At 44.2% G+C, this 255,300-nt stretch overlaps 48 protein-coding genes, 1 non-coding gene and 1 pseudogene across 90 annotated transcripts; 33 read left to right on the forward strand and 17 right to left on the reverse strand.

The window, feature by feature from the left end:
• Nucleotides 1–1,448: 1,448 nt before the first annotated feature.
• Nucleotides 1,449–6,528, reverse strand: LOC108121041 (serine/threonine-protein kinase MARK2 pseudogene; annotated as a pseudogene).
• Nucleotides 6,529–25,773: 19,245 nt separating this feature from the next.
• pros (homeobox protein prospero) lies at nucleotides 25,774–38,170 on the forward strand. 3 transcript variants are annotated; one of them, XM_017234945.3, is made up of 5 exons: nucleotides 25,777–29,546; nucleotides 30,021–30,996; nucleotides 31,683–31,865; nucleotides 36,159–36,303; nucleotides 36,559–38,170. In XM_017234945.3, exons 1-5 carry the CDS (start codon nucleotides 25,844–25,846, stop codon nucleotides 36,736–36,738), a joined length of 5,187 nt encoding a protein of 1,728 aa, XP_017090434.2. In that variant the 5' UTR covers nucleotides 25,777–25,843; the 3' UTR covers nucleotides 36,739–38,170. The 3 variants fall into 3 exon arrangements, with proteins under 3 accessions (XP_017090433.2, XP_017090434.2, XP_017090435.2); XM_017234946.3 differs by having other exon boundaries at nucleotides 30,021–30,928; nucleotides 31,711–31,865; XM_017234944.3 differs by having other exon boundaries at nucleotides 25,774–30,928; nucleotides 31,711–31,865.
• An 18,566-nt stretch (nucleotides 38,171–56,736) lies between these two features.
• On the forward strand, nucleotides 56,737–57,649 carry mRpL40 (mitochondrial ribosomal protein L40). The gene is made up of 3 exons (XM_017234874.3): nucleotides 56,737–56,880; nucleotides 56,946–57,197; nucleotides 57,255–57,649. Exons 1-3 carry the CDS (start codon nucleotides 56,855–56,857, stop codon nucleotides 57,571–57,573), a joined length of 597 nt encoding a protein of 198 aa, XP_017090363.2. The 5' UTR covers nucleotides 56,737–56,854; the 3' UTR covers nucleotides 57,574–57,649.
• A 201-nt stretch (nucleotides 57,650–57,850) lies between these two features.
• mgr (prefoldin subunit mgr) lies at nucleotides 57,851–58,925 on the reverse strand. Its single transcript, XM_017234875.3, has 3 exons — nucleotides 58,719–58,925; nucleotides 58,229–58,623; nucleotides 57,851–58,172 (listed from the first exon to the last, which is right to left on the reverse strand). The coding sequence occupies exons 1-3, from the start codon at nucleotides 58,803–58,805 to the stop codon at nucleotides 58,070–58,072; spliced, it is 585 nt and encodes a 194-aa protein (XP_017090364.1). The 5' UTR covers nucleotides 58,806–58,925; the 3' UTR covers nucleotides 57,851–58,069.
• Nucleotides 58,926–59,077: 152 nt separating this feature from the next.
• Nucleotides 59,078–61,421, forward strand: Irbp (Inverted repeat-binding protein). Its single transcript, XM_017234879.3, has 2 exons — nucleotides 59,078–59,840; nucleotides 60,058–61,421. Exons 1-2 carry the CDS (start codon nucleotides 59,168–59,170, stop codon nucleotides 61,278–61,280), a joined length of 1,896 nt encoding a protein of 631 aa, XP_017090368.2. The 5' UTR covers nucleotides 59,078–59,167; the 3' UTR covers nucleotides 61,281–61,421.
• Nucleotides 61,422–61,517: 96 nt separating this feature from the next.
• Nucleotides 61,518–65,205, forward strand: Ipo9 (Importin 9). The gene is made up of 5 exons (XM_017234966.3): nucleotides 61,518–61,891; nucleotides 61,983–62,627; nucleotides 62,687–63,105; nucleotides 63,165–63,716; nucleotides 63,773–65,205. Exons 1-5 carry the CDS (start codon nucleotides 61,753–61,755, stop codon nucleotides 65,075–65,077), a joined length of 3,060 nt encoding a protein of 1,019 aa, XP_017090455.2. The 5' UTR covers nucleotides 61,518–61,752; the 3' UTR covers nucleotides 65,078–65,205.
• On the reverse strand, nucleotides 65,195–72,926 carry bumpel (brother of rumpel). Its single transcript, XM_017234968.3, has 8 exons — nucleotides 71,949–72,926; nucleotides 71,826–71,891; nucleotides 66,636–66,910; nucleotides 66,326–66,575; nucleotides 65,890–66,270; nucleotides 65,648–65,835; nucleotides 65,408–65,591; nucleotides 65,195–65,346 (listed from the first exon to the last, which is right to left on the reverse strand). Exons 1-8 carry the CDS (start codon nucleotides 72,306–72,308, stop codon nucleotides 65,284–65,286), a joined length of 1,767 nt encoding a protein of 588 aa, XP_017090457.2. The 5' UTR covers nucleotides 72,309–72,926; the 3' UTR covers nucleotides 65,195–65,283.
• SmydA-5 (SET and MYND domain containing, arthropod-specific, member 5) lies at nucleotides 67,184–68,950 on the forward strand. Its single transcript, XM_017234871.2, has 2 exons — nucleotides 67,184–67,566; nucleotides 67,624–68,950. Exons 1-2 carry the CDS (start codon nucleotides 67,241–67,243, stop codon nucleotides 68,948–68,950), a joined length of 1,653 nt encoding a protein of 550 aa, XP_017090360.2. The 5' UTR covers nucleotides 67,184–67,240.
• LOC108121050 (pyridoxine/pyridoxamine 5'-phosphate oxidase-like) lies at nucleotides 69,521–70,495 on the forward strand. The gene is made up of 2 exons (XM_017234969.3): nucleotides 69,521–69,683; nucleotides 69,757–70,495. Exons 1-2 carry the CDS (start codon nucleotides 69,581–69,583, stop codon nucleotides 70,434–70,436), a joined length of 783 nt encoding a protein of 260 aa, XP_017090458.2. The 5' UTR covers nucleotides 69,521–69,580; the 3' UTR covers nucleotides 70,437–70,495.
• LOC108121051 (pyridoxine/pyridoxamine 5'-phosphate oxidase-like) lies at nucleotides 70,743–71,771 on the forward strand. Its single transcript, XM_070282144.1, has 3 exons — nucleotides 70,743–70,825; nucleotides 70,880–70,939; nucleotides 71,010–71,771. Coding segments are annotated over exons 1-3 (741 nt in total). The 5' UTR covers nucleotides 70,743–70,824; the 3' UTR covers nucleotides 71,690–71,771.
• A 492-nt stretch (nucleotides 72,927–73,418) lies between the features above and the next one.
• On the reverse strand, nucleotides 73,419–75,755 carry ninaG (neither inactivation nor afterpotential protein G). The gene is made up of 5 exons (XM_017234884.3): nucleotides 75,582–75,755; nucleotides 75,394–75,528; nucleotides 74,069–75,339; nucleotides 73,798–74,009; nucleotides 73,419–73,744 (listed from the first exon to the last, which is right to left on the reverse strand). Exons 1-5 carry the CDS (start codon nucleotides 75,598–75,600, stop codon nucleotides 73,591–73,593), a joined length of 1,791 nt encoding a protein of 596 aa, XP_017090373.2. The 5' UTR covers nucleotides 75,601–75,755; the 3' UTR covers nucleotides 73,419–73,590.
• Nucleotides 75,756–75,815: 60 nt separating this feature from the next.
• Sptz (zinc finger FYVE-type containing 26 spastizin) lies at nucleotides 75,816–83,645 on the forward strand. Its single transcript, XM_017234980.3, has 7 exons — nucleotides 75,816–76,283; nucleotides 76,346–78,139; nucleotides 78,192–81,140; nucleotides 81,200–81,458; nucleotides 81,523–82,592; nucleotides 82,669–82,796; nucleotides 82,856–83,645. The coding sequence occupies exons 1-7, from the start codon at nucleotides 76,209–76,211 to the stop codon at nucleotides 83,283–83,285; spliced, it is 6,705 nt and encodes a 2,234-aa protein (XP_017090469.2). The 5' UTR covers nucleotides 75,816–76,208; the 3' UTR covers nucleotides 83,286–83,645.
• Nucleotides 83,646–83,709: 64 nt separating this feature from the next.
• Dtd (D-aminoacyl-tRNA deacylase) lies at nucleotides 83,710–84,470 on the forward strand. 2 transcript variants are annotated; one of them, XM_017234877.3, is made up of 4 exons: nucleotides 83,710–83,841; nucleotides 83,898–83,988; nucleotides 84,054–84,286; nucleotides 84,345–84,470. In XM_017234877.3, exons 1-4 carry the CDS (start codon nucleotides 83,799–83,801, stop codon nucleotides 84,452–84,454), a joined length of 477 nt encoding a protein of 158 aa, XP_017090366.2. In that variant the 5' UTR covers nucleotides 83,710–83,798; the 3' UTR covers nucleotides 84,455–84,470. The 2 variants fall into 2 exon arrangements, with proteins under 2 accessions (XP_017090366.2, XP_070136975.1); XM_070280874.1 differs by lacking the exon at nucleotides 84,345–84,470 and having other exon boundaries at nucleotides 83,898–83,992; nucleotides 84,054–84,191.
• Nucleotides 84,471–84,487: 17 nt separating this feature from the next.
• Nucleotides 84,488–85,296, reverse strand: RpL24-like (ribosomal protein L24-like). The gene is made up of 2 exons (XM_017234876.3): nucleotides 85,126–85,296; nucleotides 84,488–85,055 (listed from the first exon to the last, which is right to left on the reverse strand). Exons 1-2 carry the CDS (start codon nucleotides 85,204–85,206, stop codon nucleotides 84,561–84,563), a joined length of 576 nt encoding a protein of 191 aa, XP_017090365.2. The 5' UTR covers nucleotides 85,207–85,296; the 3' UTR covers nucleotides 84,488–84,560.
• Nucleotides 85,297–85,543: 247 nt separating this feature from the next.
• On the forward strand, nucleotides 85,544–87,390 carry LOC108121009 (apyrase). Of its 2 annotated transcripts, XM_070280873.1 has the most exons (3): nucleotides 85,544–85,688; nucleotides 85,739–86,783; nucleotides 86,837–87,390. In XM_070280873.1, exons 2-3 carry the CDS (start codon nucleotides 85,813–85,815, stop codon nucleotides 87,132–87,134), a joined length of 1,269 nt encoding a protein of 422 aa, XP_070136974.1. In that variant the 5' UTR covers nucleotides 85,544–85,688; nucleotides 85,739–85,812; the 3' UTR covers nucleotides 87,135–87,390. The 2 variants fall into 2 exon arrangements, with proteins under 2 accessions (XP_070136974.1, XP_017090393.1); XM_017234904.3 differs by having other exon boundaries at nucleotides 85,581–86,783.
• Nucleotides 87,327–89,445, reverse strand: Exd2 (Exonuclease 3'-5' domain-containing 2). The gene is made up of 3 exons (XM_017234901.3): nucleotides 89,140–89,445; nucleotides 87,949–89,085; nucleotides 87,327–87,812 (listed from the first exon to the last, which is right to left on the reverse strand). Exons 1-3 carry the CDS (start codon nucleotides 89,355–89,357, stop codon nucleotides 87,404–87,406), a joined length of 1,764 nt encoding a protein of 587 aa, XP_017090390.2. The 5' UTR covers nucleotides 89,358–89,445; the 3' UTR covers nucleotides 87,327–87,403.
• Nucleotides 89,446–89,750: 305 nt separating this feature from the next.
• On the forward strand, nucleotides 89,751–90,734 carry LOC108121014 (dnaJ homolog subfamily C member 30, mitochondrial). Its single transcript, XM_017234911.3, has one exon. The coding sequence runs from the start codon at nucleotides 89,861–89,863 to the stop codon at nucleotides 90,545–90,547; it is 687 nt and encodes a 228-aa protein (XP_017090400.2). The 5' UTR covers nucleotides 89,751–89,860; the 3' UTR covers nucleotides 90,548–90,734.
• On the reverse strand, nucleotides 90,735–92,377 carry LOC108121013 (18S rRNA (guanine-N(7))-methyltransferase). Of its 3 annotated transcripts, none has more exons than XM_070282051.1 (5): nucleotides 92,350–92,377; nucleotides 91,724–91,777; nucleotides 91,631–91,668; nucleotides 91,005–91,570; nucleotides 90,735–90,943 (listed from the first exon to the last, which is right to left on the reverse strand). In XM_070282051.1, exons 2-5 carry the CDS (start codon nucleotides 91,760–91,762, stop codon nucleotides 90,756–90,758), a joined length of 831 nt encoding a protein of 276 aa, XP_070138152.1. In that variant the 5' UTR covers nucleotides 91,763–91,777; nucleotides 92,350–92,377; the 3' UTR covers nucleotides 90,735–90,755. The 3 variants fall into 3 exon arrangements, with proteins under 3 accessions (XP_070138152.1, XP_070138151.1, XP_017090398.1); XM_070282050.1 differs by lacking the exon at nucleotides 92,350–92,377 and adding an exon at nucleotides 92,164–92,298; XM_017234909.3 differs by lacking the exon at nucleotides 92,350–92,377 and having other exon boundaries at nucleotides 91,724–91,865.
• On the forward strand, nucleotides 91,919–105,484 carry LOC108121003 (HEAT repeat-containing protein 5B). Of its 6 annotated transcripts, none has more exons than XM_017234899.3 (8): nucleotides 91,919–92,070; nucleotides 96,903–97,313; nucleotides 97,375–99,015; nucleotides 99,073–99,346; nucleotides 99,462–99,494; nucleotides 99,713–103,439; nucleotides 104,377–104,397; nucleotides 104,748–105,484. In XM_017234899.3, the coding sequence occupies exons 2-8, from the start codon at nucleotides 96,976–96,978 to the stop codon at nucleotides 105,074–105,076; spliced, it is 6,363 nt and encodes a 2,120-aa protein (XP_017090388.2). In that variant the 5' UTR covers nucleotides 91,919–92,070; nucleotides 96,903–96,975; the 3' UTR covers nucleotides 105,077–105,484. The 6 variants fall into 6 exon arrangements, with proteins under 6 accessions (XP_017090388.2, XP_017090383.2, XP_017090385.2 ...); XM_017234894.3 differs by lacking the exon at nucleotides 91,919–92,070 and adding an exon at nucleotides 95,113–95,469; XM_017234898.3 differs by lacking the exon at nucleotides 91,919–92,070 and adding an exon at nucleotides 96,766–96,781.
• ImpE3 (Ecdysone-inducible gene E3) lies at nucleotides 93,109–94,398 on the forward strand. The gene has a single exon (XM_017234908.3). It carries the CDS (start codon nucleotides 93,341–93,343, stop codon nucleotides 94,301–94,303), a length of 963 nt encoding a protein of 320 aa, XP_017090397.2. The 5' UTR covers nucleotides 93,109–93,340; the 3' UTR covers nucleotides 94,304–94,398.
• Nucleotides 105,469–107,787, reverse strand: Pbp95 (proximal sequence element A Pbp95). The gene is made up of 3 exons (XM_017234900.3): nucleotides 107,291–107,787; nucleotides 106,678–107,227; nucleotides 105,469–106,624 (listed from the first exon to the last, which is right to left on the reverse strand). Exons 1-3 carry the CDS (start codon nucleotides 107,750–107,752, stop codon nucleotides 105,501–105,503), a joined length of 2,136 nt encoding a protein of 711 aa, XP_017090389.2. The 5' UTR covers nucleotides 107,753–107,787; the 3' UTR covers nucleotides 105,469–105,500.
• Nucleotides 107,788–108,012: 225 nt separating this feature from the next.
• Nucleotides 108,013–110,886, forward strand: LOC108121007 (ubiquitin-associated protein 1). Its single transcript, XM_043211892.2, has 3 exons — nucleotides 108,013–109,084; nucleotides 109,303–109,734; nucleotides 110,541–110,886. Exons 1-3 carry the CDS (start codon nucleotides 108,155–108,157, stop codon nucleotides 110,664–110,666), a joined length of 1,488 nt encoding a protein of 495 aa, XP_043067827.1. The 5' UTR covers nucleotides 108,013–108,154; the 3' UTR covers nucleotides 110,667–110,886.
• On the reverse strand, nucleotides 110,761–112,585 carry LOC108121010 (ubiquitin-like protein 7). The gene is made up of 3 exons (XM_017234906.3): nucleotides 112,090–112,585; nucleotides 111,599–112,015; nucleotides 110,761–111,540 (listed from the first exon to the last, which is right to left on the reverse strand). Exons 1-3 carry the CDS (start codon nucleotides 112,229–112,231, stop codon nucleotides 110,897–110,899), a joined length of 1,203 nt encoding a protein of 400 aa, XP_017090395.2. The 5' UTR covers nucleotides 112,232–112,585; the 3' UTR covers nucleotides 110,761–110,896.
• Nucleotides 112,586–112,961: 376 nt separating this feature from the next.
• Nucleotides 112,962–113,946, forward strand: LOC138926801 (acylphosphatase-2). Of its 2 annotated transcripts, XM_070282274.1 has the most exons (4): nucleotides 112,973–113,243; nucleotides 113,306–113,322; nucleotides 113,395–113,504; nucleotides 113,563–113,946. In XM_070282274.1, exons 1-4 carry the CDS (start codon nucleotides 113,060–113,062, stop codon nucleotides 113,678–113,680), a joined length of 429 nt encoding a protein of 142 aa, XP_070138375.1. In that variant the 5' UTR covers nucleotides 112,973–113,059; the 3' UTR covers nucleotides 113,681–113,946. The 2 variants fall into 2 exon arrangements, with proteins under 2 accessions (XP_070138376.1, XP_070138375.1); XM_070282275.1 differs by lacking the exon at nucleotides 113,563–113,946 and having other exon boundaries at nucleotides 112,962–113,243; nucleotides 113,370–113,505.
• Nucleotides 113,947–114,068: 122 nt separating this feature from the next.
• Nucleotides 114,069–116,078, forward strand: LOC108121011 (1,5-anhydro-D-fructose reductase). The gene is made up of 4 exons (XM_017234907.3): nucleotides 114,069–114,233; nucleotides 114,639–114,819; nucleotides 115,128–115,815; nucleotides 115,876–116,078. Exons 1-4 carry the CDS (start codon nucleotides 114,162–114,164, stop codon nucleotides 115,922–115,924), a joined length of 990 nt encoding a protein of 329 aa, XP_017090396.2. The 5' UTR covers nucleotides 114,069–114,161; the 3' UTR covers nucleotides 115,925–116,078.
• LOC108121008 (transmembrane protein 245) lies at nucleotides 115,588–120,200 on the reverse strand. 6 transcript variants are annotated; one of them, XM_070282266.1, is made up of 9 exons: nucleotides 119,979–120,200; nucleotides 119,292–119,840; nucleotides 118,634–119,239; nucleotides 118,031–118,571; nucleotides 117,628–117,818; nucleotides 117,163–117,572; nucleotides 116,952–117,104; nucleotides 116,741–116,770; nucleotides 115,588–116,265 (listed from the first exon to the last, which is right to left on the reverse strand). In XM_070282266.1, exons 2-9 carry the CDS (start codon nucleotides 119,814–119,816, stop codon nucleotides 116,100–116,102), a joined length of 2,622 nt encoding a protein of 873 aa, XP_070138367.1. In that variant the 5' UTR covers nucleotides 119,817–119,840; nucleotides 119,979–120,200; the 3' UTR covers nucleotides 115,588–116,099. The 6 variants fall into 6 exon arrangements, 4 of the variants coding, with proteins under 4 accessions (XP_070138367.1, XP_043068037.1, XP_043068036.1 ...); XR_011443466.1 differs by lacking the exon at nucleotides 115,588–116,265 and having other exon boundaries at nucleotides 116,306–116,770; nucleotides 116,859–117,104; nucleotides 117,628–117,830; nucleotides 119,979–120,198; XR_011443467.1 differs by lacking the exon at nucleotides 115,588–116,265 and having other exon boundaries at nucleotides 116,306–116,770; nucleotides 116,859–117,104; nucleotides 117,628–117,806; nucleotides 119,979–120,197.
• Nucleotides 120,201–120,220: 20 nt separating this feature from the next.
• Nucleotides 120,221–120,988, forward strand: Kmn2 (kinetochore Mis12-Ndc80 network component 2). Its single transcript, XM_070282276.1, has 4 exons — nucleotides 120,221–120,447; nucleotides 120,510–120,637; nucleotides 120,695–120,787; nucleotides 120,847–120,988. The coding sequence occupies exons 1-4, from the start codon at nucleotides 120,441–120,443 to the stop codon at nucleotides 120,901–120,903; spliced, it is 285 nt and encodes a 94-aa protein (XP_070138377.1). The 5' UTR covers nucleotides 120,221–120,440; the 3' UTR covers nucleotides 120,904–120,988.
• On the reverse strand, nucleotides 120,806–121,860 carry PIG-H (Phosphatidylinositol glycan anchor biosynthesis class H). The gene is made up of 3 exons (XM_070282273.1): nucleotides 121,190–121,860; nucleotides 121,055–121,132; nucleotides 120,806–120,995 (listed from the first exon to the last, which is right to left on the reverse strand). The coding sequence occupies exons 1-3, from the start codon at nucleotides 121,646–121,648 to the stop codon at nucleotides 120,912–120,914; spliced, it is 621 nt and encodes a 206-aa protein (XP_070138374.1). The 5' UTR covers nucleotides 121,649–121,860; the 3' UTR covers nucleotides 120,806–120,911.
• Nucleotides 121,861–122,098: 238 nt separating this feature from the next.
• Nucleotides 122,099–129,057, forward strand: flfl (serine/threonine-protein phosphatase 4 regulatory subunit 3 flfl). Of its 2 annotated transcripts, none has more exons than XM_017248094.3 (10): nucleotides 122,099–122,279; nucleotides 125,050–125,454; nucleotides 125,517–125,704; nucleotides 125,785–126,723; nucleotides 126,784–126,961; nucleotides 127,019–127,274; nucleotides 127,334–127,606; nucleotides 127,670–127,803; nucleotides 127,878–128,644; nucleotides 128,700–129,057. In XM_017248094.3, the coding sequence occupies exons 2-10, from the start codon at nucleotides 125,343–125,345 to the stop codon at nucleotides 128,796–128,798; spliced, it is 2,946 nt and encodes a 981-aa protein (XP_017103583.2). In that variant the 5' UTR covers nucleotides 122,099–122,279; nucleotides 125,050–125,342; the 3' UTR covers nucleotides 128,799–129,057. The 2 variants fall into 2 exon arrangements, with proteins under 2 accessions (XP_017103583.2, XP_017103584.2); XM_017248095.3 differs by having other exon boundaries at nucleotides 127,691–127,803.
• Nucleotides 129,058–131,085: 2,028 nt separating this feature from the next.
• LOC108129815 (cilia- and flagella-associated protein 36) lies at nucleotides 131,086–132,359 on the forward strand. The gene is made up of 4 exons (XM_017248067.3): nucleotides 131,086–131,353; nucleotides 131,406–131,614; nucleotides 131,670–131,833; nucleotides 131,900–132,359. The coding sequence occupies exons 1-4, from the start codon at nucleotides 131,251–131,253 to the stop codon at nucleotides 132,357–132,359; spliced, it is 936 nt and encodes a 311-aa protein (XP_017103556.2). The 5' UTR covers nucleotides 131,086–131,250.
• A 27-nt stretch (nucleotides 132,360–132,386) lies between these two features.
• On the reverse strand, nucleotides 132,387–138,311 carry f-cup (leucine rich repeat containing flyers-cup). Of its 7 annotated transcripts, none has more exons than XM_070282268.1 (13): nucleotides 138,170–138,311; nucleotides 137,547–137,590; nucleotides 136,355–136,740; nucleotides 135,159–135,349; nucleotides 134,904–135,107; nucleotides 134,655–134,778; nucleotides 134,424–134,596; nucleotides 133,974–134,368; nucleotides 133,562–133,915; nucleotides 133,311–133,454; nucleotides 133,068–133,256; nucleotides 132,826–133,011; nucleotides 132,389–132,771 (listed from the first exon to the last, which is right to left on the reverse strand). In XM_070282268.1, exons 2-13 carry the CDS (start codon nucleotides 137,552–137,554, stop codon nucleotides 132,666–132,668), a joined length of 2,460 nt encoding a protein of 819 aa, XP_070138369.1. In that variant the 5' UTR covers nucleotides 137,555–137,590; nucleotides 138,170–138,311; the 3' UTR covers nucleotides 132,389–132,665. The 7 variants fall into 7 exon arrangements, 5 of the variants coding, with proteins under 5 accessions (XP_017103552.2, XP_070138369.1, XP_017103553.2 ...); XM_070282267.1 differs by having other exon boundaries at nucleotides 132,390–132,771; nucleotides 133,562–133,918; XM_070282269.1 differs by lacking the exon at nucleotides 133,562–133,915 and having other exon boundaries at nucleotides 132,392–132,771.
• Nucleotides 137,883–140,599, forward strand: ninaB (neither inactivation nor afterpotential B). 2 transcript variants are annotated; one of them, XM_070282271.1, is made up of 4 exons: nucleotides 137,883–138,033; nucleotides 138,588–139,096; nucleotides 139,163–140,204; nucleotides 140,259–140,599. In XM_070282271.1, exons 2-4 carry the CDS (start codon nucleotides 138,798–138,800, stop codon nucleotides 140,532–140,534), a joined length of 1,617 nt encoding a protein of 538 aa, XP_070138372.1. In that variant the 5' UTR covers nucleotides 137,883–138,033; nucleotides 138,588–138,797; the 3' UTR covers nucleotides 140,535–140,599. The 2 variants fall into 2 exon arrangements, with proteins under 2 accessions (XP_070138372.1, XP_017103747.2); XM_017248258.3 differs by lacking the exon at nucleotides 137,883–138,033 and adding an exon at nucleotides 138,097–138,231.
• Nucleotides 140,568–143,407, reverse strand: Adgf-D (Adenosine deaminase-related growth factor D). Its single transcript, XM_017248260.2, has 6 exons — nucleotides 143,283–143,407; nucleotides 142,396–142,881; nucleotides 142,155–142,324; nucleotides 141,916–142,097; nucleotides 141,133–141,269; nucleotides 140,568–141,081 (listed from the first exon to the last, which is right to left on the reverse strand). The coding sequence occupies exons 1-6, from the start codon at nucleotides 143,347–143,349 to the stop codon at nucleotides 140,624–140,626; spliced, it is 1,500 nt and encodes a 499-aa protein (XP_017103749.2). The 5' UTR covers nucleotides 143,350–143,407; the 3' UTR covers nucleotides 140,568–140,623.
• Nucleotides 143,408–144,584: 1,177 nt separating this feature from the next.
• LOC108129943 (adenosine deaminase 2-like) lies at nucleotides 144,585–146,686 on the forward strand. Its single transcript, XM_043211603.2, has 6 exons — nucleotides 144,585–144,957; nucleotides 145,015–145,512; nucleotides 145,573–145,742; nucleotides 145,795–145,976; nucleotides 146,033–146,169; nucleotides 146,223–146,686. The coding sequence occupies exons 1-6, from the start codon at nucleotides 144,888–144,890 to the stop codon at nucleotides 146,684–146,686; spliced, it is 1,521 nt and encodes a 506-aa protein (XP_043067538.1). The 5' UTR covers nucleotides 144,585–144,887.
• Nucleotides 146,687–147,320: 634 nt separating this feature from the next.
• Nucleotides 147,321–149,148, forward strand: LOC108129375 (adenosine deaminase 2-like). Its single transcript, XM_017247348.3, has 6 exons — nucleotides 147,321–147,393; nucleotides 147,452–147,949; nucleotides 148,006–148,175; nucleotides 148,234–148,415; nucleotides 148,472–148,608; nucleotides 148,665–149,148. Exons 1-6 carry the CDS (start codon nucleotides 147,321–147,323, stop codon nucleotides 149,126–149,128), a joined length of 1,524 nt encoding a protein of 507 aa, XP_017102837.2. The 3' UTR covers nucleotides 149,129–149,148.
• Nucleotides 149,149–149,455: 307 nt separating this feature from the next.
• LOC108129254 (adenosine deaminase 2-like) lies at nucleotides 149,456–151,782 on the forward strand. Of its 2 annotated transcripts, none has more exons than XM_070281639.1 (6): nucleotides 149,456–149,596; nucleotides 149,660–150,157; nucleotides 150,214–150,383; nucleotides 150,451–150,629; nucleotides 150,686–150,822; nucleotides 150,939–151,782. In XM_070281639.1, exons 1-6 carry the CDS (start codon nucleotides 149,518–149,520, stop codon nucleotides 151,409–151,411), a joined length of 1,536 nt encoding a protein of 511 aa, XP_070137740.1. In that variant the 5' UTR covers nucleotides 149,456–149,517; the 3' UTR covers nucleotides 151,412–151,782. The 2 variants fall into 2 exon arrangements, with proteins under 2 accessions (XP_070137740.1, XP_070137739.1); XM_070281638.1 differs by having other exon boundaries at nucleotides 150,873–151,780.
• A 107-nt stretch (nucleotides 151,783–151,889) lies between these two features.
• On the forward strand, nucleotides 151,890–154,199 carry LOC108129253 (adenosine deaminase 2-like). Of its 3 annotated transcripts, XM_017247207.3 has the most exons (6): nucleotides 151,890–152,076; nucleotides 152,134–152,631; nucleotides 152,696–152,865; nucleotides 152,923–153,101; nucleotides 153,168–153,304; nucleotides 153,357–154,199. In XM_017247207.3, exons 1-6 carry the CDS (start codon nucleotides 151,995–151,997, stop codon nucleotides 153,830–153,832), a joined length of 1,542 nt encoding a protein of 513 aa, XP_017102696.3. In that variant the 5' UTR covers nucleotides 151,890–151,994; the 3' UTR covers nucleotides 153,833–154,199. The 3 variants fall into 3 exon arrangements, with proteins under 3 accessions (XP_017102696.3, XP_070138186.1, XP_070138187.1); XM_070282085.1 differs by lacking the exon at nucleotides 153,357–154,199 and having other exon boundaries at nucleotides 152,923–153,105; nucleotides 153,168–153,185; XM_070282086.1 differs by lacking the exons at nucleotides 153,168–153,304; nucleotides 153,357–154,199 and having other exon boundaries at nucleotides 152,696–152,834; nucleotides 152,923–153,015.
• Argp (Arginine phosphatase) lies at nucleotides 154,059–154,828 on the reverse strand. Its single transcript, XM_070282087.1, has 4 exons — nucleotides 154,719–154,828; nucleotides 154,484–154,668; nucleotides 154,254–154,427; nucleotides 154,059–154,199 (listed from the first exon to the last, which is right to left on the reverse strand). Exons 1-4 carry the CDS (start codon nucleotides 154,741–154,743, stop codon nucleotides 154,107–154,109), a joined length of 477 nt encoding a protein of 158 aa, XP_070138188.1. The 5' UTR covers nucleotides 154,744–154,828; the 3' UTR covers nucleotides 154,059–154,106.
• Nucleotides 154,818–155,667, reverse strand: primo-1. Its single transcript, XM_017247602.3, has 3 exons — nucleotides 155,527–155,667; nucleotides 155,112–155,461; nucleotides 154,818–154,955 (listed from the first exon to the last, which is right to left on the reverse strand). Exons 1-3 carry the CDS (start codon nucleotides 155,555–155,557, stop codon nucleotides 154,869–154,871), a joined length of 468 nt encoding a protein of 155 aa, XP_017103091.2. The 5' UTR covers nucleotides 155,558–155,667; the 3' UTR covers nucleotides 154,818–154,868.
• Nucleotides 155,668–155,676: 9 nt separating this feature from the next.
• On the reverse strand, nucleotides 155,677–156,732 carry primo-2. Its single transcript, XM_017247597.3, has 4 exons — nucleotides 156,587–156,732; nucleotides 156,295–156,444; nucleotides 155,873–156,225; nucleotides 155,677–155,818 (listed from the first exon to the last, which is right to left on the reverse strand). Exons 1-4 carry the CDS (start codon nucleotides 156,621–156,623, stop codon nucleotides 155,723–155,725), a joined length of 636 nt encoding a protein of 211 aa, XP_017103086.3. The 5' UTR covers nucleotides 156,624–156,732; the 3' UTR covers nucleotides 155,677–155,722.
• Nucleotides 156,733–159,641: 2,909 nt separating this feature from the next.
• Nucleotides 159,642–208,111, forward strand: kmr (kramer). 7 transcript variants are annotated; one of them, XR_011443413.1, is made up of 13 exons: nucleotides 188,796–188,861; nucleotides 189,440–191,735; nucleotides 193,149–194,238; nucleotides 200,107–200,405; nucleotides 200,661–200,798; nucleotides 200,971–201,264; nucleotides 201,342–201,572; nucleotides 202,020–203,351; nucleotides 203,419–203,601; nucleotides 203,660–203,752; nucleotides 203,809–203,926; nucleotides 204,877–205,345; nucleotides 206,179–208,111. XR_011443413.1 is itself a non-coding variant. In XM_070282084.1 (12 exons), exons 1-12 carry the CDS (start codon nucleotides 188,830–188,832, stop codon nucleotides 206,286–206,288), a joined length of 9,513 nt encoding a protein of 3,170 aa, XP_070138185.1. In that variant the 5' UTR covers nucleotides 188,796–188,829; the 3' UTR covers nucleotides 206,289–208,111. The 7 variants fall into 7 exon arrangements, 6 of the variants coding, with proteins under 6 accessions (XP_070138180.1, XP_070138185.1, XP_070138181.1 ...); XM_070282084.1 differs by lacking the exons at nucleotides 200,661–200,798; nucleotides 204,877–205,345 and adding an exon at nucleotides 195,852–199,286; XM_070282080.1 differs by lacking the exon at nucleotides 204,877–205,345.
• Nucleotides 162,639–163,446, reverse strand: Ubc87F (Ubiquitin conjugating enzyme 87F). Its single transcript, XM_017247598.3, has 2 exons — nucleotides 163,289–163,446; nucleotides 162,639–163,235 (listed from the first exon to the last, which is right to left on the reverse strand). Exon 2 carries the CDS (start codon nucleotides 163,224–163,226, stop codon nucleotides 162,723–162,725), a length of 504 nt encoding a protein of 167 aa, XP_017103087.1. The 5' UTR covers nucleotides 163,227–163,235; nucleotides 163,289–163,446; the 3' UTR covers nucleotides 162,639–162,722.
• A 995-nt stretch (nucleotides 208,112–209,106) lies between the features above and the next one.
• LOC108129929 (uncharacterized) lies at nucleotides 209,107–210,592 on the forward strand. Its single transcript, XM_017248241.3, has 4 exons — nucleotides 209,107–209,246; nucleotides 209,325–209,398; nucleotides 209,480–209,808; nucleotides 210,331–210,592. The coding sequence occupies exons 1-4, from the start codon at nucleotides 209,223–209,225 to the stop codon at nucleotides 210,522–210,524; spliced, it is 621 nt and encodes a 206-aa protein (XP_017103730.2). The 5' UTR covers nucleotides 209,107–209,222; the 3' UTR covers nucleotides 210,525–210,592.
• Nucleotides 210,593–210,999: 407 nt separating this feature from the next.
• Nucleotides 211,000–213,616, forward strand: Cht5 (Chitinase 5). Its single transcript, XM_017248240.3, has 7 exons — nucleotides 211,000–211,108; nucleotides 211,548–212,169; nucleotides 212,225–212,348; nucleotides 212,415–212,906; nucleotides 212,970–213,155; nucleotides 213,206–213,391; nucleotides 213,456–213,616. Exons 1-7 carry the CDS (start codon nucleotides 211,105–211,107, stop codon nucleotides 213,612–213,614), a joined length of 1,773 nt encoding a protein of 590 aa, XP_017103729.2. The 5' UTR covers nucleotides 211,000–211,104; the 3' UTR covers nucleotides 213,615–213,616.
• Nucleotides 213,617–214,735: 1,119 nt separating this feature from the next.
• Nucleotides 214,736–222,524, forward strand: LOC108129841 (sarcalumenin). Of its 5 annotated transcripts, XM_070281329.1 has the most exons (14): nucleotides 214,736–214,783; nucleotides 215,337–215,575; nucleotides 217,143–217,226; nucleotides 217,604–217,681; nucleotides 217,748–218,032; nucleotides 218,090–218,128; nucleotides 218,384–218,461; nucleotides 218,528–218,605; nucleotides 218,667–218,744; nucleotides 218,803–219,440; nucleotides 219,501–219,822; nucleotides 219,924–220,096; nucleotides 220,443–220,898; nucleotides 221,021–222,524. In XM_070281329.1, exons 2-14 carry the CDS (start codon nucleotides 215,515–215,517, stop codon nucleotides 221,450–221,452), a joined length of 2,802 nt encoding a protein of 933 aa, XP_070137430.1. In that variant the 5' UTR covers nucleotides 214,736–214,783; nucleotides 215,337–215,514; the 3' UTR covers nucleotides 221,453–222,524. The 5 variants fall into 5 exon arrangements, with proteins under 5 accessions (XP_070137430.1, XP_070137428.1, XP_070137429.1 ...); XM_070281327.1 differs by having other exon boundaries at nucleotides 217,604–218,032; XM_070281328.1 differs by lacking the exon at nucleotides 214,736–214,783 and adding an exon at nucleotides 215,024–215,164 and having other exon boundaries at nucleotides 217,604–218,032.
• Nucleotides 222,525–223,257: 733 nt separating this feature from the next.
• LOC108129850 (COX assembly mitochondrial protein 2 homolog) lies at nucleotides 223,258–223,700 on the forward strand. The gene is made up of 2 exons (XM_017248118.3): nucleotides 223,258–223,473; nucleotides 223,542–223,700. The coding sequence occupies exons 1-2, from the start codon at nucleotides 223,393–223,395 to the stop codon at nucleotides 223,698–223,700; spliced, it is 240 nt and encodes a 79-aa protein (XP_017103607.1). The 5' UTR covers nucleotides 223,258–223,392.
• Nucleotides 223,701–223,721: 21 nt separating this feature from the next.
• Nucleotides 223,722–224,379, forward strand: LOC108129849 (protein Abitram). Its single transcript, XM_017248115.3, has one exon. The coding sequence runs from the start codon at nucleotides 223,722–223,724 to the stop codon at nucleotides 224,310–224,312; it is 591 nt and encodes a 196-aa protein (XP_017103604.2). The 3' UTR covers nucleotides 224,313–224,379.
• Nucleotides 224,380–224,640: 261 nt separating this feature from the next.
• Nucleotides 224,641–225,743, forward strand: LOC108129848 (protein BCCIP homolog). Its single transcript, XM_017248114.3, has 3 exons — nucleotides 224,641–224,836; nucleotides 224,895–225,021; nucleotides 225,083–225,743. Exons 1-3 carry the CDS (start codon nucleotides 224,717–224,719, stop codon nucleotides 225,724–225,726), a joined length of 891 nt encoding a protein of 296 aa, XP_017103603.2. The 5' UTR covers nucleotides 224,641–224,716; the 3' UTR covers nucleotides 225,727–225,743.
• Nucleotides 225,744–225,949: 206 nt separating this feature from the next.
• Dip-B (Dipeptidase B) lies at nucleotides 225,950–228,856 on the forward strand. Of its 4 annotated transcripts, none has more exons than XM_017248113.3 (4): nucleotides 225,950–226,091; nucleotides 226,361–226,499; nucleotides 227,133–227,508; nucleotides 227,582–228,856. In XM_017248113.3, exons 2-4 carry the CDS (start codon nucleotides 226,486–226,488, stop codon nucleotides 228,716–228,718), a joined length of 1,527 nt encoding a protein of 508 aa, XP_017103602.2. In that variant the 5' UTR covers nucleotides 225,950–226,091; nucleotides 226,361–226,485; the 3' UTR covers nucleotides 228,719–228,856. The 4 variants fall into 4 exon arrangements, with proteins under 4 accessions (XP_017103602.2, XP_017103599.2, XP_043068145.1 ...); XM_017248110.3 differs by having other exon boundaries at nucleotides 225,972–226,106; XM_043212210.2 differs by having other exon boundaries at nucleotides 225,994–226,096.
• Nucleotides 228,857–241,851: 12,995 nt separating this feature from the next.
• On the forward strand, nucleotides 241,852–241,924 carry TRNAF-GAA (transfer RNA phenylalanine (anticodon GAA)). The gene has a single exon. It is a non-coding gene; the product is annotated as a tRNA-Phe (tRNA).
• The last annotated feature ends 13,376 nt before the right edge of the window (nucleotides 241,925–255,300 follow it).

The raw sequence follows: 255,300 nt of genomic DNA on the forward strand, positions 1-255,300 counted from the left end.
ACCGAATAACAGTTACAGTTCAACTTTCATTTACATGCTCGTTACGAGTTGTTGCCGCAAATTAGCCATGTTCTTTGTTCTGATTAGGAGTAGATGGTTTTCTTATTGGGACTTCCGGTCCTTCGAGACACTTTCCTTAACATACTTTCGGGGCGTTCTAATGGGGGTTTAAGTGAGTGGAAACGGAAGGATTGCTGGTTGGATAATGGGGTCTATATCTTATCGCGTGGAGGCTAGTCCTTGATAAACCTCAACTGCCGACTGTCGCCTGTCTTTATCTAATCGATGGCGTGTGCTTTCGGTTAAATTATTGACTCGACCTGTTTGCATAGGCACTTTTATTTGCTTCAAGTATTATTTCGATTTATCAGCACCATCTATATGCCCACGTAGTATATATCTTTTTCCATATCGATAGCAAATGGGATTGTGGTTTACCCTTAAAGCAAACAATCGAAGCTCTGCCCCGTTCTAGTCCCATGCAAATACGCGGCGAGTACTTTTGTTTGCATTTCGGTTTTGGCCCAATCTTATCACCCATTGTTCCCGGGAAGGGGTTAATCAGGCTAGGGGCGGAAGGTTGGCAGTAGTTCCATTAGCTAAAATGCACTCCCCGGTCGTCTAATTTATGTGCGACCTGTTACTTTTTTCCTGGCACCTTTCTTCCGCCGGTTAACGAATTAAACGCTCTGCTTCCGTTCCCAATGGGTCTAATCAGTCCTTGGCCGGAACCTCAACCACCCCTATGCCAGGTAACCCACCCCCTGATCCTTATTTTCCCAACTCAGTTCCCACCAAAAGACAAAACAAAAAAAAACATTGCCCCTTCAGCGGAATTTCCCGTTTATTGGTCACTTTCCGGATATTGTTATGTTCGCCTGAGAACGCCTTTTCCTTCCGCCGTTCGACGCCTTCGAATTACCCCTCCGACTATTTTGGGTTTTAGTTAGTCTCGCTGTTTATTGTTGTTTCCTCTAAAAGTGCAAAATGATTGCGGTTTCATGTTGCTGGTCGGAACCGCCGACTGCCCCCTCCCAATCACTCTCACCGCTCCACTTAATGCCAATGCAACACGCAAGCAAAATTGCTACTTGTTCACCCCTTTGAGAATTCGAACCCATTTGGATGGTTTTTTGTTTTATTTGTGATTAGTTTTCTTCTAATAATCATGTCACATGTCAGTTTATGAGAAAATAGTTTATTGTTTTTTAAATCTGATTATATACATATTCTTCTTAGTCTTGGTTTTAAAGTTTTAATTGAGATACTTTTTATGTCCTTTTTGTAATCCCCACCCTCCCAGACAAAAAACTTTCCATTTATATTACTCTCTTTCAAATTGTATTTAAAAATATTATACTAACTTATTAGAACTTAATAAAATTAAGATATAAAAGCAAAAGTTTTCAAAAGTTATCTAAAACCCGATCACTCCGGCACATAACACATTTTAAGTCAACATTTAATATACTATATTTTAGTCGCTTTCATAAAATATACCAACTAGACAAAATAAGATCGATCCTCGGGGACTGATCGCTGCTCTCCAATGGGGCAGGAACTGGGTCTTCTGATCCTGGCTATTTGGTGAGGTTCTTTCGCTGATCAGCGACATCCTTCTCGTTCAGCTGGATCACCCGTCGCCCAAATCGCGCCGTCAACTTGGAAAAGAAGCCCACCCGCGAGGCGGGCTTGGTGTCGTCGGCGGACAGAGGCGGAGTGTAGCCGTCCTCCTCCCCAGCTCCGCTACCTCCCCCTGCGCCGTTTCCACTATTGGCGCCTCTCTTGCCGTTGCGTCCTTGGCCAAAATGGAAGGTGGCCCGTGCCACATTGTGTCGTGTGAAGGGCTTTTCGGAAGACTTGTCTACCACAGCGGCCCCCGCTCCAGGAATCCGCTCCATCAGTCGTCCGCCAATCGCTGGGGACTTTGGAACCAAAAGGGGCGTGGCGGTCGCCGACTCGCCCTTTTCATAGAGAGTTGTGGGCCGGCGGGAGCCCTGGTTAGGCTGCGGGGTCTGCGCGTTGGCGTAACTAAACCTGGTCGGCGTGTTGGCCATCTTCTGCGTTTGGGCCATTTGACGCTGGGCACTTAGCAGTGTTGGCTTCACATCCGCGGCTGCTCCTCGTTTGGTCTGCGGAGTTGTGGGCTCCTGGCGTGCTGGTGTGGTGGTTGTCTTGCGGGCGGGTGTGCGGCGAGTGGGCTTGGCGGGCGGTCCTGGCGAGGAAGTGGAAGTTGGCGTGGCCATGGGATTTGGAAGGCGCGTGGGCATCGGACGAGACGCTCCCGCTGTCGCTGGAACTCCATTCTTGGGGTCGAGGGCAAGTGTCACCTGAGCTATGGTCACCGTGGGCGTGGTAATTGAGGGCTGGCTCGGTGGCTGGGTAACCGACGGACTTCCCACGCCCAACTCTGCGGCCGCCTGCTCCGCTTTGGTCATCCGGCTGCCGGAGGAGCGAGGCTTGGCCACGCCCAGAAGCATGTAGGTGCAGTAGATGTCGTCGAAAAGTTGCCCTTTCACGGACTGCTCCACATCGCGCCGCTTGTGGCCCATGCTCACCAGAATGTCCATGCGGGCGGGGTCCTGCAGCTCCATGGGTCTCTCTCGGTAGGCCCTCAGCCGGTCGTTCTCGTCGTGCCCCAGATTGATCCACTTGTCGGACATGACGGCTGAGAGCGAGGTCCGCTTGGCAGGATTCAGGACCAGGAACTTGCGCATTAGATTCTCGCAATCCATGGATATGTAGTAGGGAACCCGGTACTTTCCTCGCAGAACACGTTCACGTAACTCCTTCAGCGTGCCTCCATCGAAAGGCAGGGACCCACTAACAAGAGTGTAAAGCACCACGCCCAAGGACCAGGCATCCACTTCCGGTCCCGCGTACTTTCTTCCCATAAAAAGTTCCGGTGCCGCATACGGCGGGCTCCCACAGAACGTCTCCAGCTGGGCATTGGGATCGAAGGTGTTGCCGAATCCAAAGTCCGCTATTTTAATGTTCATGTGTTGGTCGAGCAGCAGGTTTTCGGCCTTCAGGTCCCGGTGCACCACGAACTTGCTGTGGCAGTACTGAATAGCTGAGACCAACTGGCGGAAGATCACCCGTGCGTCCCGCTCTCGCATCCGGCCGTTCTTCACCAGGTGGTCGAAGAGCTCGCCCCGGCTGGCGTATTCCATTACCAGGTATAGCGTCCGTTCCGACTCGATCACTTGGAAGAGACGTACTATGTTCGGATGGTTGAGCAGCTTCATGATCTTAACCTCCCGGTACAACTTCTGCCGGGCACTGGTGTTCAGCTGCGTCTTGTCGATGACCTTAATGGCCACCTCGCGCCCAGTGGGCACGTGCAGGGCCAGCTTGACCTTCGCAAAGTTTCCCTTTCCGAGCGTCTTGATGATCTTGTAGACGCCATTCCCGTTTCCGTTCACATAGGACTGGAATTTTAGTTCTGTGTTTCCCTGCGGCTGGCTTAGGCAGCCACCGTCGCCCACATCCTGCCCAGACTTTGGCGACGCCGTGGCAGAAGTGGGCGTAACACCAACGGCGGCTTTTGGCGTGGCTGGCTGTGCTGAAGCACCCGTGGTCAGAATGTTGCCCCTTCCCAGGTGCTCAGTGTCGAGATCAAGATCGGTGACGGGCTCAGAATCCGGTAGAAGCGCGGCAACGGTCTCCGGCTCGTTCTCCTTGCCAGTGGTTTTGTGGTATGGGATTGCAACTGCTGCTGCTCCTGCTGATTTGTCGACTCCCGACGCCGTTTTCGCCGCTCTCTCGTTAGCCAGACTGAAGTCTAGAACTCCCAAACTGTTCTCCACCGACATTATTAAACATCAAATTTTGAAGCTTGCCAAGCCAAGACTACTTGCCCAGCAAAATTTCAACTGGGAAATCCGAGTGTGCTGGGCACGCGCCTGATGATCCTTTTTTTGCTTCGCTGTACTCCCCCCTCCCCTGCGATCGCTCAAGGTGTAATTGCTGGCTTTTCGTCAGTCATCCGTCATCCGAGCTCCGTGTTGTTTGCACATCTGCTCGATTTAGTTGTCACCCTCCTCCCGAGCTTTAAGATAAGAAGCGAGTTCCCGTTTTCAACCCTCTGCCATGCATGGCTGATAAGAGTGCGGCGTTGTCCTTCGGCAGGATCACTTTGTCTCGACCCCCGACCGCATGGGCTGGAAGTCTTTAGGAGGCGCTGCTATCATCAACCCCCTTGTCTGGCTGTGTGGCACGAGTCCTTTGTTTGATCCTTCGATTCGATGCGATCGTGTGCCTCGTCCTGGCTGTTGGTGCGAGGATGTTTGTATCCAGCTGGTGGTATTCGGTTTCCTTCTCGGCAATGAGAATCAACAGCAGCTGGCTCCTGGTGGGGAGAAAACAGAAAAGGAACATTATTGAGAGGTTGAAGTCGGAATTGGAAACTCATTGAGGGTTCGAAAGGGAAACTTGGTTCCAAGTAATTGGGAAAATAATTAGGTTCATAAGTCGATAGTGAGTACACTTGGAAAAAATATAGGACATGGCTTATATCAAAAATTTTTTAAAATTCAATCACTTGGGGGATTTTGTATGTATATATGGTATGGTTGGGGATTCTCTATATAGATACATATGTGGATTTATAAAGAATGGTTCCTATTTTTTTAAACTCCAAAGTATTGTCTTCAAAACTGTGATTTTTTAATATTTTAATACATTTTTTATAAAATATTTTGTAATATTTTTGCACGTAAAATAAAGATAAATTTAATTAAATGAGTTTTCAATCATATTGTTATTTATTTATTTCTGCCCATATAATCCATTTTATAGTATTTTTCCATGTTTTCGGCCTACTGTGCAATAAGTAATTTTCCTCATTTTCCCTCAACAATGCATTTTCGCATTTTAGAACCCGACCTAATCTTTCCCTTTGTGCTGAATCATTTTCTTTAGTCTCCTTTCCCTATTAAATTTATTTTTTTTTGCATATCCTAGCGCGATCTCCTGCTGTCGGCCTACCTATGCACTCTCAAAGGGCGAAGAGGGTCCTTTACCTAGGATGGAACTACCCTAATGGATTTTACCTAACCATAAGGGGAATGTTAAACTAAAAAAATAATAAACCCAATACAAAGGAAACGGGTCCTTAATCTGCCTTTTCTTTTCTCGCTCATTCGCTGGCATGGCTCTCTTTTCGGGTGCGTGTGACGAATTCAGGTTTTCGTTGTTGCCTTGCCTGCTCCTTGATGCATGTGTGTGTGTATGTGTGTGAGTGCTTGTGTGCCTGTGTGTCCTTGATCCTGCTGACTTGTTTTGCTGGCCAGACTGGCCTTTGCAGTTACCTTTTGTCCCATCTCCTTTTGCTCTTGCTCTTCGCTTCCTTTTCGTTTCCTTTTCTTGCATGTGTGTGTGTGCCTGTCTCTCTTTCTACCTCCCGGCCTCCTCTACCTCCTCCCCCTGCCTGCTCTTTATTGTATTTGTACAAGTCTGTGTGTGTGTTTGGAAATTTTGTTAAATACTCGCAATTGCAGCTGCCACTTTCGGGTCTTTACTTTGTTGTTATTTTTGCCAACCTTTCTTCGCCTCGTATTCTTTCTCTTTTCTTCTCAGCATTTCGCAAAACAACAACAACAATGATGTGTGGAAATTTGCTGGAAAAACAAAAACAACAAGTCCCTAGCTTGGCTTGTTTTAATTCTCGGAACTAGAGATCAGTTAGAGGGACTTTAATTGCTCTACTTTTGCTTCTTTCTACTTTGCACCATCAAGTTCAATGCACCCCACCTAAGGTTGCCCCCTACTTGCGACCGCATCCCCTCCCCCGACATTGCCCCTTTGACTACCACCCTGTTTCCCCCCTTTTTCCATTTTCCCAAGACACAAACACATGTCAACATATGCGGGTCTTTGTTTTTCTCTCTGCCCATGGGATCTTCTTGTTCTCAGCTTGTTTTTAGGTCTTTTTTTGTTGAGCACCTCTCCTTGGGGCTCTTCTTTGGCCTTGTCTTCTTCTATTTTGATTCTGGTTCTCTGGCTCTTTTTTTCCTGTTTTTCCCAACTCTCCTCTGAGTCATCGCTGACTTTCGGAACTTCGGGCGCCCCTGGTGTCTGAAACTCATTCTCGAGATACAAGATACTCGTACCATACAACAAAGATGCAGCAGATACACTTGCTCCATTGTCTGACCTTGTTTCTTTTGTCAAATCCCCCAAGGTATAAGGCTATTAGTAGAACGCCTCTTTATAACAAAAGCCCAAATGAACGCCCCCCTACTTTTCAGAAGAGGATGGGAGTCTCAAGGGATCTTGCCACAGAACTGCTTATCGAACTGCACAGATATCGTCAAAGTGTTTCAAAAACCGAAATCCAAAATATCGTTCAACGCGCTAATTACACACTTTACTTACTCTCCATACGGTCCATTGGCGATCCCCCCCTTGGCGGCAATCAAAAACGAATTAGCGTTAATCCAGAAATGTATCTGTATCTGCACGACGCGGGCTGCGAAACGACGAGAGCGAACTTCAAGATACAAGATACTTTAAGATACTGAAACGCACTGAACCCGGGCGCGAAGGCAGGCAAGCGAACCTAAGACTGTATTGGTGTGCTTCGCACTGAGAGAATCCCAATCCCAAAGACAGGTCTGAGACAATCTCCGCGAAGAGAGTGAGAGAGCGAAGAGCGTCTTCTTGCCATCTTGCTGCTCCTCTCCTTGCTCTTCCTCCATTACCTGCTCTTCCTCAGTCCGAAGTGGCATGCTCTTACTCAGTCGCTTGCCTTTCTTCACTTTCCACTCATTCGCTGAAGGTCGTTTCCTTGAGCGTTTCTTGAAGGCGTGACGTCACCGCTGTGACGTAGTAACTGCGAAGGGGAATGGCATCGGACCACAACAATGCTTCGGCTCGTCTTCGGTTCTGCGGCGAATTTGTTATCGAACGCGAACAGATACAGATACAAGAACTCACAGATACACAGTAACGTCTTCGGCTGCTCAGGCATTGGTGTGGGTTTTCTTGTGCGGTGGTTGGAATGGCAGTTCCCCATTCGTCGTCGGCCGAAAGTATCTCATCAAGTGTAGGAGTAGCCGACCGGCCGGAGTATCGGTAGAGCACCAATAAGAACCTTCTTGGACAAAGCACCCGACTTCACAATGGCCCCCATCCCTTCAGTTTGTTTACTGGCCTCTTGCCACCCCACAAACCCATCCGATTACTGGTTTGTGATTAAAAAAGTCACAGCCACAACAAATAATACAAGTAACAAGTAACAGTAATAATAAAATGCATTTCTTTTGGCCCGCAAAAATTTCTTTCTGCCTTTCATCGCTTTGGCCGAAACGGACGAAAGAAATGAAAATTATAATGACAAAGTAGGCGACGAACGGGGCCGTAGACGGCGCTTCGGCTGATGATTATAATAACAGTTTTTCTCTGATTTCTCCTCGATTCCGCAATCCGCCCTCCTTTAAGGCAGGACATTGCTTAATTAAAAAGCTTTCGGCCATTCCGTTGCCTTGCCTTGCCTTCCCAGTATTCAGTATCCAATATCCAGTTTCAAAATGCACGTTTCCCTTCTTTGGGTTTGAGATTGCGAATTGAAAATGGAGATGATGACGATTTAAAAATAGAAGAAATATAGACCCCAATACGAGATGGTGGCCTATGCTCACCTCGACATTGGAATTGATATATGCAGGGGAAAAATTGTGAAACCCACCCACTTGCAGCAAAGAGTCAAGAGGCATTTGCATATTAAGTAGATGGAGCCGCTTCTTCTGCGAACTCCAAAGACAAGTAGGCCAAAGTGACATGTTAATGGCTAAGCGGGTAATTCGGCATGCAACCGATAAGGCGGCTGACTTGGGGGAAAAGTATCTGACAGATGGATACACGTGGCACGCACACCAGCTGACTGCGCACCACGGCAGTTGCTAATAATGCCACAATGAGGCAGCCCAGGTAAATCACAGTTGGCCAGAAGAGGACACGCGCCACCTGATCGGGATGCAGTTTCCACCAAAAGGAAAGAAAGCAGCCCGTCTTCGGCAATATTTGATCGTGCTGAATGCGGAAAAAACAGATTGCAACTGCAGCTGACTTCGATGCCCCGACAAAAGGATACAGGCCAAACAAAGCAGCCACAGGATATGCGATACAGGCACTTTTGCACATTGCCCTCGATGAGTTATGGACGCCTCCGACTCCAGAGCCAGGAGAAGTCAAAGAAGACAGCATCTTGACAGACAAAGTAGTCGGGAATGGAAATGCGGGTGCATATCGATTTCGTATCCTTGAGGTCGTGATCTGCATTTTTGCGTCGTTGCCGCATCGGGAAAGGTGCAAAATGCAACGTAAGGACGAACGTGCTGCAAATTGTGTGCGGCGACTTAGGAACTTAATTGGGTTTATGTTTCATTGCCGACGAACTCAAATGTCGATATTCAATAGCCACATTCAGCTGCCTCGGGGCTAAATACACAAATTAACCCATTCAAACAAGGACAGGCCAAGGAGACGGGAGTCTGCTCCTTGGAAAGTGTCAAATCCAGGTTCTGATCAAAAACCAAACAATGGCCATCCAAATGAGGGAAATGCATCAGACAATAAAGGAAGAATCACAATTTTCAGCTGCCATCGCCGAGAAGGGGTTCGGGTTGAGGCGGAAAAGTCTCTGTTTTTCATCAAGAAAACGAGTGATTTTCTCACAGTTTTCGCTGGCAGTTTTGTCAATCATTTGTCGGCCACTTCAGCCCTTTGGTCCTGCCAAATCCTTTGCACTTACTTTGCATGGCAGCACCAAAGGCTGTTAGATCGTTCCTTCCATTCATTCATCCATTCAGCAAACCATTCATCCCCAGCCCCATCCACGGCTCTACCTGCCTTTGTGAAAGAGTTTTCCTTTCGATTCGGTCGCAGTTTCCACTGTTTCAATTCTTTTTCTGCCTCCCTGGCCAATGGTTTTGTTATATTTTTGCATAGTTTTCGGCTTTGTTCCTTCCCGGGAGGACTGCTTAGGGATAAACAATATTAGCTGACTGAAGGATTTGCATTCCACATGGCATTGTTCCGATGTCGGCCCGAAGAATTGTCAATAATATTTTGCTCATGCGGCACTTTCCTCTACCCCATACCCTAATGCGACACTTCTGCCCACATAGGGAATAGATAATGATGGAACTAATCCCTTGCTCCTCATCTTGGCTTGGCTTGGATTGGCCTAATTGAAAAGCAGCAGCAGCAGAAGCACCAGCGGGCCCAGGCACAGAAACAGAATGCATTTCGGCATCGCAATTCAGAAATCTGAAATCTGCATAAATGCAAGTGCATCATCTCATCTGTGGTGATGCACTGAGAAAAATTGTTGTATAGAGATAAAAGATTAAAAAAACATTACCCATAATCTAAAGATTTTAGCTATACTTAGAATACTACCTATTGGAGCAGCTTTAGTAGCATCCTGACTTCTCTTATTGTTTTTTCTCAGTGTAGACACATCCTGTCAGTGGGGAGGACCCAAAGGGGGCAGCTTATTAGCAAAGATTGTCAGTCAGCCGCCGCACAACAACGGCAGCAACAACAGAAATTGATTACCAAATGTGCACGGCTTTCGAGTGGTTTTAGGTCCTGCGGAAAATGCGGCTAGGAAGTGGGCGGCAGGACACGGCACCGGCAGCAGGGCAGCAGGGTGGCAGGATAGGCTGGCTAATAAGCACAAAAATCCACATAGAGCAGCAATTCCTTTTAATTGAAAATCTCTCACTCGCGTTTTAGCAGCCCCCGCCGAGTGATTCGCCGCCTCTCGCGTTTCCCAATTTTCTACTCTTATGTCCTTTTTTTTTTGTTGTTTCATTTTCGCAATTTCTTTGCGGCTGCAGTGCGTTTAGTTGATAGAGGAGGCGTGGCAGCGACAGGACCTGGGGGGAGGGGTTGGGGCGTGGCTGCAGCACCGAATGCATTCAATATTGCATTTTTTTTCCTCCGACAACATGCAAGGATAATAAGGACTTTAGCAGGCTTGCGACTTTTTTGTTATCCTCTTTTTTGTTTGTTTTTTGAGTTTCTGTTCTTTTTTTTTTTGGACTGATTGACTTGCGAACACTCCGCTTAACCCCTTCCTTGGCGCCGGTTTCCCGGGCTTCTCCTGCAAAAGTTGATTGCAGCAAGGACTTGCGCCCGAAAATTGCATTGGATGCATTTGCTGGGCAAACAAACTGGGGCCAGCCAAATCCTGAAACAGGAACAGAGCCGCTGCCGAATCCGAATCCGAAACAAGAGTCATGAAAAAAGTTTCTGCCACCGGCGTCTCATCCTCGTAAGAACCTCGTGCTGCATGTGCAACGCATATTAGCCGAGTTGTTATGTCCTGAGTCCTGCGGCCTGAGCTTCGAGTCCTGTGCCATCCTGGCCCGTGCATTGTCCTTCTGGTCGAGCGCCTTCTCTCATACCTCGCGGTGTTCTGTTTCTGTTTTTTATTTTCGTTTTTTTCTGCGGCTGCCTTTTGTTTGATTTGCGAAATTGCAATATGCTGGCAGTCTGGCCCGGTTCGTCTCCGGTCCTTCTGAGGATAAACCCCTTCCCACCCCACCCTCCTTTAACTCGCAGGATAACTGCAGTTAGACTGCAGTGGCAATGCAACTGATTCTTGGTAGGAGATTCCCACATTTTTTTCGGGCAGTAAGCGATATAATAGAGAGAATAGCGTTTATTTTTGTTACTTAATCCTTAAGAATTATTTGACATACATTTAGTTATCCTTTTTTTCTAAACTTTAATTGATTTCCAATTATATTTTTGAATGATTTTTTGGTCAAGTGCTTGGTTGGATGTTAGTGCGGCAACCCTCCTTGGCAGTGCAATAATTTACTTCTTCAAGTGACAGATTATCCCCATAAATATTTTAATTTGATTCATTTGCAACCCCACTCGGAGTTCAACCCCCCAAAGCGCAGCACCCCGCCCCTGATCAGGTTGATGTCCGGTTTCCTGCCCCGCTGCCACACCCACCGTAGCCTTTTAACTCGAGTGCGTTTTTCATCATCAACAGGAGCAGTAGCAGCAGTAGCAGCAACAGACTCCGGCCCCCTTGCCTGGGCCAGATTTCCGTTTAGGTCCGGCCGCAGTGGAAAGTCTTGAGGCTACGCCGGAGACCCTTCAGCCGGCCGAACGGCAGCGCCAAAATGCACTGGACGTTGGTCACGACGCGGAGCAGAAATCAAACAATCAAACAAAATGAAATCGCCGGCCTGGGTCGGGCTTTCTCTCTGCTTTTTTTTTTTTGCCCCCTTTTTGCTGCTCGCGAGTTTTTGTTGGCTTTGTTCTGCTGCTGCTTTTGTGCACACGCCCCCTCAAAGTCCAGTTCAGTTCTGCAGTCATCAAGTTTTGGCCTCCCCTTCGCAGTTCTTCCAGGGTTTTTTTTTTGTGCCACACCCCCTCCTGCTGGCGGGCTTCCGGCTGCCCATGCTTCTTTGGCATGTCTTCGCATCCGTTGCATTCACTTTTGCCGGCCGGCCGTCCATCTTGCCCCATTGCTGCTGCCTCGGCTACAGCCTCTGCTGCTGCCACTGCTGCTGCAGCCAGACGAAGGAGCCACCCTTCGAGCCAGTCCCACCCCCAAAAGGCTCTACTGACTGTTGACTTCACCTGCCTCCCTCCAGGCTGCCCCCTCTCTATATATTTTATTTTTAATTAATTAATGCGAATGCAAAGTACAATTTCTACAAGGAAAACTTGTTTTGCAACTCGCAGGCAACCCTTTTGGGCGCAGGCTCCAGAATCTCCAACTGCGCCCCTGCAACCCCAAAGGCTCTTGATGCACATGAAAAAAATATTACTTTTTGAAAATGTCATATGAATATAATGCCTAGCTGTTTTAGTTTTAAGGTTATACTAACTAAACTAACTAACTAACAATAAGGATATTTTTAATATTCTAGTCTGGTCTTAGGCATCTTATATTTTAAATCCAACATAAACCCATCAAAAATTACCAACCACTATTTAAGACTCACATTTTCTCCATGTGGCATGGCAAGTTGCCGGCTGTGGCGCCTCCAAATATGCACCGAGAGCGGTGTGTAGCAGCCAGTGAAGAAATGCAGTTAATTTACTCAGAAGTAGCAGCGAATTGCAGCGGCGAAAGAGGCTTGAAGTGGGGGGAAGTGCTTCAAGGGGGCCGGGAGGCAGGCGTAGGGCAGAGAGGTCTGAAGAAAATTGCTGCTGCAGAAAGTTGCTGCTGCAGTTTCTTTTGTTTTTGTGTGCACGCCGTAATGTATGCAACATAATTTTTGCGCTCTTAGCTGCCACTGCCGCTGGATGAATTTTTGTTAGTACCCGTACTTGTGAGGGAAGCAGGACGCAGCCGGCGAGGAGGAGTTGTGCCTAGTTGGGATATATGCAGTCACCTCCTTTCAGGCATAACTGAGATGTTTATGTGTGTGTGCGAGTGTATCTGTGTGTGGGGAGCATTTCTGAGGTAGTTGGCGCAGTTGAAAAACTTTGCATTGCAAGGTGAAGAGTGCTGGCCGGGAAAACGAAAAATGAGGAAAAAATCCTTATAGAACTCGTTCTCCAGGTTTTTTGCTCTTCGGTTTTTTTAATATTTTTTTTTCTCATTTTTGGGCCGCTGGAAAATGTAGCAAAAGTTATTTCTTCACGGTTTGCCAGGGCTCTTAATGAAATACTCGTATCTGCATGTAGGACTCTCTGTATGTGTGTGTGCAGTTGGCAGCAAAGTGGTCTCCACGGGTTACTTAATAGGTAGGCTGGCACAGCTCACCTGGCTGGTAACTGCGAGTCCTTAAAGCCGAAACGGGGAGGTCCTGAATGGAACCTTTAGTTCGAGAGCTGCCAACGAATTTCCGACGTGCAATAGGCGACAGTTCAGCGACACACTGTTTACTGCCTCAAAAGCCTCAAAAGGAGGCTGCTGCATCTTTCAATCTCTGACTTTACCGACTCTGCCCCCAGAATCCGGCACCCTCCACCCCAAATGCAAATAGACAGCCCTGGCTCCACCTTGAGCAAAGTAGGATAAAAAGAAAATGCAGCAAAAACCAAGCTGCAGGGCTATTGGGGGGCAGAGGGCATGGGGCACACACTGCAGACGACACATTTTAATGATGCATGCAACAGTAAACTGCAATCAGATATGCGCACATCGTTAGTCTTCAGCATCAGCCGCCGTTTGTTGATTATCTTAGAATGGAAAGCGAGGCAAGAAAGATAACCCATACGCCCCGTGTGCTTTCCGCATTGCATGGAAATTTATTTGCCGAGCAAATAGACTGCATTCGCCTGCCGTGTGTGTCCTGTGGCAAGAAGTTCTCGCTCCTTGGCCTCCAACCACCGAGGCGCTTACCATCCCTAAGGAAAGGATCACGAGCCCAGAAAGAAAGAGGCACCGAGGGCGGGTCCTAGGACCCGGGGACCGACAGAGGAAACCCCTAACGGAGGCACTTTTTTATGCAACTTCTTCAGCTCGAGTGGTTTCCCAAGTTGACGTTTCAAATGTCAATTGTGTGCTTAACTGCATTCTTTTGACGTCTCCGTCGACATCCTTGCTGGCTTTCCTTATTTGCCCGAGAGTGTTTGGGTGAGAGTCTGGTCCTGAGTAGGGCAGCCCGTCTCGAGCCTGGTTACGTTCCCATTCCCAGGTCTTTGTCTAATTTTGGTTTCTTTTTGTTGCAAATTGCGGCCTAAGCAGAGTAGCATGGGGTGGAAAGGTGTGGAGAAGTCACCTGGTTCCTGGAGATCGTCTAGCGGGAAAAACACTTACAGAAATTTGAATATCCTTGTAAGTAATTATTAAACTGGTTTTCATTTCAAGTTGTTCTATTATTGAATAAAAATTTCATTAAAATAATAGTACTAAAAAGGTTTTAATTAGCAAGATAAACAAAAGACAAATATTGGGTTTTACTACAAAAAAGGATTCCTTGGGTATAAGGCCATACACTTTGATAGTTTCTAGAGTATTTTGGCTTTGTTAAGAAATATTATTTCTTAATGCTGATGGAAAATAAAGCCAAACATTCTTTAGAATATAATAGTTAGTTAATATAGAAGTAGTTAATATAATATATTAACTAATCCAAAAGAAGCAACCAATATCCTCTTATCCCAATACACCCCACTCCCTTCACCTCATCCAGGGTATGCGTAATTTCTTTTCTTTGGCTTTCACTTTGTTTGAGCAACGTTGCAGTGACTTTTGCCAAGTCGCTGGGAAAATATGCCGCATTCACAGAGAGGGGCACACACCAGGGGCACCTGGAACACACATTCGCACAGAGCCAGCGAGTCAGACTGCAATGTTGCCTTCAATTAAGCTTTGACAAGTGCATTGCACACAGGAGCCCGGGAAGGAGTGAGGCCAGGATTGAGACAAGCAGAAGAAGTCGCAGCAGGAGCAGCAGGATGCCACAAAGCGCATAAATATGAATGAAGGTAGCTGCCAATGGCGGGCTGGAGGGGGCTGGAGGAAAGGATGATGGACTCCTTGCCGTAAAACTGGCCAAAAAGAAAGAAATGCAAAAAAAAAGGATATATAAATAAACAGAAAAAGACTGAAGCCGGCCAAAGAGGCCCAGAAGAAGGAAACGCAAATAAATGAATTGCACTTTTCCTTTGCTTGAATTTTCTTCTGGCGCCCATTTCAATGGAGGGCCCAATGCTCAATGGCTGTGGAAAAACTTTGCATATTGTGTTTATTCTATGCCCGGAGAGATAAAGAGCTCCAAGCCAACCAGGTGGAAGTCGGGAAGGATTCATCCTTTAATTAAGCGGGTCCAAGTCGCAGCATTATGCTTAGATAATGGCAAGGCCATGGCGGCTACCCCAGCAACTACTGCGAGATACAGATACAGCTAGAGCTAGAGATACAGCTACAACTACAGATATGAAGTGGAAATTATGCGGGGAATTGTGTGCTCATTAATTAAAATTGAACAAAATTGAGGCAAGGTGGCAAGAACTGAGCAAGAACTAAAGATTCCAAAGCCCCAGCAGCAGCATCATTAGGGCAGCATTCTCGGTCCCCAGCCCCTTTTCAGGGCTCTCTTACTGTCCACGCCACTGCACTTTGAGGTGAACACTCAAAAGTTCCGAGACGGAGGAAGGGGCAGTGGTTAGCCGTCGAAAAATATATTTTATACATATATTACAACCCACTGGGGTCTGAGTCAAAATGCAAATCTTGCAGATTTTTAATTTCTTTTCAACGAAAATTTTATTTTCTGTTTGCATTTCTTGTTGTTCGCCCAGGAGCTTGCCAGGACCAAGCAACCCTTTATTATTTGCTGCCAGTCTGCCAAGGATGCCGGCCCTCAAGCCTCCGGATTTCAGATGCCTTGCTGCTTTTAAGCTTCATTATTATGTATTATAGATTCATATTATGCACTTTTTAATTTTTTTTGTCTGCCAAAGAGACTCTCCAGACCGACAGCCAAAAAGTAATGCGTTTTGCCTTGACAGGAAATAGGAAAAAGGAGCTGAGAGGGCAGATGAGAGGGCACAGGACTTGTGAATACACTTTCCTCAAGGACATGCTATAAGAAATTTAATAAATAATTTACTTTATTATAAATAGATTTGTTTTTTTTTTGTCAAGAATATACTTTTATTTAATTACATATCTTAGATTTAAAAAAAAAAAAACCTTCATAGTTAGAGCATTTATTAAAAAGGTTTTTTGATCTGAGGCCGCCTGCTGCAGTCAGGACTCGAATTTCCTTGGCCGGGCCACCCTTTTTTACTCAACCTACGGCAGTGTGGGTTGTCTTCTGGTTGCATTGCCACAAGTTGCTGCTCGAGATTCGTGCCCCAGCCCACGAAGTCCTTCGATTCCGCTCCTTGTTCTTGTGCAGTGCCTTTCAAGACTTTTTCGCCCGCCTTCCTTGGCTACATTTGCCGCTTTTTGGGGTTGCATCTGCGAGATGCGCGTAATGAATTCGGCCCGAGGGTGGCGACAATGAACTTGCCTGCATTCGCTGCCCCGGCCCCGAAAAACATTCTAGGGCGTTGACATGTCGAGGAAAAGTATTTCGAAAATTACTTGCAAGGAGAACTTCACGCTTTGCTTGCCAGGAAGGCTAGCTCGGCCAGCTCGGCCAGCCAGGACCTTGCCCCGACAAGAAGAGGGAGGAAAAGCGACCGGCCAGCTGGGAACCAAACCTGCCGATTCATGTAAAGCTATTCCTTCACAAGATCCGGCGTGGAAAGCGCCTTGAAGCAGAACCAATGCTGCAAAAGGAAACCATTTCCATTTGCATGGCGAGGGTGAGGGCTTTTCACACGGTTCTTGTGCTGGAGGAGGAAAGGCAATAATTTTTAATAATTTCCTTTTGCTTTAAATAGTTTTTCCTTTGGCAAGCTGGCAAACAAATTCCCACCGCAGCGGACAATTGAAGTGTTAGATGCAAAGACACAATTGCCCGCAAGTGGCTGCAGTACAGATACAGATACAGATACGCGCAAGATAACTTGATTGCACTAATTTGACTGGAGCAGCACCCGAAGAGGGCATTCGTACACATGTAGTTCCCATGGCTAGATAGTTTCATAGTTCCGCATTCGACAATTGGTCCGGTTCCTTCTTTGGCTGCCTTGCTGCTGCAGTTTGGACCGATCCCGAAGTCAACTGGTCTGCTGGGGGTTGCTTCAATCAACTTCTGACAAGAAGTGTTAAATCTGCACCGCAGAGTGTCCGCAATTGCAGCTAGTAGCTGGAGGCTGCTTTATTAGAATATCCGGCAGCTTAGGCCGCAGACAGCTTGTCTGCTCTGCTCTGGTCCACATTGTCATAATTCATAAATCAACTAATTCTGAAGTCGTACAGAAACAAATAGCCCCCACTGCCCGAAATCTGTGAATTCAGCTCAAAAAGTTCTCAGGCAGGGGCCACAACTTGATGTGGCAGGGGCAGGGGCAAGAAGAAACAATTAAAGGGTTTCGAGTTGCCTTAATGAACCGCAGCCGGACAAAAGGTCAAGTCGCTGGCTGAAAGACAAGACCATCAGCGCAAAACAAAGGCCCAGAGGCTCTGGGCCCAGGCCAGAAACCGAAAGGCAAACAAAGGTGGGGCTGAGATACAGAAATTGAAAGGGAGAATTACGAGAAAAAACGTCACGGCGGTTGCCTGCACTTCCTGGCAAGGAAACGACAATGCCAAGGTAAAGGAGACAGCGAAGACGCCGCCAGGGTTTCAATTACCAGCCAAAGATTTCCCAAAAAAAACCCGGCTCCAACAGATGAGGTGAGCGAAGAGTCTCCTGGTGAGTGACCTCCCTTAATTGAGCGTGAAGCGATGTGCTGCAGTGACACCTTTCTTTCGATTGGCATTATGACATGGACATCGCTCAACATCGAAATGGATATGGATATGGACATGTGGATATGGACAACCCCCTAAGACAGGAGACAAGCCGTCCGACCGACCGACCAGTCGGACGGTAATGAACATTAATGTTCGTATTGTGTAATGTCGCGACTTTAATGTAAAGTGCAATGAAGCAATGCAAGGCCATCCGCGGGTGCCGTGGGGGATGGTGGCGGTGCATCCACCGGATGCGCTCATTAAGTGCTGCAGCCTTTGACTTGCGGACCCGAAACGCAAGAACCGCGAGCTGCAATGCACCGTGCCCCGGACTGGAACTGGACACAGCTACGAGATATGAGCTACAAGCTACGAGGTACGAGCTGAGTTATGATGCCAGCTGACGAGCTGTCAGAAGAGTGATCCACCCAGGGAGGGACTGTGCCAGCAAGTGGTTGTTAAGTCTGATTCACGACTCGGTTCGGAAATCAGCGCCCAGCCCTCATTTCATATCATTCTTGTGTTTTATATCCAACGGGTAGCACGTGTTCCCCTTTCTCCTTCCTCCCCTGCCTCCTGTACCCCTTTGATTTGACCAGAGGCCACTCAACTGACATTTCTTTTTGCTTTCACCTCCTTCGCGGGGTGGAGGTCATAATGCAAAACCATTTTCCACAAATTTAATTTCGTTAATGTCCCTGCCAGCTGTAATCCTTCCTTCTGACTTCCTTTCCCTGCTCTCGTGGGCTCCTCTGCTCCTCTGGCGGCCCTTCAAAGTTCTTCAAATGTCAAGCGGAGCAGCGCAGGATTCTCCAGCAACTAAATTATCATAATGAATCCGACTGGGCGACTACTTGAGTTCTGTTTGCCGGGGAACTCGACTCGGTTAAGCGCTCGGCTGGGCTGGGCTGGGCTCTTACCTCTTGGCCGGCTCTATTCCTAACGATTTTTTAATTGAAACTGTCACTTGTCGAGGAGCCAGCTTCCCAGGAGGATGAAGAAAGCCCCCATTCTCTCATCTCTCATCTCGGACGGGGGATTCGGACAACCGCAACTGTCATTGATTTTCTGCAAGAACGCTGACTCCTCTCCAGCTGAAGTAGTTGCCGTTGCAATTACCGAGGACCTGAATAAAATGAACAGGGAGCTGCCACACAACCAGCAAATCGTTTTGAAAAAGATTTCCAAGAATTTCATCTCCGATGCATAAATCAACAATTGTCTCTACACTCCATTGTTTGATCAAGAAAATCTTTTTCATTCCATCCCAAAAAAAAAACACACAACCAACTGGCAAAGGATTTTAATGTGAAGGAGCAGGAGATGGAGGAGCTTGGACAAACAATGGGGAATTGAATTTTATGCTTTACAAGATTTTATTGCGGCTTTTTGACTCAACGCCTCCCAGTCTGTACAGTCCTTCAGTCTTTCCAGTCATTCCCCAATGAAAACGAATCGCAGTTCGCCTTTATTAGCTGCAAATTTCATTATTCAAGTCAATTTGCCTCGGAGACGCCTCGAAAACTTGCTCGATAGTTGCTGCACTCTGTGTGCCCTGCCTTTCGGTTCATTGTAAATTGAATTAAATACAATCAATTTGTTGATACGCAGATGAATTTAAACAAATTTAGCTCGAGATTGGGGCGAGCCAGGGAGGCACTGGATGCCGTGATGAGTCAGGCCTTTTAATGGCCGTACCTTGGACTCCGGGTCCCATGTTAGTCACTCCGGCGGGGCAAATGACACCCAAGTGCCGTCCAAGGCTCTGGACATGCAATCAGAGACACCTCCGGACCTCCTCCCCTTTAATTTCTTTTTTAAAACGAAACACAAAAAGGAAAGGAGTACAAGATTCGTAAGCGCCGATAGGAGAAAGCCTGGCAGCCCGGGGGCAGCGGGTACAACCTCTAATTATCTCAAGGCATGACATGAAGTCATTTCTCCGGCCGGATATATGTATTCTATTAATGCTCACTGCCGTACTGAAATTGAAACTTCAAATATTTGTCCGCGGAGCTCAAGGACTCGGGGCCAGGACTCTGCCATGTGTGGGTAATTTCCTTAATAACCGCCAGCCTATCGCATTAACATATCTCGCATTTGTCATAAAAATAAGTCAACCAACGGCACCACCTCCATCCCCAGCTGGCGGTCTCCGAGGAGGAGGCGTTTTGTCAAGGAAGGAGCTGGCGGCCGCAGGTGGAATGTGGACTTGGGCGGCTCAGGATGGGTAAGGAAAGCCTGTGGAAGGAAGTGTTTATGTCCGTTAAGCGCCGTGCTCATATGCGTCTCGTAATGACCCCGACTAAATGGACACATTACGCGCCGGACACACGAAAAATTGAATTATTCAAGCGACTTTGGAGGCGTCGCATTTGTAGGCATTGCGTGCCAAAGTTTTGATAGCCAGCCAGCTCCAGAAGCTTCCACACCCACTTCTCATTTCCCACTAATGTGTACAAGTTGGTTAAGAAAAATACGTTACAAAAGTGGGTGGGTAGTTATAGTTTCTGATGGTACCTTAAAGTTCCACTCAGATGACTTCGAGACTTCGTTTATGCTTCGTGCTCGCCCAGCACACGCCAGACCCAGGACACACCAGGGCCCATGCCATGCCAGAACCCCTACCACCCCGAAAAGTAACTATGAAGAAGAAGCCTCAACCCCGGACTGTAACGGCCGAGGATCGACGACAGTTGGTTTCCCAGAGCGTCTTCAAGACGTTGCGAGTGGGGGGTTGCGAGTTCAGGGAAGCGAGGCAGGGCGCAAGACATCTGCCAGCTGCATTCTCTGATTGCAACCTTAATAATTTGTAAATAGGGAAGCCCATAACCAACCAAGAGGGTTACCCAGTGCCACGCACCAAAACGGATGTAGGGGAAATCACTGAATTGGGACTGAATCGGAAACTTTGAACGCCTGCCGGGCCTGCCGGGACTGTACACTGGAATTAGTTTGGAAGCGAGTGCAAAAAGCACTTACGATTAAGAGCTCGAGGAGTAGTGGTGGAGTAAAGGGTGGTGCTAGGGATACTGGGGGGACTGGAGGCAAGTATCATTTGGCTAACGCTTGAAATTGGCTTCGTGACGCTTATCGCGATCAATAAATAATATACGAGCTATGCTAGACAGAGACAGAGACGGGGCCACACAAGATAGATACACGAACGACATCGGGGCAGAAAACAAAAAGTATCTGGCAGATACATTTGAGTAATTTGCGTCGTTAGTGCCGGAAAGAGAGGCAAAATAATAATAATAAAAGAAAGTACGCTTGATTACAATGAAAATGTTTTTAATGCCCCCCTCGCCAGTACCTCGCCCCCTCCCAGCCTGACGGCAGAGAAAGATATCTGCATAGATAGGCCAAAGCTAAAGGACACACGTTAGGCATGCATTTTCCCCCAATACCTCGTTTTTTTCTCCTTTTTATATTTCGTTGCGATATTAAAAGCGCGATAAGCCCTGGACACGAAGGTGGCGGGGGAGGCGCGCCGAGTGGGTGGCAGATGCAGGTGCTGGTGCAGGCGCCCAGGTGGGACAAAAGCCCAGTGCAGCGAAAAGGAAAAGCCTCAAAGTCGAACGAGCGCCGGCCACTGTCCAAACAAAAGTCTGAAAAATGAGCAGTGGGAGCCGACTTGGCCACATATGGCCATTTTCTGGCGCGACCATTGCGTGCCTGGGCCGGTATCCGTATCCGTATCTGTATCTGTATTCTAGTCTATATACTATATGCTATAGGTCTGTGTGCTTGTGCTATCTAATCAAGCGCTGAAAGACAATAAAAGCCAACAACGCAGCCACGACAAACAACGACCACAAAATGTGCTTATGTCTGAAAACAACGAGCAGGACAAGACAGAATGGGTTGGGTGAAGACTAAAAGGATACCCCTAGAAATGAAAAACTCTACAGAAATTAAGCTATAAGGCTATGCAAGTTTATTTCAAATATAAATTACATATAAACCGAAAAGAAACTTAAAAGGAACTTGTTCTATACCATTTGTTCAATAGTTTTGTTTCCCAAGAATCTTAAAATATTCAGCTTGTTTTATAATATTTGTTATCATATATTATATATAATGATTATACCCATTATGTCCTATTTTTGATTAGAATCCCAGCAACCTACTTCTAAATAGAAAAGTGCCACGGGAAAACCTTTACCAGCTCCACTCGAAAGTATCGCTCGGATGTCGTATCTACGCCACCATATGGCGACCAAACGCCGATATCTGTGAGAGTGTTTTCGTGTACTATAGCACAAGTACTACTATCTGTATCTTATCTGGCAGTTAGGGGCTCAGCCAAGGAGCGTGCTGCTGCTGCTGCCCTTTCTCCACCTCCTGCTGCACATCCTCCCCCCAAAAAACTGGCCATAACAATAACCGAGACTGAGCTGACATCATAATAATTCCAGTTTACTGCATTGCAAACCTCCGGCAGGAGGACCTTTTGGCAAGTTCGTTGCAAAACTTTTCGCATAAAACCCGACTGTTTGAGACAGCCGTACGACTGGAGAAGGCGGAGAAGGACATTTTCTTTCAGGACAATTCCGCCAGCCTCACAAAGTTGCTGCTGTTGGCGCTGTTGCCGCTGCCAATTCTCGTGGAAACGACTGCCAGCAAACTTTGCAGCAGCATAATTTTAATGTGTTTGTGGCAGCAGGATTAGAGCTTGGTCTGCTTGGTCTCCTTCCTTTCGACTACCAACTACCAATAACTGCAACTGCAGTGGCAATGAATGCCAAAAGCAAGCGAAAACACTATTTCGACGACTTTGGCATAAATAGAAATAGTTCCGGAATCCGGATCAGGTAGAAATCGTTTCCTCCAACCGTCTGGATGGATGTCAACTGCTGCCACCACCGAGCACGCCCCTTGGTTCCGTCTGCCCGAGTGACTCGGTTCCCTGCTCCTCGCTTCCTTTTGGTCATCACCCCTCCTCCCCCGATTCCTGACGTTACCCCCACTGGATCGCCGCACGCGCATTGAGCCATAGAGCGAGTGAGTCCAGGTGTGCTCCGATGATCGTTCTTGGTTTCGCTCGTGTCTGTCAGTACGTGCCATACACTAGGAGAAAATCTTAAGAAATAGTTCTTATAGTCACATTTTTTTTGTTAAATTTATTCTCATCTAAATGAGTTATTTTAAGGACTAAGGGATCCCTAACCTATCATATCCTCATGGTTTTATAAATATTCTTAAATTTTTAAATACTTTTCTATTTTCTTCAAGTGTATTTCAACTCCCTTTTAAAAGCAGCCTTCATTTGAGATCATCAGCTGTTTGGCTCTAACGATCGTTTCCTTCCGCATCCGATTTTCGGATAGGGGCTGCAGATTTTGACTCGGTTTCGCATTATTCTTGCTCTATGATTTCCCCAGCCATTAAAACACAATTCCAGTCTCGGGACCCTGTGTGTTTAATCTAGAAAAATGGATCTCTGAAGCGAAATCATAGAGTTCTAATTGCCACTAGTTGGGTTTTTTGGGACAGTTTTTGCTTTTAACGGATTTTAGAGTCACTTGACCGTAACAGCACGCTGCCTGCAACCTCACCCCACCCGCCTATTTATGAGCTGTGGTGGCGGGCCAAAGCATATTTTAATGATGACACCCGACCACGAGAAAGAGAGGGTCCCAAAAGCGACTGACAGAGAGAGACAGAGGATGAAACTCGAAAACACATGGCCGTGCCACACTTCGTTCGTTTGTGCGACGAGTAGTACATTACCGTGTGCCGCGATCTGTGAAGGCACATTCCAAAGCACACTTTGAGATACACATGCCCAGCACCCCCACCCCTTATCATTCCCTCACCTTGCCCCAGCTCTTCCTCCTCCAAGCCCATCCCTCATGACGAGCGCATGCAAAGTACCAAGCCAGCCAAGTCACCCAGCCAGCCAGCTAGCGAAGCCAGCGTTTTTCAGTCCAAACATGAACGGAAAATGTGTTAAGGTCGTAATTATCAGCACTGCTGTTTCGTAGGCTCGTAGGTGGAAGTTCGCCTCAGCTGGCAACTTTCTTTGCTCCTTTGGTTCCTTTCTTCTCCTTTAGCTGAGGGATAGCGCCATATGGCCCTCCTCTAACCCTCCGAGGGGTTGAAGGGCCGTTAGAAGGGCCTATTGATAAGACTCTCATAGAAGTCCGGGCCTAGACCCTAAGTGCATTGAACTTGTGAATGCCAACTGTCTTATTTGGTCATTAAAAAGTGTCTAAGAAAAGCATTTCTTAAAAGAAATGGTTGTAAACACGACAAGACAATTAAGTAGGCTTCTTCGACTAGAAAATTTGGGCACGTGGGTGCCTTGTGGAGATATTATCTAAAGTAATTGAGGTGAAAATATTATTCCTAGTATTTTATAAATATATAAACTAAATAAAACACAAATCTAAACCGCAACTAAGATATTTAAAGTACTATTTAAGATTCTATATAGAAATAAGATGCTATAAGCTACCATTTTCCTGCCAGATTTTAACCATTAATGTACTCTTTCTTTTGCAGGAGGATCTATGATGGACGACAGAGAAAAATAACGCTTTGTTTGTGGTAAATTTTAAAAACTCTAATATCTTTAACGATCTGCAATGCAATGGAATTTATCGTCCCTCCCTATATCCTACCTCCTATCTAGAGCCAAGCCCAACTTGACAAGTCCTGGATATAGGGGTGGCTATGCCTATCCCCTGCCTTTGCTTCCCTTCTTCACCCTCCTCGGTTTTAATTCTTGTCCCATTGGGTTGTCCTTGCAAGCTGCAGGCTCGAGGCAAGTACAGTTGCCGAAAAGGAACCAGGAACCAGGAGCAGAACCCTCACCGCCTGGGAGGGTGGCTTCTGTTGACATTGACTTGGTCCTACGGGCTGGAGTCCTTGTGCATTCCAATGCACTCGCAGTTGCAATCATATAATGAAATAAATATTGAAGGGTCTGGCCTGAGCAAGGGGAGGATTCTGTTGGATTCTTGGAAAATGCAGATGGCCCCTCGTAGACAGAGGCGACTAAATGTGTGATAGAGGCCTACCATAGTAAGGCATGTGATCGATAGTCGATGGTTTGACGCATTTGGCGGTTCCAAAGTTCCCTTATTGATTATTTCGAGTGCTTACGCATTCAGTCCACGGCCATATGCAAAGTATCTATGTATCTGAGTATCTGTGACTCGGCTTGTGTCTGTGTATCTGTATCTGAAAGTAAGTCAAACTTGTTTATCAGCGAAAACGGAGTCACTTATCTTTATTTGTTGCTGCCCATTTAGAAAGCTGAAAGGGGGCGGGTATTACACCGCCCTCAACCCCACCAACACACACAACACACACTTAGTCATCCGACAGATACAAGATCAAGTGGAGAAATTAGATAAAAACCTGTGTGTCTGGAGGGTGGGATTCTGCTGAATTAAGGCCACCCGCCCTCTAAGGCCGACACTGGGCAGCCACCCCTTCTTGGGCAGCCCCAAACCGAGCACCAATCAAGTGGCCACCCCAACCAGAAGCTTTCGGCCAGCCACTTTTACTTTTCGTTTAAACATCAAACACCCCCACCTCCTGCCATATCCCTACTCCTTTTTCCATTTAAGCATCTAGCAGATATCTGACCTATGCCTACCGTTCATTTTACAGAAAGATTTTTTGAGCGCAAGCAAGGATTATTAAACGAAAAAAAACCAAACTAAAACCAAACCAACTAAGCCCAAAACGACAAAAAATAAAATCTTAAATCGACGAAAAAAAACGAAATAAAAATTAAAGACACATCTCGAACTCATTCGCAAGTTTTTGAGCCGAAAAACCAAAAAATATAAAAAAAAAAGCATCGAAAACATTTTTGAAATCAAAGCGAAAAGAAGCAACAAACTGGAAGGGAAATTATAAGAAGACCAGCGAGGAAATAAAAATCAAATCTAAATAAAATTAAATGCAAAGGACATTCGCATGTGTGTGGTGGTGGAAAGAAAATTCAAAACAAAATTCACAATTAGAAAACGCAGAAAAAAACGTAGAAAACGCAGACGCAAAATCAAAGCAAAGAGTGCCAGCCAAGAATTTTGAACTTTGAACATTTTCGACCAAAAAAGTTGAGCTACAACAAAATTTCAACGTTTGGCGCAACACCAACAACAACAACAAACAAACAAGGACATCAAGGATTGCAGGAGCGAACGGTTTTGAAGGCGCAGCACACATCGATATCCCCTTCATACACACACCACTAGGACTTGGACACTTGGACACTGAATCAGTACCAGATAGGGATACGGGCGCATCTGGAGTTAAAAAATTTTGAAGGATTTGCCTAGATTTGCCACAGGACCTTAAACAAACACGCACACGTCGCGGCGAATTCGGGCCTCTGGAGAGAAAGGAAACGAAAAAAAAAAGAAGAAAAGCCGAGGAAAGCAGGGGAAATTCCGGGGTGAGGCCAGCCAATCCGGGAAAGTCGTCGTTGTCGTCGTCGTTGAGGGGAAAACGCAGAGGCAGAGGCAGAGCAGAGAGAGAGAAAGCTGAGCGAAAAGCGAGAGAGCTGCTGCTGCTGCTGCTGGTGGACATCATCTTATGATGTCATCAGAGGAGTACGAGGCGGACTGTTTTGGTTTGTACAGCGATGAGAACAACGTGCTGCTGAAGGCGACTGGAGAACAGCCGGAGATAACAGCCCCAAGCACCAAGCAGCAACAGTCGCCGCTGCAACAGCAACAACCACCGCTAAACGGACATAGTACGACCCCAACACCAATACATCTAACAAACGGCAGCGACATTTTTGCGGCGAATTGCGGCGACACCAATACTAATACTAACACTAATACTAACAGCAACAGCAACAACACGGAAGAGCAGGAGAACAAGAGAGAGCAGCAGTCGAAGCAGCAGGCAAGGCACCAACACCAGGCCCAGGAAAAGGAGAAGGAGAAAGTCAACGACGACGAGGGCGATTCTGACGATTCCGACGACGACGTCGTGGTCGTGCTCGAAGGTTGCAACAACAGCAACAGCAGCGCGAGCAGCACCACCAACAACATTAAGGGAGCAACGACGGCCACAGCAACGGCAACGGCAACGACAACGGCTAACAACTGTAATCGTGGCAGTGGCAGCGGCAGCGGCAGCAACATCAGCGGAGGTCTCAGTCGCAGTCATCGAAGCGGCCGGAGTAGTCGACAAATCAGACAGTCAACGGCCGTCGGCAAGACAACAACGTGCGCGGCTAAAAAATCCGGAGTTACTTCAGTACCGACTCCAGTCAAGAACACGAACGTCGTAAGTTCAAACGTAAGCTCGATCGGGAGCAACGGAAGTAGTAATATCAATAGTAACAGTAATAGTAACGGGAACGGTAGCGGAAACGGAAATAGCAACGCGAGTGCTAAAGTGAATCGTCGTTCGCGCCACACATCCTTGAGCAAAGATAGCAACTGCAACAGCAGCAGCAATACTAGCAACCCTAGCCAAACTAGCAACACCAGCAACACTGCTGGCTTCATGAGTAGCGCTGCCGCGGCTGCTGCGGGTGCCGCTGGTGGAGGAGGAGCCCTGTTCCAACCCCAATCGGCCAGCACGGCCAACACGAGTCCTTCGGGACTGGGACTGAGTCAAGCGACAATTCCCAGCCACTCGCCCACAAGCAACTCACCGGTTTCGGGTGCCAGTTCCGCGTCGTCCTTGTTGACGGCCGCCTTTGGCAACCTGTTCGGGGGATCCTCGGCCAAGATGCTGAACGAACTGTTCGGCCGCCAAATGAAACAGGCCCAGGACGCCACCAGTGGTCTGCCCCAGAGCCTGGACAACGCCATGCTGGCCGCCGCCATGGAGACGGCCACCAGTGCCGAGCTACTGATCGGAAGCCTGAATTCCACGTCCAAATTGTTGCAGCAACAGCAGCAGCAGCTCAACAACAATACCGCCACAACAGCAACCACAACGCCACTGAGCAACGGAACCAATGCCTCGATCTCGCCAGGATCGGCCCACAGCTCCAGTCACTCGCATCACGGTGTCTCACCCAAGGGAAGTCGTCGGGTTTCGGCCTGCAGTGATCGATCCCTGGACGCTTCGGCAGCTGACGTGGCTGGAGGATCTCCTCCGAGAGCGGCATCCGTAAGTTCTTTGAACGGAGGAGCTAGCAGTGGAGAGCAGCAGCAGCAGCAACAGCAGTTGCAACACGATCTCGTGGCCCATCATATGCTGCGCAACATACTGCAGGGAAAGAAGGAGCTCATGCAACTCGACCAGGAACTCCGCACGGCCATGCAACAGCAGCAACAGCAACAGCTTCAGGAGAAGGACCAGCTCCACTCCAAGCTCAACAACAACAACAATATATCGGCAGCTGCCAACAATAACAACAACAACACGATGGAGAGCATCAACCTCATCGAGGACTCCGACATGACGGACATCAAGATCAAGAGCGAGCCCCAGACGGCGCCTGCCCCACAGCAATCGCCGCACGGCAGCAGCCACAGCAGTCACAGTGGGAGCGGCAGTGGCAGCCACAGCAGCCTGGCCAGCGATGGCAGCCTGCGACGCAAGTCCTCGGACTCGTTGGATAGCCACGGTGGCCATGACGAGGCCGATCAGGAGGAGCAAGACCCCAATCGCCAGAGATCCCAGAGCCGTGCTCCAGAGGACCCCCAGCTTCCCACCAAGAAGGAGTCTGTGGACGACATGCTGGACGAGGTAGAGCTGATGGGTCTGCACTCGCGGGGATCCGATCTGGAGAGCCTGGCCTCGCCCAGTCACTCGGACATGATGCTGCTGGACAACAGCAAGGACGATGTGCTGGACGAGGACGATGACGACGATTGTGTGGAGCAGAAGCGCGACCCATCCACATGCCTCAAGAAACCAGGCATGGACCTGAAGCGGGCACGCGTGGAGAACATTGTGTCCGGCATGCGATGCAGTCCCTCATCCGGACTCGTCCAGGCTGGCCAGCTCCAGGTAAACGGCTGCAAGAAGCGCAAGCTCTACCAGCCCCAGCAACACGCCATGGAGCGATACGTGGCTGCCGCAGCTGGCCTGAACTTCGGCCTCAATCTGCAGAGCATGATGCTCGACCAGGACGACAGCGAGTCCAACGAGCTGGAGTCGCCACAGATCCAGCAGAAGCGCGTGGAGAAGAACGCCCTCAAGTCGCAGCTGCGATCCATGCAGGAGCAGCTCGCCGAGATGCAGCAGAAGTATGTGCAGCTGTGCACTCGCATGGAGCAGGAGAGTGAGTGCCAGGAGCTCGACCAGGACCAGGAGCAAGATCAAGAGCCGGAACCAGAGCAGGAGCAGGAGCCGGACAATGGCAGCAGTGACCACATCGAGCTATCCCCATCGCCCACTCTAACCGGTGACGATGATGTAAGTCCTGCCCACAAGGTGGAGGCTCCAGGCTCCAGCTCTCCCTCGCCATCGCCCCTCAAGCCGAAATCTACGCTGGGCGAGAGCGGGGACTCCGGCGCCAATATGCTGTCCCAGATGATGAGCAAGATGATGTCCGGCAAGCTGCACAATCCTCTCGTCGGCGTGGGCCATCCCGCCCTGCCGCAAGGATTCCCACCGCTGCTGCAGCACATGGGCGACATGTCGCATGCCGCAGCCATGTACCAGCAGTTCTTCTTCGAGCAGGAGGCACGCATGGCCAAGGAGGCTGCCGAGCAGCAGCAGCAACAACAGCAGCAGCAACACCAGCAGCAGCAACAGCAACAACAGCAGCAGGAGCAGCAGCGCCGCTTCGAGCAGGAGCAGCAGGAACAGCAGCGGCGCAAGGACGAACAGCAGCAACTGCAGCGCCAGCAACAGCACTTGCAACAACTGCAGCAACAGCAGTTGGAGCAGCAGCAGCACGCCGCCAATGTCGCCCCGCGACAGCAGCAGATGCACCACCCGGCTCCCGCCCGACTGCCCACTCGAATGGGCGGGGCTGCCGCCCACAGCGCCCTCAAGTCGGAGCTGTCGGAGAAGTTCCAAATGCTGCGCAGCAACAACAATAGCTCCATGATGCGCATGTCCGGCACGGATCTCGAGGGACTCGCCGATGTCCTGAAGTCCGAAATCACCACCTCGCTGTCCGCCTTAGTGGACACCATTGTGACCCGCTTCGTCCACCAGCGGAGACTCTTCAGCAAGCAGGCCGACTCCGTGACCGCAGCGGCCGAGCAGCTGAACAAGGACCTGCTGCTAGCCTCCCAGATCCTGGACAGGAAATCGCCGCGCACCAAGGTGGCAGACCGGCCCCAGAACGGACCCACACCCGCATCCCAATCAGGTAATAATGGTTCACTACTCCTAGCTAATAGTCAGATGCCCGCCCAGCCGTCCGCGAATGCGCAGCAGCAGCTGCAGCAGGCTCAGGGATCCCAGCAGCAACAGCAGCAGCCAGGATCGCAACAGCCACAGCCAAGCTCGCAGCAGCAGCAGCAGAATGTGGCGCAGCAACAGCCGCATCCATTGATGCCGCCCAACTGCCAGCAGCTTATTGCCGCTCCCCGCTTGAACGGTAGCCAGTTGTCCTTCGCCTCGCCCGCGGCTGCTGCAGCGGCTGCCATGGGCCTGCAGATGCACCATGCCGCCGCCGCCGCGGCCATGTCCGCTCAGCAGCAACAGCAACAGCAGCAACAGCAACAACAGCCGGGCGATCCTGGCATGAATACTAATCCGGCTAGCGGGCCAACAAACCCCACTAACAATAGCTTAAGTACCCTTAATATACCACCTCCTCACATTCGTCCTTCGCCCACAGCGGCTGCCATGTTCCAGGCGCCCAAGACGCCACAGGGCATGAATCCGGTGGCCGCCGCCGCGCTCTACAACTCGATGACCGGTCCCTTCTGCCTAACGCCCGACCAGCAGGCGCAGCAGCAGCAGTCCGCCCAACAGCAACAGTCCGCTCAGAATCCGCAGCAGAGTGCCCAGCAGACGCAGCAGCAGTTGGAGCAGAACGAGGCCCTCAGCCTGGTGGTGACTCCAAAGAAGAAACGCCATAAGGTCACAGACACACGCATCACACCACGCACCGTCAGCAGGATTTTGGCCCAGGACGGCGTAGTGCCGCCCAACGGTGGATCCTCGAACGCTCCCCAGCAGCAGCAACAACAGCAGCAGCAGAGTGTCCAGCAACAGCAGCAGCAACAACAACAGCAGCAACAGGCGGCGAACGGCAACAGCAGCGCCACACCCGCCCAGAGTCCGACGCGAGGCAGTGGGGGAGTAGCTCCCTACCATCCGCAGCCACCGCCACCACCACCACCCATGATGCCGGTGTCCTTGCCCACCTCGGTGGCCATTCCCAATCCCTCGCTGCACGAGTCCAAGGTCTTCTCGCCGTACTCGCCGTTCTTTAATCCACATGCCGCCGCCGGCCAGCCCACGGCCGCCCAGTTGCATCAGCACCACCAACAGCACCACCCGCACCACCAGTCCATGCAGCTCTCGTCGAGCCCGCCCGGCAGCTTGGGTGCGCTGATGGACTCGCGCGACTCACCGCCGCTGCCACACCCGCCGTCGATGCTGCACCCCGCCCTCCTAGCGGCCGCCCACCACGGAGGCTCGCCCGACTACAAGACCTGCCTGCGGGCCGTCATGGACGCCCAGGACCGCCAGTCCGAGTGCAACTCGGCGGACATGCAGTTCGATGGCATGCAGCCTACTATATCCTTTTACAAACAACAACAACAACAAATCGAATCGGAGCAGTCTGCTCTATTGATGATGGTCAAGTGAGTTTCCACCTAGTCCATGGAGTGGGGGCAGAGAAAAGAAAATCAGAGGGGAGAAACGAAGGGGGCTGCCGAGCCAAAGAAAGGGCCAAAGTACTTAACCCGACCCATACCTCGCTTACAAAACGAAACCAATCAAGTGTCTTCTTCAGTTTATTTATTTCCCCAACTAAATTCTTTTATAAAATGTAATCAAAACCTTATTTATTGCCACCCCCTGAGCTCGCCCTGTGCACTCAGCCCCTTCCGGCCAGAGACCAGTCCTCGTCGTGAGCCCCCAAAGACCCTCAAGTCATCATCATCATCGACTTGGCCTGGCTTGAGTTGCATTTCGCAACAGCCACAGAAACGGAAAAAATCAATGACGAGCAGCCAATCGAAAGAGCTGCACTCATTGGCCTCTTACTAACCCCAGCCCCCCATTTCCAATCCTTTCTGCACCCACTCCCGCCCAGCTCAGCTTTTTCAATCAGGGGCGTAGGTGGGTGGCCTGCACCCGGCACCCGGCACCCTTAGACATTCATTATTGGCACTCGAAAGTGCAGCCACGTTAGACGTTGGCAATCCCCATTCGATTCAAATCTCTGGCCCGTTCTCTGCCCCACACGAACATGGAAATTTTTGGAAAGACAGTCGACCATCACATGTATCTCATACGTATATATATATTCCACATAATCTATTAGAAATTGCGAATCCTTGACTCCTTTGCACTCTTCTACATTGACACCGATGCACCTGCGCAAGGCCAAGCTGATGTTCTTCTGGGTGCGCTATCCCAGCTCCGCGGTGCTCAAGATGTACTTCCCGGACATCAAGTTCAACAAGAACAACACAGCACAATTGGTGAAATGGTTCTCGAATTTCCGGTAAGTAGTCTAGTTGGCGATCTAGTAGATACATTTATAATCTAACTTCAAACAGCATTCATATTTATAATTTTCTTTTGTCGAATATCATTTTATTTATTTCCCTAATTTCATGGGGTTATAGGTTGTTGTTTTCCTTTGGTTTTGTTTTGAGAATAGAATTGATTGGCCAAAAATTATAATGCCACCTGTCGAAGCCCTCGACTTGCCTCTCAAGAAGAAGGCGAACATGCAACGCGGCTGTCATTCCGCGCCTCCCAACTGTCAGTCTGTGAAATTGCGCAAGAAGTTGCCAAAAAAAGTGAACCAAAACGGCGAAGGAAAAACGACAGCTGGTTCTCCGGGCATTCCCCGGACTACATTCTATCGGGTTGAGACGGGCGGAACAAAAGTGAAGTGTGAGGTAGGCCCGCATGTAGTCGCCGTGATTTGCGCGCCAAATCCGGGCCGCATCTGTCCGCCCCGGACAAAAAAAATCAAAAACCAAGAGCGTGGCACAAGGTCTCACCTGGATTTAGAGTCCAACCCTCCTTCAGCTTAGCAGCTGCCGGTCGTGGAAATCGAAGACATGCGCAACGTCTTAAGGAATTGTCCTCGAGACACCCTAAGAAATTCCCCTAGGTTCGGGGTTTCCTTTTCCTACCTGCGCACTGCGCACTGCCGACCAGGACAAAAGACACCAACAAATCATGGCCCGGCACGCTCGGGGTTTGTTTTCTGCTAGTTGTAGTTTGCCGGAATTTCTTGTGGCATCTTTTGTCGAAGGGGATTTCTTGGGGTTGAAAAAAAAGGATTTCGATTCCGAGTCTGATTCCTTTTCCGTTTCTCTCGTAAAGTTAAACAAACGACAAACGAAACTCTACTTTGCATGGGAATCGCGAATGCATCTTGTTGTCTTCTCGGCGACTTCTTGGGCGGAGAGGTTAAAATGGGTGGGAATATTTTTTGATTTCCAAAACGGGTTCTTGATTGTTTATTTCCTTTTCTTAGTTTTTTTTTTATTTCTTAGTTCTAGGGGTAGCAATTTTGGTGTAACGGTTTTTTGTTCCTTTTGAGTTTCCTAATGATTTCGGTTGCTTTTGTTCTTCATTCAACGGCGAGGGAAATGCTTTCCCTTGCAGCCGTTTTCCCTCAAAATTAAACCAGGAAATGAATACTTGTAACAGCTTTCATACTCTCTCTTAGCCACTAGTTAATATTATGAGTTTCCCACACAAGCACAAGCAGACCCCCACCAACACACCCTCACACACATAGAGACACTCTGGCCGGAGTGCTCTAATAACATGTTGCTCCAAGTGGGCACTTAAGAAAAATGCTGAAGCTGAAGGATGCACAGGATGAGCTGCCACTCGAGAGCATGGAGAGTCAAGTGTGAAAATAGCGAAGAGCCTGGCCAAGAAACTTGTGGCTGGCATATTAAAATGTGTTGCCTATTTAAGGGGGCGCGCCCCCCATCACACACCCCCGCCGCACCATGCATAAATTCTTCCAGTTGCCACATGTGTGTATGGGCGGTGTGTGTTGGCTAATTAACAAAAGTGCCTTTTGTGCGAGGTCCTCAAGCCAGCCACTTATATAATTGCATTAGCTGCAGTAACTTCTTTTTGTGCTCGCCAAAATGCAAATAATGAGAAGAAAGCGGCTAAAGGACATGCATTCACATTCACATCCATATCCACATACGTAGACACTCAGACTCCTGGCGGGCTAATTAGTTTGTTTGCCAGGATACATTCAACGGGTTTCTTTGGCCGCTTTTCATGGCGGCAGCTACTTGAGAGTTTCAAGCACAATGGCCAGGGCCCTACTGGCAAAAAAGGCGCTCAAGGATACACCCACATCCACACACACACACACACTCTCATTTTTTTCTCACATCTCCTGCTGTTCTTTTTCTGTGTTTTGTTTCTCATCGAGCCGTTCTTTCGTTTTTTTGAGGTTAAGTGTCCTTTTGGCGCTTAGAGCAGCTTCCCGCTCTCACCCTGTCCCCCACCCCCACCTCCACCCCTTTTGGCCAAACGCGTGAAAAGATCTTGCTGACAACAACAACAACAAGAACAACAACAAGTGCATTTTATGAACACACACCCACACACAGACACAGAAACTACACAAAGACAGCCACCGATACACGCTCCATTCTGTATGTATATAGACCGTATATGACTTATACAGTTGCTTATATAAGTATATAGATGCCAATACGAAAGTGTTGCCAATTACTTCATTAATGTATGAGGTAGAGATGTCTGCATATGTGTGGGTGAGTATGTGTGAGCTTATTAATAAACATTCTACTCGTTCGTATTCGTATTCGTCACCGTCACCGTCACCGTAATCGTTAACGTAACCGTATCCGTAATCGTAATCGCATCGCCACTTCTGAAGGTGCAGCGAAGGAGGCGACACACACAAGCACACACTCACACACACATATACAACATATCTGCCCATACAGAAAGAAAAAAAAATGAAATCCACACACTCACACATGCAGAACAAGCAAGGGACAGAGAGTGAGAGAAAGTGGGAGATGCAAGCACTTGACAAAGCAACGCCTGCCTGCCTTTCAACAAGTGTTTTGCGGGTGGGAGGTCCACCCGCCCACCACACACCTCCCTCTCGCTTTAGCTCTCCCTCTCTTTCCCTCTCGCCATATGTGCAAGTGCCCAAACAAATAAATAGGCTACGAAAAATATTATATGCCAACTAATTAGTTGCAAGCCCTCGTGCACTTCCGTCGAGATGCAGTTTCACCTGCCACTTCCACCTTCCACCACATGCACTCGCACGGCTTATTATCTAAATTAAGTGGCGCATTTCAGGCCGCTAAGCTCCAGCTTCCTTTTCCTGCCACACGTGTGTGTGCGTGGGGCAAGCGTCGAGCAAGGGGGATTGCATAAGGATCGCCTCAAGCCTTTCACGCCAGCCACAAAGCTAATTGCCATTCAAACAAACGAAATATGTGCGAGGACGAGACAAGGCAGCAATCCCTAATAACTATGGACACCCGGCACAATGAACTGTCACACAAAACTGTCACACAGCGATTCCTTTCTTTCGGCCATTGCCTCATTATGATGGCTCCACCATCCTACAATCCCACAATCCATCCCACCAACCACCATCACCACCACCCACTGCTGTTCAAGTGCCGCCTCTGGGAAAAAAAAGGAGACGCAGGGAAAAGATTTTCTATTTGCGCATTCTGCGCTTATTGTTTGGAAAAATCAACACGAGCGCTCTGGCGGCACAACATGAGAAATGCATTTGGCGCTGCTACTGGGAAATCTTGAAATTAGCGCGATTATCGGAGCGTTGTCGAGAGGGTGGGAGGGAGCAAGGATTGGGTGGCTTGGGGGACTGACAGCGACAGCGACTTTGCAGCAGAAAGACAACAATTAGTGCGCGGCAGACAATGCAGTATCCGTGAGGCTGTGCCAGTCAGGCCGGGAGGCATTGGGCAAAGACAAGCAATCACTTACAGTCTCCAAGCAAGGACCTCCCTCTGCATCCTTGCGCTCTATCTATCCCCTTGCGAGTCCACAGCCCACACACAAATCACTTGACTAAACAAGGCGACGCAGCAGTAGCAGCAGCAGAAGCAGTGCACTGCACTTGCTAATTAAATCCCCAACCCCCAGTGCACTGCCACGCCCCCACTCCCAGCCAACCTCCTTATTCCCCGGGAAAAACCGCAGCTAGAAGATGCCGCCTCGACTTTCAATTGTTATTGCACCACCGCCATTGCCTCCACCACCTCCGCCATCCACCATCGGCAAAGCTGCTGCTGCACATTTGAGATTTATTAAAAATTCTTTACACACCCACACTCTTGCACCGACACACTCACACACATGCACACGAAGTCTTTTGGGGCGCGCCTTAGAGTATGCAGCGAATTATTAATAATGTCATACTCAAACAGCGATCCAATATAATGCATTAAGCCAGCAAAGGGACCTCCTAGAAACAGATAAAGAACGAGAACGAGTTGGAGTGTGAGTGAGTGAATGAGAGAGAGAGAGTGAGAAAGAGAGAAAGAGAGAGGGAGCAAAGCATTAGCGATTTCCTTTGAATTTGGTTTACGACCTTATGACTTTTCGCGTTTGAACTTATTCATTTTTCCTCCTCTTGCGTTTGTTGAGCCTCGTTTATTATTTCATTTTCGTTGTGATTTTGTAAATTTGAATGCTGAAAAAAAACCAAAAAAATAACCATAGAATAGAACCAAAAAGCTACCAGAATACTGACCAAAATCAAAAATATTCCTCATCTACGCATCTGCAGAGAATTCTACTACATACAAATGGAGAAATATGCACGACAAGCTGTCACCGAAGGCATCAAGACACCCGATGATCTGTTGATTGCTGGAGATAGTGAATTGTATCGCGTGCTTAATTTGCACTACAATCGCAATAACCACATTGAGGTATGCCAATAACCACTACTACCACCCACTAACACTGACCCCTACACCAGACTCTAGATGCACACACACACACACTTGTCCATTCTATCAGATACTCGTCTTAAAAGATCCTCTCGAAAGTATTTGTGTGTGTGTGTGTGGGCATGCAGAATCACAGAATTAATCGACTTAATCGAAAGAGAAATTCAAAAACTAACAACCTACTAACGATTCGAAGCAAGACACAGTCGCTAATCGCAATCCAACGGTCCACAGGTCCCCCAGAACTTCCGCTTCGTGGTCGAACAGACTCTGCGGGAGTTCTTCCGTGCAATACAGAGCGGCAAAGACACCGAACAGTCGTGGAAGAAATCGATTTACAAGATCATCTCGCGCATGGACGATCCTGTGCCCGAGTACTTCAAGTCGCCGAATTTTTTAGAGCAACTGGAATAAGTGGAGGAGCTGGCGCTGCCGCTGCCGACAGCCAATTGCACCAACACCGGCACCACCAGCAGCAGCAGCACCACCACCACCACGACCGCGAAGGCGAAGCGGAGCAGGCCAAAGTTAAAAGGCTAAACCTGCGCCGGAAGCACGACTGGATATGACCATCTTCCCACGATCGAGCAAAAAAAAAACACAACCAGAAAACAACACACAAAGAACTTAGAAATAGCTGAGAGATTTAAACACGAAGAATCAGAAGCAAAAACGCGTTTAGAAAGACACACTGAGCAAAAATATTTTATCAGAAATTTCCCAAAAAAAAAACTAATCAATACACACAAACACTAACACTTATCCTCGGCAAAAGAACAAAAAACCTTACTTACTCTTACTGTATAAGAGCGACATGAAACTTAGAGCAGCAAGTCTTAATCTTATGTGAAATAGTGCAAATTGAAACCTGAGCCACACACCTGAGAACACCCACATACCATACCGAACGTACTTTACAGGCAGTGTAAACTGTACTCGCGTTGGTTTGTTAGTTGAAATTTTTTTGAAAATATTTACAGCAGATTACCGTTACGTATACGTAACAAAAATATATATTTAACAAATAGTTGAGCCGTCGAATGATCTACCGAAAGTTGATACACATGAAACATTCCACAGACAAGACCACACAAAGCCACAACAACATTCCACACTAAATCCAAACACACACGAACATAGGTACAAAGTGTGTGTTCATTTGAGAGAGCGAAAGTCGTTCTGCCAGGCAGGAAACGGAAATCGAACTGCTTGGCAGACCGACATTTCGAGAAGCAGTTCTCCGCGGATTCTATCGCGCACAGCTTGCACACTGCTTTCCAAAAGCAAGCGCAGCTCTGACGACCGGAAATCTGAGCATAATTTTTTAATGTCACCCCAAAATTAAGATTTCTATATCCCCATATCTCCTATTAAGCGCTAAGCATATATTCGATGTCTATTAAGCAAAACTTAAAGCAAGAAAACTAAAGCAAAAAAAAAAAACGATTTAAGAAAAAACTATTTAGATTTTTAAAAAGAGAGAGCCAGAGCAATTTCTACGAGCAGTGGGCGTTAGGGTAGTTAATTATATAATTTACAATACGTTATGCGAACCTTCGACCAAAGTTAATTGTTAACGAGAATCCTTTGAATACGATTTATTTTTAATCAATTCTTTTACTTTAGCGCGCCACTTTTGAGCACGCATCTTAATTTTATAGAATAATCAACACAACCACACACCACACACACACACTAGTCTGTTATTTATGTAAATAATTTATACGTTTAGTTAAGTTAACGTTTAGTTTAATTAATTTACTTTACTTGGCCTTGAGTTGCAACAAAACAAAATATACACGAAACACCAAAAATACAAATTTAAACTATGGTTTTTTCTTATTGATTTTTCATGTTTTTGAAGCTTAAAAATAAGTACAATTATAATCGAAAAATAATACCTGGCTGGCTGAGATCGATCATGCACTTCTCACTCATCAGCACAGCAGACTAAGCATGGAAAGTGGGCGGGTTAAGAGGGATATGTTTGCCTGCTCTCCGTCCGGAGATTTATTGGGGCCAGGGGCGGGCAAACCCTGTTGTTGCTGCTGCAGCTGCAACACAACATCACCATCCTATATTGCAGCTGCAACCGAAACAACAACAGCAATAAACATCATCAACTGCAACATCATCGAAGCATGCAAATCATTTGAATATTTGGCTCAAACAAAATCATATTCCTCGACACAAACGAAGCGAAAACGATCTTTTCGGCCCGACAATTGCTCCGAGGAGCTTTCTTCCAGCCAGCCAGTTAAACAGTTAGTTTCTTAAATCCTGTCCCGCACCCTAGCGCCCTCTGGTGGGAGTTGAAGTGAGTAGACGGAAACACCGCCGCCAGGACCAGGCAGTAGACGAGATCGCACCCAGCAAACTTTTCGGCCACACCAACGATCACGAAATTTTTAAACAATAGTTGAATTTTAGCTAAAACCAAATTGAAACGAACTATGCGAGTTTTTAGGCCTAACCAGAGTTCTTACCTCAGAGAACTGAGCAAAATTTTATGGCACTTTGGCGTTACTATGACAAAATTAGTCGCGAGTAAGACGGTGAGTTTCCTAGTCTAGAATGAAATGATGGTTCATCAAATCGAAATCGAAATTGAGTTTGAAAATGAAAATTGATGTTTGGATAATTGATGAATGAATCAGAAAATAAAAGAAAAATGCATTTGCGAAATTAGTATTTAGGGAAACGTACAAAGTAGAAGCAGGAAGAGGCATTCGCTAATCGAACTGAAATTTAAGTTTATCGCATTTATTCAGTTGAGTTCCATAACCTAAGTTTCACCAAAAAAAATTCACAACAGACAGAAGTCGAAATTCAAGGGCCCGGAGAGACGCGTTAATTGTTAATGCCTTTACAAAATTTTAAGTAAAAAAAAATGATGGAGATGGAGGCGACTTTTGGCAATGGAGTTGAAATTTGGAAAATGAAATTGAACTAAATACAATTGTAACTGATTTTGTGATAGAAAAAAGTAACTAACAACCAACTAAAAATCGAAAAATCGAACTAAATGCATTATTGTTTCGGATAAAACCAATATGGAGGCCCTCAAATCGGGGACCTCCATACGAAATTATTGATTGATTGTAAAAATAGTTAATTGACTCGCAATTGCGAGACGAGCAAAATTTGAGAGATGATGGAAACCATTTAGGCAATTTAAGGCGTATTAACAATAAACGTTTGGCTAACAAAACAAAACTTTAGGCGAAATTTTATCTTTAAGCAAAATTCGAAAATAGCGAGAGACAGCAGCAGTATCTAGGCCGTCAAAATTGAGGCAGTTTACAGCGTAAATTACAAGAAAATTATCATGATTCAGAGGACCTTTCTGTTCTGTTCTGTTTTTTAAAGTCAGTTTTAGTCAGCGCTTAGTTTTAGTCTTTCTTTACCTCAAGGAAGGCGAATGAACCAGTATACTTGCGTACCAACAAGAGCACACCACACACACAATACACACTCGATTACTTGCGTATATTTAATGCAACATACATATTTCATACATTTATACTAAACATAAACATACATACTTAAACTTAAGTCAACAAGTCTAGAGGCAACCAGGTCTCGAACGATAATTGGTTAATAAAAGCGAAATTTATTGAAAAAAAAAAGAAAACACACATGACGGTGCTTGGATTTTTATTTAACAAAATTACCAAAAACAAAATGATTCCCCCACCTTTTGGCTGTTTATAAACCTCCCCGGCTTCCCCGTTTTTTGGTTCACATCTCCCCCAATCCCCGTCAGAAGCTTTTGGCAATTCTCACCGCAAAATTGGAACTGATTGGCAACCACACCACCCCCACCACCAAAAAAACACCTCACAAACCACTAATATCACTTTAAAAGTCAACTAATCGGTGGAGCGCAGAGACGAGGCAATACGAGAAGGGTAAGCTAAATTCTATTTAAATCCAACAAAAATTTCATTATCCTGTTAAGCGATCGACGCAAACCAAGCGCAGCGACACCTGGCGGCCACGGCCAGCAGCAGCGGTGCATCCTTCTCCTTCTAGCCACGCCCACCACAGTTCGGCCCGTGTTTTTTTGGAGCAGCCAAAGTAAGAAAACCAATTCAGTTTCTCCAGAGCAAACTTTCGGTGTGGAAAAATTCAAAAATGCCAAACACATTAGACAATAGGCCACATCAGTTTCATTCTTGGTTTTGTGGGTAGACCGCTGAGCTGCTTTGGCGTGGTGCCGCCAGGTACAGTTTACACCCGTTATGGGCGACGGAATCTAAGGTAGCCTAAGCACATAGATTAAGTCCAGCAGCAGATGAAGGAGACAACCCGGAAGTGGAAGCAGAAGCGGAAACACCAATCAGCGACATCAAAAATCGAACGAATTCACAGCACAGCAAACTAAACTTGAAAACGTAAATGAAATCCGATAAAAATCCGATAACGATAACGAACCGATCAGGCGAGCAATCGACTGATCGAGGCAGACGATGAAAGCGAGAGCGAGATGGAAGGCGAGATAAGTATATACCTACTACACGTAAACCAATTACCAATTATAAATGCAGACGCAGCCATATGCAATTTTAACTAGATTTTAAAAGCATTAATACCGCAGAATACCAAGCAAACCAAAAGAAATGAATACCCCAAAACTTACCGATTACTGAACGAAAACCAAAAACCAAAAACCAAAAGCAAATGCAAAAGCAAAAAGATTGATCAGATTTGTACATAGCAACATTAAAATACAACTACATACACGTAATTAAAATATTACTACAGTTTAAGCATAAGCAGACCCTCTACCCTAACATTTTAAAGTTCCCTCGACTTGGTCACCCGTCCCCTTAGCCAGGCAATCAATCATAGCTTTACTGCATTGAAAATGCGCGCAAAAACGGTTCCCGGATAAAAAAGGGAAGATAGGATGGAGATAGGACATGTGCCAAATGCAAATCGGTATATATATCAAACAGATCCCCTTTGGCAAGCCCAAGACATTAAGACCCATTAAGACACTCCAACCACACCACATGTAGGATACTACTTACTCCAAGGTAAAATCAACGAAACTCTATTCGTAACTTCAACTTCAACTTAACCCATAAGTTAGTTAAACATCCTTAGTTTGCAAAACATCTGATCACAAGCGAATAAGAAAGATAAAATGATAAATGAAAGAAAAAACACACTGAAATTTGCAGTTTTGGTATATACATACAATGAAGAAAATCAATACGATTTAAAACAAAAAAATCTATTTAAACGGCGATGAAACATTCCAGAAAACAATTGCGTTTTTTTAGTAGCAAGCGCGATTCTCAAAATTCCCAACAACTTTTGGCCCAACAAAATTGAAACACCGAAAATACCGTTTGGAAGTAAAATTTTTATCACTTATTTGGCGTAGGGAGAATCAGATAACAGAGCAGGAAGGCAGGTGGAGTGTGTAGAAGTTTTGTCGTGGTGCACCCCGAACGTGCACCACAATTTTCTGTTCAACAAACTGCAATAGTGCGGCGCACGGGGCGTATACTTTTCGGCATGCCTCGGGCGCCAGCAAAACCGGAATAAGTTTAATGATCGAAATTCTGTGCAATTTTTTGCAAAACAGTATCCAGTGTAATAACAGCTTTTTAGTTGATCAATCAGGAATCAATCTTAAGCATCCTTAGTTCTGAAGTTTATGAAGAAGATGTTAAAACTTTTGGCTTATGACGTAACCCCAAACTTTCGGCCGCAATGAAAATTGCTCTTGGAAAATTCAAAATTCAAATTGATATATATACAACAATCATCAACAACATCAAAGAACATCAAAAAGCACATGAGAAAGTATAAAAATATAAAGAGAAAGTTGCATAAAACCCAATAAACCAACCATAACCAAATAAAAACAACGATAACGATAACAATTACCTAAGTAACCGATAACAGTGAAGCAGAGAAGTTAGGGAGCATTTAAAATTTAGTTTTAACAGCCAACAATAGCCAGGGAAACATACACAACTCGTATGTGATATTTTTGAGTTAATCTCTGATCGTTTTCCACAACCGCAATAAATATTTTTACTCAAATATACAAAAAATAATAAGAAAAAACCAAAGAAAAAAAGATGACAGCAACAACAAGCCCAATTAGATGCGACAATACGATACAGAAGCAGATCCAAAGTAACAACAAAACAAAGCACTTCCAGCAGCAACTTTTTTTGGGTTGTCTACACATATCAAGAAATAAATACGCTATATATACAATATAGGAGGCGACAGATAGGAGGGAGAGTTTTCTTTGCGTTGAGTCTTTAAGCCATCCTGAGTTCAAATTTTACACAGAATATAACTGAATATTTACCCATGAACGAATATAAATATAAATATATATACATATAAATCAATACCAAGACTAATCCATAAGTGTTTATAGTTGAATTTTGACAGGGAACAGAAGACGGGCGTTAAGCCAAACCAAATTAGATTTTATGCCACAGTTTTATTTGCAATAGATGAACGTGCCACGCACGAACCGGGATAATTTATAGTACAATACAATGCAACAAGCAGACAAACAAATGAATAAACCAATAAGCAACCAATAACTTTTTATAAAACGATTTATATTTTTATACTGAAAACGAAATCAATCAACAACAACCAAGCAATAGCCAATTAGCCAAATAAGCCAAAACTTTTAGTTCGTTCACAGAGGTTTTCAGTTAGTGTTTTATGAACAACAGCAACAATTATGTTTTCATTTACGAATCAGCAACCGAGGAGATCTGGGTCTGGCCCTCCTTATAATCGATGGATTAGTGGGGGGGATTCGGCCAAAGACTAATGCGACGGCGGAGCACACCACATATGAAATTGCCACAATAGAATTGCAACTTGAGGAGAGTTGCAAGTAAAACCAAGAAGACGAAGCCCCGAAGAAGATGCCTGCCTGCTGAACCCGAGGGAGAAACGAGAGGACAAGGATGAGGTGACGAGAGGAGTAGCCACAATCAAAACTTTAAGCGATAAGTGCCTGCCCGCTACCAGTCTTTGCACGAATTCCCTCCAAAGGATCCTTCAACCAGCCATATAGGGAGGACCAATCCAAAACCCCAGATCGACTCACATAGACAACAAGAATAAGTGATAAAAACGTTTTGTTTCACAATTCTCTTACAAGCCACTCAATCAAATGAGCCACAAACTTTGCGTGCGTTTAACTGGCTCCATTCTTGGCAAATCTCATCCAGGACCAAATACCAATGTATCCATGGGGCAGGCAACGGCCTGCGAACAAACTGCAAAACTCCTTTTGGTTTACTCTAACACTCAATCAAACAGTTACAGATACAGCTGCATTTGCAGATGCAGCCGCAATAAACAGGTGAAAATTGAGAAAACGTATATCATGAACCGGGGGAACCACAGACAGCCCCCAGACAATAGCCCAGCAATATTATTATTATTTCCCACTGGGCGCCCTTTGTAATCCTTCGAGGATTAAAGGTGCGCCACCAGCCGTCGTCAACAGAAGTACAACCAAAATGAAATCGCACCCATTGGCAACCACCAAGAAGCAAGCAGTCGTTGCCACAGACCCTCTAGATACACTCAAAAAAAAAAAGCAGTAATCAACAGTAATTGCCAGGAACGGGGCCAGACGTTTGTCAAAATTCTACATGAAATTTTATGTAAAACAACTGTAGGAGCAAACGAAAAACGCAATTCCAACGAGCCACACGAAACGAAATAATTGATTTTCAGTTCTACGTTTTTCCTTCTCGGCCATCGATCCAAGTTTTGATCGATCGCCTGTCCTATGATTTATATCGATATCGGTATCGGTATCGATCGGCATGCCACCACACCCACTTGCAATAAAATCGAAAACAACTGGGCGTGGCATGTGTACAATATGTAAAGTAATTTAAACGTAAACCATATAAAAAAAAAACATGAAGGCGTTAAGCGAACAAATGAAACAACAATATTTATACAGAGACTGCAAACAAATGTGATCAGATATTTTATAATATATAAGTTTACAGAGGATTCAAAGTCGAGCGAATCAGTCTATAGTCGAATATAGCCTATTCAACCGATACGATCAAATCAAAAGCGAACAACAGCGAAAGCACAGAAACAGCAACCACAGTAAGCGTTCAAGCGACACTTAGCGTAACCGTAACATAAAGATTAAACCGAAAAACAAAAAAAAACTCAAATATTTATAATGATATTTTTTACAATAGCATATACAACTAAATATAGCAAAACGACAAACAAACCGAGCGGGAGCCGCAGCTACCATACCCTATACGACATCCAATCCCCTAATCCCTTCCGAATGCTCCCCTTGATCCTTGCGCTGCGGCATCCTAGCGCAACAGTTGCCTTTCACAGAAACAATTTACCGTTTAAGTTATCAATAGTGAAATAGACAAGCCAGAAACGGTGCTACTGCCGCCTCAGTAAAATGGGGGCGTGGCACCGCAGTTTTTCCAGCCAGTTTTCAGTTGAGCATCTCCTCAGTTCGTTCGAATACAACAACAACAAGCAGAGGGTGGAGAAGAGTTTTTCAGTTAACGGTTCATACAAAGATTCTATTTAGTTTTCGAGGTAAGGAGAGATAATGAAGCGGAAGTCGAGTAAAGAAGAAGAAGTCCTAGGATAAACACATGCACACACTTGTATGGGTCACGTATGGTGTTCGAAGAGACACACACATATGCGACTAGTTTGATTTGAAGTCGAGTTTAAAGCCCCTAAGTTAGATCAACAAAGTTTGGCAGCATTCGAAGTCTTGTTTGAAACAGCATTGAAGCCTTTTCGAAAATTAAGCAATACTTATTTCTGAACAATAGTGCCGGTAACATTTATACGATAAGTGACAACTATATATAGACATATATATATATAAATAGACATATATATAAAATACATACTCTAGACGTCGTAATCCGTATTTCAGCATAGCTAAAAAATGTTCTAAATGTACACTGATAAAAAAAACAATCCGCTAAATAACCCAAGCAACAGACTATAGAAGACAGGAAGTCAGAATCGAGTGAGAGCGAGGGGAGACCGTTTGCGCAGCATTTTCCGAGCGGAGAATCCAGTTAGAAGATTGCCTGACCCAGGGTCAGTGACCATGCCCTTTAACCCCCCTAAATGGCCCCCAAAAGCCCCGCCCCACCCCCAGCACACGAGCCACACTCAATCACATTACGATCCACAACCTTATAAATATATATACAACTTATTACTTATATAAGGAAATAAACTCAAAAGCAAGCAAAACAAAAGAGTAATAAAATACAAATACAAGATAATGGTAGTTGCTATTTTAAATATGTATTACAAAACCAACAAAAATTCCAAAAAAAAAACCAAAAACAAAAAAAAAACAAAACAAACCAAAAAACTAAACAAACCGAAAATCAGTCGAAATAAAAAGGATCTTTAAAGTATGCAGCAAACGAAAAAAGCAAAAGTCTCTAATAAATGTTAAGCAGGAACCAAAAGCCAACCTAAAACAAAAACAACAGCAACAACAAGAGCAGATACAGCAGAAGCAACACCATCTACAGAAATGCAAATTAAGAGAAAAAAAAAACAGTCAGACATACCTATATACATTAATATATATGCAGTTTGTTCCAAACCAAAGTCAGTACGAAAAAAATATATGATATTTGTATGCTTTTTTACTCACACACCATATAAGCCAAGTGGAAATTGGGATGAAACGGCTGCGGGAGGGCTATCCTCCGTCCAGCCGCCTTTAGGTTTAATTTACGCACTCAAAGACACGCCGACACACACTCACAGAGATACTACGAAATTGAATGTCAGCATAAGTATAATCGTAACGTGAAATCACCTAAAATTTATACTCATAGTTTAGCAGTCGCCGTAATTGATTTACATTTTTTGTCAGTCTCACAAAGCAGAATCAAGTCAGAAACCGCATACACATAGATGATCAGCCAAATGAAACGAACTAAGCTAGATACAAAGATACAAGATACCCAAAAACCGAATCATAACATAGAACTCATCCGCCACAATAACAAGATCAACAGAAGCAGTAACTATAACAACTTAATGCCGTTCAAACCAAATAACAACAACTAACGAAGATCAGTTCACAGATGCATCAGCTTACTTATTAGTTTTCAAGATACGTAATTCAGGATAGATATAAAGATACATACACAGCTCCAGAATAATAATAGCCAACCCCCATTCAAAAATATCAAGAAAAATAAAGATATCAGAAGAATCAAAATAAATTTCAGAGTAGAATTAGAGAAAGAGCAAGGAAAACATTTCAGCAAGTGGTAGTATTTCGAAGAACGTTTCAATATTTCGGCTTAGATATAGACAAAAATTAAAACTTTCGGCTCAAAAGCAACGCGCTGCATTTTGCAAAACAATCCAAAGCGAAAACCAACGTTAGAACTTGCAGAAAGTGCAAAACTAAAAACAAAATAACATTCAAGTGAAGTAAAAACAACTCTCGGCTTAGACTTTGGCGTGAATTTCGGAAAATAAAAAGAAAAAGAAAACAAAGATAGAAAATGAAAAGTTTCAGATCAGGATAAGGAAAACTTGAAAAAAAAATACCAAATGTGACAAAAGACGCGATGCAAGTTGTCCAGTAACTTTTCGGCTATATCAAAAATCGTGGATCCACCAAAAAAAAAATGTTTAGGTATAAGTGTAAAATTATATATAAAAGTATTTCGGTAATGTTCCTATATAAACAAATGAAAACATACACACTGACAGGCAGACACGCGCACACAGATATCTGTAGAAAAAAGGATATATGTGTGGGGAAAAATTAATGGTTCGGTCACACACCCAATAAAAATTCAGCATTTAGCATTTTGGTAACTAACATTAGCGGGGATATCAGAAAATAGGAAACAAAAACTGGTCTGCGATTTTGATATAGCTGAAGGATAAGCCCTTTGGACAACTTGCAAAATATTATAACGTATAATATTAAAATAGCTTAATAATTTACAGGCAGCATTCTATGAGAACAATTGCAGATTTCTTTCGATTCTTTTCAATTCCCCCTATTCCCGTTGAGAAGATGGAAATAATTGTACTTTTTTAATAAAATACAACGCGTTTAAAAGCCCAAAAGGATAAAGTCAATCAGAAATCAATGAAGTACGCAAACAAATCACGAAATGAACAAAATGAAATGAACAAAATTTGAAAACCTCTCGGCCATGTTTGGATAATTATCTCGGTGTAAACATTCAGGACAAATTTACAAAAAAAAACTAAAAACAACAAAAAAATACAAAAAGAAAAAATACTTTAGGATTAAAAAAAAGGGAAAACACGAATTCGAAATCCAAAAATTATGAGCAAAATTACTAAATTTTGGAACACAAAATTTCGTAAGAAAAACACTTAAGCTGCCGCTCAAGCAGGGCGTTTCCGCTCTGTGACAGCAAGCAGTTTAGGGACAAGCAGAACGACAAGCAGTAGTGAAGCAGTTTAAGACCAGATCGGGGAAATGGAAAACTTTGATGGAAATTTTGAAAACGTGTTGGAAAAATATCAGAAAAAGTACAAGCTTATTTTAAGCACCTTCGCGCCTTATCTTTAAGAACGTAAATAAATCAATGAAAAATACGAAAAAAAATTAAACAAAAAAGCGAAAGCAAACCAAAAACAGAAACTTAAATTTAAATAAATTTAATACGAAAAATTGTACATTTAGAAATTACGAGCAAAATTAAGCGGGAAATTGCAAGTTTCGATACATCTCCTGGTAGTTAACCTTATCTAAGCTTAAGTTTCATCCGTGACGTTTCGATCGAATTTCGATCGGACCCGGACACGGCTACTGCAAAGCTAGTTTAGTTTCCCTTAGTTTGGGTTTTGTGGAAAATCTGCCTTAAATTGTAAACTAAAAAGCAGCAGAGAAATGAATGAAAAAAACAGTAGAAGAAACACTAAAACATGACTAGTCGACAACTCAAGCAGTAAATGGACTGTCTTCAGACCAGTTCCAATACTCGCTGACAATTGAAACCGAATAAGCAACAAACAAAATTCAAAATCATCGCAGCAGCAGATTTCAAAATTTAAAAAGAAATAAGGATAAAAAAAATCGAAAAACCAAACGAAATTTACAAAATTCTTAATGGCGGTTCCAGCCGCAGCAGATGACAGATGTATGAAAGGTTTTCTCTATGTTAAAGGAAGAATCCAAAGGAACGATGCAAAAAAAATGAAGTAAAGTTAATTTATGTTCCCTAAAACTCTGTAAATGTTTAGATGTATGAAAATAAAAACAGTCAAGGACACTACTTAAGTTAGGTTTTTGGTGGGGCTAAGACCGAATCCAAATTAAGATGTGTATGTAAAAAAAATAAAAAAAAACAAATCTAAAATGAATACTATAAAAGTAACGCTATGAATCCTAACCCGTTAACCCAATAATTTTGTTTTTTAATGTGCCATGTATTCTCTATCCCTTACCCTATTAAAGCTTTTTGAGATTTCGTGGCGATTCTCCTCAAGATCAAAACCATCCTCTCTGCCAGGATACAAAGAAGCTTGTGGACCAGGCCAATGATTTCGGGTAGTTCTCAAGCCTCGAAAATAAAACCAAACTGCTCAGGCACGCGGCCAGAAGATCGGCGTTCGGCGGGCCGGGCAACTCCAGGACACCCAGATCCGTTTCGCACCATAGCACTCAAGGCAATACAAGCAACCAGTAAAGGCGAGAGAGAAGCAAAAAAAAAATATGTGTTGAAAGAAAGCAGAAGACAAGGCAAAGGACAAGTTTCGAACAAAGAAATTTCGGTAACATTTCGAACGCAACTTTCGGCAGAGTTTGGAACAACTTTGGATTAGGCTTTTGTTGTTAATTTGTTTTTTTGCGGCCACGTCTCCATAGAACTCAAGCAAGATGTAACATGCAATATGCAATGCGCCATAGCAACATGCAACATGCAACATGCAACACGCCACACACACCAGAAGCAGTAGCAGCAAGCGGCAACGTGATACACGAGTTGAGCAAGTGAAGAGAAATTTTTGAAATGGGGCCACAACGTCCGATCTAAAGTGCCTTCAAGTAACAATGAAAACAAAAGAAAACAAAAAGAAAATACAAAAAATAAAAGCTGTTAATTTTTTATGTAACTAAAGAAAACGACGAGGAGGAAATTATAAATAAAAATTGTATAAAGAAATTAAACGTGTAAAATGTATAAAAGAAAAATTAAAAAGAAAATAAGCGATTACGACGGAAGCGGAGGGAAAAACGTAAGCGAAGAGAAAGGGCTCCAAATAGACCGGAAAGCAAGCAAAAACCAAGACTGCCTCAAACATCGGCCTGGTCACACTAACAGTCTCCGAGAATTTTGATGGTTTATGATTTGTGAAATATCCAGCAAGGAAAATCGTCTGAAAATCTCAAAAAATGAACCCCAAGAACCCTCTTTCAACACCCAAACTTCCTTCCTAGCAAAAGTTGTAACTGACTACCTAAGTAAGCGATAAATATGTATGTATTTAGTTCTAGTATGTAAACGAATGGAAATTAACATAAAACTCGATTTAGACAAACATTATGTATGGGAAATTAATGATTTAGACTAGTGCGGACAGCAACCAAGGTTTGGATATAGACACCCCGACTTGTGAGAGGCATATATACGAGTATACCCCATATACCCACATACATAGCGCTGAGTTGCTCATCTATCAATGTACTTTATAACACGGACACACAGATACTTGCATGTACTATGCTACATATAATTTAGATTTAGAAGCGAGAACTAAGTATTCAACTCAAAGTTAAGCGGAGAAAGATGAGAGATGAACTAAGAACGGCATACTGACGAGGTGGCATTTAGGTATAGAGCGAACTAATTTAAGGACTCGCAACTAGCGACAACCGACCGACACACAAAAAAAAACAAAACAAAAAGGATAACACACGCATTCGTATGCTCTGTGAATGACTAAATGCGAGTGCGATCGAATGGGTGATCGCGCATAAACTATAAGACTTTCCAACAAAAAAAAAAACACATAAAAAAAGGGGGAAACTGCCCAGAAGTTTCCCACTTTCGTGCTTCTTTCCTACCCCTCTCACACACACTCAGACACACACCCAGAGAGACACTCAGACAAGCACACACCCACAAGGATCTTGAGTTGGCAGCATCGTAATCGTTTCTTTAGTCGACGATGGGAAAGAACTAGCGAAAATTAGCAAAATTTAAAATTGATTATGTAACCTACAGACGCACACGACCACACAGACACCACAAGTATGTATATAAGTATGTATATGATCCTTTGAGCTGAAAATTGTATAACCATGCGATTACGATCCAAACACACACACACAACCAAACTCACAAGAACACAATCAAGGACACACGAAGGTGTGTAAAGGGTTCTTTGCTTACAACTTTTCAAACACATTAAACCGTTTCGGCCAACTTCAGGATTCAGAAAATATCGACTTACGAAACAAAAACCCCACATCCTTCGCCGAAAAAACTAAATTTGCACAAGGCGGGGATGGGAAAATGCATCGTTTCGGTACAAAAGATGCTAATGTTCGAAATTTATTGGGCCCCAAGTGGGCCAAGTGAAACCAAATCGAGCCAAGAAATTGATTTAAGTTCAATTAAGCAAACCAAAAAAAAAAAGCGAAAATTGTGAAAAATATAGAAAATGAATACTTTCAGTTAAAATACAACAATAGACCGGAATGATTTCCAAGCAATAGTACAAACAACTTTAGAGATAACTTTTATAATGTAATTGTAAACTTAGTGGTAGGAGGAGAGCTCTGGCAAGCACCAGGAGAAACCCAGGTGCTTCATGGGAATAAATGCCAAAAATTAAAACTAAAAATGATTCCCTAAATGGCCAGAGCGAATGGAAATATGAGAAGGTAAAAAAAGTACGCCAATGCGTATACGATTTCCAATTAATTTTCATTTTAGTTGAGATCTTAACACACATTAATTTAAACTTTGATTAGTGCGAGGTAAGCGAAATTAAAGGCCATCAGAAGCCAATAATATTTTCGAAATTCCAACTAGACATGAACATTTAATGCCACAGGCATTAACCGCCACTTCACGTCACTTCACACAGACACAGTTTAAATTTCAAATAAAATATGTACTAACAATAGGAAACGACATCCATTGCCCCATTGACCCCCTTTAACCTTTTACCCAAAAAACTCGCACATTTCTATTTACCACAATATGAAGCGAAATGAAATGAAAACCAAAATGCAAAACTAAAATCAAGCAAAATAAATCTTACAACGTATGTGAAAAATAACGATGAAATTTCACAATCGACTATGTCGCGTATACACTTACGATAGTACGATATACTAACTTTATATGATTAACTAACTCATTTCGAATGAACCATAGCGATATATGTATAAGCCACATTTTGGTTACGGTTTCGATTTCGGTTCCGTTCTATACTTTGGTTTGGTGTACACTTTTGGAAACTTCGGTAAAGCGTTTCAGGCCAATGACACATTGACAAAATTGAATTTTTGGATACCTATTGATGTAACCTCAAATAACAAAAAATCGCACAAAATTGTACATTTCGCGCAAATCAACTTTCCAAATGAAAACCACAAAAATAAAAACGGAAAATCGAAATTTCGACCCACACATTTAGAAAATGCATTTAGCGCCAAGCAAAAGCAAACGACACCACTCCACCACCACACTAAAAACCACACACTAAACCACAACATGACACCACAAAAATGTAACGCAGCATAAGAGATGAAAATGTGTAAGGTAAATTCAGTATTTGGATCTAAGCGAATATTATTACATACAAATTTATATTTATGCAAGCGACAAAATCGAAAGAAACATACTAAAAACGTGTAATGGAAAGGAAATGGTAAACAAGCGCAAAACACTAACTACAATATGACATTTTTAATCGAAAAAAAACCAAAACAAAACTTATTTTATTGAAAATTATGTAAAATTTACTAAGGAAAAAATACAAAAAACACACAATAAAAGTATATTGTTTATTTTCATCTTTAAAAATAAAGTTTTAAAATCGTATAAAAATAGTAATTATCATCCTACACTAGTTTTATTTGGTGGACTATTTTAAAAAGAGTGTAAGTAACTAAATTATTATAGTTTATAATATAAACAAAGTACTAAAGATTTTTCGTCAAATTCTCTGGAATACCCTTCAAAAATGGCGAAAAAGCATGAAACGCCAATATGGCCACTTGGGAAGGCCATAACTCTGCGAATCATCATCCGATTCTTCTGCGGAATACCTAAAACAATTTTTATGTCGATTCTCCATCAATCTGCATCAAAATCTGGGAACAAATTATTTTTTAGATTTTTTGTCAAATTTTCTGGAGGGTCCCCTTCAAAAATGGCGGAAATGCATGAAACCCCAATATGGCCACCTGGGAAGGCCATAACTCTGCGAATAATCATCCGATTCTTCAGCGGAATACCTTAAACGATTTGTATTGCGATTCTCCATCAATCTGCATCAAAATCTGGAAACAAATAATTTTTTAGATTTTTTGTAAAATTTTCTGGAGGGTCCCCTTCAAAAATGGCGGAAATGCATGAAACCCCAATATGGCCACCTGGGAAGGCCATAACTCTGCGAATAATCATCCGATTTTTCAGCGGAATACCTTAAACGATTTGTATTACGATTCTCCGTCAATCTGCATCAAAATCTGGGAACAAATTATTTTTTAGATTTTTTGTCAAATTTTCTGGAGGGTCCCCTTCAAAAATGGCGGAAATGCATGAAACCCCAATATGGCCACCTGGGAAGGCCATAACTCTGCGAATAATCATCCGATTCTTCAGCGGAATACCTTAAACGATTTGTATTGCGATTCTCCATCAATCTGCATCAAAATCTGGAAACAAATTATTTTTTTGATTTTTTGTCAAATTTTCTGGAGGGTCCCCTTCAAAAATGGCGGAAATGCATGAAACCCCAATATGGCCACTTGGGAAGCCCATAACTCTGCGAATAATCATCCGATTTTTCAGCGGAATACCTTAAACAATTTGTATTACGATTTTCCATCAATCTGCATCAAAATCTGGAAACAAATTATTTTTTAGATTTTTTGTCAAATTTTCTGGAGGGTCCCCTTCAAAAATGGCGGAAATGCATGAAACCCCAATATGGCCACCTGGGAAGGCCATAACTCTGCGAATAATCATCCGATTCTTCAGCGGAATACCTTAAACGATTTGTATTGCGATTCTCCATCAATCTGCATCAAAATCTGGGAACAAATTATTTTTTAGATTTTTTGTTAAATTTTCTGGAGGGTCCCCTTCAAAAATGGCGGAAATGCATGAAACCCCAATATGGCCACCTGGGAAGGCCATAACTCTGCGAATAATCATCCGATTTTTCAGCGGAATACCTTAAACGATTTGTATTACGATTCTCCGTCAATCTGCATCAAAATCTGGGAACAAATTATTTTTTAGATTTTTTGTCAAATTTTCTGGAGGGTCCCCTTCAAAAATGGCGGAAATGCATGAAACCCCAATATGGCCACCTGGGAAGGCCATAACTCTGCGAATAATCATCCGATTCTTCAGCGGAATACCTTAAACGATTTGTATTGCGATTCTCCATCAATCTGCATCAAAATCTGGAAACAAATTATTTTTTTGATTTTTTGTCAAATTTTCTGGAGGGTCCCCTTCAAAAATGGCGGAAATGCATGAAACCCCAATATGGCCACCTGGGAAGGCCATAACTCTGCGAATAATCATCCGATTTTTCAGCGGAATACCTTAAACGATTTGTATTACGATTCTCCGTCAATCTGCATCAAAATCTGGGAACAAATTATTTTTTAGATTTTTTGTCAAATTTTCCCTTCAAAAATGGCGGAAATGCATGAAACCCCAATATGGCCACCTGGGAAGGCCATAACTCTGCGAATAATCATCCGATTCTTCAGCGGAATACCTTAAACGATTTGTATTGCGATTCTCCATCAACATGCATCAAAATCTGGAAACAAATTATTTTTTTGTTTTTTTGTCAAATTTTCTGGAGGGTCCCCTTCAAAAATGGCGGAAATGCATGAAACCCCAATATGGCCACTTGGGAAGCCCATAACTCTGCGAATAATCATCCGATTTTTCAGCGGAATACCTTAAACAATTTGTATTACGATTTTCCATCAATCTGCATCAAAATCTGGAAACAAATTATTTTTTAGATTTTTTGTCAAATTTTCTGGAGGGTCCCCTTCAAAAATGGCGGAAATGCATGAAACCACAATATGGCCACCTGGGAAGGCCATAACTCTGCGAATAATCATCCGATTCTTCAGCGGAATACCTTAAACGATTTGTATTGCGATTCTCCATCAATCTGCATCAAAATCTGGGAACAAATTATTTTTTTGATTTTTTGTCAAATTTTCTGGAGGGTCCCTTCAAAAATGGCGGAAATGCATGAAACCCCAATATGGCCACTTGGGAAGCCCATAACTCTGCGAATAATCATCCGATTCTTCAGCGGAATACCTTAAACGATTTGTATTGCGATTCTCCATCAATCTGCATCAAAATCTGGAAACAAATAATTTTTTAGATTTTTTGTAAAATTTTCTGGAGGGTCCCCTTCAAAAATGGCGGAAATGCATGAAACCCCAATATGGCCACCTGGGAAGGCCATAACTCTGCGAATAATCATCCGATTCTTCAGCGGAATACCTTAAACGATTTGTATTGCGATTCTCCATCAATCTGCATCAACATCTGGAAACAAATTATTTTTTAGATTTTTTGTCAAATTTTCTGGAGGGTCCCCTTCAAAAATGGCGGAAATGCATGAAACCCCAATATGGCCACCTGGGAAGGCCATAACTCTGCGAATAATCATCCGATTTTTCAGCGGAATACCTTAAACAATTTGTATTACGATTTTCCATCAATCTGCATCAAAATCTGGAAACAAATTATTTTTTAGATTTTTTGTCAAATTTTCTGGAGGGTCCCCTTCAAAAATGGCGGAAATGCATGAAACCCCAATATGGCCACCTGGGAAGGCCATAACTCTGCGAATAATCATCCGATTCTTCAGCGGAATACCTTAAACGATTTGTATTGCGATTCTCCATCAATCTGCATCAAAATCTGGAAACAAATTATTTTTTTGATTTTTTGTCAAATTTTCTGGAGGGTCCCCTTCAAAAATGGCGGAAATGCATGAAACCCCAATATGGCCACTTGGGAAGCCCATAACTCTGCGAATAATCATCCGATTTTTCAGCGGAATACCTTAAACAATTTGTATTACGATTTTCCATCAATCTGCATCAAAATCTGGAAACAAATTATTTTTTAGATTTTTTGTCAAATTTTCTGGAGGGTCCCCTTCAAAAATGGCGGAAATGCATGAAACCACAATATGGCCACCTGGGAAGGCCATAACTCTGCGAATAATCATCCGATTCTTCAGCGGAATACCTTAAACGATTTGTATTGCGATTCTCCATCAATCTGCATCAAAATCTGGGAACAAATTATTTTTTTGATTTTTTGTCAAATTTTCTGGAGGGTCCCTTCAAAAATGGCGGAAATGCATGAAACCCCAATATGGCCACTTGGGAAGCCCATAACTCTGCGAATAATCATCCGATTCTTCAGCGGAATACCTTAAACGATTTGTATTGCGATTCTCCATCAATCTGCATCAAAATCTGGAAACAAATAATTTTTTAGATTTTTTGTAAAATTTTCTGGAGGGTCCCCTTCAAAAATGGCGGAAATGCATGAAACCCCAATATGGCCACCTGGGAAGGCCATAACTCTGCGAATAATCATCCGATTCTTCAGCGGAATACCTTAAACGATTTGTATTGCGATTCTCCATCAATCTGCATCAACATCTGGAAACAAATTATTTTTTAGATTTTTTGTCAAATTTTCTGGAGGGTCCCCTTCAAAAATGGCGGAAATGCATGAAACCCCAATATGGCCACCTGGGAAGGCCATAACTCTGCGAATAATCATCCGATTCTTCAGCGGAATACCTTAAACGATTTGTATTGCGATTCTCCATCAATGTGCATCAAAATCTAGGAACAATTATTTGTGATATATATTTTCCATATATTTCTTTCAAAATGGGGAAAGGGTACGGAAACGCCCAAAGAAAGGAGAAGTCCCTATTCAAAAATGAGGAAAAATACAGTAACCTCTGCAGCACAATAAAACCCCAGAAGTATGTCTTTGCCAAAATATTTTGAATGCCAATTAAATTTTAGTGTTTTAAATCGGCCTTTGAGAATTGTAATCGTGTTTTAAATTTTCAAGAATAAAAAACGAGCCATATCAATGACACAAACCAATAAATAATATTTCGATATATTTACATAAATTTATCGATATATTCAAATTGTTATAAACAGCTGATTGGACAGAAACATTACGCAAAGAAGTGGCTCATATTTGGTTTTATAAAAATGTCATTGCTCGCTGCATTTGCCAGGTAAGAAAATGAAATCTCCCATTTTGTGATTGCAAAATTATTAAGGTGGGAGTTTTCTGTCATAGATTGGGTCTTCAGAGCAGTAGAACTGGGATTGTCCCCGGTGTTGCAGTTTCACGATGCCTGCACATTTCTCCGGTGCTGTGCGCGGAGCCACTGAAGAAAAAGAAGAAACTGGACCCCCAAATCATTAAACAGAGAGAGGACCGAAAAAAGAAAAAAATTGAGAAGCAAATTCGACGGCTGGAAAAGAATGCCCGCCAGCTAAAGCCCGTGGAAGAGCTGGAGGTGCCACTGGAGCTGATCGATGAGAAGGAGTAGGTTTCAGATATGAAATACATTTACAGCTGGTTGATTAATTTTACTCTTTACAGCAAACGGCAAAGAAAACTGACACCACTGGGTAACGCTGAGCTGGAGGAGCGTGCCCTTCTCAAGAAGCAGTGGGCGCATTACAAGCATGAAGAACGGGTGGCGGATTTCCAAATAATCGACCGCCTGGTCCAGGCGCAGAACAAGGCCCTGGCAGAGCTACGAAGCGAGTCCGAAGAACTTTACCAGGCAGCCATAGAAGTGGATCCACAGCTGCTACCCGTCACCGTCAAAGGCCCGGTGGCAACTCCTCCGATTAAAAATTATGATAGTCCCGATGGGGACTACCTGCATCAGTCGATGAAGTGGGAGGTGAAATGAGAGAAGCAAAGCTTTAAATTTTGCGCTTGCAGTAACGTCGCCGATTTGAAATAAACAAACCTTTTAAATAATCAAAGTTCTGTTTATCTTTGTTTACCATTAGCTATTTAAATTATTCGTGTATTCGATTTAAATGCATATAAGACGATCTGGAATCTGTTATCAGCAGTGTGCCATGTTAATCCCTTTAGAAGAAGTTCTTGAAAAATTACTGGTGTTCCAGTACTGCTGGCCATACCCAATGCCGTTTCAATGCTACAAATAGATGCTATGAAGATTTCAGTATATGCCTAGATGTGCGAGCTCAATGAGGCAAGTATATTGCACTTTAATGCGTTGTGTGGCGGCTTTATTGTTATCAGTGGTGAATGAGAATATTGCAGGCGGCAATCCCTGCCGAGCCTTTTCGGTGAAGCGTCGAAATAAATATTACGCGAGAGGCGTAGCACTGCCTGCGGCTGATGTTGATCTTGGGATGGGTTTCCAGAATGCGTTCTTACGATGGGGAACTACTGGCGTTCTTAGCTGCGGCCTGCCGCTTTTTCACACCCCAGTTGTAGACTCGAGCCATGTTTACCTCCGTCGTGGTAATTTGATCCCTGAATTAAATAGTTTTTACAAATCACTGGCAACAAACAGGATAGAATTAACTGACCTTAAGAAGTCCTGGTCGTGTTCCACAGACTTCAAATTGCCGACGGCCGATGTGATGTTCTGCTTCAGCAGCGCCTCTGCCTCGTCCAGCGGATACTCAAGCATCACGCTGGCCCCCAGCCAAAGGTAAACCGTTTTCGTGGGTGGCACTAGAGTCTTGATGAACACCTGGTCGCTGAGCAGGAACTGCGTCTCACGCTCTTCGTCCTCCTTGCGAAGCACGTTCACCATCTCCAGTGAGCGCTCCAGGTCTGGAATCTGCGACTTCAGCTTGCGCCGCCGCGTTTCTAAGTTGTAGGCCATGAAACGATACTTTCCGTGCTGTTCGTCCAGACGCTGGAGCACCTTTTCGCAGTTCTCGTTCTCTGGTTGCGCCATGAACGAGTCAATTTCCTCCTGGAAGCACCAAATGGTCATGGGTTAGTTGGAATTTTCCAGCTGCAGGTGCAGGTGCACATTGCTAGGTTAGACTCGGCACACCAATCACTCACCAGAAACACTGCCTCGGGGATGCCTGCAAAAGTTTTCTGGTTTTCCGGCAATTTGGGCATTTCCACGCTATCCATGATGCCAGTCATTTTTATGTGATGCTCCCTACTTTATACAATTGAAAATTAATTTCCAGGAGGTCTACCGCTGTAAAAGTCGATGGTGAGTCAAAATTGAGATGAGAGTATCGATTGGCAGCTGGGATTATCGATGAATGGAAGCTTAAATATTGTACCACAAATATTTAAATTGAAACTATTTTTTCAGGTAGCTGGATTCAAAAAACTTGAATTTATTTTAAAATTTACTTTATTAATAACTTCAATTAAAAAACAAATCGTATTTTTTAAAACCGTTCCAGCCCTGGGTGATAATCGAAATCGGATGGCGTCGATTACTTAAACATCTTGTGAAATTCGCGCAATCCCGGCAAACAGACATATCCGTAAAGATGAGCACCTGGAATCCGGAGAACGATGTGGACCTGCTGTCCTGCTCCGAGGACGAGGAGGATGTGGCCATGAAGCGGGACTACCATGGACGCGAAGCCCTGCTCTTTGTGGTGGATGCCAATCTTCAGACCGCCGGAAAGGAGAGACTAATGGATGCGCTGAATATCATTCGAACTGCTTTTACATCCGGTTTACTGGTCAGCGATAAGGATCTAATAGGACTCATCTTCGCCAATACCAAACACAGTCCATTGCCCCTGGAAGCGTCGGCCATAGACAACATCGTTGTCCCAGACAACTGTGCTGTGTTTCTGCCTCTTCGACAGCTCAACAAGGCGATTGTGGAGCACTATCTTGAGTTCATGGGCGGTGTGGAGTTACAGTTTGAGAATGAGTACGGATTGGCCGAGCCAGATGGCTGCGGAAGATTCGATCTGATGATCCGTCTTTGCATAGATCTGCTGGAGAAGTGTGGAAAGAAACTGAACAACGCCAAGATCGCCTACATAACCGATGTGAGCTCGCCGCACCCACCCTCTAGCAATGTTTTTCAGGCGGCCCTTCAGAAAGCTACAGATTTGGAGGGAAAAGAGTTTGAATTTCATGTCATTCCTATGGTAGATGACTTCGACTACGAACCGTTTTATAAGGAGTTCATTACGCTCTCAAGGGGTAAGTTAGAAATCATAGTACCTCCATGTTATGTCTGTTCCCCTCGCTTGCTTCGAAATTAGTTTGGGAGGTTTAAAGACATCGCAGATCAAGCAGAGCCATCATTCACCCGTATCCAAGTGAAGACTTATTGGATCATGGTTTTAGATGGGCTTACAATAATCATTCTAATTCTTTTTGCTATGCATGTCTGATCTTAATTCTTGATTATTTGCAGCTATCGACATTGACTCCTTCCAGGTGCCCGATCCTCAGGTCCTTCGCGAGATTTTGGCCGACCGCAAATTGAAGCAGGACTTTCTGCGACGGTGCCTGGGCCACTTCAGCTTTTACCTTGGCCCAAACCTTTGCATGTCGATACAATACTACAACTACTTCCAGAAGCACAACTACCCACGCAAGGTGCAGATTCTCCGTCGCGACAACAACGTAGTGAGCAGCAAGCGAGTTATCATGGTGCAGCAAAAAGACGAGGAGTCGCAGGAGATACAGCACGAGTATCAAATAAAGACCACTGGGGGATGGTACCAATGCAAAGTCGGAGACCAGACCTTGCGCATCGGTATAGATAAGATAAATAGTGTGCGCAATCTGCATAAGCCACGGATGATGCTTCTGGGCTTCAAACATCGCTCTTCGTTACCCGAATTCAGCTACAGCAAGCCCCCAAATTTTATGTACCCCGATGATCTGAGTATAATTGGCTCAAAGCGTTTATTCCGGGCCTTGTGGGAGCGTTGTCTGGCGCGAGAAAAAATTGCCATCTGCCTGTTCATGAGCAAGCGTAATTCCACTCCCCGCTATGTTGCATTGGTACCAGTGGAGGCTCCAGAGAGAGGTCAGGACCAGAGCTACCGCTCTCTGCTCTGTGGCGATGGGTTCAAGATCGTCTACCTTCCCGAAGCTAAGCATATTCGGCACATTGATATGTGCGACTGGAACTCTGCCGGAAATTCGGCCAGTGATGAAGGTGTTGAGTTCTTTCAGAAGATTATCAAAAAGCTTCGATTTGACTATCAGCCGAATCTTATTAATGACCCGAATCTAGAAGCCCTGCAGGCGAACCTGCTGGCCTTGTCGCTGGATTTTACATCGGAAAACCCCGGAATTGATAATCTGCTGGACAAAACCCAGCAAGACAAACGCATCGAGAAATTCTTGCCTAGCTACGAAGAGATCTTCGGACCGGAGGTGGAACCAGCCAAGAAGCGCCCGGCCAAACCCGTCAAGGACGGGGCCACCGCCTCAAAAGTGGCTAAAATCGACATGGAACAGATCAAAAGCTACGATTTTGTGGAAGATCTTATACAGAAGAAGCTAATAGCAAACTGCACTGGCCCCCAGTTGCATCTCATTTTGGACCAACACTTTGGGCTGAAGCTTCCTAAGTCAGCTACAAAAGCGAAAATGCTCGCTAAGATTGAGGAGTTGAGCGCATAAAAAATACTTAGAATACATAATACAAAACTTAGAATTCTACCGTAAAAAGTGATATGATGTTTATAACTGTTTAAGATTAAGATTATGATTATTAAATGTATTGTTTTATTGTTAAGTTTATCATTCCTAAAAATATAAGCATATATTTTGTTAAAAAACTTTGATATTTTGGTAACATTTTTAAAATTTTATTTTAGGAACCCTCACATTCTTTACCAATAACGTCAATTTGAATGATAAAATAAAGTAAAAGTTCTTTCGACAATTTTGAAAAATATTTTAAAAGTTTTTTGGATACCGCCAGTTTCTTAAGCCTTCGTTTCTCAACACCAATTTTCGTTGAACAGTCTGGCAACAAGAGACGGTCAACGGTCAGGCAACCCTGACAAAAGCAGCACGCCGCGCCGGTTTATGTTTTGCGAAATTGGACATTGCGAATTAGTGGAATTTGAAACGCAACAGATCCTACAAAATGTCGCTGCAATTTCAAAACGACTGCGGAGATTCTGTTAAGCAGGCAATCATCGAGGAGCTGCAGAACCTGCTCAGCTCTGATACGCACGTCCTGCAGCAGGCGGAGAAGCGAACAAAGCAGCTGGAATACACAGAAGGTGTGTGGTTATTTGGCGGGCCCTCAATGTGACCTGGCTTGGGTTCCAACCTACTTATTATTAACTGTATTCTCATTCATACTCTTTCTAGGCTATGGCGTTTATTTATCGGAAATAATCATGAACCAGGCACACGAGCTGCCGCTGCGTCAGATCGCTATAATCATGCTCACCCGCTATGTGGAGAGCCACTGGACGGATGAGGGCGTTTCCGGAGACAAGATCAACGGCTGCATGGCCAGCGAGCAAGCAAAGCGTACAATCCGCAACATCCTGCCGAATGGACTGTACGATCCCAATTCCAAGATTCGATCCTCGGTGGCACATACTATATCAACGATAGCTTCCACTGATTATCCACATGGATGGGCGGAGCTGTTTGATATCATTGTCAAGTGTCTGGGCGGCAATGAGGACTCGATTCACGGAGCCATGCAGGTCCTGCAGGACTTTACCTACGATGTGGAGCAGATCAAAGAGCTTGGACCTGTAGTTATTCCAGAGGTCTATCGCATCTTCGACTCTGAGCAAAACTATTCGATCAAAACACGTGTCTCGGCCATTCGAATTCTGAAGCCGTTGTTCACATCGATCGCCGCTCTGATCACCAACAAAGAGGAGCAGAGCACCATGATGAGCTCCATTCTGACCAATTTTATGGAAAAGCTGATGTACTATCTGAGTATGAACAGCGGTGCCGGCTCAAACTTCCTTTTACGTTCTGAGATTATAAAGGGTGAGTTGTTACCGTGTTGTAGTTATTTTTAAAATTATTTGTACATCTTTATTTTTTAGTGTTTACCCATTTGGTCACTGATATGCCCAAGTATATCCAGCCGTTTATGGACCGCGTCCTGCCCATCATCTGGCAGCTTCTTACCCAAATAGCAGAGACGTACGTGAAGGTTTCGGTCAACCAGACAGAGCCTAATCCACTCGCCAGCGGCGACAGCGAAGACGATGACGAGCAGACCAACTTCCAGACCCTTATTATTCAGATCCTAGAGTTTATTAACTGCATCGTCACCTGCAACAAACTGCGGGGCAGCATAAAAAATGTACTAGCCGATCTTATCTACATCACCATTGTATACATCCAGCTGAGTGAAGAACAAATAGAGGATTGGGAGGAGGATCCTGAAAAATTCGTGGACGATGAAGACGATGGCGGCGTGGAGTTGACAGTGCGCATGTGCGGCCTCGATGTCTTGCAGGTAAGTCCTGAAACTCTTCAGAATTAAGAACCAACTTAATGTTATTAATTATTTCTCAGGCCATTAATGATGAGTTTGGTGTGAAAGCCATTCAACCACTGCAGGAGGCTTTGGGCAGGCACTTCAACGTGGCCGAGGCGGAGAAGGCGGCCAACAATCCGAATTGGTGGAAGATTCAGGAAGCCTGCATGGACGCCGTTCATGGCTTCCGTGACGTCATCCTTGAAGGCGATTCCAAATTTGACTTGCTCAACTATCTGACCATCGTCCGGAATCTGCTAGTACACCAAGAGTCACCGCACTTGGTGGGTCGCGCCCTCTGGACCCTGAGCACATACTCCAAGTCCGACCTGTATAATCTCCAGATGTTGGCCGAGATTCTCGATGTCACGCTGCGATGTCTGGCCCCGGAAAAGTCGCACATTCTTCGAATAAGTGCTGTTCGTACGCTTCACGGATTTTTGCAGGCTAATGAAACAATTGACGGCGAGAAGCGTACTTTTTTGGTGTCCAAACTTCCAGGTTTTCTTGATGGAATCATGGCCTTAGTGCCGGGCTGCAGGGCAACTGTTTTGGCTTTGCTAATGGAGGCTCTGACCATAATGGTCAAAGTATGTATTTAATCGAAAATGTTACGTATTTTAAATAATTTTTTTCTTTACTTTAGTTTGATGCTGATTTCGCCTTCGCCGCTCAACCAAAAATCACACCCTTAGCCATTGCTGTTTTTCTGAAGTACGCCGAGGACCCCTATGTCCTTGAGAATGTTCAGGATCTGATTAGAGCATTGTGTCAGCAGAAACAGTGCCTGGGATTACTGCAGGAGAAGTTTATCCCCACCATCGTCAGCATCTTGGGACTGACAGGAGACCTAACAAACGAAAAGCAAGATATCGCTTTGGACGTTCTCAACACTATTGTTCGCTACACGGAGCCGCCACTAAGCAGCAGCTTACTTGATTCGGCCTTCCCAGCTGTGATCAACTGCGTCCTCCACACAGACGACCATGCTGTCATGGTGGCAGGTGGCGAGTGCCTGCGCAGCTTTATCAATGTCTCGCCGGAGCAGATCTGCAGATACAAGAATGGTGAGGGTCTTACCTGCATCATGCAGGTTGTGGCCTCCGTTTTGCTGAATCCCATGAACAGCGAGATGACAGCCGGTGGTAAGATTGGGCGCCTCGTCATTACCATAATAACTAAGCTGGGCAGCATGCTCGGGACGAACGTGGACATGCTCTTAAAGGCTGTGATCAGCAAAATGCAGAACCTCGAGTGCCTCAAAGTGATCATGAACCTGGTTTTGATTTTTGCCCATCTCTTCCTCACACAAATGGATGCCGTCCTCAATTTCCTGTCCACGGTTCCGGGTCCTAATGGCGAACCCGCGATGCAGTTCGTTCTCACCAACTGGCTTTCACGCCAAAACTCTTTCTTCGGCATGTATGAGCGCAAGGTCACAACCATGGCTCTGTGCAAGCTCTTTGAATATGGCCTCGCCACCCAGGACAATCGCCTAACGACCATTACATACAAGGAGCTCGTTGACGACCCAAGCGATACGCGCAGAAGGACGCGCTCGGTTGCAGCTTCTACCCAAAAGTGGGTTACCATTCCAGCGCTTGTGAAAATCTTCAAGGTGCTGATCTCCGAGTACCAGCACTTCCAGGAGGGCAAGACCGACGAGCCACTTACGGACAGTGAAGAGGAAGAGGAGGATGAAGATGCCGCTGGAAATCCGGCAAAACCGCGCTTCACCTCCGACTTGTTCTACGACATCGATGAGGAAAATGCCGAGGACGAGCAGCTGTTGCAGGAACTACTCAAGGAGACCAACTACAAGGGCGACATCGCCGAGAACCTGCAAAAGTTCTTGACCACCTTTACTCAGAACGAGCACTTCCCCACCTTCTTCGAGCATCTGAACGAGGCCGAGCGCCACGTTCTCCTTAACAAGGTGCAGCCGAAGTAGTCTGTTGTTTGTGGATTATCATATTACAACTTCTTCGTTTTGATGTCTCGCAGAGAATTGTGTTAACCGTATTTATATATTGTTGCTAACCATTTTGATTGAATAAAAATTTCTATATATTTTATAAATATCTTTGAAAATGTATTAAAATATTAGGAATTTATTCACCTAGCTACATTACATAATAAGGTGCAAGGAAAAATTTATCAGAGAGCTACCTCGTCGTGTCGGAGTTTGTGCTGCTGTGGAATGTCGGCCTTATAGGCATCCTAAAATAATATAAATTAATATTATATTTATTTTAAAGTTTAGTTTTAAAATAAAACTCACCATCGGCTTTTCGGAGCCATAGTTAAAAAACTTTCGAATACAGGGTGTGAGCAGCACGGGATCCACCTTGTTGGGATTATTCTTTCCAAAGACCAGAGTACCCAAAAGCGATACAATAATGGTGATCGAGGCCCCAAAGGTGGTGTACCACATGTACGAGATGCGGTATAGCATAAAGATGTCACTAAGGATTTAAATTTTTTAAAAATCAATTAAGGAAAAGCTATCTTCCACTCTTACTCTGCCGATGCACTTAGGTGGGTGGTGCTGTTGGCCAAACTGGTGGTCACATCAAAGCTGTAGTCGCATTGCTCCACATTGAGGGCCTTGGTACTGTAGTTGATGGCACCGGAGGCGATGGCCCACTGGGCATTCAGACTCACCCACCCCATGCCTATTAGGCCAGTGACACCGCCTAGCAGGGCACTCTGGAAAAAATTAATTAAATTAAAAACATGTGCTTGATATCTTCCTTTTCTTACATTTCCATTAATCCACGGAAGAAATAGCCCAATGGTAAATATTCCAAATAGAGGTCCGTTTGTGATCGCTTCCAGGCTCATGGTCAGTTGGAGCACTGTTCCCATGTGCTCCACCACATAGACTAAGCAGACACATAGAGCCCCCACTCCAACGACGACAAGGCGCATTATCCAATTGATGGCCGTGCTGGAAAGTGGCTTCTTAACGTAAGGCTTCACGAAATCCTCCAGGACCACGGCGGACATGGAGTTGAGACAGGTGGAGAGCGAACTCAGGGCGGCGCTAAAGACCCCGGCAATAAAGACTCCCGTCATGCCGGGCATATCACCCAGGGTGTCCATCACAAAGAGAGGTAGTAACTGATCACGAGCTTTGGCCAACTAAAAATGGAAGACTTTATTTAATATATAGTGTATAGCTGCAACCGTATCTTACCTTCGTGGTAAGAGGATCACAGTTCTGGTAGGTGGCGTAGATGAGAAGACCATTGTATCCGCAAAGGGCCATCAAGGTGAGCACTCCCACGCAAAAGATGCAAAGAGCTTTCCGGGCATCGGCCAGTGTGGGCAGAGCCAAATACCTTTGGATCATGTTCTGGGAAACGGCGTTCGTCTGCGTCCAGTACACGATCCCCCCAAAAAACAGGCACCAGAAAGTATGTCTCACCGTGGGATCGATACTGAGGCTGGAATGGTTAGATTAGTAGTAAATATCTTTCATTAGGTAGAACCTTCCATAATCTTACTCGGGAGCCTCTATCCGATTGGTATTCCAAGCTCGCTCAAGCACTACACTTGCTCCTCCGATGTCCATGCTGCCTTTGATGGCAACTAGGAAGAGTGCTCCCAGCATGGACACAGCCTGCACTACGTCGGTCCACACCACGGCCTTCAGGCCTCCCAAGCTGGTGTAGAAAACACAGATTATGGAAACTATGGGGGTGATGGTGTGGACACCGATTCCCGTCACCTGGTTGAAAGCCAGTGCTGGCACGTAGATCACAATGGGAAGGTAAGCCACCTGAGGATTGGTTTTTTTTTTTCGAAAATTATTAAAAATTTAAATAATATTTTAATAATTAACTTAAAAGTTAAAGAAAGTTCCTCCCGATAGCACCCTTAAGAGCACCCTGTTCCTCTTTCTCTTCAGAGATCGGCACTGCGAGGATGCCGCGTCCAAGAGAGATCTTCTCTCTGTGGTAGGAACTAGTGTCTAGTGTTTGGAGAAGGCGCTAAAAATAAAGCATCCGATGGTGGCGTTAGTTCTACGCAAATCTCCGCCGCCGACGTAACACCGTGGTGTTTTGCACCTCGTTAGTGGAAAATAATATATATTTATTAAGAAGTGGCAATGGGGTCGAGCACGGACTGTCCCGTTTGCGGAGTGGCCGCCACCTTGATCTGCACCAGGTGCAAGCTGGTGCGCTACTGTGTCCCGGAGCACCAGAAACAGCACTGGGCGCAGCACAAGCGCCGCTGCAAGCCGTATCGGGTGGAGGAAGATGAGCAACTAGGCCGTTTCCTGGTAGCCACCCAGAATATTGCGGCCAAGCAGATTGCCTTCGTCGAGGAACCGCTGGTGGTGGGACCCAAATGGTATCACTCCCAGGATGAGACCATCGTTCCCTGTGTAGGCTGCCACACCCCCTGCCGGCTTGGCAAGCACCAGTGTCGTAGGTAAGTGATCCTCTACAGAATTTTGGTACAATGGTGTTGATTCCTTCCCCTTGATAGCTGTCACTGGCCGGTCTGCAGCGCCGCCTGCGCCCACGAAGCTTTGGAGTGTAGTGTTCTCAGCGTGGGCCCGGCTCCTGGAGCTCGAGCGGACAACCGAACCCTTAACGATTATTTCCGGGGCGACGCGTTGCTGGTGTTGCGGTGTCTGCTGCTGCAGCGTCAGAATCCGGTCAAGTGGACGGCTCTCCTCGAGATGCAGTCGCACGAAGACGAGCGCCGGGGTACGGAGTTGCACGTTGAAGCGGAAACGCGAGTGGTGGGATACCTGCAGGTGCGGTTTCTGAAGCGTCTCAAGCAAACCAAACCGGATCTACTGGCTGACTGCGGATCTGAGATGCTGCATCGCATTTGCGGAATCATTGAAACCAACTATATGGTCATAGAGTTGCCCTCGGGAGTGGAGCTAAGTGGCCTGTTCCGGCAGGCCTGTATGATGGAGCACGCCTGCCAGCCCAACTGCTACTTCCAATTCGACGCCTTCACCCAGCAGATCACCGTCCGGGCAGGGTGTGATCTACAGAAGGGCGACCATTTAAGGATTGCCTATACCAACATCCTGTGGGGTACCCAGCTGCGTCAGCACCATCTCCGTCTCACGAAGCACTTCAGCTGCCACTGCGCCCGCTGTCTGGATCCCACGGAGAATGGGAGCTATGTGAGTGCCCTGGCCTGCCTGGGGGATGTGAATCAGTCCTGTACCGGCACCCAGCTGCCGGTGGATCCCCTGAACGAGGACACCCAGTGGAAATGTGACACCTGCCCAATGCTCGTGGATGCTGCCTACGTCGCCGAGCTCCAGACCCACATGACTGATCAGGTGGAGGGTCTGCTGGCAGGTCGCCCCACGGCTAAGGAGGTGGAGTTGCTGCTGGCCCGTCTCTCCCAGATGCTTCACCCTAACCACTTCCACATGTTCAACCTGAAGCACACACTAATCCAGCTCTATGGCAACGAAACCGGCCTGGAAATGGAGACTCTTAGCGACGGGCAGCTGGAGCGGAAACTAAGATTGTGCAAGGAGCTCCATGATGTTTGCCGGCGGATAGATCCCCACAGCATTAAACTAGCCATTTACGTCACGGTAATTCTAATCGAGATTGCTCATACCTTGGAGGAGCAATCTCGCAGGGCATCTCCAGATACTGACGTGGCTGGACTACTGGAACAGGCCCATGCTCGTCTCAAGGAGGCGGAAGAGGTTCTGGAAAAGGAACATGACTCCGTGGCCGGAAGGAAACTGAACGACAAACTGCAAAGGGAGATTTTCGAGTGCGAAAAATTGAACTTGACTCTTAAATATAGCCAGAAAACTGTTGCGGAATAAAATATAATGTTTTTGATTAATAAACAAAGTTTTTCCTAATTTAAAATAATAAGAGATTTTCTTGGAGTTTAATTTAAACCTACATACAATTCGTTTATTAATTTTGCTTATTTTGTACCCGGAAAGATTTTCATTTTAGAAGGAAAGAAGTTTTGAAAATCTGAGTTTTTAAAACATATTCTTAAACAGATTTTGTATTTTAAACAGTTGGTAGTTTAATATAAAAATAATTGTCTTTTCTTTAAATGGCTTTAAGTTAGATAAGCCTTTAACTAGGTGATAGTTTAAAGAACTACTTTCTTGACTACAATTGACGAAAAATATGAAGATTAAAGTTTAAAATTGATATTTTAATTATGGAACTGTTGAAATTTGAATTTTTAGACATATTCTCAAATTTAGTAACTCGAATTATTTTATTTTTTCAGAACGCCTATCCACACAAATATCGAATATATCTATGTATATTATATTTTTCCTCTACGCCACTGGCATATCGACCCGGCCCCCAAAACACAGAGAGAGAGAGATTATATATCCCAATCAGCTGGTGCCGGATCTGGTTGTTGTTTTTATCAAAATCAGAACTAAATTACCCAGCAAGAGAATAACATTTTAATATCAGAAAACATGCGTGCTGCGGTGTGGAGAAAGTTAATACCAGTGGTTTTTTCCACCCAGAACCCCTCAGTTTTACGTAATTTCCAGCGCGGAATGAGCCAAGATAATTCGGGTAATAAACAATCTTGTTATTTTGAATCAAAATAGTATTACGTAACATTTGTTTACCGGCCTATCTGAACCAGTGGTGCGTCTGAAGTACTATGACCGCAAGGATGCCTTCCTGGAGGACAGCATTAAGGTAAAGAACCCCTTCGCCCTGTTCAATGATTGGCTGGAACTGGCCCAAAAGACGCCAGGGGTGGAGGAGCCTACTACCGCCGCTTTGGCCACCGTAGGAGCTGACGGGAAGCCATCGAATCGCTTCCTGCTGGTCAAGGACTTCACCCCCGAAGGACCCATCTTCCTGACCAACTTTAGCAGCCGCAAAGCGGAGGACATTACTGCCAATCCCAATGTGGCTGTGTCGTTCTATTGGCTTCCCCTCCGGCGGAGTGTCCGGATCGAGGGCGTCGCTGAAAAAATTTCGGATGCCGAATCTGTAAAATATTTCAAGCACCGACCCCGAACGGCTCAAATAGCCGCCAATACTAGCCCTCAAAGTCAGGCTATAACCTCTCGAAAATATCTGGAAGATATACAAGCTGGAATCCAGAAGAAACTGGGAGAGGACACCGAGGTACCCCTGCCCAACTGGGGTGGCTATCTGGTTCGCCCATATGCCATAGAGTTCTGGCAAGGTCAGACGGATCGCCTCCACGATCGCATCCGGTTCAGGAAGGGCGCTGGAGTGGAATCTGAGGTTGATGGCAAGATAGTGCACAAGGGAGAGGATGGATGGGTTTATGAGCGATTGGCTCCTTAATTTCTAGTAAAATCTCAATAGATTTGTGCCTTTTTGTGCCAAAAAATTAAGTGGCAATTAAAATGTAAAGAGCATTTATAAACGTTCCTTTTTTAATAAAAAATATAAAAAATAAAAGCTTTAAAAAAAATAGACCAAACTAAAATATTCTTATTTCTTGAAAATGAATTTAAATTCAATTAAACAGAAAAATAAAAATAACGTTATTTTCGAGTCTAGTGGTATTTTTTAAGAACAAAAAATACCAAGAATCTGCAAGGAGGTGACAACTCTTTCAAAAACAGCTGTCATCAGATTAGCTTTTCGCTTATCAAATCCAAAGTTTGTTTAATTTAGGAATCTTTGATAAAGATTCTCTGGTAGATTACCAATAGTCTGACCGTGGACAAGTACTTCTTCGCTTTGCTAATTTTTGCCAATAATCAACCCTCAACCCCTCACAGTGAGACTCCTGAGGACAGTGCGCACAATGAGCCAAGCATCGTCCGAAGTGCAGCTTTCCGGTAAGATATTGATATTTAATATAGAATATAAAACCAAGATTTAATTATAATTGATTTCTTTTCCAAATAGCACTCCGTTTGAAGTACTGTGAACGGAAGGATGCCTTTCTAGAGGAGAACATCAAAGTTAAGAACCCTTTTTGCCTCTTCCGTGACTGGCTAGAATTGGCATTGAAAACTCCTGAGATTCTGGAACCCAATGCAGCTGCCTTGGCCACCGTGAGTCCAGCCGGGAAACCATCCAATCGCTTTGTGCTGGTTAAAGAAGCCACCGCCGAGGGCTTCACATTTTTCACCAACTATGGCAGTAGGAAGGCGGACGATATAAAGGCTAATCCCAATGTGGCCATTTCATTCTATTGGTTACCCCTACGCCGTAGCGTTCGTATTGAAGGTGTGGCCGAAAAAATTTCACCAGAGGATTCCCTAAAGTACTTTCATCAGCGTCCAAGAGCAAGTCAAATCGGAGCTGCCGCAAGTCCCCAAAGTCAACGGATTCCATCTCGCAACTATTTGGATGAAGTGGAGGCGGGTATCAAGCAAAAGCTGGGACCAGATGGAGAGGTGCCTCTGCCCAACTGGGGCGGCTACCTTGTCCGTCCAGACCTCATAGAGTTTTGGCAAGGTCAGACAGATCGCTTGCATGACCGGATTCGGTTTAGACGAGGCGACGAAGTGGAATCCGAAATTGATGGGAAACTCGTGCACAAGGGCGAAGATGGATGGGTCTATGAAAGACTGGCTCCCTAAATACTGTAATGCTCTTTACAATACTTGTGTATGTCTTCCAAATTTAAATGATACGATTAGCAAATTGGGTTATCAGCTTTAGTATAACTTGAATAGCGATATATGGAAACGTTTTTTTTTATAAAAGTTAACTCACATTCATAATGGCAAACATTACTGATCCATACAAGCGCAGTCTGCGGTCGAAGCGAACCTCCAAATACTGCAAGATATATCCAAAGATTAAAGTTAAATTCCACAATCCTCGATACCAACTTACCTCATAAGTGGAGGTGATGTTCAGGTCGTGGAAAACTGGTAAATAAAATACCCCCATCACCACTCCCATGCCGATGACTCCGGTGGCTACATAGAGATACTGCATTCCATAGGAGTACACTTCGGTGGGCAATCCGAGAAGGGTAATTCCGGATACGAAGCTGGCCACCAGTGAGAATGCAATTGGAATAACCAACATCTTGCGGCCACCCAGCATGTAATCGTCCTCGGAGACGGACTTCTTGAGGAACCCGAAATAGATACCGATGCCTATGCAGAGCATAAACATGGCCACGAAGGCCACATAATCCGGCCACGCGAAGCGCTGCAGCTCGCCCAGTACCTGCTCGATATTCGGCATGCTGACTAACCCACGTGGGATGGAGCTCGAGATCGTAAGCTGGACGAGATGTGTGTGACTCTCAGGTCGTTTGACGGTGCACTGAGCCCATACGCGGCACTGGGCGCCGAGATTTGGGTGCCTCTGATGCGACTACTGCTGTGATTCAATTCAATTCCCCTCAATTATCAATTGTGGGGTAATTTAGTTCTGGAGCACGGGGCGGCGACTATCTTTAGTTAAGCCGGCGAGCGGGGGAATTGCGACACCTCATCTCCAGTTCCGGGAACGTCTCATTGAGCATAGCTCCACTATTTTTGGATCACTAGCGCAGCTCTCGTCCGGATCAGATTGTCTGTGATACCGTGTTTTTTTTTTATGGATGCCTTGTAGGCAATTATGTCACCCACAACGCAAACTGATCTTGAAAAAATTCAAAAAGAACTAAGCGCCGACATAATCTCGGGACCAATCACAGCCAGAACCCGGAGGACGCACTATGGAGCTTCATTTTTAAAGGCCGTATCCAAAATGTAACGCCTAATTGGCCGTCGCGGAATTTTTACTGCTCTCCTCCGCCGGATTGGGCCGCTAGAGGATTGCACAAGAACAATGAGTGGGAGCCACGCGCTGCCGCCGGATCACTATATGTATAGCCATTCATGAAGCAGCAACCACCTGGCAGAGGGCCAGGAGAGCTGCACTGGGAGTGGGCTCAAGTGCAAGATCATTGCACTTGAAAAAATAGGGGTGTAACTACGTTCTTAAGAAAAGACTCTGATAAATCTTATAAAGGATATCCTAAAGATCGATGGACTAATTAAATTCAAAAATGAACACTTTATTAAAAATGCTAATGGATCGGATTTTTTCAAGTGAAGATGCTAAATCTGTGTATATAATATTTATATTTTATTATAATTAAAATGGTTTTCTGTCAAGTTGGCAGGTGTTTTTCAAAGAAAATGAATTTTTATTTAAATTAGACCAACTAAATTGTAAAAAAAAAACATTGCCTAATTTATTTAAATACTTTTTATTAGCATAACCCACAATTAAATTCATTTTACTAATATTATTATCTATTCATAGACACTGTGCTGTTTATATTTGTAAGATAACTTTAGTCATACTTTTTATATAATAACACTCACAAAATAACACTCATTAATGGGTATATTGTTTTTAATACTTTTTGTTGAAAAAAGTTTTTTAATCTTTGTTTTTTTGAGACCATAATAATTTTTTTCCGTGTTGTCCCTCAACTTGAACGCTTTTGTAACAATTTCCCTGAGCAATTTAATTATTTGGCGTCACTACCGGCATTTAGTTCGCTCTTCAGTATCCAGGAGGCAGCTCTCAGAGCTATGGCAACGATCGCCGAGTTGGGGTTCCCTGAGATGGGACGGGGCAGTATACTGGCGTCCACCACCCGCACATTGGCCACGCCATTCAATCTAAAAGAAACATATCATCATCGATTCTCACTTTCATATCCGGTAGTCCTTACCTTAGATGCGAATCCACAACGCTGCCCAAGGCGCAGGTTCCACCTGGATGATGAGATCCCAGACCAATGTGGCGCATTAGGCACTCCAGGTAGAGGTCGGAAGGATGGTGGTCAATGAAGTCCCGCTCAAATGGACCGAAATTGGAGCATTCTTGGAGCTTGGGCCAATGAATTCGGGGATGCAGTGATGCAAAGGAAGAGGAAGTGACTATCTAAAACGGGAGATTAATAATACATTTTAAAAAATTTACAACAATTTTTCGCTTCTCACTTTTACAGCACTGCGAATGGCTGCGATGTTGCAATCCACATCCTCTTGACTACTTAGATAGTTTGGATCTATGAGTGGATTCCTGCGCATATGACGATTTATAAGACCCACAGATCCTCGGGATCTTGGCTGAAGGCAACTGGAAATGACTACGAATCCCTCCTGAGACGAATTGTAATATCGTGGAAATAGGGCGCGAAATGCAGGTCCTTTGAAATTTGAAATAGACATCAGAGCCGCCTCGTCGATGGCTCCGGCTCCAAAAAAGGTAATGCCGAAGGGAAAGGGTCCCCCATGACTGGCGACGTTTCCTAATACTCCAAAGTTTCCCAGTGGCCCAGAGCCAGAGCTTAGAAAATTGATCAAAGTCATAGGATGCAGCAATGTGTTCTGGTTTAAGGTAGGTCCAACTACTCCCATTGAAACAAAGAGTGGAACGTTAAAGTGGTCGTGGAGGTTTTGTCCCACAGAGGGCAAATGGTGCTGCAGAGGTATACCCAACTTTTTCAACATGGAGCTGTCACCTATACCGGAGGCCAATAATAATTGTGGCGTTTGGTAGGCTCCTGCACAGAGGATCAGCTCTCTACCCACTTCGATGGTGAATTCCAACTCTTTGTTATTCTCATCTTTAATCCCAACTAGAACCGAGCTTGCCTGGGGTCTAGGGCTAGGAGTTAACTGAATCCTCTTCACCAAGGCTTCGGGTAAAAGGCGTAGATTGTGCCGATGGAGCACCACATTCAGAAATTGCTGTTGCACGGAATGGCGAAGGCCATGCTTGATATTGTACCTAGACCTATGAAAGGTCCAATCCTTGTGGGAAAACTGGGCCTGCGCCTCGTTTAGAGCTTCAGTAATCTTGGAGTAATCCCGTGGAATTTCAAACATGTCTGTTGGCTTCGCTTTGGCAGCCTCCATGAATGAACGCATCTTCCCCCAGCTCCAGTCATTCAGGTTGTACAGATCTCGCCAGCTATCAAAGTCCGGCCCATGGCCATCAAAGTGAAGCATGTAGTTTAAATTGGACGAACCTCCCAGCCCCTTGCCCCTCGGCAGGCACTGTCTTTTGTCAATCAATCCTTTAGAGGAGTTTTTTTGGGGCACTGATAGAAATGACCAGTCATTAATTCCTTTCTGCTGGAACGTTGTTAGAAGAGGTATCCGGCTAAGCAGTCCAAAAGGGCCACCGGCCTCGATTAGCAGTACACTGCCATTGCTGTGCTTTGCCAAGAGAGATGTCAACGTGCTTCCTCCAGTTCCAGCACCCACTTAAAAGAAAATCTTGAATAAACACTAGTTCTTTCGTGATTTATTATGCTTACCAATCACATAATCAAAGTCAAAGTGCCGTTCCTCTGGTGCTAGGACATTAGGAATCGAATCGCTTAAAAGAGCACCCACCAGGATAACGATAACTGACAGGAGGGCTATAAGTACACCTCCGAATACCAGGATTTCTGTAAAGGAAATATAATTGGAATTTTGTTATGTTTCTGTAGTAATCACTTACTTTGAAAATGCATGCCCATGCTGATTGGTGTGATGATGAAATTCAACTAGTTTAAGAGCGAGAACCATTGGTGGCCACGGACCTGGTCTAATCCAATTAAAACCCTGCAGGGGTGAGTCAGGGCGGTAAAATTTAAATTCAAATGCCTAGAGAGGCGAGCTTTAAAATCGATAACTTTTTAGAGGTGGAGCGGTTACCAGCTTTAGCCGTTACAGCAAGTTGGCACCCCCGCTATATCGGCGCACACAAACATATGTAAGTGCAACATCTAGTCTTTGTTATTGAATTTGCGTTCGAAGATCGGCGGAGCCGGACTATTTGATCGACTCCAGCCTGACCGGAGATAATATGCGGGTGTCGCTTATCACTTACCATTGGAGAACTGAAGCTGAAGCCCGAACAGCTGCTCTGCGGACGAAAACAAAAGCAGCAGCAGAAAGTAAAACAGAAGCTACAAACAATAGCCCCAGATAGAAGCGAAATCCGCAATCAGCAGTGAATGCCGAGCATTGATCACGGCATATGAGACCCACTTAGAAGTCAGGAGGCCGAACAATGAACCATACGTTGTAGAACCGTAGAAAACACCAGAGTTGTGAAGTCGCTAGGAGCAACAGGTGACCGAAGATGTCTCAACCAGAGGACCAGAATGTTCGTCAGCTGCTAGATTTGCTGCCCAAGGACCAAAGAAAAGTTTTCGAGGTGGGTTCAACACTTAAATTTAAATTAAAGCTGACTATAAACTAAATTAACCGAATTTTCAGAACTTCATAGAGTGGTTAGATGGCACGATCAAAGGAGCGGCTCATTCCCACCAGACCGAAGTCCAATCAGTACTCCAGGCATTCCCTTATCCCTCCCTGCAGTTGCTAAAGCTTCTCTACGATCGTTCCAAGTTGCACATTGGACACATCATCAGCTTTGTGCTGCGTCAATTGCTAGATGAAGAAGTCTCATCCCCAAGAGCCCTTTGTGTACTGGCTAACTTCCCTGGAAGCATATTGGAGGCGGCCACGCTGCGGAACAAACTGATGACGCGTCTGGCGAGTGATTCACCCAACAATGAGCATCTGATGCTGGCTCTATTGGCGCGAAATGAGGGCGAACTTTTGGAAGAACTACTACGGGAACAGGAGCTAGCTATGAGAAGGCAGTTTTGTGAGGTGGCACCATCCAGACAACTGGTTCTATGGCTGGCCCTTAGTCAGAGAGAGCACTTTGTGGCCAGCTTGTGTCAGCACCTCAAGGACTTTGAGTGCTTTCAAGATCGCACATTGAGAAATACTCTGTTAATCCTGCGGCTAGCCAATGAGTTTGCTTTGGGCACCCAAACCATTGATGAACTTGGCTGCCTGGATAAGAGCCTGGCGGAGTTTGATATGACTGCTGTCCCAGAAGAGCTGAGAAAAGTGCAGCAGTTTTTCTATGCAGACTTTCAACGCTTATCCACGCTGCTTAATTTTCTTAGGCCGCGGGACATAAGCAAAACCCTCAAAGTTGACTCATTATTACGGTCACCAAGCGTGCTATCATTGATACATGACCAAGGGATCACCTGTGATCCTCAGGATCTACTCCGACTGCTGGCGGAAACTCACAAGTGGCAGTTGCAGACACCTGCTTTGAAGAACTTCTATCAGCAGGATATGGAGATCCTTAGCTATTATACAACCCTCTGTCACGTATACGATGTAGTCCTTGAGCAGGGTGAGCAAAACTGCAAGGCAAAGATGGGCCAAATGTCGGTTCAGCTAAGACAAATACATCAATTGGGAACCTTGTGCTCGCTGCTAGAGGATATCTTTCTCCTGGTCTTTCTACGTTGGGAACAACTGGAGCAGAACCCGCAAAAGCGAAGGGAGGACGAGGACGACGATGAGGAGGATGACGATGAGCAGTATGTGGATGATGATGTTGCCAGTCCACCACGACCAACCGCCCCACTGACTCAACGATCCAGATACGGGTTCATCATTCGATCCCCTTCCCTAGAGGCGCTATTCACATTCCTTAAGATTTTTGTCACAAAGAAGTTGCACTCCCAGGAATTTAAATGCGCTACGGAGCATCAGCAACGTTTCCAGCGCTTGGTTGAAGCCATAAGCGAGGCCCTTTGGAAGCTGGGAGTGCTCCAGAAGATCGATCAATCGCTAGATAAGGTGTCGCCGTCGCTTACCTGTATTCTGGAGCCGGAGCAGCTTCTTCAGCTGGTGCAGCTCCACAGCACTGCCAAAGAGAAGGCCTCCAGTGACGATGAGAGCCGTGAACGCAGCAACCACGCATCAAGCTTGAATCGGAGAAAGGCCAAGAAGCAACGTCGTGCTGTAAGCTTCAGCGGAGCAGCTACGCCGAAGCCCTCCGCAGATGGAGGCCCCAGTATCGATCAGTGCCGGGCCCGAGCCCAACACTTTCTTTGCCCTGGTGGCAATCGAAAGAATTCGTGTGTCACTCCGGCCAGTAAACGATGCATTATTCCCAAGATGCTCAGCACTCCGGAGCAACTGGCCATCATGGCTTTGGCCCTTAAGAATTTCAACGATGTCAAGCAGATCATCGAGGTGAGCGGATTTATTATTTGTCATATTACGTTTTATAATCCATCGTTTCCAGACCTTTCATCTGGAGCAGAGCCAGCTGAGCCGGGAATTGCAGTTCATGGAGCAGCAGCAGCAGGTCAAGCGAAAGCTAGCCAAGATCTACTCCAACTACCAGGCTCTTGAGGCCCAGCAGCCAAACTCCGGAGAGACCACAGTGGAGCAAATCAAGGGTGTGGCGGCCAAAGGATTTGAGCTATCGAAGATCATTAGCGTGGTGGACAACTTTGCTCAGGCCCAGCGGCTACACCAGAGTCCTGAGCTTAAGGAGCTCATTCAGAAGCACAGTGGGCAACATGGATTCTTACAACAGTTCGAGGAACGCAATCTAAACGCCCTAATGATTTGCGATTTGATTATAAACCTTGGCTTCAACCGGGAAATCACCAGCAACCTACTTTTGGTCATTCGACGTCAGCAACAGCAGAGGATCCCCAGCGATGAATCGAATGGCTCCCCGGTTTCCTCGGAGATTGGAGCCATGAATCTCCTGCAGAATCTTTGCGAATGTATGCGCCTGTTGGAGCGATCCGGTCAGCAACCTGCTCTTAACCAGATGCTCTCCCTCCAAAGCTATCCTCTTCGGCCGGCTGTTTTGGCTTTACAGCTCCAGCGGGAGACTGCTTTCGAAGTAATCTACGGAAAGCAACCAATGGAATATGCCCATGGTGAAGAGCTCAGAGCGAACGCCGGACAGTTCCAGCAGCTACGCTCCAGGCACAACTACTATGCCAGATTTTGTAACTATGTGCATCAGCTGGCTCGTCTCTTGCAGCTCAGAGATCCCAATGTGGAGTACCACACAACGCAGCTCTTGAAAAACGATCCTTACGAAGTCATCGGGGAACTTATCTACGAGTGCGGAATAACGCCACTGGAGATTGAGGCTAGTGTGGCAGCACTGCATCTGAATTTGGTTCATGTGATCGCCCTTAACATATGTCCGCAACTGGGCGAAGAAACAACAGGAAGATCTCCACGTATAGTAGCAGCCCAGAAGCAGGAATCCATCCAAAACTATATTGCCCAGCACAATCAACTATTGGCCCAACTCCTGTGGGCTGTGCAACATGGTGATCTTCCGACTGGAGAAGAAGGATTGGACTTCACCTACCTCGGTAACTTGATGCAGCTGCCGGAGGTGGAAGTCCAGTCTGCCATGGACAACGGCAACAGAGTCTTGGCCGCCCTGAAAGCCTATAAGTTGGAAAGTTCTAGTTTGGAGAAGCTAGTGCCCAATCGAGAGCTTTTGCTGCAAATCCTCCTGCTAGGAACATGTGGACCAACTGAATCTCCGGAGCAGTTAAAGCGTCTAATAGACCGTTACATTGAAGAACTTATCGAACAGGACCCACGTAACATCCAACTGGTGGTGCATATGGGTGATCTTGGCAAGCGGGCTCACCTTTTGAAGGAGCACTTCACCCGCATTTCTAGCAGCCAGTTGGCCAAGGAGCTGATCGAGCGTTCGTTGCAGCATCGCCTGGCGGGTACGGCAATCCCACCGTTCCTACGCTCCCAGCTGGAGCACACCCTCTCCGATATAACCATATATGCCAGGGTATCGGCTCTCCTCCAGTTCGAGAGCTGGCCGCAGGCGTACGATTTTGGCCGCCAGACCCCAAATGTGATCTTCGAGCAGTTGCTGCAGCGGCGACGATTCAAACTGTGTTTGGAGTGGAGCCGAGTGGTGTTGCTTGCCAAATCTGAAGGGCAGCAGCGAGTCTGCCTGCTTACCCTACTGGATGCACTTCTGGAGCTTCAGGACGGCGAGGAGGTTGACGAGTCGCTGCTGGCAATTGTGGAAATGTTTCCGGCCAGTTCTTTGGTTAACTTCTTGGACACTCATAAGGATAAGTTCAGGTCCCTTTCGCTGCTCCAATGGGTCATCGATTACTTGGAGAGCCATGCCCGAGATCCTCGTTTGTACCGGAACTATCAGCTCTCCCTGGAAATGTTGCGCCAGATGGATGTCAGTGAACGTCCACATTTCTGGAAGTTGCTTCGGCATCCTCTACTCATCGTGGAACAGCTGGTGATGAACGCCCGATTCGAGCTGCTGGGCAAGCTGTTGGATGCCTGTCGGGTCAAGTTACAGAAGGAGAAACCCTTGGGACCGTGTCCGTACTGTTTTGAGAAGCGTGGTCACATCTACGATGTCCAACCAGGAGGTACTCCCTCCAAAATACGGTTTCAACTGGGACAAACCACATCGGAGGCTTTTATTCTTCTGAATTTCAACTCCTACCAACAGGATCACTTTGTGGGTCAGGAGTGCCTGGATCTGTTGCTACGAATTTACGCTAGCAAGGCCTTGGACTACAATGTGGCCAATGTACGGGCTCCTTCCGAGCCCAGCTCTTTGGGGACGGATGTGCAAAATTCGCTGGACTCGTTGTGCGGTGCCTTTGTGATGCCCAAGCATGCCCCCACCCGTCAGCAGTGGACCCGGGACGAAGAAGCCACCCACTGCATGTGTTGCAGAAGAGCAGCTTTCACCATGCTTATGCGTCGCCACCACTGTCGCCGATGCGGACGAGTGGTGTGCTATACTTGCTCCACCCATCGGATGCGCATCCCGGAGCTGTACGATGAGCTGGAGGTGCGCATCTGCAATGATTGCGCCAGCTGCTTGGCACCCAAGGGCCAATATGATGGGTCTTCCAGTGAAAGGAGCATCACTACCGGTTCAGGATCAGGATCTTCAGGGCAGGGTGAAAGTAGCAAGTGGCGGCTTAGCGGGATCATCACACACGATAAGCTCTTGCGCGAAGAGTTCTCCTACGAGCATGCCCCCAGTGTGGCGCTGAGTTTGTCCATTCTGAAAAATCACCACGAGCAGCGGAGTTGTGTGGAGCTGCTGCTGTTCCACTGTCGCAAGCTTGAGAAGTTGATTGACCCGAATCCAGAGGTGGACTATGGCCTGGTGGCCAAGATGATCAACTGTCTGTCCTTTGCAGCCAAGGTTCGTAAGAGCATTAGGAGCAACATCCATGTAATCTGCAATTTCCAAACCTTTTTTAGGTCCGTGGAGCACCTGCAGAGTTTGAAAACATTCGTGAACATTCGGAAATCATTATGGCAGTGGGTCATCAGGGTTGCGAATCCCTCATTCCGGCCGGACCACTTTCTGATCAGAATCTACGTAAATTGGCTGACGCCCTCGTCGAGGCTGAGCACTGGACCCTAGCCCTGGAAGTGCACCTTAAGTTTGGATTCGCCACCACGGGTGTGATGGCGGCCCACGGACTGGCCTGTCTTCGTGCTGGCTGCTATGAAGCTGGTAATTCTCTCCACATTTCTAACTCTCCAAAATATTTTATATCCTTTTCTTTTTGAATCATTAGCCAGGGAGAAGTTCTCCCACTGCATGACTCGTCTCTCCAGCGAGCAACTTAATAGTATCATTTACAAGAGCATGTTTGGAGCGGGTACCCAGGAAGCCTTGCTCTTGCCTAGAAAGCGTCCACAACGAGGACCAGCTTTGCTCCGGGAAATCCTGCAACTAATAGCTGCTATGCCGCAATCCCAACCACAGCCCGAGACGCTCCAGCGGGCCTCGCTGATTCGAAGTTCCAATTCCTCACTCGTCTCGCTTTTCTCGCGAAGAAGAGAGCCTTACGTGCAGCAGCGACCGCTCCAGGAGCCGGCTTTAAATGTAATGAATGTTCTGGCCGGTCTCAAAAACATTACCAAAGGAAACTATGGAGCTTGGACTACTCCTCTCGAGGAAAATCGCAGACAGGAGCGGGGCTTCGAGGAATCCCTCCACTATGTGCTCACCTATGGCAGCCATGGCGATATCCTCGCCTTCTTGCTTGGACGCAATGAGCTTCGGGCAGCATTGCGCTATTGGAAGCACCAACAGTTGGACGCGGATCTGTTTATCCAGCACATCTTCCAGCCTCAACTAGAAAGCGGCTCACTTCCCCATTTGGTAGATGAACTGCAGCAACTCGACGATGCTCAGTTGAACGCATGGCGATTACCGCTCTTGCAAACCTGTCGCCACCTGGAGCAGCATCAGCAGCTTAACTCCCTGTATCAGCTGCAACTCCTCCTGAAGGATCCGATTCGGGCTAGCATGACCTGCGTCAAATTTTACCCACTGCAATGCGAGAACTTCCAGAAGTTGCACGCCAACGCCCAGCACCTGCTCTCAGCTCAGATGCACCTGCAGGGCGAACTGGACCTGGCCGAGTGGGAGCTTCTGCAGCGGCAGCAGGGACGACGCGGTAGCATAGCCAGTTTTGCCAGTGTTCGAGGCGCCTGCTTCGCCATGCAAATGGATGCTAGAGCGCTCAATGGACACATCAACACCATCCGCCGACAAATGGAGGTGGCCAAGTTTCTAGCACTCTGCGAACGCGAGCAACCGCCCGATGAGCCACTTCGGACTCTACAAGCTCTCAAGCAGGTACTATAACAAGGTTATCCAAAGTTTATATAGAACAAGATATATTTCTTACGTATTTATTGTCCTTTCTATGTAGATACGTCTGGAATCCAACAGAGCCACTCTTCCCACGCTGTTTGAAGGAGCCTCGGATCGCATTCAAATATGTATCCTGATTTTGCTGTGTGGTAAAAATATTGAGGAAGGTTTTGGCCTGGCATACGGGTAAGGTGGAATAATATATTATATGTAAGATTATGCTAATAAATGCTAATATTTTCCAGAATTATACAAGACTACAAGTTGGCCACAATAAAAGTGTTCGGAGCCACCGCCAAATATCTAGCTCGCAATAAACGTCTGACGGAGGTTGAGCGTCTGGTGGCGTGCATTGGCAGCAATAATGGCGGTTCCATTTCCACCGAAACCGATGAGATTCTCTCGACTGCCGTCAACGCCGCTGTCCATAGCAATGCACCAGAAACCAATCAAATTCTCGATCGGCTGATCCAGCGCATCGGAAGTGTGGAGCTGCGCATATCCTCGTACATATACATCGGTCAACTTAAGGCCGCCTATATGCTAGCCAACATGCATGGACGCTTGGACGACGTCAAGCGCATTCAGCGCCAGGCTGAGCTCACCGGTCAAGTGGCCATAAAGAAGCTGTGCGAGAAGAAGCTCAAGTTCAGCGCCTCTCTAACGCCTATGTGATATTTCAAACCCTCGGGCCAAACCCATTTTATACAATTATATTGCATAGGACTTTTAAAGGTTTTCCGATAATGGTGGTACAAAAAATGGCATCGAATTTTAGGATTATTATAATATTACCACTATAGACGGTCCTTTGAAAGTCCCACGTATTTTATGTCTGGGCTAGGATAGGAAATTCGTTTTTAGAAACTAAAACTTTTGTAGATCAATTTTAACCTTCCAAAGGGCCAGCAAGTATTCTACCCTCTCGAGCTCAAAGACTCCCAACTAACCAAATTATATTATTGATTGTACTGTATTATTTTAATGTTATCAATGTTTATATATATTAAATATACTGTTATATGTTTATTATAATACCTGTGGTTTAAAATCGTAAATCCTAAAAGCTTTGGCGGGTTTATTTGAATTTTGGGTACTAGTTCTAGTTGTGTCGCGTAGCTTACAACACTGTTTTACATGCGGCATCTCCTTAATACATTTTGATATTAAAATTAAATAAACAGGGCCATGAGGGCTGTTATACAAAGAGTTAAGGCCGCCAAGGTGACGGGTATGTATATCATTACCAATTTTCGGGTCATGCCTTCATCAATCTTCTAATCCAAGTGCTGGATGATCTGATCTCCTCCATCGGACCTGGTTTGTGTGTTCTGGTGGGAATTAAGGCTAGCGACACCCTCACCGATGTGGATTATCTGTAGGTAATTCCAACCGTAGGCTAATCCTAATACCCCATTTATGATAAACTCATCATTTCTCAAGGGTCCGGAAAATTTTGGCCCTGCGTTTGTTTGAAGAAAATGAAAAGAGATGGCAAAAGTCCGTCAAAGACCTAAACCTGGAGATTCTATGTGTGTCCCAGTTTACATTATACCACCGACTCAAGGGTAATAAACCAGATTTCTCGGCAGCCATGAAAGGTGAAGAGGCCCAGCAACTGTACAATCAATTCCTGGAACGCCTGGGTAAATCCTACGACCCCATCAAGATAAAAGGTAACAAAACTTGCCCTTTTCTTTATGCATTTATAAACTAAATATATTTCTTAATCAGATGGAAAATTTGGAGCGTACATGCAGGTGCATATAGAAAACGACGGACCCGTGACCATAAATTTGGAATCTCCTGACCAAAATCAGGGCGATGAAGGAGTGGAAAAGTGATTTGTACGATTTATAAACAAGGAAAAGCACATATCTATATACCACGGGGTTTTTATTACATGTATTTTAATCAGGTGACTTAAAACTAACTTCAGTATGCGGGTACTTAGGCTTCTAACATCTCCAGATCTTCGATTCCCATGCCTTCCTCGAGCCTCTTTTCTAGCTCGCGAGCATCCACATAGGTGATCTTTTCCTCGGGCAGATCCTCCTCCATGAGGGCGGCTTCCTCGGCCGCCTCCTTGGCGCGACGCTCCTTGAGACCAGCGGCCGGGGAACGAATAAGAGACATGTTGCGCTGTACGTCCTTAACGTCCATCTGGATCTCGATCTCGCGACCCTTACGCAGGCGCTCCATAACGAAGTGGTTCTGGCGACGCTCCTTAATTTCGGTCACCTTCTTGATGGCTTCCAAGGCCTTCTGCCAGGTTTCACGGCTGTATTTGATTGGCACATTACGGCGCTTCTCGAACTCGAAACTGGGCTCGATAGCCAACTCCTTTCCGGCAGCCTTGCGATGTGCCTTTGTCCATCCAACCTTGCGGGGGTTCTTCTTCCGCTTGAAGGCCTTATGGCACTTCCCCCGACAGAATTTAAAGATCTACAGTTAAAAGAAGGTAATCAAAATAAACACCCAAACACATGTAAACAGTGCAACAAATCCGACTTACCTTGCAATCATTTCGAACAAAATTCACCCCGTGGCCTGGGTATATTTTGCTAGAGCAAAAATAACACGTTTCAATGCGCATTTTCGCAAATTACGTCGAATAATTTGCGAAAAATAACAAAACGCAGGCAGCAAGCACGTGTGCTGCTGAAGAAGAAGAACGAGAAAAGTATATCGACAATAAACAGTGCTATGAAACGATTATACAAATATCGATAGTTACGCGATATTATTATTAATTTATTTATACATTTTTATTATTCAAATTTGAGTCTTTTCTTTAAAAAAATCATAAGGAAATTCTAGTGATTTATAATAAATTTTCTAAAATAAAACCCTGTTCCTTTGAAGTTTTTTACTAATAGCAACAAGTGGTTGTCTATCGATGTTAGCATCGCCGTATTTTGAATTTAAACAAGAGGCCTATGTTATCTTTAATTTATATTTATAAATATACACTCTTGTATACCTATTTTATGTAAAATTTTAGGGTGTTTTTAAAATGTCCCGGAAATATATCTCCGCCTGATTCCTCTTGCAAGCAGCTGATGCGACAGCTGATGAGTCTGTATCACGCTGGTCACACTTCTAGCATCTAAACAATATCTTCGCAGACTCGAAAAATTGGACACATCACCTGGGACGCAAATTTGCTGACGTGCGACGAGCGTAGCAGCGCAGCAGCTAGATGCAGAGCTCCGCCTTCGCGTACAGGGAACCCGCAGATCATTCGCCCGCGTCCCGCGCCATGTATATGCGCGACTGGCGCTCGGCCCTGCGTACGCCCACATACCGGATAGGGAACCGGACGGTGCGCTTCAACTACCACTTCGCCTTGCTGATATCCTGCGCACTGGTTCTTGCCCTGCTGTTTTTCTTTGCCCGCCAAGGCTCGCATTCATCCTCCGAAGGCTACTGGCTGCGTCGCAATTTCGCGGATGCTGCCTCTATCAAGTTGGAGAATGTACCGGTGACCCACGTCTACAATTCTACCTATCCTCTAACGCCACCAGTGGTGTTGCGTGGTGGAGTCATTAGTTACCGAATAGCTATCATTGCTGACCTGGACACTAATTCAAAGGTAAACAAAGGCGATGGTAGCACAACGTGGCGAAGTTATCTCAAGAAGGGCTACCTCACTTACACCGTGGCCCGGTCCGAGATACAGATTAGCTGGGATGATGGAGCGCCCACAGCTTTGGAGTCTTCCTTTGCCTTGAAAGGCCGCGGAATGGAGCTCTCCGAACTGGTTACCTTCAACGGTAAACTACTCAGTTTCGACGACCGCACTGGGCTGATATACGAAATAGCGAATGACAAGCCCATACCCTGGGTGATCCTGCTCGACGGTGACGGACACAGCGCCAAGGGCTTTAAATCGGAGTGGGCCACCGTGAAGCAGCAGACGCTGTACGTGGGCTCCATGGGTAAGGAGTGGACTACAAGTGCGGGTGACTTCGAGAACAACAACCCCATGTACGTAAAAGCAATCACAACTGGCGGCGAGGTTCGGTCCCTTAATTGGGTGAACAACTTCAAGCAACTACGCCTGCATTCTCAGCAGATATCCTGGCCGGGCTACATGATTCATGAAAGTGGCGCCTGGTCGGATATCAAGCAGCGCTGGTTTTTCCTGCCTCGACGCTGTTCCAAGGAAAAGTAAGATTTAATTATTCGATTTAAGAGGAAGGTATAACCGAACCCCGTTTCAGGTACAACGAAACAAAGGACGAGCACATGGGCTGCAATGTCCTGATCTCAGCTGACGATAGCTTTACCAATGTGGAAACGGTTAAGCTCGATCCTGAGAACACAGCCCCGACGCATGGATTCTCAAGCTTTAAGTTCCTGCCAGGCACCGATGACTCCATAATTGTGGCCCTCAAGTCTGAGGAATTGAACGGAAAGACGGCCACCTTCATCACAGCTTTTGACACCACTGGCAAGACACTGCTGCCCGAGCTGCGAATCGAGACGGAGTACAAGTACGAGGGATTCGAGTTTATTTAGCCCAACTGGCTAAACCAGGCTTCTCCATACTCCAATTCGCACTAATTCAGGTGCTTCAGATTTAAGCTTGTACATAATGTATTAGTGTTCCATACGGTAAGCTTTATATTTATAGTCGGCTAGGTTAGTCCAGATATGCTCATCTGCCTCGTGACCCGTGACTTCATGTATTTTCTTGTACCATAGCACAAATCAAATTTTAGTTTATGTTTAATGAAATTTAAATACAAAACGTACAAAGCCCGTGGCAAAGTAATTAAGACACTGAATTATCCGATCTTTGGTTTTGCTTCCAATCCGGCCACCAATAGATCGGCTTCGTCCACACGACCCTCATTGGCCCGAACCTCCAAACGGTCTACGTTATGGTTTACGCTCCACAGTTCGGGTAAAAAGCGTGGCTGCATGGTATGTAAGAAATGCTCTCTCCAAAGTCGTTCCAGCTCGACAAGGCCACCAAACTGGTCACGGTATCGCTGGACCACCCGTTCTCCGTGCTGACAGTATTCAGAGTTCGCCACTCGGTAGTCGACTTCGACTGCTTGTCGCAATAGAGCTTCGTTGACCTCTGTAGAGTCTGTGTAAAAATCGAGAAGGGTTTGCTCCATTAATGCTACTTTTGCAGCTGGTATCTTGTCGCCATGATACAGAAGGGCCTTTCCTGCTGAGTGGACGCGTCTGAAAGTATACAGAGAAACATTAACTCAAATATCTAATGAGACTGTACAAGAATGTATCTCATAAACAGATGTTTCGGAAGTGCCACAATGCTGATAAAAAGCAAATATAGCTAATAAATGACTTATATGCTTACTTCAGTTCTGGGTCGTCGTGGTACTTAACCATTCCATCGCAGTGTTTGAATGGAGCATCGCACTGGACGGCAAGTTTATTCTTCACCCGTAAGTCTGAGATGTTACTCAGTTGATGGCAGCTGGGGCAGAGTAGCAACACGTCGTGGGAGGTGTGAGATTTCATTACAACCGGGAAGTGCCTTCTGTACTCTCGAGGGACAACGTTTTTCCGGAGATAGGCATCGCCGTGGCCGCAGACCACACAGCGATTCTCCTTAGGTGTCTGGTAGTACCGACCTACCTCACCCACTGCCCGGCCAGCAGGCTCAAAATTTAGACGCACCGTTAAGGGCTCATCAGAAATACGAGTGCCCAGATTTTGATCCACATACCATGATGCTTTGCGACGATCAATGGTACACAAGAGCTCGCCGTCTGGAGCCTGAAGGAAGCAGTTGTCATAGAACGCCTTGGACTGGGTGACAAGCTGACGATACTGCTGCTTTTTAGGGAGAAATTTCTTCTCTTTATATGGACCTGTCCCGGATCCCGCCTTATTTCGAGTCACTCCGCTGCCAGAAACGCTGAGCGAGAAGCCTTTCGTAAAGTCCACGTCGAGGAAGGGTTCAAACTTCTGTCGCAGACTTTGATCATTCAACTCTCGCCGATCCCAAAAGTGTCTGGGCTCCAGATCTTTGCACAACTTTTGGTATATTGCGACAGCCACCAGGGCATCATTGGCGGCATAGTTCAGTTGAGGTGGCTCCAGCTGCTTCGCCTCCCAGTTGGAGCAGGCCAGTCGCCAGCTCTTGTCCAGCGGATAGTCAAGATGTGTAAACGACAGCTTTCCAAGACCCTCTGGCTTGTGACCCGCCATGACGCACAAAAAGCGTAGGTCAAGTGTACTAGCCACACCCACACCGTAGTCGTGGGATAGCTTCATGGCATCCTCTTGAGGAGCCACACCGACCTTAATAACAGCATCGTCCTCGAGCAACTCTCGCAGATCCTTGGGTATCTGCTTCATATGGCACAAACGGAAGAGGGCACACAATCCTTGGTGGGAGCTTAGTTGAAGCAGGGCCACCGGTCGGCGACTGCCACCCACCGTAATCCATTCGCAGTCGAATCCTAACACCTTGAATTTCTGGCAGTGTCTGAGGGAGGAGCAAGTTAAGATAATTGTAATTACTCATTTTATTAAATCTCACTGTTTCAGTTCTTTGATTATAAGTTGCGTGGCAGGATCCTGGGCGGAGTTGATCACTTCAACCCGCCGGTTCCGTAGAATGTCGCCACGGGGCAAGACCCGCAGCAAGGGTGCAAGCAGCGACTTTCGATGTCGCACCAAAACATAGACTAGGCCAACTCCAGCAGCTACAAGTGCCCATTTTCTTGTGTTGGACGGTCCTCCAGATTCCTTACTCATTGTTTTCGTTTTCCAAAAGCTAAGAAACAGCTGATCACCAGGGCTGGCAGCCTAAATGATCTTAAAATAAAGTAAAACGGACAATCTGGCAGTACTAGCTTTAAATAACTAAGCTGAATAAATGATTAAAAATTCAAATTGGTTTTAAAAATAAAACAGGCATATAATTACAGAAAGATTATATTTATATGATCGCTACAAAGTCCATATAAGAAAGAAAATCACATACCATTTATATAGAAATAAATGTTATGAAAAATATATTTCCTTAAAAATATTTGTAATATTAGTAAGCTCCAATAGAATTAAAACTAAGTTACTTCTTTTTTTAAATTTTAATTTGGCGGGGAAAATCGGTTATCGGACTATCGAAGTTCTCGATTCAAAAACAACCTAGGTGAACAAGTTCAAGTTCAGCCAGCTGATCCGATTTGTTTTGGTTTTTCATGTGATATAACATAATAAGAAAAATTAAGCGAGAAAAGCCGTTGGGAGCAACTACAATGTTCCAACACGGGCACCTACTGCTCTGGCGGTCAGTAATAGCGCGCAACCTGCACACCTCTCTCGTCCAGCAAATGAGCCACTACGAGTCTTTGGGAATCGGAAAACAATCCACGCAGAACGAAATCAAGGCTGCATATTACAAGCTTTCCATGCTTTACCATCCCGACAAGAACCAAGGAAGCGAAAGTGCGGCTAAGAAGTTTAGAGAAATCAATCAGGCTTACGAGGTGCTTGGTAACTACAGATTGCGGAGGTTGTATGACAAGGGAATTGTGCACACCGCTGGTGCACAATACTCACAGAATGTTCAGGATTATCCCGATCCCGTCGTGGAGGACGATCCAGAAACGAAATTCTACAAATCCCGCTTTCAGAAGTCAAAGGTGGCCGACTCCGAGGGACGGACTCCAATCTACGATTTTGACGAATGGTCCCGGTGCCACTACGGAAAGTCGTTCGACCGTAGACAGGCTGCTCAGGCAAAGCACGAACGAATCAGAGTACAAAAAGAGGCTAACCAGATTTCGGGTCAGACGGATTTGGTTTTGCTATCACTGCTCTTTGCCGGAGTTTCATTATATCTCATGTTCCTGGCGGAGAGCTCCTATGATAATCCAAAAACGCGAGCGGAAGAGCGGCACAAACGGTTAAGAGAGGAGCAAGGTCGGGTAGCCAAGGAATAGTATAACTTGAATCCGGCATAAGCATAGGTTTAGGCTTTAATGTTTTAATGAAGATGTCTGTTTTTGTGGATAGGAATCGAAAGGCCTTAGTTTTCAAGACACTAAGTTGCTAAATAAATTATGAATAAGGAAGCCTCCATGAGAATGTGAATTCAAATGTGTAAATAAATAGACAATTTCATGACGAGATTAACAAAATTAACTTTAATTAAAATCTTCCGCTGCGTTTTCGAGCAGTGTATTTTGTATCTGGACGTGTTTCCAATCCCTGGCGACGTCTGCGCTCTTTCTTGGCCAAAATCCAATCCCTGGACTTCTTGGGCGCCTTGCCGCGGGCTTCACGACAAGCATCGCGTTTTTTAATGTAGTTGACCCGTCGCTCTTCTTCTGGAGAACCTATATGAAGAAATCAAATAATTATGATCGATGATTGATAAAAAGAATAACTAAATCTTACCCAGCGCTTTTGGCAGTTCGGCAGCGCCTCCAGTCATTAGAACCAGGTAATATTTCTTGGCTTTGGCAGAGTTTGGATAATCGACAACCAAGCCGCCGTAGAAACCCGCCTTCATTGCCTGCGAGGTAACCATTTCGATTTGGTCCGAGTTCTCCGGATAAAATTGGAAAACAGCGCGAGCAGTACGGGTTAAGCAAGAGAACAGAGTTGTAAAAAACTTAAGTAGTCTCTTGTGCGGATTGTGATACGACTTGTCGGCGTTGCACAGCCACTGGAGGGCAGAGATCGAGATGGCTCCATCAAACGTTCCTGGTTTAAACGGCATTCCCTCGCCCATATCACCCAAGATAACATCTCCAGCCACTTCCCGTTCGACGGCTATGTCGAGCATTGATTTAGATATGTCTATTCCGATCCACATATGATCACTGTCCTCTAGAACGCTGCCTGAAAGGCCGGAACCGCAGCCTATATCCAAAATCAAGCGGGATTCATCATCATCTGGAAGCGCCAGCAGTTCTAAGGCACGTTCGGCCATTTCTACTTGGATCTCAATGATGCGGGTGCTAAAATGTTAATAATTTCACATCAATAATAGTCACAATATTGTAAAATATGATGCTTACTTTGTGGAGTACTTCTTGGCCTCATCGTCGTTGTAGAACTAAATAAATTGCAATCATCAGTATATATCTTGAGTTTAATATATTAATATTTACGATTTCTGGCGGCGCTGAATGCTCGGGTCTCCTGGCCATTTTGACAGTTTCTTTCTAAATTTTAATAAAAAGGTAGCGTTCTTAAATAAACAAACGAACCAAACACACGTGCAAAGAAAACAGCTGTTTTGTTATCGGGAATCCGATACCAACCTGCGGGTGGCCAGTTCCCACAACAAAACAAGTGGACAGCTCCACACGCCCCGCGAGTGGACAGTTTTACATATCAGTGAAAAACATAGCAGTGAAAATTCGTGAAAAGTGCTATTTTCCCTGTTAACTCAAAGCAATAATCATGTGAAGAATGCAATTTAAAGCAAACACTTATCAGTGAACACAGTGAAACGGTGAGTTGTGATAGAAAACTCCGGCAAAATTCATTGGAGGAGAACATTTGCATGAAAGTGTGGGTGCTAGGGTGTGAGTAGAGAAATGGTTACCTGTGCTAGTATTTGTGGGATACTTCTGACGCGTCAACAAATAATTATGGCTAGAGTGTAATGCTAATTAACGTAGTTATTTTTGTTAACAGAAATGCTTATATAAACTTTTATGGATGTCTTCTAGAGTGCCAATTGGCGAACGAAACCCGTTAACCAGTTAACCCGCTATGTCGACTCGTTTACCTTGCTCCCTTTTACTCAAAAAAAGCGAAATTTCCTCTAGCCAAAAAAAGAAGAAATAAACAATAACAAAAGCAGGTTAAAAGACTCTCACAGGTAGAAGTCATGCTCTCGTTATGGCATCTCCTTAGCGCTCTCTTTACAGCTGTTTCTCTCTCGACTCCCCTCTTATCACAGATCAATAAAATGATTCAGTGGCTGTCAAACCAGTGAAATACATTTCAAACTGCATTACAAATTGCATTTTTAAGATGTACCTTTTTTTTTTGCGAAATAAATAAAGCACCCGAATTCAGGTTTATATGCGGCTTTGTTTGTATGTAGTTTTTGCATATTTATGAGCCCATCGGCACGGCTCGGCCCAAAACTGGTTCTTCTTTTTGGCAACGGAACATCTTTCACTCTTTCCAAGAACAACATTCCCAATCCCAATCCCCATTCGGTGGTTACAAAATTGACGCAACAAGACGCGCTCGCGGTCGCTGGCCTCTCCACTCAACAAGTTTGCCAAAACCCCCAAAACGAAGCAGCAGGTGGGAATTCAGAAGCGGTATATGGAGACATGGATACCCTTTCAAAGGAATGGGTTCAACATTCTGGATAAAAATTTAAAAGATAATGAGAAATAAAGAATAGATATTTTATTCCTTGTTCTATCAAGCTTATTAAAGACCATTATATAACTATTACCCCCTTTTATTAAGTTAGTTTCTTAATAAATTCATAACTAAGAACAATATGTCCATACCTCCTTCGCAAGTCAGTGTATAAACTACAACCGAACCCGCAAACTGACATCCATTTTGGAAACCAGATACAGATACTGGGGACAAAGACTTCCACAGACAGATACAGATACAACTGGAGAGCCAACTACAGATGCTCACAGGCTGCTGGGAAGAAGAGTCGGTCGGGCCTCAGTTGTGCGCCTCCAGTTCCCCAGAGCAAACCAAGTCGTTCCCGCCGGAAGAAAGTAAGGAAAGAAGATCAAGAAATGCGCAGCAGTGTGGTGATTAGGCCACTGCTGGTGGTTCTGCTATTGGGTCACCTGTCGTCTCCCGTTGAACCTGCTAACCTGCTGACCAGCTTTCTGCCGGCCTCCATGCAGGCACTGGCCTATTACATAGACCTTCTCCAGTATGAGCCACTTTCGAGCACAACGGTGGAGCCGCCTTTCAGTGCGGACGATGGAGGAGAATCCACCACAACCAGTGCACCCCCGCCAACAACGGCGAGGCCCACAAGAGCGAGGACTACTACCAGGCGACCGGGATCTTCCTCCTCTGGCTGGTGGCAGCCACCGAGCTGGTGGGAGACTCCCCAAAGAACCACCACCACGGAGAAACCAAGTGCACCGCCCACTCCCCCGCATCACCCCGCTATTTTTGCACCGCCTTCCCATTTAGAAGCCGCCAAAGTACTCGAGGGTCATGACCTCTTCGGAGAGATTGGCGATGATGCGGACTTTGACAAGCTGCCTCTATCGTTGATTCGCGACATTCAATCGGAAAACGAAGACTTCACCAACGATGTTGAATCGCTGGACAACTTTTTGCGGCTCTACGACGACAACTACGGACGGGCGGCATTCGATTTCGAGTCTGCGATGGATCGCTGGAGCAGTGCCTCCATAGCGGGCAAGAAGAGAGTGCCACCCACCAAGCCCTACGTGGACTTTCTGCTGGTATACGATCTGCTGAAGCGAGACGCCAAGGCCAACAACCTCAGCAAGTACGAAGGATACTCCGAGGACTTGCTCGAGCAGCTCCACGAACTGTCCCAAGCTTCGTCCGCCCGACAGCTACACACTCTCTTCCAGAGGATGTTGCTGCGGGGTGATATCCAGCGAAGCGACGTAGTTTCCCGCGTCCAGGGCATCATCAAGGACCTGGGGAACCCGAACAGTCCCACCTCCAAGGCGTTGACTTACATCCCCAGTATGCAGTTTCTACCCTAAGATCTTAGGATAAGTCGCAATAAAGTCGAGAAACGAGTGGACCTCATAGTTCTGTGTGGAATTTTTAATGATTTTACGGATTGGGGCCATCAAGCCAGACATTATACTATAAAAAATCAAACTCTTAATATACTTATAGATTTCTTTAATAATCAATAAAAAATGGAATGTATTACGACTATTTTTTGCTTAATAACTATCTTTATAGATCAGGTTTTAGTTAGTTCTTCAGTAAAAAGTTTATTGATTGCCCCAAATGCCCCGTCATATGCCACACATTCGCGACCGGAAACGCCACTTAAACTAGCCCGCTAGGACACACCTCCTTTCCATTAACCCTTATTCGTGTTGACTAACTGGCCAAACTGACACATTGACACAATTGCGGGTTAATGTATTGCCGATAAAATCAGCCGGTTACTATTTGTTGTTTTTGTTGCATTTCGCATCAGCTGCGATGCTGTATTTGCGACGTCATCAACGAACGGCTCTTGCTCTCTTGCTTTCTCCCACCCTATCGCTCTTTCTCTCCGCCCACCCTGCTATGATTTGCTTTCTCTCCTAGGCGCTCTGGCTCTCTACTCTCCGATTACACTTAAAAAAAAAAAAGCTTTTAAGAATTTTAAATATTTTATTATTTACTTTGATTGAGAAGGAATTTTAATAATGGCTTAGACGTTTTTTTTATTTTGAAAAATATAAAAATTAGTAAAAGAGTACCTACTTTTTCTTGCAGTGCATTGAGTTTGATTTTCGCAAGCCCAAAGTACTCTCTCGCCGAGTCGCGGGTTCACTTTGTTTTTGTACTCGGGGCGCGTAGCAAGTGTTGGCGGATCTGGCTCGGCCTGTTCTTCCGCAAAAGTTCCGCTTTAAATCCCCCCCTCTTATTCGGCCAATTTTCTATTTAAGCCATTAAGTGACTAGCTAGTGAAAAATTAATAGCATAATTGATATTGCAACGCGAACGCAATCGATTTAAGACCGCACCACATACTGGTGTTTGTGGAAAAGTTATTGATTTACGTGAAAGTTTGCGGGCTGCTGCAGAAGAAAGTTTTCTTCGAGAAATGGCTTAAAAAAAAAAAAAAAAAAGGCGAAACAATGGAAAACTTAAACTTTGCACGCACGCCGCAATTTCTGCGCAAAGTTATCTACGAGGCGCGCAGGTAAATGCAGCAAAAAAATAAAAAAAACAATGCAGAGGGGCGGTGGCTGGGGGGTGGTTGGTAAAAGTCAAGCCAACGCACCATCTCCCACCCCCTGAAAAGGAATAACCACCCGCCGGTGAACGGGACACCCTGTTTTTATTTTTTTAGGGGACATGTCTAGCCGGGATTTCCATTCCATGGCTGCTTCTAGACTTCTTTTTTTTTCTCGTTTGTTGCACCTTACAGGTTTTACTTGTTCTCCTTATGGAGGAGACGGAGACGGACAGGGGGGAGGGGCTGGCTGAAAGGTCCAGCAGCCCGGCTGTGTCTTATGTAACTCGAGCCTGGTCGACGTCAATGGTGCGGTGTCCTCATGCCATACAGCCCCTTATAAGACCCCTTTCAGTGTGTATCGTATGGGGCATGTGCAACACGCGACACTCGAGGCGACCGCAAACAAAGGCGGGGAGACAACAAAGAACCCCTTAAAGATACCCCCTTTCTGGACCCGGCCCGGGACACCCTCGAAGAGTTAAATTAGTCATAGGAATCGACATGAAGTCATCTTGCATAAGCTTAAGCTTATAGGATTTTTAATATTTAAGATTTATCTAAAACTTAAACTAAAAATACATTTTATAGGGTATTCCCCAAGGTCTTGTCCTGTAATGCACCCATTCCCCACCCATTATGGTCCTTTGTTTCGGCCACCCCATTACCCATAGCCGGCGGAAAACATTTCGTGCAGGACGAGGACATGACCCCCATACCATACTTGAATTTTCCGAAGGAAAAGTCTTTGTTTTGGATTAATAATTTGGCTCCTCTTGACTTTGCCATCTGTGTCAATGGGCGGCCTGGTATTGGGCCCAAGGCGACAGCTCTTTCCCGCACTTATCACATCCGAAACTGGATGGATGGATGTGTGGGTGTTTTGGATAAAAAAAAAGAAATAAATGGGGCGACTGTGGGTGGGTTGGGGGAGGGAATCTCTAGTGGTAGATGGTGCAGCTTCCGTTCGAAGCGTGCCAAGCGATAAGTTCCAATATGTGTATCGATGGATTCTGAATATGTTTCTTTTCTCTCACAGTCTGGGGCACAATCATCATCATCATCATCATCACAGCCATATATATAGCGAGAGTGATGCATACTTTTCAACAATAGAATTCAATGGAAACCCCAATCCCAACCCCATCCATTAAGTGATGGATAGAGAGGCTGTTAAGAATATTTTAATATTTAAAACAATGCCAGTAATATGATCTCCAAATATGATAATTGATTAGCCAGCTGTTGTTACAAATAATAAGTAGAATCAAATGACAAGGTCATAGTCTCGAGTCTCGAGAGTCTCCACCCACACTACCATCATCCACCAGCCCATATGTTGAGTTTAATTAACGAAACATTCCGCAATTTATAATTTGTTTGTTTTTCGCTCTTTCCAGATCGTTCATTCACAGCGATTCTGCCGCGACCGCATCTGCTGCTCCAGACCCCGAGGAGGAAGCACTATCCGAGATGGAACTAGCCCACACACTGACCCTAAACGAGGAGGCCCTCAAGCAGCTGCCCGAGCACAAGCGCCCGGTGTTCGAGCTGGAGTGGCTGCGCTACCTGGAGAAGGCACTGCCCCAGGTGTCCAAGCCCGAGATCAAGGCCAGCCAAAAGAAGCTGGTCCAGCAGCTCTCCGAGCGGATCCAGGGAGCACCGGGACCGCCTATGCGCAAGCTCATCGCCAGTGCCCTGGCCACGCTCTTCTCGGTGGGCGATACCTTCATGCTGTTCGATACTGTCAACGCCTGCAATGACATCCTTAAGAACAAGGATGACTCACCCAGCTATCTGCCGACCAAGCTGTAAGTAATGCACTCGAGATCTTATCCCACCCAAGATTAATCCCTATAATCTACTTAACAGCGCCGCCATTTGCGTCCTAGGCTCAATGTACGAAAAGCTTGGCAGGATGATGGGTCGCACCTACGAGGACACTGTCCAGATCCTGATACGCACGCTGCGCAACGCAGAGTCGCAGGCTCGCATCGAGATTATGCACACCCTGGAGAAGGTGAACGCTGGCATGGGCACTGCGATCGCCAACGTTCACAAGGACATCTACAAGGCGGCCAAGCACTGCCTCCTGGACAGAGTGATGGCTGTTCGCGTGGCCGCCGCTCGCTGCATCCTCAAGATGATCTACAGTGCCCCGTTCTTGTACCAAACCGAACTGGAGAGCTTGGGAACCCTGTGCTTCCGTGCCTTCGACGGAAGCAACTACGAGGTGCGCTGTGCCGTGGCGCAGCTTCTGGGAACTCTTCTGGCGTACACCCAGCAGCTGGCTGAACTGGCCACTGGAAAGAAGAAACAGACCCAGGCGGCGGCCCTGCAAGCGGCGAAGGGAGCCAACCAGCGTCTAGTGTCGCTGGACGAGGCTCTGGGTATCCTGATGTCTGGATTTCTGCGAGGCGGAGCATCGTTCCTCAAGGGAACTGGAGAGATCATCAAGGGCAGCTCGGGCGTGAACAGGGAAGTGCGAGTGGGTGTAACCCATGCCTATGTGGTCTTTGTCCAATTCATGGGTAGCGTCTGGCTGGAGCGTCAACTGAGCACTTTCCTGGCCCACGTCCTCGATCTGGTGGCCAATCCCAAGGCAGCATGCTCCCACGTGGATGCAGTGTACTCGAGGAAGTGCATCAACTTCATTCTCCGCTCCACCATTGGCAAGATGCTGGGCGAAAAGGCGCAAAGCGCCGCTTGCAAGGAGCTCGTCCATCTTGTCGCCAAGCAGATGAACTCCATCGACTTTAATCCGGAGAATGCAAAGGATTCCAACCAGGAGACCCTCTTCAGTCAGCACTTGCTGGTGTGTGCCCTGCAGGAGCTGAGCTCGCTTCTGATCGGCTTGGGCACCACCGCCCAGAATCTGTTGGGAGACCAATCCCTGCAGGCCATCGACGCCACATGTGCGGTCTTGGTGCATCCTTGTGCCGCTGCTCGGCTGGCTGCCGCCTGGTGCCTGAGATGTGCCTGCGTAGCAGTCCCTGGACAGATCACTCCGTTGATCGACCGTTTTGTGGAGGCCATCGAGCAGATGCGATCCTCGCCGGAAGCCGTCGCCGGCTACAGCTGCGCTTTGGCGGCCATTTTGGGAAGTGTGCGCTACTCGCCACTGGGCATCCCCCACACCAAGGGCAAGGTCGTCTTCAACTGTGCGGAGGAGCTGCTGCGTTCCGCTTCCCAGAATAGCCGCATGTCGCTGCACCGCACCCAGGCCGGATGGCTATTGATTGGCGCCATTATGACCCTGGGATCGCCGGTCGTCAAGGGTTTGCTGCCACGGATGCTTCTGCTTTGGCGCAACTCCTTCCCGAGATCCAACAAGGAGCTGGAGTCTGAGAAGGCTCGGGGTGATGCGTTCACCTGGCAAGTTACCCTGGAGGGCAGGGCGGGAGCACTGTCGGTGATGCACAGCTTCCTTCTCAACTGTCCTGACCTCGTCACCGAGGACATCACTCGTCGCCTGCTCACGCCCATCGAGAGTGCTCTGGCAATGCTGGTGAAGTGAGTATGTTTGTGGGGCTCTTATTCCATCCAACTAACTCGATGGTTCTTCTCCAGCTTGGCCACTGTCCTGAAGAGCTACGGCACTCAGTTGAAGGCACCTGCCGCCATGGTGCGCCTTCGCCTCTTTGAGACCCTCACTCTCCTGCCACCCAATGCTCTGGAGGCCTCCTACACCCATCTCCTCCGTATGCTCGTTTCGGAGTTCACACTTTCGGACAACGCGGCCAATACCACAAACTCGCTGCTGCGAACGCTGTGTCATGGTGATGACTCCATTATCCTGGGCACTTGGTTGCAGGAAACCAACCATCGCACCATCGAGGATCAGGTGAGTGATAGCTTGAGGGAATGTGTCCTTGTGTGTGCTCTGTAAACTGTCTCCCTGTGGAACCCTTTCTCACTGTTTTCTCCAACTTTCTCTTCATAATTGTGCTTTCCCAAAGATGGAGCCCAATCGAAAAGTCGATGGCGAGCATGTAAGTGGAGTGCCCTGATTCCTGGAAACTTTTGTAGCTTCGAGAGGAGCTATACTTTTGTTGTGCATGAGTTAATGTTTTAAATCCTTTGCTTGCTCCTTGGATTTCAATTGATTTTGTCTCGAAAGGACTCTTTTTCTTTGTTTTTTTGTTTTAAATATTATTTTTAAGAATCTCCTTAAAGATTATAATAATAATAAAATTTATTTTCTCCTCAGTTGCAACCGAATAGCGCTGCTGGCTCGGGTGCCTTGGAACACGATCCCTGCTGCTTATACCGTCCCAACTGGTCTGCCCAAGGAACCGGATCGACCGGCGGTACTGTTGCAGCTTCAACGTCCGGATCAGCCATCGTCGGATCCACCACCAACATCCAGCTGATCAGCAAGGCGCAGCAGTGTCCCGGCCCATTGCCGCTGGGAGTGGCCGTGATCGACATGGCAGTTACCCTGTACGGAACCATTTTCCCCAAGGTAGCCAACAAGCATCGTCTCCAAATGCTGGATCACTTCGCCGAGTGCATTCGCCAGGCGAAGAGCAGCCGCCAGGAGGCCGTCCAGATGAACATCTTCACGGCACTGCTCTGTGCTCTGAAGAATCTTACGGACAGCAAGACCAGCTTGGGCCAAGAGGACGTCCGCAAGAGCGCCACTGCCCTGATAGTGGCTTCCCTGACTAGCTCCAACTCGACCATTCGCTGTGCAGCCGGAGAAGCTCTGGGAAGATTGGCCCAGGTGGTGGGAGACTCGCACTTCACAGCGGAATTGGCGCAGAACAGCTTCGACAAACTGAAGTCGGCGAGGGATGTGGTCACGAGGACGGGACACTCGCATGCCCTGGGTTGCCTGCATCGGTATGTCGGCGGCATGGGCTCATCGCAGCACTTGAGCACCAGTGTCTCCATCCTGTTGGCCCTGGGGCAGGACAGTGCCTCGCCGGTGGTGCAAGCCTGGTCCCTGTACGCTCTGGCCCAGATAGCCGACTCCGGAGGACCCATGTTCCGGGGCTACGTGGATGCCACGTTGACGCTCAGCCTGAAGCTCTTGCTCACTGTTCCCCATGCCCATGTGGATGTCCATCAGTGCGTGGGTCGCGTGGTGAATGCCCTAATCACCACAGTGGGACCGGAACTGCAAGGAGGTGTGGCCAGCATGCGAGGATCGTTCCTGTGCTCGGCAGCGCTGCTGCAAGCCCACTCGGATCCTTTGGTTCAAGCCGAAGCAATAGGATGCCTGCAACAGCTGCACTTGTTCGCCTGCAAGTCCCTGCAACTGGAGGAGCTGGTGCCCACGCTGGTCGGCATGCTGGCCAGCAACTATTTCATCCTCCGGAAAGCCTCAGTCTCCTGCCTTCGGCAGCTGGCGCACCGGGAGGCCAAGGAAGTGTGCGAGTTGGCATTGACCATCAATGCCGAGCAGCTGCCGGACTTGGTGATCACCGAGTACGGACTGCCAGGACTGCTCTTCTCGCTGCTGGACACCGAAACTGACGCCGAGATGCTCAGAAACATCCACGACACTCTCACCTCCATGCTGCAAATGCTGGCTGCGGATAACCTCAGCTCTTGGCTGAGCCTCTGCAAGAATGTCCTTACGGTGGCCGTGGAGGGAGGTCTCAACGATGATGCGGCGGGTGGAGATCAGGGGAAAGGCAAGGAGGGCGGCGGCGATCAGGAGGAGGATGACGAAGAAGAGGAATATGCCGACGATGTGACAGAATACCGGGCGGAGGAAAACACATCCACCCATCCGGCAGTGCAGCCACGTTGGCCCACCAGAGTTTTTGCCGCCCAGTGCGTCCGGAGGATTATCGCCAGCTGTGAGGCCGCCAGCCCCGTGCACTTTGACCTTCTGCAGGCCAAGGAGCAGCAACTGATTCGCTCTCGCGGGGACTACCTCATTCTTCACTTGGCGGAACTCATTCGTATGTCTTTCATGGCGGCCACATCTGACTCGGATCAGCTACGTCTAGAGGGTCTCCGCACGCTCCAGGAGATCATCGATCGGTTCGCCAATATCCCAGAGCCGGAGTTCCCTGGACATCTGCTTCTGGAACAGTTTCAGGCTCAGGTGGGAGCCGCTCTGCGACCCGCTTTCGCTCCAGACACTCCCTCCCACGTGACGGCAGCCGCCTGTGAAGTTTGCTCCGCCTGGATCGGCTCCGGGGTGGCCAGAGACATTGGAGATCTGCGGCGTGTCCACCAGCTACTGGTGAGCTCCCTGAGCAAGCTATCGTCCAAAACCAACAGCACCCAGCTGTACAACGAGTCCATGGCCACCCTGGAGAAGCTGAGCATCCTCAAGGCCTGGGCCGAAGTCTACATCGTGGCCATGCTGAGCAATGGAAAGGCGCCGGCCTCTTTGTTGAATCTGCAATCGCAGGAGTCGGGCATCCCATCCCTGACCAATGTGGAAGCAGATCTGGATCTGCCGGAGAGCAGGGGCGAAAGTCTCCTGGGCTTGGTGCAGCCGGAGCTCCACAACCTCTCCACCCACTGGCTGAGTGCAATGAAGGACCACGCCCTGCTCCTGCTCCCAGCCGAGTTCCAGTCTCAGCTACCACACGACGGCGGAGCGTTCTACACCACGGACACGATTAACTCCTCGAAACCCCACTACATGACCAGTTGGCCACCCATCCTGTACGCCTCGGCCCTTTGGTTGAGGGACGAGGGCTTCGCCCGGCATCTGGACACCGATGAAGCTGCTGCGGAGTCCAACAACAACCAGATCACGCACGGTTCCCTGTCGGCGGACCGATTCCACATGATCTTCGGCATCTGCATGGAGGCTCTGTGCAGCATGAGGAGTTCCGAGCGGCCGAGGAATATTATTAGTTGCCTGAGGTCGTTGCACAGCATCTTCGACTCGGACTGGGCCAGGAGACAGCTGGTCAAGGATCGGGCACTCACCATAGAACTCTGCCACGTGCTGCACCGACAGATTCTGACCAGAGATGAGCTGCTGGTCCAACTTCTCTGCGTGGAAATACTGAAGCAGACAATAAGGGCCGCTCGGGAGGATGTGGAGAGGAAGCGGGACGACAATGCCAACTCAGAAGACGAGAAGAGAGGAGAGCGGTTGGGCGAGGACGACTCCATGCAGCCGGGCAGCTCCCACGTCTACGCAGTCCTGGAGGTCTGTCTTTGCCTGTTTGTTCGTCAGATTCCCAGCATGAATCCCACACGGCAGGGATCCGGTCTCCAGTTGGACTTCTCGTACGCCAAAATGGCCACCGGCACGTCGTTCTTCTCGGTGCTGGGCGACGACAATGGTCTGCTGGTGGCCAGCGGGCTGCAGTGCGTCGAACAGTTGCTGGACTTGTGCACGCCGAAGGGAGCATTGGCCATTCTGCCCACCGTCCTCTACATGACCACCAGCATCATGAAGGAGATCGCCAATAAGTCGTCCATTGATAGCACCATCCTGGCCAATACCAGCGCAGTGAAGGCTGCTCTGCAATGTCTGCGCTCCGTTTGCGTCCACAAGTGGGCCAAGGTGGAGGAGACTGCCGAGGAGTGGCAGCAGTTGCTCCAAAGCGCACTGGCCACCATTGTCGATTTGACGAAGACCGCCGGCGACAACGAGGAGCGCAAGGTGGACGAGGTCACCATGCTGCTGGCCATCGCTGTTTTCATCCTGCACACGCCCGCCGCAGTTGTGGCCACGCCCTCGCTGCAGTATCCCTGCATCAACCACTTCCGGCAGTGCCTGCAGTCGGAGCACATGTCTGTAAAGCTGCGATGCATCGAGACCACGCGCTCCATCTTTGCCCAGGCGGAACTGAAGACAGCCACCCCTTATATCCACGCCCTGGCTCCGCGAATCATCGAGTCGCTGTACGCGGAGTCCAGCAAAGCGCCGTCCAACGAGCTGGAGCTGCAGGTCACCCTGGAGAGCATAGTCACCGTGGAGCAGCTGATAGATCTGGCAGAGCCACAACATCGTAAGTGGATGGTTTTTTTAATCTTATGATGGTCTTGTCTAAATAAGAGGGGTATTCCGGTTAAGGTCTTTGGAATAGAGGGGTTTTTTTGGATCTACTTGATAAAGTTATAGACTAAAGTTATGGGATTAAGTCAACCGATCCTTATGAAATTTGGTAGATCGGATCATATGGCCCAGAATAGAATTTGTAGGAACTTTCTATCTTCAAAAACACGAAAGTAAGGTCATTTTCAATAGTTCAGGTATAGGAAGCTGGGAAGCTATAGGACTTAGTCCCCTATATGGCCCACAGGGTTGGCTATATCTTTCCAAATTCTCATCCGATTTTCAAGCGGAATACCTTAAACGATTTTTGGATCGATTCTCCACCATTCTGCATCAAAATCCTGAGACCAAATATTTTTTAGATTTTTTGTCCATTTTTTGTAATGGGATTCCTTAAAAATGGGAAGGTTATCCAAGGGTATAAAAGTTTTAAATTTTTTTTAATGCTGCTTTTTGGGTAACGTAACTGCGTGTAACCCCTTAATATGGCATTACAGGCTCTTAATATTATTTAAAATAAGAGATTACAAGAAAATGAACCAAAGACCTTTGATACTGGAATACCCTATTAGAGAAACTAGTGGACCGCGTCCTCCACTCTAGTATGTAACACTTCCCCGTCCATTGCTCCTCCCAACATTTCCATAGAAACTGCATTGGCCATTTAGGCTGCGATGTCATGTCCTTTTTCTATAAATACATCCTTAGATCCACACCCTTCGACGGCAGCCAAAAATGTTAAAAAATAAGTGCACACCTTTGTGATAAAAAGAAATGCGTTATTATATTTTTGCTCTTTTCTCTGTCTTCTCTTTTTAATCAACTCACTAAATCATAAACAAAACACTAAATTATAAAAATAAAAAAATTATAAAACAAAACCCTGTTAGGAAACATGAACTTGCTACAAGGTAAATAGAAGAGCTTGATTAAAATTCACCTGTTTCATGTTGACAGTGCGTTTCAGAATTAAAGGGCAGTATATCCGACTATATAAAGTCCTTAATTAAACCTCTAACTTAATATTTATAAACCTGTTAACTGCCTTATAGTTCTGAAACGCCTCGAAAATGCACACTCGATGTTTATAATGCACCCAACCTCTATAATAGCCCGACACATAGACTATAAATGCCGACCAAAAATCACGCTTTAAATGTTGCATGTTTGTCGATCGTAGTCTGGATTTCTGATGAAAAATGTTCAGTTTATAGCACCATTAAAGCCGAATATTAAAACTCCATCATCATCCTCTTCACAGACATCCAAATGCTGACGCTGCTGGTGCCCGTACTTATTGGATTCCTGGCCGAGCCAAGTCGACTTCGAACGTTGCCAAAGTACCAGAGGCAGTTGCACGATCAGGCATTGCAGTGGCTCCTGAAGATCGGTCCCAAATACCCCAAGGAGTTCAAGGCCCTGATGGGCCAGACGCCGGAGTTGCGACAGAAATTGGAGGCCGCCATCCGCAGCCAGCAGCAGTCGATTAACATCGCCCAGAAGGCATCCGAGGCCCAGAGGAGCGGCCTGCTGGCCAAGCCACAAAAGCCCACGATCAAGCTGAAAACGGATTTCAGCAACTTCCAATAAGCCTCAACTTCAATAATGTTAATTATAACGCCTAAATGCTTTGCAAGAATCGACAAAAAAATGTACAGAAGGACTAAGCTTTGGAAAGGATTACAATAAAGTTGAATAGCAGAGTCCCCCATCGAAAAGACACAGGTTTTCAGCCCATTTTAAATGGCTGATTCCCATCAATGAGGCAGGAGGCAGAGCTTATTGTGCAATTTTTATAATTTGAATAAAAAGAGCCTTCAAAGATTAAGATCAGCTTCTTGGCGATCATGCGGTCCGGCATTTGATTTTTCTGCTAAAACGTGAATCACAATGAAAGTACCTACAAGTTTCTAAATTATTTGTTAGCTATTGTAACAATCTATTGTACGACGCGATATAAACTAAACAAAGAATAAATAAAACTTATAAAGCTTAAAATTAGTTAATACTAATGCTAGGGTACTATGTACTCTACTTCTGTTTCTTCCTTCATAGTCACTGTGACAGCAGTTTCGTCTTCGCTCAGCGGTTCCGATTTGAGGGTTTCCTTTGGCGTGTTATAGGCACAGTTTACGTTCTCTCCCATTTGAACAAACTTCGGTGTGGGTCTTGGTAACGCCCGTAAGCAGCTGGGCAGTTGGGTGAAAAGCTGCGATTCCAAACGACTCAGTAAAGTGGTTCTATAGAAGAGTGCCCTCAGTCTCTGTCTAAACAGCTGAATAGGTGGATCGGATTCGTTGTAGACAAGATCTTTTTCCGGCATCTTGCGACAGTCTCCGGAAAGAATGCAGAGAGCTCGAAATCCCATCATTGTGGACCAGTTAGGCGGGAGGAGCGTACTTTTCAGATGTATCCTTTCCTCCGGTAGTTCACCCATCATTTGATTGTAGCTTTCTTGCAGTTCTTCAGGCATAGAAGCCCCTAATATGGGCTGGGGCCGAACCGGTGGATAGTAACTTAAAGCTTTGGCTGCATAGGCGAGATTCGACTTATCTTTGGGCAACGAAAAGGTCACTGGAGTTAGCAACTGCAAGTTGTAACCATACTTGAAGTAGTCATGGAACTCTGCTTCAACTTTTCCCATTTTAGGATTATTTGGTTTGGTTATCTTTGGTCTTTTTGCCCGGGATTTGGGTTTAATTTCCATTTTGGCGATCGAATCTGGATCCTCCTGCCATTCCTGCAAGCACTGCGCCCAATTTTCGGCAGTAACCGAGGCCACTTTCCGCGATCTGCGCCGCGGCAAGTCCTCTACCGATGCCGTCGGGTTCTGTTCCAGAAATCTCTTAATGACCAGGAAACGGGTTCGGCAACTGGTACGCGAGTGGTTGCCCAGGAAAGTGGCGCAGCTCAGCCACTGGGAGGTACCGTTTTCAGTAACGAATTCCATCAACCGGTTGTCGTCCTCCACAGACCATGCGTCGGTCTTGTTCCGTTGAGCCAGCGTGTTGTGATAGCGCGTTCGTAGTTGCGCAAGGGATCGATTTGGGAAGAGTGAGCGCGGAAAGCAGTTAAATTTCCCATTGTACTCTTCAACTGCAGCGAATAGCATCATATCTTCCTTGGCGGTAAAGGGTGCTGCAATTTTTAAATAAGATTAAATAAAATAAAGAATAAACATTAATACTAACCATGACTAATGCTGGGATGCAGAACATACATGTATCGACCGATTATCGTTGACTTTGACCTGCCTGGAAAATATTCCAAAACTTTGTTCCAATTAGTAATGCCATTCACCGAATGCTTTTGCACCATCGTCCGGAGTCTGTCGTTTTCCTCTTCAGTCCATCGGTTCCCGGTGCTAGGCTCGATTAAGTGCCGCAGGTTTGTGTTGATTCGAACGAAACACTGGTAGTCAGATCGCCGATCGGTGTATGAGGCTATCACTTCCCAATTCTGCATCCCGTTGGCCGTCGCCACTGCAAGCAAGTTATCATCTTCCTCCTGCGTCCATTCTCCACGATTGCGATCTGGGTGCAGGTAAAATCGCCACATTGCCTCGCAACTATAGGCCGAGTGGCGATACTCCAGATCAATGATACTGATCTGATTCCAATCGATGCTAAAGTTGCTGTCCGCGGAACCCAAAAGGCTAGCTAACGATTGTACATGCCGTTCAATTGGTCTTCGCTTACGTTTAATTGAGGGTTTATCTTGGTCCTTACAATGATCCAGCAGCTGGATGAATATCCATTGATGTGTTAAGGAATATTAGTGTCTTCTTTAAACTGAAAAACTTACTTGCTGTTTAATGCCCATGATAACATTCTTTTTGTCGAGTAAAGTCCAGACATGCCGAGATCGCATATCGAAATCGGTAGGAAACATTTCTGTTAGACACCGACTATCGTAGTCCTCATTGTTGGGGCAACTGCGACCATCAATATCCCGGAAGTAGAGGTTTCCTTTGAAGTGAAAGGTGCCTTTACGCAGAATGGCACCGCTTAAAGAAAGATTTTCCTGGCCATATCGGGATCGAGGCTGCATGCGACGCTTCAAGATTTCCTGATTCCGGTCGTAGCGAGCCTTTACAATCTGGAGAAGATGCAGGATCTTGTCCCTCACCTGGTGCAACCGGCGTTGCAGCTCTTGATTCAGCAAAAGGGCATTAATGTCGGTCGGTGCCTGGGTGCTACGTATCAACCTATTTATTTCCGACACCAGCTGGTGCTGGTTCAGCTGAAAATCCTCTATGCCATCCATCGGGGGTCAGGGATTTGTTTATATGAAATGCAATTTGCAAATTGAGATGACACTATTTCACAGTTGATGTGAACCAGTTCCGGTTCGATAACAATTTCTTAAAATATTAGTTTTTTGTCTCTTTTCTTTCAAAAAAAGCAACGAAAAATAACCAATTAAATTTGTTTAATTTTTGTTCAATTTTTCTTTTCAATAAAACGTATATTTATTAGGACAAAATAAATTTCGTTCCAGTTCGATAAACAAGTTCCAGTTCGATAACCTTTTGTTTTGTTCAGTTTTTCTTTTTCTCCATTTATCTCACTCCTCTCCGCATTGACAAAAGAGAAAAAAAGAAAAACGCGTAGTACGCTACTTGGGCCACTTAATTAACTAAATTTGCGGTGAATGCGCTAGCGTAACATGGACGATGTCCCAGTCAAGATAGTGGAGCGCTACAAACCCCCACCCGCCGTCTACCACCTGCCCCAGGCAACCCTCAACCGTTTGGGCCAGTTCCGCGAAGATTTCTACACGGAGCACCCTGATTTCCAGTATGACTTCCACCTGGAGCGGGCCGTCATGGCTCAAGGCCAACGCTGGCGACAGCTAAGGAGGCAACAAAAGGAGGAGCGATCCAGACGCCAGGAGCGACGCAGGGAGCAGCACCAGCGAGAGATCGAAGCCAAACAAAAGGAGATGCTGGGGGCAGTGGACTACCCCAGTGCAGATGATTTGTCATCGGGGGAAGAGGAAGAGGAGAAACAGAAAGAGGAGGCAAACGAAAAGCAGAGCCAGAGAGGGGAACAAAAGGGGGCTGACCAGCTGCCTGAGTCACGCGACTCGCACGAACCAAAGTCAATAAGTGTATGCGATTTCCATAACATTTTGCAGCCCACCATCTTAAGCACCACTCCAGTGGCTAGTCCACAGACGCTCCACAAGCGTAATAGCTCGTTAAACTATGCGGACTTCGAATACAGCATGAACTCGACGCCCTTCGACAACATCGAAATGAAGACTATCAACGATCTGGACATTCTGGCCCAGGTGCTTCACCAAACACAGTTGGCGGCAAGAAAGGAGCAAGTTGAAGCGGCTCAGGAGCGGGATAATAAGGACGAGAAAGACGAGGAAGAAAGGGAGCCCACCCAGGATAAACCACCTCCTATGGAGCCCACGATGACGACTCTGGCGGAGACCAAAGCGACGCTCGACAGCGTCAATTTCCAAGTTCACTGTGATGACGATGCGGCCAGCACTGAGCCCAGCCACATTCCAGCCACCACCTCTTACCCAACGCCCATGTACAGCGTTTCCCAACAACAACTGTATCAACCGGAGCACTTCCAGGTGGGCCACTAATCGTAATGGGTTTCGGAGACTTGAAATGTTCCATTAAAGGGGCTTCTTCGGGTACTACATTTTCAATTATGCTTTTATGTTAATTTAATTTGGATATTTAAACTATGTGCAATAAAAACGTCGATGGCAACTTTATTGTTTTTCAATATTTGGATTATAATGTGTTATTCCCAACTATTCCTGTATTAATGAATATATTTTCGCAGGTCTATCATGTTCAGGGCTACAGCCATCAGCCCTTTTACTCCCCGCAACAGCAATCTTACCAGCAACCGAACAACTACTATGTCAATGGGTTTGGCACTCCAGATCACACGATGACGCCTCCAGCGCCTTCCTCTGTTACGGCGCTCAGTCAGGCAGAGGACGAGGTGGCCACCAAATCACGAAGTGTGCCCGACATCCTGCGTGAACTGAAAACCGAGCTTCAGCTGGCAGAGAAGCGCCGCACTCGCTTGCACAGCCAGAATGAGGAGCAACATCAGCAGCAACCAAAGAAAGAAGAGGCGGTGGACAGAAACTCCTTTCGGGAGTTGGCTGGACCTGCTCAAAAGTTAGCGCAACGCATCAGCAGCATGGGATTCCCCCTAGAACGTGTGGCCAAGGTGGTTAACCTCTGCGGAATTGACGATAAAAAGGTAAAGGTATATTGGGGAAATCCTAATATGAATACCATTAAGGGGTTATATACAGTTGTACCGCGCAAAAATATGGATTTTTATCGATTTTTTTTTGACACCATAGAAAATATTTATGAAAAATGTTTTACCCACGTTGTTTAGTACATGTTTCTGGGTACTTAATTAAATTTTTTCATAATAAAATATTACATAACAAAAATGTTATAGCCGAATTCCCGAATCATCTGTTTTCGATGGTGTCTTGCGGTGGACATGATTTCTCGAAAACGGTTCATCCGAAATCCAAAATTGAAAAAAGTTTAGTTAGTATATTGTATTGTCTAGTCCATGAACGAGGGATTTTTAAAAATTTTGATTAAAAAAAAAATGGCGACGTTTTTAACAAAAAATGTACTTTTTCAACGTATAAGATTTTCGTTTTTTGTGCTTTAAAAAAGGAGTTTTCAAAAAAATTGAAAATCCCTCGTTCACGGCCTAGCTAATATCATAATAAATAAGTGGTCAAAATTTGGTGTTGATCGGATTAGTAGTTTTTTAGTAATCGTGTCCACCGCAAAAGCAATTTCCCAAAAAAAAGATTCTGAGATAATCGCGTTTAAAGTTTCAAGTTTGTTCAAGTTTTATATGCAGATAGTGCGCTATAAATAGCTACAGCTTCTGTTCCAATGCTCCGATCGTTATGAATTTTTGTGAGAGTATTCCCAATAGAATATACTTAAAGAATATGCAATAAAAAAAAAATCGATTTTTTCATATATCACAACTGTATATAACCCCTTAATAGGATGGAGTTTCTCTTGCAGATAATCGAACACCTCATTCCACTGGGCGAGCTGATGGACCTGGGCTTTGATGAATCGAAAATCTCAGCGGCGCTACTCAAGTTCGACAATAACAAGGACAAGGCGTTGGACTATCTAATCAACTAGTTAAATTAAGGACAAATCTTTTGATTGTCCCGCTTTTACCCCCGCACATTATCCACCACCCAAATCCAATCATCACCCCAAGTAGCTTCAGAAATTGAATCCCCTAAGTGTATTTTAAGTATTACAATTTATCAGAGATATTCTTTGCTTAACTTGGGAGTTGAATAATTCAGAATCCTCAGACGCAGCAGCAGCAGAATAAATATAAGTTTATAAAATAGTCTCTGGTCTCAGTTCATTCCCAGCATTAGTAAGTTTATGGCATGCTCCACATTTCCATCGGCTAGGGTCAGATAGTTCACGTTCTGGGTGTGATTAATGAAACCCATGGCTGCCATGGTTCTGAGCTGCTCGGTAAAACGATGACGGCGATAGCAGCGCGGCAAAACATCACTGTCGTCACCATCAGCGTCTTCATCATGCACATCCCCCGTAGCTGAAGTTTCTGTGGATGGTGTGTTTCCGGGTTCCACATCCATGCTCTCCACTTGACTGGCTCCACTGGGTGGCTGTTGTTGAGCCAATGATTGGAAAAGCCGGTCTAATCCATTGCGAAACAGCTCAGAAGATACTCCACCGCTGCCGCTAGCTCCGCTGGAGCCGCTTGGAGCAGAAGCAGGCGCAGTTGCTGGCGCAGCACTAGATGAACCACTACCTTCCTGCAGCGCCTCATCCGCATTTCGCTGGGCAATGTTCGACAGCGAGTTGAACGAGGTGACATTAGCCAGAGCGTTCGCTAACTGCTGACGGCTGATCTGACGAATGTTGGCGGTGACAGCGGTACTGCTGCTTCCACCACTGCTGCTGCTTCCAGCGCCCAATGAGTTTTCTTCCTCCGATGAAGTGGTGGACTCCGATGCAGCTTGTTCTTGAACTGCAAATGGTACAAAATAATACAATTTATGGAAAATTAAACAAATTTGGAAGCTTACACTGCGTGGCCGAGCTGTTCCTTGCTAGCTCCTTGCGAATGGTGTCGACAATGAAAGGAGCGGCCTCGCAGATGAGCGGATAGTCCCGTACTAGATTCTGAACCACCTCCGGCTCGTGCAGCATGTTAAATAGAACCGAGTCCCGGATCAGGGCCTGGGCGCCTAGGTTACGCCTGAACTCTGGGTATTCAGCAAGAATCTTTTGCAAGATGTTGAACCGCGAGGTGACACTAATCTGCAAGTGCGACGTCAGCGAGAAGAGCTCCTGAATGTGCTTTGTGTTTATCTCGGAAGCAGGCGGCGGCACATAGGGCGAATACCGCTTGGTCTTTTTAAAGCAGTGGATCACGGCGTTAGGCTTCACAGACTTGCCTATGGTATCTGCATCCTCGAGCACTTTTCCGTAATGAATTATCTCTGAAAGTATGCAGAAGATGACTTGGCAAAATTAGAACAAAGGGGAATGGCTTACGCTGTAAAGGCTCACTCACCCAGTTCATTGGCTTCGAAATCCAGCTGCAGCTCCTTTGTGACCACATCCTTCAAATAGGCCACATCCTTATTTAGGTCTACGTTGTGCAAGGGGTGGACGTCGCTCAACTTGTTCTTAAGAAGCGCAAACAGAGTATGCATTTTAATTATATCTTTCTATGCTTCTATATTATCCCTTTAGGGGCACAATTGTTTTCTTTGTTGTCGATTTTCACGACGCAAATCCGTAATAATATAGATTTTCTCGTTCTAAAAAGGAAAGTGCAAGCGATCGGTCATCTGTTGGTTGTTTTCTGATCGCTTCTTTCACATATGCTGCTTTGTATGTTGTCTTCGATGAGAAATATATACAATATTGTATAAATTATGTGAATAAATATTTTAGACTCTCCAAGAAGAGCTCAAAATTGATTTCGCTTTTTGTTGAAAACAAAATTTGACTTCCGTCTGATTTTCCGGAGAGTAACCGCGGCTGCCAACTTGGGCTTTTATAAATTAAAAAAAAAACCTAAAGAATAAAACTAAAGGATCACGATTTAATACTATTATTTGTATAATAATTCCTAAAATTTTTCATAATAAATTTTCAGACTAAACGTACTTTTATTTGTAATATTTTTACAAAAAATAAATAAGTTGACAGCTCTTAATTTTTCAAATGTTTTTGTTTTGTTCAAGAGAAGTTGGAACTAGTTCAAGTTATTGAATACCGATAATAAATAATCGAAATTTTATAAATACCGCTAAACACTGTTTTTAAAATAAATATGAAATGGGTCTTTTATATTTAATTAGGTGTATGCGTAAGTCGGGTAAATATTATTAAAATAATCTTTAAATAGATTAAATGTATCAGTGTGGGAATAAAATGGGCCAAAGTAGGCAGCCCTCACCACACACGGATCCATCGTTTTTGACAGTTCAATATTGCAAAAAATATCAGAATATTCAAAATTTCAAAATTTTATCATGGTGATGAAGTCGACCGGGACCCAGACAGATAAAAAGGTTGGAAAAAAAAGTGCGGAAAGAGGACATGTTAATTTACCAACGGATCCGATTGAACACAATGCTGTCTCGGAGGTGGAAGAACAGTCTGCCAAAACAGGACCTGTCTACAGCTGTGGGTTTGAGGTGTTCGGCATAGTACAAGGTATATCCAATATTAGTCATATTTTCGTTATAAATCCCACTAACATATAGTTTGCTCTTTAGGTGTTTCCTTTCGTATGGTAAGTTACATTTTTAATTTTTAATTCCGAAGTTTTAATTTCCGAAGAATTTTTGACTTAATTATTCACTAGTATACTTTGCGAAGAGCCCAGAAGTTGTCGGTGCGGGGCTGGTGCATGAATACCTCACAAAACACTGTAAAAGGTGAGATTGAAGGATATTTGCATTCCTTTGAGTCCATGTAAGTAATACAATATTTGGCATAGTTTCCATAAATATATGTATTCACTTCTCTACAGGCGTCTCTGGCTAAAGCACACCGGGAGTCCCACGAGTAGAATCGACAAATGTGTATTCACCGATATCACAGAACACACTAGCTTTAAATTTAGTAACTTTAGTATACTACTGGAATAATTTAGGGCTGTACAGCTAAAAAACTTATATTTTTGATAATGGTTGTTACTTTTTGGATTAAAAAATTGTTATAGCTCTAAGTAGATAAATTGATTTAAAATTATTATAATGAAACCATCAAAATTGTATGTTGTGGCCAAGGAGAATCCAGTTTTTTTATTCTTATTATTTATTTTTAAACTTGAGACCTGATCATAATTACATGGTTATAGAGGTCTACTATAATTTAAATGTGCATCTTCTTTTTTAATAAATTTAAAAAAGTTTATTATAGTTTTTAAAGCTTGACAATAATGGTTGTTATCAGTGAGACCGCGATGTGAAATCGAAATAATCTCGACCCTTGGGGTAGTCTTTTCAGACCGGCAAAGGCAGACTGGGGGAGAATTGTTTTATTTGAAGACGAAACGTCGAAGCAACAAGTTGTGTCTCTGCTTCTATAAATCTATTTTTAAGAATCTTCAAGTTTTTATTAAAAGAAATGGCTGACAGCAAGTTCTTGACGTTCAACAATGGCGAAAAGATGCCCATTATTGGCATCGGCACCTGGCAGGTAATTACACAAAATAAATCACTGCAATTTAAGATTTAAGAATTTAAGACTTCTACTAATATGATAGTAATGAATGGATGATTATTGTTTTAACTAATGCACGACCTCGCCAAAAGAGCTGACACGTCATTTAAATCTCTTGAAAGTTCCAATGCAATCAGCAGAATCTGTGTTTTGAGTGCAAGACCGGTTTTCAAAAAAACAAACAATAACATTCCATTCATGTATACTAGCTGGGCTAGTGGGTCTGACTTTCACTGGCTCTAAACAGGGCAGAATAGAATAAAAATCATGCACATAAAACATGGGTGGAGGGAGATACTAACCATAGTATAGATACAATGTTACTTTTATCTATCTGGAAAATCCAACCACTAACCGCAATTTCATAACAAACCCCTTAAGGCATCTGATGAGGAAATTGAAACCGCTATTGACGCCGCCCTGGAGGCGGGTTATCGCCACATAGACACGGCGCCAGTCTACCGGAATGAAGCGGCTATTGGGCGCGTCCTCAAGCGTTGGCTGGACTCTGGAAAGGTTAAGCGCGAGGACCTCTTTATCGTAACAAAGGTGCCCCCAGTTTGTAAGTAATAAACTCTTTAAAGAGTATGTATTATTAGAAAAAAAAAATAATCTAATAAACTGTCAATCATATAGATATCAAGACTCGATCTCGCGGGCTCTTAGAATATTCTAAACCTTTCTAAAAATATACCTGTTTGAATTTCACAATATCTTGCAAAAAATAAATACCTTATCATTGTATTTTTTTATAAAACTAAAAATAATACGTAAAAAAAACACCATCAATTATTTTTTTGGTAGAACTTCATGAGTAATATGATTAATCGGTGCCAACATAATGTATTCAAATACAACTTCCACCCACAGCGAACCGACCCCATGAGGTGGAGCCGACGATAACGAAATCGCTGTCTGATCTTCAACTGGACTATGTGGACCTTTATCTTATCCACACCCCCTTCACCATCAACATCAACGAAGATGGTAGCTTCAAGCTAGATAAAGATGGCCTAATGGAGGTCGATGTTACCACCAATCATGCTGCCACCTGGGCCGCAATGGAAGCCCTTGTGGAAAAGGGTTTGACCAAGTCCATTGGCGTTTCCAACTTCAGCAAGGATCAGGTGGCCCGATTGCTGAAAAACTGCAAGATTCGTCCGGCCAACAACCAGATCGAACACCACATCTACCTCCAGCAGCGTGATCTGGTGGACTTTTGCAAGGCGGAGAATATTACCGTCACCGCATATTCCCCACTGGGATCCAGGGGAATAGCCAACTTCAACGCTGGTGCCGGCATAGTCAGAGAGGTGCCCAATCTGATGGAAGTTCCGGAAGTGAAAGAAATCGCCACGGCCCATGGAAAAACACCAGCCCAGGTTCTGCTCCGATGGATCGTTGACACCGGTGTATCTGCCATTCCCAAGAGCACTAACCCCACCCGGCTTAAGCAAAACCTCGATATCTTTGACTTTAAACTGACGGCCGAGGAGGTGGCCAAGTTGAGTAGCTTGGATAAAGACTTCCGCGTTTGCGATTTCGCTTTCTTCCACGGGTGAGTTAAATTTTATTTTTCATTGGGAAATTATTAAAAAAAAATTTTATTTTCTTTTAGAGTGGAAAGGCACCCGGAGTTTACCTTTAAAAATCAGTACACTAACTAACTTTGAAGACAGTTAAAAATCCATTAAAATATCCAATTAAATGTTCATTACTGTAGCATTACACATTATTAGTAGTTTTTGTTAGTTGGCCAATATTTTCTTAAAGCTGACATAAATGCACTACAAAAATATAATTTATCTGTTATATATATATCGACAACATATATATCTTGTTTTATTTCAAGTTATCTTTGGCATTTAGTAGGTGAAACGTTTTCGTTTTGGTGACAATTTTCAGTTCAACAGGTTTTCCCCCCTCCGCCAGAGTTCGTAGACTTTCGTTCGATTTTACTGGTTTTTCTCGAGCATCTGTGGTGTCGTTGACCCTTTGGATAATAGAGCTAGAATAATATTAAGATTGAAATCCAAAAGCATCGCGGATACAGTTAGTATTTAGTATATTTTGCAACATATTTTGTTATACTAATTAAAACAAATCACACATTTACAAAGTTACATTAAGAAATCATTAGTTAGCTCTCTAAATCGCTTTCAAAATGACCAGCAGCTTCTAATTCGAGGTACATATTGCATTTATAACTATTAAGATAGGTTGAGATGTTGGTAGCTCTGGCTGTACTGACGGAGTTTTTTAATACTTAAAAATTTTAGTAAAATAATAAAGAAAGAGGCAAATCAAAAGAATAATTAACAGCAAAATTTAAAAACTGATAGGAAACTTTATCCTAACACTAGATTATAAATGCGGCCAATCTCAATTTGATTGTCAGGTATTTGGCCGCACAGCTTATGAAGGTTAGTTTGCAGTTCGAGTATTAAAAGGAAATTCGTAGTTGCTGTTCCATGCTAACTCACGTGGTCCGCGTATCCTCTTCGGAACTGGGCCTGCAACACATTAATTAATTAATTTATGGAATAAGATCACACAGGAATAAAGTCCAAAAAGCAAGCCAACGAAAGCAGAAACACTCACGTCAATCCCTGGGCTGCACAAGTTTGACAAAATTCATACTTTGCATGCAAATCAAATAAATTCATCAACATTGATTGCCTAAGCCTATGTTACCTGGGTTCCTGATGGCTTCGCATGGCCAAGGTGGCCACCTCGAAGAGACCAATGAAGAAGCACAGCATCAGAGGTCCGAAAATGGCACCCTGCCAGCCGATCCAGTACATGCCGCCAGCAATTGCAAGACCATTCAAATATGGATGGCCTCCCCTAGAAAATATATTTAATAATTAATTTTATACAAAAAGATAGCTCTGAGATCTCTCACCCTTTCAGATCGGCATAGATTGCAGTCTCAAACGAGGATGGCACGAAAAATTGCAGCAGAAACAATATGAGTCCTGCATAGAATCGATCCTGTGCCAGCCAGAGCTCCAAAAAGGCAGGAACTGCACACCAATAGCTCCCTAGGAACGGAGCAGCTGCTAGCATGGCTGCCAAAGCCGAGGGCAGGAATACAATCCTTGCTCCGAAAACCGTATGCACCAGCCATGTAAATAGTCCAGTAAATGTAGCGCACTTGAACATAGAGACTAGCACCACGGTGATGGAGTTTTCCAGAGCATCAGCGATTTTGATGCCCGAGCTGGAATACCCAAGATATTTGGTGATCTGCAGTGGAGCATACTTTTCTTTACTACTTGAGAGTAGATAGAAAAGGGCCGTAAAGAAGACAATCTAAGAAAATAGTAGTATTAACTTCCGATAAATATAGTTCTTTATTTAAACTCACCATATCTAGAATGAATTCAATACACGCCTGTCCACCGGACAGCACCAACGAGAGAATCTCGCCCGTAACGCCCATAATCATGGATAGATTCGTTCGGATGATGTGCCACAGGGATTCTGCTACCTCGAGAATTGTCTGGGTGTTGCTCTGCGCCCATCCAATGATGCCCTGTTTTGCCACTAAAACTAGCTCTTTAAAATGTCCTTGGTTAAATAAACGGCCATTGGTTAGCAGATGCAACAAAGAATGGGTTATTTCGTAGACGCAAACGATAGTTACAGGATGAAAGGTGCATGAAGCCAACCACTTGAAGAAAGCCCCACATATATAACTCAAAAAGATAATTAGTAGGGCGAGACAAACGAAAAACCAAATAGCAAAGGTGTACTCTGAAGGGACATACCTGGGTTATCGACAATTTCGCCAAAGGTGCTCTTAAGCGCATCTGTTGGAACTCTCGGGCCGTACGAAGTTCCCGCCTTGTTGAAATCTATCCAATATTGGATGAGTCTGTCCCAGACGTCAAGAATTTGCTCCTTCAATTTGGTGGCATGCACTTTGTCAGCATCCGCCAGCCAGTCATCAATGTACGTCTCGATCTTTCGGCGACCATAATGGTGCGCATTATCCAGCGCATCATCAATGGACGCCTGCATGTTGGCGGGCAAGATATCAATTAGCTCAGGCCGATCTGTGATCGTCTTGTTAATTAGATCCTTGCCAAGGTAGGCCACTTCGATCGTCTCCGAGTAAATGTTCACACAAAAGAACACGCTCAGGAACACGATAATGAGCAGCATAAGAATTATCATCAAAATAGAGGTGACCGACTCCACAGACGACTTTAGAGAATCGCGTACGATCGTATTGATCTTGTAGTTTAGTTCCAAAACTCCTGGGAGGCATAGTGGAAGCACTGCGGAGTGGTGTTCAATGGCCCACGCCTTTATGAAATATAAGGTATTATATTAAAGAACTTTACGTTATGATCTCTTTATGAACTCACCCTCAACGCCAGATAAAGTTCGTTAATCTTGCTGTACACGAAACGGGTGATTCCAGTATACTCTCCCACCGTATAGATGAGATGTAGGAATACTGGTATGGCTGCCAGTAGAAACATCCAAACATTACGATAAAGGAATGTTCCCAAACAGGCGTAGAACAAAAGCTTGAAGAAGGTTTCGCTTTGATGGCTTTCAGATTCAGTTTCCGGTTTCGCACCAAAAGTATCCGTAGAGTCGATGGTGTCGCTCAGCGAGATGTCCTCCACATCTGATTGAATCCCAGGACTGAGGGGTTCGCCGCCGTGTTTGCCGCAAATGCTAAAGTTGCTCAGTGAACGCTCAAAATCGTTCTTATCGAATAGCTTCTGCAAACGGTGCAAAAATGTCCCAGCATCCTCTCTTGTTTGCAGGTGGTATGCCGTTGAGGCTGTAACATATGCCATGACCAGCAGGAAAACGGGTACCTGAAGGGCGCCCAGGAAACTGCTCAAATAGCCAGCTATGGCTATCCACATGGTTTGACCAGCAACGACAAAGTGAGCGCTGTTCTCCGGCTTCCAGAAAAAGTGGACACAACTTAAGTATATAATCACCAGAGAAATAAGCTGTAAAAACAAAACATTAATAGTCGTTTAATTAAAACCACAATATACGCACCACGTAAACATTCAGGAATCCAATAATCTGGACGAACAATCCGTGCGAAAATGTTATCCAGTGCCACAGCGCCATCAAAAACCCTTTGGGAGCATAGAGGACGAGCAGTTTGACACAGCCCGCCACTCCGCATCCGGCGAGCAGCAGTTGCCAGTGTTCACAGAGCCATCCAATCAACAGCCGACCACAGTGCTCTGTGGCCTCCAGGGGGGAAAGGCAGATGGAGACCAGGACGTTAGAATCGCGTTCCTCGAGACGCTGGAACCAATTGTTTACACTCTCCGCCAGACTTCTTTTGAATGGGAAGAGAACGGCTCCCATAAGGAAAGCCCACAACAGGGGTCGCACAAAGGGCCCCAGTATGAAGCAGACGGCTACAAATGCACCCACGCCGGCAGCGATGAGGAAGTTGTACATGGCCGCGCGGAATGACTCGTGGTTCTGGGAGCGCATCCGCAGCAGGCGGTTGAGCACGCTGTCGAAGGAGCGGTCCCGTCGAATGGGAATCGGTTCCGATCGGTTCATTTTTGAATTTTCGCAAAGCAGGAACTGTAAATGTTTAACGGATTGGCTGATTAGTGCTTAAATGGCAACCAGTGGCGGATACAGCTGCTCCACGACCGTATACAATGTGGGGGTCCTTGACGGAGTGACTGTATTTGGAGCTGCTCCGCTGACGAAACTCACTTTTGATAATTATGCTCAGTGTTTGATGCTCAGCAACAGATGATTCACATCTCAGTTTTGAATGGAAGGATATCCAATGTATCTTAAGGTGGCTATAGGTTTCTTTAGCCCGAAGTGGACATTGAGGACTGGCGGAGATGGTATCCCGGGGGTGGGGCAGCAAATAAACAAAAATACGTCGTTTCTGCCAAATTACGTCAGGCGGGCAGGGCAGGAGTTTTGAGGTTTTATAGCACTGGCAAAAAGCCGATACAGATAGCCCTGGCTTAGGGGATAAACATAAAAATGTTTATGATTTGAGTAAAATAATTTCTTTGTTAGTAAAATAATTGTTTTTAAAGAACTTTTTCGAGTAACTAATTATATAAATAAGAAATGTCAGTTAGCCAATATTTACTGTAATCAACGCATGTATGGGAATGTTGTGCAACACTGGCCAACTTCAAAACAAAAATAGACGCTATGGAAGGTGAGCGGGACAACGAAAAATTATATTTAATTATATATTAAATGCGTATTTTATACTAACAGATTTAACGGTATCGCAATTGGAGGATTTGCGGCAACTGCAACTCCAACTAAACGCAAATAGGGATATTTACATCAACTTGTATACCAAGATTATAAAGCAGACATTTTCAACTCAAATGAATAATTTGGTAAGAAAAACCTCTAATAATATGTAAGAAATATAAAAATTATTTGCATTTGTTAAGGTTGATGGAGAATTTAATATAGAAGCTGTGAAATTGAATGTGCCCCAAAAACCCCCCATGCTTCCACCCCAGGAATATACACCCATGCACCAAGTATGTTTCCTCATTAAATATGTATTGGCAGTGTTAATCTTTAATGACTTGTTAAACAGCTAAGTACATTGGAGGAGGTTTACAAGGCTACCATGGATGGCTTGTCGATGCTGTAGGAGTTTTCTCAATCAGTCTTCGTATTGTTCAACCAGTAACCGTGGAGAGTCTTATAAACATGTTGCAGGCATTCAAACGATGGAGACTGGCACTGAAAAATATAATCCCTATTATTCGTTGTATAATTTCAATTTGAACGCAAAAACTTACGTCGAATATAGGAATAATGGGCCGACGCTTAAAAATACTACCTTTGGTTCGCAAAATCAACATGTATTTTACATCCAACTAAGAAAATATAAAATGAGTTACAAGTTAGAAAAGATAACATTGTACAATTCTTACATCTTCAATGACTTCGTTTAGAACCATGTCTTGGATGTTCCCCCTTTCAACGCAAAGAACCTCCTCTCTACCGAACGATCGCACAGTTTCGGTTTGCAGCGCCATGTCCCAACTATAAAATAAACGCTCCGTCTGCACCAAGTTCAACAAGGAACGGAGCATTAATATTGACACGGATACGCAGGTCAACAAGGGATAAAGTATCCGGGGCTGCAGTATTCCGAGAGACCTGCTTTCAAAACCACAAACACCAACGAAGTATGCTATTGATAAGAAGATGAGCAGAAGCAAACGCCGTAGCTGCCTCCGTAACTGGACACCATGCTGTCGATTTATCAATTCCATGCGCACCACATCTCCACCACAGCGCTGGATTAGAAGTTCCAAGTCCGGATCTGTAGAGCCGGCATATTTTGCTTGCCGGCTGTAGTATCTGTGGATCGTTACTTGCGACTCCATTAAATATAAACAAACGTTATGTACAAATTAATGTGACCCTAGGAGGAGTGCGTCAAATCGCAAAAGCTAAAGTAGGGACTAATAAACTTATTATTCGTTTTAAATTGATTTTTCTTCATTTTTAGAATTTTTTCTTATTTCCTAGAGTCTGAAAGATTTCCAACACTTCCTGTTGATTATAATTCGCGCTCAAGAAAAAATTTGATCCATCTGTTAATCCTTTGTCACAATTCCCCTTTTTTAACTCGGAAACGCTCCGTAACATTGTTGAAGCAACTTATCAGTATACTAGCGGATCTTGTTTAATTTGCTGCTTAAAAATAAATAATCAAAATTAATTTTTTTTTTTAATACAAGTCTTTCTTCAAAATATCGATACAACATATCGATAGTTACAACAAAAACAACGATTAAAAATAAAAATGGATGCCCAGACATCGGCTGGTCACACCAAATTACATTTTTTACTCGCCAACACCAACGCTCGAGCGTCGGTCCGCGGAAAATTGTAAAATTTTAATTGTCCGGGAGTATATTTTATTTAGCGCGTGATCAAAACAAATATGCGCAAGCGTAAATTGTATATAAACTAAAACATCACACGACGCGGAAACAAACAAGGAATTACAGCGTGAGTTGAGTGTTTAACTTTTTGGTTGGTACCCGTCAGTCAGCATTGCGGCTTCTGTGTTTGCATGCGAGTGTGTGAGTGTGTTTTTCTCTCACGTACTCCGGATGATTTGCGGCCTTGTGGGGTCGGAAACTGCAGATATCCAGCTTGGTCAGGATACGGAATTAGCATTGTGGAGCAGATTTCAGGTGCATTGTCACTCCTGAGAAGCTTGGCTGTTCCTCTTTTATCACTATCGCACTTTATGCAACAACGCAAACGTCTCCGAGAGTTGAGTTGAGTTTCGGCTCTCCTCGGATGTGTGTAGTGTGTTGAGATTCTCGGGGCAGCGAGGTGAGTTTGGCATCGTCTGTTTTCTGTTTTCCTTTCCCAGCGTTTTGTGTGCGTTTCAATTAAATGCAAAATTCGTTGCGAATATCGGAATAATGTGGTATACATAAAGAAAATCAAAACAAAATGCGTTTATAAATAATGAGTTGTGTGAGTGCTTGGGGCAGTGGGGGTGTGGTGGAGAGACGGCATTTTTCTTTACCACACTCCTCTTCTTCTTCCACGCGATATACGCTGCAATTTCTGCGATTCTGTTTTGCGCCTGCTATTCGCAATAATTTTATTGAATGAACCGCAAAAGAGACGGCCCAAAAAGCGATGTACTTGCTAGACGGTGTGCCCGTATGTACGTCTGTGTGTGCGTGTGTGTGGGAGAGAGAGTTTTGTGTGTATCGCGTATGAAAATATAAAAACTGTTTTAAAAACTAAATCAAATCAAATAAAGGAAATAAGCTGACATTGCAATCGGACCGGAGAGTATTTTAAATGCAAAATTTTAAAACGCTGCTCTTCCTTGTTCCGACTTGCATGTCCCAATACCACCCCAAAAAAGGTGCATACATGCACACACCTCAGAACTCGAATGTGTGTGTGAGCGCGCGTATTCTGCACACATTGTCATGCATGCAAAACAAGATACGACGCGTTCGTAATCGTCAGACTCCTGCTGCTCCTGCTCTGCTCCCCTTTGTACCTTTGCCCACCATTGTGAACGTTGAAAGAAAGCAAGGGTCAAAGGAAACAGGAAGAGGCGCGCGACTCAGTCGAATTTTGACCGCTTTTCCCCCCCAATGGAGTCGTCCTGCATCCTTCGTTTTTTTTGTCTTTACCCTTTGCCATATTTCGCTTTTCGCTCGCTCCTTTTTTCACGCCATCGCGGACACTTGCAGCTTTCGTGCCAGGAAAGAACAAGAGGAGTGAGTATCCACAGTTACAGTAGCGGTCAAAATAAAGGCACTACCGTCGAATGGGGCTCGAAAGCCAAGGTGTAGGTTGTAAATTTCTAAAATGGATAGGTCAATTGTGTGTATCTGTGCAAGTCTTTCAATTAGGATAAGAAAGAAGATGGTTCTTAAACTAAGATATGTTTTAAACAATGCTTATTTTAATCCCCATAGCATCCACGTTGGCAATTTCTTTTAGACTGAGACTGGACTGATTGATTAACAAGTGCAACTATCTTAATCTTCAAACCGTATCTGTATCTTCGAACTAATGAAAGCGTATTGTTGCCGGGTGCGAAAAATGTGCTTCAGAGTTGTCATTACACTTGCGGCATTTATCAACGTCCATTCCAGGCTGTGCCGGCAATTTGGGAATTTTTCTTTTTGGCACTTGGGCTGCCATTTAGCTGGGCCTGTTGTTTATTAATAAATATTAATAGTAATCGAAATCTGTACCTCTCTGTGGCTGTGGTTGTGGCGCTAGGCGGAAAAAGCATTGGCATGTTTGCGTGTTTTTTTTTCTTCGCAGCTGATTGCGTAAACTGCTCGCGACGTTTTGTTTTGAATTGCTGCGTTTGTTTTGGTACGATTCTTAGGTGTACTACTACTAGTCTACTACTGTGGAATCTAGTCATCCATGCTTGTCAGCTTGCTCTCATTCTCATTCGACTGTTATCAGTGCTATATTGGCCTATGGTGCTTTACTGAAGTATCACAGATCGCCATTCGTAATCACTGTGGAGCTTATTATTAGTCGAGCCTTGTGGTGGGTTGGAATTGGGGGTGCTGCAGGCGCCAATTCGCCAGTTTCAGTGTCGATCTGGCGTGACGTATCATTTTCTATGCGGCGCGCTCTTCAACGATGACGTAGCTATTCGTTCCGTTGGTTTTCCTACCTTCTGTTTACTCACACATTATTTTACACACTTGCCCATTGATTTGCCCATCGCCTTTCCGAGTATTCCACTTCCACTCCCACATTGGCGCTTCTAGCCCACTCTGCCGTGCGGCACTCTCTCTCTCTCTCTCTCTGGTGTTTGTTTTCTTCGCGCGCGTGTTCGCACTCACCGCTGCAACGATGTCTCAATGACAAGGCTGAGTAATAAACTCAGTAAACTATTTACTTAAATACAATTATTTACTCTAAATTTAATAATGTATAAATTACAGGATTATTAAAGTGCTAGGTTTGCTTAGAAAATGTATATGTATGTATATATATGTTGCCACCCACTGTATTTGAGGCGAAAGCGCGGCACTGAATATGAGACCCTCACACACCAAAGATCCAACGAATACGTTTAATGTTTGTAAACAGACCGGGCCATGCCATTTTTTGGCATCTCTGACCAAATGGACATTACTCTCACGCTTTTCTCCCGCTCTCTCACACTGGCACACACACACGAGAGCAGCTTTCACATTTTCACAAAAATTCGAAAAACTTTTAATATTTTAGAGATTTAAATAATTTTTATTATTTATTTTTTTTACAGTGTTATCCGGTGTGACCTTTTTTAACCCCCCTTAGACCCCACCCGGCGCTTGAGTAGCAGCTTAAAATGGATGTACAAGTCAAGCATAGAGATTAGTCGAATCCTTTGAATTCTAAATTCAAGATCCTTATTTAAATTAGCCAAGTAGCATAGCCCTAGCCTAGAGCATATTGCCTAGTTGAACCGGTTCCAAGCCACCAGCACTGTCACGTTCACACAACGACGTTAACCTAGATCCCAAAGTCTATCAAGGATCCTTTGCAAATAGTTGACTAAGGGGGACTACTGGCAACATGACGACCGACACCCGCCGACGCGTCAAGTTGTACGCGCTAAATGCGGAAAGGCAATGGGACGATCGTGGCACAGGCCACGTCTCCTCCAACTATGTGGACAGATTGAAAGGTTGGTTATCCATTTAAACCATTAATTTAAGCATCAGATCTAAGTTAATATTTCGTTTTTAGGCATCTCCCTGTTGGTACGCGCCGAAGCCGATGGATCTCTTCTGTTGGAGAGCAAGATCCAGCCGGATACCGCCTACCAGAAACAGCAAGATACCCTGATTGTGTGGTCTGAGGGCGATAATTTCGATTTGGCTTTGAGTTTTCAGGAAAAGGCGGGTTGTGACGAGATTTGGGAGAAGATATGTCAGGTAAGTGTTTTATTTGTACAAATTTTAAACTATTTTTACGATATACACACTATAATACGGGTAATCAAATGCTACTCTAGGTGCAAGGAAAAGATCCTTCTGTAGAAATAACACAAGACATCGTGGAAGAGTCGGAGGACGAGCGTTTTGAGGACATGTCAGATACGGCCCCGCCGATCGAGCTGCCGCCCTGCGAGCTCTCACGCTTGGAGGACATTTCGGAGACGATACAAAGCTGCCTCTCGACTCCACTACGCAAGGAAAAGCTATCCATGGCCCTCGAGTCGGAGAGTTACATCAAGAAACTGCTGAACCTGTTTCATGTGTGCGAGGACCTTGACAACATCGAGGGACTGCACCATCTGTTCGAGATCTTCAAGAACATATTTTTGCTGAACAAGAACGCTTTGTTCGAGATCATGTTTGCGGATGACACCATTTTTGATGTGGTGGGATGTCTGGAGTACGATCCGAGCGTGGCCCAGCCGAAGAAGCACCGCCAGTATTTGAAACAATGGGCCAAGTTCCGCGAGGCGGTGCCGATCCGTAACCAGGACCTGCTTGCAAAGATACACCAAACGTTCCGGGTGCAGTACATCCAAGACATCATCCTGCCCACGCCGTCGGTCTTCGTCGAGGACCACATGCTGAACACATTGTCCAGCTTTATATTCTTCAACAAGGTGGAGATTGTGACAATGATCCAAGATGACGAGCGTTTCCTGCTTGATGTTTTTGCTGTTCTAACGGATCCCGCCACTGGAGATGCTAAGCGCCGCGACACAGTCCTCTTTCTGAAGGAGTTCTGCAACTTTGCACAAAACCTGCAGCCCCAAGGCAAGGACTCGTTCTACAAAACGCTGACCTGCCTGGGCATCCTGCAGGCGCTTGAACTCACGCTTGTAATGAACGACAAGAAGACAAAATCGGCCTCCATCGACATCCTGACAGCTATTGTCGAGTTCTCCCCGCTGGTGGTTCGCAACTACACGCTGAACCAGGCCAACAGGCCAGAGGGGGTAAGATCTGCAAGTCTGCCAGTCGGTGGCTATATCTCATAATCTTAATAATATTTCCAGGAGCGCATGCTGCTAAACATTGCCATCGAACAAATGCTAAACGACTCTGAGCCCGAACTGGGCATTGCCGTGCAATTGATGGGCATTGTTAAGATCCTGCTGGAGCCAGAGAACATGCTCACCGAAAAGGGTGACTTCCTCAACTTCTTCTACAAGTACAGTGTCCAGACGTTAGTGGGTAAGATCATCATTGGTACTTTCCAGCCTTTTAGATTATTGATTTTGGATCTTGCAGCTCCTCTGATGCTCAATACGATGGGCGATCGTCCGCAGAACGAGGACTACCAGACGGCCCAGTTGCTGGGCATTGTTTTAGACATATTGTCGTTCTGCGTGGAGCACCACAGCTACCACATTAAGAACTTTTTACTGCAAAAGGATCTCCTCAAGCGAATTCTAGTGCTGATGAAGAGCACACACACGTTCCTTGTCCTCGGCGCCCTACGGCTGCTACGCAAGATTATTGCTCTCAAAGACGAGTTCTACAATAGGTGAGATAACTATAGAGATATTGTATTTTGATGTTTCATAACCTATCTGTAACTTATAGACACATTGTCAAGTGCAATCTTTTTGCGCCTGTGGTGGACGCCTTCATTCGCAACAACGGCCGCTACAACTTGCTGGAGTCGGCCATTCTGGAGCTTTTTGAGTTTATAAAACTCGAGGACATACGCACCTTGTGCGTCTACTTCGTGGAGAACTTTAGCAAGATATTTGATGAAATCGAATATGTGCAGACATTCAAGTACTTGAAGAACCGTTACGATCAGTACCAGGACCGGCTCAAGGACCGCGACAAGATGGAGAACCGAACGGACGGGTAAGAAACTGCCTTGGTGCAAATTTTCCTCCAAAATCCATACATGGATGCATTATTTTAAAGTGGCCCGCCCATCATCCGCAGCGGTGGCCGGTTTCGTCGAGACCAGCGGCAAATGGAGGAGGAGGAGGAGATGTGGTTTAACGAAGAGGACGACTTCACCGAGGAGATCGACACCTACAACAACGTCATTAAATGTAAGAATTATTAATATTTTTAAGATTATGAATTTGTTTTTAATAAAATTTATATAATTTTGTTTTAATTGCAGCCGTCAGTGAAAAGAATGGCCCGCAAACACAAAACCAGCAGCAGAAATCCTCACCACCACACGGAACCTCGCCTCACAGTGGTCTTCTGGGAAACCTGAATGCTAGTGCAACATCAACGTCCACATCCGCCTCGTCAGGAGCTCCCGTGGCCAGTGGCAGCAGTAGCCCCGAAGCGAGTATCGCCGATGACCAAACTCAAGCGGCGGTACATCTGGCTGCCGCTGCCAACATTGCGTTGCAGCATCACCAGCAACAACAACAACAGCAGCAGCAGCACTCATTCCAGCAACAGACTCAGCCTGAAATCGCGGAACTGCAACAGCAGCTTGGAGGTGTGGAGGCGCCGCAAAGTCAAGACCTCGATCTGGTACAATCGACGGCAGCGAACGTCTCGCCATCGTCGTCATCCTCATCGCTAGAGGCGTCAACGTCCGCGTCGTCGTCCTCATCCTCTTCCTCGTCATCCTCGTCATCACCACCCGGCCCCTCGGCATCTCTCTGCGATTCTGCGACGGTGGCAGCGGTGGCTGCCTCACAGTTTCTTTCAACAATCGCTACCGCAATGGCAGCATCCGTTACGGCAGCGGCGGCTACCACCTCATCCCCCATCCCGTCAGCGGGATCGTCTGTTTCCAGTCCAGATAGCGATGCAGTCGACGCCCAGTTGTCGGCCGGCGAAGATGCCAACAGCCAGGACAGCGCCGATCGGGACACCAACAGCACAGATGCAGCGAGTAGCGAATCAGACAAGGCGACGGCCAAAAAGGTAAAGAGAGTAGACTAATTCTAGAGAATTTGATGTATATATCTTTATATTTTAGGGTCTGGTGGACTACGAAAGCGATTCTGGTGAGGACGACTACGAGGAGGATGAAGACTCCGAGGGGCCACAAGCACAAAAGCGCGCGCGTCTGTCATAGTTAGCAGACATCGAGCATGTCGACGACATCAATTATAAATTAGTACACACGTAAACACAGAGCAAACACGCAGCAAACAATAAACAAAACAGAAAATCACACCAACGAAAGATGTTAGGATTGCATTGGCAGAACAGACGATGACAGCACAGCAGACACCAGACACCAGACAGCGGACAGCGGTACGATGTAAGATCGAACAAGGAAAAACAAAAACAAAAACAAAAAACAAAATATACAATTAAATTTTAGCATAAAATTTATTTTAAACGAAAGAAAGCAGAAACATTTAAAGTAAAAACGAGAAATTATATAAATTACTTTACTAAATTAAATAACTACATATAAATATATATTCAAATATATATATATACATATATATATATATATATATATGCATATGAGAACACAGATAACTATAGAAGTCAGCATCCTCGAGCGAGATGCATTAATGCTCGCGTTGTTCGGCAGATTAAAAGGCATTAACGAAACAAACCAAAATAAGCATGTATTTAGTAGTTAAACACCCAGAGGAGGAGAGGATAGCTGTCAGGTGGTGTAGGACATCTGTATACAAACAGCATTCATAATCTATCAAGTAACTATGTCGCTTGCTAAATCCTAAAATCCCCTTTAACAAATCCTGTCCAGAGTTGGCTGCTGTCGGAAAATGTTGTGTGAAAGAAAGGAAGGCAATATTTAATTTTTTGTGCAATATTTTTGTTTGTGTGTCGATATTTTTAAGACAATTGCAATATAGTATGTATATTTTACCAATCGTAGTTCTAATGTTTACACTTAATTGTTGTCACCTACCATATTCTATATCTACCATCACGATTTCCTGCCAATTGCACTATCACGCGTTACAGCGTTGTTTACAACTAGCAATTTATTAAGTAAACAAAATCTTATCTCGAGATGCTTTGTTCCAGTTGCTGCTGTAAATCGCCCTGTAATTTTTGCCAACAACGTAAATAATTGTAATTATTTTTAAAAGTTTTGGTGTAAACAATTCCAAAAGCCGCGAATATATAAGTATTGTGTTTAGGAACCGTCGTACGTAATGTTGCAATTGTTTTTTAAATATTAAACAGAACCAGTGGCCAACTTGACAATTTTTGTTAAAACAATCCCAAGAGTTAGGCGCAGGCACCCTTCAACCCAATGAACTTGTATATAATTTAGTAATTTTCCAATGCCCGATTAGTTGAAAACTGCCCTTGCACCACGGATGACATCAATCATCAATCACAGAGCCATTGCGGTAATACGACGTTTGTACAATATCAAGCAGAGATTGAGATGCCTAGTTTGGAACTCTTTTTGAAAGGAGCTAGCGAAGCGTTGTCTGACTGTAATTAAAAAACAAAAACACAAAAAAAAAAACACAATTGTTGCGTTACCTTTGCATTATTGAACCATAAACAAAAACACACATCAATAAACAACTAATTATAATGATACAAGATAAACTTAAAGTTAAACTAAAGTGGGGGAAACAAAGAACAGAAAACAAACAAATAACACGTAACAATAAAGTAATGTAGACTTTTTAGTTATTTTTTTGTCACCTTAACTATAATGATATAATGATGTACTAAACGAATGTAGTAGGAACCTGGGAACATCATCACCAAGCAACATGGGCATACATCATACATTCTGCATTCTCATCGAAACGTACAGAAGAAAGTAATAAAAGTTATTTGTTAAATATCATCGTATTTGCCATGTGCGTACTGTACTACATTTATTTATTTTAGTATTTAAATTTCAATTAAGAAGAACTTGTCACTGCAAATGGTTTCCCCCCGAATGATGTAGGTCTGGAGTACATAAATACATACATATATCCTTCCAAGTTGTTGTTTTTGTTTGTTTGATTGAGCAACAATACAATTACAATACGCATCCGCGAGAAGCATAATAAACCAGAGAGAGAGAAATATTTAAATAAAGTAATAAAAGATTAACAAAAACAGAAACTAAAACGAATGCAAAATGATAAGAAAAAACTAAAAAGTAAACTTAAAGCGACAAACACTATAGTTTATACATAGTATTTATATGAATCGTGTACTGTATATGATATGCTGTCTAATCCCTAATCCTAACACACACATACCCATTACATCTATAATTTGAATATATTTTATTTAGTTTTTTAAGCAACTGTGCGTAAAAAGCGATATATATAACTCTATATTATGATTATGAGTAAATTAAATAATAGTTTTTAATAGTTTTTAAACAGAAACAAATGGCCAAGTTCCCAAAAGTGTTTTTCTTATTCAATTTAACAAAACACCTGATACTAGGTGTCGGTGGGTGGTGGTTTTCTTTTCCATTTCCATGGGAACCGATCAAAGGACCAAACAAATGTTACGAGTAATTATTCGACCACAGGTCTAGGACCAAGGGTTAGTCACTACTTATAGCTGAAGCGAAAATGTCGGTTGAGGACTCTTGGGTTTTTGATTCGCTGGTGTGTTTTTTGCACGGACCCGTGTGGAATGCGCCCCTCCAGACCTTCATTGAGCAGAAATCCCTAGGTGAGAATGCGTCACCGACCACGTCATCGTTTAACCTTCGCTTCCGATGCAGTCTTCGATCCAAACCTGCAGGTGGACGAAACCAATCCCGACATCCTCCAGATCCACGAAGAGTACAAGAACCTGGTGGACTACATGCTCGGTAGTTTCATGGAAGAGATGCAGATAACGCCGGAGCAGTTTGAAATGGCCTGTCTGGAGGGTCGACAGCAGGGTCAGGGCGAGAATCCCTTCCAGTTTCATCAGGTCCTGTTCCAGCAGGTAAGTGGGTTCGGAGGATGGTCTTCCAGGTGATGCCCGGGATTTGATTTTTTAGATTTGGGCGGCCAACGACCTGAAGATATTTATTCGCATGATGACGCAACGCAACGTGGAACTCCAGCTACAGGCCCTGGATCTCATCGAGAAAAATCAATTAGCCCATAATTCCGGCGAGGAAGGGGATGGTCAGCACCAAGCGGAAACGGCTTCGGATCAGGGGTGAGTTTTGTAATCCACAAAACCACTCCGAAGAGGACTCTTATGCAATCTCCTACATTCTTGCAGTGATTCCCCCTCAGAAGTGGAGCAATTGATAGCCAAGACAGTGGCCGACGAATTGGAGAGCCCCGAGGCTGCCCTCACTCCCGACCAGGACACTAATCTCGATCTAGTCAACGACAAATTCCAGCGCCTTAACTTGTTTTTTGAGCAGGAGGACCAGGTGGACCCCAATGATATGGTGTCGCGACAGGAGTACCTTCGCCAGCAGCGCGACAAAATAGTGGAAATTAAGAAGCAAACACGGGCCAAGCAGTTGCAAGAGACCATGTCTAAGGGCACGCCACATGCTCCCGAAGGTGCTCGTCCCAGCTCAGCCCTGGTAGCCCAGCAGCTCCTGGAGAACGGTGGCCGAACCAAGGAGTTGTCGGTGCCAGCTCCTCTAGAGAGTGAGGAAAACGCTGCCCTCCAGTTGAGACGAAACTTGGCCAGACGCTTGCGCAACGAAGTGGTGGAGCAAAAGTAAACACCCATTAGTTTTCGTTCTATTCCCATTTATTGTTGATTCTCGGTCAGGAGGATTACCAGGGTGCGTCGTGAATTGCCTCGCGCTGACTAGTTCAGTTGGTGGTAACACGAAGTGTCTCTTTGTATCTAAAGTATCCGACCGATCACGTCCACACAGATTCAAACCTTGAACCCAAAGATTGGCTGTGTGTGGACGTAATCGAGAGGAATTGAAAAATTTCGGTATATAGATTCGTCAAATTAAACAGATTGCTAGTAAAGTATTGCTTAAAAACTGATTTGTGCTTCAATTGTGAGTCCTTCTCTATGTGGGGATCCGATCCCGCAGATAGGACATAATGGCATCTGTGCCCTTCATGAGGATCTGATGGCGCGGCTGTCGAAACGGATTACCAACCAGTTCCAGGTGACTAAAAGGATCAACAATGAATATCATTTAATAAAAAATATATATGAATCCTTACGTTATATTGGTTAGGTTGCCCAAAATGGGTGGCACATTGTCGATATCGTTATTACGCAAATCCAGGGTCGTCAAGCGGGGCATGCACTGAAGACCCGCAACATTCAACTGTTTGATGTGGTTCTCACTGGCAATAAGAATCTCCAGACCTTGTAGTTCGTATATACCATTTGGAATAAACTGAAAACTGAAGGCAAAGACGATTATCTAGTAGAGATAGGGAAGGAGTGTGGTAGGACCCACCGATTATTTGCTACATTAAGCTCACGAAGAGTCACCAGGACACCGAACTCCTTGGGCAGGTCGTTCAACAAGTTGTTTGACAAATTCAGGTATGAGATGCGTGTGAACTGCGATATGAACTGGGGTACATGCCCAATGAGGTTGTTGGACAACACCAGCTCGGTGAGCTGGTCCCGCAAGTGCTGCAGACTGCAAGGGGATCATTTGTCATCATAAGGAAGTGTGAACCTTTAGAAACCATACCCATTTGGCAATGTGCTCAACTGGTTGCGGGCAAAGTCCACCACATGGACACCCTCCTCCTTGGCCAACTGGAACACTTGTTCCGGCACTTCAGTGAGCTGCTCTAAGTTGACAGCTAATGTACGTGTATGTCGTAATTTGTATCTGTATAAAGAAAGAAAAATCGGCATAAGTTATAATGTTACCACAGCGTAGGGTTATGTGATTGGATGATGTGAAGGTGTAAAGCTTGGAACTTGGTGATACAATACACCCAACGCGGATGCACAGCCATGCGGTTGGTGCTGTGATGCGAGCCATCTTGTCCGTATACATATTGCTCCTGCTGCTGCTGCTGGAACATGTAACAGTTGTGGTAGGGACCCGACCGCCGCTGCTCCTGCTGTTTCATGAAAAGATTAGCCATGTTGCCATTTTCATGCTGTTGCTGATAGCTCTCGGGCTCGTATATATGTCCCTGGGTCTGCCTATCATACTCCGGGCAATTTCTAAGCGGTTCATAAACACAAAAAGGCTGCATATTCTGCTGAATGTGGTGCTGCATGTGCTGCTGGCAAGGATACGGACACCTACATCCGAATTGTGATGGCTGCTGCTCTGAATAACTACTGCGGCGAACATGAAGCAGCTAACCTGGCTAAGAGTCGATCCCAGAATACATACCTATCCGGAAAGTTTTCTGGCATGTCTCCAGAGTCAGTGTGTCCGCCTCGAAGGCGGGTAACGCTTATGCCCCCCGAAAGGGAGGTCGCATCGGAACCTCCCTCCTCCTTGTTGGCCAATGCGCGATCGTGTAAGGTCTTCAGAATACGCGATGTTCCACACTGCAGGATGTCGCGACGAATGGTCTTGATGGGATTTCCATCCACCTGTAGGCTGATCAGATGGGCAAGCGACGACAAAGTGACTGGCAAAACGCTTATGGTATTGTTGGACACATCCAGGCGGGTGAGGTTGCGCAGGAGGCACAGTTCATCAGGTAACTCTGTGATCTTGTTGTCTCGAAGGTCCAGGATCTTCAAATGTGGCAAGTTACTGCACATAGGTTTCGGTATCGCCTAAAGTATGGTATGATATCAATATTTATATAGAATTCTTAATTTAATCTTATACCTTAATAAAATTATTGCTGGCATGAAGCTCGTGTAGGCCCTCATTGCCCTCGAAATCGGGCAGCTCCTGAATGTCATTGTGCTGCAAATATAGGCACTCCAGCTTCCTTAGGAGTCCCATATCCTCTGGTAATCCGGTCAGGTCATTATGCTCGATATCAATCTTTTGCAAAGCTGCACATTCATGGGGTGAATGGGTCATATCATTACTATTTTATAGAAAACCACTTACAACGCATGTTAACAAGATCAGGCGGTAGTTCCTTGATGTGGTTATAGGGCAACAGGAGCGTAGTTAGACGCACCAAGAACCCAATGCCGCCGGGCAGGGATTGGATGTTGTTATGCCCGCCGTCCTTTTATTAGAATTGGGTTAGCAAGCAGTTTGTTAAAAGGGATTACAAATATCGGGTATTAAAAAGGAAATAACCCACAACCAAAAATATAACACTTGACTTCCTTACCCAGTCTTGCTACTTACCAGAAACTCGAGCATGTGGAGGTCACTTATGTCCGGATCAAGTTCTGTGAACTCGTTGTACGAAATGTTGAGATGCCGCAAGTCCGGCAAACTGTAGAGCTCACGGGGCAGCTGACTGAGTTTGTTGTGGCTCACGTTCAGACGCATTAGCTTCTCCAGTTTGCCGACCTCTGGCGGCAGCTCCACTAGGGCATTGTCATGTAGCTTTAAAGACAGATGGTGAGTTTAGGAACTTCATAAACCACTTTTACATACTGTGAGGACAGTAAGCGACGCCAGATTCTCAATCTTGGGCGATAAGTGCGTCAGGGTATTGGAACTGAGATCCAGATTGTTCAGAGGGACCTGATTCCACCACGCATCCTCTTCCTTTATCGTCAGCTGCTCCAGGTTGGCGGCTTTGCTGTCCGCATCCGCCTCGTTGATGTCAAAGAGTCGTTCGGGCACTGGAAGAAAAGGAGAAAAAGAATCAATTAGAGAGCGCTTGCCCAGCCACATTAACTACTCTACAGGAATCGGTTCTGGGCTCGGAATCGGGAGGCGGGTCATCATCCAGCTCGAGCTCATCTTCCGGATCCTCGCTCTCCAGCTCGTCCGCGGAAGAGGCCATCTGGAATTCGCGAATCTGGTAGTAGCGACGCCTTCGCGGATAGGGACCGCACATGCAGAACGAGGTAAGTTGCTTCTTTGGAGGAGCAATCTTGGCGAATGATGCGGCAGCTCGAAGCTCTCTTGGCCGACTGAACGGAACAAAGTCATGAGCGCTGACGCAACCGGGAGCTGTTTTATGGGTCGCCTCGAGGTGTGGATGTTAACCACTCAAGCGGCAAATATGTTCCTCGCCATTTTTGGGTAACTTCAGGGTCAAGTTCGATATCGAGATCGCTATTGTAGTGGCCTCACATGAACTGGAACCACAAGGCACTACTGTCGACGAGGCCGGTGTTCCAGCTTTCCGTATTCCCCGGCTCCAGTATTTTGGAGGTATTCAATTGGTTCTTGGCTTTCCAGTAATGGGCATTGGCTTTCCAGCGACGTACTTGCTCCTGGTTCACCACTGCTTACCATCAGCACTTAATGTAGCTACTACTAGGAGGTTTTCAAATTCGTATTTTTATAAATGGATTTTGGATTTAGGGTTTGGATTGTTTTTTACTTTTTTATTATTAGTTTTAATAAAAAATTATATAAATATACAAAATTGAAGCAAATACTAAATGTTTTATTTATCAAATCACTTTTATTATCTAAGGAATATTAAAACAATAAATATGAAATATAACTTAATGGACAATTAAAATTAAAAGTAATCTTAATAAAACTATAAATCAGTAATCAATAATAAAATATCTTTAAAATAATTCTTTAGTACTTTACAATTTGAAACCAAATTTAAAAATCCAATTATAAAAATACAACTAAAGTTTAAAGTTTTAAGCCATTGCACTCACCTCTGGCTAGTGCTTTGTTGGAAAGATTAAGAGTGCCTGATTTGCGTGCCAGTTTCCACAGTTGCTTGGTGAGGACGGAGTCATCCTCGTCGGTCGTCCTTTCATGGAACACCGGACGAAACGAATAATTAATCCTTGGCGACGGTATCTGGCGGGGTTTCTGGGCGCAGCGCGGAATCCGACTAGATGTGCCTCTGGAGGGTGAAGGGCCAGAGCCCCGTCCATTTCCGGACATACCGCTCATCTCGTTGGGACAGCCGTAGTACGTAAAGCAGGACGGGCCGAAGTTAAAATCTCCTCCAAATGCAGATTGCTGGTTACATTCCTGTGGCCCGTTGAGGGATCCGCAGTTGTAAGTCGCTTCGAAGTTCGCCTGGGGGCTGAAGCTGGTGGGGATCACAGGATTGTGGGTCAGTAGGATGTAAATAACAGTTAAATTCGTTTTTGTCGAGATTTTGCGTTTTTTTTTAGTTCACTGTCAGTAATCAGCTGTTCATCGACTGGAGCCGCCATTTTCCAACACTGGACAAGTGTGATTTCATTTTAAATTCCAGAAATCGTTACTTTTCAAAATTTTAAAGAAAGAAGACCCATTAGTTTAACGTTTTATTAAAAAATAAAACCATTTGCTGAATTTAATTATAAAGTCAGAAATTAATAAGGCAGAAATAAGAGAAGAGCACATAATTGTATCAACAAATCGTATTATGCTTAAATGCTTAAACAAAGTTTTATCAAGTAACATTTGATTAAAATGATTTATTATGATTAAAATCTACAATATTATCTATAAAATTCATGCTTTCTGTATGCTTTCATGCTTTTTAAATAAATAAAAACTTAAGTTGAAACATATACCCCCTTATCCTTTATAGGAGCTTAAGTTATTTAAACTGAGCTATAGAAAATGTCTATCTAAAAAATTATTAGATTTTGACATAGTTGCAACAATAATTATACTTAAAAAGCAAAATAAATCAGTTCTATATAACAAATAAAACCATAAGAATTGCTTTAAGAGGCGGCACTCTTTGAGAATCAACCACCTGGGCTTCCACAAATAAATCGGAACAGTTGTAAGAGCCCCCATAAAACTGTAATTGATTTGATCGTGAACTTAAGTCTGGACAGGGGGTGTGCAATCCGTAATCCACAAGCAGCTTAAAGGTTTACGTTAAGTCGGTGTACTCACTTCATCATCTTGTTGTTGTTGTTTCTGCTTAGGGGCTTCTCGTTCTGGGGGAGATACGAGATACGAAACACATTACTTTGGAGCAAGGTCAGCCGCAAAAGTCAGTCACTGGGGTGTATTAGATTTCCCATGGCGAGTCCCACTGCACCCAAGCCAAAATGTTCGTTCGCTTTTGTAGATGCACCCACTCCCCCCTTGAATTGGTCATACTACACGTGGGTGGTTGGGTGGTTGCCGAAGCGGCAAAAATGCTGAGCCACTTGTCTTTCCACCATACACTCAGCCTGGCAATGGAAACGTAATGGAACAGGGGCAGTACTTAGTCTACCGGCTACACTCGCCGACGACTGTCAATCAAAATTATGAATAACAGTGTGTGGATGTGTGGCTGGCAGCCTGGCGCACAGTCTAGGGTCAGTTGCCTCCAATTGGTGGCCACCCCCATCGCAGTTCCCATACCTATACGCCATGGGTTTTAGGCGACTAGGTAAGAAGCACATAGAGCACATGCCAGTTGCCATTTGGTTCTCATTGTAAGCGGATCGGACACGTGGAATTGAAACTATATATTGTGTTCTGTATTGCATCAGCCTAAGTTTGGATACATCGAAATCTGAGCTTACACTCGGAATCCTTCGCAATGGCAGCCGGTGTCTTCAAGAGCTTTATGCGAGACTTTTTTGCGGTTAGTTGCTGGATAGTCATCCACGTGTGGGTTAAACTAGCTACTAGACAATTTTTCCAAAATTTGGCTTAAGGTTTCCAAAAAATTACCCAAAGCTTACTGACAGATTTTCAAATGAAAATTATTTTTAAATAGTAAAGATAGCAAATATTTAAATTAATAGCTTTCCAAGTTCAGGGGCAGGTCCTTGGGAACATGTTCAGCTGACGAAATGTTTGGAATGTGCCAAGCATGCCAGCGCCCACAGCGGATAATCCCAACAAATCCACGGAAAAGTGCAGCTGGGCTTAGGGGGTTTAATCAAGGCAACTAAAACCATTAATACCCGCCCTAATACCTTCCCCTTCCCTTTTCAGGTGAAATACGACGACCAGGAGCATGATCCACAAACGGAACGGCTGGATGGAAATGGACGGCACTATCCCAATTGCAACTCGGATGTCTGGCTGAGATCCTGCGAGCGGGAGATTGTGGATCCCATCGAAGGCCATGTAAGTGGGCACATTCCGCGTTGGATTAGCGGAAGTCTTCTGAGAAATGGACCCGGCAGCTGGAAAGTGGGGGATATGACCTTTGGCCATCTGTTCGACTGCTCCGCTCTACTACACAGGTTTGCCATTAAAAATGGTCGAGTTACCTACCAAAATCGATTCGTGGACACTGAAACCCTACGGAAGAATCGTGCCGCCCAAAGGATTGTGGTCACGGAGTTCGGCACTGCGGCCGTGCCAGATCCCTGTCACTCAATCTTTGACAAATTTGCGGCCATTTTCCGTCCTGACAGCGGCACGGATAATTCCATGATTTCCATTTATCCTTTTGGAGATCAGTATTACACTTTCACAGAAACACCGTTTTTGCATCGGTAATTACATAAATATTTTCAATAAAATATTATTTCAATTGTTAATAATTTAATAACCATTCTCAGGATTAATCCCTGTACTTTGGCCACCGAGGCCCGGATCTGTACTTCAGACTTTGTAGGCGTGGTAAACCACACTTCACATCCACACGTTCTGCCGAGTGGAACGGTCTACAATCTCGGCACCACGATGACCAAATCCGGGCCGGCTTATTCGATTATTTGTTTTCCCAACGGACGCCACATGTTTGAGGACGCCCATGTGGTGGCCACTATGCCTTGCCGCTGGAAACTTCATCCTGGGTACATGCACACCTTCGGCCTAACGGAGCACTATTTCGTGATTGTGGAGCAGCCACTATCGGTGTCCCTAACGGAGTACATTAAAGCCCAGCTACATGGCCAAAATCTGTCGGCCTGCCTGAAGTGGTTCGAGGACAAACCCACACTATTTCACCTGATTGACAGGATTTCGGGGAAACTGGTGAAGACCTACGAGTCGGAGGCATTCTTCTACCTACATATCATCAATTGCTTCGAGCTGGACGGTCATGTGGTGGTGGATATATGCAGCTACCGTAATCCCGAGATGATAAACTGCATGTACTTGGATTCCATTTCCAATATGCAAACGAATCCGAATTACGCCACCCTCTTCCGTGGAAGGCCTCTACGCTTCGTCCTCCCGTTGGGAACTCTTCCGGAAACTAAAGCCGGAAAACGTGGTCTGGTGAAGTCTTTCTCCTTGGCTGGACTAAGTTCTCCCCAAGTCTCTCGGACCATGAAGCACTCGGCCTCCCAGTATGCGGATATCACCTACATGGCCACAAATGGAAAACAAGAAACATCCCCCAGCGAGGAAAGTCCTCGAAGAGACTCCAAGCGGGGGCGTTACGATGAGGAGGAGGAGAATTTGGTTAACTTGGTGACCCTAGAGAAGAGTCAAGCTGAAGCCTTCCAAGGAGCTAGTGGAATCTTTTTACGACCGGAAATGCTTTGTGACTGGGGCTGCGAAACTCCAAGGATATACTATGAAAAGTATATGGGCAAGAACTATCGCTACTTTTATGCCATAAGTTCAGATGTGGATGCAGAAAATCCAGGAACAGTAAGTACTTTAATTTCTATTTGTAATATTCCATTTAGAATATTATTTTTAAAGCTTATAAAAGTGGATGTGTGGAAGAAAACGAGTCTGACCTGGTGCGAGGAAAACATCTATCCCAGTGAACCCATCTTTGTACCCTCTCCAGATCCCCAGTCCGAAGACGATGGTGTTATTCTGGCCTCCATGGTGGTTGGTGGCCTAAACGATCGCTACGTTGGCCTAATTGTGCTCTGTGCCAAGACCATGACCGAACTAGGACGTTGCGATTTCCATACCAACGGTCCAGTTCCCAAGTGCCTGCATGGATGGTTTGCACCCAACGCTGTATAGAAATTTCACTTCCACGCATATAAAACAAACCAGTATTAATTTAAGAAATTTCTTAGATGTTAAATTAAACTAGTGACTGTTTTATAATCTCAAAACTTTGGATTCAACATATTTGCAATAAACTCCTGCCACTTGCGCTGGAAAACCCTGTTGATCTTCCGTCGCTCGTCCGAGGTCAGTACGGAGTACTTGAGCGAGTTCAAAGCCAGTTGCTTGAGAAAACGCAGATCCGCTTCCGCCGGAGCCAGGGCCATGAAGGCATAGTAGAAATCATAGCTGAGCCCCTTGGCACCCCAGGTGCCCGGATCGTCGGCCGAGATGACAATGGGAAAGTTTTCGGCGATCAGGAAGCTTGCCGGGTGGTTGCGTAAATCCCAAACGAAACCCAGAACCTGGTTGGAAATTGGGTTCACCTCGACGGCAATGTTGCGTTTCTTAATCGTGGACCATAGTTGCGGATGTTTGGGCAGGGCGTAGGCATGTCCAATGCGTTTCGTGTTTAGCAGAATGGCATCCATCATATTCCAGTCCGTCCGACCATTCCAATCTTGAATAAGTATTTGATTAAACTATTATTTATATTTTCATGGAATCTTACTTGTCTCGCCGGCATGGAAGAAGTAGTTAGCTGTACTTGGTAGGTCGGATAATTGATTTATATATTTGTTCAGTGGATCTCCTGTGTCTTCCTGGCCAATCAAATCGAATCCAATCACAAAGTTTGGTTTGGCGTGGCTGAAAAGTAAAGGATACACAACAATTACTGATTAGATTAAAGCTCGGATCAGAAAATATGATCGCAGGGGCCTAGAGTTTGATGAAGATTTGTGAAGAATAGATTTACAAATCGTTTAAGGTATTCCGCCTAAGAATCGGTTGAGTTTTGGCAAAGATACAGGGATCACAGGGGCCCATATTGCCGTTTCATGCATTTTCACCATTTTTGAAGGGGACACTCCAGAAAATTGGACAAAAAATCGAAAAAATATTTTGATCCTAGATTTTGATGAAGATTTGTGGGGAATCGATTTATTAATCGTTTAAGGTATTCCGCTCAAGAATCGGATGAGTTTTGGCAAAGATACAGGTATCGCAGGGGCCCATATTGGGGTTTCATACCTTTTTACCAATTTTGAAGGGTAGCCTCCAGAAAATTGGACAAAAAATCGAAAAAATATTTCGATCCTAGATTTTGATGCAGATTTGTGGAGAATCGATTTACCATTCGTTTAAGGTATTCCGCTCAATGATCGGATAAGTTTTGGCTAAAGAAGATACAGCCACAGCTGGGACCATATTTTCTGGATATCTATCTATCCGGATTTATATAATCTGTCAGGACTCTATTAAATATATTGCAAATGTATAAAAGTATTCTTACTGCAATTGCTTGAAGGTAGTTATTCGTCTCAGCATTTCTTCCTCGGAGGCTCGATTCCGTTTAGCGTAAATGACTTTCAAGCCCACAAAGTCATGGTGCTTAGCTTTGAATTCCTCCACAATTCTCTCCAGTTCGTTGGCCACTTCCAAAGTGCTCAAGGTGCGATTGTTGTCGTCGTATAGCTATAAAATTTAGAAAATTCATAATAGTTTCATTGGTAAAATCCAAAGAGTCCTTACAGGGGATAGAGAAGCGCGAATTTCTGCATAAATAATATTATCTTCACAGAGTTCCTCAAGGAGACGCTTGTGGTAGGTGCAGTAAGTGGGTCTGTACTTATAAAGGCGATCTACGGTGGTGAATATGTTTTCAAAGCGTTCCCAGATCTTTTTCCGGTTTGGCAGGAGGGCTGGGGATGCAAATTTTAAATGAATAATATTTATTCAAGTAACAATTAATGAAAACTGGTCTGATCCTCACCCTCTGGCCTGGGACCGAGCATGTTTATGTGCTTTTCCAATTGGCGCTCGTACTTGGCTCGATCCTCGGCATTGATCCGCTCCGTGCACACGTTCTGGACTTCGCTGTGACATCCAGCCTGGTCGTAAGTAAATACCAGCAAGCCATCAACATTGCGACAGGTATAGAGATTGTTTGTGGTGGTCAGGTTAGTAATGATCCAACGCGAAGTGACCATGCCCGTGTTATGGCCGTGCAGGAAGGCACCCTTGGGCATCTTCTGGATAATCCGGAACACCTCGCTCTGGCGCACATACTGCCTGCCCTGAAAGAAATGCATGGCCGGAGCATATTTCTCTGGGGTTTTTAGGCCCTCGGCGATCTCAGCCCTCTTGGCGTTCATCAGGATGCTGTTGGCCTTCTCCTCGTCGGACGACAACCAGATGTTCCCACCGAGAGAGGCTGCTCTTTCGGCCTCCATTATCTGCTCCCTCAACGTTTCATAGGCTGTTAAATTAATAAAATGAATTATTTTAAAACTTTTTTCACAAAATAATACATAATGGTTTGTTTTTATAAATTGCTTGACGATTTACAATTATTTCTTATCACTTTTTGTTTGTATTTATGTAATTGAATATTTTATTTGGTTGTTGTCCAACAAAAAATTTGGTTTCCTGTTATTTCACTTATAGAAAAACAACATATTATATATGAATGCACAAATCAAAACAAAAAGCCTGTGGAGATTATAACTGACTCATAAATGTATTAATTTATTTCCCGTCGCGTTTGTTGAAAATTATCTTCGTCGATGTACCGAAAACTAGTTTGAGAAACTTTCAAGGCACCGCCGGAACAAGATCAAGGCCTGGTAATTTTTCCAGAGGATCTCCTTTAGAACTTACGTAAGTCTGTGGCCTGATTACTGCCAAAAAGCAGCAAAGGCAGAATCAAAAGTTTTAGCACCAACATTTTTATTTTGTCCAGTATTCTGATTGTACGCCGTATTAATACGATGCGATTCGCTCGGCCGACGGCAACCAACTGATAAGTCAGTCGCATCCGTAGACATCTGACCCGTATACGGCTCGTACAATAGTGGGTTTCCCTCTCTGATCCTCTGATCATGATCTTGGACGCTGTGGGAGCAGCATAAGCGGCATCTGTTGCAGTTCAATGCCGGCGATTAGTCCGATCCGCAATGGCAACGGGGTGCGAAATGTTTGAATGCCCCCGGGTTGACACTTTCGTTGACACTTTCGGGCAATTTGCGAATAAATTTCATGACGTAGCATTGTCCAGTGTCACAATACCCTATTCCGTACATTTGATAGTCCTAAATGTCTTAAATCCGGAAAATGTTGCCCGCTAGAGATTTAGTTATTGCAGCACATTCCGGAACCACATTGGCCGAAACGCTGGTTTTATTTTTACATATCAGCATAGGTTTATTTTTATTTAGTGGACATTGTTTACTAACCCAATTTATTTGGTTCTCCCGCCAAAATTATACTTGACATTGAACATGAAATGGGGTCATCCAGGCATCAATCATAACACTAAAAAGTCGGTCGGATGGAAATAGTAAAAAATATGAAAACCAAAACAAAGGTTACACATATATAGGCTGATAAGAAAAATCATTTTCCATAGAATTGAGTTCAAAATATGTTTGATTTATTCTTTAAGTATCAAGTTTAAAGTCTGTAATTTCCCACCCAATTTAGTGTGATAAAAATCATCAACAAACATTACAATAGATTATCTTAAATGACACTTTTTACCAACAAATTAAGTACTTATTTTCCTTGTCTTTTTTGCTGGAAGGCTTTTGTAATCAGGGATAATAGACGAACATGTGTAATTATAGTAAATGTCACACACCCACCGCAATTTTTTTTTTTATTCATTTTGGAGGTTGGGGACCCGGGAGGCACTTGTGATTCCGAAGCCGTATGCCACTAGAAACGAAAATTGCCTCCGGCAACGTCAGCGAAAATTTGCCAAAATAATAGAAGAAAAAAAATAGAAATAGTTAAAAATCATCAAGTGATGGGCGCGCGCCGCTGTGATTTTAAATCACTTAATATGCAAGCGGCATTCAATCAGAGATACGCAAAAAAAAAGATACCCAAACAATCCGGCTACTAGAATGAAATTGTTTCGGGTGCCGGAGCGTTTGTCAACCGTTAAGAGCCGTTGTAGCTGGAGCCCGGTCTAATCTTTTAATGAGCTGGCTTCGCAGAATGATTGTGTCAAAATTAATAGTTGGATTGCTTCTCATTTTTGGTTTGTTAACCTGTCTGGGGCCACAGTTCTAGCCGGGCTACCGTGGCGAGTGGTTGTAACGAAAAAGTATACCTCCCATTTATACACCTCCGGAGAAACCACTGAACAAACAATATTCAGTCAATGTCCCCAGTCGTGTCAATATTTGGATAGTGAGCTCATTAGCTCATTGGCACAGCTAAACACAAAAGCTGAATTAATAGTAAAGGTCCTTTAACAAAATGAGTCGATTGGAACTATTGCTCCTGTTAGTGATTCCGTGCGTTGTGGTCCGAGGACAAAGCCAGCTAAGTACGAAAAAAACCTAAACATTTTCCACTGAATCTTTCATGCCTGGCCTCCTTCCAGGTTATGAGCAAGCCCGACAGGCAGTTTTAACAGCCGAGGAGGAGCTGATGACCGGAGGACACACTTACCTCAACACCATGGAGGCCAAAGTGGATGACATTTTCATGGAATACAAACTCGGGGAGCTCTCTCAGGGATTCCGGAATGCTGAGCAAAATGCCGCCGCCCTACATTTCTTTAAAGCCAAGCCTCTGATCGATAGGAGTGGCGTCTTTCGGTTTCTGCAGAAAATGCCCAAGGGAGCGGTGCTCCATCTGCACAACACCGCCTCTGTGAGTTCCAAGTGGGTGGTCCAGAATATGTCCTATATGCCCGGCATGCTGCGCTGCACCACTTCCACGGGTCGCAGTGTCCTGACCTTCCGGCGAACACCCAAGGAGCACAACTGCCAGTCGCAGTACATTCGGGTTTCGGAGGAGCGCCACAATTCCATAGATCCCCAGATCTACGACCAAAATTTTGAACGTTTGGTCAACTTGTATACACCAGTTCCGGAATGTGGGTTTGCTTTATTTTATTTTAAAATATTATATTAAATTTTTGTTCACATTTTCCTAGTGGAATATCCAACCATTACCCAAGTTTGGGACAAGTTCCAGGACATGTTTGATACCCTTGGCGATGCCTTAGCCTACTTGCCAGCTTTTCGAGCATATCACTGGCAGATGCTCGAAGAACTTTACAACGACAATGTTATGTATGCTGAAATCAGGACCAGTTGCAAAAAGGTAATTATGATTTTTATTAGGAAATAAATTATTTAAAGTGTCCTTTTTTCAGCTTTACGATGCCAGTGGTCGTACTTTTCCCAGGGAACGTACTGTTCATGAATTATATGCTCTGAATGAGAAGTTTACGAGGCTACATCCCGACTTCTTGGGTTTCAAAATCATATTTGCTGTATTTCGCGGCTACGGGGTGGATGAAATTAAGAAATCTGTTGAGGAGTTTACAAAACTTCAGTAAGTAGAATATTTAATTTTGAATAAAATGTTTCATATTTCTTGTTTATTTACAGCGAATCCCTGCCCCACTTTGTGGTTGGTTTTGATTTGGTTGGCCAGGAGGATAAGGGAAAGCCGCTGCACACTTTCCTGCCTGCTCTGAAAGACTTCCCGCCGACAGCACGATTCTTCTTCCACGGAGGAGAAACCAGTAGGTAGAGTCAAGCCCATTGAAAACCTAATTAAACTAAAAAACTCCATCAGATTGGTTTGGAGCTTCCACGGACACTAATCTTCTCGATGCCTTGCTGCTGAACACAACCCGGATAGGTCACGGCTACGCCCTAGCTAAACACCCTATCCTCCTGAACGCCGTGAAAACTCGCCAGATTGCCGTGGAGGTGAGTCCCATCTCGAATCAGGTCTTGCACCTGGTCTGGGATCTGCGAAACCATCCGGGAGCCCAGTATTTGGCCCTCGACGTGCCCATGGTGATCTGCAGCGACGATCCTGGTTTCTGGAATGCCAAGGGTCTGAGCTACGACTTTTACTATGCCATCATGAGTCTGGCACCGAATAATGCTGGGGTCCGTCTGCTCAAGACTCTGGCTTGGAACTCGATACGCTACTCAACTTTGACGGTGGAGGAACAGACCCGCGCTTTCCAAATTTTGGAGCTCACGTGGTCTCGCTTTATAGACAAAGTCCTAGCGGGGAATGTCTTTTAAGATAAGCTTTCAGAAATAAACTATCTAATAAATGCAACAAAAAAATATGATTTTCATTTATGAAGGTTCGGTTTTGTGTCTTCGATTTTTTTAATAGTTTTTATATTTTCCTTATTCGCCTTTTAATAGTTGTGACGTACATTAAACATAGTATATTTATGTCAATTAAACTAATTTCAATTTTGATTTATTCTCCTGGGTAGTTTTTCCAAATGTGGTTCGACTAGGAAATACTTATTTAAAGATATTTACATACATTAATTTTACCCAAAGAATATATCACCAGATCGATGTAAACATCAAATAGAAATAAACATTTACTATTTTATATAATTTTACATTAGGTTCATATCATAGAAACTTGTTAGTCCACCTTTTCCCAGTAGGAGGTACAAAATATTCCTAGGAAATCAAAAAACTAAACGAGCTTGACTTTGTTTCCAATTCCGTTGGAAATAAAGTCGTCAAAGTTAATTGTTGTTTATTGATTTTTAATTTTGGTCAAGTGTCTGTGAACATCCGCCTTGGTCACTTCCTCAGTTCAAGTTTGTATCTTCTGGGGAACAGACGTCTTAGTTCTTTGATTTAAAGAAAAGTATCTTATTTGGATATTGGATACTACAACTAAAAAAGGATGAAAAGGCCGTGGTTTTTGCTATTTCTAGTCCTGATTTCATTTTTATTGATTCAGGCAAGGACGGTTTTAAGTAAGTTATAGCCTTAAACCATACATTCCATTATTTAAACTTTAAAACTAATTTTCAGACTACGACGAAGCTCGAAAGGCTTTTTTAGATGCCGAGGAGAACCTCCTGACTGGTGGCCACACGTACTTGTGTGAAAAGGAGATTAGGGTCAATGAAATCTTCATGGATTACAAGATCAAGGAGATGGACCATGGCTTTGAAAACGAAGAGGAGAACGCCGCTGCACTCCATTTCTTCAAGGCCAAACCTTTGATCGACAAGAGTAAGGTGTTCCAGTTTCTTCACAGGATGCCCAAGGGAGGCTTGCTCCATTTGCACAATAGTGCATCCGTTAGCTCCGAGTGGGTGGTGAAGAACATATCCTATTATCCTGGCATGTTGCGGTGCACAACGACCAAGGGTAAAACCGTCCTGACCTTTCGGCGTACACCCGTCGAACACAACTGCCAGTCGGAGTACGTACTGATTTCAGACGAGCGTGGGAATGCCAGTGATCCTCAGGTTTATGATCAGGAGTTCGAACGTATCATCAATATGTACACCCCTTACCCAGAGGGTAGGTCTTTCGAATGTCCTTTGGATCCTTTTTTGATTTATTTTATATTTATACAGTGGAATATTCTACTACAAAAAAGGCATGGACTCGGTTTCAGGACATGTTTGATTCCTTCAACGACGCCCTTGTCTATTTGCCAGTATTTCGACTTTATAGCTGGAGAGCTTTAGAGGAGCTGTACAATGACAATATCATGTATGCGGAGCTCCGATCCACACTACGGCCAGTAAATTTAAAACGTTTTCCTTCCATTTCCGCTTATAACTATTATTTATCCCTACCAGCTCTACGGCGATAATGGAACCAATTTTCCAATAGACCGAACTATCCAGGAGTTATACGATATTAACGAAAAGTTTATTCAGCAGCACCCGGATTTTATAGGAATAAAAATCATATTTTCCGCATATCGGGGCTTTGAAGTTGATCGTATCAAAAATATAGTGGAGAATTTTAAACGTATTCAGTGGGTATTCAAATATTTATGTTTCACAAAAAATAATTAATAATTTATTGCAACAGCGAAGCTATGCCCAATTTCGTGGTGGGGTTTGATTTTTTGGGACAAGAGGATCTGGGAAAGCCACTCTATGATTTTTGGCATATTATTAAAGACTTTCCTCCAACAGCCAGATTTTTCTTTCATGGCGGAGAGACAAGTAAGTTGAATTGAATAAACTGTGAATCATTTTATTCATAATATTTTCTTATTTAGATTGGTTCGGTACCTCCACGGACCTCAATTTGCTAGACGCCCTGCTACTAAACACCACTAGGATAGGACATGGCTACGCCCTGGTGAAGCACCCGATCATTATGAGTGCCGTGAAAAATCGTAAGATAGCCGTCGAAGTGTGTCCCATCTCGAACCAGGTCCTGCATCTGGTTGGGGACCTAAGGAACCATCCAGGAGCCCTATTTCTGGCTCAAGACATGCCCATTGTGATCTGCAGCGATGATCCCGGGTTCTGGAATGGCAAGGGTCTGAGCTACGACTTGTACTACGCCATCATGACTATGGCTCCCAAGAATGCTGGACTCCGTTTGCTCAAAACTCTGGTGGATAATTCGATTCGCTACTCCGCTATGACAGAGGAGGAACAAAGTCGTTCTTACCAGATTCTGGACAAAAATTGGTCCATCTTTATTGACAAAGTACTGGAAGAATCCGACAATTAAATATCTAAATAACTTAGTAATTGGGGTATTTTCATGTTGTGAATTGTAATTTAGTTCTAGACAACTTTAGACTCACAAATGATAATGAACAATAACTTAATATAATATTTTAAAAAAAAAATTTTTTTCGGATAAGTTAAAGTGAATAAAATTGAATTCGACACGACAATTCTTGGTTATAGTATGTAACGTCTCCTTTCTTCTCTGTAGGGGAATTTCTTAAATATTACCATATACAAAATAAATTAATTTTCTGTCCTAAAAGTGAAAAATGTAAATACCCCTTACTCTAGATGCTCAACCAAATTAGGTTCACTTAAATTGTTTAATTGTCAACCCTAAAAATAAAAACAGTCAGTATTTAAACCTCAACAATAAGAAAAGCCATAATGAGAGCCTTCCTGCTTACAATAGTTGTTCTGCTACATTGGTTGTTTGTGTATCCTGGTTATATAAGTGATAGGAATCGTAAGTCATTAATTTTTAAAAATTTTTGAATTTGAAAATATTTGATGGAATATTTTCTTTTAGAGTACGAACAAGATCGTAAACAAATTGTGGATGATGAGGAAGCTTTGCAAGCTGGAAATGATTTTAACCTTTCCTCAAAAGAAGCAGACGTCGACCGAATCTTTATGGGTTTTAAGGAAAAAGAACTCACCCGAGGATTTCGACATGAGGATCAGCACACCGCCGCTCTCCATTTCTTTAAGGCGAAGAAAATGATCGAAAAGGGCGATGTATTTCCGTTCCTAAAAATGATGCCAAAGGGAGCCCTACTCCACGTGCACGACGCTGCGGCGGTTAGCTCCAAGTGGGTTATCAAAAACCTGACCTACATGCCCGGAATGCTGAGGTGCAGTACTGCTACGAATCGTAACGTTTTTACTTTTCGGAAATTGAAGAAAAAACACAAGTGTTCGAGTTCATACTATAGAATCTCCGAAGAACGTGATTATGCGTGGTACACCAGCATATATGATGATGGTCTGGAAAAATCAATTAATTTGCGTGCGGCATATCCGGAGAGTAAGGATCCTATGCAGTGTTTAAGTGATTCAATTATTGTGTGACAAACCTTTCAGTGGTATTTCCCACCTTAAAGGATGTTTGGGACAAGTTTCAGAATATGTTTGGAACCATGGGCGATGTCTTTTCCTACTTACCAGCCTTTCAAAGATATATCTGGCAGATGCTCACAGAGCTCTATTTGGATAATGTCATGTACGCGGAAATTCGATCGTCTCTGAAGGAGGTATTTGAATAACATTTGAATTTGAACAATGCATGATTATATATTTTTAATTTATTTCTTTCACTAGCTTTACGATGAAAAGGGAAAAGTTTATTCTAAGGATTTCACAACTCGTTTATATATTAATATAAGCAAAAAATTTGTGAAAGAATATCCTGACTTTCTGGGTATCAAAATCATTTACGGTGGACGTCGCAGTGATATTACAACAATAAAACAATCTATAAAAGAGTTTATACAATTGAAGTAGGTATTTTCATATTGAATTGCTGTTTTATATCAACTTTACTTTTATCTCGCAGTAAAGATTTTCCAGAATTTGTAATTGGATACGATTTAGTTGGCCAGGAAGATAAGGGAATGCCACTGCATAGTGTACTAGACGCTTTGGACGAGCTCCCAGAGGCAACTCGACTTTATTTTCATGCAGGAGAGACCAGTAAGGGATTGAAAATACATTTTATTAACGCTCTTACTAGTTCTGTTTAGATTGGTTTGGATCTCTTATGGACGCCAACCTCCTGGATGCTATTCTACTTAAAACCAAACGAATAGGACATGGTTATGCCCTAGCAAAGCACCCGACCCTCATGCAGATGGTAAAAACAAATTCAATAGGCCTGGAAATAAGTCCCATTTCGAATCAGGTGCTCAATCTGGTCTGGGATATGCGAAACCATCCGGCAGCTATGTACCTGGCCGAAGATATCCCGATGTCGATTACCAACGATGATCCTGGCTTCTGGGATGCCGAGGGACTGTCCTATGACTTCTACTACGCCATAATGAGTATGGCTCCAAATAGTGCTGGACTGAGTTTGCTGAAAGCGTTGGTATGGCACTCTATAGATTATTCTACTTTGTCGTCAGCGGAAAAGGAAAAAGGACTCTCTATCTTAAATCGACGATGGGAAAAATTTCTAACTGAAGTGATTACTAAGTGGGGAAAAAAGAAAAATAAAAAATTAAATAAGATAAATAAGATAAATAAGAAAAGACGGCTATCGACGAGATTCCCAACTAAGTGATACGTTTTTTACCCCCAATAACCTTTAAAAAAAAAAAATTTCCCAAAAAGTCGATGTGCCAAATCTTGTAAGCTCTATCTTTTATAGTCTCTGGGAGCCAAAAATTGATACGAATAGACGGATATAGCTATATAGATCGGTCTATTAAAGGTAGAGATGTATATAAAATTAAACTATATTACTGGGTATAGCTTTGGAATGCAATAACATATATCCTTTATTTAATTCCTTCTCCTTGTCACATACATTCACTAGAATATAATATACCCTTGTAATTTACGAGTACCAGGTATAAAGAATATATTAGTTTTAAATTGGAATGATATATTATATTATGTAATATGTTAAAGACCTCAGACTAGAAAATAAATATTATGAATGTACAATATTACCTTTATTCAGGCCATTAAAATCAAATTCGCCATGGCGGTCATTGTTTAAAACCCTATGAATTGTATTTATTTAGTGACAGAGCTTAGTAAAGAAAGCATGTGTTATACTTCGCCGGTTTCTACAGTTTCGACTAAACTTTTAAAATAAGAAAACCAATTGGTTTTAAAATATTTCAGGGAGAGCGACCATAATGAAAAGCTTCCTAATTATAGTGGTTTTTCTGATACATTCGATGATTGTGTATACTCAGGGTTATATAAATAATAGGGAACGTAAGTTATTGTTTTTTTTAGTTTTGGAAATTAATAAATTTCGAAAATTTCCTTTAGAGTATGAAAAAGAACGTAAACAAATTATGGATGATGAGGAAGCTTTGCAAGCTGGAGCTGACTTTAACCTTACCTCAAAAGAAGCAGAAGTCAACCGAATCTTTATGGGTTTTAAGGATAAAGAACTCACCCGAGGGCTTCGTCATGAGGATCAGCACACCGCCGCTCTCCATTTCTTTAAGGCGAAGAGCATGATCGAGAAGGGCGACGTGTTTCTATTCCTGAAAATGATGCCAAAGGGAGCCCTACTCCACGTGCATGACACTGCGGCGGTTAGCTCCAAGTGGGTTATTAAAAACCTGACCTACATGCCCGGAATGCTGAGGTGCCGTACGTCTGCGAATCTTAACATTTTTACATTCCGGAAGATGAGAAACAAGCACGGCTGTTCGAGTTCATACTATAAAGTTTCCGAAGAACGTGATTATGCGTGGTATAGCAGCAAATATGACCAGGACCTCGAAAAATCAATTAATTTGCGTGTCGCATATCCGGAGAGTAAGGATAGTGTTCAGTTTTTACGTGATCCAATCGATCAATTATTGCATGAAAAACCTTTCAGTGGTATATCCGAACTTGAAGGATGTTTGGAACAAGTTTCGGAACATGTTTTCAACCATTGGCGATGCCTTTTCCTACTTACCAGCCTTTCGAAGATATGTCTGGCAGATGCTCACAGAGCTCTATTTCGATAATGTCATGTACGCAGAAATTCGATCCTCTCTGAAGAAGGTTTCTGTCATAAAATTTGAGTTATCTTTATCTAATTTATTTTATTGTTTTCATTAGCTTTATGATGAAAAGGGAAAAGTTTATCCCAAGGAGTTTACAGCTCGTGAATACATTGATATTAACAATAAATTCGTGAAAAAGTATCCGGACTTCCTGGGTGTCAAAATAATTTTTTGCGGTCATCGTAATGATATAAATAGGATAAGACACTCTGTAAAAGAGTTTAAGCAATTGCAGTGGGTATTGTCACATTTCAATAATAATATTTTAAAATGCTTATCATTTTTCATTTTATCCCGCAGTAAAGATTTCCCAAACTTTATAATTGGATACGATATAGTTGGTCAGGAAGATAAGGGACTGACACTGTATAGTGTCCTGAATGTTTTGGACGAACTGCCAAAGACAGCTCGTCTTTTCTTTCACGGAGGAGAGACCAGTAAGACAAGGATTTCAAATATATTTTAATGTTTTTACTAGTTCTTTTTTAGATTGGCTTGGATCTATTATGGACACCAACCTCCTGGATGCTATTCTACTTAAAACCAAACGAATAGGACATGGTTATGCCCTTGCAAAGCACCCAATCCTTATGGAGATGGTAAAAAAGAATTCAATAGGCCTGGAGGTAAGTCCCATATCGAATCAGGTGCTTAATCTGGTCTGGGATATGCGGAACCATCCGGCAGCTATATACCTGGCCGAAGATATCCCGATGTCGATTACCAACGATGATCCTGGATTCTGGGATGCAGAGGGACTGTCCTATGACTTCTACTACGCCATAATGAGTATGGCTCCAAATAATGCTGGACTGAGTTTGCTCAAAGCCTTGGTGTGGCACTCAATAGATTACTCCATTTTGACGTCAGAGGAAAAAGAAAAAGGCCTCAATATCTTGAGTCGTCGATGGGACAAATTTCTAACTGAAGTGCTTAATAGGTGGGGTAAAAAGCCAAAAAAGTAAAATATTAAGAATTTGAATAAAATATTTCATGTTAAAGCCCTCAGACTGGAAAATGAACAACATAAATGTAAAAATATTAACTTTATTTCCAATTTGCAATAACAGAAATTCGGTGTTCTCTGGAAAAGGCTTGGCCATATTATATTGCAAGTCCAATTGCCATAATTTAATAATTTCCAAAATATAATGATCAAAAGGAAAACCTTTTCCATTTCATTGCCAATAGAGATAACACAGTTCGAGAGTTCCTGAAGTTAGGAACGGAAGAACTAAATTAATTTCCTTCCTTAATGTGGAATCGCAAAAAATTTTGGCAGCTCTCCATAATCTGAAGGTAAACTGTGTTGAATGCTCCCAATCCTTGGCTCTAAAAAAGAATGTATTTGAGAGTTAAGCTATATACTCTGCAAAATATATTTACAAAATATGGGTCTTGAATGATTTCATCCTCCCTGCGTCCTATGTAGCTGCCCAGCAATTGTATTTTACACTTGGGAGTCGGCTCCAGATTTCTTGCTTTTTCCTGAAGTTCGGTTAGGTTGCTGGTGTCCATGCCAAAAATGTAATCGAACTCATAGAAGTCGAGCTCTGTAATCTAATGAACAGTTCAAGGTTATCAAAAGTCTTTGAGTCTGAGAACTCGTTAGTTACCATCCGACCCAAGTGACTCATCTTGATGCCATGTTGTTTTAGCAATTGCTGGCCTCGAGCTTGAGGTTCCTCGCCCACGTTCCAGTCCCTGAGGCCAGCACTATCAACGTGCCAGTCCTCAAGGTTCTGTTTCAGAACCAAATGCTTGAGGATGGCCTCGGCCATCGGAGACCGGCAGGTGTTGCCTAAAGTATCTACAAAATCAGTAAATATTTTTTTTATGATTTTATCTTACCAATGCACACAAATAGAACTTTCATGTTCACTGCGGGGAACTGCAAGTTCCGAGTGTTTAGGGTTCTGATTCATTTAAGAAAATGAAAACCAGTTCACGTTTTGTACCAGCCATTTATTTATTTAACAATATCACATTTTTACAAAACATTTATTTCTGCAGGCGCTCTTTCATGAAAGCGGCACAGGCCACGACGCATTGTTGGTAGGCGGTCTCGAATCCTTCGGCGCCTCTCTCCTGCAAGGTCAAATAAAGGTCATGAAAAACAATATTTATATTCGAATAAATAAATAAAGCTATTTGAATTCAGAGAATGAGAGAAACATATTCCTTTTTCCTACAGGCCTAAACCAAAGACTTGGATAAAGACTTATCCCATTATTTTGTACGTACATAGTAAGGATCCTCAATGATGCGGTTCTTCTTCTCCAGACCGAAATCCCCCAGAAGGAGGAGTTCTGCCTTGGCCTTCGAGGGCTTCAGACGATTCAGTTCCTTCATGTTGTCCTCGTCCATCCCGAAGATGTAGTCGAACTCGTTGAAATCCTCCTTGCGGATCTGGCGCACAATGTGGGTGCACTGCAGACCATGCTGCTGCAGGGTGCTGATGGCCCGGGGATCGGCTCGGTTGCCCACATGCCAGGGACCAATGGCTGCACTGTCCACCACCACATTCTGCACCTTCGCCTTGTTCAGAGTCTCCACCATTACCACCTCCGCAATTGGCGACCGGCAGATGTTGCCTGCAAAGCCAATAAACCAACGTTATATGTATTTTATGTTTAACGCAGATACTTTTATTCATTACCTAAGCAGATCATTAATATCTTCTGGACCATGATTTCTTACAACGTGATACGATTTACAAGTAAATTTTGTTTATTTTTTTCCGGCTGGCAGGCGCAAGTTCCAAAACTGTAGCCCTGATATATCGGTTAGTTGGCAACGCGGGCAATCAGCTGTTGCCTACCAGCTGACTTAACCCTTAACTGGCCGCTTGGCTTTTACAAGATGTCGTTCTGGCGCGCTTGTTTTAAAAAGCTCTCACAAGCCACCACGCACTTCTGATAGATTTTTTCAAAAGGTTCCTCTCCCAGACTCTATAAAAAGAAATCAGACTTGAGAGGAATACAATTTAATATCTTAACGCTCACATAATAGGGATCCTCGATGATGCGTTCGTCCGGCTTAAGCCCAAAATCCCCCAAGAGGAACACCCTGGCCGTTCCATAACTTGGAGCTATCCTTTTCAAGGCCGCCAAGTTGCTTCGATCCATGCCAAAGATATAGTCGAATTTGAAAAAATCATCAATGTTCACGACTCTGGCGCAGTTGTGGTATTTAATGTTATGTCTGGCCAGGACCTTCAGGGCTCGTTCATCTGGTAGGCAGCCGGAGTGCCAACCCTCTATGCCGGCGCTCTCCACGTGCCACTCCTTCTGCACACCCTCCCTACTGATGACGTCACGCATCACAGCCTCGGCAATGGGGGAGCGACAAATATTACCTTCGTGTGCAGTCCATTTGCATAAAAAATTAAATAACGAGTTTCAAAAGGATTAAATCCCATACCCACCCACGCACACCATCAGCACGTTGTACTTCTCCGATTTCTTTCCCATGTTATTTTGTTGGATTTCTTCTGGGATGGGCTCTTCCTGTTGGCTGGGTTTGGTCGACGGTGAAATTTTTATGGACTTGGCTAGCTGAAGTGATAAGCAGAGGGCTAAAGTACAAAAGTGTACAAAAATAATGTGTTATTAATGCACATAAAACGAGACAATACGAGACTAAAAACTGACAAGTAAATCAAATAATTTGTAAATTCATAAAATAAATGATTTAAACAATAAAATAAGAAAACAAACCTTTAAAATTAATCATTATTTTTTCAATTATTTCCATATTTTTAAGGTAATTTTTCTAAAAATATAGGGCCTTAGAAAACTAGTATATATTTGGTCGAAAAAGTTTGGAAAACAGTTTAAAAGAATCTTTAAAATTTTTAATTGTTTTCGCTAAATATAAAGTGTATTGATTTTGGAAAACTGATATAGAATGCACTGCCTATTCAGGAGCCTATTTGGAAATTTCTATTTCAGAACTCGTGTAAACACACCTTTCGGATAAACAATCTAAAAACGATCCAACAGATAGCTGTAGCTGTGGGTTTTCAGTTCCCAGATACTTGGCCGTTTTGTCCGTTACATATTGTCAAGTGTTGCCTTAGTAGATAGCACCTCTGGCACGGACTTCCTGCTTCCGGCCTCCTGCTGTACCACATCCTGTTTACCCAGTTTTCCTATTTACCCTGAAATTGGCTAAAAACTGAGTTGTAAGCAACTTAAACTATAAACATTTAATTAAAGTTCATTTGCCGGGTGGAGCGGAGGTTACCTTTGCATCCACAGCCATAAGCCCACCTGGCCGGTAGCCAGGCAGGGAAAACTTTTGCCAAGCGGAATGAAGAGGTGATGAGCTCTGGTGGGAGGTCGCCTGGTCGTTCTGGTTTCGGTTTTTGGGGTCTGAGGTTGGAGGTTTTGGGGCTCTCTGCTGCCCATGAATATGCAAGCAAGACTTTGAATCCACATCTGGTGAGTGCACCTGCCCGTGTCCCTGTACCGCCCCCCAAAGGCCAGGACACTGGTCTCCAAAAAGCTTAATGACTGTCAAGAAGGCCAGGTCCGGGTGTGGTGGATGTGGGGTGTGAACTTAAAGCAGATGACCGTCCGGCTCTAGCCGGGGAATAAAGTTGCTTTTAAAATGAATTCGGTTGGGTTTTTTTTTGTGGCACAACTGAGTTTTATGCAAATTCTAGACAAGCACAAGGGCCAACAAAAGCCAGACGCAGGGATATGGATGTAGTGTGTGCATAACTTTTGCCAAGTTTCCTCTGTAGTTGTTGATGTTGCAGTTGCAATTGTTGTTGTTGTTGCTGTTGTTGTTGGGGGCGGCTTTGATGGCATCAAAGTAAGCATGTCGTTGTGCAGACAAATGTTACGTACTCTCGTCACACTCTTACATATGCAAATGGGCCTTGTTGCTGCAGTGCGTCCTCCGCAATTGACAATTGTTCAAAATGCAAATGCAAATGGAAATGGGAATGGAAATGCCAAGACATGTGCCCAACAGCCACACCAGTAATTCATACATATGGAGAGAGATTTGCCAGAGGAGGGAGGAGCAGGTAGGAGGGACTTGGGCAGGGTCTGAGGCAAAGACAAATGCAAAGGCGTTGTCACTGCTATATCATCATCCGGCGACGACATCTCCCTAGATAAGATAAATCATGCCAAAGTCAACAGCAACAACTAAGGATGCGTTTTACTTTCAGAGATATAGGGTTCAAGGACTACAAAAATAACCATGACTTCAAGAAAAATGTTATAAATATTTCAAGAATTAAAGAATCACCAATACAGAACCGAATTATTTAATAATGAATAGTTTCAATAGAAAATTTTAACCTAGAAATTCTAGAATAGAATAGAATTTCTAACCTAAAAATTCTAGAATAGAATTTCTAACCAAAAAATTCTAGAATGGATTTTCTAACCTAAAAATAGAAACCCTATTTCTTTTAATATCCCTTTTTTAAAGTGTTTTAGAAAAGGTCAGTGCAAATAAATAAACCCATTATTCTAAGAGACCCGCAGGTCGAAATAATACCCAAGTGCAAATGAGGCATATGTCATGGAGGTAGGAGTCGTCTATAAAGCCTGCCACCTTACCCACTCGACCTAACCTCCCAAGCTGATGAGCAGTTGACGGACATGAACAAACATGTTCAAGCCGAACATCCATTTTGAATTTGGCAAATGAAAAGCGGAAAAGCTAAAACCGATGTAGTATCTGGCAGATGCCTTTGCCTATGCATCTCTATCCGCCATCCATTTGTGCATGTATCTTGTATCTCTATCAGTATCTGTAGCTGTCTCTCTGTCTGCCTTTTGCAGCTTCATCAAATATTTAGCGCCAGGCAGGCGTCTTTCTCTCGGGAGGTGCCTCGGGAGGCGGGGGAGGCCTCAGAGTACCAAGGGGCGGCGGTACCCGTACAAATAAGCGCATTCATTGTGCTCGTTCAGTGTAAATACGAAACGGACGTACATAGTAGTAGCACTGCTTTGAAAATAACAACATTGAGAAATTACGGGAAAGATCTCGACTAATAAGATACTATAGCTTATCGTAAAAAGAGTTTCGTTAGAAGAGGTTTAGATATACAAATTGAACTAAAAAGTTAAGAAAATGTAGGGAGGATTTTGAAACACAACCATTTTGTTTCTAAGATTATTTAACTTTAAATATCTTCTTTAAAAAGATTTTCTTTAAATACCCCTTAATTTTCTTTAGCAAAGCACTGCAATTTTATAACTTTTACTAAACAAACTTCACTAAAAAAATAAAGAAAAAAAACAATTTCAAAGTTAATGAATAAAACAAACTTTGATGGCATCGATTCGGGCCGCTGTTGTTTGTTCATAAATTTCGGAAACCACCCACACCCCGCTGCGGAACACTATATACCCCTGCAGGGAATAATTTTCAGAGAGAAGCAGGCAGACAAACTACCCTGTTATTTGTTGGGGGGGTGTGGGACAGTCAGTGCCAACGACCAGCAACAAAAATAACCGGCAGCGCCAAAAAGCCGGCAACAACAAACGCCATGGCCGGCTACCTTGGCAACATGTTGCTGCAACACGAGTGCAACATTACAATGCATGTATCTGGCACGTACCCGAGTATCTGGCAGTCCGCCGATGCCTTTATCTCGTTACGAGTTTGTAATGTTGCTTCAGTGCGGCAACAATAACACAGGCAGCGGCAGCAGCAACATCACTACTAGCAGCAGCAGCAACATCAATAGCAGCAGCAGCAGCGTCAGCAGCAGCGACGCGTTTTGAAAAACTTGTTTTCAACGTAGTTGTATCTCAACGTAGTTGGATTTGAGACGGCGACGCAGGTGGACGTGTCCGGAAGCGAGGCAATAATTGAAAAAGAAAGAGAGCACAGAACGCGAGCGGGTTCACAAGTACCGATACCGATACCGAAACGTAAGCGGACCGCGTTGAAAAAAAGTACATACTATAGTCGGCAGCAGTCGGAGTCCAGTGTTTGTCTTTATTTTTATGGCGCGCGCGTCGCGTCAGGTAGTTTTTAGATATTTTTTCGTGCTATTACTCCTCGCCGCCTCGCGATTTAATGGCTGACAAAGCCAACGAGCGTGTAAAGGTTGTTAGCAACAGCAACAAAGTGGTGTACATTCTCCATGAAAAGTGCTAGTGCCCAGAGATCCAGAATCAGTGCATATACATATTCCACACGGGATTACTCATCCATCAGTCATCAGTCCACCACCACTTACTCCACTCCAACGGCGGCTAACTCCACTGCGCTTCTTAACAAAACCGAATAACCCGAAACCAGTATCTGAGCCAATGTTGTATCTGTAAGATACGATCCCATATTGGAATTTACTTAACACGTATGCGACGACGCACCAATACCACTAAAGCATACAACGTCTTGGAGTCTATTGGATTTTTTGGACACTACTCTGACTCTTCAGTATCTCAAACATCCAGGGTAGGTAATCGCCGTATCTTTTCCCAGGAAAAACACACACACATATGTATTTACACACTTGTCCAGCTGCGTTTTTCCACCCTCGGCTTAACTAATGAAGCTGAAGTTACTGAAGCTGAGGCTGACCTGCCTTGTGCCTCAGCACGGTACGGCTACCTGTTCGAAGCGACCCTGGGTTTCCCATTTTTCCCATTAGCCGATAGAAGATTTCACTGCACATATCGAAAGCTGTGGCTATTTATAAATGGCCCGCTCGGGAGATACGACGCTACATACAATAATACCTTTGAACAGTGCGTTTTTGAGCCCAGGCTTCGAAATCCGGTTTTCAGTCCCCAGTCTCCAGTACCATTCCCATTCCCTGCCCGCCAACGGCAAACCCAACCCATGCCCATACAATTCCATCCCATATAACATATCCCCGATGTCTGGCGGGGCCAACATCAATTCAATTTCTACTGGCTGAGTGAGTTTTTAGCTCTCTTCTGTGCGCAAAAGAAGCATCTCCATCTCCATCGCCATCGCCATCTCCAGGTCGAGCATCTTCGGATCTTAAATCTCTGGAGCTGGTTTCGAGCTGTTTTCTTTTCCCTCGCTTTGTTTTCTTTCGTTTCGTTTTCGTTTTTTACTATTTACTGATCGTGTTGGGCTGATCATCATCATCGTGATGATCATGTTGCTGGCCTGCCTGTTTAAGCCAAGATTTTTGTTTGCCGATTTCTGCTGGTCGGTCGGTCGCCGGTTAAGGTACATGGCCTTATTTACCCAGTTTCCAAATCGCTCACCGATTTGTGCTCATTCTTCCTCTGCGAGATCTTGTTGCTAGTTTTTTTTTTGTTTTTAAGAGGTATTTGCTGAATCACACGGAGATCATTTGATTTTTAAATTTTTGTGTTAGCCAGACATTGGCTTTGATCGGGTTTTGAGGCGAGGCGGCAGTGGCGTCGGCACACCCATGACGGCGATTTAGAGTCCCGCTCCGGATTTGAGTCAGAGCCAAACAATGCGGCATGCGGGAATTGTTGTGGGGCCACTGGCACGACCAAAGAGTAGCAGCAAGAAAAAAAAAAAAGAAAATCAAAATGCAAAACTTGTTGCTAATAAACAACAATTACAACAACGACAACCACGACGACGACGACAACAGCGACAGTAAAAACAAAAACAAGTTCAGCTAACCACAAAAATGCTGGCAGCTAACTTTATGCTCGTTCGTGGCCCAGGAGCTCAGCTCTGCACTCCGAAAACAAGTCAGAGCTGGGAGTCCAAGTCTCGTCCATTGGTGTTGCTGCTGTTGGGGCTATTGCTGCTGTCACACTAGCTTGCAGCAACACCAACACCAACGGCAACATCAGCAATTTGTTGTTTCAGCTCGTGGCCTGCACAGCAAAAAATATTGCAATAAACTTGCCCATTGGTTCCGGTTTCATTTAAAATTTAAATAACAAAAAAAAAAGAAAAGATATTCAAAAGAAATATGATTATTTCAGCATTAAATAGATACATTGTTAAGCAATTTATCTTGCATGTCAATTTTAAATTATAGCCTCATTCAAGATTATTTATATTGAAACCTTTTCCATATATCTTCTTTTAACGAGACAGTTTATAAAATTGAACAAAATACTAGCTAATTTAATTTGAAAGAACTTCAAATCACAAAATTTTCTTAGAAATTAAATCAACACCACACCTTGAATAGCAATCTTATCAATTAGCGATAAACTTTTGTACAAAAATAGAAGAACGCGTAAAACCTATTTACTATTTTGAGAAGATAAGTAGACCTTCTAACCTGGGAGTTCCCTGTTACTTGATTTTCTCTCTGTGCGCATAAATATATACAGAGTATTTGGCTTTTTGTCGCCATGTGAAGACCATAAAAAGCAGCCAAGTGGCCAGCTGCCCCAACTGTTCTTCTTGGCCAGGAGAAACCGAGGAGCCAATGCGACCATAACTGTGTCAGTGTGCAACCAGAAGAGGTCTAAGCCTATTAAGCTCGCCGGCTTAAGATCGGGCAATGCTAGTGGTCACAAGGCGGTAATACCTCACGGGCGAATTAGCCGTAATTAATGCCGACAGGTGTCATGGAATTGGTGCCAGATCAAAGTCATAGCATTGCCCTAATTGGATGCACCAATTAGGAGTTGTAGTTACAGAGCTTAAAAGGTATTGGACACGAGCTTATTGTAGGATAGATCTTTAGAAAGATATACATACCCCAGAATAAAAGCTAATAAAATAGATAAGATTAGATTCAATTAGACACTGACTATTATCTCCTTAGATTGTTGCCGGCCTTTGTAATAAATTAAATAGAAACAAGGTCGGATAACTTCAAAACTAGGCGTTGACTTTATTCACGTGATTGTCATGGGGACCGCTAAAAGATCGCTTCTTTAATAACTCCGACTGGAGTTAGACCTCCTCCTGGCTGCGTCTCACACAGCGGGTGACCTTGCGCTTGAATTCAGCGTAGTTCTCCCGCCACTCCTTGGCGGCGTCCACATTGGCGGCCGACTCGTCGTTTGGATCGGTCAGCATGGAGATAACCGAGAGGAGGATCGTCTCCACGGTGTGCACCGGCAGCCAGCGCTCCTCGGCCTTTTCGTAGCCCCACTTGTCATCCCCCGGCTCGTGGAGGATCGAGATGCACACGTCCCCGGCCTTGTCGATATTCGGATGCCAGATCTCAGTAACGAACTTCATGCGCGGCGGACGCAACGGATACTCCTTGGGGAAGATGAGGTGGGCCTTGAAGCAGCCACCTTCGTAGAGGGTGTCCGGGGGCCCGATGATCACCACCTCCCACTGGAAGATGTCCGCGTCGTTGACCAGGCCGGCGGAGAAGCCCTCGACGGGATTGCGCTGCAGCTCCGCAAGCTGGCGCTTGAGCAGTAGCGATGCTTGCAGTTCGGACATGTCACTTGGCTGAGAATTGGGGTTTTACTTGGGATATTACTGGAACTGGGATAATTACTTACTGGAATTTTGTTCAAAAATGTCGAGTCTCTTTCTGATCTACTTCTACAGCTGCTGAACTACGCTGAATGCTACAGTTTCAACGAAGACAGTCCATACATGGGCTTACTTTGATTCACTTTTTGGAATTTATGAGGAAAACTTTGAGATATTCTCATAAAATATGAACTGGTCATACTTTAATTAAAAGCCAACTAGATAGAAAAGTATTCATTCTTTTGTTTATTGCTTTTTGCAAAAGACTATATATTCAAGTAGAAATTACTTAAAAGCCAAACTGAAAGCAAGTTTCTTTCTGGCCAACACAAAGGCCGGCGCAGAGAATGTATCTCCATGGAATTGCTCTTGAATGCGTCTTGAAAGTTTCCATTATAATCTCTTTTGGCCATTGGCCCATTCCATGCCTGGGGAAAGTCCTTCTATTTCCTTTCTCTCCATTACCAGCAATTACTGAAGCCCCTGCTAAGGCCACTGCTCTTAGATCGCACTTTTTCTGTGCCTTTTGGCCAGGCTGAATGGAAATTATGATGGTCGCCAGTCGCCACATTGTTGCCGTTGGTTTGGGCCTTCGTAATTGCGCAAATGCTGGCTCAGAGCTGTGCCAGCCAGCAACTTCGGCAACCACGACATGTGGCAGGCAGAACACCCCCTCCATCCCATGGCATCTATTGGGTTTTGTACCCCAACCTCTGTGGCTGTTTTTTTTTGCCAATTGCATTCGCCGTTTTGCTGGCCTTTTGAAATCCCCAAGGGGGGGATCTGACTATCGCTAACTGGAATTATGCTGCCGCAAATGTGTGAATTGTTAATGTCTCGTTGCCAGCTGAGGAACAACATTGTGGCAGCCGCAGTTGACTGACTTTTCATGTGGCTATATAGCGATTCGGCATTGCCGGTTTTTCAAGTTTTCCATGCTGTGTGCATGAAAATTCACAAATTCCAACTGCCTTTTTGCATTTTTGTTGCAATAATATTTACGTAGCATTGCAAAAGCAATAACAGCTACATGTGTACGACGCCTTGTACTTGGAGTTCTTCTAATAGAAGAACCGAGTTGGATTCGAAATTCGCTAAATTATCCAGCACACGCCAGGGAGGAAAACATGTTTGGCCAGGCCCATAACACTGACAGCTGCTGCTCGTCCGGTTTTTGCCTGGGTATTCTTCCTCAGTTCTTCCACATCTTCCCATGTAGTATCTACTATACTGAGTCTACTCCATGCCACTCTCTACTCCGGTTCGGCCCATTTAAGTGCCACATGTCGGAGACGTTCTGCCAGTTTCCCGCAGGGAAAGCGATATGACAGCGAGAACTCACACGTGCCACACACCGCCACACAGAGTTTCCGAACCAAACTCCAATTTCCATTTATTACACCGAGAGAAACACGCCCTCTTAAATTAAGACTATAAAGGGCTTGGTTTAATTGAGTGATTCATATTTAAATCATAATGGAGTGAACCACTTTAGCAAAGCGTTTTAATGTCTTTGTCATGTTAATTCTAAATGAAATTTATGCCAATAAATTAAATGTATTGTGCACATTAGTTGTTTAAATCAATTAAGTTTTTCTTTTAAATTTAAGAGATTGAGATTTATGGTAAGGTGTCTAATAGTTTAAGGTTTTAGATTTTAGAAACTCTAGAAGCTTATAGACTTGAGGCTTGAGAGTTACAAGAATTAAAGATACAATTTTGTAGAATGAAAGTAACTTGAACTGAAAAATCTCAAAGGATGTCCTAATGTTTAACATTATCTTTATATAATCCAAATATTTTTCTTCAGTGTCGGAAAACTGTCGCTATGTTGTCTGCGATTAAGTGGCATTGACTCTGTAGCATTTCAACTCATTTTCGGCTTCGTGGCTTTGTTAAATTGTTTTTCAATATTCATTAAGACGCCCCCACACACAAACACGGATCTCTGTAGAGTTCGTTGCCACGGGAATAGCCAGAGGGGGTGGCTAGCTGCTGCCCGCTTGTTTTCGGTGGGCGTGGCAGTTGCATGCGACAATTGCACTTCCGGCAACACCAGCATACATCCCCCCAGCCATTCTCTCTCACTCGCCATGTTTGCCCAAACAATTCTCTGCCTTTTCCATTTTTTTTAGGTTTGGCCTGGGTTTTGGATTGGGAGCAGGTGCTACCTGGTAGCTGCGTGCCTCAAATTGCTGGCTCATGTTGCGTCCATCAAACAGCTGACGGCGTCGATCAATTGAAATTGCTTTTTTTTTTTGTTATTTTCTGAAAGATGCATTGGCTGCCGTGTTGCTGCGGTCGGTTCTTCGCGCTGATGACTTCCTGGAACTAATGGCTGGGCAACCTGCTGATGAATTGTCTTTCAAGTTGATCATAAAAAGTGTATTAATAGCAGCCATTTATTGTTGTCTTGTACTCCTACACGAAAACACGACTATATCTAAAATGGGATTTCTAAAATATTGGATATCTTTTCTATAATTATTATGACTTTGAAAATAAAACTTGTGGCCGACATAATAAGGCATTAAGTAAGAATTATTTGTGTAAAAGCACACGAGATACTTCTCGTATCTCATAAATTCAACTCAAGTGGAGTGACCAACTGGATTTTAGTGCTTTATTGGCGGTCTGAGTTACGCACTCCCATTTGTGTGTCTGCTGGGTGTTGCATGCCCCCTCCCCGAGAACACAATTTCCAATTGCATGCAGAAATATGAGGCCCGGGGTGGTGGGCGAAATGGGTATTACTTCGTTCCGCATAGGAGCTACCAAACAATGTTAAAAGTAAGGGGAAGGAGTGCTCAATAAATTGCAGAAAAGCGAAAAGTGGAAAGAACAGAAAAATAAACAAGAACAAAACTAAAAAATAAAAAAATAATAAAAAATAGTACAAGAAAAAACAAGCTTTCCACTCGCAGTTTTAATGTGTTTTGTGCGTTGTTCCTCGTTTTATAATTGAGTTGGCAGTTGCAGCACAAGTTGCTGCAACAGCAGCGTTGCACTCTGGGCCATGCCACTCGCCACCACCCACTTCCTACCACAACAAAAATCGCTCCCGCCGCCGCTCAAGGGACTAGGACTGGTACTGGGAGTGTGCAGTCGTGTGCAGTGAATGCGAAAAAGTTCTGCACACATTTCGACTGAAACGCGATATTATTATACACATATTTCCTTTATTTTTATTATTATTCTCATAATACCTGGCGTAGCTCGGTGCGGACTTACCTTTACGAGCCGCATTGAAATGGAAGCGCAAACTCAAACGCCCAGGGATCTGGACAAAAAAAAAGCCACCATCCTTGGTGGGTTCCGTAATGAGCGTTTCCGTCAAAGTCCTTTCTCTTACTTACACTTCAAAAAAATATATGCTTTTGGCCAAGAATTGTATTACACTTCAATTACTATTACTAACTTCCACTTTTTTATATTTATTTCAGATTTTGAACGAGTTTAAGGTAAGTCTTGACAACATATTACTCAAGTTTTTTAAGCCTTAAGTTATATTTCTTAATCTTAATTTTGTTAGTGCACTAGGGGGGCTTTTAGACCAACTGGGCCACATTTAAAAGCGCATTATCTTTCTATCACCACACGACTTAAAGCTGGATCGACACCCCATAATTGCTCAATTTCTTGCTTCATTAACGGGCTTTCCTTTGCAGTTGGCCCTGTAATTTGTCAGATCGCCCAGGAAGCCAGAAACTCTTAATTTGTCTGGCCATAAACACCATTTGTTTGCCCCTTTCCCCAAGCCATTTCCTAGTGTGAAATGCGTAATAGTAGTACCTTTACTTATGTGTACATATTTCATAAGTTACGATTCATAACTCAATGAGTCCGACAAGCAAATGAGCAAAAGTGTGCTACTGGTGGGGACTCAACCCAGGGATTGGGAACTGGGAATTGCTAGAAGGGAGTTGGTTGTTGGTAGTTACTAGCCCCTGCTGCCAGATGAGCCGTTAGACACCGCTGATGGCGCTCTTGGAGTTCATTTACTCCGACGTGCCACAAAAAGAAAATTCAACGGAAAGCAAAGACAGGCGGGGAAAAAAATACAAAAAATACTTGAAAAACCCCTGAAACGTTATTTGTAGTTTTTATTTCTTTTATACTTTGGTTTTTTTTTATTTCTGCTAGACCATTTCGGTTTTAAATGCTCGGCTGGTGGCTTTTGTTGTTCCGGGTGGCAGGGGGGAATACGGTCAGAATAGGGCTTGAAAAAAATCCATGCTTGGCCTGAAAAAGTGCTTATTAAATTTAATGACAGCACGTTTACTTGCGAAAAGCGATTCTACTTTGTTTTTTTTGTAGTTTTCTTTCAAGCTTACTTATATCTTTTTTTTCGAGTGCCTACCTAGTTTTTATTTCGGTATTTTTGGTTTATTGGGGGCTGGGGTTCATTGGGAGCACTACGTCTATAATAGCGCATTCTTTGGGTTTAATTATGAGGCGGGATGAAGGGGTCGTTATGGCCATTATATTTGAATAGTTTCAATTGAAATGCCAACAAATTTTATTTTCAGTTTTCATTAATTAATAATTTTCCGGTTATTTGATTATGGAATACAGTTCCGCAGAGATTGTGGCACAAATGCCTATAGTTAGTTGGCCCTTGATGGACGTTAGCCATTAGGCTGTCCAGTACCTGATAGTTTTTCCATTTAAAATTCGTTTCCCTTTCCCCAAACTGTCACTCCTGCATCCAATCCTGTAGCCTGCCTGCCTGTCTAGTTTGCATAAGATTTCTCACAATTATGAACGACAAACTGGCATAAATTTATGACTGGTACTGAGTCTTGGCAAGGCAGTGAAAGTATTTTAATTAAATGCCCCCGGAGAGTTGGCCAAAAAGAGCGGGGACCTGCAGGTTATGAGGCGGTAATTTGCAATTTCCCCAACCGAGCGACATGGCTCACTTGTTTGGCTTATTATTCAACTGGTTTCTGGTGTCTACTGCTCGTTGAACTTCAAAACTGTGAGCGAAAAAAGTGAAATTCGCCTTTGGCTCGACATGTTGCCAAGTTAATGAACTGCAAAGGCAGATCTGAAGAAATGGGGGCCGGAGCCGGAAACAACTTTGTAACATTAGCACAGTTCCCTCTTCTTGGCTAAAAGATGGCAAAAAAAACAAAAAAAAAACTATGCTAATTTTTCAAAGCAAGCAGCTTGGGATTTATGAAATGAATTCATTTTCGTTTTCAAACAAACGCCATGCGGAAGGGCGGATTGGGTTGCGTGTCGGGGCGTCAGCCCGGCCACAACTGTTGACTTTTATTCACACAATTAGAGCCGGCGAATTTGCATTCACTTCCTTCGCTCACCGGCTCACCTGCTCCCACTGCTTACCTGGTCGAGGTCTTACTTACCTGCTCACCTGTCATGCCCGAGTGACTCCTCGGGGGAAAGACGACCCCCTCTTTACTTGTTAACAATTAAAAGAGACGAACCCTTGACATTATCTCCCCAAAGTTCGCCCACTGACCCGGGCACCCATCTAATTGCCTTTCCCTTGGCATTGCAAGCTCAGTTTCGTTTTTTTCCCCTATTTTGTCTTTGACAAAATTAGCATTTTCAAAGCAAACCAACTAAGTGGACATGGAAATGCTCAATCCAGTTCCAACATATAAATAATTCAAAACTGACCAGCACCAGCGGCTTTCATTTCATTTCGTTTGGAGTTTTGTTTGGGTTTTTGTTTGGGGTTTTGTTTTCCTCGAATCCACGATTGTTTTTCATGTGACGCAGCAACAGTTGTCTCGACCAGTCAGAGGAGGCCCTGTGGGAATATCTCGAAGAAGTCATAAAACTAACCGTCGAGCGGAAATTAACACAGATACTTCAGGGCTCAACCTCGAAGGGCCCTCCAGTGTGGTTCGGGCCGAAAACAACAATCGGGTCTGTATGTCGCGATTGAGATGTAGATGGACGATGGCTGATAGACGGCGGCGGACAGGTGAACCCGGTTTTTCTTTCTCAAGAGAGGATTACGTTTCGTTCTAAATAGCCATCAGATGACGTTGCACAACCCGGCTAATATGTGGGTATCATTAGTCTACAGTTAGTTGTTGAATAAAATTGCGGATTGGGAACACGATTCATTGTAGGGGCATGAGGGCTTTCCAGGTATTATATGAGATCTTTTGTGGAGATTGGGGCGACCAGGTTTCAATAACAATTGACATGATCACTTCCGTTCGACTACGATCTTGGCTATAAGACTATGTATACTTTAAAGCTAATTAATAAAAAGGAAGTGCCTAGATCTTATCGGTTTAACATTTCCTGAACCCTGCAAGGCAGGTTTATAGGAGGGATATTGAAAAATAAAGTTTAATTTTTCTATCTGTATGTTGTTGCATATCTTGGTTAGCCGACATTGTTGGCGTTTTGTGCGTTCCATTTCGCTTCTCTGCACTTGTTGAAAGAGAGTAAAATGTGCCAATTTTCTATATATATACACATGTTGTATATCTTTATGGTCTCGTAATGCTAGAATCGGAGAGAGGGTCCATATATGGCCACTTCATCACGCAGCGTTGGCCAAGCGTGCTGTTGCTCCTCTTGCAGAATGCAACTGAGCGTCGCCATTGCCGCCCCCTTGGTCTGGTTTGTCTCGCTTACCCCTCACATCCCCGCGCCTGGTTCTGCCCTTCGGCGGGTTGCAGCTTCTATTGTTCTGGCCGCTCGTGCTTGTGCTAGATTTATGCAGTGGCAGGCCTCCGGGCTGGAGCTCTCCTCCCCCCAGTGGCAGTTTCGATTTCAATTTAAAGCGGATGTTCGCTTTAATTGCAGGCCAGCCGAGCTATAACTCATAAGTGCAGTGCCGATCTGGGACGTTTCAGGTTGCTGCCACAATTGCTGCCCCATTGTGGCAATGAACTTGCCCCTCGGGTGGGCATTTCTAAAAATGATTGGATATTAATTTAAACAAGAAAGGAAAGCTAACTTCGGGCGGAGCCGAAGTTTATATACCCTTGCAGTTAAAACCGGATATATATCGCAAACATCGGATATAGTTGGCCGATCCTTATGGGAATAGGAATATATAATCCAATTTATTTCAATACAAAATCTAAAAAAAGTCCCAAACTTCTATCTTCAAAAATACGAAAGTTGATATTTCTACCAAATACCATTTCCGATCGTTCAGTTATATGGCAGCTATGGGATATAGTCGGCCGATCCTAATGAAATTTGGTAGATTGGATCAACTGGCCAAAAATATAATCTGTATTCAGTTTTAGCTTTCTATCTTCAAAAACACGAAAGTTGGGTCATTTCCGATCGTTCAGTTATATGGCAGCTATAGGATATAGTCGGCCGATCCTTATGAAATTTGGCATGTCGTAATGTTTTGCCAAAAAATGCTCTCATGTTAAATTTGAACTCTCTAACTTTAAAAACGTCAAAGTTATACCATTTCCGATCAATCAGTTATATGGCAGCTATAGGATATAGTCGGCCGATCCGGGCCGTTCCGACTTATATACTGCGTGCAAAGGAAAGAAGGGTGTGTGCAAAGTTTCAAGACGATAGCTTTAAAACTGAGAGACTAGTTCGCGTAGAAACAGACAGACAGACAGACGGACAGACGGACAGACGGACATGCTCATATCAACTCAGGAGGTGATCCTGATCAAGAATATATATACTTTATAGGGTAGGAGATGTCTCCTTCACTGTGTTGCACACTTTTGACCAAAATTATAATACCGTCTGCAAGGGTATAAAAATGATGTATGTTTTTAGAAAATCTTTCTCACTAGTTATTGAAGTGAAATTAAAAGTGGTTTCAGTAAAAGTATCGTAAAGAATTCAATAAAAATACCTATGGAGACACATGTATCCCACGAAGATGCCAAAGCATCCATCCAATTGAAAGTCTCGCTTTCCTTGGCGGTTCAATGGTCTTTGTTCGCCGGTGCACTTGACACAGCCAGTGCCGCAACTGCATTGGCAAATTGCAATTGGCATTGCAATTGAATGTGGCAGCCAATTGAAGGGGGCAGGATGGATGGGATGGCGACTCACTCACTTTCACTGATCGAAAGCGTGAAGCCAAAGTTTAATTGAATCTGCAGCTGCCAGCAACAGTGATTGGTAACATTGAATGGCCGTGGCTCTTACCAACTTTCAAACTTGGGCATTTGAAAGTTATTGGCCACAAGTGCGCTGCTCTCTGTACCCACCAGCGCCCATTGCAACACACATAGATACTCACTCACTCACCCATACATACACACGTCGAACGAAACTCGAAGTAAACTAAACGTGTCAGCAAGTCGGGCTGAGGTTTCAAGCCAAGAAGAAAAACTTGGCCCGAACTCTTGGAGTTGCGACAAAATCAATAGAAAAACTTCGCACTGACATGAGGCGGGAAATGGGCTAAGGCGAAGACGAAGGCGACTCCGCATTACTACCAAAATAGGGGGCGTAACCCATGCCTGGGGGGCGTGTCCCAGTACAGCAATTTGTTATATTCAGGCGTCGCCTTAAATTGGGTCACCGAAAATGGTCAATTATTCGAGTGAAATGCAGCAGCGCGGCCCAATGGAGCAAGTCCGAAGGGAGTTGGGGGACTTTAGATTGGGGACTGAGGACGGCCGAGGCCTGTGGGGGATAGTGGGGGAGGGATGGAGGTTACCCAAACACACACACTCACACTGATTTTGGGCTCAACCAAAACTCGTTTTCCGAACTGATGTAAGTGAGATTTTGGCTTGCTTCCCGAAAATCTCCGCCGCCTGTCAATGCGGTCTCGTTTCATACACTTTATGAGCAAAACTTTATTTTAGAGAATTTGTCACGCACTCTGGGGGAACCAGAACCGAATAAATGAGTACTTCTGTATGAAAGATTAAAAACTTTAATCTATTCCCAGTTGGGCTCTTAAAGATAATGTCTTAAACACACCCAGATTGTATAATATTTAAGAGGCATCTAATGAAAACTGAACTAAAAATGTTTATAACTTTTTCAAGCTTTTAATCAGCTTAGTCGTAAATTATGTATTTTATATAATTTTTTAATAAAAGTTAAATCACTGTGCATTTGGTCTTCTCTCCACGGCTGATAAAGTTTTTATTATTTTTTTCCATCAAGTTATAAGCCCCAAACCCTTTGCCACACATGGGAATGCCATACACTTATGTCGGCGTGTGTATATGTGTGTGTTTGTGCTGCGACTTTCCATTTGCAGAGATTTCCACATTTCACATTTTTTGAATTTGAGATTTCAATATGTAAGCGCCGTTTATACCAAATGCGCCATGAATAAAATTCGTCTCGTTCCGATATGGTCGTTTGGTCGAAGGGGGAAAGTCGAAATGGGATTTTATTTATGAACCCGGGACAGGGTGGAAATGAGATAGAGGGGGTGGGTGTTGCAAGCTGGCAGGGGGGACTAGTGGGTGTGGGGGTGAAAACCATTCACTCTCAAATACCAGTTTGGAAATGCGTTGGCCAAACATTGCACGCAAATCAATGCAGTTGCACGAACGCGGCTCAGAAGTTTGATCGAATTGGTTATCGTTTATAAAAGTACACTTAGAAAAATCCTATTTCTCCATTAAATCTAATTTAAACAAGTAAGTAGTTACAAAGGTAACTGGTCATACCTTAAGGTATTTAGTAATTATTTACCTTTAAAGCTATTGACTTTTCTGGCCTGTCCTTGAGGTGTGAAATACTTTCGTTGTTACTTCATAATATTTTTAGAGTGTATGACCACACCCCGCTCGAAGGCTTTAGGGGCGGGGCACTTAGCGTAAACTGAAACAGTTGTGGTCGGCCTCGGGCATCGGCCATCGGGCCTCAGACCCCAGAGCTAACCGCCCCATAAAGTGGCAAAGGGCGCGCCACCATAGATTGCGTGGCTTTACTAAATGTTTGGAGCACTCTGTGGTCGGTGACTGTCCGCGACTGAAATCATCCAAATGGCGGACAAATAGTCCATTATTAAGCTGCTACTTGGTCGACTTCAGTTCAACAAACAGAATCAATTTATTGCCCAATTTAAAATATATGCATTTTGTTTCGGCTATCAGTGAGTGGCCCACATTTCAGCTGATAAGCGCATCACTGTGTGGCAGGCTAGAAATGTTGACACAAATTCGCTGTTCAACCACAAACTAGACACTCGGACAGATGTTGCAGTTGCACTTTGTTCACTTTGCTCACCCGGCTGACTGGTTGCCTGGCTGCCCTACTGACTGCAATTTGCTGTCAAATTGTCGCAAATTCTTACAAGCGCCGCTCATTAAAATTACCCAAATGCCAGCGCCAATTGCCGGAGCTGTTCAAGACGGCATCGCATGACAAATGGCAGGCTGGAGTTTCCAGACAAGTGCCACCAAGTGGTGCACTAACCAAAAATGGAAGTAGGTGTTAATTGTAGAGTAAGGGAGAGTATTTGAATAAAGGAATATGTGGCAAGTCTTTACTAACTTGTGACTTGAGGTCTATTTCTTCCAAACCTTTGAAAGTGTATAGTTTTTTTTTTAAGTGAGCTTTTCTACCTCATCCCTAAACTACAAACCTTTTGAAAATTGCAATTCTGCCCAGCCAGCTGCAACAACAAACTTGTCGCTGGCATTTGCAACGTGATTCCAGTGACTTGAATGCAACTGATAAGCCAGCTACCCCCCCGATTTCTGACTTCAAACTGACAACACCAGATCTCTTTCCGTTCAAAAAACTATATATATATAATATATAACATAATGTAATGCAAAAAGCGCTGATTGCAAGAATGCTTGACTGTTTGGCGAGACTGTAATACAAAGCGCGGACAAAATGTGCTGATCGAGCGGGAAATTGCTTGATGAAGCGTGGCATAAATACATAGGTATACAGTGAGGTGTATACCCAGAAGTAAGAAGTAGAAGTAACGGAACTGCCGGCATTTATCAGGTAAGCCGAAACCAAAGATCGGTTCGAGCCATGGCCAAAATGGTGCGACAGCAAAATTGGCAAAGCGCAAAGACTGGCACGATTGCCTCGAATTCGATGAGATCGATCGAGGTCTCGATAGTAGTAGTGGTTCTGTGGAAACTCCAGCAACCCACCTGGAGCAGGTGCACAGAGCCAATCAGTTGCGCAAGAGTTGAGCAAACAAGGTAATACTTTTTGGTTTTTTTCGAATCTCGAATCTCTAGGGGGAGATCGTGGCCAGGCTGTCAACGGTTTGGTTCGAACTGGTCTGGTTTAGTTTTCAGACTCTAGCCGTGAATAAAATGTCATTCAGCTCATTGAAATGGAAAGCTAAAAATTAACATTTCACAGCGGACACTGGGGCTGCAATTGAAAAACTAAATATTCAAAATAGTACAGAGACTAAGAACTATGAGATACTCTCTAGCTCGACTGACTAGAACACCTCTTTTAAATTTGAATAAAATTCTGTACTGGCTCTACCCCATGCTACCCTCTCTATATATGATATATTGCATTCGAATCGCAACTAAAGTGCTGCTCATTTAGAATTCTACGTAAGTTGCCGGCATTTGGCGAGTGTTACGCGACTTTGAGCGCTCTAATTGTGCGCTTGTTCGGCTAACACACACAGTTGAAAAACAAAAAACTGCAAAAACAAAAAATATACACACACGGCGACATGCAAGAGTGCACAGACTCGAAACATATAGCCACGTTGAAAGGCCAAACAAAAATACAACATAAACCAAAACAAAACAAAACAAAATATACTCGAACTCGACAGGCAGACAAAACACGCGACTGCCACTGCAGATAATTTGCCATTAAGTGGAGTGGAAATGCGTAGGAAAATATGATATAATCGGGCCGAGACTGAGAATAGGCGTTGGCATGCATGGCCGGGCATATGGAACCGCGTTTCCATCTCTTTTCAAGATCAAGTTCAAGTTTGGAGCCATTAATATGCATCGTTGAAGTGTACAAAATATGTATTTTCCGGTAGTCAGAGGTGATGGGAAACTTGCAATTGGCATTTTCACAAACCATGTTTATAAGATACACAGAGAGGTGGGGGAACTATGGGGGGGGGACTAACCGCAAAACCTTGACGACGATGCTGCCGGCAATTTGCCAAACGGCACAAAAAGCATCTAAGCGCGGGGAAATCACCTTTTGACCCACTTTAAAGAGTTACCTTTCAGGCAAATGATGTTGCAGCCTCGCTGATTGATGGGTCGCACAGCTAGGTGGAAATCAATCCGAGGGCATACTGTAACTCGGTAATGAGGATGTGCCTGGGTTGTAGATACAAGCTGTAGATACTGCAGTTGGCGATGCAGATACATAGATATGCCGGCGGCTGTCTTGGGTGAAAATCAACGAAACGAACGGAAGTTGTCGGCAATTTGTGAACGCAAATCAAACCATTTACCGCCGATGGGCCATTTGAATGTTGTTACTTGGTCGTTACAAAGTTAGCTGCCGATGAATGGGCTAAAATGTCAAATGCGAAAGGCAGATGCTAGCGGTTTGTCTTCTGTATCTCTGTGGCGACTTTAACTGCACAAACGTGACTCTTACATTTACGAACTTTAAATGAATTGCAGTTGAGATTATAACTTAAAGTTTAACAGGGGGAGAGAGAGGCGGGTTTTAAGTGTGTCAGTCACACTGCGGGGCAACTAAAAAGGTGCAGCTTTGCACGCACACTTGAGCCGCGTAGCGCTCACAGATACACACTAACACACGGATGCACTTAATTATGCATTAGGCACCAGCATTGACAGCCTGGAAGAGAGGAGCAGTTCAACGAACTCGCGGTGAACAAGGCTAAAAGGATTCCTACGGATGTAAATGAGCTTATGACAGCTATGCATTTTGTCAGTAAATGGTTTCTATTAAAGTTCACAAATTCCATAAATTATTCATCATATTTGCTAGCAAGTTTCATCATTATCCAGTTTCAGACAGGAACTGTCTGAAATTCCTCGTTGGCCACAAAATCATTATAATTAAATGTCTTTAGTCCGACAAATATGTCAAGTATTTTGTAATATTTACCAGTTAGTGCATTTTCAGAGCTTCCCAAATATGTTAGCCATGAGCCATAATCAATAGATTGGATTGGTCCTTAAATAAATACTGGTATATGGCATCCCTTGGAACATCAAACTCGATAATGCGTCTGACCAATTATCGGCTTGAGGATAGTTATCATTTAGCCAAGAATTCCTGTTGCCAACAAATCGGAACTATTTTGCCAATGACCCACAGGTGCAATAATTTAAATCAGCTTACCGGACTCTCTACTAAATCAGAGTCCATTGTTTACGGCCATCAATTGCCACCTTGAGATTACCCAGTATTCAGTATTTTTGTTGTTGTCGCCAGTTGGGGGAAAAGCGTTAGAGAGGCTTCTGGCCAACTGTCAAAGGTGGTTGCCGTAATTGGCGAAATACGTTCGCCGTTTGCTGCCGCTGTGGTCGTTCAATGGACCGTAGAGTTGCTCCAATGGGCGCAGGTTGCCGGTCACACTTCAGTGCATCCCCCAGAGGTGGGTCAGGGGCAGGACGGGCAGTAGGTTTGGTGGGTTAGAGCAATGGATGGCTTAACCCACGCATGTGGGCATTGTGTAGAATTCAATTGAATTTGCAGAACGCAGAAACGCGACCAAATCGATGTTGCTGATGTTGATGTTGCTGTTGCCATGGCTATTGGCATGGCTCGTGTTGTTGCTGTCGTTTACTGACCACTGAATAATGGCCTAATGTGTCTGCACGACCGTGTGGGTGGGTGAGTGTGTGTGCGCATTGGGAAGACGCATGGCATCTGTGTTCAAATTTATATTGCCTACTTTTCGGAGCAACGGCGACCAGAGGGGGTTTCCAAAGTGTAATTGAATTTGTTCTTCCTTTTAAGTTTGGCTCAATTCTATAGCAATTTGTTTACACCGAAAAACCTTAATTTTAATAAAATGGAAACTAAGCTTAAAGTTTGGAGTTAAAAAGTTACTGACCGAGTAAGTAAGCCAACAGGACTTTACACCCTAGGCCCTTGTTTATTAAATTACTCCCTTTGTCTGACAACGATGGTTGCCTGCTCTTGCAATCGAGGATGTAATTTTTGCATGTCTCCGGCATTAAATTTTGCCACCCTATCCAGGTCCTGCTCCTTGCAGCCGTCTGTGTGTGTGGCAATTAGGGCTATGACATTCCGCTCTAAATCTCCTGCACACTTTGCTAATTGTTTCCAATTCCACAAACACTCGCTCGCAGTTGGACCCGCCCGCCCACCCAAACATACTCAGTGTCAGGCCAGGGAGATAGCCGGACAAGTAATTGCAACTGAAGTCTGACCTCAGGCAAATTGGCTGTGAAAGTCCAGTGGGGATGGGGGAAGGGCTTCAATTAAAATTTCTGAATGAAATGCCAAGAGCTGGCTGACCAATTGCTTTGATTCCTGTCGTTTATTAATTTGACTTTGACCCAATTCATTTACCCAACTCATTTGCATAAAAGCTTTGGCCAAAATAGGATTTTTCCCCTCGGTTTGGTTATGCAGTGCAGCGTTTGACGAGCAAAACTTCTAAAAGGTGAATGCATTTTATAGTTCCAAACTCAGGCTCAATTATCGTTCGGCAGTTTTGTTGGTTAAGCCAATATTCAGTTCCTTACACTGATAAAAATAAGAAGAAACAAAGCCTATGTAGCTTCGAAGCGTTGAGTCTAGAAAGTGTTTTTTTTGTTGAGTGTATATTGGATCCAGAGCCGGCAGTTGGGTAAGCGCGTGTTTTGTCGTTTGGTCCGCCACGTGACTTGGGTGAGTAAGACTGCCTTTCCCCGGCGGACTTCGAATTGCCCCCTTTGGCTGGCCCCCTTCTCCCGGGGATCACAACACATTGCTTTGCATTTGCGTGCAGCGATTTGTGGGATACCTGGGAATCGAAACTGACTTCTGGTACCACAACTCCATGTACTTTCCATGTTTGTCGTTTGGGCTTTCGGTCTTTTGTTATAGGCTTTTAATTGACATATGCGTTTTTTACACGATTTCCCTGTCGACTAGGCTGCTCCCTTTCGAATCTATTCCGATTGCATACTAATAGCTCTCATCGTCTGTTTTCGAATTCTCTTTGCAGCTCCCGACGATGATGGTCGACTGCTGAATTTATTGGCTAAAACACACACACACACCCCCACGTACGGAACAGAGTCGACAAGTAACCCCAAAGGTGAGTTATTAGCCCGAGACTAGGCTAGAGACTAGGTTCAGTTAATTGCCCTCGCATGCGCTTCGATGATAATTAAAGCCGACAGCCCAGACGTCGGATAAACGAGCACGAGCGCGGCTTGGATTATTGGTATTAACACCGATTTTATGACCTCGCACGAGCGCCCATCTAAAAAATTACCCAGATAGTACTCCAGTTCCGTCTCAAAACTTTGTATCTCATACCTGCTCTTATAACTCATTTCTATGCTGCTGGAGTTTCTTTTCCTTATTCCGTGTTTTCAACTAGCTGCTTGGTCCAAATCAGAAACAAAAGCTTCACCTTTGGCTACACATTTTGCATAAACACAAGAAATACAGGAGTGACGACGACCGTCAAGGGGTTGAGGGGGTGGTGCAAGTCGCCATGTGAGTCCGCGGAGCTTTCACTCCACTCCGCTGTGAGTGGTTTTTTAGGCTCTCGTGGAAAATATAAATAAAAAATGTGATATGTAATCAAAAACTCAGAGAAAGCTCAGACTATAGGTTACTAAAGTAACTCAAAGATATTCCTCAGTAAAAAATACTTTAAGATAAAGAAAAAATTATGAAAAAGTTTGGGAATAAAATATACATACATGGCGTATACTTAATATTGCGTATACGCAGTGTTGGATGCTGTACTGCAACGATTGGGATGCCGAAAACTCATAAATTAGAGACTTTTAAGACTCTTAGCCGTTAAATAAAATAGTAAACATATAATATTTCTGATTTTATTCTTTATAGACATTTATTTATTATTTTATTATTCTATCTGGGAACTAATTTTGCAACTTATCATGATAATAAAATTATCAAGAATATGTGATTTTTGAATGCATTTCATCTAAACCTTTATAGTTTATTTATAATAGCCACAAATTCATAAATCTATGATTAGCTTACTTAGCATGTTTCTTATATAACTATTTGAACTACCCTCGCAGCTTTCAGTGAAGCTTTTCCGAAGCTTAGCTTTCACTCACAACTCCAGTTGCCAGCTGCGTATCCTTTTTGCCGAGCCTCGCTTCGCACGAACTGAGCTTTCCTGGCGTTTCAGGACTCGGCGGGACTCTGAATTCAGTCTCCTACGAGCCTTTCCAGGCACACAACGCTCACGGACGGGCAACGCGCGCGCTCTCCTCGCTCTGAAAAGTTGGCAACGCAAAAACGGCAAACGCGTCGGGCGTCGGAAGGGCGGGAGGGAGGCGGCAGAAGGCCGAAGAGCGGGAGAAATCGGTGGGTGATGGGTGGTGGAATGTGGTTGGTGGGCGGTGGGCTGTGTGGATGTGGGTGGTGGACAGTCCACGCGCAATCCGAAAAAGTAAAATGAATTAGAAAATGTGCGCGCCGTTGCCGTTGTTACATAAACGAAGCGATATTTTCGCATAAAAACACACAGAACGAAAAAAAAGAGCACACCTACAGGCGCACACACACGTGAAGTTTGCCCAAAAAGCGCGTCCTGTGAGAGTGAAATTATTCTGGCCAAGTTGGTGGCGTTGTTCCTTCGTTGCGTTCGCTGTTCGTTGTTCGTTGTGGTCGTGTTGATGGTGCCTCACGTATATTATGTAAATGATTATGTGCCAGAAACAGAGTGGAGCGTTTCCCGAAGCCCCAACTACGTCGTCGCCATCAGTCGTAGTCGTCCTCGTCCTAGTCCTCGTGGATGTTTTAGCCGAGATGTGGTGCCGAGCCCACTTTCACAGTTCAGAGTCCAAAGCCCGCAAATCCTGAGTGGGCTGGCCGCGTCCACCTTTGCGTTTCTTGTTAGGTGCTTACTGTGTCCATTCACTGGACACCAGAGCCTCGATTTCCATCAGGCTAAAGTTTCAGAGCCTTTACAAGGACACCAAAAAAAGTTTTCATGAATTTTATGGAGGACTCTCTAGTTTAATATAAATATTAAGAATATTAAGAATAGAATCTCTAAACTCTTATAACCCAAAAATCTAACCTACTTTATTCCATTTTCAAGAACTTGAAACTTTTCTCAATCGAAATCCTTTTTCCCTCACTGTAGACTATTCTTTGAGTATCCTTTTGGCGAATTCCTTCTTTTTTTTGGGACAGACGACACATGAGCAGAGCCCTGTGTGTGTGTAGGCGGAAATACAAAGCTGTGTGGCACCTGCAGAATGTGGCAACAACGAGGACAAAAGGCAACCAAATTGTTGCCAAGTTGTGCTATCTTTGGCAGCTTGCTTGGCGGCTCCTTTTAAAGCAATTTATTATGTCTAAAAGCGAATAATTTACAGACACACACACACTCGCACACTGTCAGTGGCAGTGGGTCCCGTCGGCTCGTCTCTAATGAATAAGTTATTTAAAAAATGTATCTACATACATATTTGCCATAGCCGGGTTGAGGGCGATGGCTCATGCATATTAAGTGGCCAGCAACAACATTCTCGACAAGGACATTCTGTTGGCTCCTGGCTGGGGACCGTGCTGGGTGCATGATGCACACATGGGTGGGTATTTTCCATTGGCTACATGGGCGCTTAATACAAATCAAATTCAGGCATTAATTCGACTAATTGGCGCTTGTAAAAGTGGGGTTCGATGCTAAATTGAATGAAAAGCCCGTCCGGCGGTTTACTACGGTTTATTCAATTAAACTCCCACTGCCAAGCGCCCAGTCTCGTTTCCCCTTTTCCAATTATTTTCCATGTATCCGAACTGTGGCTATCCGAATACGGATATGAGTGGCCTCCTCTCAAATCGGATTTTTCCCATTTGTCGGTCTTGTTACGGTTTAAAGTTCGTACGAAACTTTTCACTGTCCACCTGAGTGGCCCAAAACTTTATGAACCTTGGCTTCTATTAAAGTTTGCACAACTTCACCTGCTTTGAAACTAAAATGGCAGTAAAAGTCAAATCAGGCTTTGGTTTTTATTAAGTTATGCAGATTACAATTTCTATTTTTCTTTGCTCTTTCCTTAAAGACTCATTTGCAAATGAAATGACATGAAATGGTAATGAGGTAAAGTATCCTTTTTAACCTAGTTCTCAAGGTTACAGGCAGATCCTTACCAGATACAGAAAGCAAAAGTTTTTATGTGGTTTTTCTCGAAAAGTCTGTGGTCTGGGAGGTAAATAATTTTCCTTCCTTCTGATAATTGTGTTTGACAGAAACTGAATAATACATGAATGTTGTACCTACAACTCTGCCCACTTCCACGTCAATTAGAGAGCAAGTTCTTTCCCTGGCACATTCTTTAGCATTTCCAGTAATTTTATAATTTTCATAATTTTATAATAGTCTTGCCTAATTCCGCACTTAAGATGAGGGGCCCACAGAAACCATTTTCCCGACCACGCCTCATTCGTTTTACAAAATTAGATTATGTGGGGTACATGAAACTGCAATCCACGGACTGTCTTCTGAGGCGGCGCCCCACTTAATTTTGTGCGTGTTTTGCGGATTGCTGCTGATTTCGAATTTTGCATGCATCAGCAATTAAAAGTTGGCCAGCCGATTCGGCAGGTAATTGCAGAAGGAGGAGGCGGATGGCGGAAATCACGCGCGGAGGGGAGCGGGAGTAATTACAAAAGTCATTATGTTCTTCCGTCAACGATTTTGCGGTGCAGGAGGCTATGGAGAAAGCTAAACTTCTGCTACCGGGGCCAAATGTCAGTGGCAAAAGTTTTTGCTAAACTGTTTGAGTTGTGCAACCGCAAGCAAACTGTTTGCCAAACTCTACATGACAGGCCTTCGCCTCGCACTTTCTTTAATATATGATACTGGCTCAACTTTCCGCTGTGACTTCCACTACGACTTGGAGTTCGAGTTCTTCTTCTAAGGCGAAAAGTCAACCCGTCAAACTGCATTATGATTCGGGGTGTGCCACGGGGCGTATGGGTAATATTTCAGTTTATTGCCTAAACTGGCGTGCAAATGAAAATAGTTTGTCTTGCCTACAGTCGTCGTATTGGATCACCAACTAGGGAACAAAGGTTCCCTAGGTTCCGGGGTCAAAAATTGCAAATGTTCAAATATATTATGGCACAAGGAGCACCGTACAGAACACGATTCATAGAAACTCTGTGCTGTGTGCGGGTATTCCGATCCTTGTGTTTGTGACAGAGTGTTCCCATGTCTTTTATAGTTTTATGTGGAGCATAATCAATAACAATTTGCATTTATATACAATGGTCCTTTCGAATGGACGGGACAGAACGAGTCCCCTCCAGACAAGCATTCGACTTCCCAGCACGGACCCAAATACTATATAGCTTTGTGTTTGTATTTATATTTATACATTGTACCCAAGAACCGGGCAACGGAAAAAGGAAAACAAGAAATATCGAGGGCCAAATGGAGGAGCATTTGTACAAAAAAGCCAGGCTATAATAAAAACAATAAAGTTCCTTCGCCAATACAGCGAAAAATAATGTGGACCTGAGATATTAAATATTCGGTTAAAGAGCCTTTGAAGATTCTTTTTCAAAAAATAAGTACATCTTTGAAGTTATAAGATATGATTTGAATAAAATTCGTTGCTTGTTATTTTAAACAAAATATCTATCTTTGTAGTAAGAACTAGTGGTTTCCCTTTGAGTTCCTTGCAACTCAATCCGGCATCAAGAAAACGTAATTTTGATAACAAAAGAAAGCCAAAACCAAACCGATAATCCTGCCTCAGTTATACTCGATATGCTTTTGTCCAAGCTCCTATTTTTGGCCAGCTCCTGGTTTTTCTCCATTTTTATTTCGGACAAGCTGTGCAAGAAAATGCCAAACAAGAACACAATAAACAAAAGCCCTCAAACCCAAAAACACTCCGCCCACACAGAGCAGGGCACAAATACAAAACAAACTTTTGCGACAACTAAAAACGGCAAAATATTTTTGCTTGTCTTTGTATCCAGGATGGGTTCGGGGCACAAACACACACATACACACACACAGGGAAAGAGAGAGTCAGGGAAAGAGGATAAAAAGAGAGAGGGAGATGAAGCGGCAGCTATAAACATGGCACACATCCTGGAGGCACGGGACTCGAGTGGCTTTTGTGCTGCTGCCAGAAGCGGAAATGGGTAACAGTACCGCATGTGATGGTATGATGGTGTGTGTATCTGTGAGTGCGTGCGAGTGTGAGTATGTCCTTTCCAGCACCACTCCCCTCAGCATGCCGCCATCTGTAGTCCTGTTTGCGTTGCTTTTTCTCGGCTCGTGTGCGTGCCACGTATTTAAATTAGTATGCAACATGAATGACAGCCGCCATTGCCATCGCTCATGTTTCCCTGATAAACTCTTTGCACTTGCCCGTGTCGGCGTAAGGATATACCGTATAGGTGTGCGAGTGTGTGTGTGCTCGTGTCCTTGCCTTGATTTGAATTTTTAACTTGTGCAAGGCGCAAATGAAAGCGAGCATTAGCGAAAATGCCTGTGGATGGCTGTCTTCTGATGGCTTGATGAAATTTCCCTCGCTCAATGACTTATTCAGCTTCCCACGCTCACTTTGCTGAACTTTGGCTTTAGTTAAAACCAATTTGCTGCCGCCAAGATAATCACCTTGGAGACGGAGAGCTGAGATGCTAGGGAATCTGCTTAATAGTCAGTTTCTATAGCCAGTTGCTGTGTTGCATTGACACCTTAGAGAGCGTTGCTCCTTTCACCTGTTCCGTCCGACTGTCTCCTCAGCTCCGACACGTGCCCAGGATCCTGATGTTCTGAAGTCGTGTCGTGGGTAGATAAAAAAGTATTGCACCCACCAGGACCTCCCAGATGATGACGATGATGGTGCAGATGATGGGAATGCAGGCACGTCTGTTGCTCTCTGCTCGTTTGCCGTCTGTGCCAATCAAGCCGGGAGGCTCTAAGGACAACACTACACTAAGCCATACAACGCCCACACTAACATCAGCCAACAACGACATCGACAAAAGTGAAAGCAACAAAATCTTCATCATCAAGTGTCATTCTGGGCAGAAGTTGACGCATACAGGCTGTCACTGAACGAAAAGAGGGCTTACATTGTTCTTAAGCAAAAAAATCTGAAAGCTTTAAGAATAGTATTCTATTTCCATGTAACTCTACATGTTCCCAGTGCACAAAAGCTATATTGAGGCATTTGTCTATGTGCATCTCTATCCATCTGGCTATGTCCCACCCTTTTCGTCTCTTTGGCCAACTATTGCCATGAATATTTATGCTTTTGTTGCGAGGACCTCCTCCCCAGGATCGTTTTGGATGTTGTTTTTAGATTTTCAACCCGGGAAGGTGACTGAGGGAAGCTGAGCCCCAGCTGTTGTTCTTCAAGAGCACACACTGTCTGGCAAATCAAGTGGACAAGTTTGAATTGCTGTTGTTGATATTTCTGTGGCTTCGGGGCTAAATTTGGTTTTAAAATGAAACTTTTGGCTCCATCAGACTTTACAAAGTATTCGAAAGCATTTCCCGCACTATTGAACTTTCATTCGAAACTCAATTTCCGCCGGCAGGTACACAATGCCAAACTAAAACTCCCGATAGGTGAGGCCTGCGGGATCTACTCGTTCCAGTATCAATTAATAAGCCCCGACTTTACTGATTTATGCCAGCCCTGGGCAAGTGAATTGAAACCGTTTCAGCTTAATGCATATTTCGCAAAAACAGATTGCAGTCGAATGCCATTAAGCATTATCCGTGCAGGAACAAACACACACATCACACACATCAGCAATCAGCCATGCATTCGATTCGATGATTGATTTGAGTTTAATTGCTTTCAATTGTTTTGCGGAATGCAAATTTTACAAACGCCTGGCTGGGCAGCCGACCCGGAGATCAATAAGTAATAAGAAAATACTTTTCATACCGCTTGGAATGATGCGTGAAGTGGTCTCGGCAAAATATTATGCAACACTTTTGCCCCAAATTCACATACATTCACTTAAAATGTCTATCTTCATCCATTGACAAGTCGTCAAAAGCGACTGGCAAGGTCATGATGTGCCAAATACCCTCGGGGCTCTCAAGGAAATGGGCAAAAAAATAAAACTAAGAGGACTTCTGACTCTTTCTGTGCCACAGGATATGTGTGTATGTGTGTGTATCCTTCGCTGCTCCCAACTTTGTCACACTTTCAGCAGCGCCTTAAAATATTTGCTGCCTTGCTGCTGTATCTCTACTTTTCGCTTTTCTTGCTTATTGATTTTCCCTCTTGGGTAGACACAAAAAGAAAAATATACGAGTCTGGGAAAGCTTAATATATTATAGAGTAGGGTTTACTGTTTACTAGAGATAGTTTCACTTATTTTGCAATTATTTACAAACTAAAAAGAATAAGAAATTATAAGGGTATACTTGTAGTATATATTTTTAAGGTAAAAACTAAAAATCAATAAAACTTATACACAGTATTCCTTGTACTTTATTGTTAAGAGTGGTTGAGAAAAACTTTGTTGTCCTTTTATCACTTTAGTTATTGTTCCACTTCTTTTTTGTTTGAGGCTCTCTTTGGGCCAAATTGAAATCTTGGCCTGATGAGTATTTATAATTGCACTTGTCGCATTACAAGTGGCCATAGAAAGTGGGTGGCAACGGGCGCTCCCAATACTAATTAAGTTGGCCAGTTCGTGGGCCAGTCGTAGCCACAGGCTAGGGCCAATTCAAATTGAAATGACTCGTTGAGTGGCTGGTGGAAGTTGTAGGCCCCACCCACCACCTTACCCCATCGCCATCTTTTTCGCCGCCCACTTAGCCGGAGTGGCACTTGCCGTTGGTGGTAATGACGTCATTGCGGACAGTTGGTGGCCGGAATTCGGGGAGTTGACTGGCAGGTGTGTCTCTCCTGTGCGGTTGGAAGGGTGTTGCATATGTCAAGGCAATTAAATTCAAACCACAGAGGGTTTGCTAAAAATAAACAGGCCAGGAGTACAGGATTACAGGCCCCAAAAAGTAGGCAATATCTCAGTTGATTTTATCGCACCCACATCAAAATACTGCTGCCCTGAGCCTGACACGAGGGGTTATGACCTGAAATTATAATTATACGTATCACAGGCCCATCAGACCTAATTGAATTCCAACGCGCATTCCGCTACAACAGGGCGTATACGCGATTTCACCTAAAATGGCCTATGGCCCCGAAAAGAAAGAAAACAAGAGGCCCGAATGCCAATCAAATGCCAATCATCGAATTGTGCTTTATTATCGACATAGTTTTTGTGTCATTATCATATCCATATTTCAGACAGTTTTCAAATATTCCGACAGCAGGGTTGTGGGAAAACATGCAAATGCGAGCAAATACTGAAATCGGAGCAAAGGCGAAAAATTCCCGGAACCGAGTGCGTGCGGAGTTGGCGTGTAAATAAGTAAACACACATGGCCAGATGACCTCTAATCGGTTCCATTGTAATTTGTTGTATAAATAAGCATAATATGCTGTGTATCATCATCATCATCAGCGGCCGCAGAAGCAGCAGCAGCAGTCGCCGCGCGGGGCGTCATCATTTTTGGGGCTGGCTTGATGCCAGATTTATATCATCTTTCACTATATTATGGTATATATTCTATGTATATATACTGAAGGTAGGCCATTGTATGTGGGCCATTTATATGCACATATTTGTTGGCACATTCTGATGCCACTACCCAGTGCCCCGCGTCTCGTCTCTCGGCACTTGGCATTCTGGTTGTGTGCATAAAATATTTTTGTGGTAATTTTTCATGCTCACATTAGCGACGTCTGTCAACCGAAAAACGAGGGAAAACGATAGCTGCAGGGCTGGGTCTGTTGCAAAATGTTGCAACATCAAGAAGAAGCTGCAAGCTTCACTGCCACCCGCATAAATAAATAAAAATCCAAAAAGGGTCCTGCTGTTGAAAGAATGCGGCTCAGAGGCAAAGTGGAGTGGCAAAGGGTACGAACGTCCTGGCTGCTTTTCATTTAATCGGTATTGATTTTGTATTGTTGTTCCGCTGCCAATATTTTATTGTGCTCTCCGCTTTGGGGCACGTCTTTTACTTTCAGCGTTTGCGCTTTTTGCCAACCAACCAACCAACGGACCAGGCAACCGGGCCGATACGGTCCGGGCGTTAATTGAAAGCCATACAAATTGCGCCTCCGCCCAGGCTAGCAGGCAGGCAATTATAAAATTGTTTGGCCAAAGTTGATTGTGGCGTAAAATAGCCGGAATGGCTCTAAAACTTCCAGCACAGGCCAAGAAATAGAGAGACACGAACGGGCGTTAACATTGGGATCAATTGGCTATTTATTGCGCAACATTTTCAACAGGATTCCGCTTTTAAAATCCCACCATCGTCATTGTCCGAGTCAGGTTTCCTGCACTGAGCGAAATGTACCATTATATGGGATAATGGAACTTTTATTTAATCCTTAAATGCCTGGCTCTTGCGAGTGAAAAGCCTGCAATCCCTGCATGGGATTCATTCAATGACCACACAGACAGCCTAGAAAAGAACGAAATCCCCACATGAGGTACAATGCCAGTTCTTTTGTCCTGTGGACTGTATGTTCATTTGCTGGATGGAGGCTTCAGTCAATCTATAATTTATATAGTATAATGCTTTAGCAAAGGCACTCATTGCCAATGAATGTCCTTCCAAAAATTGCATTAAAAACGTCATTCGATAGAGGAGTTATCGTGAAGTCAGATTCACAAATGTTTGCTGTGTGTGTCGTATCTGGTTGTTCCACTCGTCGAATTAAAACTGAATTCGTGTTCCATACTGAATGCGGGAATTATTGTCTCCTTGGAGATGATTTATTTTTTGTGTATTGTTTTCCGAGGGGCTTGTTGATCTGGGGGCGTAAGTGTGTTTAACATATATACGAGGTCCTTGATTCGCTTTTGAATATGCAGAGACATCGAGAAAATGGAAGCAGGTTCCGCAAAATCGAATTAAAATCAATTCAATTTTGTTCATTAGCGGTGAAAACAATCTGAAGGTTACAAGTTCTCAGTTTGTGAACCACTTGTCCTGCCTCGAGAGAAGTCTCTTTGATTTTTGGTTTTATCTTGTGGTTTCTGACTCTTGGCCGCAAAAAAATCTGTGCCCCGCCTCAATAAAAATAGACTCATTCAGAACTAGTTGGCGGCGGTTGCAATTCAATTTTCTCGGTGCCCCCAAAACTCTCACACACGCCAAGTGCAACGCTAAAAAAAATGAATGGGGGACCGACAAATAGGCGGTTGCCACATTTCAATCCGTGGGGGAGAAGCCGAATCGCTGAAAAGTTTTAATTGAGTTTTTGCAACCAATCGAATAATCAAATCAAAATTCAATACAATAAAAACAAGCAGGCCAGTGCGGAAAAGAAATTAGTGCAATTGAATTAAGGCCGAAATAAGGCCAATTAAGTTATTAATCGAATTAACGCAACATACAACCGAGACTCAAAAAAAAAACGCCTGCAAAATGTTTGGCTGCATTTATCAGCTCTGGGACTGGTGAGTAGTATAGTATGGCATCCAGATTTTTATTTTTTATCATCCCCATCGGCACCCTCTGATTTTCCATTTCCATTTGCCATTTCCCGCGGAGAAAATGAGGCCTGCAAGGTCAGCCGTGTGGCTGTGGCCGGGGCGGCGACTGCAGTTAATCAATTACGGTCAATTACGTGGGGCCCGCTTTCAATTGCCGCTCGGGCCCGTGTCTTCTATAGCTGGAAGACCTTAGCAGAGGATTAACCCATTACTTCCCATAAAATAAGCTACAATAATGGTTAACTGAGCTTAGAGTCAAAAATAAGCTATTTATTATACCTCATATTTTACTATTGTCGTAAAATTTTGACGATTATTGCTACTTAAGATCAGTTTAAAATTTAGTATAGCCATTAAAGCTTAGTATTTAAAGCTTAAATTATATAGTTTTCTATAAATCAGGCTTAGAATGCATTAATGGGTTAACTACCCTGTCCTCGCTATTGAATTAAGCTTAAAGACCTCAGCCAATTGAATCACAGACCCACTGCCAGAGAGCACTTTTTCTAATCTCTTTTTTGTTTATTCTTGCCGCATTGCAGGTTGGAGGCGCCACCACTCTTCACCGCCGGCACTATGGACGCCAAGAAGCTGCAACAGCTGCAGGAGGCGGCCATACTTGCGCAGCAGCAGAAGAAGCTGCCGTTGGCGTACCAAACAAACTTGGTGGACTACCGGACGGCGGCCTACAGCCAAGCCCTTTACCAGCAGTCTCCGACAGCCACGAGTTCCAGCGGCGGCGGTCCACTCTCGCCCATCGAGATGCAGCCTCAATCGAAGCACCACGGCCTGCTGAAGCACGGCGGGGGTGGAGGAAACTCCAGCAGCTCACACAGTTCCCCGTACCACCAGTCGTACTCCAGCAGTGGCGGCGGGACGGCCGCTGAGCAGCTCTACCAGTCGCCCACGGAACGCACCTATCTGGCGGCGGCGGGCAGGTTGCAGGCTAATAACGCCACAGCCGGACATCATCCGATCTCGGCACTGCAGGCGCAGTATCAACAGCTCCAGGCAGCCAAGATGCAGGCCCAGATGGCCACCCAAAACGAGGCGGCCCAGCAGCAGCAACGCACCTTTGCATTGCGGCAGGCCATGAACCCGCCCACAGGACACTACCATATGAGTCAGTCCTCCAGCATGGTCTCCAATATGACCACGATGACCCAGCAACAGCAGCAGCAACACCAGAGGGCACCTCCTTCCTCTCTAAACTTGCAAAATCAATATCAGCCGGCGCAGGGTCCTTTGAAGTTGCAACAGCAACAAATGCCAAAGCACTATCAAGAGCAGCTCTATGCCCATCAGCAGCAACTCCAACAGCAGCAGCAGCAATTGCATCAGCAACAGTTGCAGCAACAACAGCAACAGCAGCAACAACAACAGCAGCAGCAGCAGCATCGCCATAAAACGGAGCTCCAAACACCTGGAAGTGAACATGGAACGGTCTACATCCAACAGAATCATCCAGGACATGTGGTGAACCAGGCCTGCCAGACCCAAATATCGGCAGTCAAGCCCAAGGCCACGCCCAGCTCGGAGGAGTCCTCGACCACCTCGGCCAAGAGCCCCTCCCACGCTCCCTTGGATCGCAAGAAGAGTGCCGGATCCATTCAGGCCCTGAAGTCGCCCATTACGAAGAGACCACCATCCACGCCGGTAACTCTGTCTGGATGGTTGCACAAGCAGGGATCCGACGGCCTGAAGGTGTGGCGCAAGCGGTGGTTCGTCTTGGCCGAGTACTGCCTGTACTACTACAAGGGTCCCGAAGAGGAGAAGCTCCTTGGGTCGGTTCTATTGCCATCATATCGGGTATCCGCCTGCTTGCCGGAGGACAAGATATATCGAAAGTTCGCCTTCAAGTGTGAGCACCAGAACATGAGAACCTATTGGCTGGCTGCTGACAATTCCGAGTCGATGATGACGTGGGTGCGAGCATTGGCCGCCGCAAGTATGATGCAGGCCCCCAGTAGCGGGGAGTCGGAGCCCAGTGTGAACTCCTCCCTCAATCACAGTGGAGAGAATTCGGATTCTGGGATTCACACCCTGCAGTCGCAGCCGAGCAAGGGACAACCCACACCCTCGTCGGACGGGTTAAGTGGAGGAGGTGGTGGAGTTAGCAGCTCCCAACCCCTGTACGCCAATGCACCGCCCAAGCCCCGACGAAGCAACGATGGGGGCTACTCCTCTCCATCGCCGGAACACAACGAACAGCAGCAGCAACACTCTAGTCGCCGATTGATGTCGCCCACGCAGCAGCTGTACCAGCAACAACAGCAGCAGCAGCAACACCAGCGATCTCAGCAGCAACAGCCGCAGCAACATCATGCCATTTACGACACCAGAACGGGTCATGTCTCCAGTGCCCTGCAACTCCAGCAGGCCCAGCAGCAATACTCACTGGACCACTTGGAGGCGCAGTTCCAGCAGCAGCAACTAGACATGGAGGAGCAGATTGCCCGACTGCAGCAGCAACGGGCCGCCGAGGAGATCTACGGCGAGCGGGAGATGTACATGGCCAAGCTCCTCCATCAGCAGCGCCAGGCCGCCAATGGCAGCTACCCCACCCAGCAGCAGCTCCTGCATGCGGAGCGGAGGACACCCGATGCCTATGGGCGGTCGAAGCAACAACGTCTCTTTGCCGCCGCTCAAGCTGCAGCGGACTACGAGGATATCTACAACATGTCCCAGCTGGCTGGAGCCGGGGGAGTGCCCATGTCGGCCCAGGAGGCACTACTGCAGGAGGCGGCCAGCTACCGGAGACCGCTTAGCCCGCCCAGCTACGATGGTTCCAAGCACGTGCCGGCCATGCCGCAGCGATACACGCCCAATCACTTGGAGGTAAGTGTGGAAATAAAAAGGGAAACACAAATAAGTTTTAAAGATTGAAAAGTCAAAGATGGTATCTATTAGATACTTTTCAAAAACCGTCTTCAGCAGCTTTCAGTTAAATTTTGTTTGGCATGCAGCTCAGCGTGGGTTTCCCTACATTAAATATTTTTACGAGGCAGTTTCAATTTAATGCTGCAGAAAGCCTCTAAGCCAACTTGTTTAAGTTTCAATGCATGCCAGTGGTGCATTTGCCGCATTACGAACCCAAAGTGCAATTTACAAAGGCAATCAAAATGGCAAAACCGCTGCCCCGGGCAGTCCAGAGCTGCGATTCACATTCCCATTCGTAGTCCCTGGTGCTCTGGCGATTGCGATTGCTGATGACCTGCCACTTGGCACGGCAACCCTCAGTTTATGGGTGCTTCGAGCTTAAAACTGGGAGCTTGTGGTGCTTGGGAACTTGGGAACTCGGGGGCGTGGCATCGGCGAAGGTCAGCCCAGCAAATCATCTGCTATGCCACTTGCTGTTGTCTGATTGCTGCAGCCAGTAAATGCAGCATACAAATAGACGGGGAGCGGCCGAGGGGTCCTTTTTATTTCCGCACCTCTTCCCCTGACCTAGTTGCAAAGTTTCTGGCTGCTTTTCTCCGGGAATCTCACCTCAGCACGTATCTGCTTTTCACTTTTATTTGCCCTTCGCCCGAAAGAGTCTGAGTGCTGGGTAACCTGATTCTGATTCTGTGCCTGTGCCTGTGCGGTGCTACGGCTTCTGCTCCTGCCAAGATAACTCCTTTTGCAGCGAAGAGGACTCCATAAAGCCACACAAAAGCCGCTTCAGAAGAGCGTTGCTGCTGCCATTGATGATGGCGGAGAATGCCCCAGAGTCTTTCGTGAAAACTTTCAGTTTCAAGCAGCTGTCTCGAGTTCGTAGCTTACGCTTTAATTGGACTTTAGTGTGTCAGTGGGTTGCTAAATTGCAGACATTTCTCCTTCCTACCACCGACTCTGGGAGGCGCCTCCGCTGCAATTTTCTTCAAATGCAACTTTATGAGTATACTGTCATGCAGCATGGGGGCTGCGGACAGGGGGCATGGCCGAGGCAAAGGAGCAACTGTTTAGTGGGTCAGGTCAGGCACTGCAAGTTAGCCGGGAAATGAGTCGCGTGCATGATTTATGGTCACAGGCTTCTGGGCCCGAAACCAGCTGTGCTGCCTGCCTGCCAAGTGTCGAACAAGTCACAGGGCCTGCCAATTTTCTACACTTAAAAAAGAATTTAACCTTTGCAGTAATTGGTTCCAACTCCTTCCGATTTTAGCGAGCCTCTGTTTTTCGTAGTGCAGGCCTAGTTAAAAATGCAATAGCCATTTGAAACGAACCATTACATAACCCTTGCTAACTGTTTTCGTTTTTGTGCCTTTCCAGGCCAGCGGCGCTGATCAACTAATCAATACAATGGACTTGCGTGCTCGCACAGCGGCGGCCATCGTGCGTCCGCATTCGGCCGACTTCCTGGAGTATGAGGCGCGTGCCGAGGCTGCTGCTGCGGCTGCCGCGGCAGCCATTGCCCAGAGCCAGCAGGAGAGCGGCCGGGCACCCAGACCCAAGTCCAGTTTGGACATCAACCGGACACCGGACAGCTTCTACTATTCGGAGGCGAGTTATGCGGACAAGATGCGAAAGAGCGCCCTCTATCTGCAGAACGGGGCTCAACCGCAGCAGGCGGGAAGCTATCGAACTGCGGCCGGAGATATCAATTCCGGCGTTAACACCATCGGCTACGAGAATCCGTATGAGAGGGCCTACAAGCGACAGGAGCTGCTGGCCGAGGCGCAGGCCCAGGCCCATGCTCAGGCCAGTAGCATGCCCAGGATGAGTCGATCGGCCAGCCAGGGACGAGCGATGGGGTCGCAACTGCAGTCACCGCAGCAGGAGGACCTGCCACCGCTGAACGTGCACCCCGGCTCCATATTTCCGCCATCGATGTCCACCCAGGAGATAATCTGCAAAAACGAGCAGTTCCTGCGTTCCGCCAGTGCTCGACTGCCCAAGAGAAACGGCATGGATGATGACTATTCGGCGGCCAACTCCACCACCACGTCACCCACATCGGGAGCTGCCCCCTCCCCGCAGCACCAGGAGGGTGAGAGGAAGCGGGAGGAGTCCATGAAGCGTCTGCTGGAGTGGAAGCAGCGCATGCTGCAGTCACCTTTGACCCGCAAGGGCATCCAGCAGGGCGGTAGCAACATGTCCGCCATGTCAAAGCTGGGCAGCAATCCGAACATACTTCTGGCATCTACGGCAGTGGCCAGTGGAGCACGCTATGCCCCTCAGGCGGGCAAGACGGGTCTGGTGGGCAACGGCAATGGCAATGGTAGTGCAGCCGGAAACGGAAGTGCTTCGGGGGCAGGAAATGCCGCTACAGCCGCAGGAATCCAACGCTCTCGATCCGAATCACAGGCTAACATGGGACCTGGTGGAGTGGCGTACAACAACTACTCCTCGGATGATGAAGGTAAGTCTCGATCTGAATGCTACTTGTATCTTAAAATCCCATTTTGCTTGGCTTCAACTCTGTTTCTATGTAATTTGTCTCTATCTTTATCTGTATCTGTATCTTTAACTGTCTCTGATCTGTATCTGAAACTATATTTATGCGCCAATATCTTAAAAAGTAAAAAATTCAAGAGGTCTTTAAATTGTTAGATCTTTTATTTGTAACTATTTGTGCGCATAAATCTAGTATATATCTTTTTAGACATGAGTAGCTGTATCTTTATTTTTATCTGTATCTGTATCTGTAGCTGTTGCTAACCGCGCTGGCATCCTGTGCGCTTCCTACTTTTACTTTTATTTACTCTCTGGCTTTGCTTTCCAGTTAGTTGCATGTTTAGTTGCAGGTCCTTGTGCAGGTCCTCCTCGCTCTTGTGCTTTGTGGTTGTCGAGTTTTCCCCTTCAAGAGCAAGTTGTTTACTTGTAATTGAAAACGCCGTCGCTTGCTTTGCTTTAAACTTTAAACTATGAACTTTAAAAGACCCGCATAAAAGCCCACTCAGTGGTCGGGGCTGTTGTTTCTGTTTCTGACATCCTTTTTTGCTTCTGGGCCAACTTTTAGGCCGTCTAGATGAACTAATTATAAGCCTAACCCTATTTCCATGCTAATCTATCATGTCCAGACGCCAGACTAAACAAATAAAAGCTTCATGTAGTGGATAGCAGTGTGTTTCTGCCATTTTTTGTTGCATTGTTTTATGATTTAATATGGTTAATTAAAAATAGGCAATAGGCAATACGAAGAGCCAAAACTAGACAAGCTCGCTAAGCTAGTTTCATAGATTATTCGAACAAAAAAACCTTCCTGCCGTGCGCACACACACAACACATACATTGACATGCACAAATTTCCTAAAAAAAAAAATAATTAATAAAATATAAATTATAATCGAAAGCAACGTGAACCGATTTACAGTTGAAGCCCAAAAGTAGGCAACACAAAGAACGAACTTCCGGCCATGTTTCAAGTTTCTGGCCAACCTTAGCTAACATTTATTGTTGCCTGTATTTTGAGGAAAAAGAGGCTAATCTGTATCTCTGTAGTCAATAAATCTCTCTCTGTTTGAACACACACTCTTTATCTTTCATGGGTTTAGTTTTTGGAAAATGGTATACATATTAAAGTAGTCTCGTTTCATTCATAAATACATATACATTTATGGTATACATATGTTTTCCATTCATGACAATTGGTGCTTGGTATTTCCACTACTAAATGCCGCTGTAAACTTCGCACTAAAACCCAAACAACCAAACCAAACCAAACTCTAAACTCTAAATAATGAAACTCAATCTGAATCTGGGCTCATAGCGCAATCGACAACCCATTCGATTGAATTTAATTACTTTCCAAACCAGCAAAGATATACAAACATGTTTTATATTTCTTCTTTTTCCATACAAACAATCAAAAATTTGAATTTTGGTAACTCTTTGAAAACAATATTTTACCTCAATTTATGTAAATGCTGTAAATGTAATCCGTTTGAAATTATCAAAAACAAAAAAAAAAAATAATTGAATGAATGATAACTTGCAAATTAAACATAAACAAACAATACGCACGTATCCCAGATGCGACTGTGGATGAAAACTTGTATAAAGCGGCGGCAGGAAGGTCAACATCAACAACAAATACCACAACAACAGAAACTGAAACAGAAACAGAACCACGACCAACAACAACAACAACATCCCAACAGGTAGCAACAACAACAGCAGCAATAGAAAATCATAGCAGTAGCACAAATTTAGACAGTCCAACAATAGCAACAATAGCTGCAACAGAGGTAGCTGCCACACCAAGCCAAACAGTCCAAACAGTGCAACCAGTCCAAACAACACCATCAACACTAAAAGCAACCAATGCCAAATTCCAGCTAAAGCCCATTTTGAAAGTGCATGAGGCGAGCAAGACCCGCATTATTCAGGTGATTCAGGCGCATTATTCAGGAAAGGAGCAGGAGTCGGAGCTGGAGGAAGGGGACTCTGAGCCTGTACCCATTTTGCCAAAGAAAATAGCACCCAAATCGCCGCAGAATGCCAATTATGTTCCCGTGTACAGCAACAAGCTGGTCAGCAGCAGCAACTACGAGAACATGGAGTTTGGCAGGCCAATCGCCTCCGACAGCAAGACAGCGATTACGGATCCCGAGGAGACACCCATGCTTATGCAACTGAAGCTGTTCAAGGAGCAACAACAGCAGAAGGAACAACTTCAGGCCCCGGAGGAGGACCTGACACCCACAGCGGAAAGCAAGCCGATTCCCGGCGAGGATATGAATGCGGGCGTTGCGGAAGACGAAGAAGATGATGAGGACGAGGCGGAGGACGAAGATGAGAGCACAGCCTGTGAAGAGTACACTGACGATGACATTGACGAGGCTCTGGCGCAGGACGAAGAGGATGCGGATGAGGGCTCCGAGCACCTGGATCCTGAAACTGAAAAGCTGAAAAAAGAGCAGGAAGAGGAGAAGGAGCTGCAGCAGATTTATGTCAATGAACCCATCACCCCCACCGACCAGCAATTCGACGAGAGTCACTATTTGCCCATGACACCTAAAAAGGTGGAACTGGGCCAGCCTGGTGTCCTCACTTTGGTCAGCATGCACGAGTGCTATGCCGAGGAGGAGGAAAATCACTACGTGGAGATGACCAAGGGCATTGAGGAGGACGATAGCAAGAGCAACTATGAAATCATGTGCCTGGCCAGCTCCTGCGAAGTGAAGGTAACCACCAAATCGGAGCCTGTCTATATGGAACTAGCAGGGGTGAAGCCTGCTCCGCCACCAGTCGAAGAGGCGCACTGTTCCTCAGGCCGATCCACCCTCAAGAAGGCTAAGAAATCAGGAAGCGAAACGCTGAAGAAGAAAACCAAGAAACGTCAGGGAAAGGACATGCCGGATATCCTCAAGCCGGCCAAGAGCGCCTTGGCCTTGGCCAGTGACAGCTCGGACGCGGATGACGAGAGCAGCAGGCAGCAGCTGGAGGCCAAGAAGCTGAGATCCCGATCCCGTTTCAGCCTGTCGGACACCTTTAGGCCGGCTTCCTACTATTTGGGAGCCTCCACGCCCCTCAACAACTATGCCGAGAGTTCTGACAGCGAAATCCTGCCACCGCCTCCCATTCCAGACTCGCCGCCACCCATGGAGGAGCTAAAGACAGAGGAAATATTTTCCTCGGAGCACTACGATACAGTGAAGCGTCGTGACAGCAACAGCAAAGTGAATCTCTCCTACGAGCAGCTCCCCAAAATGCATGCCAGCAATACGTCCTTGAACTTACCCAAAGCTGCTCCAAGTCCTACCCTGAAGAGCAGTCGACTTTCGCTACCCGATCACTTCACCAAGATGAGACTTACGCCTCAGAGATTGCAGGTTACGGCCACGCCTCCGCAGCAACATCACGCCCGTACTCTGTCCGACTCCAACTACAGTTGCCAGTTGACGGACAATAGCTCCCGCACCTCCTCGGACCTGGACTTGTACCGGAGGAGAGGTCAACAGCAGCGGTGCACCAGCAACAATTCGCTACCCCTGAGCAGCGAGAATGAATCGGTGGAGTTCCGCCAGAGATCAGACTCGGAGCTGGATCGCCAGAGGTCGAGGAGACCCCTTTCGCAGGAGTCCATCAGCGAAATCGAGTCCCTGAGCGAACAGTTCGAGGAGACCCTGAGCAGTCACGAGCTGGACACCTACCTGAGCCATTTGCACCTGCCCACGGGTCAGGCCACGCCCACGAGTCACCTGCTGAACGATGCCAATGCCGCTGCCGGAGCAGATATCCTCACAAACCTCATTAAGCCGCCGAAAACATTCCGCAACGCCGAAGACGAGGAGCAGCACTTTTACGGAAACATACACTTTCTCTCCTCCACGGACTCCATTCAGCAGCTAGGCGGAGGCTCAGGTGGATTGGAGCAGTTGCCGGGTGGAGGAGCCGCTGCTGCCTGCTTGGTGGCGCTTCATAGTCGCAACAACAGCAACATATCCACTCAATCAGCCCCTTATTACTACTCGGAGCTGCCGACACCACCACAGTTGAATAACCAGCGCGATATACACGCCCATGGCTTGAACATTGCCCACATCCACAACCCCATCGACAGGTTCAATGTGGACGCCTTGGTGGATAAGGATCAGGCTATCGACAGCAAGAACCTGTACTGCATGAAGGATAACAACGAGAAGCTAAGCAACAAGAACCTGAAGCTGAACAACAACCAACTGGCGGACGCAGTGGAGCCACCAGAGAGTAGCGGTAGTGGCTCACTAAACCCATCACATTCATATCTCACAACTACTAAAAACACAAATCTCGCTCGTAAGACGATTGGTGGTAGCGATGGCAACCCTAACGATGGTGCTGGTGAAGATTCGGATGCAGGCAGTGGCTTAGGCGGAGGCGGAGAAGTGGGAGGTGTTACACCTGGAAAGACCCCGTCCAATAATGTGAATCCCAACCTCTCAGTTCTAGGTGGCGAGTTGCTTTGGGAGGAGGATGCTCTCTGGCGGGAAAGCTTACGGCGCGTCTCGCAGCGACATGCCCGATCCCTGGACGACCTGGACAGGATAACAGCAGGTCCAGTCGCCAGCACCCCTAAAGCCAAGTTGAGCCGCGAGGTGACCTATGTGAACGATAGCCAGAAGCCGCGACAGCCGGCCCAGCCGCAGCCCCTGAATGAACATGATGTCTATGTCCAACTTTTGGAGAACGCATCGCTGAACCAGGATCATAACGACTCCGATGTGTACGAGGTCCTGCGGGAAGAGACGGCCTCCAATTTGTCGCACAAATCCAACGAGCTGGATCGCGAAACCATACGCCAGTGGGATGCCATGTCGAGTGGCCTGATGAAGAGTCACCACAGCAACACAGAGACCACCGGAGGCCATAATTCGGGGGGTGTTGCCCACCTGCCCCTCACCAGCAATGTGCGCTCCATCATCCAACAGCTGAACAATAGCACAACCTCCAATGACGATGCCAATGGCAATCCTCTGGCATCGGGCAGAAAGTCCAGGAACAACAACCACTGAGGCAGGCAATAGCCCAGCCCAAAAACCATATAAATATTCGCAATGCAGGCTTTCCGTAGTTTTAAATTAGTTTTCCCAATTTTCCACATTTTCCCAATTTTCCACCGTCTGGCAATGATTTTTTTTTATATGTATATCTATCGCTCTGCGTGGACTTTTGTTTGCCAATCACCATCATCATTATGTTTTTCAGTTAGATAGTCTCTTATTTGTTTTGTCAATTGTCACTGTTACTTTTACTGTTGTTGTTGTTGTTGTTGTCGTCATTATTGTTGTTGTGTTGTTTTGTTTAATTAATCAACTGGTAAGCAAACTTATATATATATAAAATAAATTATGACAACCCTCATATCTCATTAAGTCATTAAAGCGCTTGTAAATATTCTGCCACTCACTCACCATCCCAACACAAACTCGCACCAATTCTATGAAACACTCACGCTGTATAGTTGGAAAAAAAATCTTTAAAATTTACAAAAACTAGATAAACACACTCTCCGTTCTAGGCAGCTTAACAGATTTCCATCAGATACAGCCACTGATCAGTAAAAACCAACAATTTCCGCTTGTAGCTACTATCCTATCTCCGAAAAAATGAATTACTTCAAATAATACAGCCAGCCCTTGCCAGAAAAATTAAATATTCCACACAACTGCTGACTGACTGATTGCTTTCCTAAATCCTAAATATTTCGCGCACGCATTCCAAAAACTATTTTAAGCCTGCCGCCCCCTCCATAAACAATTTCCCACCGAAAGTATTTGGCTAATTACATTCTCCATCCTTGTAGCCTCAATATCCGTGCGCAATGTTAACAACCTGCCCATGGGCAACCTCACGGTGAAGCCGGATCCCTCAGATACCCACCATCAGCAGCAGGAGTCAGCGTTTGCCCCGTACTATGGAGGAGCCGCCGAGACCAAGTACGCCAAGAACACTGTGCTCACGGACCGCGGACTCTACGCCGGAAACGGAGCCGGATTGGCCACATCCACTCCGCAGCATCAGCAGCAGCAGTTCCGTATGCGGCGCACCGGTAGTCGGGCGGAAATCGATATGCTCGAGAGGGAGACCAGCAGCCAGATTAGGGTAAGTGAAGAGGTTAAGCAACGTTTACTACCTTGATTCAACAAAGTTTCAGATTTCCCATTAATCTTAAAGTGCCCAATTATACAAATATATAGTTTGTCAGGACTTGAGCTTAATTATTCAAAATAGAAATGAAAGGATACTGTTGATATACTGATTTTGAGGAAAATTAAATCAATTAGTTGTTTATTGAATTTATGAAATATTAGAAAAAGAAAAAACGCAGTAGCATTTATAATTTTGCACCACCCACAGAACCTGGAAATGTCGGCTGGGGATTTGTTGAGCCGTACCCACGAGGAGCTGGTCCTTCTCCTGATTCAACTGAGACGCCAGAGCAGCCAAACGGCCAGAGCCATCGAGCAGTGCTGCAGTGATATGCACGATGTCCAGGTGGATAGAGCATCTATTATTTCCATGTTTTTTTCCGGTGGGGGGACTGTGGTTATGGCTAACATCAGGTGGCTGGTTTTATGACTAATTCTATGCTTGATTAACTAAATTTAATTTAATTATCTTAATTTAAGACTAAAAACTAACAAGACCAATTCCAAATTCCAAACAGAATCGCCTGCGCAGTGCCGAAGGTTTAACGCGAGCTGAGAGCATCCAGCGACTGGACTATTTGAAACAGCACCTTTTGGACTTGGAACGGCACTATGAGAAGAGCAAGCCCTTGGTCAATCTGGTGGACAACATGGTCAAGTTGGGTTCACTATACCGGAACGATGCCAACGGCAGAGTCCAGCCAACCACTATCGAGCGTGTGGAGTTCAATCAGCGTATGCAGGAGCGGCAGATGCTGCAGGAAGAGCAGCAGCAATGGGACCGTCTCAGTCCCAATCAGGCCGAGCTACAGGTAGGCTAAGAAAACCTTAAAAATATACTAATAAATTATAAATATTTAATTATAATTGTTACACCTTTCTTGCTCAGGCCAAGGTTCATGAGCTCTACCAACTGGATCAACTCCTGCAGGAAGAGTCTGGAACTCTGCAGAGCCTGCAGCGCGACAAGGAGGACCTTGAGCGAGCTTTGGGTGGTCTGAGGGCTAGAATCCAAGACAGCAATGCCACGCCCATGGCTCTGGAGGCGGCCAAGAAGCAACAACACATTTTGGAGCGCGAACTGTCGCGTGTCCATCAGCTTCTGGCTGAGAACTCAAAGGTATCCAAGGTGCCTAGTAGAAGTTTTTTGCATTTTGTGTCCACATCTGACAAGATGCGTCTTATATGTATGTCTGCTTGAGCTTAGCATGTCGCTTATGTAACTAACAAAAAAAACTAATTTAAAAAGTGTAATCCATTTTCAGAGCTTCAACTTCATTCGATATGCAAAAGTCTATGCAGTTTTTGATAGAACAAATGAAAACTTTTTATGGTTTCTTTGTCGTTCCATTCATCATTTAAAAGCATTAATTTTTTGATAAAAAAGAGGTTTCAACAAAAATATAATTAAATTTCTATTCAAACAAAAGATCTCCTTCAAATGAAACATTTCAAAAGCTCAACTATAGAATTGAATGCAAAAGACTTCTCATTTTTGTAGCTTCTGCTGCATGTGCCCTATCCAAATTAAAGAGCAACCCGACTAAACCAAAATCTAACATTTCAGAAACTGGAGCAGACAGTGGCGGGTAATGCTCGACTGGAGCAGGAGCTGCTGCTTTTGCGCCAGAAAGTGCAGGACACTCGAGGAGCTGCCACAAACGGAATCGACGCTGCTGCACCCATGAATGGCGACCAAAACGCAGCTGTTTTACAATCCGAACTGGAGCGTGTCCAGTCCTTGGTGGGGGATATGCAAAGGCAGCGACATGAACTCAGCACCGCAGTGCGCCAGCTGACGGAGAACTCGAGCCGGTTGTACCAGGAGATTGGAAAGCAGGAGGTTATGAACGGTGGGGGCTCCACCAACGGCAGCCTGAAGAAGCGCAGCAACTCGACCAGCTGGACCGAAACGGACTTGGACTCCAATATGCTGAAGAGTGGTAGTCGGCAGCACCTAAACGACTCCAGCCTGAACCTATCCACTCCTTTGTATGTGGACACCAATAGCTCCTCGAAGTTAAACGACTATAACCGCTACAACGGCGGCGGAAGCAGCGATGCCCTAGAGATGAGCGGAATGGAGAGCGATGGCTTCTTGGAAAGCAACCCCTTCGCCATGGGCCTGGAGAAGCAGGAAATCAAGACCGTGAGGATTGTGAAGAGGGAATCGGAGCGCCGACATCGGGATCGCAGCGAACGGGGACTGAGCAGCTCCATCCAGAATCTGGACCAGGTGATGGAGGAGGAGATGTATGCCCAGCAGCAGCGCGAACAGAACGCCATGTATCCACAGAACAACGAGGAGCAGCCGATGACCAATGGTCACCACAGCCGCTCCAAGTCACTGCCTAGAAACTACTCTGAACCTCCCAAGCCGCGGCACAGTCGACACATGAATGGAAAGACCAACGGCCACCACCACTACAACAACGGAGGTGGCTATGACTACGACCGGAACAGCAACTACGAGCACCAGCCGCCACCACCGCCGGCACCACAGAGCAGCAATGGGCACCACCACCAGCAGAGGGAGCACCTGAACCCGCTGGCCAATGCCTACTTCGCCAAGCAGCTCCAGCAGCAGGCGAATCCTTCTCGCGACAGTGCCCGCGTGGCCTTGCGCACCAAAACCGACTCCTTGCAGAGCCTGAACAAGAGCCTCACGGATCTTAGTCCGGAGCCTGTGTTCCAGAGCGTGGCTGCCCGTCAGATCATCAACGAAATGTCCGCCGGATCGGCCTCTGAGGACACCGAGAAGGTGGTGGAGAAAGTGCCGCCTCCTCACAAGCATCGACGGGCAGTGCCCCGGGAGAAGAGACGTCACTATACTGCCCCGAATAATGTCAATCAGAAGGCCATGGAGAAGGTGCAGGCCGAGAACGATATGAATCGCAATGTAAGTGTAGTTTACGTTTTAATTTTTTAAAATTAAATGAAAATAACTTTTTAAAATCATGTTACAGAACACTAACTGGCGAGCTCGCGATGACCTGGACATGGAGGTGGCTCTGCGGCCGCGAATGAATGCCCCCGATGTGGTGCGATCAGCTCTGGGGCAGGGTGAGAAAATTTCGGAGAATACCATTGATAACTTGCTCTTGGCGCCGAACAAAATAGTCATACCCGAGCGTTACATACCAGAAACAGTAAGTATTAAATCGATATTAAATGCAATGGGCGTTTAATTTCTTAAAAATCTAACAGACGCCCGAACTGTCGCCGGAGGAGAAGAAACGCCGTCAGGAGAAGGTCGAGTCCATCAAGAAAATGCTGGCCGAAGCCCCCATTAGCAGCAACGTATGTTTCTTTTTCTTTTCTGAGTAATCTTAACTAATAAATATATTTTTAAATAGGAAAATGAGAGCCTGCCGCCGAGCAAACTCAACGCTGAGAAGAAACAACGCGAGCACCTGTTGCAGCTCAACCAAATCCTGGCCCAGCAGGTGATGCAAGTCAGCAAGATCGTAGCCGGTGAGTAGAATGCATCCAGGGTTGTCTTAGGTCTTTTACCAGCAGTTGACCTTCGTGTTGAGTTCCAATTGATATCCGAAAGTAAATCCCGATTCAACCATATAAGCAATGCCTTGCCAGTTTCGTTTCTGTTCCATGTTTATGTTCATTACTAATAAGCTCTCCAAATCGATGATATTACTACTACTATATGTGTGTATATACATAAGCGTTAATTCAGTGTAATCTAACCATGTCAGAGTCCCGTCCAACTCTGTCTACCTGCCCCTTCATTTCAAACTATCAACTTTATGCTCTTCTAATCTCTATATATGTATCTTCTTTCGACTCTTTCTGATTTCTAGATGATTAATGATAATACATATCATAAGCATACCATCTAATCTAATGCGTTAAGTCCCCAGTTCGAATAAGATATCTCAGATCATCCCCCCACCTCATTGCGAGCTCATCGACGGCGTCCGACTCCATAGCCCCTTTTTCACAGCCAAGACCACACTTTTCACACCCACACCCACTCACTCAAACAAACAACTTCAAACAACATCAAACACTGTCAACAAACAGTCAATCGTACAAACATTTCCAACCTCTTCTCCAACAGTGTCCTCTCATTCGTTCGCTTTGCACTCGACCAGTTCTATAATCTATAATTAATCGTAAATTAAGTAACCATCCATGTCATAGATTCAATGAGAATATGCACATTGCGTATACGCAGTGTTGGTCCACAGACATATCTAAAATTCAAGACAAAATTAAATTGCATTGGGGAATTGCATTCGTTCGAGATGAAAAAAATGTAAAATCACTTAAATATTTACTAATATTAATATTTATTCTATAGAAGTTACACTTTTTTTTAATTTAATATATTTTATTTTCATTTTATTTATTTATATTCGTTTAATTTTATATGTTTATTTTATTTGTTTTGCATATTTTTCTAGGCAATCCCAATAGTCACAACTAATCCGCAAGTAGCCTGTCAAGTTGTTTTTGTTCACATTTTGTGTTTTACATTGCATTGCATTTGATTTACGTTTCACTTTGTGTTTGCAAATCGATAACTAAGAGGGTTCGCATCACGATTCGCGCAACATACTATACATATAATATATATATCTTGTTCAGTACATTCGAAACATACAAATATATGCAAAAATAGTACGTTACACCTAAGTATTCAGTAACAACAACGGCAAACAAACACACACGCGATATTGAGATTTAAAGCATGCTAAACTCACAAAAAAAACTCACTCCAAACAAAAAAGCAAACTTCACAAAAACAAAAAGAAATTACTAAACATGAAACAATAGAAAAAACGACAACAACAATAAACAGCAACGCAATAGCAACAAGAACAAGTACAACAACAACAAGCACAAGAACAACAACAACAGAAATACGATTCCGTAAGTCCAGGTTTGTACACATTTCGATTAATACAATATTCATAAATAAACAATGAACCGAGTATTGTAGCTACCATGCCATGCATTCCATGTATAATCACGCCAAAAAGTCTGCCTAGCTTTAATGATGATTCTATAATATATTGGTCCCATAAATTAATCAACCTGCACGCCATAACTATAAATTATATTGTAAAATATAACACCTTGGGAAAAAAGCACTCCTACACTAAGCCACTAATCCACTAAACACAAAACTTACCAAACACCTTAAAAAATAAAAAGAAAATGTTAGCAGCACTTCTAAAGAAGCACTATTAGCACTTCAAAGCAAACTATTGGAAAATAAAAAGGATATTGGTTAAAAAATTGTATAAAGGAGAAGTTTTTAAAAAACCACATTTTTTAGTCTGAGAATAAAATTGTTTAGGTTTGAGAAAGTTTTGAAATCAAATTCCATGCAAATTGCTTAGTTTCGGAACTAAATTTCTGCACTGCCTAACATGCGTATAAAAGTTTGTCAAAAAGAGTCAAGATGCGATAAATCGCTGACGAAAACGAGTAAGTATAGCTCAAAGCACCAATAAAACAGCTAAGACAGGAGTACTAGCAGCAAGCAAGAATCAACAAACAACTTTTACAAACAAACCCAACACAAACCAAAACTTACACGATATATATATACTTCCAAATGGGTTATCGGTGTACTTTTTTTCTATATAACCTACATATACTTCAAACTTTTACAGCACGCTTGGAGGGGTTTTTGGTCTAAGCTATACAATTTTTATGATATGATGCACTAACTTTTGGCCATTTTTGTTAACCCACAGAAAAAGCAATGGCCGAAAAAGCAAACCAGGAGGAGGAGGACGAGCTGCGACCGGAGTCACCAAGCGAACCACTGCCGATATTCCAGCAACGCGACAATTTTTATAGCTAAACGGCAACAGCAACAACTAATTAAATAACTCCGATAAGCGATTATTGAATATATTAATCAGGCACAATATCCGCTGCATTTATCTTGAGAATCAAACTAGGAAATTTGCTAACAATTTTAACCGAAAATCGTATCAATTCATAAATGTGACTGAGTTATATGGAATGTTATATGTATATCTGTTGAAAAGACTATTATAAAATCGGAAATCAGACGTAAATTGGGTCGGGAAAACGATTGTTATCGATACTATGCATATTATTATTATATATATACAACATACATATACAATATGGAAATCAAAGATTCAACATATCAATTTAAGCAAACAATTGCAAAGTCATTAAAGAAAAACGATATCAATTACACACAATTAGCGGGCGTTCTTGACGTTTTGTAGGAATATCGATTGAAAAATTAAGGTAGTTTCAGATTCAATTGTGTTCGACTTGAGTTGGATTTGAGACGAATCAAATACGTTCCTGAAAGGCTTACGAATGGAAATTGGTCAAAAATCATGACAGCATTCATGACAACTAAAACAATAACTTTAAAGACTTTTGTAACAGACTTTTCGAGAGTAGCGCATTTTCTCTACAAAAGTAACTAACCAAACAACCAGACAACAGCAGTTAAAACCACTTTTGGAGCCAATATTATTGCATTTGATATGAACAAGTTTTTAAGATCAGTCAGAAGAAGAGATATATCAACAGCAAGGGCATCAAAATCTTTAGCTAGAGACTCAGAATCGAACTCAACCAGATAACGCACTGCGCACTCAATGCGCTTTCAACCTTCGCAATTTCCCCCAAAAGGTACCTATCGCAATTATTAATAATGGAATATTATAAATGCATAACTGATGAAATATAATTGAATTGTATTTAAACGTGAACATACATATAACAAGCGACGCTGAACTACGACATGCATATATTAATTTTAAATTATAAATATTTAAACGAGCATAATGCTATAATATACACACGCGTACATATAATTATTTAAATGTAGGTCAATTAGCCAGGCAATTAATGAAAGAAATCGGAAATTGAAAGCTGGGGAAGCGGTTAAAAATAAATATTAGATCATGTTGGTGAATATTACAAAATACAATGCAATTCAAGTCAATGGATAAAATTACACGCAATCGCTGGTTGAATTTAATGTCTATATAACTTTAAAAGTTATTGAAAACGCATAGCTCTATTCAAAACTATATATACAAAATTTTAATCGAAATACCCCACAAGATAAACAACGAGAAATTGTTAATAGACAAAAATGAATCTTAATGCAAGCGATACATGCAAAATTGTACAAAAATATATTTTAAGTTCTTAGTTTTTAGTTGTTATTACGATGATTATGTTACAGCTATGACACTTTGGTTTAAGGTTCATTTTCTTTAAACATAAGTTATCTATGATTCCATAAGTTTTTTTTTGTACATTTCGCGGTGCTATATGGATGTGTATACATATGTAGATTACTTTCGTTCTATAAGTTCGTGCATAAACTGAAAACAATTAGGCAAAGTCAAATTATTGGTAAACATTGTCAGATATGTAGATTGTCAGGCTTCGAAATGCAACTGCACTAAGCATATACGCACGCATACTCCCTAAATACGAAAACACAAAAAATGACAACATTAAAGAACCCACAAAAAATATTTATTGCATATATATACATACAAATAAATATACATAAACATATACATATACATAAAAGCTGTACGTCATAATATGATAAGAGTTGAAGACGATAAACTGCGAACGAGAAATGTTATCAATAAAGATTATAGTTGAAAATTCAAATTACCCATTGTTTCCTTTGTAACGAATAAAATGGCGAAGGTTTTACGGAACAGGAACTGCGTACTGCCCAGTGGTCGAATGACGAATCTGAATCTTGGTTCCAATTGCCGGCTAAATTCAAGATCAATGTTAAGGGGCGCGGACTACGACGATGTCGTCTTGAATCTCAATGAATCCCGGCGCTGACAGCTCAGCTTTGAATATGACGGTTGAATTCAATTCCCGGGCACTCGACACTCGAGGCATAACAAATAATTCCAGAAATCAACGCCAAAAAAAATACATATGCGTGTGGGTGGTAGAGATACATATCGGGTGAAATGTGGAGCATTCGATAACTTTCTAAAAGTTTTCTTATCACGGTTCGATATCCAATTAGCATAATCGTGACTCTTGTGGCGCAGTAGATCGCCCACAACGAAAGTGAGTGTTTTGAATATTTATAATACTATAATTTCTTTAAATAAATCAATCAATAATGTTCTATTTACAAGTATTTTGTTTTAATTAATGGCTTAAAAATATCTTTGTAAACAAAGTAAGTAATATTTATTCGTAAGTTTAAATATATTTCCTGGCCAATTAAGGCAAAGTTGATAATCTGTAAGGTTTTCGCACTCTCTTGAAACCACCGCGAGTATTTGAATTCATTGACCGCGAAATTAACAACACTTTGTCACATTAACAATGGCAATTACCGTGCATTTTGCGGCTATTCCGGATCAGTATTGTCCCATTGCGAGCCTGGCTAATTACAATATGCTCAAAGACCTTACATACTATATGTGTGTTGCCGCGGATAGGTAGGTATGTAAATATATTTAAAAAACCTGAATTATCTTTAACCAATCAGGTTTATAGCGTTGAGAGCCGATGATGCGCGCAAAAACAACTCGAAATCAGAGTGAGTAAGGGAGCAGCAGATATGGTAACAAAAAAAACCCCGACATACGACATTGTCCAAGTATTAATTGTGCGGAATAAAGTGAGTTGCCTTTCCTCCGTGTGTATTTTAGTCGAAGCTGTGCGGCTAAACCGTGAGGTTCAGGCAAATCGTTTCAGAAAAATAAACTCGTAAACTGGAACACGCCAAGGGATTGCAAGTACCAGTATGTTAGCCGCCGTTCCCGCCTGTGTAAGTCCGGCGTTTGTCTTTTGGCGGGCCGTAATTTAGTGGCAACCCAACCCCATTTCAATCGCATATTTCACACAGCTGGCCCTGCTCGCTGTGATAAGCTCACAGGCTCTGTTCCCCCAGGCAGCTCCCTTCCCAGCAATCGAGAATGCGTCAGTATCTCCGTGGCAGCGGTGTTAGTCCCGTATTTTACCTCGTTTTTGTTTTGTTACCTTTTTTGTGCCATTATTCAGTGCCTTCACCAGCTACGATTTACAGGCCGAAGAGTCGGCGCCGGCTTTAAGCCAGGTCCATGTCCAGCATAATCGGCACCGTCGACATCATGGGGAAGGCAATTACCATGGTCATAGCCACCACAAGCGGCACTGGGATCACCATTTTCCCGGCCCGGACTGTCATCATCCAGGCGGCTTTGGGTTTGAGCATCCACCGCACTATGGGCCACCACACCATCGGTTCGAGCCATTTCCTCACGGGTTCGAGCCCTTTCCAAACACCTTTGGACCGCCGGAATATGAGGAGCATCAGCGCCCCTTCAAAGCGGACCTGGAGCCCTTCAATGGTAAGTGCCGGTTCATCACAAAAATGCATTACTCATACAAACAATTTAGGGAAGAAATATTTACTAGGTAAGGTCTGAAATTTTGAATATGGGGGCAATTTTTTGTTTATTTCCTAATCTACCACAAATAGCAACAAAATTTTAATGAATCAAGATTATAAAGTTCACACTGTTTTATATTTATTATCAGTAGTATTTGCTTTAATAGAATATATTTCATAATAAAACAAAACATAAATCTCAAAATAAAAACCTCAGATTCTCTCACACTCACTCTCTATGGAAAGTAAACAAATTATTGAATTTCTACATTGAAATGTTTATGTTATTTGTGAAACGTTTTCATTGCGGTTTGCCTTAATAGTAACATCTGGTCATTAATTTTATGATTTTCCAAGCCATTAACTGCTAAGAATACAAAAAGGGAAAACATTTAGGAGTATTTTTTAAGAAGAGAACTAAAACTATAAAAGTATTAAAAATATATAAAAAATATCCATAACGAAATACATAATCTTCCAGATAACAAGAAGTCGGGTCCACCCAGCACGACTAGTGTAGCTCCGCCACCTGCCCCATCTTCCATCCCAGAAACTTCCACAACCACAACTGCAAGAAGCACAACCTCCACCACCGCAGCAACCACTGCTGCACCCACCAGTTCCAGTTCCAGCACCGAAGATGCCACCTTGGCCATTGACATACGCCTGGGCTGACAACTTAGACCTAAGACTCCTATTCTTTTCTGTATTGTGTGACATTAAAGGGGCTACCTTAACCACAAGTTATCTATCCATTACCATTATTATTGTCGTGCGACGAAGCCTGGATGCGAAAGGGTAACACTATCTGGGCCATTTACAGGGATCTTTATTTAGGCCCAGCCAGAAATATGGTAATTCTAGAGCATAAACAACGGGGGGGTGCCTTCAGATCTGGCCGTAAAATAAAATCCGAATGCAAAACAATCGGAAAGAAAGTGGCAAAACAAGCGAGATCTGGAAACGGGCACAGAGTCAGCCAGAAGAGACACAAAAGCTTGTTCCCTTCCTCTCGCCCCCGACCAATTCTTTGAAGAATCGCAACTCTCACGCACTCTACGCAGGAACAAAGGCGCAATCCAAGAACCGGACTGCAAACCTCCCACTATAAAAGCCGCACTGTTCGAGAGTTTGACTGTCATTTGACGCCAAACGCGCGTCGTACGCAGATCGCTCGAGAAACCCTCCGATATATAAATATATATTCGACTCATCCCCGATCCAGCCGGTGTTTTTCGTGGAGGAGCATTAAGAAATGGGTAAGCCTGGCCGTGCATATAAAGTGCAGATCGGTGAACGAACTTGAGACCTGCAGCATTATGGACACATAACCTTAGCTGTTCCATAAATACAACACATAAAGCCAATGTGGGCTTGGACTTTATTCAATTATTATATATGCAAGTCGCGTGGATCTCGAAAAAAAAGTAATCGTGGCCGGGAATCGATTCGAGTACTGGGAAAAGGCTAAACAAATGTGTAGAAGCGTTAAAAAAGGTTTTAGATTTCAATTACCAAATTAAATTCTTTCTTTAAAATTTACACAACACTTAAATCTTTAAATTATTTTGAAATAAGAATACTAATTTTTAGGCTTAAGCCTTGTTTTACTATTGAACTTCGCTGGTGAAAATTATTTCCCTATTTTAATTATAGAAATAGGATTATCATATCTGACCACTTTTAATCCCATTTCAGTGCACTATTTGGCGATCATTGTGCTGGGCGTGCTCTCCTCCTGGCCAGGTGGAATCTCGGCCGGTGACCAACCTGCTCGAATTGTCTGCTATTTCAGCAACTGGGCTGTTTATCGTCCCGGAATCGGTCGATATGGATTGGAGGATGTGCCCACCGACCTTTGCACTCACATTATTTATTCCTTTATTGGGGTGAACGACAAAAACTGGGATGTTTTGGTAATCGATCCCGAACTGGATGTGGATCAAGGTGGATTCAGAAAGTTCACAGATCTGAAGAAGACTCATCCGAATGTAAAGCTGGAAGTGGCGGTTGGCGGTTGGGCTGAAGGAGGCTCTAAGTACTCGCAAATGGTCGCTGTTCGAGAAAGACGCCAGAGTTTCATACGCAGTGTGGTACAGTTCATGCGGCAGTATAATTTCGATGGCTTTGATCTGGACTGGGAGTACCCGGGCGCCACTGATCGCGGGGGTAGTTTTGGAGACAAGGACAAGTTCCTGTACTTTGTTCAGGAATTGAGACGTGCCTTTGATCGCGAAGGAAAGGGCTGGGAGATAACCATGGCAGTCCCCGTTGCCAAATTCCGACTTCAGGAGGGCTACCACGTTCCAGAGTTGTGCGAGTAAGTCCCCCTCAACTCCCCCTTGTTTAAACTTTAGAATTACCAATTTCTTTAGGCTGCTGGATGCCATTCATGCCATGACCTATGATCTGCGAGGAAACTGGGCCGGATTCGCCGACGTTCACAGTCCGCTCTACAAGCGAAAACACGACCAGTACGCCTATGAACGCCTGAATGTGGTAAGTTAGGAGAATATAGGGAATTCGGAGAACGATGTCTATAGGTAATAACATCTTCCATTCAAGAACGACGGCCTGGGACTGTGGGAGGAGATGGGCTGCCCGGCCAACAAACTGGTGGTGGGCATTCCCTTCTACGGACGCACCTTTACGCTGAGCAACTCGAACAAGAACTACAACATGGGCACCTACATCAACAAGGAAGCTGGCGGTGGTGCCCCGGGTCCGTACACCAATGCCAGCGGTTTTCTGGCCTACTACGAGATCTGTACGGAGGTGATGGACAAGTCTAAGGGATGGACTCTGGAGTGGGACGATGCCGGAATGGTTCCCTTCACCTACAAGGACACCCAGTGGGTGGGTTATGAAAACGAGGCCTCTGTCCAAATCAAGATGGATTACATCAAGAACCGTGGATATGCTGGAGCCATGACTTGGGCTATTGACATGGACGATTTCCACGGATTGTGTGGAAGGAAGAATGGTCTCATGCAGATTCTATACGACAACATGAAGAGCTATACGGTTCCAGAGCCAACCAGGGAGACTACGCCAAGAGTAAGTGATTATTTATGAAATTAGTGAATAATTAGAGTATTAATTAATGCTTCGATTTTATAGCCGGAGTGGGCCAAACCACCAGCCACACCACCGAATGCAGATGAGGGTCCTGTGCCGCAGGCTAAACCAACATCCACCACCACTCGCCGGCCCAAGCCGAAGCCCCAGCCAACTTCTAGCTCTGTTAGTACCACTTTAGCACCGGTGCCATCTGTGGGCAGCAGTACTCCAAAACCAACCACAAAGGTAAGAAACTTGAAATAACTCAAGACGATTACTAAGATTCTTCTTTTTAGAAACCCAAAAAACCGAAGAAGACTACAACCACCACCACTACGACTACCACAACCCCGGCTCCTGAGAAAACAACTGAAGATCCTGAAGAAATTGTGGATCCCGAGCAATCCGTTAGCACACAGTTCGATCCAAGCGAAATCGATTGCACCAACAAAGATTTTGTGCCACACCCGAACTGTAGAAAGGTAAGAGGAAAATATCTTACATAAGGTACCCATATATTAGTTTAATTTCTTATATTTTCTTCAGTACTTCCGTTGTGTCCATGGCAAGCCTGTAGAATTTGAATGCAAAGAGGGCACAGCCTTCCACACAGTCCTGAACGTTTGCGATTGGATCGAGAACAGCGATCGTTACTACTGCACCCGTTCGAAGAAGAAGTCAGAGGGCAATGAGACCCACAAATGAATTTAAAATGAAATACATTTATTTATTATTATTTTTAAATTACGAAAAAACGAGAACTATGCAGTTAGGATTAAGCTATTTAATATAATCTAAAATTAATAGCTACTAAGGGTCATAAAATACATTGAAGAGATTACTAGACGAGACGAAAGAAATAAAAATAAATAAAATTTCAGAATCAAATAAAACAAAAAGTTAATGAGCCATTCAATAGAAGTGTGAGCAATCTAGTGGCTAGAGTCTTGCATAACGCAACGATATATAGAGGATTACGTATACGTGATGCTCCTTGCCCTGCCGCGATTTGGATGGGAATTTGCCAATCTTAATTACGCTAATAAACGCAATGACTTGGGACATTTTTGCACTTGTCCGCGGCGAGGTGCGGCCAGGTGAGGTGAAATGGGTTGAATGAGGGAAAACCTTGGAACACGACCAGCGAACAGCTGTTCGTGCAATCAACCATTCAAATGAGCAATGATAAATGCTACAACGAATTTGAAATTATTTCAATCCTTAGCATTTGATTTTAATAATCTCCACTCATGTACCAAAAACAAAAAAGAGTCAAAGAGAGACTAAGGGAAATGGATATTAAGTATTTGTGACACAAAACAAATCGCAAAGAGCCCAGGATGCTGCTCAAGCTGCCTACAATATTTCGAAATATTCGTATTTATTAGTTTTTGGCTGGTTTTTTTTTTGGCTCAAAAGACACTCTGAGTAATATTAGGTATGAGCACCGTAGTATCTATAATTAAACATTCCTCCAAAACGAAAGTGTTGAGAGAGAAAGTGATCTAATACCAGCTAAATTCCAATCAATCAGAAAATCTTTTCCAAACCTAAAAAATAGAACATATTTTTTTAAGATTTATTTTAAAGAAGATTATGCCTAGAATCTATTATTTTTTCCTCGATTTTTCCGCCGGGTCCTTTCTTAAATTTGTAGAAAGTCCAAGAAGAGAGCAGAGAAAATAGAAAATCGAAAATGAGAAGAGCACCAGCATTAGCACTCACTCACTCAACTGTGTGTGCTTTTGACAAAAATTCGTGCTACGAAAATATCAAAATCGAATAATTTTCGCGGTCACAAGGTAAATTCATGGTATATGCATGTTGAGTTACGAATTGGTTTTGGACCGGGAGAGATCGTCTCGTATACTCGTGTAGGCCACACCGAAATTTCCTCCTTTTAGACTATCTAGATAGAAAATAGATGTGTCTTCTGATCTGTTCAGTTTGGGGAAAATTCGAGCTGCCCTGTTCAAAAAACGACACGCACACGACGTGCACAGACGACCCAAACGAAGACGACCACGACGGCCAGAAATAAGCAAATTATTTAGCTAACAATCGTCGAAAGGGACACTAAGGATTACCCAGCCGACGATTGTTGGTTAAATTTTGCTAACGGCAGCGCGAAAACTCAAATTTTAAATCATCAAAATAAATATATATATTTTAAATAATTTATAATCGATTTAAAAAGTGAAAGAAAAAACGAACAAGTGCAAAATTGGAAGCCCACTAAAACTGTGACAAAATTTGTGCGAGCCTAATTGAATAGCTATACCTATATATAAACACCAGATATCCAACATACATACTATATATCCTACACGCACTCACATAGCAAGAAAAAAAAATAAAAATAAAGAAATATTATCCATTGGCTGACCGGCCCTAAATAATTGTTAAATTCTTTACCCTTTCATTTAGTGCATTTAAACGAGCGCATATATAGCGGATGCATATATATGCAGAATACGAGCAAAAGTGTTAATTCTAATTTTCCCTAATTATTCATAATTACGGAAAACTTGCAAGGAGAATTTATGACGTGGCTAAAGTGTTGACCACGCTGGAAACTCGAGGATAATTTGTTGTTTTGATTATTATGGGGCGGCTAACAATTTGGTTCCTTTTGGGACTAACGTTATTCGCCGTCTCCAATCATGGTGAGTACTACTTTCATCAATCGAAGGATTAAATCCCTGTATCTATATCCTATAATTTTACCATTCTATCACCCCGGAATTATATAAGGGAAAGGGCAAGTTGACACTTTAGAATTCTTGACAGATTTTTACGCAGCCTGGGCAGGCTGACACATTATGCAATTTTATAACAAAAAGCCAAGAAAAACAGAAGGAAGACGTCCGACAAAAATATATATTAATATACGTTTAAAAATATTTGCCTGAGTTTGTGCGTTCTCTATATTTTTGGGGGTTCTGTGTTGGTGTCTGCAAACGTCAGTGGACGACAACCACTAGTGGCACATCACAGATACAGATACATCCTCTGCCTTTGCCGATTTTTTTTTCAAAAGATTTTCTTTTTTTTTCATTTCTGGGAGAGCTGAGATTTTTGCTCCGCTTGGCCGCTCCTCGTTGTCATCGTTTGTAATATTTTTAAATTTAGAATTTTTAAATTATTTTATTTGCGCTCAACGAGCTCTTTCCACCTATCCATTCGGCCGTGCCATGGGTAGTGTGCGAAATGTCTCTGTGTATTTTGTTTGGTTTGCTCAAGTTTGCAAAAGAGCCACAAAAAAATTGGGGAAAAAATGAGAAATGGCGCAAATGCGGTGAACTATATTATACAAGGCTGGGGATGGGCTCGATTGCAGCAACATAAACACAATATGCAGGCAGCAGGCAGGCGGTCGGCAAAATTTGTATAAATAATTCTATCAATGCGGATAGCTTTGAAATGTGAAATTGCTTAAATAGTTTCCTCCCCCACAGAATCGCCCAGAAATAAATCAAACGAATTACCCGCTGACAGGCAAACTGCACATTGAAAACTTTGTTGGCCAACTATTTTAATTCCGACTTAATTGGATACCAATTGGCTTATTGGTTAATGTATCATGTATGGTCTAATCCTTCATTGGACACTCGTCCAACATGTCAGAGAATAGAGTAAAAGTAATTAGCTGGACGACCTCACCACCAAACCCGTCACTCAAACGGACGACCTTCCATTACTAAATAGCAAATGTTGAAGATGTAGAATATTCCATTGCAAATGGTACGCCCCCGCATCCGGATTTTTTTTTTAATTTTTGGTTGCAAACAGTAAGGTGGCCAAGAGAAACAAAAATAAAGAAGTAAAGCCAAAGTGGGCGAGTAGCCAAAAAAAATGGTACAGAAATTTACTCATCCACAAGCTGGCGAAATGTGTTTGAGTTTTCATCTTTTAAAAATAAAATTCATAAATCCGCCGCATATACTTATTTATTCCGTAGAGTGTGTGCTTGTACAGCGCCGAGTACCATAAATAATGTCAAGTTTGAACAGATAGAATGACCTCGGCGCTGCCGCTGACATCAAACTGAGAAAGTGCGGCAATTGTTCTCCGATGAAGAAATGAAAATAGCATTAGGGCTTGTCCTAGGGCCATTCCTAGGGCCTCTTCTTGGGTCTTTCCTGGGGATTTCTCACACTTTCGCTTATACTCGTATTACAAATTGATCTGTCAAGTGATGTGACCGGTGACATTTCATGGTTTTTCTTGCAGTTGGGTTTGTTAATGCCGATGTCGGACCAAGCGAATCAGAATGTCGACCCTATATTGAAAAGGCCATAAATGAATTGAAAACAGGTAAGAATAATATTTATTTTAATTAATAGAATTATAATGAATGAATAGTCCTATTGAAAGGACAAATTAAAAATAAGAAAATCCATTAGTGTATGTCAATTTCTTTTTTAAAACATATTTGTAAAAAAAACATATAAACTTGTCACTTTGAATGATTAAATAAAAAAATTGCCTCTAAAATCATAAGTGAGATAAGAGATTCAAAACCTAAATGGGTTGCTAAACATAAATTAAATATATAGCTATATATCTATATCGCAAAAGATCAGAGTAAAATCATGTTGTCATGACAAAGATAAGAGCTTTTTTTATCTCTATAAATTTAAAAAATTTATGAATCATTTTGGGATATAATTGACCTAATGCTATAATTCTAGATGGTGTCAGGGATGGATCTGGAGAACTACAATCCGATCAGCCACGAGGGGACGACGACGACGACGATGATGATGATGGTGGGCTATCCTCGATTGATGAAAAAGATACGATAGAAATTGAAACTGTCGAATTGGATTCCACAGAGGACGCGAAAAGTGCCAACGACCTGGACGGCGATGGCATTCCCGATGACGAGGACGATGATATTGACGGAGATGGCATACCGAACGAAAAGGACGACGACATCGATGGCGATGGCATACCCAATGAGGAGGATGACGACATGGATGGCGATGGCATACCCAATGAAGATGACGACGACATCGATGGCGATGGTGTGCCCAACTCCAAGGATGAGGACATCGATGGCGATGGTGTGCCAAACTCCAAGGACGAAGACATCGATGGCGACGGAAAGGCGAATCACGGTAAGTCCTTCCGATTAAATTAAATTATAATATATCATTGGTAATTTTATCCTCCAGAGGACGATGATCTAGATGGCGATGGCACTCCAAATCATGGTAAGAATTCTCTTATAATTTTCATTTATTATTTTGAAGCTAATAATGTGCCTCTTAAAGCCTCTTAATATAAATCTGATTCTTTTTATAGCTTTAACAATTTTAAAACATAATTTGCTCAATTTGAAAGCACTTTGTCATATTTTCAGCTATTTCACTAATGCAACGCTCTAATATAATATTATTTGCTTTTCAGCTGCCAGACCACTTTTAAATATTTTCAAATCTTATAATTTTCACTTTCAACACTTTCAGAGGATGAGGATCTGGATGGCGATGGTGTGCCCAATACCGAAGATGATGATCTAGACGGCGATGGCACTGTCAATCATGGTAAGAATATTCAAAATTTATTATAATATACAACAAAAAGTATAATAATAATATTTTTGCCAACAGAGGATGAAGATCTTGATGGTGATGGTGTGAAAAATGATGAAGATGAGGATCTCGATGGTGATGGCAAAGTAAATCATGGTAGGTTTGGGCCAAATTTTAGTAAAGAATCAAACTAAAGTAATTATTTTTGACACTGCAGAGGACGAAGATCTAGATGGCGATGGCGTTAGGAACGAAAAGGACGACGACTTGGATGGCGATGGCACCAACAATTCTCGTTAGTTTATTTTTTTTAAATAATGAAAAGGAATTTCCTAAATGGTTTCATCTCACAGAGGATGAGGATCTTGATGGCGATGGTGTGCCAAACGAAAAGGACGAAGATCTGGATGGCGATGGCATCCTGAATGAACACGATGGGGATGTCGATGGCGATGGGGTTCCCAACGAGCACGATCACAAGGATAGTGGCGAGAACAACGATGATGATGACGACGACGACGATGATGATGATGATGATAAGAAGGAGGCGGTCAAGAAGCGCAGCAAGCGTGAAGTGGATGCTGCTCCCGTTCTGGACATCGAGGCTCCTCCAAGCCCCACTGAAGAGTTCCCCGTAGAGGAGGAAATCGTTAAGGAGGAATCCGCCGAAGCCGAAGCTGAAAAGGAACAGGAACAGGAACCAGAGCCAGAAGTCGAGGTCGAGGCAGAAAAAGATCCCGAGCCAGAGCCTGTCCAAGAGGAAAAGGAAGAGTCTGTAGAAGAGAAGGAAGAGGAACAGGCAGCTCCAGTCGAGGAGGCTAAAGAGGAGTCCGCTGAGCAGGAAGCTGCTCCCCAGGAACCCGAGGCTGCCAAGGAAGATGCTGTGGAATCCGAAGAAGCTCAGGATGAGCCCCAGGCAGATGCTGCTAAGGAAGCCGCTGGTGACGACGACGATGATGACGATACCAAACCGGAAGATGAACTTCTCTGGGTATGTTATTATCAAATCCTTTAAGTATTCATATTAATATAAATACCTTTTATTTTCTAGGAAGGAGAAATCCCCCAGAATCGTCGCAGTCGCCAGCACATTTCGGAACTTCTCCAATTGGACGAGGAGTTCAATGCCCGCGAAAAGGCCACCGATAATGTGGCTGAAATCATCCTGCGTGACATCAAGCGCATCTACGAGAATGCCGTCAAACCCCTGGAGACTCTCTACAAATACCGCGATCTGAGCAACCGCCATTTTAGTGATCCGGAGATCTTCTCCAAGCCTCTGATCTTGTTCATGGGGCCCTGGTCCGGTGGCAAGTCCTCCATCCTGAACTATTTAACCGATAATGAGTACACACCGAATTCGCTTAGAACTGGTAAGTAAACTTTGTTTTCATAGGATTTATGTGTAGGATCAATAACTTCCAAAGATAAAGCTAAAATTTCATATAAAATTTCCTCATTCGATATGTAAAAGGTGCTGAACCCTCGCCAGCCTACTTCAATATCCTGATGTGGGGCAACGAGACGGAGGTTCTTGACGGCACCCAGCTGGCAGCCGACTACACCTTCTCTGGACTGCAGAAGTTCGGCCAGGGACTGGAGGAGCGTCTGCGAGGACTCAAAATGAAGAGCAAGCTGCTCGAGAAGGTAGGCCAATGCATATATGAAATAATAACCAGGTCAGAGCAGGGACAGGTGCTTATTATTTGGGCACCGGGACATTAACTTTTCATCCCAGGGCAACAACGAGCCCGACGATTGGGAAACTGCTAGCCACTGGCCACCTGCCAAACGGAATTTATAGCTTTTAGCGCACAGTCTGCATTAATTTCGTTATTAATAAATTGATGCGGGATGGCAGGGCGGCCGACAAATGGGGAAAATAGCAAAGGCAGCGTTACTAAATTTAAGCACTATACTAGTGCAGATGCTAATGCATATTCGAATGTGAATGTAAATGAAAATACGAATGCAATTCCGAATCTCTTTTCAGGTCAACATCGTCGAGATACCCGGCATTCTAGAAGTGCGCAAGCAGGTATCCCGCGTCTTCCCCTTCAACGACGCCTGCCAGTGGTTCATCGATCGGGCGGACATCATCTTTCTGGTGTACGACCCGGCCAAGTTGGATGTGGGTCCCGAGACGGAGGCCATTCTCGACCAGCTGAAGGGACGCGAGTACCAGACGCGCATCATCCTCAACAAGGCTGACACTGTCAAGCCAGAGGAGTTGTTGCGCGTCCAGGGCGCTCTCATCTGGAACATCTCGCCCCTGATGTCCTCCGCCCAGCCGCCGCTGATGTACACCACCTCGTTGTGGACCCATCCCTACCAGGACGGTGCCCCGGCCCGCCTGCTGCTTGCCCAGGAGCGTGCCTTCCTGCGTGATCTGCGCACGGCTATTGACAAGAGGATCGAGCACAAGATTGCCAGCGCCAGACGTTTTGCGGTGAGTAACCGGGCGTATACGTAATATTACCTACAAACTGATTGTAGGCTATATGTACGGTAAAATTTTGTTAATCTTTTATATTTATTTTGATTAATTTTTTATTTTTTATCTTTAAACAGGTGCGTGTTCGCAATCACGCCAAGATGGTGGACTGTTACCTGAACACCTTCTACAACCACAAGACCTTGTTCGGCAACAAGAAGCGCATCGCCGACGACATCATTGACCATCCTCAGAACTACCACATCTATGAGGGTCTGTCTACCCTGACGAACATCTCGCGTTACGATCTGCCGGATCCGGAGGTCTACCGCGACTTCTTCCGCCTGAACCCGCTGTACGAGTTCAAGAAACTGACGGACACCTGCACTTACTTCCGCGGCTGCCCGATCACCAAACTGGACGTGGCCATTGCCTACGAGCTGCCCGAGTTGGCCGGAAAGTACAAGAAGATGTCCGAGTCGGCTCTGGCCAGCATCGAAGCTCAGCAGGATCAGGCACAAAATGAGCAGCGGATCCCCAACCAGGCTGATCCGAAAAAGACGAGTTGAGGTCCCGGCTCCTAAAAAGGAGTAAACCTGCCATTTAGTTTGTTTTAGTGAGAGATAGAGAGAATGTGACATCGGCACCGGTAACCGTCTATAGGGAATTAATATCGAGGAAGACTAGAGAAATGGAGAAGGAAAGGTAGAGAGAGGGGTAGCACTTACAGGGCCAAGGAGAAAGCTAATCCTTGTTAAAGTAACCCCAAAATATATCTGTAGAGAACAACAGCGCAAGACAAAAAACAGAAATGGTTTGTTGGAAGACAAAGAAAGGAGTAGAGCTAGAGAGAGAGAAAGAAGAGCGGGCGGGCGAAAGAGATAGAGAGCAGTTCTAAATGTCAAAGGTTGGTTCGGTGAACTTTTGATTTCAACCGCGATGCAGGAGATCTTTACTTAATTTTGATTTCTTTTTTAATACTAAACCGAACTGAGAGCTTTTTGAGAGGGAAAACTAAACAAATATCGAGAGCAAACACACAATCACACACAGAATACCCAGTAATATCTTTGTTAACCGAGTAGAGAGGGAAGAGCGAGTCCTTTAGATAGGAGCAAATCATTAATTAATCCATAACTGAGAGCAAATAACTTATAGACGAACAATCGACGATTTCTAACCCACCTAATCCGACCCCTCATTGGCCAACATCCTTTTATAATTCCCCAGTATCGGTTTTTTTTTCTATTCTTTCCTCAAGTAGTAGTAGTCAACAGCGCCGAATTTTGAGTTTGAGATGTGAGATCTGAGATATACATAAATATATGAGAAATGAGGTTTGAGCAAATGGAATATTAAAGTTTTGGTTTTTGTTTTTTTGTTTTTGACCCTGACGATGTCGTAGTTGATAAGACTTTTTTTAATAAAAGCAAACAGTGAAGACGATAATAAAAAATTTAACTTACTTAATCATGAATAACTTAAATGCGTGAAAGATAAAAAGAACTTGTTGACGAGCGTGCGCAACGCGTATACACATAAATAAATCATAATCAATTTTACACATTGAAAACCTTCGTAAAAATGAACTGTGAGAGCGGGTGAAATACACAACTAAATAAAAACAAAGAAAAACCCTAATCCATAAGGTGTTTAAATTAGGTGTTTTTGTAGGGGACCCTCTAGAAAATTTGAAAAAAAATAGAAAAAAATATTTTGATCCTAGATTTTGATGCAGATTTGTGTCTTTTAAGGTATTCCGCTGAAGAATCGGATAACTTTTGGCAAAGATACAGCGATTGGCGTTTTATGCGTTTTTACCATTTTTGAAGGGGACCCTCCAGAAAATTTGACAAAAAATCTAAATAATATTTTGATCTTAGATTTTGATGCAGATTGATAGAGAATCGATATACAAATCGTTTAAGGTATTCCGCTGAAGAATCGGATGACTTTTGGCAAAGATACAGCGATCGCAGGAGCCCATATTGGCGTTTCATGCGTTTTTATCATTTTTGAAGGGGACCCTCCAGAAAATTTGACAAAAAATTGAAAAAATATTTTGATCCTAGATTCTGATGCAGATTTGTGGAGAATCGACGTACAAATCGTTAAAGGTATTTTGCTGAAGAATCGGATGACTTTTGGCAAAGATACAGCGATCGCAGGAGCCCATATTGGCGTTTCATGCGTTTTTACCATTTTTTAAGGGGACCCTCCAAATTTGACAAAAAATCGAAGTTAATGAAATAATATTTAAAATCAATATAAATTTAATTACAAAAATAGAAACAATATTTATTTTTGTATTAAATAAATAAAACTCATTGATTAAGTATTCGAGAAATCTGATATCTTTTTCAAAAACTTCACATTAACGTTTAGTATTTTGTCAGTATTAAACATTAACAGCTGATTCCTACCGGCGTTCGGCTATCGTTATCGTTATCGCATTACCTAATATATCAAGCTGAAATCGGGGCCGGAATAAAACTTGGATCAGCTGAAAATGCATACGGATCTCTCGGCCCATCTGCACACCCCCGCTTGCAATAAATTAATTGAAGAACTTCAGGCCTGCCATCAGAATGTGAGTCATTCACCATCAGAATCAGTCAGTCAATCCTTCAAGACACTATTTAAGAAACATTCTTACAGCACGCTTTTGCCAAGTTTGTTGGCGTTTGCAACAGCATAGACGACAAGGTGGTCAAGTGCCTGAAGGGAGAACGCATTGCTAGATCGGCGGCCAATAGAGCTAAAGCTCGTGAGCGCCAGCAGCAGTATAAGGAAAAACTTTCCCAGGAGAACCAGTAAATTCATTAATCAGAACACAAGATGACCGCTGCAGTCGAGGACCCCTTGGAGAAGTTCTACTTCGAACACGAGGAGCAAACGATTTGTGGTCAGCCAGTGAGCCCCATAACCGATAGCTTCGATGTAAATTATCCCAGCGTTGTGGACCGCTTCTTTACCAGATACTACTACTTCAAAGGCAAGGTCCCCTACCAAGTACTCTATCACTCCAATCGCATCTGCCTTATCTGCTTGGCTCCTGGTCATCCTGCCTTTAGCCAAGGAATATCGTCGGTTAATTTTGATGTTGGTAATGTAGACCGCAGCCAAAATGTGGTCAAGGGAAAGGCAAAAAGAGGTGGAATGATTCTCCAAGCGGAATCGACTCTCGCCTTGCTCACCACCGAAAACGGAGAAACCTACAAGGTTCCCAGCTGCATCCGCGGAAAGCTGGTTGAGGTGAACACGGCTTTGGTGGAACAGCCCAAGTTACTGGAGCAACTTCCCGAAGGAGCGGGTTACTTTGCCATCCTTCTTCCAAAAATCGAGAACTGCGACGCTATCAAGGCAAGTTTATTGACTCAGGAGCAGTACGAGGAGCGCCTAAAAGTTAAGGAAGAGGTTGATACATGACTAGTTAGACGATAATTTTTTAAAGTTAAAAATAAATAGATTTTGTTTGGCATTTCTATTAGACTAATATTTGTTCGCACAAAGTTTATTGTTTCTTCGAAACTCAGGGCCAATAATAAAGCAGATTTACTTGATATATAAAGTACAAATTAAAACTTGGTCTAAAAATTAAACGTTCTTTTTTTGTAATTCCTTCAACATTCTATAAATTTAAGTTTCTTTAATTTAAATTTGGAAATATAATTACAGTACAGTGCCGTCCCGACATAGTTACTCTAGCTTAACAGAGGCTGTTAACTACAAAAAGCAGTTGGCAACGCGACGCAACACGTGTGAGAAATAAACAGCTGTCTGTGACGCATTTTGTTTGGAACTTGAAGAATTGTAAATTAAATTAAAATAAAATGTCTGCAAGCAAGCAAAAGAAACTCAATGATATGGAAGTGGACCCCAACGATGACGACTCCAGCTCCAGTGAGGATGACGACGACGAGCCGCATCCAGATGCTTACAGGGGCAATGAAGTGCGTGGACCCTTGAAACCCATAAACAATTTGAAATACAAAAGCGCCTAAATTTCAGGAACTGGATGTAGATTTTGAGGGCCGTGCCCCGGTGGATCCAGATGCCCAGGGTATCTCCCAATTGCTGCAGCGTCTTTTCCTGCGAGCTCACATCAATTGTAACCAAATGGCTGATTTGATTGTTGGTATGAAGCACCCCACTTTAATTTTTGTTAAGAATCTAAATAATTATGATTGTTTTCGTAGCACAAAACTACATTGCGAGTGTAATAAAACAGTGGATTGGTGACGAACCTGAAAGCGAAGCTGATGATGACAACATGGCAGAGGATGACACAGTTTTTGGAATCACCACTGTTCTGAATTTGACCGCCAAGAAGGACCAGCCCAGCATTGCCCAGCTGCGCACTTACTTACTGGATCGAGCCAAGACGCATGCTTCGGGAAAAGTTTATCAGCAGCTCAAGGAGCTTCTGGACAATGAAGAGCGGCATGTGGGATTTCTCATCAATGAACGGTTCATTAATATCCCAGTCCAGATCTCTGTGCCACTCCTGCAGAACCTGCAGGAGGAAATAGACGCCGCCAAGGCTAAAAAGATGAAGTTTGACTTTGACACTCTGTTGCTTTTAGTCAAATTCTATCGGAAGGAAGCGAAGAAGGGCAAACCGGTTGAGGATGAGTACAGCAACCCCGAGGACGAGGTGCTTTCAGACGGAGCCAAGATATCCTTTGAGTATTCGGTGGCCTCGGAAACAGATTCCGGTATGTCCGGGGATTGGCTGGAGGGCGATGCTGTCCTGACACCCTACAGGAAACTCTTGGTCCTGGAGGCCAAGCAGCTGCCACAGCTAATCAATGACATTCAAAGCTTCATCGATGGTGAATAAAGTGTGACTTTCTGTTATATTTTTGATTTTAATTGTGGGAAAGGGTATAGGATAGTACCTTAAAACCTCTCTGAAATTTAAGAGAAGTTCTATAGTTCAAAAGATAATTTTCAGACGGCTTATAGAAGCTTTTCTTGGCTATTCATTTTGAAAAAAAAAATACAAAGAAATGGCGTTAGAACTGCAGTGTTGAAAAACGTTGGAAATAAAAACTTTGAAAGTTTGAAAAGTGTTGGAGAGGAATTTCGGCTAACGACAAAACAGCTGGCCGGCTTTTTAACGTTGCTATTGTTTTCGCGTTTTGGCACAGAAACTGCATCCAGCGTGGACGTGACTGGCAAGAAGAAATATTTGATCCAAGCGAGGTGAGGTGCGGTAGCGTGAGTAGACCTTGCCTTTGTTGTTGTTTTTATTCCTATGTTGTTGTTTTGACAAATCGGTGAACTGTGATCATACAGGCGATTATTCATCGCTCGTGCAATTTGTTGTCGTTCGTTTCCAATTTAACCAAAGTTCTCGCTTCTCAACTGTATAAAAGGTTGGCCCTCCCAAGCCGATCAGTGCATAGCTTTCCAGAGCGTTATCAATACCAAGCGTTCCAAGTGTTTGAAGGCGTCTTATCGCCCCTTTTCAGTTCCAGATCCCGCTCCCAAGCGCTCCCAGTTTCCAGCTGCAATCCGTTTAGCTTTGTTTCAAGTTCAGTGACGCCCCACTTGCCGATCGATCGAGTCGTGTTGCTGCCTTAACGTCCTCCTCGCCATGGGTATCGAAAAGTAAGTATCAAGTAATAAGAAAATAGAGGGTGTGTTTTAAATTAAGAGGGTTTAGTTATCTGGCCGCCACGCTTAGCGATTGCTAATCAATTGCTCTGCATTGTACTTGACGTAATCGGAATACTTTAGTGAAGAGTGAGATAAACTTTTATCTTAACAAGAAATGCCGAAATTTATTGGAAATACTACGATCATTGGCAAGATAGCTGCCTACAATAATTTCGTCTTGAATTTGAATTCTTCAGAATTCAGTTTAAAGTTAGAACATCTTAGTTTTTATGAAAGAATTTTTACTTTTATTTTGAGCAAACCACTTATTTTATTATGGTCATTGAAAGCTTATCACAATTTTTTTATTGCATTCAAGAGTTAAGATAATCTCAGCGCCAGGAATGGAAATACTGGGGAAACCACCATGGGTGTAGTTGCTTTTAACAAAAAGAAGGGTATTCGAAAAAACAAATTCCACCTCGTACAACTAGTACTATATTTTTATATCCAATCAAATAACAATAGGCCATGACGTGCAAGAATGCAATAAAAAAGATATTCATTGTCAATGTCAACACCTTGACACCCTGAATTATTTCTTAATTAATTTTAATAAAAAACATACTTCCTGCTACCCTCTAGAATGCTACCGTGCACCCTCCGACTTAACAAGATAGTGAGCCGCACAAACAGCGACTGCCTCTGCATCATTGACCGTGATGCGGTGCCCAGTGAGCTGAAGGATGCCTTCGAGGAGCATCGTTGCTTCGACAAGTCCTTTGACAGCAGCATTTCTTGCTTCAAGGCTGCCAATGTCGACCAGCCCGTGGTGTATGCCCCAGTTCCCGAACTGACCGACTACGATGATGTTAGGAGCTACCAGGAGGCAGCCAAGAAGTCAATGCAAAAGGCAATCAAGGCTGGATTCCAAACTCCCTTGTTGGTTGTTCCAAAGGTGAATCGCTTTCCTCAGGTACAACTTTGCACGGTTCTCGGTGCCCTGGAGCAACTTTATGTGGTGAGTACTTCTCTAAAGGCGACAAGGATAATTTTTATTTAATAGAAATTTTCTACCATTTAAATATTTAAAGCCCATCCAATTGCGTGAGGCTGGAGCTAGCAAGCAGCCTCGCGTGACCACCCTCAGTGTTCAGATTGATGATCCCAAGGCTGATGAGATCCTTAAAGAAGCCCTAATCCTGGAGGCAGGTCGCTTCGTCGCCCGCGACATCGGGGTAGGAGATCCCGAGCGCATGACCCCCATCCAGGTGGAGAAGTACCTCAAGCCGCTGTTCGAAAAGTTGACTGTGAACGTAGTCAGTGATTCGAAGGTCCTGGAGAAGGAGTATCCTCTTTTCGCTGCTGTGAATCGTGCCTCAGATGTCGTAGAGCGTCACCGGGGTCGCATCATCTTTCTGGAGTACAAGCCGACAAAGCCGGCAAAGAAGACCCTGTTGCTGGTCGGCAAGGGTGTGACCTACGACACCGGTGGTGCTGATATCAAGGCCGGTGGTGTGATGGCCGGTATGTCCCGTGACAAGTGTGGAGCGGCCGCTGTCGCCGGTTTCATGCAGGTGGTGAACGAGCTCCAGCCAGCCGATATCCATGTGGTGGGCGCCCTCTGCATGGTGCGCAACAACGTGGGTGAGGAGTGCTACGTGTCCGACGAGATCATCACCGCGCGCTCCGGACTCCATGTTCGTGTTGGTAACACGGACGCCGAGGGCAGGATGTGCATGACGGATGCTCTTTGCCGCATGAAGGAAATGGTTCTCGAACAGAATCTGCCAGATCCCCATCTTTTCACCATTGCCACTTTGACGGGTCATGCCTTCATCTCCGCCGGCGAGGGTCAGTCGATCGCCATCGACAATAGTGTGGCTCAACGCGAGGACCACGCCAGGAAGCTGCAGGCTGCTGGCCAGGCCTTTGGCGAACCTTTCGAGGTCTCCATTCTGCGTCCCAGTGACTTTGCCTTCAACGCCGGTCGTGTGATTGGCGAGGATCTGGTGCAGGCCAACAACGCCCCGTCGGTGAGGACTCCTCGCGGCCACCAGGTGCCAGCTGCATTTATGATCGTGGCTTCGGGACTGGACAAACATGGCCTGGACTCCGAGACCCCCATCAAGTACACCCATATCGATATTGCTGGCAGTGCCGGTGAGCATCCCGCCATGCCCACTGCTGCTCCATTGATTTCCCTCGTCAAGACTCATCTGAGTAACTAAATAATTGGAATGCAATATCGTCTGTACTTAGAAAAAATTATAAAACCTTAACCAACAATATTATTATTATTCTGTCCACTCATGTCATCACTTTGCTTAAAGAATGAATAAATAAAACTGAAAGATTATTATTCAATACATATCTATTATACAATTAAAACATGATCTAGAATAATATGGTTAGGCCACATAAGAAAATTGTAAGCCATCTTGTTTAAGATACAATATCTCTTAGTTTTATTTTCCAGGTATCCATTGTTTGCATAATTGGCAAGCGCCCTGCATTTCGATCTCCCGAGTTGGCCAGACCCGCTTCCCGCCTTCGCTTCCTTCTTGCCGGTTGGCCCACAACAGCCTAGAACCCGTTAGTCGCTTCTTGGCCGTGCCCTCTTCGGCCGTCTCGGCTCCTTGGCCTTCTCCCCCTGGGCGCTATTCTTGAGCGTGAGCTTGAGCTTGGGCCTGGAACTTGGCCCGACTGTCTGTATTCGGTTCTCCAGTTCTCCATTTCTCTGGTTCTCCTCCGGTTGGGGCCACTTGTCAGCTGTCGCATGTGTCGTGGTACCGTTATTGCCTGGCTATGGAAACTCGGTCAAGAGTGTCTCATTCATGCTGTGATTGCATAATATACCGTTGCCTCTTGTTGGCCTTCTTCTTTTCCTCTTACTGTTGCTCCGGCCGCTTCTGCTTCTCGTTCTTGGCCTTCTCCCGAAGAAGCCCGGCCCGGCCCGGCTCCTTCTTGTGGTCTTCTCTTGGGTGCGCTTCTAGGTAATTTATTGACGCATGCCTCCACATTTGACAGTCACACGACTGCGCATTTGGTCATCTGGCCAAGTCGGGAGGCTTGCTAACGGTACTTATTATTGATGAACGTAAAAGTCTTTTTGGTTGACTTCTCTCCCAGATCGCTCCGTTAGTGTGAATTTATGGCCAAGGCGGCACAGACCAAAAAAAAAGCGAAAGAAATGGGTAGAACTGCAGTCTTGGAGCTGGAAGACTTGACCTGATTATGGCAGGACTGGTCTGAAGTCTTCCCGGAAGCCTACCAATCTGGATCATATTCGAGTTGATTAATCGACTCGTTTAACGGAATCGATTTTTAAAATCTTGTTTAATTACTATTTTAATAGAAGCAATAAAATCAAATTACTAAAGGAGGTGCCATAAGATGAGTGGTTTTCCCCCCTCACATCCCTGGAGTTTTAGTACCTTTTCCTGCCGGCCACCCAAGTATGACATCAACACCACAAACCAACAAAACCAAACCAACAAGGAACCACAATCCGGTATGGACAATCACCAAAACACCTTGTCAATTGGGCGCTTAAGATTTGGACGCAGACGAACTGGCTCCGCATATCCACATATCCATTGGATCCGTCCCCGAGTTGCTCCCCGATCCATAAATTCGCGAAAACAGCAAATGAAGAAAACAGCAGCTAAAGGCACCTGGAGGAGACATGGGAGGCTGGTGGTGGTGGTGGCGGCGGCATTAATAATAGCAAACAACAGACAAGCAACACCAAATGAGGGGGGCTGTGTTGATGCTTGTTGCAACTTGCAACTCTTGCACCGGCATCAGCATCAGCAGCCACAGCAGCACCAGCACCAGCACCAACAGCAACAGCAACCACTTGGAGCAGCAAACGACAGAAATGATCTTAAATGAATGCGGAAGTTTTTCTTGGGGTTTCGTAACCAGCTATAGCTAAAGCTGCAGTAGCAACAACAGCAACAACATCACTGTTGGTAGCGCCAAAGAGGTCGCAATTCCAGTGGCAGCTATGTTGCTACATTTATGTACATGTGTTTGTATGGCCAGCTCCAACTCCGACTCCAACTCTGGCTCAGCATCGATGCCGTGAGCCCATAATCATAGATGCAGCCGCTTCTAGCTGGGTCGAAAAACAGCCCAGTCCATGGACATATTAAAATTAATCCAATGATTGCAGCGGCAGCAGCAGCATCAGCATCAGCCACTTGAAAATTGTTAGCCAATTTGGTAGCCTCACTTGGCCTCGCTTCAGTAAGCAGGGATCGTGTGAATCGGAAGCTGAGGCAGCCAGCTGCCAATAGTCATTTGATCCTGGTCCCCAAAAGCTTAGCCACTTTCCCATGTGCCCAATCAGATGGAAGATGCCCTGCAGCAGCCATAGCCACAGTCTCGGCAGCTGCTGAACTGCTGAAGTTCAAGGCTGCCAGGATCCATATTGAATGTCCTCCCCCGCCTGCAGTTATTCATTCATGATCAGGGAATCCGTGAGGGAGGGATCCGTGAACGTGTGTGGGCCTGAACATCCTGATCCTGCCTGGGAACAGACAAATTTCTGCATAAACCCATAAATATCAAATTGATCTAAACGGCGCCGGCGCCGCCGCCTTGAACTTGAAACATCCTATCCCACAAACAAATACCGACAGATCACGTACCACACTATTTGACAACTCATAAATAAACGTTAAATTATGAACTCCTGCAAAAGGAGACAAAATAGAAATTGAAATGTTTTTGCCACAACAAAATATCTTTCTTTTACCCACAAAAACACACAATCGATTGACAAACCATAGTAGTGAGGAGTACACAAGAAGAAAAAGGAAATTTTTAAATATTTCTAAGGATAAGTGGTTCGTTAAATAGGGAAGAATAATATTTAAAAATTATCAGAATTATTAGAATATTGAGTCTTTATAAAAACTATGATAATCTTAAGTTTTGGATAAAGGACACACATCTTCTTCACAGGATCTCGGAAAACAACTATCCTCTTTAAATCACTTTCTTTTAAAGTAGAAAAGTTAATAAAATAAGAACTAATTTTGGAAAAAAATACTCCCAAAATAATCTTAAATAAAATATTTTCTGTGTACTTAGGCGCCTCATAATCCATAATATTGTGTCATGTTCATGATCAACGCGGCCTCAGCCTTGGAAATTGTGAGGAATGGAAAATGTTTTGCCGAAGCCCACACCTTGGTGGCAAAATTATTCGGAAAACTCCTCGCCGGGCGAACGAAAGTAAAAGAAAGGCCCAAAAAAATATAGTCGAAGCCAAAGTCACAAGCCGACAACCGAATTCGACCCGCTCGTTGGCTAATGAAGTGGTAAAAAGGGGCTTGGAAAACTGCATGCCATTGCAGTTGGTGGTGGTGGTGGTGTTGCCACCAACGCTGCAACTATAGTATTCCTGTTGGTAGTGTGGTGTTGCAGTTGCAATGTTGCCGCCGCTGCGTTGAGCGCAGTTGGTTTGCCATTTTTATGGCCTCTTTGGGTAAAATGTTAACAACAAACACCTTCGGTACAAGGGAGGGGGCGGGTGAAAATTATGAATTTTTACTTTCACCGCATGTGGCAAATTCAGGTTTGCCAGCGGGCATGAACTTGAGGCGAAGGCAAAGGCGTCGGCAATTGTCAAGGCTGCCAAAGGTCACAAGGCCCGGCCGAACGAAAGGTGTGGTCGAGTAGATAAGCGAGGTGCCACACCGCGAGATACGGGATGCCTGGAAAATCCTTATTATATATTACTTAAAGGATTCAGAATTTTGTTCCTGGAAAATGAGTGTCCTGGCAAATTAGAAGATCAAGCTATATTAAATTAAGATTAGGATGTTTTGATGATTTCTATATTAAATATCAATCAAGAACCTATTGCCAACTAATATCAATTGACACTTGACAAGTAGTAGGTACTTAAAATAAAATAAACTAATTATTTTTCAATAAACACTTAATAAATTCAATTGCCTGATAAAATATCAATCATAATTATTTTTCCAAGTGTGCCCTAGGACACACATACACTCTCAGATGCGGCGAGATCATAATTGATTGCTGCAACAAATATTTTTATGGTCAGGGCCGAAATCACTTTGGCCAAAAGAAACCAAGAGAGAGCGAGAGGTGTAGAGAACAGAGGAGCCTGCCATCCAATTTGCTTTTAATCTAGCCTGATGAAGATGTCCGGAGCGATGGGATTAACACACCACAAAAAAGCACTACTCTGCACTACACCAAATAAAAATAAACACCTATACAACAGCGAATGTGTAACTTGCAACATTTCCGCATTTTGGCCGAGAGAAAAACAAAACAGGCCAAGAGTGGCCCGGGAGAGGTTCGGACACTGAGCCAGCAGCTCTTAAGCTTCGTCGGAGCTGCTCTTAAACCCACAAACTGATTTCCGAGGTTCGTTTCGAGCCAACTGGAGACTCGGCGGATACTCGGAAGAGTAAACCTGGCCCAAAAGGTCTCAGCCCGGTTCGCTTCGGCCTCGTTCAAGCTTCGGCTGAGGCTGCTGCTGCTGCTTCTTCGATCTTGGAGGCAATACGTCACTAGGGTGAACGTACTCGCGGATGTTAGTGGGTCACTATTTGTACGGTCAACGAACCTTTGGCCGCTTGTAAATACAACAAAAGAAAAAGCCCAGGCAGCTTCCTCTACCCCCCTTCCTCTTCCTCACAGTGCCGTCTTCTTCTTGGCCAGCAACTTGCTTTCTTTCTTAACTTTTCTCACACAAACATACACCGCAGAGAGATGACTCTTGTCTTGACTGACTTGACTGGTTGACTTGCAGTCGCCGTTGTCGTAATTTACTTGGGCTATAGGTTGATCAGAGCGGTCTGCCAGCCTCGTATTGCAGCCCGGCCCCTCTTGTGGGTTGCATCCTGCTTAGGGATGGTCAAGACACCAATAGTGCACCGATATAAGATTTAAATATTGAAAAGGATATGCTTTACCAACTTCCATATGAATAATTATTAAAAAAAACTTTGAAATGCATTTGATTTTAAGAGTTTTCCTTATCAATAACAAAATTGCAATCCATAGATTACCTTTTTAAGATTATTTTAATATTTAAAAAATGTTTTGCAATATGTATCTCAACGCATATTCCTGGCCTTATACATCCCTAATCCTGGTTTGTTGTTGTTGCCATTTCGGTTGCATTGCCAAGTTGCAGCACGTTGATGTTGCTGTTGTTGCTGCTGCTGCTGCAGGCAGCTGCATTGCTTGGTGTTCTTATTATGCCCCAAACAGGTCCATGGGAGGCTCTTCGGATGAGGCGGAGGCTTTGGCTTTGGCTTTGGTTTGGTTTTCACATGATTATCATGATCATCATTACCATCCGCAGCCACATTAATATCGTCATCTTCGGGCCAACACAAACCGAGCGAAAAAGACGGAACATCAGATAGAGAAAGAGACGGGGCGAGGGAGCGAGTGAAGGAGACGGCGCGATCAGTTCACATGCAAGTTTCGCCGGCTGGCATGACTTGTGGTGTTTGACTTGTGTGTAAGTAAGTCCATAGAAATGCATTTCCGCATATTTTACACCACTAAAAAGTCCAAAAAGAAGCTGGAAAAAAATTGAAAAAAAATACACACAATATAGAATAACATATATACATATGTTTGTTTACTCTTTTGTTGTGGGGCGTTCGTTAGACTCCCCCTTCAGCCCCTTCAGCCTGATGCTTTGTTGCCGGGTAATTGAAACCATAATCATTATCTGGAGCCTGCAGCCTTCTGCGGCCTCTCAATCAGTTCAGTTCGGTTCAGTTCGGATTGGTTTAGTTGTTGCCGCTCCATTATAATGGAGTAATTATGGCGTGTTCAAGAGTGAAGAATTTTCTGCACCGATTTCAATGCCAAACAATTCCCTTTTGTCCAGATAGGTCTTATCTGTCGGATTGCCCGGTCCTCCTCGAGCCAGCTCCTCTGATAATGTGTCACTGAACTCCGACTTTGTTTACCACCCGAGCCCGGGCTTTGGTAATCATTTGCATTATCACCGAATATTCATGCTGATTTCGTGAAACGCCATCGGAATGGGATAATTATTTAAATTCCACTTTGTGTAGCATTTAAATGTTAAGCACAAGCGAAATTAAATTTCCATTAATAAGAATTAGGTTTGGAATTTTGTTTTATTGATTATATTGGGTATCTATTAAGATATCACTAAATCCAAGAGCCAATTAAAAATAAATATGTATATTTAATGGGCTATTCTTAGAATATCATAGACCCTTTTTGCATTTATTTGACTCTCTGACTTTCTAAGCTGCCAATTGATTTTTCCCCAACAGAAAATGACCTCTTCAAAGTTCATATGAATGGCAAGATATCCATCATCTTAGCACTTTTATGGCCAACCATCCATCAACTTTCTTCAACCGAGCAGCGCTATCTATCTTTCTACGAACTTCTTTATCATTAGGAGTGCACGATCATGCCAATAAAAGAAAGAAATCACGGACCGCGATCGTTCGCCATGGTAACAAACTTAATGCATTCCGCGTTAAAGTGTCAATGATCTCGTTACCAAAAAAGAACGAAGAGCTTCAAACATTTCACGCACCGGAGTTCATTGTACCACAGAAATGGACAGAAAACCCAAAGAGACAAGGGCCACCATACATATGACGGCTATACCTTCGTAGATACAGTCTAACTCCTTTAAAATCAACTTTCCCAAATCTAATTTTCTCCAACTTTCACTATAATTTGATGTTAATTAGAAGTCTTGTCATTTACAAGAGTCGCATTAATTTGTAACCTTTGGAATCATGATTGAAATTCCTCATTAAACAAGGGTTATAAGAATATTTAAAATAGAAATGAATCTAGTCCTATGATATGGTTTGGGTTATAGAAGCTGGACTGTAAATGACAGGGGCATGGGTCGGGAAGAAAGGGGCAGCTCCGTTGGTGGTAATGGCCAAATCATGCACGAGCTTTTGCAGAAAGAAGATAAATTAATATGGTCAGCATGTCATGAATTAGCTTTCTTCCTATGGCTGCGCTCCGCCTCTACTGCTTCGTTTTTTTTTTAAAACTCTTTTTTTTTTAATTTTTTCTATTTTTTTTTGCTACCTATTCCCAGTACAAAGCAACAAACAAAGCATACAAACTTTCACGCAAAACGTACATTCAACTCCCGGCTGAAATAGAAATAGAAGCAGCAGAAGCTGAGGCAGAATCGGAATCAGAATCAGAATCAGAAGCAAAATCAGAATCAGATTCAAAAGCAGCAGCAGACCATAGAGAAGGATAGGTGTATAGTATACGAATACGTACAAATTCCCATAAATCAGCTGTGAGCCAAAGGGTCAAATACCTCGAGGCGGGCTAAAAATTACACACGAACATGTGTTGAAAGGAGGAATTAAAACCAAATTAGTTTTACACGCTGACCACCTTAGGAGAAGATGGCAAAATAGAGCAAAATATGGTCAATATAGAGAGTATACCAAGTGCAACATCCATATAATAAATGCAATGAAATTAAATATTAAAAGATAAAAGTGTAAATACTAATAGTATCTTTGTTATGGTTCTTAACCTTTTGAAAAACCTACTTTTTTAATTATAGTTTATTTTTAATAAAAATGATTTGTTAGCTTTAGCTAATTTGACTTAATTGCCACTGAAATCCCATTCATCACGCACCCACCACGCCCCCACCAACAAATCGCTCCAGTTTAGTTCCAGTATAAAAGCAAAAGCTTCTTAGATACGGATAGAATATCTTCTTCAATTTTTGTGCTGGCGGCACATTATGATAGGGGCTCTTCGTTTGAGGATCAGTGGGAATCAGAGTGTGGGAAGAAAACGCACAAACCAAATTAAACAAAACGAAGAGCCGGCGAAAACTCTTAAACATCGGGCCAAGACTTTTGTGTGGTCATAAAAATGCGTGAGTTACGTTCGGGCCAAAAGCAGGAATCAGAAATCAGAAGCAGAAACGCCAGTGACGTCCCTCACTCTGGCCAGTCCGTCAGCCAGTAAGCCAGGCTTCCAAACTTTCGGGCCAAAACGATCGACGCTGTTGGAGTTTTGGCCAAACAAAATGCAAAGCAAATTAAACATTACGCCGCCTGACCTGCCCTCCAAACTCTGCATTGCATTGAGAAAAAATGGTTACAAAAATTTAATTATATTAAGATTTTATTTAAATTCTTAGATTAGAAGACTATTTTATAATATTTTGATAATAGTTAGATTTCTCATCTCTCAAAGTTGTTAAAAAAAGGAGTATTTCCCCAGTGTACTTTCAGCTACAGCTCCCCCACCCATTTCAACCTTCTTTTGTGTGCCAAAAGTACTGGGATCCGCCATGGTCTTCATGATGAAATGATGATGATGACGACGAGGTTGTGGCTTTGGCTTTTGGTTTTTGGCCCGCCACCACTGCTGCCACTGCTACGTTTGATGCGCCACGGTGTTACCAAAGTGGCAACGACAGTTGCGGCCATTCACCTCCCAAAAAATACAAATATCCGTAAGTCTGCGTGTGTGCGCCACACATATGCAGCATACAAAGTGTATGCCCCCCAAAAAATCCAAAAGAACAAAAAAAAAAAAACACAAAAAGAATGACCAGGCCAGCAGCAGCTATTCCATTCGTGCTGTAACCAAGTTAACATAAGCCAAGCTCGCTAGGCCCACACCCATACTTATGCGGATTCACGTTCAGGGCCGGTATTGTAAGTATGAGTGCGTTTTTGGTAAGAGTGTAAGTAAGTTTACGAAATTTCATTACACCGTGATATATATAAATATGGGTATATTTCTGGTAACGAAATCGATAAGCCTTGTCTTAAGATACAAATTTACAAGGGAATTAAATGTTTTGCAAGTTAAAGATTTCTTATCTTCTTTTAATATAATTTGGGAGTTTATATAAATGGATTTATAAAGAAAATATATTAAAGACATCCTTAAAAAACTTTCTTAGTCTAAGTTCTCAGTGTGGATGTTACCAAGTCTCAGAGTATTACAAACCCAACATACATATATTCTACGTTTGTACATCACACCCGTAAGTTTGTTGTAATGGATTTTGGCCTTCTCGTGGTGGTGATGCTGGGATGGAAACACGTTCCGTCGCTTTGGCCTGCTTCCCTCGACAGGGCCAAGGAATGATTGACATTGGGCAGGGTCGCCATCAGCGTTGTCGGCTGACATGCTAATGTATGAAGAGAAGCCGAGCTTACCGCTCCAAAACAAACAAGCCACGCCGATAGACAGAGAGGGGGCGCTGCCGTACGAGAGAGTAAGATACATGGGAACGCGGCTCCAAAACCGGCAAAAGTTCAAGCAAAACAAAATCAGCTGACTTCGAGTGGGGCCTAAGAGCTGACGTTTCTTCGAAAGAGAACCGAGCTTTGTCGGAAGAGGGGAAGAATGACTGATAGAAAGGGACAGCGCTAACCGAAGAGCATGTCATGTCCACAATGCAACCTCAGAAATGCGGAAGTGTATGCTACTCATGCATCCGTCGTTCATGTAATGCAGCTGTGCCAGCGAAAGAGACGGATGCATGCGATCCGAAAGAGACGGGTAGACATGGAGAGATCAGCAGTGAGCGCCAACTGGTTTGACGATGTTTGTGTAAGTGTGTTTGTCACTGTTTAGGCAAACATTGTTTATAACTTGTTTATATAAATATTGTTAATTTCGTGCGAGGCCTGGAAACTGGCCCCTAACCGGCACGGCTCTCTTCCCAAGCTCCCCCTCTCTTTCGCTGGCCGTCTCTAGTTTTTATCACAGCGCTCGACTTGTGCCATGAATATTACAAATTTATATAGAGAGTTAGGTTCAAGCTGGCTGAGCGGCTTACAAGCTCTTACTGTAAGTCCCTCTGTGTGTTGGTGTGTGTGTGAAAGAGAGTTAAGAGTGGGCGCGACAGGGAGTGAGAATCGTTAAAAGCGCAATTAATTGCTTACAGCCAATATCGAATCAAAATCGTTTTAATGAATTGCACAAATGTGTACTGATTGTTGCTGATTTGTCGGCCATTAGGAAGAGAAAAACGCTAATCGGTTGATGGGTCGAGGTTCGAATGAAAATTTTATAAATAAATGTCACAGTGATTCACTAACATTGAGATGAAAGAACCCAGGAAGTAGGGTAAGTTCTTGGAAGAGATCTTTACAGGCATATATCAAGGTGAATAATATATGAATATCCAGGAAAGTCCCTGTACAGTCATGGTTAAATGGTCATCTATGTAAATATAGTCATCTGATTAGCAACAAACTATATCTTACTTTTAATTAAATTCAATAATTATATGGGATAGTTTCCATACAATAATTTTCCGCTCGGAAAATCTGACAATGATAATATTAACCATGAGGGTTTTATTAAAAACCCCTTTTAGGGGACTCACCTATTCCCATTCCTACATCATTAATGTAAATCGATTAACTAACATAGCTCGGAATCCATATCATCATCGCAGGGCGCTCAGTCACAACAAATTGGGTATATCATCATTTTATTTATAGCCATCAATTACCATTTATGCATTTCCAATTAGACTGGTAGTAGGTGCTGAGCTAGCTCCATAAAACCGGCGACTCCGCCCAGTTGGCCCCAACTGCAACATTCACACGTGCAACATCACAAACAACAACAACAACAACTGGTGGTGGTGCTGCTGCTGCAACTATGAAAGCATTTTCCAATTCCGATGCATGGCATTAGATGCGCTCTCCCATACACGAAGTTACATATGCATGAAAAGAATCCCAACTGGTAATGAAAATAAAGTGCACGTCGCATGCGGTAATAATAACAATAAAATAAAATAACAAATTACACGCAACACTGCCTCGGCCTGGGACTGGGACTCTTGACTCTGGACGATCTGGTCTGCACTGAGAAAAAAATCAAAGAAGAATTCGTAAAATCAACTGGGGCTTACTATTATTATTCAAAGAAAGTTTTGGTTCAGAGAGACATAATTTAATTTATGAAAAAATTATTATTCCCAGTGTGGCTTTCGACTTGAATTTGAGGTTTGGGGAGTTGGCCAGGCGAGCGATAATTACGGAGACACGGCAACAAAGGCAATCGAGCCGACTCACTAAAAAGTCGCCAGCAGGAGAAGCCACTGCGGCTGAGAATCGTGTGTCCCCATTCCGAGCCATGAGCCAGGGACAGCGGGATCGGGATTCGGATTGGTAGCGAAATCAGAAAAAAGGGAACTCTGCTTGGGGCGTAGAAAGCTGCTGACGTTGTGGCCAAAATAAAATGAATACGATATTATATCCAAGAGGTTACAACCAAGGGCAAGCTAAACCTGGCTTACAACCTGGCTTAGATCTAAGAGCGGGAATGATGGAGCATTTGGACTTTCTCTTAGCCCGCTCTTCGTTCTAAAGAGCCATAGAAGTGAACATATATGGCCAACACAGACGGCACACAAACACTGACGCAGAAATACAAGCAAACAAACATGTGGCTATAGCTTAGTTGTGCAGCTCAGACAATCTGGGTCACATTTTGCCATTGAACCGGTGACGTCACAGCGGGGCAACGACCGCAAAGCACGACCAGCTACAGCAGCTCCACCAACAGCAACAGCACCAGCAACAACTACAACAAGACATCGGAGCAACCATTGGAAAGCGTGCAAGCAAACATTTTACAACGACAACACGAAGCTGCGACCGAGGCTTGGAGTCTTGGAGGCTTGGAGGCTTCAGCCTCAGTTGTAGCTTCATTTCTGGTTTTGGTCGGTGGCTGATTTGTTGCCCAGCGAGCAAAACTGTGTGTGCGACACCAGCCCAGCTGCACCCCCCCTGCCTCTGCCCCTGTCCTTGCCCCTCTCCAGGTGCTGGGGAGCTGCTCCTCCTCCCCCGCCCACAATAGTTCATTAGATGCCATGTGCCATCGTGGTGGAACAAACATGATTTGGCTGAGGACTCAGAAGCTGCAACACCCAGAGAAAACTTATTTTTTCCAATTTCTATATTTTAAGATTTTGAAAAAAATTCAATAAATAACTAGAAAAGAAAGTCAATAAGGCAATATAATAATTTTGCTACTATGAGTCTATGACTATATTCCTTTTCAATATCCGCTGTGAAGTTCAATATAGATGTGAAATATGGAATAGAAAGTGTCTCAAAAGTTCAATTTTGGTCCTAACTTGGTCCATGAGGTTTTCCAGCTTGATTTATTTCATGGAAATAGCCATAACTTGTCCAATAACTATCCGATCGAAGAATGTTATGCCTTCCCGATCTAATCTCCTCGAGTAGGTTTATTTTTGTCAAAAACCTGGACATCTAAAATCTGACCCAATTTAAGCCATTTTTCAAAGGGGTAACACCATAATTTTGACAAAAAATTGATCAAAAATTTTATTTAAGGATTATCACAAACTTTTCTTACAGGTCAAAAGCCCTAGATGTCCTGATTTATAAATTTTATTCATTTTTCATATCGGATAAAAAATAGATTAAATAATTGAAAAAAGTGTCTCAAAAGTTGGCAATTTACCACCCCATACTGTTAACTTGGCGAAGGAGGTTATCCAGAAAGTTTTATTTAAGGGAATTGTCCTTAACTTGGCGAATACTTGTCGGATCAACAAACCTTATGCCTTCTCGATCTTTTATCTTCGAGTAGAGTCATTTTTTTTATCATAACCTGGCCAACTAAAATCTGACATGATTTTCGTTACATGATTTTTCGAATTATAGCATATTTTGATTAAGATAAACGGTAAGTGAAGAAAGGATTCGTAAAAATTATTCCTCTCTTAAACCTGATAGTCAATGATTTAAATATTCGCTAAGAAGGGTCTGAAAAGTGTCCATTGAAGTCGCTCTATTGTCTCCTTAAATTGGTCTCCTCCCTCTTTTATTTCAGGGATTTTAAATAAATATTTAACATATAATTATTATCATCATAAATTATTATCATAAAACGAACATAAACTTAGCAGGCTGAAAAGAAAATGTTAACACTAAGACAACTAAACTGACAGTTGGTAAAATATATTTCATAACCTGGATACAAATCCTGTTGTCTTAAGTCTAAAATATTTTGCAGTGCACTTCCTGAGACAGTCCAACCGAATCCTTAAGCCAGATTATTGCATTTGAAATGCTTTTGACTTTGATGACTTTAGCGCTGGCGCTGGGACTTTTGCTCCCCAGCCAACAGGTTCATTTATTTTCTGGGGGGCTCTTGGCTGCCCTGCAGGCTAGAGTTTCTATTTTAATCTGGTGGCGATTAGATAAGCCCCAAAGAACCAGAGAAGCGCCAGAGTTGGGGAAAGGGACGGAACGTAGCAAGCGTGACTAATCAGAACTTGGAATCGAGACAGACATGTGCCGAAATAGCTCAGTTGGGAGAGCGTTAGACTGAAGATCTAAAGGTCCCCGGTTCAATCCCGGGTTTCGGCATTCAAGAAATATTTTTTTAAATTTATTTTGATTTTTTGTTTAAAATATATTAAATAAACAAATTAATAAATGAGCGTTAGCGACTGTTTAAGAATATTTTTATAAATAATCTTTTTTTTATATTGAGGGGAAAAAGTACTAAATAGATTATTTCGATTTAAAGGTATTTAAACATATTTAAGTTACTTAGCTTGAGTACCCAAAATATCTACGTATTTAAAAACATTTAAGTTACTTAGATTGAGTACCCAAAATATCTAAGTATTTAAAAACAATTATATGCTATTTACTACCAGATTTTCCTTTTACCAGCTTGATGTCCAGTGGCATGTGGCTGTCAATCAAAAGATGTTCGCAAAATTAAACTAAGCCTGCGGAGCAAAGACTGACCTGGTCGACGGGACAATGGACGGCAAGCTGGCCAGGCCAGGACGAAAGGTGCGGATTAAGCTGCATAATGGGCACAACTCAATCAAACAGCAGGCTGAATGCCAAAGGGCCCAAGGCCGGTGAAAAGTGAAAAGGGAAATGCAAATCGCATTATTAACGCAGCCATTGACACATTAGACCTTGGACGGCAGAGGACAGACCATTGTCCAGTTGACTGATACGGTTCATCCTGGGATAAAGCAAAAGTGTGACGAATGCGCTGACAACAATTAAGAATTAGAAAAGGTGAGCAGCTTCCAGGTAGGGACACTTTCAAGTGGACATTTGATTGAGTCCACGGAACAGGCGGAGGAGGCGTGATGATAGATTCATCCAGGCAGCTGCAAACTATCAGGCCATATATGCAAAGGATCTGGGCCGGAATTGAATCTCGTTCCGGAGGTGTCCAACGACAGCTGCCAGGTGAAGGACGCGTGCTCGGCGACCACAAAAGCCATTGACTCGCGCTGAAAGGGAATGGAATCGGAAAGGAAAGGAGAGATTGCTTGGCCTACGCCCTAGAATATCGCATATCCGTTTGGCATAAAAAACCAAATGCTCCATGGCAACTGGCACGCACCACATGGCGCCCTTGGTGTCCTTTGCATATATACGATATGTTAAAAAAAAACCCAAGAAAAAATGAGAGGCTCGTTTTTTCTATAATTTCATTGTTAATTTTTTTTGTATTGAAAGTGAAAGATGGAAAGAGGCACCCTCAAATTGCAGGCAGCCAGGAAGTGTGGCAGCCGCGAAAAAAAACTCGAGATCCGAACAAAAGAACCTCAAAAAAAGTGAAAAGATATGTCGGGTCCTGCGGTTGGGGTGCAAATTGTCTATGACGCAGGCTCAGGTTTTTTATGTGGTTGCCTAACAAGGAAATGATTTGGTCCTGCCTTTGTTTGGATTTACATGAGGAGCAAAAATTTATAATAGGATATTTAAGATAAAGATTTGAAGTATATGATATAAAAATTTTGTCACTAGTCATGAATAGGATGAACTTATTTCAAAATATTTTTAAAAACTATAAACTACTTACCATATGATTCTTATAAATTTTTATTACCAACCGACTTATGTATATTTCTTAAATGTTTGAAAACATAAAAATTTTTCTCTGTGTCTTTGTAGGGAAAAAAACACACACCCAACCATAATATTCTAGTCCTTTTTTCTTGTTTTTTGTCTGTATGCTAAGCAAGTACCCTTGAGGGTGTGTCTGCAGCGCCTTTTACTCTCGTTTTCATTTTTGTTTTTTGTGACGAGAACAGCCCAGCACTGGAGACAGTGCCGAGTTCCGAGTCCCTCGAGCAGATGCGCTTAGAATTTAGAAATATGCAAACTTGTATCAGGGCCGCAGCTTGTTGAGGCCGACGAAAGCGTCTTACAAGCGCCGCTAGTCAAACAATTTCCCCCAAGGCTCCCCCAGACGCACCTATTACATGCGGGTCTGTAAGGGTTGTGCGCTAAACATAGTGACTAAGTTGCCGTAAGGGGTGACATGTAAATTTTTGGTAGATTTGTAGTACAAATTCCTGTAAAAGGTAATAGGCTAACAGCTATCGTCAGCTGGGCAACAATGTACGCTCATTTACAGAGGTTTGCCCCCACCATTTAGGGGGTCGGTCGTGATTTCAACACCATTTCAACCCCATTGCGTGGGCTTACACAATGTAGCAATAGTGCTTTGTAATACAAAGGTACTCACCAACACCCTCACAAAATCTCAGAGCTCCCAGAGGGTGGCTTTCGTACACCTTGGGGCGAGTGCATCATTTTGAGGAGTCAAGTAATGACATTAAAAATAATAAAAATAAACAAGCAACATTTAGGACTACCAACGCATTATTTCCTGAAAAACTATACTTTATTTTATTTACCGTCAAAAATAGGAAGAAGTATAGTAACCACTATGCATTTCTACACAGCTGTTATCCTACTTGAAGATTTGTCACTCTCTCTCTGCATCTGCGCAGTTCTAGAGTCCTTGATTTTGAGACTATTCCTCGGAATTTATCCACTTGCTGGCCATTTCTGTTGGCCGGCTAACAGAATCTACAACATTTCTTTTTCTCCATCGGAATGCGACGCCCACGCAAAGTAATTTTAGGCGCCAAGTTTGTCACGCAACTCTTGTGCATTGATAATATATGCAGACGCCTCTCTCACGTGGCAGGACATAAAAATTTCTTATCATTATCGTAAGGGTAATAGGCAACCAAAGTTGGCCAGTAAGTCGGGGGCGTTAGTGGGAGTAAGTGCCAAGGAGAACAGAGAATGTTTGCGAAAGAGATGGCTAGCGAAGGAGTGAGCGGGACATAAAGGACTTTCCCCTATTACTGGCATTCACAATATTGGAGCTCCAAGCCACCCCCAACGAGGGTCTGCGCATGTCCTGCCGCAGGAATTAGAACCGCTTGTGGATATTCCTGTTGGCCTGGCTCAAATGGACGCCGACAAGTTGACTGTTTTCGCATTAAAATGCCAGATTTATGGCCCGCGAGAGAGCCTGTCTAATGCCACATTCTAATTTTCGCTCTCGGCGGCATATTCTTTTTCTAACATTTCTATGCGAAATATCTGTTGAACAGGCGTTGAGGAATCCATAGATGGAGATTGGAATGCGGCATCTTTGAAAGCCAACCAAGAACCCTGAGTTGGGGTTCTGATTCCTCCTGTTGGCCTGACAACGTGTGACGAAAATGGAAATTTTCTAATGGCCTCGAACCACCGCCCGCGTAGTTGGGCCAAAAACTGCCTTCGGCCCCAGGTCGGAGTTCTTGGCCAGGCTGTGAGCCTGTTCGAATGGGCCAGAAGATTGATGACTTGACGTTTTAATGACGTGCTAAATGCCCATAAAAGTCAACGACACCCCCGATGGTATTTTTTATTTACATTTTTTTGGGCTCATCGATTTTCTTTTAGTGGATCTGCCTCGAAGAGTAAATGCCGTTTTTTATGCGACACTTTTTATCTATAAACACATGTCTTTCGGCCTGCAAGCCTGCTCGCTTCAGCTCGAAAATATTTTTTTAAAGCCACTCAAAGTTTTTCTGCCCCCACACATGTCTGGCATGCGAGTGTGAGATGGGCTCAGGATAAAGAAAGGACTCGTTTTCAAGCTCACCCCGACATGAGTGCGGAGTGTGTGGGTTTTTGTTGCCTACTTTACAGCGTTTAAATTCCTCAAGCTTGCTGGAAAGTCCCCTCAGCATTTATTTGTATATATATGACACGCGTGATGGGGTTTTTGTAAAAGTATGACCTGCTCCGCTCAGCTGGGCACCTGTTCGTCCAAAGCCACAAGTTGGCACTTTAAGAAGCGGCGCCATTTTGAAAATTTTACTGACATCATGGCTGCTATGCTTGACATTTAAAACTTGGCTCACGCGGCGTATGCGCAATTTTTGTCCGGCATTCCGGAACAGGAATAATTCCCGTAGGTTCGGGTCGGTTGCTTTCACATCCTGGCAGCCGAGTGTGACACATGCAACGGATCAATAGCTGCCCCAGCCACGCCCGTCGACCGGTACAATTACGATATTCAAGCGGATATCGGGAATTCCAGAGTCCCGGCCAGGAATGCCACACATGCGGAACTGATGCATTTTCACTTACCAGGCGATCAGCGGGCCCCAACCGGAAGTGAATTCCTAAGCTCACTTCCGCTTCGTCGGGTATTTTCTGTTGGAATCCTTGCCGGCTGACAGTCCTGCCAGCCTGTCACCCCAGCGTTCTTAACTGTTGCCTTGGCCAATGTTGCCAAGGGGCCTTGGCCATGGGCTGCGAACGTGACTAACGAAAAATATGTGTTTACAAAATATTTGGAATATTTTCGGGGTGTCTGGAATTTTTGGGGCCAACGTCATCAGTTTGGAATGCGCTTCTGTCGCTTTTGCTGGCATCTGATGGCCTAATGACGGTATTCCTCTGCCGGCTCCAAAAATTCCTTCGACATTTGCCGGGTGCCACGCACGGAATTGTGGAATTTTTCCACCTATCGGACAATCCTCAGCGCCCGACTCTCGGCATTCGCGAGGGTTACTTTCACTTACTGCGTGACTGTCGATTTGTGACCCTTAACATTTCCCGCTGCCTGGGTAGTTTCAACGCTCGATTGTATGCTACGAAAGGGGTTAAAAAACTCGTCGAGTGGGGGCTGCTTAGAATTGTGCTTGGGCCAGGGTTTGGGCAGCTTCTTCGCTTGGCTTAGACGCCTCACATGTGTAGTTTTCGAGTGCCAAGAGCGCAGGACACTTTCCCTTTCGCATTCCACACATGCCTGGCCGAGAGCGTGAGAGTTCTGATTGGGGATAGAGAACTATTTTTGCGTAGTGAAAGTCCACTGAGATAGTTGCTCGTCCTCCTCAAAAATTCTGATGGCCTGATAGTCAGGTATGGTAATACTGTTAGTTTTGAAACACTATAGTTTCGTAGTTTTAGTTATAACAGTAATCGGTAACCCTCCCCCTTACTAGCCAAGAAAAAAAGTAGCGGGCATCACATGTGAGTGGGTTTTTATTTAACGACATAATGGATTTGCCCGATACCATCCCATTGCTGTTCGCCTTGTTAAAAATATACGAAAAAATCCATTATTATGAGCGCCAACTCCTGCTGCAGGAGGTTCAGGAGCAGCTTTGGCACCTTTCGCGCACCTGTCGCCGTTGTCGTTGCCAAAGATTGCATAATTTACCTGGCCCCAACAGGGAAACAGAAATTTCAGTGTATAGTCCGGAAGTCCCCGAGTTTTGTCGCCTCACTCAGGTGTCGCACAACAAAAAAACAAAAACCTCCCCACTTGAAAAGGTGAAAAAATTCTAATTCCTTTGAGGGGCGGAAAAGTAGTTAGACAGATAACATTGCCTAGGGTTGCGTCGCCGTTAGAAAATTCTAAGCGGGAATTTCAATATTAGAAGCTATCAGGCGCCGATGAATGCCCAGGAAGCGTTGGTATGCATTAGCACAGTTAGATGTTTGAAACGTCCCAGTTATGCGCATGACCCAGCCCCACCCGCATTTCATACCAACCCGCCACCAACACCTACCTCTCTCAAGGCTCAGACCACTTGAACCACCCTCTTTGCCAAGAGTGGTGGAGCAATATATACAGAGCTACAGATAAAAAAAATATCATATATTTATTTAAAAATTTAAATCAGAACCTATATATGAAATATCGTTCTTCGAAAACAACTTAGAAATTACACGATTTTGTATGGCATTTTTTACAGAATTGTTATTAAAATGTTGAATTTTTTACAGTGCACCTTCCGTGACCTGACCACTGAGAGCACCTAACCGTAATACGTAAATAAAATGAAACAAAAACAAAATCAAATAAAAAACTCCAACCAAAGCAAACACGAACATACACACGGGGGAGACACCTACTGACCCTGTGGAAGGAAGCCAGCATTCCATTATCCTGCACCTGCACGCTGGCAGCCTGGTACAAATGAATTTCTGGAGCTTTGAAGATTATGGACTCACTTAGGAGACGCTTTGATGTCGTCACACCGAGCCTGCTCAAGTCACGGCTCTCGACGTTAATTGAGTTTAAGAGGATCAAGGGGAGCTTCAAGTGGCTGCCAAGGCCGACACGCCCGGCGGACAATTGCCACACAAGTTGCATTTAAAGGATACGCCAACAGGCGTGCAGGATGTCGCAGCTAGCGGATGACCTGCCGGGTCAACCCCCCGAAGAACTTCGACAAAACATGTATAAAAAAACCGCCCGGAACAACAAACCGGAATAAAAGCAACAAAAACCAAAATAGAAGTAGAATGAAAATAAAATTGATAAAATGCCATAAATAAATTTCTGGTCAAGTAAACACATATAAAGCCGGGGCATACGTTTATGAGTGTGTGTTTATATCTGCCAGATACATGTGTCTAGGCATGTATATCTGTGGCATGTATTTAATGAACTGGCAACTGGCAACTGGAAGCCGGCAAACGGCTACTGGCAACTGGCAACATGTGTAGCATATTATTTACACAATTTAATGTATTTAAATGCAATTCTTTGTGTTGGCCCCCCGGACACCACCGTGTCACCGGGGCACCGGTATTGCCCCACCACCCCAACGTGCAACACGGAGAGGGGACACCATCAATACCAGTGCAATGATGTAAGTATATGAAATGCGAATAGGTTCGCAGGATGTGAGCGCAAGTGCCGGAGCCATTGAGTGGCGGTCAGGGGTGGAGTTCCATCGTGTTGGATGGTATGAGGAACAGGGGCAGCTCCCAGGCATGTTCCGAGGGTAGCAGCTATCATCATCATCGTCATCAACAGTCCGAGGAGGGGTAGCAACCCCATGTCGACACGTCTGCCCCTGCTGTTCCATATTGTTCCTCATCGTATCTGCTTGTACTGGGTGGTGTGTGTGTGTGTGTGCCACCCCCTCTGGCCACCCGCCCACTTTGGATTTTTTTCCGACTTTTTTTCCCTGTTTTTCGGCCGGCAGGGGTACACATATTTATGTGTAGTACATATGTTTAGATTTGTTATTCATGCCATGTAATGGAGACAGCTGAGCTCTCTATCTCTCACTTGCTGGCTGGATTTGTAAATAGCATTATGTGCTTTGTACATGCGACGAGGCTCTGGATTACCCAGCACAGTGGCTCCTGTGCTCAAATGTCCTCTTATGTATGTATCCCACTTGTGGATGTGTTGTGTGCGCGGCAGGACCTCGAGCATAGATACTGATTGTTCTGCTGAGCTCCTGAAGTGGCCCCCAATGAAGGGGCAGCAGTCCATTATTGCGAATGAAGTTGCTTGCCAAAATATTTCCAGCAACATGAGGTCCTTGTTGTTATAGGTTTTCAGCCAAAAGGAAGTATACAGATTTTATAAAGGGAAAAACTTTGAAAATTACAGGATCGAAACCGATAAAGGTAATTAATGGTCTCAACCCATAAGCACACCATAAACTCTCCCAAATTAATAAAAGTCAGGAGCAGTAAGTTACAAAAAGTGCCGGAAATAATCCCCCTTGATCCTCTCGCCCAAGAACCTCTGCGGAATTCGCGTCACTGGCCCAAATCGTATGAGTCTAATGCTCAAGCTTTCACTTTCGTTCGCTTGCCGGCAGCATCAATAATAAAGCCATTTGGCTGCTAAACGTTCCGCTAAATGTTTGCCATAAACCGGCGCCAGCGTCATAAAACCAAGGCAGATATGTACCAACTAGTAGTTTGCGGTAGCAAAGGTAGCAGAAAATCCAGAGGAACTTCCAAGCAATCGAGGGGAAACCGGCACAGGGCGGAAAGGCGGAACCAGGGAAGGTGGTCTCGTGGAGAGGAGCAAGTTCAAAAACCCCACGACACGAGCACTATCATTGTTGTTGAGTGTTGCTATCTGGGTTTATTGTACTTTAAGCGTGCAGAGTTGCCAGCTCTAATTGCGGCTGTGTGTGCGTGTATCTGTGCATCTGCGCGAGAGTATCTAAGTATCTAAGTATCTGCTGGTGGCGAGGTGGCCCTCGACGGTGGCATGATGTGTCTGTGTCCAGGTCTATGAAAATGCATCGCTAACAATGTCCACAGCAGCTCTAATTGTTTGTCGTGCTGCCGCTTCAGTACTATGTATCTATGTGATTTAGTCACTGTATTTGTATACCATATAGTGCATGTGTGTATCTCGTTCATGTTTGCTATAATTTTTTGACGCTTGAGTTAAATTTCAAAACATCAACGTCTGCGTTCCGGCCCACAGCACTCTCCGTCTCCAAAGTTTTATAACCAGGGTATGATGGGTATCCAGCTCGCGAGAAAACTATAATGAAATGAAGGTGATTTTCGTAGCTTTACTTTCATAGTTAACCCTCTAACCTTTTCATAGCTCTCTAATATTTTGGAATAATGACCTCTAATCATCATCAAATAGTCGAATCCATGCCAGAGCTCATCCGCACTTGCTGCGATTGTTAATGAGGAAGGAAATCGCTCTAATTGGATGTCAACAAACATATTAAACGCGAGCCGCGAATGTCTGTGATACGAGTGTATTATTGCATTTGCTTTCCCGGTACTCGGTACTGGGTACTCGCGAATTTTATCCCCCATACTCTCCCCATTACCATTACCCTCCGAAATCACCCTCCTCAAGTTCCCGTTTCCCCAGTACTCTCTGCATTTTAGTATCCACTAACCAAGTACCCAGTACCCGATTGTGTGGGCAGTCAGCCAGTTTCCGGAAACTTTTTCACGATAAGTTAATTGTATCTGTCGTCTGCAGCCGCTGTCGCGAATTGCTCGCGAAATACAAAATACAAAATACAAGGTTTAATTGAGAGAAATTGAGACTGTAATCGCGGCTCAAGCCTTAGGCAAAAGGCCACTTATTGATATATCCGGACTGCCGGCTACAGCCACAAACAAGTTGCAGTTGAGGCAGCGACTGGAGAATCGCAGCGACCGGGTATCGCGGGGAGGCAAATCACATTTCTCTACGAGTTCATTCAACCTCGCCCCAGTGAACTTAACTGAGGTTATTTTTACTCCCAAGCAACTCTCCGGCCCCCTTCTCTGGCCTGGCCGGCAGCCTCCTAGGCCAGGCCAACTGGTCCCAGCCAGAGCAACTGGTCTGGTCTTTGGTTCGGGCCAAAAGAACTGGCTGACTAGCTGGTTGGCTGACTGGAGAGACCAAAGACTGCGGCCTCCTAAGGCAGTGCTGATTTATAGGGCCTAAGGCAGCTACACTGAATAAAATATTTATTAAAAATCATACTTGAATATAATTATTTAGAAACTATAAAGAGTTATCGCAATTTCTTTTAATATTAAGCCCTAAAATATTTAATATAATTATAATTCAAAGCTTGTGTTTGGTTAGAAAAACTATACTTTTGATTTAAAAATAATTAACTTTAGAAGCCCAAGGTGTTTTATTATTTTAAATGATTTACTTTTCAATTTTTTCTCTGCATGAGGCCTCTGTTTTTCGTTTCATGTTGTGCTTGACTGCAGTTTCTGGTTGAGGCTGTTGGGGCATGTATTGCTGGCTGCTTGGCTTCCTTATTGGGTGAAAATCGCGACTATGCGATGGGGAAGTCGGTTTTTGATTGCCAACAGATTGATTTGTCATTTTCTCATATATAGTTTCTAGTCATTGCAGATACAGATTGGAGATCACCCCCACAGAAGGCCACCCTACTGGAACTTTCGTCATCCATTCAGAATGCGGTGCCTTTGTTATGCATTCGGTGCATTGATCTAATGGCCATTGACAGGGCTGTTGACGACGCGACAACTGATAAATTATGAAATCAATAACAAAGCTGTAATAAGAGCGCGGACAAGGTTCATAGTTGGCATGCATAAGATACGCATACGCACTTTCCAGACTCCACACACTACACTCCCCACTCCTACATCCGCCCGCTGCAAGTGCCCCGTCCGGTAATTACAATCACAATCTGTCCACCGCCGCGATTGTCACATATGCAAATCGGAATCGATGCGGAATTTCCACAGAACGCCGTCAGCCAATTTCCATAGCTCTAGCAGGGTCTTTGATTGATAGCTTAGAATCAAAGGCAGTTGTTGTTCTGATGCTCTTCTAAAGGGTATATTGGCTCCTAAATAAACTTGAAATTTTCCAGAGTTGATCACTGGTAAATGGAAGTTTCCAATCCCACCATTAGTATGGTCAATCACGTTAGATAACCGAATATATAGGCCGGCTTTATTAACTGAAAATCATCTCTGTATCGCGGCTAGAGTATTTCCAGTTTCGATAACCAAAGCTAGTAGCCAAGATCGTTGTTTTTCTCGTCGCCGACTCTGTTTTCATAAATAATTTTGCGTAAGCTGCGCCAACACATGGTGAAAGATGCCAAGACTGCTTACGTGCCACAGAGCAGCATTCGAGCAACAGCAACATCAAGAGATACAGATACCGGAGGAGTATCTGCAAGATACGCGGCTGATGCGCAAGCAGGCCAATGACCGTTTGACCGCTGTGTGTAATGATCGACAGTCCGTCCATATGCTGAGTACTGGCCGGGCCCATCCATATGCAGATTCTTATGCACCGCTTCTAGCTCATATTGGTGCCATTAACGGAGACTGACCCGCCAGCTCACTTACCTAATATCCTTCCACTACCGTTCTTTCATTGAGTTTCGGCAATTGCCGTTGCCAGCCGAAAGTCCAGCGGAATGGCAAAGGGATTTGCATTTCAGCGTCACTGCCTCAGTGCGTCTGTTATGAACAGATCCGATCGGATTAGCATATTCAACAGCCCAATACCCAGGACCTATTAACATATTCGCCAGTCATTACAAGCGATGGGCCGCCCGGGTGGGTGTTTGGAAATCGAGGAAAAGTTCCATCAAAGTCACGTTTAGTTGATTTAATTCGTTGGCCAAATCTGGAGTAAAAGTTCACTATTTAATTTATACTGGTGCTGGAATTGTTTCCCCAAAAACACGTGGATGGCAACGATTCCTGGTAAAATAAGGCAGGTGAATAAAATGCTATTCCGAATCATATTGACATCAAAAATTAGAACATGCATGCAGCTGACAAGATCTTACCACGAAATCTAATCACCGATGTGGGTCATCCGGACCAAGTTTTCAGTTTACTGTTAACTTTGGCCACTTGGCCTGGCCCGATCGGAGCTTATTAAGTGTGTGAAGTGATTGGAGACAGTTAAGTGGAGATTGGCCTGGAGCAAGCCAGTTACCAATTGGCATTTTCTGGCCAAACTCTGGCCAAGAGCAAGTCCAAGCCCAAAAGCACACGAATGCTCAAACTGTCAACGCGGCAAGCGGCAACGGCAGCGACAGGCAACAATAACAAGTTTCTGGCATTGCAAATGCGATTTATGAAAAACAAACAACCCAAAAAAAATAAAAAAAATATAAATTTGCAAGAAAAACTGCAGTATTGCATGGCCAAGTCCAAGAGCAAGAAAAGTCAGCGGAAAAATACTGTTAAATGTGCACAAAACGAAATAAACAAGCAAATGGCCAAACGTCGGAACATTGACCCAAATTTTTAAAAAATATCCAAGACCGTTTGGAGGTTTAAGATTCATTCTTTTCGTTTTCAAGTTTTTTGTCTGGGATCTAGGCAAACATTGCATAAAAAAACGATAACAGCAGCCGTCGTCCTGGCCCCCAAAAATGAATCGATCAAATTACAAAGCAAATGCGGCAGGGAAAGTGACTGACTGGCTGATCAATGGGAAATTCGAAAGAGACGAGAGGGGGAAAACTAACTCACCGGCTGACTGACAGTTGTGCCAACAAATGTTGGATGTGGCACGTGGCGCATTTCGGAAAAACAAAAGGTGCAAAACGGGAAGGAAAATGAAAACCCAAACGATGCATAACGAATTCGTTAATAAAAAAGCAAAACTACAAGGAAAGTGAAAACTGAAAACTGAAAAGCGGAAGCGCCAAAATGCACCGCATCCGGGCACCACTCAGAAAGGTAAAATTTTAATGGGGATCCCCACATCCAGGTAATCCAAATAGATTAACGGCACTGCCGGGAAATTTACTCAAGGACCATTTGGAGGTAAAGCGGCTTTATTTTTCAAAATACACAAGCGTTAAGGAGATGTAATTTCTAGTCCTAAAAACTATAGTTTTTAAATGCGTATTTTTAAGTTTTAAAGAAATAATTCCACACTCGAGACCTATGATTTCAATAAAATTTAAAGGCCTAGGGCGATCATCTTACAAGCATCATCTCAAGGTGAGTCCCAACCCCAGGCCCGTGCCAAAGGGTTGCGACCCCCGCTCGTGCCAAGCAGCCGCCGCAGTATTTTTTTTGGTAACGTGCCGGAAGTCCTTCTGCCACTCCCGGCTGCCTTTCATACATATCTGAGTTTTTTACGTCGCTGTAATAAAACGAAAGGATTTATATTTCCTATTGTGCGACAGATGACACATCTTGTAATCTGCTCCTTCAGCTCGCCTTCTGTTGGTCTCAACAGCTGACTTGGACCCAGTGGCATGCCAATTTTCGGTTAAAAATACGAGAATTTTGATAATTTCTGCAACACTTCGATGCTGTTTTGTGCATTTTCATTCTTTATTTGCAGCTACCGATCTCTGGATCTCTGCTTTTGTGAGTGGACCTGCCTCCGGTGTCGCATTTCGCGGAAGCACCCGTCGATGGGTCGGCCGGCCTGCTGACTCATGCCGAGCGTTTATCCTTTTTATGAGTCGGCAGTTGCGGCTTAAGCCTTTTGAGCCGAGTCGAGATGGTCCGGCTTAGGCTACCGCAAATGTCACGTAAAGTGGGCAGTGGCCGTCGCGCCGCCGGCTCAAAGACCATTAATTTGGGACTTATGCCACATAAGGATATTAGCATTTTCGCAAGGATTTTCAGCGCCTTTGTTTGTCCAGTGGCGACGGTTAAGACACTGAGTTAACATCTCTATTTAAAGGACTACACTTGGAAAATAGAAAGACTTGAAGGGATTGGAAAGATCTATAGATATGAAGTCTAGATATTTTTTTTTTTCAATTTAAAGGAAGTTTCCTGACATGGCAAAAGATATATTAGAAAAATCAATAAGATAAGATAAATGCTTCACAATTTTTAATTTTTAGGAAACCGTTTAGAACCACCCGCTGAAGAGTCTGAAGTTCAAAGATTTATATAAATATTTCATAAAAAACCAACCATACTCATAAAATAAAAGAAATCTTATACATATAAATATATTATTAAATTTAAACTTATCGTTTTGAACAAGACATTATACAATACATTTTTATTTAAAATATTTTATGTTTTTTAGTAAGATTAAAATTTAGAATAAATTAAAATTCTCTTCAATAAAGATTCGGAATCAAAATTCTAGATAATTCTTTAAACTTCAGATTGTAGCAGTGCCCCTTTTGGCCCGGACTAACCCGATTTAGCCAAGTCATGGCCAGGAGATAAGCCTCAATTAGCTGCGGGCC

The sequence above is a fragment of the Drosophila bipectinata genome, chromosome 3R (genome assembly GCF_030179905.1).
Source record: "Drosophila bipectinata strain 14024-0381.07 chromosome 3R, DbipHiC1v2, whole genome shotgun sequence".
NCBI lineage: Eukaryota > Metazoa > Arthropoda > Insecta > Diptera > Drosophilidae > Drosophila > Drosophila bipectinata.

Excerpts from the sequence above, each read along its gene's own strand:
- flfl (XM_017248094.3), top strand. The coding sequence starts at position 125,343 with ATGACGACCGACACCCGCCGACGCGTCAAGTTGTACGCGCTAAATGCG. Across the intron at positions 125,455-125,516 it reads CTATGTGGACAGATTGAAAG|GCATCTCCCTGTTGGTACGC; the intron begins GTTGGTTATCCA and ends TTTCGTTTTTAG. Across the intron at positions 127,275-127,333 it reads AAAGACGAGTTCTACAATAG|ACACATTGTCAAGTGCAATC; the intron begins GTGAGATAACTA and ends TGTAACTTATAG.
- LOC108121010 (XM_017234906.3), bottom strand. The coding sequence starts at position 112,231 with ATGCATACTCTGTTTGCGCTTCTTAAGAACAAGTTGAGCGACGTCCAC. Across the intron at positions 112,016-112,089 it reads TTTCGAAGCCAATGAACTGG|AGATAATTCATTACGGAAAA; the intron begins GTGAGTGAGCCT and ends GCATACTTTCAG. Across the intron at positions 111,541-111,598 it reads GAACAGCTCGGCCACGCAGT|TTCAAGAACAAGCTGCATCG; the intron begins GTAAGCTTCCAA and ends TACCATTTGCAG.
- LOC108129815 (XM_017248067.3), top strand. The coding sequence starts at position 131,251 with ATGTCGGTTGAGGACTCTTGGGTTTTTGATTCGCTGGTGTGTTTTTTG. Across the intron at positions 131,615-131,669 it reads ATCAGGTCCTGTTCCAGCAG|ATTTGGGCGGCCAACGACCT; the intron begins GTAAGTGGGTTC and ends TTGATTTTTTAG. Across the intron at positions 131,834-131,899 it reads GAAACGGCTTCGGATCAGGG|TGATTCCCCCTCAGAAGTGG; the intron begins GTGAGTTTTGTA and ends ACATTCTTGCAG.
- LOC138926801 (XM_070282274.1), top strand. The coding sequence starts at position 113,060 with ATGGTGATGAAGTCGACCGGGACCCAGACAGATAAAAAGGTTGGAAAA. Across the intron at positions 113,505-113,562 it reads TTGCATTCCTTTGAGTCCAT|GCGTCTCTGGCTAAAGCACA; the intron begins GTAAGTAATACA and ends ACTTCTCTACAG.
- LOC108121050 (XM_017234969.3), top strand. The coding sequence starts at position 69,581 with ATGCGTGCTGCGGTGTGGAGAAAGTTAATACCAGTGGTTTTTTCCACC. Across the intron at positions 69,684-69,756 it reads AATGAGCCAAGATAATTCGG|TGGTGCGTCTGAAGTACTAT; the intron begins GTAATAAACAAT and ends TATCTGAACCAG.
- SmydA-5 (XM_017234871.2), top strand. The coding sequence starts at position 67,241 with ATGGGGTCGAGCACGGACTGTCCCGTTTGCGGAGTGGCCGCCACCTTG. Across the intron at positions 67,567-67,623 it reads GGCAAGCACCAGTGTCGTAG|CTGTCACTGGCCGGTCTGCA; the intron begins GTAAGTGATCCT and ends TCCCCTTGATAG.
- LOC108121008 (XM_070282266.1), bottom strand. The coding sequence starts at position 119,816 with ATGAACCGATCGGAACCGATTCCCATTCGACGGGACCGCTCCTTCGAC. Across the intron at positions 116,771-116,951 it reads CGAAGCCATCAGGAACCCAG|GCCCAGTTCCGAAGAGGATA; the intron begins GTAACATAGGCT and ends AATGTGTTGCAG. Across the intron at positions 116,266-116,740 it reads GAAGAGGATACGCGGACCAC|CTCTATTATCCAAAGGGTCA; the intron begins GTGAGTTAGCAT and ends ATATTATTCTAG.
- Adgf-D (XM_017248260.2), bottom strand. The coding sequence starts at position 143,349 with ATGTTGGTGCTAAAACTTTTGATTCTGCCTTTGCTGCTTTTTGGCAGT. Across the intron at positions 142,325-142,395 it reads GCTCGGTCCCAGGCCAGAGG|CCCTCCTGCCAAACCGGAAA; the intron begins GTGAGGATCAGA and ends TTGCATCCCCAG. Across the intron at positions 142,098-142,154 it reads TTCGCGCTTCTCTATCCCCT|CTATACGACGACAACAATCG; the intron begins GTAAGGACTCTT and ends TAAATTTTATAG.
- kmr (XM_070282084.1), top strand. The coding sequence starts at position 188,830 with ATGTTTGGCTGCATTTATCAGCTCTGGGACTG. Across the intron at positions 199,287-200,106 it reads TGGCAATCCTCTGGCATCGG|CCTCAATATCCGTGCGCAAT; the intron begins GCAGAAAGTCCA and ends CCATCCTTGTAG. Across the intron at positions 203,352-203,418 it reads AGAACGATATGAATCGCAAT|AACACTAACTGGCGAGCTCG; the intron begins GTAAGTGTAGTT and ends ATCATGTTACAG.
- ImpE3 (XM_017234908.3), top strand. The coding sequence starts at position 93,341 with ATGCGCAGCAGTGTGGTGATTAGGCCACTGCTGGTGGTTCTGCTATTG.
- Ipo9 (XM_017234966.3), top strand. The coding sequence starts at position 61,753 with ATGTCGCTGCAATTTCAAAACGACTGCGGAGATTCTGTTAAGCAGGCA. Across the intron at positions 61,892-61,982 it reads GCAGCTGGAATACACAGAAG|GCTATGGCGTTTATTTATCG; the intron begins GTGTGTGGTTAT and ends TACTCTTTCTAG. Across the intron at positions 63,717-63,772 it reads CTCTGACCATAATGGTCAAA|TTTGATGCTGATTTCGCCTT; the intron begins GTATGTATTTAA and ends TCTTTACTTTAG.
- ninaG (XM_017234884.3), bottom strand. Across the intron at positions 75,340-75,393 it reads TGACTTTGATTATGTGATTG|TGGGTGCTGGAACTGGAGGA; the intron begins GTAAGCATAATA and ends TTTTCTTTTAAG. Across the intron at positions 74,010-74,068 it reads CCATTCGCAGTGCTGTAAAA|ATAGTCACTTCCTCTTCCTT; the intron begins GTGAGAAGCGAA and ends CTCCCGTTTTAG.
- LOC108129850 (XM_017248118.3), top strand. The coding sequence starts at position 223,393 with ATGCATACGGATCTCTCGGCCCATCTGCACACCCCCGCTTGCAATAAA. Across the intron at positions 223,474-223,541 it reads TTCAGGCCTGCCATCAGAAT|CACGCTTTTGCCAAGTTTGT; the intron begins GTGAGTCATTCA and ends ACATTCTTACAG.
- mgr (XM_017234875.3), bottom strand. The coding sequence starts at position 58,805 with ATGACTGGCATCATGGATAGCGTGGAAATGCCCAAATTGCCGGAAAAC. Across the intron at positions 58,624-58,718 it reads TCCCCGAGGCAGTGTTTCTG|GAGGAAATTGACTCGTTCAT; the intron begins GTGAGTGATTGG and ends TGGTGCTTCCAG. Across the intron at positions 58,173-58,228 it reads CACGACCAGGACTTCTTAAG|GGATCAAATTACCACGACGG; the intron begins GTCAGTTAATTC and ends TATTTAATTCAG.
- pros (XM_017234944.3), top strand. The coding sequence starts at position 25,844 with ATGATGTCATCAGAGGAGTACGAGGCGGACTGTTTTGGTTTGTACAGC. Across the intron at positions 30,929-31,710 it reads TCGATGGCATGCAGCCTACT|TCTTCTACATTGACACCGAT; the intron begins ATATCCTTTTAC and ends ACTCCTTTGCAC. Across the intron at positions 36,304-36,558 it reads ATCGCAATAACCACATTGAG|GTCCCCCAGAACTTCCGCTT; the intron begins GTATGCCAATAA and ends AACGGTCCACAG.
- LOC108121011 (XM_017234907.3), top strand. The coding sequence starts at position 114,162 with ATGGCTGACAGCAAGTTCTTGACGTTCAACAATGGCGAAAAGATGCCC. Across the intron at positions 114,820-115,127 it reads AACAAAGGTGCCCCCAGTTT|CGAACCGACCCCATGAGGTG; the intron begins GTAAGTAATAAA and ends TTCCACCCACAG. Across the intron at positions 115,816-115,875 it reads GATTTCGCTTTCTTCCACGG|AGTGGAAAGGCACCCGGAGT; the intron begins GTGAGTTAAATT and ends ATTTTCTTTTAG.
- Dtd (XM_017234877.3), top strand. The coding sequence starts at position 83,799 with ATGAGGGCTGTTATACAAAGAGTTAAGGCCGCCAAGGTGACGG. Across the intron at positions 83,989-84,053 it reads CTCACCGATGTGGATTATCT|GGTCCGGAAAATTTTGGCCC; the intron begins GTAGGTAATTCC and ends TCATTTCTCAAG. Across the intron at positions 84,287-84,344 it reads CGACCCCATCAAGATAAAAG|ATGGAAAATTTGGAGCGTAC; the intron begins GTAACAAAACTT and ends TTTCTTAATCAG.
- Cht5 (XM_017248240.3), top strand. Across the intron at positions 212,907-212,969 it reads CCAGGGAGACTACGCCAAGA|CCGGAGTGGGCCAAACCACC; the intron begins GTAAGTGATTAT and ends TCGATTTTATAG. Across the intron at positions 213,156-213,205 it reads CTCCAAAACCAACCACAAAG|AAACCCAAAAAACCGAAGAA; the intron begins GTAAGAAACTTG and ends TCTTCTTTTTAG.
- Argp (XM_070282087.1), bottom strand. The coding sequence starts at position 154,743 with ATGAAAGTTCTATTTGTGTGCATTG. Across the intron at positions 154,669-154,718 it reads AGTTCTATTTGTGTGCATTG|GCAACACCTGCCGGTCTCCG; the intron begins GTAAGATAAAAT and ends TAGATACTTTAG. Across the intron at positions 154,428-154,483 it reads TGAGTCACTTGGGTCGGATG|ATTACAGAGCTCGACTTCTA; the intron begins GTAACTAACGAG and ends ACTGTTCATTAG.
- bumpel (XM_017234968.3), bottom strand. The coding sequence starts at position 72,308 with ATGCCGAATATCGAGCAGGTACTGGGCGAGCTGCAGCGCTTCGCGTGG. Across the intron at positions 66,911-71,825 it reads TAATGTTTGCCATTATGAAT|GTGGCTTACCTTCCCATTGT; the intron begins GTGAGTTAACTT and ends ACCAATCCTCAG. Across the intron at positions 65,836-65,889 it reads TTCCGTGGATTAATGGAAAT|AGTGCCCTGCTAGGCGGTGT; the intron begins GTAAGAAAAGGA and ends AATTTTTTCCAG.
- LOC108121003 (XM_017234894.3), top strand. The coding sequence starts at position 95,405 with ATGGAAAACTTAAACTTTGCACGCACGCCGCAATTTCTGCGCAAAGTT. Across the intron at positions 97,314-97,374 it reads AGCTATCTGCCGACCAAGCT|CGCCGCCATTTGCGTCCTAG; the intron begins GTAAGTAATGCA and ends TCTACTTAACAG. Across the intron at positions 103,440-104,376 it reads TCTGGCAGAGCCACAACATC|GAAACATGAACTTGCTACAA; the intron begins GTAAGTGGATGG and ends AAACCCTGTTAG.
- LOC108121051 (XM_070282144.1), top strand. Across the intron at positions 70,940-71,009 it reads GTCCGAAGTGCAGCTTTCCG|CACTCCGTTTGAAGTACTGT; the intron begins GTAAGATATTGA and ends TTTTCCAAATAG.
- Sptz (XM_017234980.3), top strand. The coding sequence starts at position 76,209 with ATGTCTCAACCAGAGGACCAGAATGTTCGTCAGCTGCTAGATTTGCTG. Across the intron at positions 76,284-76,345 it reads ACCAAAGAAAAGTTTTCGAG|AACTTCATAGAGTGGTTAGA; the intron begins GTGGGTTCAACA and ends CCGAATTTTCAG. Across the intron at positions 81,459-81,522 it reads TGCTGGCTGCTATGAAGCTG|CCAGGGAGAAGTTCTCCCAC; the intron begins GTAATTCTCTCC and ends TTGAATCATTAG.
- Kmn2 (XM_070282276.1), top strand. Across the intron at positions 120,638-120,694 it reads CAACTCAAATGAATAATTTG|GTTGATGGAGAATTTAATAT; the intron begins GTAAGAAAAACC and ends GCATTTGTTAAG. Across the intron at positions 120,788-120,846 it reads AATATACACCCATGCACCAA|CTAAGTACATTGGAGGAGGT; the intron begins GTATGTTTCCTC and ends CTTGTTAAACAG.
- primo-2 (XM_017247597.3), bottom strand. The coding sequence starts at position 156,623 with ATGGAAATAATTGAAAAAATAATGATTAATTTTAAAG. Across the intron at positions 156,226-156,294 it reads CGTGCTGATGGTGTGCGTGG|GTAATATTTGTCGCTCCCCC; the intron begins GTGGGTATGGGA and ends CTGCACACGAAG. Across the intron at positions 155,819-155,872 it reads TCATCGAGGATCCCTATTAT|AGTCTGGGAGAGGAACCTTT; the intron begins GTGAGCGTTAAG and ends TTCTTTTTATAG.
- LOC108129849 (XM_017248115.3), top strand. The coding sequence starts at position 223,722 with ATGACCGCTGCAGTCGAGGACCCCTTGGAGAAGTTCTACTTCGAACAC.
- LOC108129254 (XM_070281638.1), top strand. The coding sequence starts at position 149,518 with ATGAGAGCCTTCCTGCTTACAATAGTTGTTCTGCTACATTGGTTGTTT. Across the intron at positions 149,597-149,659 it reads TTATATAAGTGATAGGAATC|AGTACGAACAAGATCGTAAA; the intron begins GTAAGTCATTAA and ends ATTTTCTTTTAG. Across the intron at positions 150,384-150,450 it reads TTCGATCGTCTCTGAAGGAG|CTTTACGATGAAAAGGGAAA; the intron begins GTATTTGAATAA and ends TTCTTTCACTAG.
- PIG-H (XM_070282273.1), bottom strand. The coding sequence starts at position 121,648 with ATGGAGTCGCAAGTAACGATCCACAGATACTACAGCCGGCAAGCAAAA. Across the intron at positions 121,133-121,189 it reads TAAACGAAGTCATTGAAGAT|TTGGATGTAAAATACATGTT; the intron begins GTAAGAATTGTA and ends ATATTTTCTTAG. Across the intron at positions 120,996-121,054 it reads CCATTATTCCTATATTCGAC|TGCCAGTCTCCATCGTTTGA; the intron begins GTAAGTTTTTGC and ends TATATTTTTCAG.
- LOC108121007 (XM_043211892.2), top strand. The coding sequence starts at position 108,155 with ATGGACGATGTCCCAGTCAAGATAGTGGAGCGCTACAAACCCCCACCC. Across the intron at positions 109,085-109,302 it reads ATCAACCGGAGCACTTCCAG|GTCTATCATGTTCAGGGCTA; the intron begins GTGGGCCACTAA and ends ATATTTTCGCAG. Across the intron at positions 109,735-110,540 it reads GCGGAATTGACGATAAAAAG|ATAATCGAACACCTCATTCC; the intron begins GTAAAGGTATAT and ends TTTCTCTTGCAG.
- LOC108129943 (XM_043211603.2), top strand. The coding sequence starts at position 144,888 with ATGAGTCGATTGGAACTATTGCTCCTGTTAGTGATTCCGTGCGTTGTG. Across the intron at positions 145,977-146,032 it reads GAGGAGTTTACAAAACTTCA|CGAATCCCTGCCCCACTTTG; the intron begins GTAAGTAGAATA and ends GTTTATTTACAG. Across the intron at positions 146,170-146,222 it reads CTTCCACGGAGGAGAAACCA|ATTGGTTTGGAGCTTCCACG; the intron begins GTAGGTAGAGTC and ends AAACTCCATCAG.
- LOC108121009 (XM_070280873.1), top strand. The coding sequence starts at position 85,813 with ATGCAGAGCTCCGCCTTCGCGTACAGGGAACCCGCAGATCATTCGCCC. Across the intron at positions 86,784-86,836 it reads CGACGCTGTTCCAAGGAAAA|GTACAACGAAACAAAGGACG; the intron begins GTAAGATTTAAT and ends ACCCCGTTTCAG.
- Ubc87F (XM_017247598.3), bottom strand. The coding sequence starts at position 163,226 with ATGTCCGAACTGCAAGCATCGCTACTGCTCAAGCGCCAGCTTGCGGAG.
- mRpL40 (XM_017234874.3), top strand. The coding sequence starts at position 56,855 with ATGTCATTGCTCGCTGCATTTGCCAG. Across the intron at positions 56,881-56,945 it reads TTGCTCGCTGCATTTGCCAG|ATTGGGTCTTCAGAGCAGTA; the intron begins GTAAGAAAATGA and ends TTTCTGTCATAG. Across the intron at positions 57,198-57,254 it reads GAGCTGATCGATGAGAAGGA|CAAACGGCAAAGAAAACTGA; the intron begins GTAGGTTTCAGA and ends TACTCTTTACAG.
- LOC108129375 (XM_017247348.3), top strand. The coding sequence starts at position 147,321 with ATGAAAAGGCCGTGGTTTTTGCTATTTCTAGTCCTGATTTCATTTTTA. Across the intron at positions 148,176-148,233 it reads TCCGATCCACACTACGGCCA|CTCTACGGCGATAATGGAAC; the intron begins GTAAATTTAAAA and ends TATCCCTACCAG. Across the intron at positions 148,416-148,471 it reads GAGAATTTTAAACGTATTCA|CGAAGCTATGCCCAATTTCG; the intron begins GTGGGTATTCAA and ends TTATTGCAACAG.
- Dip-B (XM_017248113.3), top strand. Across the intron at positions 227,509-227,581 it reads CCCTGGAGCAACTTTATGTG|CCCATCCAATTGCGTGAGGC; the intron begins GTGAGTACTTCT and ends AAATATTTAAAG.
- RpL24-like (XM_017234876.3), bottom strand. The coding sequence starts at position 85,206 with ATGCGCATTGAAACGTGTTATTTTTGCTCTAGCAAAATATACCCAGGC. Across the intron at positions 85,056-85,125 it reads TTGTTCGAAATGATTGCAAG|ATCTTTAAATTCTGTCGGGG; the intron begins GTAAGTCGGATT and ends TTTTAACTGTAG.
- LOC108129848 (XM_017248114.3), top strand. The coding sequence starts at position 224,717 with ATGTCTGCAAGCAAGCAAAAGAAACTCAATGATATGGAAGTGGACCCC. Across the intron at positions 224,837-224,894 it reads ATGCTTACAGGGGCAATGAA|GAACTGGATGTAGATTTTGA; the intron begins GTGCGTGGACCC and ends CCTAAATTTCAG. Across the intron at positions 225,022-225,082 it reads AATGGCTGATTTGATTGTTG|CACAAAACTACATTGCGAGT; the intron begins GTATGAAGCACC and ends TTGTTTTCGTAG.
- f-cup (XM_070282267.1), bottom strand. Across the intron at positions 135,350-136,354 it reads CAACAAAGCACTAGCCAGAG|TGCCCGAACGACTCTTTGAC; the intron begins GTGAGTGCAATG and ends CTTTTCTTCCAG. Across the intron at positions 135,108-135,158 it reads CGTCGCTTACTGTCCTCACA|CTACATGACAATGCCCTAGT; the intron begins GTATGTAAAAGT and ends CTGTCTTTAAAG.
- LOC108121014 (XM_017234911.3), top strand. The coding sequence starts at position 89,861 with ATGTTCCAACACGGGCACCTACTGCTCTGGCGGTCAGTAATAGCGCGC.
- LOC108129253 (XM_017247207.3), top strand. The coding sequence starts at position 151,995 with ATGAAAAGCTTCCTAATTATAGTGGTTTTTCTGATACATTCGATGATT. Across the intron at positions 152,632-152,695 it reads GCGTGTCGCATATCCGGAGA|TGGTATATCCGAACTTGAAG; the intron begins GTAAGGATAGTG and ends AAAACCTTTCAG. Across the intron at positions 153,102-153,167 it reads AAAGAGTTTAAGCAATTGCA|TAAAGATTTCCCAAACTTTA; the intron begins GTGGGTATTGTC and ends TTTATCCCGCAG.
- Pbp95 (XM_017234900.3), bottom strand. The coding sequence starts at position 107,752 with ATGGATGGCATAGAGGATTTTCAGCTGAACCAGCACCAGCTGGTGTCG. Across the intron at positions 107,228-107,290 it reads TCATGGGCATTAAACAGCAA|CTGCTGGATCATTGTAAGGA; the intron begins GTAAGTTTTTCA and ends ATATTCATCCAG. Across the intron at positions 106,625-106,677 it reads GCATCCCAGCATTAGTCATG|CACCCTTTACCGCCAAGGAA; the intron begins GTTAGTATTAAT and ends TAAAAATTGCAG.
- primo-1 (XM_017247602.3), bottom strand. The coding sequence starts at position 155,557 with ATGGTCCAGAAGATATTAATGATCTGCTTAG. Across the intron at positions 155,462-155,526 it reads GATATTAATGATCTGCTTAG|GCAACATCTGCCGGTCGCCA; the intron begins GTAATGAATAAA and ends TTGGCTTTGCAG. Across the intron at positions 154,956-155,111 it reads TCATTGAGGATCCTTACTAT|GAGAGAGGCGCCGAAGGATT; the intron begins GTACGTACAAAA and ends TTGACCTTGCAG.
- Irbp (XM_017234879.3), top strand. The coding sequence starts at position 59,168 with ATGAGCACCTGGAATCCGGAGAACGATGTGGACCTGCTGTCCTGCTCC. Across the intron at positions 59,841-60,057 it reads GTTCATTACGCTCTCAAGGG|CTATCGACATTGACTCCTTC; the intron begins GTAAGTTAGAAA and ends GATTATTTGCAG.
- LOC108129841 (XM_070281327.1), top strand. The coding sequence starts at position 215,515 with ATGGGGCGGCTAACAATTTGGTTCCTTTTGGGACTAACGTTATTCGCC. Across the intron at positions 218,462-218,527 it reads CGATGGCACTGTCAATCATG|AGGATGAAGATCTTGATGGT; the intron begins GTAAGAATATTC and ends TTTTGCCAACAG. Across the intron at positions 219,441-219,500 it reads CGGAAGATGAACTTCTCTGG|GAAGGAGAAATCCCCCAGAA; the intron begins GTATGTTATTAT and ends TTTATTTTCTAG.
- Exd2 (XM_017234901.3), bottom strand. The coding sequence starts at position 89,357 with ATGAGTAAGGAATCTGGAGGACCGTCCAACACAAGAAAATGGGCACTT. Across the intron at positions 89,086-89,139 it reads ATAATCAAAGAACTGAAACA|ACACTGCCAGAAATTCAAGG; the intron begins GTGAGATTTAAT and ends CTCCTCCCTCAG. Across the intron at positions 87,813-87,948 it reads CACGACGACCCAGAACTGAA|ACGCGTCCACTCAGCAGGAA; the intron begins GTAAGCATATAA and ends GTATACTTTCAG.
- ninaB (XM_017248258.3), top strand. The coding sequence starts at position 138,187 with ATGGCAGCCGGTGTCTTCAAGAGCTTTATGCGAGACTTTTTTGCG. Across the intron at positions 138,232-138,587 it reads TTATGCGAGACTTTTTTGCG|GTGAAATACGACGACCAGGA; the intron begins GTTAGTTGCTGG and ends TTCCCTTTTCAG. Across the intron at positions 139,097-139,162 it reads GAAACACCGTTTTTGCATCG|GATTAATCCCTGTACTTTGG; the intron begins GTAATTACATAA and ends AACCATTCTCAG.
- LOC108121013 (XM_070282051.1), bottom strand. The coding sequence starts at position 91,762 with ATGGCCAGGAGACCCGAGCATTCAGCGCCGCCAGAAATC. Across the intron at positions 91,669-91,723 it reads ATTCAGCGCCGCCAGAAATC|TTCTACAACGACGATGAGGC; the intron begins GTAAATATTAAT and ends CAATTTATTTAG. Across the intron at positions 91,571-91,630 it reads GCCAAGAAGTACTCCACAAA|CACCCGCATCATTGAGATCC; the intron begins GTAAGCATCATA and ends TTAACATTTTAG.
- LOC108129929 (XM_017248241.3), top strand. The coding sequence starts at position 209,223 with ATGTTAGCCGCCGTTCCCGCCTGT. Across the intron at positions 209,247-209,324 it reads TAGCCGCCGTTCCCGCCTGT|CTGGCCCTGCTCGCTGTGAT; the intron begins GTAAGTCCGGCG and ends TATTTCACACAG. Across the intron at positions 209,809-210,330 it reads GGACCTGGAGCCCTTCAATG|ATAACAAGAAGTCGGGTCCA; the intron begins GTAAGTGCCGGT and ends ATAATCTTCCAG.